At 41.0% G+C, this 243,793-nt stretch overlaps 3 protein-coding genes, 1 long non-coding RNA gene and 2 pseudogenes across 24 annotated transcripts; 4 read left to right on the plus strand and 2 right to left on the minus strand.

The window, feature by feature from the left end:
- Window positions 1-12,060: 12,060 nt before the first annotated feature.
- On the minus strand, window positions 12,061-89,557 carry ERCC3 (ERCC excision repair 3, TFIIH core complex helicase subunit). 16 transcript variants are annotated; one of them, XR_016019871.1, is made up of 20 exons: window positions 89,454-89,557; window positions 88,893-89,098; window positions 88,111-88,347; window positions 86,467-86,516; window positions 85,896-86,046; window positions 85,595-85,759; window positions 84,928-85,132; window positions 83,393-83,707; window positions 77,652-77,836; window positions 74,633-74,835; window positions 67,293-67,389; window positions 66,127-66,244; window positions 41,692-41,810; window positions 39,658-39,810; window positions 38,053-38,203; window positions 35,804-36,035; window positions 30,961-31,076; window positions 21,283-21,448; window positions 14,393-14,450; window positions 12,061-14,293 (listed from the first exon to the last, which is right to left on the minus strand). XR_016019871.1 is itself a non-coding variant. In XM_088794606.1 (16 exons), exons 1-15 carry the CDS (start codon window positions 89,479-89,481, stop codon window positions 38,072-38,074), a joined length of 2,364 nt encoding a protein of 787 aa, XP_088650732.1. In that variant the 5' UTR covers window positions 89,482-89,557; the 3' UTR covers window positions 12,061-14,450; window positions 38,053-38,071. The 16 variants fall into 16 exon arrangements, 5 of the variants coding, with proteins under 5 accessions (XP_088650732.1, XP_088650733.1, XP_019573540.3 ...); XR_016019872.1 differs by lacking the exon at window positions 21,283-21,448 and having other exon boundaries at window positions 14,393-14,446; XR_016019870.1 differs by lacking the exon at window positions 21,283-21,448.
- Window positions 89,558-99,122: 9,565 nt separating this feature from the next.
- Window positions 99,123-211,351, minus strand: MAP3K2 (mitogen-activated protein kinase kinase kinase 2). Of its 4 annotated transcripts, XM_019718001.3 has the most exons (18): window positions 210,833-211,351; window positions 149,309-149,424; window positions 144,883-144,951; window positions 141,352-141,470; window positions 140,693-140,733; window positions 139,174-139,273; window positions 131,731-131,844; window positions 131,276-131,363; window positions 127,769-127,899; window positions 126,771-126,850; window positions 125,461-125,528; window positions 125,192-125,284; window positions 124,234-124,440; window positions 122,628-122,776; window positions 122,135-122,266; window positions 118,167-118,296; window positions 109,571-109,748; window positions 99,123-108,237 (listed from the first exon to the last, which is right to left on the minus strand). In XM_019718001.3, exons 3-18 carry the CDS (start codon window positions 144,887-144,889, stop codon window positions 108,012-108,014), a joined length of 1,863 nt encoding a protein of 620 aa, XP_019573560.2. In that variant the 5' UTR covers window positions 144,890-144,951; window positions 149,309-149,424; window positions 210,833-211,351; the 3' UTR covers window positions 99,123-108,011. The 4 variants fall into 4 exon arrangements, with proteins under 4 accessions (XP_019573560.2, XP_019573559.2, XP_074190608.1 ...); XM_019718000.3 differs by lacking the exon at window positions 149,309-149,424 and having other exon boundaries at window positions 210,833-211,345; XM_074334507.2 differs by lacking the exon at window positions 144,883-144,951 and having other exon boundaries at window positions 210,833-211,018.
- Window positions 144,967-149,297, plus strand: LOC109438243 (serine/threonine-protein kinase 38-like pseudogene; annotated as a pseudogene).
- LOC109438225 (syntenin-1-like) lies at window positions 152,901-153,850 on the plus strand (annotated as a pseudogene).
- A 180-nt stretch (window positions 211,352-211,531) lies between the features above and the next one.
- Window positions 211,532-220,926, plus strand: LOC141572083 (uncharacterized). Its single transcript, XR_012497193.2, has 2 exons — window positions 211,532-211,792; window positions 212,585-220,926. It is a non-coding gene; the product is annotated as an uncharacterized LOC141572083 (long non-coding RNA).
- Window positions 220,927-232,332: 11,406 nt separating this feature from the next.
- Window positions 232,333-242,823, plus strand: PROC (protein C, inactivator of coagulation factors Va and VIIIa). 3 transcript variants are annotated; one of them, XM_019718007.2, is made up of 9 exons: window positions 232,333-232,466; window positions 233,774-233,860; window positions 235,063-235,229; window positions 236,711-236,735; window positions 236,855-236,992; window positions 237,148-237,282; window positions 239,840-239,979; window positions 240,827-240,944; window positions 242,144-242,823. In XM_019718007.2, the coding sequence occupies exons 1-9, from the start codon at window positions 232,421-232,423 to the stop codon at window positions 242,719-242,721; spliced, it is 1,434 nt and encodes a 477-aa protein (XP_019573566.1). In that variant the 5' UTR covers window positions 232,333-232,420; the 3' UTR covers window positions 242,722-242,823. The 3 variants fall into 3 exon arrangements, with proteins under 3 accessions (XP_019573566.1, XP_019573567.1, XP_088649992.1); XM_019718008.2 differs by having other exon boundaries at window positions 232,359-232,466; window positions 233,770-233,860; XM_088793866.1 differs by having other exon boundaries at window positions 232,406-232,495; window positions 233,770-233,860.
- The last annotated feature ends 970 nt before the right edge of the window (window positions 242,824-243,793 follow it).

Genomic DNA, 243,793 nt, shown 5'->3' on the forward strand with positions numbered 1-243,793 from the left:
TATTTGGAGCTTGTTGATTACTGATTCAATTTCGTTGGTAGAAATTGGTCTGTTCAGATTTCCTGTTTCTTCTTGATTTAGCTCTGGAAGAATTGTATGCTTCTGGGAAATTATCCATTTCTTCCAGATTGTCTAATTTGTTAGCATATAGTTGTTCATAGTATTTTCTTAAATTTGTTTGTATCTCTGTGGTGTCTGTTGTCACTTCTCCTCTTTCATTTCTGATATTGTTTATTTGATTCCTCTCTCTTTTTCTGATGAATGTGGATAAAGGTTAGTCAATTTTATCTTTTCAAAAAAAAAAAAAAAAACCGCTCTTAGTTTCATTGATCTTTTGTATTTTTTTTTTTTTTGTCTCTATTTTATTTCCTCTCTGACCTTTATTATTTTCTTCCTTGTACTCACTTTGGGCTTATTTTGCTGTTCTTTTTCCAGATCCCTTAGGTGTAAAGATAAACTGTTGATGAGAACTTTTTTGGTTGTTGTTCCTTTAAGTAGGCCTGCATTGCTATGAATTTCCCTCTTAGGACTACATTTGCTGCATCCATAGATTTTGGGTTGTTGTGTTTTTATTTTTGGTTGTCTCTAGATATCTTTTGATTTCTTCCTTGGTCTCATTGTTGACCGTGTCCTTATTTAGTAATATGTTATTCAGTTTCCATGTGTTTGTGTGTTTTTCAGTTTTTTTCTTGTAATTGATTTCTAGTTTCATAGCACTGTGGTCAGAGAAGATATTTGATGATTTCAATCTTCTTAAATTTATTGAGACTTGTTTTGTGGCCTAACATGTAATCTATCTTGGAAAATGTTTTATGTGCACCTCAAAAGAATATACAGAGGGTGCCAAAAAATGTATACACATTTTAAGAAAGGAAATACTGTGTTAAAATTGTAATACTCAATGTATACCAAGAACAAAAGATGAATACAAGTTACATTTGACTTCTGAAATTACAAGAGGTGCTCAAAGCTGTTACCATCAGCATAATTTTAATAGTTTTTTTTTCCTTTCTTAAAATGTGTATACATTTTTCTGGCACCCTCTGTATATTCTGTTGCTTTAGGGTTAAATGCTTTAAAAATGTTGATTAAATCTGTCTGGTCTAATGCGACATTTAAGGCCACTGTTTCTGTATTGATTTTCTGTCTGGAAGATCTGTCCATTGCTGTCAGTGGGGTGTTGAAGTCCCCTACTATGAATATGTTACTGTTGATCACTGTCTTTATGTCAGTCAGTATTTTTATGTATGTAGGTGCTCCTGTGTTGGGTGCATAGATGTCTACTAGGGTTATGTCCTCTTGTTGGATTGATCCCTTTATTATTGTATAATTTGTTTTTTATTATAATCTTCATTTTGAAGTCTATTTTGTCTGATATAAGTACTGCTACCTCAAATTTTTTTCTCATTTCCTTTACTTTCTATCCCTTTACTTTCAATCTTTGTGTGTCTTGATCTGAATTGGGTCTCTTGTAGATAGCATATGCATGGGTATTGTTTCTTATCCATTCAGCTACCCTATGTCTTTTGATTGGAGCATTTAATCCATTTACATTTAAAGTGATTATTGATAGGTACGTAGTTACTGCCATTTTATTACTCATATTTCTAGTCTTCATTAGTTAGTTTTCTCCTTTCTTCAGCTTAAAAAAATCCCTTTTAACATTTCCTGCAATACTGGCTTGGTGAAAATGAATGCCTTTAGCTCTTTCTTTGCTGGGAAGCTCCTTATCTCTCCTTCAATTTTAAATGACAGCCTTGCTGGGTAGATTCATTTTGTTTGTAGTCTCTTGTTTTTTATCACTTTGAATATTCCGTGCCAATCTCTTCAGGCCTGCAAATTTTCCATTGAGAAATTAGCTTATAGTCTTATGGGAGCTCCCTTGTAAGTAACTAGCTGTCTTTCTCTTGATGCTTTTAGGATTCTCTCTCTGTCCTTAACCTTTGCCATTTTAACTATGATGTGTCTTGGTGTGGTCCTGTTTGGGTTCATTTTGTTTGGGACTCTCTGTACTTCCGGGTCTTGTATGTCAATTTTCTTCATCAGGTTAGGGAAGTTTTTTGTCATTATTTCTTCACGTAGATCTTCAATCCCTTTGCTCCCTCTCTTCTCATTCTGGTATTCCTATGTATCGAATGTTATTGCCCTTGATGTCTCAGAGGTCTCGTAAATTATCTTTACTGGTTTTTATTCCTTTTTCTTTTTGTTGTTCCGATTGGATTTATTCTGCTGCTTTATCTTCTAAATCACTGATTTGATCCTCTGCTTCATCTAATCCACTGTTGATTCCTTCTAGTGTATTCTTCCTTTCAGTTATTGTATTCTTTATTTCTGACTGAGGTTTTTTTCATGGTTTTTATGTCCTTCTTTATGCTTACTATCTCTTTGTTGAAATTCTCACTAAGTTCCTTAAGCCTTCTTATAATCTGTGTTTTAAACTCTGTCTCTGGTAGGTTGGTTGCCTCCATTTCATTACTTCCATCTCTGGAGGTTTCTCCTGTTCTTTTATTTGGGACATGTTTCTTTCTTTCCTCATTCTGGTTGCCTCTGTGTGTTTGCTTCTACGTATTAGGTAAATTTCCTAAGTCGCTCAGTCTTTGCTAGGTGAACTTATGTAGTATGTGTCCTATGTAGTCAAATTACACAGTCTCCTTAGTCTCCTGTGTGTGTATTCCAGGAGTGTCTCTCTGTGTTGTGCATGTTCTTCTGTTGTAGTTGAGCCTTGATTGCTTTTGGTGTGTCAGTGGGTGGAATTGACTCCCAGGCTGACTGAGAACTGGTTATGCCCACAGTGTATGAGCTGCTGTGTGTTGGCTGACCCCTCCCTCAGAGGGGGCTTCACCTCTGTGTGCTCTTGTGCCTATTGAGACCCCCCTTAAGGTGTGTTGCTTGTGGTGCTAACCAGGTAGTTCTCTGGTGTGGTCTGAAGCTGGCCTCTGGGTGTGTTTTTTCTGGTGTCTTGTGGGTTGCGCTCCCATGCAGGGCAATTTCAGCCTTGCCTGTTATCATCCTGTGGCTACCTGGTAGAAGCCTTAAGGCTATATGTGGTTGGCTGCTGTGTGTTGGACCTAGAGGCATATGAGGGTGGCCTCGCTGTGTACTGTGGCTAGCTTCCACCACTAGTGGACCTGAGACTGCTTAGCAAAAGGCCCAGGGTCCCCTAAGCCCATTGTCACCCACCAGCTGCCTCTTTCAATGCTCAGGCATTGACAGAGGCTCCTCTTGTGTGTGTGTCTGGCTGGTTGACCCAGTGCTGAGAGTGCCAGTGGTGATGCCGCAACAGCTGGATGGGGTGGAGTTCAAGGGAGTCACAAGATGTGACTGGTGGTTTTTACAATGTTAATGCAGATTCAGTTTTTATACCAGTACCTCACCTGTGACCACCTTGCACAGCAACCCGAGAATACCGTAGTGAACCACCACCTCAGGCTTGTAAGTTCTCGAGAACTGCCTCTGACTGGGTGTGGTGCTGCTTTGGGGTCACTGGCCACCACCAAAATATCCTCAGGCTTTGTGGGGGTGGGGTCAGCCATCAGACACCCAGAGTGCCCCTGGCAAGGTAGCTCTAGGTGGGCTGGGCAGGTTTCCTAAGGTGTGGTCAGTGGTTTCTGCCAAATCAGTGCAGTTTCTGCTTCAGCACCAATAACCAGCCTGCAAAAAGGTGCTGAGAACTGCCTATCTACATTGCAGTGCAGGTCTTGGCCTAACGGCCTCCAGCAAACACCACCACAGGCCCTCCACCTCCCACCCACCCCCACCCCTCACCCTTCCACCCCTTGCTGCAATCCATAGCCCGTAGGGTGGGGCCAGCCGCCCAGCAGTAAAGAGTTTCCGGGCGAGATAGCACCAGCTGTGCAGAGGGTGGGGACCCAGGGAGTCACTGAGGCAGTGCATATGCGTGAATTCCACCAGACCAATGCACTCCCAGACTTTGCCCTGTGGGGGAGGGCTTAACACTGAAAAGATGGCCTCCCCTGTAGGCCACACGTGTGCAGACTCCACAGGGACAACAATGGCCCCAGTCCCTCCAGGTCCCATGCCAAACGCACTCAGTTCAGTCCTTCCCCACACATCCTTGGGCCTCCCGAGCTGCCACTCCCTCTGCCGGAGACCAGGTGGGTGCCCGCCAACGAGCAACTCCATGTGCCAGCTCTACAAGGGGGTGTCTGGGTTTCCAGCCACCTTCGGCCCCACCAGGAAGGGCAGACAGAGTCCTTGCTGATTTTCACTACCAGATGCTGTGGAAATTCCTCTTCCCAGCACAGGACCCCTGGGCTGGGGAGCCTGGCGTGGGGCTGGTGGGTCCCGCCCTCTTCAGGGGTGGTGTCTGCCACCGAGGTGTCCCTCCCAGCATTCAACCTCTCTCTGTGGGTTTGGGGTCAGCCTGTTTCGGTTCTCTGCCCCTCCTGCCACTCTCAACATGGCCTCTTCTTTAAATTGTTAGTATAGGGGCTCTGTTCAGCTAGTGTTCAGATGCATCTTGAGGTTGATTTTTCTATCATTTATTTGAAATTTTGGTGTGATCCTGGGATGCAGCAGGCATAGTATTTACCTAATCTGCCATCTTCCCTGTATACCTCCTGACATCTTTTCTGTTTTTAAATCCAGTCTGATAATCTGTCTTTTGATTGGATTACTTAATCCATTTAATATGATTAAATAATTAAATAATGTTATCATTGATATGGTTGGAATTACATCTGCCCTTTAATTCTTTGTTTCCAATATTTTTGCTCCTCTATCCTCTGCTACAGCCTTCTTTTGTATTTAATAGATATTTCCTAGTGTGCTATTTTTATTTTCTTAGTGTTCTTTTACTATATATTTTCAAAGTTTTTTCTTAATGGTTATCGGAGAGTTACAATCAAATTTATATCAATTTAGTTCAGATTAATATCAACTTAGTTTCAATAGTATACTTATACTTTATTTTAGTGTGATATGGTTTTCTTTAGTTCTTTGAACATATTTAAAATTGTTAATATAAACTCTTTGTCTAGTATGTCCAATTTCTGGGCTAACTTGGAGACAGTTTTTATGGATTGCTTTTTTTCCTGTGATGGGCTGTACTTTCTTGTTTTTCCAGTGTCTCACACTTTTATATTGAAAAGTGGACATTTCAAATAATATGCTGTGGCAATTCTGAAAATCATATTTTTCCTCTCCCCATGTTTTTTTGTGTTTGCTGTAGTTGGTTTTTGTTTTGTTTGTTTAGTGTCGTCTTTGAACTAATCCTACATAGCTGGTGTTCTTTGTCAGCTGTGGCCACTGAAGTCTCTGATCAGTCAGCCTAGTGGTCAGTTAATCATTGGACGGAGACTTCTTTAAACACCTTTGAACAAATAAGTCTCCCAGTCTTTGCTGAGGAGGGGTGTGTGTGTGTCTGTGTGTGTGTGTTGGGCGTGCATTCAACACTCAGCCAGGTTCTTCCTTAGCCTTCACTTCCTGTTTGCACAGAGCCTCAAGTTCAGACAGAGGTGAGATCTTAAGGCCCTCTCAGATCTTTCTAGAGTATGCATACACTCTGAGCATGCTCATAGCTCTATGCCTGAGCATGGCCTTCTAGAGTCCCAAGAATATTTCAGAGCTTTTTAATGCCCCTATGGACATATCGTTTCCCAGCTTTTCCTCTTAAGCTTTTTGATTAGTCTATTATTTGACCCAGCTCCTATTAATTGCCTATAATTTTTCTCAATAAACGCTCCCTGGGATATGGCTTTTCACACTATATGTGCTCAGAGTCTGGTCAAATATAGACAGCCTTGCAAGTAGGGTCTTCCAGGGAAACACCAGCAGTCAAATAATGACAGTTCTCTGGCAACAGGGCTTTGAAAGAACTCCAGGCCAGTTCTGCTCCCTTAAATAGCTACCAGGCTGCTGATTTTCACTGCAAATGTGAGTTGTTATTTTTCAAGTCTACCATGACTAGAACAAGATAAAATACTACCAAGCTCATCATTCTTACCAAGATTCAGCTGTTTCTCTTGAATAAGCCTTCCCCGGATTTCTGCAAGTCTTTGGTTAATTTCCAGAGTTCTAAAAAAGTTCATTCTGACAATATTTGCCAATTTTTTCATTGCTTTTATAGAGAGAAATTTCAGAAGTCCTTATGCTACCATTTTCACCAACAGCCACTTCATATTTTGCATTCTACTCCACAGTATATCCAAGTGTTTTAATATAACATTATTTGATTTTTAATTATTTAACATGGAATGAAATAGACTCTCTATGAAGATACACTGAGTCTATTCTGGGACTTCACACCCATCAGCATACTCCTAAGAAGCATAGCTCATTATAACATTCTAATTATATGTCTCCAGACTGTAACCTCCCTGGGTGTAGAACCAAGTAGCCTTCATGTCTGTCAACTATGCCTAGGGCAACGTTGAAGTAGAGTGATTGCAAATATGGAGCCAAATGAATGGTCCGTGTTCTTATTATTTATCTCAATGTCCCAACATTGGGAAGGATAGCCCAATAACACCTGAAGAGAATGCCCACATAACGCAACTAGACTCTGTTCAGTACTTATTCCAAGATCTGACATAAACCTCAGTCATTCCCAAAATGCACGTTCTCTGCCATGTGCTCAAGAGGCTTCCTAGTGGGAAACATCATCCTGAAATTCTAGGTTAACAGCCTCTGATGACACTAGAATGAATAAAAGCTTTCAAAATAAATAAAATTCAGTAGATTAGAGAATGACTATTTCCATAGGCATTTCTGTTACAGTATCATAGCTTCTTTCTCTGATCTCAAATAGAAACTGCTCAAAAGAACAATATGAATGGTGAACTCCAATGGCTTACCACAATGCAAATACATGTGTTTTTAAAGATTATAAAACCAGTGAGAACTGATCCTTTATGTTCAGCTTTGATGTTGTTGAACATTATACATATATATTAAATATATATAGTGCATATACATTATATATTATGCTATATATGCGGTGTGATAAAAAATACAGTGAATGGGTAGATACCCAGGAGAGGGATTGCTGGGTCATATGGCAATTCTATTTGTAATTTTTTGAGGAACCTCCACACAGCCTTCTATAGCGGCTGCACCAGTCTGCATTCCCACCAACAGTGTATAAGGGTTCCTTTTTCTCCACAGCCTCTCCAACACTTGTTACTATTTGTCTTGTTGATGATAGCCATTCTGACTGGGGTGAGGTGATAGCTCATTTTGGTTTACATTTGCATTTCTCTGATGATTAGTGATGTTGAGCATTTTTTCATATGTCTGTTGGCCATCTGTATGTCCAACAGAGAAATGTTTATTCAGGTCCTCTGCCCATTTTTTTAATTGGGTTGTTTGTGTTTTTGTTGTTGAGTTGTATGATTTTCTTATATGTTTTGGATATTAGCCCCTTATCAGAGGTGTTGTTTGCATAAATCTTCTTCCATTTGGTTGGTTGCCTCTTTATTTTGTCGATGGTTTCTTTTGCCATGCAGGAGCTTTCTAGTTTGATATAGTCACATTCATTTATTTTAGCTTTTACTTCCCTTGCCTTTGGAGTCAAATTCATAAAATGCTTTCTGAACCCAAGGTCCATAAGTTTAATACCTATGCTTTCTTCTATGCAGTTTATTGTTTCAGGTCTTATGTTTAGGTTTTTGATCCATTTTTATTTAATTCTGGTACACAGTGTCTAGTTTCTTTTTTTTTTTTTCAGGTGGTTTTCCAATTCTCCCAGCACCATTTATTGAAGAGGCTGTCTATTCTCCATTGCATGTTTTGGCTCCTTTGTCGAAAATTATCTGTCCATATGTATGTGGGGTTATTTCTGGGTTCTCAATTCTATTCCTCTGGTCTGTGAGTCTGTTTTTCTGCCAACACCATGCTGTTTTGATTATTGTTGCCCAATAGCTGAAGTCAGGGAGTGTGATACCTCCAGCATTGTTCTTTTTTCTTAAGATTGCTTTGGCTATTTGAGGTCTTTTATGGTTCCCCCCTTGTTTCAGACACACTTATCCCATCATTCTTGTCACTTTCTGAAGCAGTTCTGGAAGTCTTCTTTCGTGAGTGTCTTTAGTTGTGCTGTCGTGGCTGCTTCGATGTCCTGAATTGATTCAAAATGTTTACCTTTCATGGTCATTTTGACTTTGGGGCAGAGCCAGAAGTCTCACAGTGCCAGATCCAGTGAACAAAGTGGATGAGGACACACCAAATGTTTTTATTTGACACAAATTTCTGTACCAGAAGCAATGTGTGACAGGGAGCCTTTCCATTGTGATCGCTAAATATGGTGAATGCTGCTGCTGAGTGCCATCCAACAGAAAGGCAGGGATATTCAATACGGGAAGCAGCATGTCAAACCTTAGTAACAGTGTGTGATAAGTTTCAACTTGTTTGGTGCTGTCCATCAGGTGTGAGCAATGGTTGAGATAAGGTGTGTTTTAAAGTGTGCCGTAAATCATCCTTCACCATGACAATGCTCTGTGTCACACATCGCTTCTGGTACAGCAATTTCTGTCGAATAAAAACATTATGATGTGTCCTCATCCACCTTATTCACCAGATCTGGCACCGTGTGACTTCTGGCTCCTCCCCAAAGTCAAAATGACCATGAAAGGTAAACGTTTTGAATCAATTCAGGACATTGATGCAGCCACGACAGCACAACAAAAGAGGACTTCTAGAACTGCTTCAGAAAGTGGCAAGAACGATGGGATAAGTGTGTTTGAAGCAAGGGGGAGTAGTTTGGATGGGATTAACAGCAATGTGTCTTTTACTGTAATACACTTTTTTGTTTAAACATTCACCGTATTGTTTGATCTCACCTCGTATAATGACAACATATATATATATATTTATTATACATATAAAATTCAACAACATATATACTCATACATACAGAGTTCTTTTACCAGTCATTTCAAATGCATGGTGGTTAATTATGGTTAAAATGTCACAGTTTCCTGACCACTGTAGTGGACAGGTTGGTATATGCGGTGACTCAACAAGGGGAGCTGTCTTCCTATCTGCCTGGTGGGAGTTAGGGTTTGCCTCCCACTACATGATGGAGGAGGCCCGGCCCTCTCCGTTCTCCCCCCTGGCAGCCAGGGAGGTTACGTAACTCAGGCTCAGCTGACTGTTTCTGCCCTTGTCACTGAACCAGGAGATGATCCCCAATGAGGAGCTGCTATCCCGCTACCATGGTAGTGGGTGTTTCCTGGCAGCAGTGTTAGAAGCGAAGCCTCTCGGGGTGGCTTCTGGGACAGGGCCCTTGATTCCTGCCCACTCTACTTGACGCCTTCCCAGCCTGCCCCTGCTACCTGCAGTACTCGCCAAACACACCCCCACATTCTTCCACAGCCAAGGCCACATGCACTCCATCCCTCTTGGAATTTTGACCAGTCATTTTTATTATAAACAATCTTATACATTTTCTTAGTGATTAAGAACCAAGAACCCACTTGAGTAGGATTTGTGATCAGAGTTTAAGTGGCAGTGATTTGAACCTTTGGAGAAAGTGAGTTCATGACAAGTTTCTGTGTAAACACCCCAACATACACATACATCTTCTAGATCCCAAAAGCTTTTCAGGACCCCAAATGCTTGCATCACTAGTCCCTGCCTGTGCTTATTCCTTCTGACCTTCCTCCACAGCTCAGGTGTCAAAGTCCTGCCTCAAGGAGACCTTGCAAACATCGCCACATCTGTCCACACTTGACAGTCATTGTGCTGCTGGGGGATGGGACCCTGGGGGACTCAGTGCTCATTGGGTGGCTGGGAACAAGCTGCTTTCCTGGATGCAAGAGAAAGCGTCTCCCTGATGCATGGTTATGAGATTTCCAAAGAAGAAAAGAGCTGATGATAGGAAAAATGAGCTTATTTATGTGCCTGCCCTTTCATACCCTCCAAGATCTAGTCCAGCGGTAGGTCAGCAGAGCCAGGACTGAGAAGGGAGGCCCAGGAGCTGTGAGGTCCTAGAGACCTTGATGTGAACCTGGAAGAGCTCTCCCGGGACTTGTCCTAAGGGTGGAGGTCAGAAGCTCTTGGTTCCTGAAGAGAGAGTTGAGCAGCAGAGGCCAGGAAGGCCAGCTGTCACCAAGATTCCAGGTAAAGGGAGCATGTCTCTGCAGTTAGCTTATGTGTTTCCAAACAGCAGGTTTTCTATTTCTATATTTTTATTTATTAAATTTATTGGGGTGACATTGTTTAGTAAAATTATATAGGTTTCACATGTACATTTCTATAATACATCATCTATATATTGCATTGTATGTTCACCACCCAGATGTGGGATATAAAACTGAAAGCAACAAATGAACAAGACAAATAAAAAAACAAAAACTCATAGATACAGACAACAGTTTAGTGGTTACCAAAGGGTAAGGGAAGGAGGAAAGGAAAAATGGTTTTCTATTTCATTCTCATCTTTTGCCTTAATAAAAAGCACAAGCAACAACCCCACACATACCGTCTGCCTGATCATGAAGATCACTGAGGAAGACACTGCCAAGAAATTCTGTAACCACTTGACTACTGTGAGTCATTCCAAAGACACAAGAAATGCTGCCAGGACCAAGCATGCCACACAAACCTCCAGTGCTCCTGAAATCTGCTTGAACACAAGCAAGTTTATGTTGCGGGGTGAGAGCTAAGAGACCTTGAGAAGTCAGAGATAGCACAGTTATAATGAAAAACTTTAGAAATCTTATATGAACCCCCAAAATAGAAAAACAGGAAAGAGCAACAAGACACTCAAATTTGATGAATTTAATACAATTTACAAGTTCAATTTGTAATATTTATTTATTGTGCTGCTGAAGTGGTGGGATCCTGGAGCCGTTGGTGGGAGGCCTACAAAAAGGTTACCAGGTGAGCCAGCTCAGCTGTGACCACAGAAATTGTGAGATAATAAAGGTGTGTTGTTTTAAGCTGCTATGTTTTGGCTTAATTTGTAACTCAGCAATAAAAAAAAAACTAATGCAGAGATAGTCTCTATTATGACCGTCATGCAAAATAATATTTTCTTTTTAATTTTTTCCATTGTTGAATTAATATACACTCTTTAAAAAAAATTTAGTATCAAAGACAAAATCACCAGTTTTGTCACCATGCAAATGCCATCATATTATAATTTGATCCTTTTTTTTTCTTCTACTTAGAGGGTTTTTTGCCTCGTTGTAATTAATCATTCAGTATATATCTTTTTCCCTATTTTTTCCCTTAACATTTTTGGGTTTTAATGTTCATCATTATTAATTTTACCCCAAATGCACCTATGAGGTGTTCTGAATTCAAGACAGATTTCTCATTAATGACCTTACAGCAAACCTGCTTGTGCCTGTTTGCCCTCCTTGCCCCAGTTCTTACCCCTGAGGACATGACGAGAGCCAGATGGAAAACCTCCAGTGAGCAGAAAACCCTCCTGAGCCAAGCAATGGAGAACAATGGGTTTGGGACCCCTCCTCCCAGAAAGGAGAAGACACTTGCTCCTTGGAGACTATATGGCAAGAATCCTGGATTCACATTCTACCTTTCTGCAAAGTAAATAACTGAGGGTTAGTTGTCTCCAAGTCCCCAGGTCTCATCCCCCAATTGAAATGTAAACATAGAACTGTGGAGTTAAGTAAAACTCTCTAGAGTTCTCTCACTATCTTTACAGTTGTAAATTGACTTTTAAGGCCTGCTTTTAGCCCAGTGTTATGACTAAATGTTCGTTCTCCTCCAAAATTCACATGTTGAAAGTCCTAACCCACAATGTGATGGTATTTGGAGATGGGCCTTTGAGGGGTAATGAGGGTTAGATGAGGTCATGGGGATGGGGCCCTTGTGGTGGGATTGGAGCCCTTCTAAGAAGAGACACTAGAGTTTGCTCACTCTCTCTCTGTCTCTCTCTCCCCTCCGTGTGAGGACATGGCTGGAAGGTAACAATCTGTTAGCCAGGAAGCAGGCTCTCACTAGGAACCAAATCAGTCAGCACCTTGATCTTGAAATTCCAGCTTCCAGAATTGTGAGAAATAAATGTCTCTTGTTTAAGCCACCAAGCCTATGGCATTTTGTTATAGTAGTCCGAGCTGACTGAGACACACACGATTCCAAGTTTCAGCAAAATTTATTCAGAAAGTCTGCAAAAACATCAAATATTTTCTCTACATTCTACAATATTATAAAATAATGCTATTTTTCTTACAAGCCCATAGTGCTTTTGAGAAACTTGGTCTTCAAGATTTCAAATACTGGACAGCCAGTTAGCTTAGTGGTTAGAGCGCAGCGCTCATAACACCAAGGTCGCTGGTTGGATTCCCACATGGGGCAGTGAGAAACAACAGCTGAGCTGCTGGTGGCGGCCGGTTGTCTCAGTGGTTGGAGCACAGTGCTCATAACACCAAACTCACCGGTTTGATTCCCACACGGGCCAGTGAGCTGCGCCCTCCACAACTAGGTTGAAAATAACAACTTGACTTGGAGCTGATGGGTCCTGGTACAACATACTGTTCCCCAATATTCCCAAATAAAAATTAAAAAAAAAAAAAAAGATTTCAAATACCTCTTTAGAATTGACCAGAGAAACATAAACAGAACTAATAAAAGTTTACCAAATTTCAAAAACATGGCTTAATAATCTGTATATATGTAATCTACATAGAAACATACTGTTTTAAAAAGTTTCATAACTACATGTGGGGTACATATCATTACTTTCCACTTGGATGTCAAAATATCATCCCTGGTGTTGCTACTGAATAATCAGTGTTAAAGTATAAACAAATGAACAAAAACCAAATGAACAAAATGAGGTTCTCCCCTTGGCCATGCATTAGAATCACCTGGGGAGCTTCTTTTGGGACAAGTAGCTCTGGGGGTTGCTTTTCGGAGGGCAGAGGATGCTTGAAAAAAAAGGAAGTAATAGAACCTCCAGGAACCAGACAGCTTTGTCACTGGCACCTTCCACCTCTTCAAGGCCACAGAAAGATCCCAGGAGAGAGGCTCACAGATGGATGGTGAATCTTGCTGGGCTCCAAGCCTCAAGCACTGTGCCTGTACAGAGTGCTGGGGGGTGCAGGGCAGGGAGGGTGGGTTGGGTCAGCCTGCCTGGATAGGGCGTGGGACAGAGTGAGAATCACTCCCAGGAGGGAACAGTGGTGACTTGCTAAGAGTGCCCTGAGGAGAGAGGGCAATGGCAGTGTGGGAGACCGCTCTCAGAGTGAGAAGAGCAGGGAGCCCCTGACGGAGGGCAAGTGGCAGGCCTACATGAACACACCTCGCCTGGCGAGGCTCCAAAGCTCTGTAACAGAATAAAGGCATCTACACTGTGGTCCATCGCTGTGGATTCAGGAGCCCTTGGCTTTGTGCTTCCACTGGGGCCCAGAGATGCCAGTGATCGCAGTCCCCTCCTGGGCCCTGAGACCAACTTTCCCTGGCTTTTCCCACCCCATTCTGCAGGAGGGTTCTGGAAGCCCCCCAGCAAAGGAGCCCAGCCTGTAGTCCAGGTCAAAGTGCCCCATCGTGATTGTTTTAAGCAGAAGCCAAGAAAGCAGAGAGATGTCTGTGGGCTTCGGCCTCTGCAGTTAGGCCGCCTTTCTGCTCTTGGTCCGACAACCCTACAGTTAGTTTCCTTGTGGCAGAATTAAAAAATATTTTAAATATTCAAAAATTACCAACGTTGGGGATATAATGTACAGCATGGGGAATATAGTAAATAATATGGTGATAGCATGGTACAGTGTCAGATGGTTGCTGGACTCGTCATGGTGATCGCTCCTTTAGGTATGTGTAAATGTTGAATAACTATGGTGTACACCTGAAACTGATAAAATATTGTATATTAGCTGTATTTGAATACAAACCTTTAAAGAAATTATCAATGCCTGCGCATTGCCCAAAGCCAATCAGTCCCCAGGGAGCAGCCCCAGGCTCAAGCCATTAACTTCCCAACTCTATCCCCTAAACTTGCCTCACTGAGATGCCAACCATTCAGCCAGCAGGCATTCATGGAACGGCTAGGTGCCTAGCCCATGGGGACTTTGGACCCATACTTAGAAGAGATTGAGAGAACATACTAATCACTGGCTTAAGATAGTCCTACTACAGGTTTTCAAAGTATAGTCCAGGCCACCTGGAAATCCACAGACCCTTAGGGGAGCCCATGAGGTCAAAATTATTTTCAAAATAATACCAAAGTGTTACTTGCCTCTTTCATTTCATTGGCATTTGCACTGGTGGTACACAAACAGTGATGGGCATGGCCACTGGGCCTTTGCACGACTCACGCAGTGGCTCCAAACTGCAATAGTGCTTACTTGATTCAGTTCCTCTTAAGATTCTCCTTGATGAAGCAGTAAAAGAATATTAGTTGTATTAAGTTCAAGCTTGCATGGAGCCCCCTTTCGCACAGCCAAGTGTGATGGCTTCTCAAAGACGGTACCTGTGGGACTGGGTTGTGAGCCAAGCTGGACATTTCGTTTCATGGACTACCATTCTTCCTAGAAAGAATGAAATCCCAGTTTACTTGAGAGAATGACTGACAAACAAATGATGATTATTCAGATGGGTATTTGGCAGACATTTCTTCAAAAATGAACATGAGCCTGTCATTTCAAGAGTAACAATGGCAGTGTTTGCTGCCAATGATAAAATTCAAGCATTCAAGCAAAAATTAGAATTTGGAAAACTTGTATCTGCCATCCTGAGCTTGACAGCCTCTGAATATTTGAAGACTTTTCTGATGAGATCGGTGGCAATTATATCAAATTTGATCTTTTGATATTGTATGGTGACACATGCCAATATTTATATGAGTTTACTGGGAAGACTGCACAACACAGTGAATCATCCCAGTAACCCAGGCATGACATTATATGTGCGGGTAAGAGACCCATTCAAAATGCAGATTAGACCAGTCATTTAAGGACGAACAGAAGAAAATGATTTCAGCTCCCACACTGAAATTAACTTTTACAAGAAGAGAACTTGTCACACTTTGGTACAGTACAAACAAGCAGATCTACAGCTACCTGAAAAGACTGTGAAAGAAAACACACCACCCTATCCCAGCTACATATTTCTTCAGATACTTCATTCAGAACCACCTATGGCAACACCCTGACTGCACAGGCAGACAGGCCAGTCCAGCTCTTTCCAATATGCCAGACACTAGAGACGTGCAGAAATGTAAAACAATGCCACTCCTCTGACTACATTTATTTTTGAAATGTGGTTATTTTTCATATTATTAAAAACATGTTATTTATATTCACATGCAATGGCTTTATTTTTTAATGAATTAACAAATTCTGAAACTGAAAATTCTCAATTTCAAAGAGTTAAATATTGATAGATACAATCCACATCAACAGAAGCTCCTTGGGGTCCTCAATAACTTCAATGACTGAAAAGGGCTCCTGAGACCAGAGAGACTGAGACCTGCAGCTTTGATGCAGACACATCCATTAGGCTGGTATAGTTTGGCCTGCCTCACACAGGCCCTACTGCACCCTGCTGCTCTACTTTTTCCATTTGCTCAAGAGCTGTATGTTTGTGCCAACCTTGTGCCAAGCATGGTGCCGATGGCTGCACATCCATTCGTGACTACACACAGCAAGGGCTGGAAGCCCAGGTGGGCCATTTTAAGGGCTCAGAAATGGAAAAGTGGAAGCAGCTTGTCATGCAGGGTGTCATGTGGGGTCTCTGGCCCCCTCCCCACATAAGAACGCAGGATACGGTGAGGCCAAAAAGGAACACCCACGGAGCCATAGATAGGGGAGTCATATCACTATATTCTCGCTGGCGGCATCCGCCTCTCACAATCCATGCTTGCTAGCTCAGCCACCATCTTCTTGCTAGCCCCCACTTTTTCTCTTTCTGCTAGTGTAGCCACAGCAGTTATATTAGTGATCAGTGGCTCACTGGTTACAGCTGTGGCCAACTAGCCACAGCTGATGGCCATCCAATCAGTTGATGGCCATTTACTACCCGAGTGAGGACCTTTCCACGTGAGGGCGAGAGCCTGGAAACTGCACTCCTGGCTCTGTCCCCACAGACAGATAGGAAACCAGGAAGTGCTCAGACCCAGCTGGAGGTTGGGTGTAATGCAGGGACTCAGCTCCCGCTCCCCGCACAAGAACACAGGATATGGTGAGGCCAAAAAGGAACACCCACGGAGCCATAGGTAGGGGAGTCATACCACTATAGTCTCCCTGGCAGCTGGGTTGGAGACACAGGAAGCAGGAGCCACACTATCCACAACCTGCCATCCACTTCTCTCTCTGCCAACCAACCTCACTTGCTAGCTGCAATCCGCTGTGCTAACTGCAATCCGCTCTTGTTAGCTCAGCCACCATCTTCTTGCTAGCCCCCATTTGCTGCTAGCGTAGCCACAGCAGTTATATATTAGTGGCCAATGGCTCACTGGTTACAGCTGACGGCCAACTAGCCACAGCTGATGGCCACTCGATCACAGTTGATGGCCATTTACTACCTGAGCCAGCACATTTCCACGTGAGGTGGAGAACCTGGAAACTGCTCTCTGGGACTCTGTCCCCACACAGCTCTGAAGAGCAGTCTAGGAAACTTGAATGAAGGACTCCATGTTCACCCCCACAGGGTAGGTAACCTGCTCATTCTATTATCACTTTGCCAAAAAAGCCAAAGGGAAAGAGACTATTTGTATTAGCATGCCGCCTCTTCTGATCAGGTTTTCCTGGAAGCTGTGGGGCTTGCAGCAGTCATTTCCACTTTAGTGAGATATACTCAGGTAAACTCCTTATGGCTTTTTCTCCCGAGAGCAGCTGACTGGAGGAGTGGGTCTTTTGCTGCATGCACAGAAAGGTAGATCGCCTTAGAGACTGCAGCTCCTGAGGCGAAAGCAGAAGTGACAGGATGGTAGAGGACACACTTTGAAGCAGCTGAGGATACTAAGGGCCAAAGAATAAAAGCACTCAAAGAAAAGAATTAATGCTTTTAAAATTTCTGTTTTCATTTCTAACATGCTAAGTATCTATAGATATCACCCATATCAGCTAAAGTTATTTAGGGTCTCTTATAATTTTAGGAGTTTAATGAGCTCCTGAGACCAAAACATTAGAGAATCACTCCTCCATGCAGTGGCCAGGCACCCTCAGTCTCACTTTGGCACCGGGATTACTCATCACCTTCACCTTGAACATCTAAAGAGGGGAGATGTGCTGTTCTAGGTGTGACAGGCGAGTTGTCTGTCTGCCCCTGAATTCCATCATGACAGGCCCATCAAGGCACGGGTGCAGGAAAGCTGTTACTGAATTCCTGGCTGGTCTGGCTATCACATGTGGAGGGCAAGAGAGAACAGCAGTGTTTCCAAAGAAGTGAGGGCTGGGCTTGCAAAGGAAGGGACAACTGCTCTGCATCTTCAGGCTGTTTCTTACACAAAGGACCCCAGAAATGATCCTGCCTTCAGAGCACAGGTGACTTCACTGAAAAAAAAGAAAAAGAAAACTCACCAAGAGACCTGGGCCTGCATCCTAATCTAGCGTGTCCCAGGAGAAGGTAAAGGTGGTCCCTGTTCCCCTCACCTTGGAGAGGAGACCACCACAGGTGGGTCAGGGCACTTGAAAGGCTGTGAAATACAGCATATGCTCCAGGTGCCCCAGGGCATGGAAAAACCAGCCCCACTGAGCCGGGCATGCTGGGTTGGACTGACGCCACCGAGGCCGCTTCCCACCTCTGAGGTGTGAGATCTCTGCCAAAGATCAACGTCCAATTGGTTTGAAGAATTCCTGGAAGTTTTGTAAACCTGGGTACATGACTCGATGTACCTATGTATTCTTTCGTTTGTCTAGAACACTTTGTGTGTATCTTCCTCCCCTGTGTGGCAGGCCAAACTCAGCCCGGTCTGCATTCAAATACCAAATGTTTGAAAATCAGGCTTGGCTCCATGGTGTACGATCGAGAAGGACTGACCAGGACAGGTTGAAGGCGGCAGACAGAGACTCAGAGACAACTTTCAGAGGTCACTGAACATGCAGCAGCAACACAGACAGGGTTCCTGACTTCTCAAGGGCCTGCCTCCTACCCTCCATCCAGGCCCGGCTGTTAGAAGAGGCAGCCCCTTGGCCAGGGCAGTGCTCCAGGATGTGGCTCCTAGAAGCATCCACTCAAGCTGGGAACCACATGTGCTAAACAGTCTCCTTCTCCACAAACAGCAGCTCCTCGCAGCCCTCATGTATAGCCCAGCTTGAGCTGTGGTCTGGAACAGTGGGCCCTCAGCCTCGTTGTCTTTTCTTCTCCTCTTCCATCTTCTCCACAAGGAAATCTGGTTCAAAGGCCCTCTGCAGAGCTCTGGCTTCCCACTTTCTTTAAGCAGGGGCAATGCTTAGCACTCCCATGCTGCCCGCTAGCCACCCTTCCCAGCTCCCAGTTCTCTCATACGGAAATGGTCATTTTTCCAGTGCTCCGCCCAGCCACCGTGTGCTCTGAGAATCACCCTCCCAGGACCCTTTTCTGGAATCCTGGGCAGCAGAGCCTCTTCCCACTCTGGGCCAGCCTGGGCCGAGCCTGCATGCAGAAGCCCCTGGTGCTGGCCTCTGGGCTCGCTGGTCTGTGGCCTGGGCCTGTATGCCTGCCTTGCTCACAGCTCCTACCCAACCAAGCCCCGAGCTCTATCTTTTGTAAATTCACCTTTTGGTGGTGGGGGGGAGGCAGTCAGGCACAGGCCTGTCCTCAGGAGTGTCCAACATAGTCCACAGCCAAACCTAAACTTTTCTCAAAGCAAGTGAAAGAAGGCTGAATCTTTTAAACTGGCTTCTGAATGTTTTTATTATTGGCAACCAGATCTCACTGGCAATTTTTCAAGATCTTAAAGCCAAGTGCATTTTCCCTTCCATTCTTTTCTTAAAAATATCCCCAAGAACGGCACCATGGCGATGCAAGACAATGTCCTTGTTAGGAGATGCGTGCTGAAGTGCTCAGGGGAGAAGCATTGTGATGTCTGCAACTGATTTTCACCTGGCGCATGCGCGCGCGCGCACACACACACACACACACACACACACACACACAATGAGAAAGAGCCAAGCACGTGTTAACTGGCAGTGGATCTAGGTGAGGTAGAAATAACTGTTCATTGTACTAGACTTTTAATGTTTCTGTAAGCTTGAAACTTTTCAAAATTAAATTTGAAGGGGAAAAAAAACTAAAAATGAATCCCACAGTTCCAAGATTATCTCTGCCAATCTCTTGCCAATAGAAGTTGGGCTCAGGGTCTATCCGCCAGTGTCTCTGTGAGCCCATCTGCCTCCTGGAGCCTTTCACAATTGCTCCACAATCATGTCATGAGACAGGGAACTCAAAGCCCTCTCAGTCTCCAGCTTTCCACAAGGCAGTAACTCTTTGGTGGCTTTAAAGTGCCTCCTCGATGGCTGGAGCTGTTCTGCTTACAATAACAATGTGGACTTAAGAGACTGACCAGGGCTGGATGACAGCTTACCCCAGCACTGGCCTGAGACGGCCCAGCCAGTAGCCCCATCTAGTGGTGGGACAGGGGCAGCAAGCAACTCCCCTATGGGCATTGTACCGCTGCCGTCCCCATTCTTTCCCACTTATCTCCCCCTCTAACCCACTCTTCGTCAGCAGTTTGAGAGACAACAGGCAACATAGAAAGAACATGGGCTTTGGAGGCAGCCAGTACACAGTAGGTGCTCAGTCAAACCTGTTGACTACATAGACGGCTCGGATCCAAACCTAGACGTGTGACTTATCGTCATATGGTTTTGAACAAGCTATGTAATATTTCTGAGACCCTGTTTTCTGATCTGAAAAGTGGGGATAATGAAAGCATACTGGGAGTGGTGGTGAAAAGGAAGACAGAGCACTGACGTGGAAGGTCCTGGAACACAGCAAGCCTCGTGAAGGCAGCCATTCCTCAGCCTCGGCTGTGGTTGCCCTGCAATACATGGATCAGAGAAGTCCCCAGGCCTCCAAGGAGACCGGGAAGTGGAAAGCATCGTGGCCCTGCCCTGTGCACAAAGACTCGGGGTGAGGGCTTCAGATGGGATCAGAGTGGGGAGAGCGGCGTTCTCCGCATTTCCACACCAAACCTGGCAGAGCTCCATACGAAGGGCAACAGGAATGCCGCAGGATTGGCAGCGGGGCCTTGAGCTCAGGCTGCCCACAGAGGCCCCACCTGAGGCAGAGATGGGGCTTGCTGTGCAACAGCAGCCCAGGCTGTGGGGAGCAGCCAGGTGGCGGTAAACCAAAACAAGGTGTCACGCTGGGGGGGGGGCATGCGGGGTCTCTGGTCCCGCTACACGCATAAGGATGCAGGATATGGTGAGGCCAAACAGGAACACCCACAGAGCCATAGATAGGGGAGCCATACCACTATAGTCTCACTGGCGGCTGGGTTGGAGACACAGGAAGCAGGAGCCACACCATCTGCAACCCGCCATCCACTTCTCTCTGCCAACCAACCTCACTTGCTAACTGCAATCCGCAATCCGCACTCCGCCACGCCACACCACACCACACTTTGCTAGCTTAGCCACGGCACTTATATCAGTGGCTAGTGGCCACAGCCGATGGCCAACTAGACACAGCTGATGATCATCTACTACCCGAGCCACCACCTTTCCATGTGAGGCCGAGAGCTTAGAAACTGCTCTGTGGGGCTCTGTCCCCACACAAGGCTTCAGGAGAGCAGCAATTCCAGAGGACTGCTGCAGGCACGTGTGCAGCCACCTAGGACACCTGTAGTAGGGAAAATGCCCACAGTCACAGGACGCTGAGCAGTGAAGTGTGAGGATCAAGGCTGGGTTGGTCTGAAGCTATCAGTTCCATACAGTTTTGCCAACAACTTGCATGAACATAGGAACTGTGGTTGTCAAAATTGTGACCCAGTCAACATACAAGTTAACAAAAGCAGGATATAAAAAAAGATTCAACTGGCAAAACAACAGGCAAACACCCACAAAGGTAAAATTTGCAGGGACAAAATGCAGGGGTGGAAGCATGATAGTAAAGGGTGGTTCGTGTGGGAGGAAAAGTGGGGTTAAATTTTTCTCAGGTTCCAAGAGAGCTAATGGGGTGCTGAGAAGGTTAATCACATCCTGGCTGGATCACTGAATATATAATGCCCATGACATGGGAACACTGGCCAACCTAACCTTAGAGCTGGCCACGTCACAGGATTTCCCTGTGTCCCAGGCCAGCTCTGTGGACCACACAGTAAGAGAACGTGGAGACAACAGGTGGAGCACATCCAAACGAAGAAACAAGAGGCCATGGTGGCGAAGGGTCTAAAAGACATAGCACAGGACTCATAGCTGATAGAACAAGGCTGTTTACCTTGGAAAGGAAAAGACTTGATGGCGACACAAGACAAGTATCTTCAACTGTTTACTGAGAGGTTGCCATGTGCCAAGGGAGGAGATCCACTCTAGGACACAAACTTGGCCTAGGTCAGGGGAGACTTTCTCTCAAGGGTTGTTCCAGGACAAAGAAGCTGGATTCCCTGGGTAGCCACAAGAAGGAAGCAGGTAAGCCACATACTTAGAGCTCAGAGGAGCCAGATGGGGCAGAGGTGGGACCAGACTCCCTCTGAGTCTTTCAGCTCTAACATCGCATCATTTTATGAGTCATGGAAGCTTAATCTAACCTATTTTAAAAGCCGATATTCTTTTTTTACATTTTGTTTCAATTACGTTGAGATACAATATTATATAAGTTTCAGGTATACAACATAGTGATTAGACATTTATATAACTGATGAAGTGATCACCCCAGTAAGACTAGTAGCCATCTGACACCACACATCATTATTACAATAATATTTCCTATATTCCCTATCCTGTACTTTACATTCTCATGACAATTTCTATAACCAGCAATTTGTACTTCTTAATCCCCTCCCCTTTTCAAAACCTATACTAACAATGTCCCTCCAACCTGGCAACCATCAATTTGTTCTCTGATCTACCAGTTTGCTTCTGTTTTGTTTGTTCATTTATTTTGTGTGGTTTTTTTACTCCACAAATAAGTGAAATCATATGATATTTGTCTTTCAGTCTGACTTATTTTATTTAACACAATACCTTCTAGTCCATTCATACTATTGCAAATGGCAAGAATTCATTATTTTTTATGGCCAAGTAATATTCCACTTATAGATGTACCACCGTTTCTTTTATTTTTAATTTATTTTTAAAATTTATTGGGGTGACAATTGTTAGTAAAACAGTAAAATTACACAGATTTCAGGTGTACAATTCTGTATTACATCATCTATAAATCCCATTGTGTGTTAACCACCCAGAGTCAATTCTCCTTCCATCACCATGTATTTGATCCCCCTTACCCTCATTTCCCACCCCCAACCCCCTTACCCTCTGGTAACCACTAAACTATTGTCTGTGTCTATGAGATTTTGTTTCTCATTTGTTTGTCTTGTTCTTTTGTTGTTTTTGGTTTATATATCATATCAGTGAAATCACATGGTTCTCTACTTTTTCTATCTGACTTATTTCGCTCAGCATTACACTCTCAAGATCCATCCATGTTGTCACAAATGTTCCTATTTCATCTTTTCTTACCGCCGAATAGTATTCCACTGTGTATATATACCACAACTTCTTTATCCATTCATCTATCGAAGGACATTTTGGTTGTTTCCATGTCTTGGCCACCGTAAACAAAGCTGCAATGAACATTGGAGCACACGTGTCTTTATCTCTAAATGTTTTCATATTTTTTGAGTAGATACCCAGGAGAGGGATTGCTGGGTCACATGGCAAGTCTATTCGTAATTCTTTGAGAAACCTCCACACTGCCTTCCATAACGGCTGCACCAGTCTGCATTCCCACCAACAGTGTATGAGGGTTCCTTTTTCTCCACAGCCTCTCCAACACTTGTTATTATTTGTCTTGTTGATGATAGCTTTTCTGACTGGGGTGAGGTGATATCTCATTGTGGTTTTGATTTGCATTTCTCTGATGATTAGTGATGTTGAGCATTTTTTCATATATCTATTTGCCATTTGTATGTCCTCTTTGGAGAAATGTCTCTTCAGGTCCTCTGCCCATTTTTCAATTGGGTTGTTTGTTTTTTTGTTGTTGAATTGCATGAGTTCCTTGTATATTCTGGATATTAGCCCCTTGTCGGAGGCACTGTTTGCAAAAATCTTCTCCCATTCAGTTGGTGGCCTCTTTGTCGATGGTTTCTTTTGCTGTGCAGAAGCTTTTAAGTTTCATATAGTCCCATTCGTTTATTTTAGCTTTTACTTCCATTGCCTTTGGAGTCAAATTCATAAAATGTTCTTTGAACCCAAGGTCCATAAGTTTAGTACCTATGTTTTCTTCTATGCAGTTTATTGTGTCAGGTCTTATGCTTAAGTCTTTGATCCATTTTGAATTAACTTTGGTACATGGTGACAAACACCAGTCCAGTTTCATTCTTTTGCACGTGGTTATCCAATTCTCCCAGCACGATTTATTGAAGAGGCTGTCTTTCCTCCATTGTGTGTTTTTAGCTTCTTTGTCAAAAATTATCTGTCCATATTTATGTGGTTTTATTTCTGGGTTCTCAATTCTATTCCATTGGTCTAAGTGACTGTTTTTCTGCCAATACCATGCTGCTTTGATTATTGTAGCACTGTAGTACAAGCCAAAGTCAGGAAGTGTGATACCTCCATTATTGTTCTTTTTTCTTAAGATTGCTTTGGCTATTTGGGGTCTTTTGTGGTTCCAAACAAATCTGATGATTTTTTGTTCTATTTCTTTAAAAAATGCCATTGGGATTTTGATGGGGATTGCATTAAATCTGTATATTGCTTTGGGTAATATGGCCATTTTAACCATGTTGATTCTTCCAATCCATGAGCATGGAATGTTTTTTCATTTCTTTGTGTCTTCAATTTCTTTCAAAAATGTCTTATACGTTTCAGCATATAGGTCTTTCACATCCTTGGTTAAGTTTATTCCTAGGTATTTTATTCTTTTTGCTGCAATTGCAAAAGGAATTGTTTTTTGTATTTCTTTTTCTGAGATTTCATTGTTAGTATATAGGAAAGCAATGGACTTTTGTACGTTGATTTTGTAGCCAGCAACTTTACTGTATTCGTTGATTGTTTCTAATAGCTTTTTGGTGGAGTCTTTAGGGTTTTCTATATAAAGCATCATGTCATCTGCAAAGAGTGATAATTTAACTTCTTCATTCCCAATTTGGATGCCTTTTATTTCTTTCTCTTGCCTGATTGCTCTGGCAAGGACTTCCAACACTATGTTGAAAAGCAGAGGTGATAGGGGACATCCCTGTCGTGTTCCTGAACGTAGAGCAAAGGGCTTCAGTTTTTCTCCATTAATTATGAGATTAGCAGAGGGCTTGTCATATATGGCCTTTATTATGTTAAGGTATTTTCCTTCTATACCCATTTTATTAAGTGTTTTAATCATAAATGGATGTTGTATCTTGTCAAATGCTTTATCTGCATCAATTGATATAATCATGATTTTTGTCCTTTATTTTGTTTATGTGATGTATCACATTGATGGATTTGCGTATGTTGAACCATCCTTGTGCCCTGGGGATGAACCCCACTTGGTCGTGATGAATAATCTTTTTAATGCATTGTTGTATTCGATTTGCTAGAATTTTATTTAGGATTTTTGCATCGATATTCATCAGAGATATTGGTCTGTACTTTTCTTTTTTTGTGCTGTGCTTACCAGGTTTTGGTATCAGGGTAATGTTGGCCTCATAAAATGAGTTAGGGAGTACTGTCTCTTTTTCAATATTTGGAAGGGTTTGAGCAGGATTGGCATTAGATCCTCTTTGAAGGTTTGGTAGAACTCATTAGTGAAGCCATCTGGTCCCGGACTTTTGCTTTTGGGAAGGTTTTGGATGACTGATTCAATTTCGTTACTGGTGATCGGTCTGTTTAGATTTTCCAGTTCTTCATGGTTCAGGCTTTGAAGGCTCTATGTTTCTAAGAACTTGTCCATTTCTTCTAGGTTATTGAATTTTTTGGCATATAGTCCTTCATAGTATTCTTGGATGATCCTTTGTATTTCTGTGGTGTCCGTGATAATGTCCCCTTTTACGTTTCTGATTTTGTTAATTAGTATTTTCTCTCTTTTTATCTTAGTGAGTCTAGCCAAGGGTTCCTCAATTTTGCTAATCTTTTCAAAGAACCAGCTCTTTGTCACATTAATTTTTCTATTGTCTTTTCGTTCTCTATTTCATTTAGTTCTGCTCTAATTTTTGTTATTTTCTTTCTTCTGCTGACCTTGGGTTTCACTTGTTCTTCTTTGTCTAGTTCTTTAAGGTGTAACATGAGGTTATTTATTTGGGAGTTTTCTTGTTTCTTGAGATAGGCCTGTAATGACATAAATTTCCCTCTTGAAACTGCTTTCGCTGCATCCCAAAAATTTTGGTAGGATGTAGTTTCATTGTCATTTGTTTCTATGTATTTTGATCTCTCCTCTAACTTCTTCTTTGACCCAGTCATTCTTTAAAAGTATGTTGTTTAATCTCCATGTATTTGTGTTTTTTCCTGCTTTCTTTTTGCAGTTGATATCCAATTTCAAAGCCTTGTGATCAGAGACTATGCATGGTATGATTTCAATCTTCTTAAATTTGTTGGGACTGATTTATGTCCCAATATATGGTCTGTCCTTGAGAATGTTCCATGTATACTAGAAAAGAATGTATAGTCTGATGTTTTAGGATGAAGTGCTCTATATATGTCAATTATGTCCATTTCATCTAATGTGTCATGTAGGGCTGCTATTTCGTTATTTATTTTCTGTTTGGATGACCTATCCATAGCTGTCAATGATGTATTTAAGTCCCCTAGTATAATTGTGTTTTGGTCAATTTCTCCCTTTAGTTCTGTTAGTAGTTGCTTGGTATATTTAGGTGCTCCCTGAATGGGGGCATAAATATTGATGACTGTTATGTCTTCTTGTTGTATAGTCCCCTTCACCATTAAAAAATGTCCATCTTTGTCTCTTGTTATCTTTTTCACCTTGAAGTCTGTTTCATCTGATATTATGGCTACACCTGATTTTCTCTGGGTACCATTTGCTTGGAATGTCAATTTCCACCCTTTCACTTTGAGTCTATGCTTGTCCTTGTGGCTGAGATGTGTGTCTTGGAGACAGCATATGGTTGGGTTTAGTTTTTTGATCCAATCTGCTACTCTGTGCCTTTTTATTGGTGAGTTCAGTCCATTTACATTTAGGGTGATTATTGTTATGTGAGGATATCCTGTCATTCTATCTTTAGTTTTCTGGTAAGGCTGTGTCTCCATTGTTTCTTTGCCTTTCTGTTGCTGTCCATTATTTCTGTGTGGTGGTATTCTATGATGTTTCCATTTCTTCTTTTATTACAGTATATATTTCAGTTCTGGATTTTTTTTTTTTTTTTTTTTTTGAGTGGTTACCCTTTAGTTTATGTAAAAGAAAGTTTGACACAATATTCCGTTTTCTTCAGCACGCTTACTTTCTCCATTCCTATATTCCGGTTCAGGCCTTTACTCTCCCCTTTTTTATGTTTTGGTTGCCACAAATTGTCCCTGTTGATGGTGGTCGAATAGCCTCCTTTAGTATTTCTTGTAGTGCAGGTCGTGTATTAGAAAATTCCCTCAGCTTCTGTATGTCTGGAAAGGTCTTTATTCCTCCTTCATATCTAAAGGATAACTGCTGGATATATTATTCTTGGCTCATGATTTCTCTCTTTCAATAGTTTGAATATTTGGTTCCACTCCCTCCTGGCTTGTAGAGTTTCTGCTGAAAAATCTGATAATAATCTAATGGGCTTTCCTTTGTATGTTACCGTCTTCTTTTCCCTGGTTGCTTTGAGGATTCTTTCTTTGTCGTTGATTTTAGACAGCTTCAATACAATGTGCCTTGGAGAAGGCCTGTTGGGATTGAAGTAATTAGGTGTTCTATTTGCTTCTTGGATTCGAGGGTCCAGTTCTGTCCACAAGTTTGGGAAGTTCTCATCGACGATTTGTTTGAATATATTCTCTGTTCCCTTCTTTCTTTCTTCTCCTTCTGGTATGCCCATTACTCTTATATTACTCTTTCTGATGGAGTCAGAAAGTTCTTGTAGAGTTCTTTCATTTCTTTTAAGTCTCAAGTCTCTTTCTTCTTCCATCCGTGTCATTTCCAGGTTTCTATCTTCGATGTCACTGATTCTTTCCTTCATCTGGTCAACTCTGCAACCTAAGCGGGTTATTTCGTTCTTAATTTCTTCTATTGAGTTCTTAATCTCCAGAAATTCTATTTGGTTCTTTTTTAAAATTTCAATCTCTATCGTAAAATGCTCATGCTGTTCTTTGTGTTTCTGAGTTCCTTTAACTGCCTATCTGTGTTTTCTTGCATCTCGTTGAGTTTTTTCAGAACTGCAATCTTGAATTCTCTGTCATTTAAGTCACATATTTCTGTATGTTTAAGTGCCTTTTCTGGACATTTTTCACTTTCTTTCTGAGCTATCTTGTTGCCTTGGTTATTCATGGCAATTACTGATTTACTATTTCTCTTCCTAGACATCTACAGGAGTGGCTTCTGCAACAGGTTGATATCAAGCGGTCTTTCTTTTGTTTTCCAGTATTTGTTGGTAGAATGTTTTATTTTTTCTCCAACTGCAGCTTATTTTTCTTCTCCCACACGGTAGTGCTATGTTTTCCCTGCACTACACAGCTTCTCACACAATGGGGGGATTCCCTGGGAGACGGGCTTCTCCTCTGTTAATAGTTCATCTAGGTCACAGGGTGCAGTGTCCCGGTGGGTATGCGGAGAGCTTTTGATGTTCCAAAGCTCTTCCAGCTGCAGATTCAGAGCCCGTATGTTTCAGCAGTTCTGTTTACTCCTGCAGGGATCCGCCCAGATAGGTGGGGTCAGGGGCAGGGTGAGTTGTGAGAGGTGGCCCAGAGCAATGACGGGCGACCACCACTACAGCTGGTCCTGCTTCCACAGCTCCCTCCCCTTTGCCGGAACTAGTTGGGCTGTGAATCTGTCTGCGGTCCACAGTTCTTTGGATCTGACACTGCTACTGTTCCGCTTCTAGCACCGGGCCGGTGGGGGCGGGGCGAGCTCTGGAAGGGGAGGGAGGGGGCGGCTAGTCTCAGTGCCCAAGGCTTCTGTTCTCTGCTCGGCAGTGAGGGCTTAAACCACCGTTTTCAGCCTTCTTCCCTCAGACTTTTCTCCGAGGTCTCTGCTGTGAGCGTTGGGTTCAGCCGTGTTTTATGCTGCCCCCTGAGCCCTGTGGAGCCCTGGCGGAGCCCTAGCAGTCCGATCTCCCACCGCTGCGGTAGTTCCGGGAAGCAGCGAGCTCGGCGCACTGAGCTAGGTCTGTGTCCTGCACCCGCGCGGCTCCGTCTCCAGGCACTTCTCCCTTTCCTCCTCCCCCCACTCGCGTGAATCTCCCAGCTGTAGGTGATTTCAGTCGGTAGTGGGCCTCTTCGTCTTGCCTGTCTGCTGTGCAGGGAGTCTTTGTGGAGTTTTTGTTGTTCGATTCGTTGTAAATTCCAGGGGAGCTTTACAGAGGCTCACCTCACACCGCCACTTTTCCTCTCTCCCAGATCACTATTCTTTTAATATCTGTAGAATTTGTAATAATGTCGCAGCTCTCATTCCTGATAGTGGTGATTTGTACCTTTTCTCTTTTTTTCTTGATCAGTCTGACTAAAAGTTTATCACTTTTCTTGATACTTCTTTCAAAGAAATAGTTTTCAGGTTGTTTTGGCTTCCTATAATGTTTTGTTTCCTATCTCACTGATTTTCTGCTTTGATTTTTATTTCCTTTCTTTTACTTGCTTTGTGCTTTATTTGCTTTTCTTGTTCTTAAATTGGAAGCTAAGGTCACTGATTTGAGATCTTTGTTCTTTTCTAATATCATCTAATTCTATACATTTTCCTCTAAGTACATCATTGGTTGCATCCCCCATATTTTGACATGTTGGTTTTTATTCTGTGTTCTTTTATGTGATGGTCAGTCAGGTGTTGCCACAAGAGGAGACACAGGAGAGGCTCATAAAAACAAGTTTATTTTGTTTCCTAGAAACAAAAGGCACATCACACCACACTATGCAGGGCCACATAGGGAAGTCTTAGGGTGGTCAGCGGGCAGAAAGTGGGAGGAAGGGGAAAGCTGAGGCTAGAAAATTTATTGGCGTTTTTGTGAGACAGGCAAGGTAGGGCAAGATGAACAATTTAGGATTGGCTAGTTTGACTAATTTCAGTTGGCCCTAAACTATAAGGGTGGTTTCTAATTGCCTGGTACCTGGCCCTGGAATGATTAAGGTGGAGGAATAGTGCCTCCTGGGATGTAAGAGCCAGATAGAAGTGTAGTTCTGGATTGGTTAGTTTGCAGATCGAAGTCATGCTCCTGACTGAGCACTTTGCTAGCTCAAGAATTGGCTAGCCCAAGGAGGGGCTGTCTCTCCCAAGCTAGAAAGGTTTCAAAATGTCAAAACATAATATACAGAAAATAAAAATATAAACAATTCAGTTTTCATTTTTACTCAGTTTAAAATATTAATTTCCCTTTTGTTTTTTCCTTTCTATTTAGAATTGTATTACTTAGTTTTCAAATATGTGTGGGTTTCCCAAAGATCGTTCTTTTATTGATTTTTAATTTAATTCCACTGTGGTAACAAAACATAGCTTGTATGACCTGAATCCTTTTAAATTTATTGGAAGTTGTTGTATAGCTCAGAATTCAATCTGCATTAGCAAATGCAGATATGAAGTTAAAAAGAATGTGCTCTGCCATTACTGGGTGGTGTTCTATAATGTCAATTACTGTGTTTCCCCAAAAATAAGACCTAGCTGAACAATCAGCTCTAATGTGTCTTTTGGAGCAAAAATTAATATAAGACCCTGTATTATATTATTATATATTATATTATATTAAATATTATATTAATTATATTATAAATACCCGGTGTTATATTATAGTAAAATAAGACTGGGTCTTATATTAATTTTTGCTCCAAAGGATGCATTAGAGCTGATTGTCTGGCTAGGTCTTATTTTGGGGGGAACACAGTAGCTCAAGTTGGTTGGTAGTGCTGTTCAAGTCTTCTATATCTTTAATGGTTTTTGGTCTACTTATTCTACCAATTATTGAGAAAAAGGTATTGCAATCTCTGAACATAATTATGAGTTTGTCTATTTCTTCTTTCAGGTCTATCAGGTTTTGCTTCATGCATTTTAAAATTATTATTAGGGACATACATGTTTAGAATTATTATTCTCTCCTTATGAATTGACCCCTTTATCATAATAAAATGACACTGGTAATTTCCCAGTATCAATACAGCCACTACAGATTTCTCTTGCTTAGTGTTAGAATAGTGTATATATATTTTCCTTTCTTTTTTTTTACTTTCAACCTATTTGCATCCTAATATTTAATTTTGTAGGCAGTATAATTTGGTTCTTCTTTTCAAAATCTGACATCTTTGCCTCCTAATTGAAGGTGTTTAGATCATTTCCTACTTATTCTCCATTTATTCCATTTGTTCTTTATTTCCTTCTTCCTCTTTTTCTGCCTTCTTTAGGGTTATTTTTCATGATTCCATTGTATCTCTTACATTAGCTTATTAGCCATAATTCTTTGTTGTTATTTTAGTGGTTGCTTTAGTGGTTGTTTTAACTTATCAAGGCTATTTTCAAGTCATATTACACCACTGCATGTATAACACAAGAACCTTAAACCAGTATACTTCCATTTCAACCCTCTTGGCTTTTATGCGATTGTTATTATATATTTTAGTTTTATAAACTCTACATTATCTTTACTTTAAAAAATTATCTTTTTTTACTGTAGTAAAATATACATAAAATTTACTATTTTAACCACTTTTAAGTGCACAATTCAGTGGCATTAAGTACATTCACACTCTTGTGCAACTATGATCACTATGTATCTTCAATTCTTCCTTTTAAAAAAAGATGTAAAAAATAATCTTTCATATTTACCTTTGAAAAAAGATGTAAAAAATAATCTTTTATATTTACCAGGGGTCATTTATTCCTTTGTGTAGATGTAGGTTTCTACATTTTCTTGAAGAATTTCCTTTAACATGACTTGTAGTGCAGTCTGCTAATGATGAAATCTTTCAGCAGTCCAATATCTGAAAAAGAATTTCACTTTTGTTTTTGAAAGATCTTTTTGCTGAGTATAGAGTTCTAGGTCATTATTTTTTTCTTTCATTTCTTAAACAGGTTGCTCCACTGTCTTCTGGCTTGCATGGTTCTTGATGAGAATTCTGCTGTCATATTTATCTATATTCCCCTGTACATAAAGTGTCCTCTCTTGCTCCTTTTTAAGGATTTTCTTTATATCACTGGTTTTAAGCAATTTGATTATGGTATACCTTTGAGTAGTTTCCCTTGTATTTCTTGTGCTTGGGGTTCAATGAGTTTCTTGGAAATGGGGGTTTATAGTTCTCATCAAGTTTGGAAAAATTACAGCCATTATTTCTTTTTTTTCTTTTTCTATTTTCCTTTCTCCCTCTTCTGCTTCAGGGACTCTGAATACATACATATTAGGCCACTTAAAGTTACCGAACAGCTCACCAATGTTTTGCTCATTTTCAGTCTTTTTTTGTGTGTGTTTCATTTTGGACATTGATATTGATATGTTTTAAAGTTCACTATTCTTTCCTTTTACAAAATATAATCTCCAACAATCCCACTGTTTTAGTTATCAGTCGCTGTTGAAAGAGACTGAAAAAAATTTTTAAACTATCAACAGAGTCCTTCTAAAAATCAGTTTGCCCTTCACTTTTTCTCTCTCCTTTTGCATTTTACTATATAAGCAGCAAGAAGAAATCAGATGGCCAGCAATCCCTCTCCTGGGTATCTACCCAAAAAATCTGAAAACATTTATTCATAAAGACAAGTGTGCACCAATGTTCATTGCAGCTTTACTTACAGTGGCCAAGACATGGAAACAACCAAGGTGTCCTTCAATAGATGAATGTATAAAGAAGTTGTGGTATATATTCACAATGGAATACTATTCAGCGGTAAGAAAAGATGAAATAGGACCATTTGTGACAACATGGATGGATCTTGAGATTATAATGCTGAGTGAAATAAGTCAGACAGAAAAAGCAGAGAACCACATGATTTCACTGATGTGTGGTATATAAACCGAAAATAACAAAGGAACAAGACAAACAAATGAGAAACAAACACTCGTACACACACACAATAGTTTAGTGGTTACCAGAGGGTAAGGGGGGAGGGGGTGGTAGATGAGGGTAAACGGGATCAAATATATGGTGATGGAAGGAGAACTGACTCTGGGTGGTGAACAAACAATGGGATTTATAGATGATGTAATACAGAATTGTATACCTGAAATCTATGTAACTTTACTAACAATTGTCACCCCAATAAACTTCAATTAAAAAGAAATATCAGATGGCACCTTGCACAATTTGCTTACAAATTTTAGCAAAGCTTGCAAATCTATATGACATGGTTCATTAAGCACGTTTTGCTTTCCACAGAATTAAACATGATAGTGCCATGAATTTTGGGGGGCATGGTGTAACACAGTTCCCCCTTCCACCATTTTCCAATAACATGATTCTTACTTCCTTTTAAGCACTCACTGGTAGTATCTCTAAAGTCTGGGTTTCTACTAGTAGTCTGTTGAAGGCAATTTAGGCATTCTCTAACATGTTCCTCAAAATCCTTCCAGATTGAGACATAAGCATTATGGCAGAGTGAGAAGACTCCATTGTTTTTCCCCTTAAATTTACAACTTGTCACACAACTATAACTCAACAAAGGATTTCTTGCTCAACACAAACACACCTGAAGATACATACATAGAGGCATGTGAAGGTAGGCATATTGGAAAAAGCAGGGGAGGTAAGACAGGGGAAGGACAGGGATGGTGGCCACAGGTGCAGCTTGGCACCCACCCACTGTGGCACCAGTGAGTGTGGTAAGTAGTGGAGAAGTCAGGCTGAGGCCCTCACACTACTGCCTGGAGCTTAAAAGAGGTAGAAGCCATTTCCCTTTGGGAAAGAGTATTTCCCTTTTTCCCTCTCCATGGCACAACCATGGAGGTAGAGGTGGCTGGGAAACTTTAAACAAAATGGCAGAGCTACAAGATCAAGAATGTGCCCCTTTGCCCCACACCCCCCAGGTAGAGCCCAGTAAAGAAAGCAAGGAAGCTTTAAACAACACAGTGGGGCTGATAGCCTTCATAAGAATGGGGAAGAGCTGAGAGATCATGAATTTATATCCCCTGTCATGCACACCCTGACAGAGCCCAGTAAAAAAAGAAAAGAAAAAAAGCGAATAGAAAGTACACTACCTATCAACCTGCTATATTGAGAGGAAAATAGTATCCAAACAAAAAAAGAGTTTACTACCTCAAATGCAGAGGCAGAGAATCCATCAAATAACATGAAAAACCAAGGTAACATGGGGGCACACAAAAAATGAAAAGTCTCCAGAAATCAAACTCAGAGTCATGGAAGATGAAGACTTAAATGACAGAGAACTCAAGGCTGCAGTTATTAAGAAACTTAACGACATACAAGAAAACGTAGACCATTCAATGAGCTCAGACATAAAATTAATGAACAAAAGGAATACTTTATCAAAGAGAATGAAACTATAAAAAAAGAAACGAACAGAAATTCTGGAACTGAAGAACTCAATAAAGGAGACGAGGAAGGGACTACCGTGTCAGAAATAGAGCAAACCAAATGGAAGAGAGAAATAGAGAAGATAAAAACCTAGAAATGACCCAGGAGAAAGAAGAGAGAGAACTAAGAGGGGAGGGGAGGGGAGGGAAGGGGAGGGGAGGGGAGGGGAGGGGAGGGGAGGGGAGGGGAGGGGAGGGGAGGGGAGGGAAGGAGAAAGAAAGAAAGAAAGAACTGACTCTATGAGAACTATTTGACTACATTAGAAAGAGCAACATAAGGATAATTAAGTACACCAGAAGGAGGAGAGCGGAGAAGAGATCAGAGAGCCTACTCAAAGAAATAATTGATGAGAACTTCCCAAGCCTATAGAAAGAATTGGACTTTAGAACAGAGGAAGCTAACAGAACACCTAATTATATCAATGCAAAAAACACCCTCGCCATATTTTATTCAAACTGTCAACAATGACAAAGAAAGAATTCTAAGGCAGCCAGTGGTGGGAAAAAGACTGTACCCTGCAAAGGAAACGCCATTAGATTATCGTGAGATTTCTCAGTAGTACAATACAAGACAGGAGAGAATGGAAGGAAATATTCAAAATATTGAAAGAGTGGAACCATCAGCCAAAGATAACATACCCAGCAGTTACCCTTTAGATATGAAGAATAAAAGCATTCTCAGACAAACAAAAGCGGAGAGAATTTACCACAAGACCTGTATTACAAGTGTTGAAAGGAGCTCTTCTACCAAAAAGAAAAAGAAAAAAATATATAAAACTTTCAGTAAGATGACTAACCGACAGAGGAAGGAAACTGCAAATCTACTTCGGAACAGGATATTAAACAATTATAACATAAAAGCTAAAGGAGAAAAAAAGGGATCCTTAGAAAATAACTATAAATACTACAATTTTAAAGGCACAACATAAAAAAAGGATAATTTGTGACAACAAAATAATAAAAGGGGAGGAAGAAAAGGACTGAATGGGCACAAGTGAATGAAGACAAGAGGTAATTAGAAAGAAAAGGACTATTGTATGTATGTGACATTTTATACAAACCTAATGTTAACCACAAAACAGAATCCAGAGTTGACACGAAACACTAAAAAAAAGGGGGGGGGGGGGAGTGGGGAACAGAGAAAAAAAATCATAGAAAACCACCAAACTAAAATGTCAGAAAGAATCACAAGGGAAACAATGGAGTTACAGAGCAACCAGAAAACAAAAGATACAATGGCTGTAGTAAGTGCGCATATACCAATAAGCACCCTAAATGTAAATGAATAGAACTCACCAATTGAAAGGCACAGAGTAGCAGGATGGATTAAAAACAACACCCAATTATATGTTGCTTACAGGAGACTCATCTCAGCTCCAAAGACCAAAACAGATCCAAAGTGAATAGGTGGAAGATGATAACCTCAAGCAATGGCAAGCAGAGAAAACAGGTGTAGCAGTACTTATATCAAAGAAATTTCAAGATAAAAAAACAGTAACAAGAGACAAAGATGGACATTTTATAATGCTAAAGGGAACAACTCATCAAGAGGATATAACACTTATCAATATATATGCACCCAACCTTAGAGTACCAAATACATATATAAGCAAATACTAACAGACCTAAAGGGACAACATGACCAAAACACAATTGTAGGAGACCTGAATACCTCCATTGCATAGATTATCCAAACAGAAAGTCAATAAGGAAATAGTCTTAAATGACACATTATACCAAATGCACTTAATCAACAAATATTTTCCAACCACACTAGTATTAAACTGGAAATTAACTACAAGAAGAAATCTGGAAGAACCATTTCACTCATGTGGGATATAAAACTGATAGCAACAAGCAAACAAAACTCCTAGGCACAGACAACAATATGGTGGCTACCAGAAAGTAAGGAGGGGAGGGGGAAAGTAGAAAAGGGTAAAGGGGTCAAACATGGTGATAGACTGACTCTGTGTGGTGAATCACAATGTGATATATAGATGATGTATTACAGAATTGGACACCTGAAATCTATGTAATTTTATTAACCAATGTCACCCCAATAAATTTCATAAAATTTAAATTAAAAAGGCACTTGGCACATAGCAGGTGCCCGATTTTTTTTAAATGTAAAGAAAAATGCTTAAAAATTTTAAATTGAGTAGTTTAAAATAACATTTATTATCTCACAGTTTCTGTGCATCAGCAATCCAGGTCCTTAGCTGGGTCCTCTGGTTGAGGGTCTCTCACAGGCTACAGTCAGAGGTTAGGTTAAGGCCACTGTTATCTGTCTCGCTGAATGAAGGGAGCATCCATCTCCCCACTCACTGTACGGCTGCTGACAGGATTCTGTCCACTGTGGGCTGTTGGAATGAGGCCCCCTCAGTACCTTGCCATGTGGGCCTGTCCACCAAGCAGTTTGCTTTATCAGAGCAAGCAAATGAGAAGTGTCAGAGTGTTGAAACAAGATGGAAGTCAGTCTTTTGTAACCTAATCCTGGATATCCCATTACTTTTGATTTTATCCAATAAAAGCAAGTCTGTACTTCCAGCTCGCACTCAAGGGAGGGGAATACACAGGGCCTGAGTACCAGAAGGTGGGATAACTGGAGCCATTTCAGAAGCTGTCCCAAACACCCACAAAGTATACTTTTCATTTTAGACATTGTAGTTTTCATCTCTAGAAGTTTTATGTGGGTCATTTTTATATTTTCCACGTCAACTTAATATTAAAAATCTTTCCTCTAGCTTTGTGAACATATGGAATGGTTACAACGTTTAATGCCCTGTGTACTAATTCTATTATCTGGATCATTTCTGAATCCATTTGATTTCTTTTTTTCATTGAATCGTATTTTCCAGGCTCTTTGCTTGCCTGGTAATTTCTGATTGGATGTCAGACATTGTACTTTATTGGTTGCTGGATACTTTTTGAATTGCAATAATTAGCTTTGCTCTGGGATGGTGTTAAGTTACTTGGAAACAGTTTGGTCCTTTCGGGTCTTGCTTTTAGACTTCATTCAACAGGACCGATGTAGCATTAGGTTAGGTCTAAGTTTCCACACTACTGAGGCAAACCTTCTGAAAACTATAAGATACCCTGTGGTTTATGGGGTTGTTCACTCTGGCTGGTGGGAACAGGAAAAGGCCAGGCCTTGGGTAAACTCCCTGATGTATGCGGTTTCTTCCCAGCCTCAGGTCCTTACATGCATGTGCTAACCCGTGCTCAAGGGAAGAATCAAGGGAACCTAAGCAAATCTCTAGTTTTTTATGCAGCTCTATTTGGTACTTTGTCCCTGCAAAAATCTTATATAGGGAGGAGGAAACAAGTAGAAAGAGGGTGTCAGGAAGTGGGATGAACGGGAATGGCATGGTCAGTCAGCAGATCATACAGTATTTTACCCTGAGTCTAGCCTGTTGTCAGGAGGGGCTGTCGCCTAAGAATGAGCCAAAACCCCGGGACCTGGGGGAAGGAGAATCTTAACCAAGGTTTGGGTAACAAGCATTTTGTTCTAACTGATCATGTCTTCATGACCTACGCCTGTGTGCCTTTCTTTTAGGGAGCAATCCTGCTTTGTCTCTTGCTTAACACCTTTTCTTTCGTATCAGCAATAATAGAAAAACAGTCCAAAGACATTTTTCAGAGTAAAGAAACTAGCCATTAAAGACCTAAGGGTCTTTAGACTAAGGAGATATTAGAAGAGGAATCCAGTCTCCCAGAAATACCAGAAACGTGTTTTGGAAGAGAAATAAGAGGTCATTCACTCAGAGATTATCTACCAGGAGCTATGTGCACTGGTTTCCTAAGGAGGTGATGAGCTTCAGGTGACTGAGAGGACTAAACGCAGTGGGTGCACACAGTGAAGGCAGCACTACAAATGTTCAATCTCATCCCTCTGCCTGGACTATCCACCCCCAGCTCCCGGGCCTGGCCTGTCAACAGCTCCACCAAGTGGCAATTCCTCTCTTCTCGTCGCCCCAGTCACTCCCTGGGGACATGTGGGCTCCATCTCACTCCTCCCCTGTTACAAAGCAGGGCCTCAATGGACGGTTGTCATCCAGACATGACCCCGCATATGACACGGTACAAGGACATCGATAATGAAGTGTAGTTAAATGGTCCATTTGTTAATTCAGGAGAACATTAAGATAAATACACCTTAAATATTACAAATTTTTATATACAGGAATGAACTCCCCTATATGACTACTCAAGTTTGAAAAGACCAAAAAATATAGTCCCACCTACTTTTTAAAACCCTGGATGACCCATGAAGACAGAACCAAGTTCTTGATGCATTTTATTCCACACAGTCAACAGATATTGAATCTACATCAATTTGGCCAATGCTAGAGGAAAGCACATGGATATAGAAATGGAAAGAAAATGTTACGCTGAAAATCCCTTTTCCAGTGTTGGTCTGAGCACCCAGCCTTCACCTGCATGATTCCATGGGCGTCACTTCCGGAAGCGCTTGAACAGTGGGTGCACGTGCTTAGTGGCAGTCCTGCTCCGAGCCGAGTGGTACTCCATGTACACGGTATCGTCGGCCCCAGACATGGAGCTCATTGTACCAAAGCGCCGAGACACCTGTGGGGGACCCGGCCCACTGTCAGTTTCCAGGGGGAAAGACATTCCTTTTATAACATTCATAATAAGTTTATAAAATTTATAAGTTTAACAAATTTTATTATTTTTTTATTAATATTTATTAACCACTTACTATGTCTCAGGTACGGTTCTAAGCAGTATTTACAACATATTAATTTATCTAATCCTCACAACCATTGTAATCTCCATCTTATAGAAGAGAAAACGGAAACACAGAGAGGTTAAATAGCTTGTATAAGATCACACAGCTCTTAAATAGATGGGACTTGAACCCAGGTGTTCTGGCTTCTGCCTCTCTTAATGAAAATTTCTGGAGAATTTTTTAACAATGAGGGCAGAAGCCCCTCAAAATTTCCTGAGACTCCGCCGTAAGTTTTTGAATCAGGTGGAACCTTGGGCACATAATGAATGCCCACACCTCAATGACATCAGCTGTGAAGTGGGGAGAACCACATCTGCCTGGACACAGGCTGTGAACAGAAACCCCTCAAGTCCAGGGTGTGACCCAGAGCCTGGCACAGCACTCACACCAGATCATAATGGGTACGCAGGCAGGCAGTGAGGCAATGCCTGCGACAGCCCCCTGTGAGGTGGGACCAACCAACCGCACCTCAGAACACAGTCAGAGGCAGGAAGTTTCTCTGGGGCTTCTGTGTCGGGTGCCAGAGAGAGATCAAGCCCCCACCCCAGGTCTGAGAGGAGAAAGGTGTCAGGGAGCAAGAATGGCAGCAGCCCCCAGGTGATGCTAGCTCTCTCTCCTTGCTCCAGTCATTGCTCACCTTTTGGCTCTAATACCGATTCGTTTCCAAAGCACCTAACTAAACTATATTTTTCTCCTTGGAGGGTCTGATAACTCCTCATAATGACACTTTCATTAATTATACCATATTGTACTGGCCTGGCATGTAGTAGGCATTCAATAAGTATTTGCAGAATAAATGAGAAGTTGAGTATTTTCAGAGAACTCTAAATTTTTCAAAGTGTTGAAACTACAATATGAGTTGATCATCAGACCCATCTTACAAGCTGGAGGCTCAGCCCAGTGACTGAGGAGGAAATCAAGACACAGCGATTTGCCCAGGCCCATCCCAGACCTTCCTGCAGCCACCCCAGTGAGAGCCTGCGGTCATATTTGTCCTCCTGGGCTCCTACATCATAATAGTACCACACTTACACCAGACTGTTACATGAACAGAGCAGGAGTCCATTTATAGAAACCGTGGGCTAAGCCATGTGAAACAGTATGTACAGAAGCAAGGACACACACGAACAGTTAACAGGTTGTTACTATCCTTTTCTCTACAGTTGCCTGTGTTTTCCAAGTTTTTCAGAAAATTGCACAGGTGCATGCACGCGCACACACAACCGCACGTCTGCGTGTCTAAGACTTTGGTCCTTCGGGAGAACTGACACCTGGAGCCACACCAACTCACCTGGCTGGATCTGGAGCCAAATTCTCCTGCCACCACCTCTTCTTCAGCATCCAAGTCGGTGGCTGCCAGGACTTTCTGTAAGAGCTGCTGTTGTTCCTCTTTTGTCGAAAATGCCAACTCTTCCTCCTCCATGCCAGCAAGCTTTGTGATCACCTGCGAAGCCAAAACCAGCAGGCAACATGTCCTCTTGTTTTCTCTCCCTTGGCCCTACCCCCTCTCCTCTGGGTTTCTTTCCTCAGGCCCGCAGAGCAGGGAGCTCATAGTGGAGAGCTCCTCTGGGCAGCCCAGACACCAGTTTCAGCAGCTGCTGTCAGCAAGGACGATTGTCAATGACTGTGAGGCAGGAAAGGTTACAAAGATGCTAGAGAAATCTGCTCCCAACACACAGCCACTAAATGACCACTTATGGAAGATCCACAGGGATCTTGGTGATTTGGAAACACCCACTCTGGTAGTTTTCCCATCTTGCACCAGGGAAAGGAAGGTACCAGATATTGGACGGCACAGCCTGCTGCCCCGAAGAAGGGCCTTCCACCTCCCAGCTTGGACCCAGGGCTTCTAGCAGGAGGGAGCACTTACGAATAACAAAATGACGAGAACAGACTTACAAGGTTTTTTATAAAAGAGTAAGATGACAAAAGACCTGGTTTTCATTTCTTTGGGGATAATTTACTACTACAAGGCCTACTTATCCCTGCAGAAAGCTTGGATTGATTGTGTAAAGGGAACTTTTTTCCTCTCTTTAATTCTTCTCAGAGTTTTAATTAAAAGAATATTCCTAGAAGCAGGATCTGGCTGAGCTCTTCTAGTGGCCGCACATCTGCAGTACAGACATGGGACACCTCTGCCCTGGCCGGGCCTGGTCACCCCGCCCGGGTCATGACTCTGGGAATTCTAACCTGGCCGCTCTCAGCGGCACCACTGAAGGGAGGAAGATCTAAGCTGCTCCTGCAAACACAGACAGCTGGTGTTCAGGTGTCTTTTGTCGAGCTCACCCTTCAAGAACCCACCGCACCTCCTGACTCTGTGCTTCTCCCATACCTGTGACTGCCGGAGGCGTCAGGAAGCAGGAATGCTGTCATCAGCACCCACTTTTATACAGAAAAGTCACAATGCAAATCCTGCAAACACTGCCCTAAGAGTCCTATCCTCTAGCCCAGCATGAGGAGTCTGAGAGTGTCACTGCCTCTGGCTAAAAGAGGAGGTGTCAGACAACCAGTCTTCTTGTCTAAGGCTGACAGGCTCTCGTTAACTTACAGAAAGACCCACTCTGAAGTATCCGACAAGGCAGCCCAGTCTGCCTCAAATCAAGAATCCAGGAACCTGTATACACAAGTTCTAGTGAAGTTCTTTCAGTCCCCTGCTTCCAGCATCCTCCACCCACCCTTACAAATAAAAACCCTTGGGAACTAACTCCTGATATAAATTATTTGTGCCAGCAGGAAAGAAAGCAAAAGCCCCAGCCACTGAAAGCTAGACAAAGATTTAAAATTTCACAAGTCATTCAAATACCTGATTTGTACACTGAATAGTTCTAATGCCTGTGAGGCTCGGCTTACCACCTGGGAAGCGCTGTCCCAGCCGCCTGGAGGGGGCACCCCCTGACAAAGTAACCTGAGGGGCACAGACTTACATAGTGAGGGCCACAGTTTCAGACTTACATAGTGAGGGCCACCTCAAGTCCTGTGAGGTTTGCACATGTCCCCCAACATCTAATGGTCTCTGCACAGGACAACTGTACCAAGTTCCCAGGCAGAGATTCCAGCCTCTTGCGTCAGAGGATCTCTCCTTTGACCATTCACTGTGGGAAGCTGGAGGTAGGAGGAGATCCTGCACTATGTTCTCCCTCAAATCGCCCTGCAATCATGCAGACAAAGGGAGTCTGCAGCAGGGCCTCCAGCCCCCTCAGTGCTGTGCCTGCCCAAGCTCCATCGCACACTGGTGCGAACAGTGGTCCCACTTCTCCTGGAGGCCTGGGTACAAAAAAAAAAAAGCCATGGTGCCACTCTGACCAGACACCAAATGGACACATACCTTAAAGCTATAGCCCTGGTCTACCAAGAACCTCTGCCGCTTGGTTGAGTAGGCCATTTCCTGTGTGTCCTGAGATACCAGCGAGTAGAAGAAGGCATTGTACTCCTCTGCAACCATCCCTGGGAAGAGAGCAGAAAGGACATTAGCTGTGAGAATGCGGGAACTAACGGTCAGGACTCAAAAGCAAGGAATGCAGTAGGAGAGCTTTGTAGTCAGGGGTGACCGGCCTGACTTTGTAGAGGGACTTCATCAAAAGTGAAAATCTGTGTGCTTCAAAGGACACATCAAGAAACTGAAAAGACAACCCAATTATAAAATGGGTTAAGGATCTGAATAGACATTTCTCTCAAGATATACAAACCCACTCCAACTCAATGAGGAGCCCCTTCAACAGCTTCCGAATCGGTCTCACCCCCATCAGCCCTTGTCCACAGTCTACCTAAGGAGTGGTGTTAAAAATGCAGACCTGAGGAGGTGAGTCGAAGATGGTGGATTCGATAAATACTATGCCTGCTGCCTCCCAGGATCACATCAAAACTACAACTAAATTATACAACAATCCACCTCAAGAATCATATGAAGACTGGTTGAGCAGAACTCCTACAATTAAGGATATAAAGAGGCCACATTGAGACTGGTAGGAGGGGCAGACACAAAACAGGCTGACCCTAAACCCACAGGTAGTGGATGAACGCTAGGAGGGACACCTCAATGGCAGAGGCACCCCCTGGATAGGGCGGGGCTCCCTAGACCAGAGGTCTTGCGCCAGGAAGAGGACTTCCCACAACATGTGGCACTGAAAATCAGAGAGGACTCTATCTCTCCATGCTGGTGAGATGGAAGGCAGCAGGAAACCCAGACGCGCTCTTATAGAGCCTGGACACAGACTCATTCGCCTGCAAAGACTCACATGGTCTCTGGTGGAGGGATAGCAACTCAAGAGGCCCAGAGACATACAGGGAAAGACTGAATTGTGTGACTTAGAAGAAAAGGCTGGAAGGACAGGAGCGATTATTATCCCTGTGTGGAGCCTGACACACGTGTAGCCTACAGAAGCACGCCATCTTTTCTGTGTTGAGCCCTCCCCAAAAGGGAAAAACCTGGGACTGCACTGGTCTGGCGAAACCTGCGTGTGTGCACTGCCTTGGTGATGCCCTGGGTCCCCAAGCCCCACACAGCTGGTGCTACATTAACTGGGACACTCTTCACTGCTGGACTGCTGGCTCCACCCCCACAGGCTGCGGAAGGCTTTAGGCAGTAATGGATGGCCCATGGTGGCCTGGGAAACGTTTGGTGATAGGCGGTAACCCAAGACCTGCGCTGCAGCCACTCTTGGGCAGCTCTCAGGGATTTGTGAGCCTGCAGCAAGGGGTGGCTGCCTGCAGTGTTCTAAGAGCATTTTGCAAAGTGGTCACAGGCCAGGAAGTGCTCCAAGGAGAGCAGTGGCTGGCTCTAGGGAGCTCTGCAAAGTGGTCACAGGACAGGCATTGGCGCAAGAAGTGACCTTGCATTAACTCTGTAAAAACTACCACTAGCAATTTTTGACTCCGAGACTCCACCCCGCCCAGGCAGGGCTGCATCACAGAAGGATACTCTCAACTCCGGGTCAAACAGCTGGCCCGCGCCCCAAAGGGTGCTCTTTCAATAGCTGAGCCTTACAGGTTCCTGACAGGTGGCAAATAGGACTAAAGGACGCTGAGCTTTTCCTAAGTGGCCCCACGTCCAGTATCAGTGGCAGCCAGCCTCGGTTCACATCGAGCCCAGCCCACATGACTCCAGGTCCAGCACAGGCAGCAGTCAACCACATACAGTTCTTTGGCTCCTACAAGATAGGCGCAGGTAAGTCACATGCATGGCTGAAACTGCCCTGCATGAGAGCCCCAGAAAACACACACAGAGGCCAGCCTCAGACTACACCACAGCACTGGTTAGCCCCACAAACGGCACACCCAAAGGGGGGTGTCAACAGGCACAAGAGCCCACAGAGGTGAAGCCCCCTCTGAGGAGTCAGCACCCACACAGCAGCTCATACACTGTGGGCGCAGCCAGTCCTCACAGTCAGTCAGCTGGGAGCCAATCCCACCCACTGATGAACCAAAAGCAATCAAGGCTCAACTACAACAGGAGAACACACACAACACAAGGGACACTCCTGGAACACACACACAGGAGATTATGGAGATTGTGCCATTGGACTACACAGTACACATACTACATAAGGGCATCCAGCAAAGACTTGAGAGACATAAATGACCTACGTAATACACAGAAGGAAACACAGAGCAGCAGCCAGAATAAGGAAAGAAAGAAACATATCCCAAATAAAGAACAGGAGAAACCTCCAGAAATACAACTAAATGAAATGGAGGCAAACAACCGACAAGAGACAGAGTTTCAAACACTGGTTATAAGAATCCTTAAGGAACTTACTGAGAATTTCAACAAAGAGATAGCAAACATAAAGAGAACACAGAAACCATAAAAAAGAACCAGTCAGAAATAAAGAATACAATAACTGAAAGGAAGAATACACTAGAAAAAAATCACCAGATTAGATAAAGCAGATCAAATCAGCGATTTAGAAGACAAGGTAGCAAAATACACCCACTGGAACAACAAAAAGAAAAAAAGAATGAAAAAAACAAAACAAATATAGCTTTGGTGACCTTTGGGACACGATCAAACGCAACAACATTCATTATAAAAGTACCAGAAGGACAAGACAAGAAGCAAGGGATTGAGAACCTATTTGAACAAATAATGACCGAAAACTTCCCTAACCTGATGAAGAAACTTGACATACAAGCCCAGGCAGTGCAGAGTCCCAACAAGATGAACCCAAACAGGTCCATACCAAGACACACCATAGTAAAAATGGCAAAGGTTAAAGACAAAGAGAATCCCAAAAGCATCAAGAGAAAGACAACTAGTTACTTACAAGGGAGTTCCCATATCAGCTCATTTCTCAATAGAACCTTTGCAGACCAGAAGGGAGTGGCAGAAAATATTCAAAGTAATGAAAAACAAGGGCCTACAAACCAAGACTCCTCTACCCAGCAAGGCTATCATTTAAAATTAAAGCACAGATAAAGCGCTTCCCAGATTAAGAAAAAGCTAAAGGAATTCATTACCACCAACCCAGTATTATAAGAAATGTTAAAAGGCCTCCGTTAAGCAGAAGAAAGGAAAAAACAAAGCACCAAGATCAGAAATATGAATAATAAAATGGCAATAACTATGTACCTATCAATAATCACTTTAAACATAAATGGATTAAATGCTCCAATCAAAAGACACAGGGATAGCTGAATAGATAAGAAAACAAGACCTACGCATATGCTGTCTACAAGAGACCCCCCACCCCACCCCGAGATCAAAAGAAACATAGATACTGACAGTAAAGGGATGGAAAAAGATATTTCACACAAATGGAAACAAAAAAAAAAGCTGGGCCAGCAATACTAATACCAGACAAAACAGGCTTTAAAATGAAGAATATAGTAAGAGGCAAAGAAGATATTACATAATAATAAAGGGACCAATCCAACAAGAGGACATCACCCTAGTAAACATTTATGCACCCAACATAGGAGGACCTAAATATATAAAAAACAGATATTGACCAACATAAAGACAGAGATCACCAGTACTGCATAGTAGGGGAATTTAACATGCCATTGACACCAACGGACAGATCTTCCAGACAGAACATCAACACGGAAACAGTGGCCTTAAATAACACAATACAGCAGATAGATTTCATTGTTATTTTTAGAGCATTTCACCACAAAACAGCAGAATATACATTCCTCTCAAGTGCACATAGAACATTTTTCCAAGACAGACCACATGCTAGGCCACAAAACAAGTCTCAACAAATTTAAGAAGATTGAAATCATATCAAGAGTGTTCTTTGACCACAGTTCTATGAAACTAGAAATCAATTACAAGGAAAATAAAAAAAGAAAAACACACAAACACATGAAGATTAAATAACATGCTACTAAATAATGAACGGCTCAACAATGAGATCGAGGAAGAAATCAAAAGATACCTTCAGACAAATGAAAATGAAAACACAATGACCCAAAATCTATGGGACACAATGAAAGCAGTCCTAAGAGGAAAATTCAAAGCAATGCAGGCCTACCTAAAAAAAACAAGAATAGTCTGAATTTATACCTAAGGGAACCAAAAAAAGAACAAACAAAGCCCAAAGTGAGCACAGGAGAAAATAAATATCAGAGTGGAAATAAATGAACTAGAAACTAAAAATATTTTAAAAATTAAAAAACAAACAAACACAATTCAAAAGATCAATGTAACCAACAGCTGGTTTTTTGAAAACATAAACAAAACTGACAAACCTTTAACCAGACTCATCAAGAAAAAAAGAGGGGACCCAAATAAATGAGAAGTGACAACCGACACCACAGAAATACAAAATTTTTAAAGAAAATACTACAAACAACTATATGCCAACAAATTGGACAAACTGGAAGAAATGGATAAATTCCTAGAAGCATACAATTTTTGAAGGCTGTTATCACGAAGAAACAGAAAATCTGAACAAACCAATTACTACCAATGAAATCGAATCAGTAATCAACAAGCTCCCAACTAACAAAAGATGAATTTTATCAAACATTAAAAAAAGAATTAACACCTATTCTCCTCAAACTATTCAAAAAAATCCAGAAGGAGGGAAGGCTCCCAAGCTCATTTTACGAGGCCACCATTACCCTGATTCTAAAACCAGACAAAGACATTATACAAAAAATTATAAGCCACTATCCCTAATGAATATATATGCAGAAATCCTCAACAAAGTATTAGCAAACCAAACTCAGCAATACATTAAAATGATCACACACCACGATCAAGTGGGATTCATGCCTGGTATGCAAGGTTAGTTCAATACCCACAAACCGATTAATGTGATACACCACATAAAATGAAAAATAAAAATCACATGGTCATATTAACAGATACAGAAAAAGCATCTGACAAGATCCAACATCCATTTATGATAAAAACTCTCAGCAAAGTGGGAATAGAGGGAACATACCTCAACATAATAAAGGCCATATATGACAAACCCAGAGCTAATATCATAATCAATGGGGAAAAGCTAAAAGCAATTCCCTTATGATCAGGAGTAAGACAAGCATGCCCACTTTCACCACTTTTACTCAACATAGTACTGAAAGTTCTAGTCACAGCAGTCAGACAAATAAAAGAAATAAAAGGCATCCAAACTGGAAAGAAGGTAGGAAATCTGTCATTTGCAGATGACATGACACTATATATAGAGAACTCCAAAGATTCCACCAAAAAACAATTAGAATTGGTAAATGAATTCAGTAAAGTAGGAGGACACAAAATTAATACTCAAAAATCAGTTGCATTTTTATACACCAGTAACAAACTATCTGAAAGAGAAATTAAAAAAACAATTCCATTGACAATTGCATCCAAAAATAAATAAACATTTATGAATAAATTTAACCAAGGAAGTAAAAGACCTGTATTCAGATAATTATAAGGCATTGAAGAGATAAATTAAAGAAGATACAAATAAATGGAAACATATACCATGCTCATGAACAGGAAGAATTAATGTAGTTAAAATGTCCATACTACCCAAAGCAATATATACCGTGTTTCCCCCAAAATAAGACCTAACCGGAAAATAAACCCAGCATGATTTTTCAGGATGATATTCCCTGAACATAAGCCCTAATGTGTCTTTTGGAGCAAACTTTAATATAAGACCCAGTCTTATTTTGGGGGAAAACGTGGTAGATTCAAAGCAGTCCCTATCAAAATACCAATGGCATTTTTTACAGAACTAGAACAAATAATCCTAAAATTTATATAGAACAATAAAAGACTCTGAATAGCCATTGCAATCTTGAGAACTAAGAACAGGAGGTATCATCAAATTTACTACAAGGCCATAGTAATCAAAACAGTTTAAATACAGACACATAGATCAATGGAACAGAATAGAGAGCCCAGAAATAAACCCATGTCTATTTGATCACTTAATCCATGACAAAAGAAGCAAGAATTTACATTGGGGTAAAGAAAGTCTATTTAATAAATGACGCTGGGAAAACTAGACAGATACGTGCAAAAAAATGAAGCTGGACCACCTTCTTACGTCATATACAAGAGTAAACTCAAAATGAATTAAAGACTTAAATGTAAGACCTGAAACCATAAAACTCCTAGAAGAAAATATACGAAGTAAACTCTCAGACCTTACTCTTAGTAATATTTTTATTGATCTATCTCTCCTCGGGAAAGGGAAACAAAAAATAACAAATGGGAGTACATCAAACTAAAAACTTTGTGCACAGCAAAGCAAACATCAACAAAACAAAGACATTCTACTCAACTGGAGAAGATATTTGCCAATGATACATTTGATAAGGGATTAATATCCAATTTACTTTAAAAATCATACAATCCAACACCAAAACATCAAACAATACAATTTAAAAAATGGGCAGAGGACCTGAACAGACATTTCTCCAAAGAGGACATACAGATGGCCAACAGACATATGAAAAGATGCTCCACATCACCAATCATTACAGAAATGCAAATTAAAACCACAATGAGATACCACCTCATTCCTGTCAGAATGGCTATCATCAATAAATCAGCAAACAAGTCCTGGTGAGGATGTGGAGAAAAGGGAACCCTCATGCACTGTCGGTGGGATTGCAAATTGGTAAGCCACTATGGAAAACAGTATGGAGTTTCCTTAAAAACTTAAAAATAGAACAATCTTTTTCTATTGAGAAAAAGGAGAACAGTAATTCCACTCCTGGTAATTTATCCAAAGAAATCCAAAACACTAATTCAAAAAGATATATGCACCCCTATGTTTACTGCAGTGCTATTCACAACATCCAAGACACGGAAACAACCAAAATGCCCATCGGTAGATGACTGGATAAGAAATTGTGGGGGTGGCCGGATGGCTCAGTTGGTTAGAGCATGAGCTCTTAACAAGGTGGCTAGTTCGATTCCCACATAGGCCAGTGAACTGTGCCCTCCACAACTAGATTGAAACCAACGGCTTAAGCTTGGAGCTAAGCTGCAAGTAGGCGGCCAGTTGGCTCAGTAGTTAGAGTGCGGTGCTCATAACACCAAAGTCGCTGGTTCGAGTCCCAAATGGGCCAGTGAGCTGCACCTCCACAACTAGATTGAAAAACGACTTGACATCCTGGAAAAACACACTGCTCCCCAATATTCCCCAATAAAAAAAAAGAAATTGTGGTACATTTATACAATGGAGTATTACTCTGCCATAAAAAGGAATGAATCTTACCATTTTCAACAACATGAATATTATGCTAAGTGAAATAAGTCAGCTGAGAAAGACAAATACCATATAATCTCACTTATATGTGGAATCTAAAGAACAAAATAAACAAAGAAAATAGAAATAGGCATATAGATACAGAGAACAAACTGATGGTTCCTAGATGGAAGGGGGTTTAAGGGATGGGTGCAAAAGGTGAAGGATTAGGAAGTACAAGTTTGTAACCACAAAATAGTCACAGGGATGTGAAATATAGTGTGGGAAATATAGTCAATAATGTAAAGACTATGCAGGGTGTCAGACGGGTACTGGACTTATTGGGGGGATCATTTCATAGATTATATAAATGCCTAACCACTGTGCTATATACCTAAAACTAATCTAAAATAACAATTAATGTCAACAGTAATTAAAAATATAAATCTAGGGTGGCCAGATGGTTCAGTTGATTAGAGCGCGAGCTCTAAACAACAGGGTTGCTGGTTCGATTCCCACACGGGCCAGTGAACTGCGCCCTCCATAACTAGACTGAAGACAATGAGCTGTAAATGAGCTGTTGAGAGGAGCAGCCAGATGGCTCAGTTGGTTACGGCATGAGCTCTCAACAAAACGGTTGCTGGTTCAATTCCCACATGGGATGGTGGGCTGCATGCCCCTCAACTAAAGATTGAAAACGGCGACTAGACTTGGAGTTGAGCTCCACCCTCCACTAGATTGAAAAACAATAACCTGGAGCTGATGGGCCCTGGTGAAACACAGTGTTCCCCAATATTCCCTAATTGAAAAAAAAAAGAAAACATATATACATATATATACACACACACACACATATATACATATATATATATATATATATATATATATATATATATATATATATATATAAATCACGAGATGTAAAGTTCAGCATAGCTAATATAGTCAATGGTATTGTAACAGCTATGTACAGTGTCAGAGGGGTACCAGACTTGTTCAGGTTATCATTTGTGAGGGTTGTACATGTCTAATCATTATGTTGTTTTGTACACCTGTTAAATTAAAGAATAAAAAATTTTTAAATGTTTTAAAAGATATAGAAAGGGCCAATAAGCACACGAAAGATGCCCAGTATCATTAGTCATCAGGGGAGATACTATTTGGTACACATTAGGATAACTAGAATTCTTAAAAGACAGATAATTATAGTTGTTGCGAAGGATGTGCAGAGTTGGAATCCTCATACGTTGTTGGTGAGAACGTAAAATGGTGCAGCCACTTTGGAAACAACCTGGCAGTTTATTAAAATGTTGGAGTTAGACTATGACCCAACAATTCCACTCATACTGTGTTAATGAAAGACCAGATCTTACATTAAGTTTTGCTCCAAAAGACGCATTAGGGCTTATGTTCAGGGGATGTCCTCCTGAAAAATCATGCTAGGGCGTATTTTCCGGTTAGGTCTTATTTTCAGGGAAACACAGTAGATATATGCCATAGAGAACTGAAAATACGTCCCCACAAAATTTGCACATGAATTTCGTAACAGCATTATTCTAAGAGCCAAAACTAGAAACAATCCAAATATTAATTTATCAGATTATTTATTAGATGAATGGATAAATAAAATGTAGTGTGTTCATACAATGGAATATTATTCAGCAATAAAGAACAAAGTTCTAACACATGCTGCAATATGGATAACCCTTTTGAAAACACTATGGTAAGTGAAAGAAGACAGAAGAGGCCCAAATTATGATTTCATAGATTAGTCGTTGCCTGGTGTTGGGGTTTGGGAGGTAAAGGAAAATGAGTTACTGCTAATAGGTTAAGGGATTCTTTTGGGTGTGATGAGAATATTCTAAATATAGATTGTGGTCACTGGTGCAGATAAGCTAGCATGGTGACGTTAATTCTAAAAAACGTTTTTAATTTTCAGTCTGGTAGGCATAATATCTGCTTTCTTGTTGCTGCACAGTTCTTTGGGGCACAATGTTGCTTTAGATTCAGTCCAAAGATTATTTTGCCCCGCTTTAACATTCCAAAGTTTTGAGGCATAAACTGTGCAAGGCAGCTCTGGGAAGGCAGCTCCGACTCCATTTTAAAGTGGCTCCGTTTACACTATTTTTTTACAACTATAATCATCATGTTGTACATTACGTCCCCAGCATTTATTTACCTTGTAACTGGAAGTTTAACCCTTTTGAACACCTTTATCCAATGCCCCCACAGCTACCCTCTGCATCTGGCAACCACAAATTTGAACTCATTTTTTCTGGGTGTTTTTTTTTTTAAGATTTCACATATGAAATAAGGTATATGTCTTTCTCTGATTTACTTCACCTAGAATAATGCCCTAAAAGTCCATCCATGTTGTCGCAAAGGGCAGGATTTCATTTATTATCGGTGAATAAAAAAGGATATTGTAATAACATATATACCACATTCCAGTGTAATGTATACCACATTCTCTTTATATATTCACGTTTTGATGAGCACTAAGATGGTTCCCATATCTTGGCTATGGTAAATAATGCTGCAATTAACATGGGGGTGCAGATAATCTCTTTGACATAGTGATTTCATTTCTGTCACATATATACCCAGAAGTGGCATTGCTGGATGATATGGTAGTTCTATCTTTTTGAAGAATCTTTATACTGTTTTTCATAGAGGCTGTACCAATTTGCAATCCCATCACACAAGGGTTGTCTTTTGTTCACATACATGGCACCATTTATTTCTTCTTTTTGGTAATAGTCATTCTAACAGGCATGTGATGATATCTCGTTGTGGTTTTGATTTTCATTTCCCTCATGATCCGTGATGTTAACAATCTTTTCATGCACCTATTGGCTGGCCATTTGTATATCTTCTTTGGAAAAATATCCATTCAGCTCCTCTGCTCCTTTTAACTGGATTATTTGGGCTTTTTGCTATTGAGTTGTGTGAGGTTTTTACATATTTTGGATGTTAACCCCTTATTATGATTTGCAAGTATTTTCTCCCATTCCATATGTTACCTTTTCATTTTGTCAATCACTTCCTTTGCTGTGCAGAAGCTTTCTAGTTTCATGTAATCACGACTTGTTTATTTTTTATTTTATTTGTTGCTTTAGATGTCTTATCAAAAAATTCACTGCCAAGACCCACATCAGGGACCTTCTTCCTGTTTTCTTGCAGGAGTATTATATTTTCCAGTCTTACATTTAAGTCTTTAATCCATTCAGAGTTAATTTTGTGAGTGGTGTAAGATAGGGGTCTAGTTTCATTCTTTTGCATGCAAATATTCAATTTCCCCAGCACCATTTACCAAAGAGACTATCTTCTTTCCATTGATTATTCTTGGTTCCATTGAAAAATTAGTTGACTAAATGCTTGGGTTTCTTTCTGGGCTCTTGATTCTGTAACATTGGTCTATTTCTGTTTTTATGCCAGCACCACAGTTTTGATTACTATAGCCTTATAACATAGCTTGAAATCATAAAGTGTGATGCCTGCTTTGTTCTCCTTCTTTCTAAGGATTGCTTTGGTTATTTTGAGGACTTCTGCGACTCCATATAAATTTTAGGATTGTTTTTTTCTACCCTTGTAAAAAATGTTGCTGGAGTCTTGATAAGGATTGCATTGAATCTATAGAGGGCTTTGGGTAGTATGGACATTTCTACAGTAATAATTCTACCAATTTATTTACATAGAATATCTTTCCATTTACTGGTCTTTGATTTCTTTCATCAGTGTCTTGTACTTTTCAGTGTAGAGATCTTTTCACCTACTTGGTTAAATTTATTCTTAAGTATTTTACTGTATTTGATGCTATAGTAAATGGGATCATTTTATTTACCTTTCAGATAAATAATAGTGTATAAGAACACTACTGATTTTTTTTCTTTAAGTTTTGGGGGGAAACAATTGTTAGTAAAGTTACATAGATTTCAATTACATAGATGTACAATGTACATAGGTGTACTATTCTGTAATACATTAACTATATCTCACATTGTGTGTTCACCACCCAGTCAGTTCTCTTTCCATCACCATGTATTAAACCCCATTTGCCCTCTTCTATAACTCCCCTCCACCCTTGCCATCTGGGAACCCTGAAACAATTGCCTATGTCTATCAGTTTTTTTGTTTTTTTTTAAAGATTTTATTGGGGGAGGGGAACAGGACTTTATTGGGGAACAGTGTGTACTTCCAGGACTTTTTTCCAATTCAAGTTGTTGTCCTTTCACTCTTAGTTGTGGAGGGCGCAACTCATCTCCAGGTCCAGTTCCCGTTTCTAGTTGCAGGGGGCACAGCCCACCATCCCTTGCGGGACTCAAACCGGCAACCTTGTGGTTGAGAGGACACACTCCAACCAACTGAGCCACCTTGGAGCTCGGCAGCAGTTCAGTTCAAGGTGCCGTGTTCAATCTTACTTGCAGGGGGCACTGCCCACCATCCCTTGTGGGACTCAAGGAACTGAACTGGCAACCTTGTGGTTGAGAGCCCATGCTCCAACCAACTGGGCCATCTGGGAGGCAGCTCAACCTCAAGGTGCCGTGTTCAATCTTAGTTGCAGGGGGCGGAGCTCACCATCCCTTGCAGGACTCGAGGAGTTGAACGGGCAACCTTGTGGTTGAGAGCCCACTGGCCCATGTGGGAATCGAACTGGCAGCCTTCAGAGTTAGGAGCATGGAGCTCTAACCGCCTGAGCCACCAGGCCGGCCCCTATATCTACGAGTTTTTGTGCTTTCAGTTCTTTGTCTTGTTCTTTTGTTGTTTGCTGATTATATACAACATATCAGTGAAATCATATGGTTCTCTAGTTTTTCTGTCTGACTTATTTTGCTTAGCATTATAATCTCAAAATCCATCCATGTTGTCACAAATGGTATTATTTCATCTTTTCTTACCGCAAAATAGTATTCTATTGTGTGTATATACCACAACTTCTTTATCCATTCCTCTATCGAAATATTTAGGTTGTTTCTATGACTTGGCTGTAAATAAAGCTGCAATGAACATTGACGCACACATGTCTTCATTTCATGGACAAATGTTTCCAAACTTTTTGGGTAGATACACAGGAGAGGGATTGCTGGGTCATATGGTAATTCTATTTGTAATTTTTTGAGGAACTGCCACACTGCCTTCCATAGCAGCTGCACCATCTGCATTCCTGCCAACAGTGCATGAGGGTTCCTTTTTCTCCACAGCCTCTCCAACACTTAATATTTGTGTTGTTGATGACAGCCATTCTAACTGGGATAAGGTGATATCTCATTGTGTGTGTTTTTTTGTTTTGTCTTTTTTAATTTATTGGGGTGACAATTGTTAGGAAAATTATATAGATTTCAGGTGTACAATTCTGTATTACATCATCTATAAATCCCATTGTGTGTTCACCACCCAGAGTCAATTCTCCTTCCATCACCATATATTTGATCCCCCTTACCCTCATCTCCCACCCCCCCACCCCCCTTACCCTCTGGCAACCACTAAACTATTGTCTGTGTCTATGAGTTTCTGTTTCTCATTTGTTTGTCTTGTTCTTTTGTTGTTTTGGGTTTATATGCCACATATCAGAGAAATCACATGGTTCTCTGCTTTTTCTGTCTGACTTATTTCGCTCAGCATTACACTCTCAAGATCCATCCATGTTGTCACAAATGATCCTATATCATCTTTTCTTACCGCCGAACAGTATTCCATTGTGTATATATACCACAACTTCTTTATCCATTCATCTATCGAAGGACATTTTGGCTGTTTCCATGTCTTGGCCACCGTAAACAAAGCTGCAATGAACATTGGAACACACGTGTCTTTATCTATAAATGTTTTCAGATTTTTGGGGTAGATACCCAGGAGAGGGATTGCTCGGTCATATGGCAATTCTATTCGTAATTTTTTGAGGAACCTCCACACTGCCTTCCATAACGGCTGTACTAGTCTGCATTCCCGCCAACAGTGTATGAGGGTTCCTTTTTCTCCACAGCCTCTCCAACATTTGTTACTATTTGTCTTGTTGATGATAGCCATTCTGACTGGGGTGAGGTGATATCTCATTGTGGTTTTTATTTGCATTTCTCTGGTGATTAGTGATGTTGAGCATTTTTTCATACATCTATTTGGCATTTGTCTGTCCTTGTTGGAGAAATGTCTCTGCAGGTCCTCCGCCCATTTTTCAATTGGGTTGTTAGTGTTTTTGTTGTTGAGTTGTATGAGTTCCTTGTATATTTTGGATATTAGCTGCTTATAAAAGGCGTTGTTTGCAAAAAAAACTCCCATTCAGTTGGCTGACTCTTTATTTGTCGATGGTTTCTTTTGCTGTGCAGAAGAAGCTTTTAAGTTTGATATAGTCCCATTCATTCATTTTAGCTTTTACTTCCATTTCCTTCAGAGTTAAATTCATATAATGCTCACTGAACCCAAGGTCTACATGTTTAGTACCTAACTTTTATTTTATGCAGTTTACTGTTTCAGGTCTTCTGCTTAAGTCTTTGATCCATTTTGAATTACTTTTGGTACATGGTGACAGATAGCAGTCCAGTTTCATTCTTCTCCATGTGGCTTTCCAATTGTGCCAGCACCATTTACTGAAGAAGCTGCCTTTGCTCCATTGTATGTTTTTTGCTTCTTTATCAAAAATTATCTGTCTATATTTATGTGGTTTTATTTCTCGGTTCTCAATTCTATTCCATTGTTCCACGTGTCTCTTTTTCTACCAAAACCATGCTGTTTTCATTATTGTTGCCCTGTAGTACCAGCTAAAGTCAGGTAGTGTGACACCTCCGGCATTGTTCTTTTTTCTTGGTATTGCTTTGGCTATTCAGGGTCTTTTGGGGTTCCACACACATCTGATGATTTGTTGTTCCATTTCTTTAAAAAATGCCATTGGGATCTTGATGGGATTGCTTATCTGTACATTGCTTTGGGTAATACAGCCATTTTAACTATGTTGATTTTTCCATTCCACAAGTAAAAGAATGTCTTTTCATTTCGTGGTGTCTTCTTCACTTTCTTTTAAAAATGTCTTACAATTTTCAGCATATACATCTTTCACATCCTTGGCTAAGTTTATTCCTAGGTATTTTATTCTTTTGCTGCAATTGCAAAAGGAATTGGTCTTTTTAATTTCTTTTTCTGAGATTTCCTTTTTAGTATAAAGGAATGCGATGGACTTTTGTACGTTGATTTTGTAGTCAGCAACTTTACTGTATTCATTCATATTTCTCATAGCTTTTTGGTGGCGTCTTTAGGGTTTTCTATATAGATCATCATGTCATCAGCACAGAGTGACCATTTAACGTCTTCATTCCCAATTAGAATGCCTTTTATTTCTTTCTCTTGCCTGACTGCTCTGGCAAGGACTTCCAAAACTGTTCAAAAGCAGAAGTGATAGGGAACAGCCTTGTCATGTTCCTGAACGTAGAGCAAAGGGCTTCAGTTTCTCACTGTTAATTATGATATTGACTGAGGGTTTGACATATATGGCCTTTATTATGTTAAGGTATTTTACTTCTATACCTATTTTATTAAGAGTTTTAATCATAAATGGATGCTGTATCTTGTCAAACGCTTTTTCTGCATCAACTGATATAATCACGTGGTTTTTTTCCAATATTTTGTTTATGTGATGTGTCACATTGATGGATTTCCATATGTTGAACCATCCTTATGCCCCAGGGATGCACCCCACTTGGTCATCATGAATCATCTTTTTAATGTATTGTTGCATTCTATTTACTAGAATTTTGTTTAGGATTTTGGACTCTGTATACATCAGAGATATTGGTCTGTAGTTTTCTTTTTTTCTGTTGTCCTCACCAGGTTTGGGTATCAGGGTAATGTTGGCCTTATCAAATGAGTTAGGGAGTAGTGTCTCTTCTTCAATTTTTTGGAACAGTTTGAGCAGGATTGGTATTAGATCCTCTTTGAAGGTTTGATAGAATTCACTAGTGAAGCCATCTGGTCCCAACTTTTGCTTTTGGGAAGGTTTTCGATGACTGATTCCATTTCCTTACTGGTGATCGGTCTGTTTAGATTTTCCAGTTCTTCAAGGTTCAGCCTAGAAAGGCTATATGTTTCTAAGAACTTGTCCATTTCTTCCAGGTTATTGAATTTGGTGGCATAAAGTCCTTCACAGTATTCTTGGATGATCCTTTGTATTTCTGTGGTGTCCGTGATAACTTCCCCTTTTTCATTTCTGCTTTTATTAGTGTCCTCTCTCTTTTTATCCTACTGAGCCTACCCAAGGGTTTCTCAATTTTGTTAATCTTTTCAAAGAACCAGCTCTTTGTCACATTAATTCTTTCTGTTTACTTTTTGTTCTTCATTTCATTTAGTTCTGCTCTGATTTTTATTATTTCCTTTCTTCTTCTGACCTTGGGTTTCATTTTTCTTCTTTTTCTAGTTCTTTAAGTTGTAACATGCAGTTATTTATTTGGGATTTTTCTTGTTTCTTGAGATAGGCCTGTAATGATATAAATTTCCCTCTGAAAACTGCTTTTTCTGCATCCCAAACATTTTGGTAGGATGTATTTTCATTCTCATTTGTTTCTATGTATCTTTTGATCTCTCCTCTTATTTCTTCTTTCACCTGGTCATTCTTTAAAAGTATGTTGTTTAATCTCCACGTATTTGTAGTTTTTCCTGCTTTCTTTTGCAGTTGATATCCAATTCCAAAGCCTTGTGATCAGAGAATATGCTTGGTATGATTTCAATCTTCTTAAATTTGCTAAGGCTAGTTTTATGTCCCAATATATGCTCTATCCTTGAGAATGTTCCATGTACACTAGAAAAAAATATGTAGTCTGGACTGCTTGCGAAAAATGGCGGCGTGAGGTGAGCCTCTGTAAAGCTCCCCTGGAATTTACAACGAATCGAACAACAAAAACTCCACAAAGGACTCCCTGCACAACAGACAGGCAAGACGAAGAGGCCCACTACCGACTGAAATCACCTACAGGTGGGAGATTCGCGCGAGTGGAGGGAGGAGGAAAGGGAGACGTGCGCGGAGACGGAGCCGCGCGGGCGCAGGACGCAGACCCAGCTCAGTGCGCCGAGCTCGCTGCTTCCCGGAACTACCGCAGCTGTGAGTGAGGGAAGAACTCGGACTGCTAGAGCTCCGCTTGTGGCCCACAGGGCTGAGGGGACAGCATATACCATGGCTGAACCCAACGCTCACAGCAGAGACCTCGGAGAAAAGACTGAGGGAAAAAGGCTGAAAACGGTGCTTTAAGCCCGCACTGCCGAGCAGAGAACGGAGCCTTAGGCACTGAGACTAGCCGCCCCCTCCGACCCCTCCCAGAGCTCGCCCCGCCCCCACCTGCCCGGTGCTAGAAGCGAAACAGTAGCCGTGTCAGATCAAAACAACAGAAAATCTGCTGTTTTGAGAACTGTGGGCCGCAGACACAAATTCACAGCCCAACTAGTTCCGGCAAAGGGGAGGGAGCCGTGGAAGCAGGACCGGCTGTGGTGGTGGTCACTGCCATTGCTCTGGGCCACCTCTCACAACTGCTCTGCCATTGCTCTGACCCCACCTATCTGGGTGGATCCCTGCAGGAGTAAACAGAACTGCTGAAACATACGGGCTCTGAATCAGGAGCTGGAAGAGCTTTGGAACATCAAAAGCTCTCCGCATACCCACTGGGACACTGTGCCCTGTGACCTAGACGAACTATTAACAGAGGAGAAGCCCGTCTCCCAGGGAATCCCCCCATTGTGTGAGAAGCAGGAATAGTGCAGAGAAAACAGCACTACCGTGTGGGACAAGAAAAATAAATTGCAGTTGGAGAAATAATAAGACATTCTACCAACAAGTACTGGAAAACAAAAGAAAGACCTCTTCCTATCAACCTGTTGCAGAAGTCACTCCTGTAGATGTCTAGGAAGAGAAATAGTAAACCAGTAATCGCCATGAATAACCAAGGCAACAAGACACCTCAGAAAGAAAGTGAAAAGTCTCCAGAGAAGGCACTTAAAGATACAGAATATGTGACTTAAGTGACAGAGAATTCAAGATTGCAGTTCTGAAAAAACTCAACGAGATACAAGAAAACACAGATAGGCAGTTAAATGAACTCAGAAACTCAATCAAAGAACAGCATGAGCATTTTACGAAAGAGATTGAAATTTTAAAAAAGAACCAAAGAGAATTTCTGGAGATTAAGAACTCAATATAAGAAATTAAGAATGAAATAACCAGCTTAGGTAGTAGAGTTGACCAGATGGAGGAAAGAATCAGTGACATCGAAGATAGAAACCTGGAAATGACACAGATCGAAGAAGAGACTTGAGACTTAAAAGAAATGAAAGAACTCTACAAGACTTTCTGACTCCATCAGAAAGAACAATATAGGAATAATGGGCATACCAGAAGGAGAAGAAAGAGAGAAGGGAACAGAGAATATATTCAAACAAATCGTCGATGAGAACTTCCCAAATTTGTGGACAGAACTGGACCCTCGAATCCAAGAAGCAAATAGAACACCTAGTTACCTCAATCCCAACAGGCCTTCTCCAAGGCACATTGTATTGAAGCTGTCTAAAATCAACGACAAACAAAGAATCCTCAAGGCAGCCAGGGAAAAGAAGACGGTAACTTACAAAGGAAAGCCCATTAGATTATCATCAGATTTTTCATCAGAAACTCTACAAGCCAGGAGGGAGTGGAAACAAATATTCAAACTATTGAAAGAGAGAAATCATGAGCCAAGAATAATATATCCAGCAAAGATATCCTTTAGATATGAAGGAGGAATAAAGACCTTTCCAGACATACAGAAGCTGAGGGAATTTTCTAATACACGACCTGCACTACAAGAAATACTAAAGGAGGCTATTCGACCACCATCAACAGGGACAATTTGTGGCAACCAAAACTCAAAAAGGGGGAGAGTAAAGGCCTAAACCGGAATATGGGAATGGAGAAAGTAAGCGTGCTAAAGAAAATGGAATACTCTAATTATCAAACTTTCTTTTACATAAATTTAAGGGTAACCACTCAAAATAAATCCAGAAGTGAAATATATACTGAAATAAAAGAAGAAACAGAGGGAAACATCATAGAATACCACCACACAGAAATAACAGACAACAACAAAAAGGCAAAGAAACAATGGAGACACAGCCTTACCAGTAAACTAAAGATAGAATGACAGGAAATCCTCACATATCAATAATCACCCTAAATGTAAATGGACTGAACTCACCAATAAAAAGGCACAGAGTAACAGACTGGATCAAAAAACTAAACCCAACCGTATGCTGTCTCCAAGAGACACATGTCAGCTACAAGGACAAGCATAGACTCAAAGTGAAAGGGTGGAAATTGACATTCCAAGCAAATGGTACCCAGAGAAAATCAGGTGTAGCCATAATGATATCAGATGAAACAGACTTCAAGGTGAAAAAGATAACAAGAGATAAAGATGGACATTTCATAATGGTGAAGGGGACAGTACAACAAGAAGACATAACAGTCATCAATATTTATGCTCCCAATCAGGGAGCACCGAAATACACCAAGCAACTAATACTAGAACTAAAGGGAGAAATTGACCAAAACACAATTATACTAGGGGACTTAAATACATCATTGACAGCTATGGATAGATCATCCAAACAGAAAATAAATAACGAAATAGTAGCCCTAAATGACACATTAGATGAAATGGACATAATTGACATTTATAGAGCACTTCATCCTAAAACATCAGACTATACATTCTTTTCTAGTGTACATGGAACATTCTCAAGGATAGACCATATATTGGGACATAAAATCAGTCTCAACAAATTTAAGAAGATTGAAATCATACCATGCATATCCTCTGATCACAAGGCTTTGAAATTGGATATCAACTGTAAAAAGAAAGCGGGAAAAAACACAAATACATGGAGATTAGACAACATACTTTTAAAGAAGGACTGGGTCAAAGAAGAAATTAGAGGAGAGATCAAAAGATAAATAGAAACAAATGACAATGAAAATACATCCTACCAAAATTTTTGGGATGCAGCGAAAGCAGTTTTAAGAGGGAAATTTATCTCATTACAGGCCTATCTCAAGAAACAAGAAAACTCCCAAATAAATAACCTCATGTTACACCTTAAAGAACTAGAAAAAGAAGAACAAGTAAAACCCAAGGTCAGCAGAAGAAAGGAAATAATAAAAATTAGAGCAGAACTAAATGAAATAGAGAACAAAAAGACAATAGAAAAAACTAATGTGACAAAGAGCTGGTTCTTTGAGAAGATTAACAAAATTGACAAACCCTTGGCTAGACTTACTAAGATAAAAAGAGAGAAGACACTGATTAACAAAATCAGAAACGTAAAAGGGGAAGTTATCACGGACACTACAGAAATACAAAGGATCATCCAAGAGTACTATGAAGGACTATATGCCACCAAATTCAACAACCTAGAAGAAATGGACAAGTTCTTAGAAACATATAGCCTTCCAAGGCTGAACAATGAAGAACTGGAAAATCTAAACAGACTGATCACCAGTAACGAAATTGAATCAGTCATCGAAAACCTTCCCAAAAGCAAAAGTCCGGGACCAGATGGCTTCACTAGTGAATTCTACCAAACCTTCAAAGAGGATCTAATACCAATTCTGCACCAACTGTTCCAAAAAATTGAAGAAGAGGCAGTACTCCCTAACTCATTCTATGAGGCCAACATCACCCTGATACCAAAACCTGGTAAGGACAGCACAAAAAAAGAAAACTACAGACCAATATCTCTGATGAATACCGATGCAAAAATCCTAAATAAAATTCTAGCAAATCGAATACAACAAGGCATTAAAAAGATTATTCATCACGAACAAGTGGGGTTCATCCCCGGGACACAAGGATGGTTCAACATCCGCAAATCCATCAATGTGATACATCACACAAACAAAATAAAGGACAAAAATCATATGATTATATCAATTGATGCAGAAAAAGCATTTGACAAGATACAACATCCATTTATGATTAAAACACTTAATAAAATGGGTATAGAAGGAAAATACCTTAACATAATAAAGGCCATATATGACAAGCCCTCTGCTAATCTCATAATTAATGGAGAAAAACTGAAGCCCTTTGCTCTACGTTCAGGAACACGACAGGGATGTCCCTATCACCTCTGCTTTTCAACATAGTGTTGGAAGTCCTTGCCAGAGCAATCAGGCAAGAGAAAGAAATAAAAGGCATCCAAATTGGGAAAGAAGAAGTTAAATTATCACTCTTTGCAGATGACATGATGCTATATATAGAAAACCCTAAAGACTCCACCAAAAAGCTATTAGAAACAATCAACGAATACAGTAAAGTTACTGGCTACAAAATCAACGCACAAAAGTCCATTGCCTTCCTATATACTAACAATGAAAGCTCAGAAAAAGAAATACAAAAAACAATTCCTTTTGCAATTGCAACAAAAAGAATAAAATACCTAGGAATAAACTTAACCAAGGATGTGAAAGACCTATATGCTGAAAACTATAAGACATTTTAGAAAGAAATTGAAGAAGACACAAAGAAATGGAAAGACATTCCGTGCTCATGGATTGGAAGAATCAACATAGTTAAAATGGCCATATTACCCAAAGCAATATACAGATTCAATGCAATCCCCATCAAAATCCCAATGGCATATTTTAAAGAAATAGAACAAAAAATCATCAGATTTGTTTGGAACCACAAAAGACCCCGAATAGCCAAAGCAATCTTAAGGAAAAAGAACTATAATGGAGGTATCACACTTCCTGACTTTGGCTTGAACTACAGGCCTACAATAATCAAAACAGCATGGTATTGGCAGAAAACCAGACACATAGACCAATGGAATAGAATTGAGAACCCAGAAATAAAACCACATAAATATGGACAGATAATTTTTGACAAAGAAGCTAAAAACATACAATGGAGCAAAGACAGCCTCTTCAATAAATGGTGCTGTGAGAATTGGATAGCCACATGCAAAAGAATGAAACTGGACTGCTATTTGTCACCATGTACCAAAGTTGATTCAAAATGGATCAAAGACTTAAGCATAAGACCTGACACAATAAACTGCATAGAAGAAAACATAAGTACTAAACTTATGGACCTTGGGTTCAAAGAGCATTTTATGAACTTGACTCCAAAGGCAATGGAAGTAAAAGCTAAAATAAACGAATGGGACTATATGAAACTTAGAAGCTTCTGCACAGCAAAAGAAGCCATTGACAAAATAAAGAGGCCACCAACTGAATGGGAGAAGATTTTTGCAAACAGTGCCTCCGACAAGGGGCTAATATCCGGAATATACAAGGAACTCATGCAATTCAACAACAAAAAAACAAACAACCCAATTGAAAAATGGGCAGAGGACCTGAAGAGACATTTCTCCAAAGAGGACATACAAATGGCAAATAGACATATCAAAAAATGCTCAACATCACTAATCATCAGAGAAATGCAAATCAAAACCACAATGAGATATCACCTCACCCCAGTCAGAATGGCTATCATCAACAAGACAAATAATAACAAATGTTGGAGAGGCTGTGGAGAAAAAGGAACCCTCATACACTGTTGGTGGCAATGCAGACTGGTGCAGCCATTATGGAAGGCAGTGTGGAGGTTCCTCAAAGAATTACGAATAGAATTGCCATATGACCCAGCAATCCCTCTCCTGGGTATCTACCCAAAAAATCTGAAAACATTTATACATAAAGACACATGTGCTCCAATGTTCATTGCAGCTTTGTTTACGGTGGCCAAGACATGGAAACAACCAAAATGTCCTTCGATAGATGAATGGATAAAGAAGTTGTGGTATATATACACAATGGAATACTATTCGGCAGTAAGAAAAGATGATATAGGAACATTTGTGACAACATGGATGGACCTTGAGAGAGTAATGCTGAGCGAAACAAGTCTGACAGAAAAAGCAGAGAACCATGTGATTTCACTGATATGTGGTATATAAACCAAAAACAACAAAAGAACAAGACAAACAAATGAGAAACAGAAAGTCAGACACAGACAATAGTTTAGTGGTTGCCAGAGGGTAAGGGGTCGGGGGGTGGGGGGTGGGAGATGAGGGTAAGGGGGATCGAATATATGGTGATGGAAGGAGAACTGACTCTGGGTGATGAACACACAATGGGATTTATAGATGATGTAATACAGAATTGTACACCTGAAATCTATGTAATTTTACTAACAATTGTCACCCCAATAAATTTAATAAAATAAAATTAAAAAAAAAAAAAAATATGTAGTCTGACGTTCTAGGATGAAGTGCTCTATAAATGACATTTCATCGAATGTGTCATTTAGAGCTGCTGTTTCTTTCTTTTCTGTTTGATCTATCCATAACTGTCAATGACGCATTTAGGTCCCCTAGTATAACTGTGTTTTGGTCAATTTCTCCCTTTAGTTCTGTTAGTAGTTGCTTGGTATATTTCGATGCTCCCTGATTGGGGCCATAAATATTGCTGACTCTTATGTCTTCTTGTTGTATAGTCCCATTTACCATTATGAAATGTCCATCTTTGCCTCTTGTTACCTTTTTCACCCTGAAGTCTATTTCATCTGATATCAGTTAGGCTACACCTGATTTTCTCCGGATACCGTTTGCTTGGAGTGTCAATTTCCACCATTTCACTTTGAGTTTATGTTTGTCCTTGTAGCTGAGATGTGTCTCTTGGAGGCAGCATATGGTTGGGTTTAGTTTTTTGATCCAATCTGCTACTCTGTGCCTTTTTATTTGTGAGTTCAGTCCATTGACATTTAGGGTGATTATTGTTATGTGAGGATTTCCTATTATTCTACCATTAGTTTCCTGGTAACACTGTGTGTCCATTGTTTCTTTGCCTTTTTGTTGTTGTCTATTATTTCTGTGAGGTCGTATTCTATGATTTTTCCCTCTGTTTCTTCTTTTATTACGTTACATATTTCAGTTCTGGAGTTTTTTTGAGTGGTTACCATGATATTTATGAAAAAGAAAGTTTCATATTTAGAATATTCCGTTTTGTTCAGCATTCTTACCTTTTTCCATTCCCATATTCCGGTTCAGGCCTTTACTCTCCCCCCTTTGTTTTGGTTGCTACAAATTATCCCTATTGTTGCTGGTCCAATAGGCTCCTTCAGTATTTCTTGTAGTGCAGGTCGTGTGTTAGAAAATTCCCTCAGCTTCTGTATGTCTGGAAAGGTCTTTATTCTTCCTTCATATCTAAAGGATATCTTTGCTGGATATATTATTCTTGGCTCATAATTTCTCTTTCAATAGTTTAAATATTTGTTTCCACTCCCTCCTGGCTTGTAGAGTTTCTGCTGAAAAATCTGATAATAATCTAATGGGCTTTCCTTTGTAGGTTACCGTCTTCTTTTCCCTGGCTGCCTTGAGGATTCTTTCTTTGTCACTGATTTTTGACAGCTTCAGTACAATGTGCCTTGAGGAGAGGGCCTGTGTCCCAGGAGGATGTCATATCTTAGCAACCATGTCAGTATCTGCCATGCCCACAATTGAGGTCTGAGCTCTTTACCACAGTTAAGAAGCAGAGAATTCATGCCTTTTGCTTCCTCATTCACTGGGCCTGTGATGCCCCGTTGCAAGCTATAACTCAGGGCACCACATTTCACAAGTGAGAAGGGAGGTATACACCTGTGCTTGCCCAAACTGTTCCTAGCAGGCCCTCCCCTTACTCCTAACTGGAGGTCCAGGGGACAGCTTCCAGGCTTCCAGGTCTCACCCTTCCACTGGAGGCCCAGCTCTGCTTTCTCCCTTCTAGGTCCCCATCACTAAGCACTGCTATCCAGGCTCCTCTTACTGTCTACCAACACTCGTGCTCATCTTACTGTCTACCAACACTCGTGCTCATCTTAGAGAATATCCATGTGAGTTCCAGGCGGCTGCCATGGAAAACACCCACATAGTCACCCCCAAGGCATGAGAAATAACAAGGGCCCAGGAGACCTCGGTCCTTGCTTTGGGACCCCCTCCCCGAGAGTATACCTAGCCCAGGAGCTCAAGCTTGCCGTCATGAATGCACAAGCAGTTTTTCCCTACCCTCTTCCTGTCTGAGGTGGACCAAAAGGAGAGACCTCCTGGAACAAAACGGGGAAGACCGTCTTTACCTTTTTTGGCTCGGAGCACTCGCCCTAGCCTCTGAGCCTCCTGTCGCCGGGAGCCACCATGAGATGAGATCTGAATGAGAACATTTGCTTCTGGGAGATCAAATGATGTATCACCCACCTATAGAAATGAAGCAGCTATGTGTCTGGGAAGGTTTTTACATATGAGACAAAAAGAAAAAAAATTCATTCAACTGGCCTCAAATTTCAAATTTCAATTTAGAAAAACAATCACCATCCTCTTCTCTCTGTACCATGGTCTTTTGGAGGCAGGAGGCCTCCAAAGTGTGAATTCTCCTGAGAGCTGCCCTAAAGCTGTCAGGAGCCACAGTCACCACCATCTGTCTCAGCCACATTTCCAGTGTGGCTAGGGGCCCAAAGACAAGAGGACCCTATCAACAGAGGCTCTGTCAGTGATTCTTACTTTTTGCTATAGAATTAGGACTGCAGAAAACCATCCACACTATTAACTGGAGACCAGCAGCACATGTCAGACACATGACCTAGTGGGGGCCACTGCCTGCACTGGGTTGGATTCTGACTGGGAAGCTGCCTCAGCTTGGGGGCTCCAACCATCTAGGTTCCCCCACAGACGTCAAAGTTTGGTGCTGATAGACACAGCCATGATTACCTGAGGTAAACCTCATTTCTTTTGGACTCTGGGTCTGTTTTAATCTGAATGACTATTCTAAACAGTTGGGCCACAGCTTCTAATTGCAAATTAGAACCATCACCAAGCTGGCCGCATACAAGTTTGCACTGTGCTTAGCTTCACCACCACCAAGGCTCACCGGGAGCCTGGGCAAAGGCTGCCCATGACCCACAGGAATCTCCCAGCTCCACAAAAAGAACCTCATCCAAATACCTACTTCTGCCAAAGTAGGTAATGAACTTTTATCCTTTTTATAAAGTAAATACAACTTAAACTTCCTGTACGCCAAAAAGAGGTGGGAAAAACTTTAGTCAAGCAAAAGGACTTTATAGATTATGCATAATACATAAAACCCTAAATCTGCTTGTTCCATTCCCCAGATACTGAACATGTGAAAATGTAAACTGACACATGATGCTCCTTCAACAAACACCAATTCACTGCCCAGAAATTATCCAGTGTCTCCCAGATCCTGGGGTTGTTGGTAACTCACCACCACCCTGCATGCCACACGGACCTTAGATATGAAGATGGTGTTGATTTTGGGATTGTGCTTGAAATTCTGCAGAATCTGCATCCTTTCTCCCTGGGAGGTAGGACCATAGATATAGGGTCTAGAGAAGAACAAAGCTGTATTAGGAAGACCAAAGTATCATTTCTCGATCATCCTGAAAAACACATCGGGGAAAAAGAGCTCCTACAAAGTTCTCTCTCCCAGGAAGTCCCCTACTGTGCAAGAATATCAGGAGACCCATAAAAATGAGTGGCAATACGCCCTCCCAACCCCTCTTCCAACACACACACACAGACGCACACACACACACACTTCATCCCCTCCCCACTGAGCTGAGGTTCAAATTACCATTCCCTTTGGGATTCCCTTCTTTACATTTTTGTTTTTGGACTGTGCTCTTTCCTGCTTCAACGCCTTTAGCTCTAAGCTCAGCATCTATAAAAAGAGAATCCTCCAGATTTCATGAAGCCCAATGGGAGTGGCAAAGGCAATATTATTTGCAAACAAGTTTGGAAGCAACTGTTTCCTAATGACACAGGCATTCCTCAAGGCAGGAGTACAAAGGAACAAACTTTTCCCCACTGACCTCCTATAACACTAAGTTCACAACTCTTTAATTCCCAGCTCTCTGCCAAAGGGCACAACCCTATCTGATGGCCTCACTGGTCATCACCTCTTGGCACCTGGCAATGCCATTCTTCTGCCATTCATGGAATGACCTGGTTTCTGTAACTTCTCAGGGGTGATAACAGTGATTATGACGATGACAATGAAGAGAACAGCTATCAGGTCTACAGGTCCCATCCACACCAAACAGTGTCCAGGGAAGGATCAGAAGGCTCAAGTTTTGATCCTCCACACTACGCTTCCCACCAGTGTGCCAGAAACTGCTAACGGATGTACCTGAAATAGCAAACCCATTGCCTGTGGGGAAGTTGGGCAGGACCTTGGGATAGCTGGACACAAAAGGCTGATGTCCTCCTCAGTCACCCCAACCACTGCAAGCCTATTACACGAGTGTTCAGGACACCACACTAATCTTATTATTTTCTATGTGTCTTATGCTATGAAAAAGGTTGGGAAACTCCACTCTTCAGAAGAGCCTGTCTCTCGATATCCAGGTTTTTAGGTGTTTTTTTCTCCCCCCCATCATCAGGAGAACACAACAGAGCCCTCAGTTTCTGAAGGTTTCCCACACAGGAAATGAAACAGAAGACGAACCATTCTTCAGAAGAGCACCTAACATCTGTTGAACACCTACTAGATGATAGGCACATGGATCTTCTGAGGTGGGTGGTGGAAAGTGCACCTGACAGAGCAAGAGGAGGCTGAGACAGGTGAACACTACTCTCGAGGTCACATAGCTAAGAGGAGTTGCTGGGAGTCACACCCAGCATGTCCGACTCCAAAGTAGGTGTCCCAGCCACTGCCTTACATACCACATCACCTAACAGGCCCTCCTGTGAAGTACTTGAGTGACACCTATTCCTTCTTATTAAGACAGGGAGGAACCCCAAGCTCAGAGACTCCCTGCTGCACAGGATCCACAGGATCATTTTAAAGCAAGAAAACAAGACAGAGAAGAACACTTCTTACATTTATAGGCCAGAGGTACACAAAACAAAGGTAAGTAAAAGCTGTAATGATCTTTCCGGCATCCATGAGACTGCCACGACCTGCTGCCCTTCACTATGCCAGACAGGCTCAGATTCCACAATGCTGGTAAAATCGGTGTCCCTGACCAGGCAGATACTCAGGAGGCTAAAACCAAGGGACAAGCCTCAGGTGTGTTCAAATGTAGGTGTGGGGACGAAACCTGAGGAAGAAGGCTCCAGGAAGAATCTGGACAGAGTACTAAAATCGGGGGTGCAGTGAGGGTGCTAAGGAGGGAATATGACAGAGTAAATATACGCACTGTCTTATTGCCCTCTCGAATTGACACTAATGTGGCAGTAAAGGACTGAAAAGACACAAATCCATTTCCAGTCAAGATTGCAGAGTAGGTCCACGCTGTGCTCACCTCCTATCAGGACATCAATTACAACGGAATTACAGAACAACCATCACTTAGAATCACCTGAAGTCTAGCTGAACCAAAGCACTACAATTACAGACATACAGAAGAAACCACCTCAAGACTGGGAGGAGGGGCAGAGACACAGAACAGTCTGGTCCCACACCCGCATGTCACCATTAAAAATCGGTATGGATGTCTCAGCTGTGGAGGTTCCCCCCAGAAAAGAGAAGGGTTCCCACCACATACCAGGCTCCCTAGCCCAGGGTTCCAGTGCTCGGAAGAAAAGTCCCCACACTTCTCACTGTGAAAACCAGTGGATATTGTGGCTGAGTGAGACAGAGGGCAGCTGGAGTCCCAGGCCCACCTCTTAAAGGGCCCGTGTACAAACTTACTTGCTGACGGACTCACTCACTCCGAACTACAATGCTGGGGCAGTAGCTCAAAAGGTGACAAGGACACACGGGAAGGAACTGAACAACCTGGCTTTAGTGAGGGCTAAAGGGGAAGCTTTCTTTAAGATGGAAGAGATGGCAGGAGTCATTGTTTTTTTGTTCAGCCCTCTCCTCTCCCGGTATGCAGATGCAGGCAGACCCCATATCTGAGTCTCCATTAAACTGGCTATCACCTTTCATCTGTCCTGCCCTAGTGATTCCAGGAGACCCCACTCCACCCAACTTTTGGGCAGCCCATGCCACTTCCAGTGGCTTTTCCGTACAATCTGTTTTAGCTCATGCTGCTAACTTTCCTAAAAATCTCTCAAAGGTTCGCAAAACCCAAACAAGCAGCATCTGGCTTCAGCATGACCCATACCTGTGGTGAGCAGCCCTAAGCCGGGCACTAGCAACAGGCAGACTTGCTTCTCAGATTAGGCTCTCGAGGCACCTCTATGCCCAGTGTGGGCAGTGGCCATCTGCGGGTTGCTATGTGGCTCATACCAGGTGGCCTCAGGCAGGGCACAGACTGCTGCTAAACTTGGCCTGCAGCAGGTTGCTCCCAGGAGTCTCCCGGGCTGGCACACTGGTGGCAACCTTCAGAATAAGCCAGAGAATCACCTGGCCGCATCCAACAATGAAACACCCAAAGAGCAAACGGCGCAGGCACCAGCACCCTGCTAAAGTGAACCCTGCTCTACCTGTAGTCAGCCCTTGCACTACAGCTGCTCCACTGTAGTCACGGCTAGTCCTCACAACCAATCAGCCTGAGGGCCAATCCCTCCCACTGACGTACGAACAGTGAGCAAGGCACAACTACAATAGGAGGGCACACAAAACCCATACAAGGGACACACACGGAGTACTCGGCTCTGGTGACAAGAAAGACTGTGCCACTGGGCCCCAAAGGACACCTACTACATAAGGCCACCTTGCCAACACTGGGAGACATAGCAGATTTATCTAATACATAGAAACAAACACAGGAGGCAGCCAAAATGGGGAGACAGAGAAACATGTCCCAAATAAAAGAACAAAACAGAGCTCCAGAAAAAGAGCTAACCAAAATGGAGACAAGCAATCTACCAGACAGGATGGGAAAAAGATAGTTCATGAAAATGGAAACAACAGCTGAGGTAGTAATGCTTATACCAGACAAAATAGACTTTAAATCAAAAACTATAACAAGAGACAAAGAAGGACCTGGTAATCCCACTTCTGGGTATTTATCTGAAGAAACCCAAAGTGCTATTTTGAGGGGACATGTGCATCCATATGTTCATTGCAGGATTGTTTAGAATGGCCAAGATGTGGAGGCAGCCTGGGTGTCTGTCAATAGAAGAACGGATAATGAGTAAGTGGTACACACGTACAATGGAATACTGCTCGGCCATAGATGGGAATGGGCTCTTGCCATCTGCGGCGGCATGGATGGACCTGGGGGGAAGGTGTTGTGCTGAGTGGAGTGTGTCAGACAGACAAAGACAGATGCAATGTGATTTCGCTTATATGCAGAATCTAAAGAACAAAAACCAAAACAGAAACAAACTCATAGATACAGAGAACATTTTGATAGTTTTCAGACTGGAGAGGGGTTGGGGGTGAGTGACAAAGGGGACGGGATTAAGAAGTGCAGATTGGCTGTTACACAGTAGTCATGGGGATGTAAAATACAGCATAAGAAATACAGTCAATAATGTTGTAATAACTATGTATGGGGTCAGATGGGTACTAGATTTGTTGGGGTGATAGATGGGAAGGGGTTGGGGGACAGGGTGAAAAAGGTGAAGTGATTAAGAAGTAGTTACAAAATTGGTAGTTACAAAACAGTCATGGGGCTGTAACTAAAACATGGAGAATACAGCCAGTAATATGGTAATAACTATGTACAGTGCCAGGTGGATACTAGATCACTTATTAAATTATACAAATGTCTAACCACTATGCTGTGCACCTGAAATTAATGTAATATTTAATGTCAAAATAAATAAATAAAGTGTGAAAAAGACGTAAACCCACAAGGGCAAAGATAACAGGAGAAGAAGTAACAGCAGAATAGGGGAGTAACACCAGGGAAGTCAAGAAGCAGATGGAGGCAAGCATGGTAAATGAGCTAGGGACTAGAGAAAGCAGAGCCCAAAGCTGGCAGGAGGGAAGGCCAACAGAAACCAGTGCACCTTCTATGCAGCACACAAGAGCATTTGGGAACTAGTCACCAGCTTCCTCTAAAGGAACGTGGTGAGGAGGCTGCAGACAGAGGACTGGCAGATGTGTGTATGAGGAATAGCAGCCAGGAGTACTTCCTTGCACCTGGAAAAAACCTAGAGGCTCACTTCCTGGACTCTGAGCAGCTCTGTACTTAGGGCTCTCAGGCACTGCTAAGGGCAGAGGCAATGAAAGTGAAGAATGAAGGGGACCCTCCCCCACCACATGAAAAATGAAGGGGACCCCCCACCACAAGAAGAATGAAGGGGATCCCCCACCACTTGAAGAATGAAGGGATCCCCGCACCACATGATGAAGGGGATCCCCCACACACATGCTGATAGCCAGGACACCAGAAGATACATGTCTGGAGAAACTGTCCCCCACAAGAGAAAAGACCCAGAGAGTTAGCACTTGGCAAGTTCTTAACAAATTGCCAGGTCCCTGCCCAGTCATGCCACGGTGAGGTGCACAGGTCCACAAACCCGCAAAGCTATGCAGGAAGGCCAATCGACTTTCTAGTGACCGGCTCTTAAACAAGAAAATACAACCAAGGGATACCAAAAATCCAAAGGGCTCTGAAGGTGAAACAATCAAAACAAACAAAAATTTGAAAAAAAGACAGACTGTGTAGGGAACAGAAGAAAGCTTTAAAAGCTTTAACAGCCGCCCCACCCAGAGAAGACACTGTACTCATGAAACAAGAACGGTTAGCAATAAAGAACACTTGGAAATTCACAAAAGCTTCAATAGAAGGGTTGGAAGACAAAAGGGTAAAAAATAGGAGAAAAAAGATCAATTTGGAGAAGCTGTTTAGAAGATATAATATCTTACCAGCAGGGATTCAAAAAAGAGAGACCAGAGAAAACAGCAGATGAGTAACAAAGAAAAGACAAACTCTTGACTGAAGCACATGAGTTTCCATACTGAAGGGGTCTACCGAGAGCCCACCACAAGAGGAATAAAAGACAACACTAGGAGACAATGTTTTGAAATCTCAAAAAAGAAAACAAAGATTCTGAAAGCTTCCTGAGAGGGGAGCACACAGGCACAAGCGATGACATGCAGAGAGGGAGGAGTCAGCAGGGCAGCCAGCTTCCCAGCAGCTGCACTGGGGTCCCGAGAGAAACGAGCTCTCCCTGTAACACTCGGAGGCCCAGCCAAACTACTGATCAAGTGTGATGCTGAATAAGGACATCTGCAAGCAAAGTCTTAAAAAATTTTCCTCCTACATGAGTTCTCTCCAGAATTTACTGGCGAATCAAGTCACTCATCAAAATGAGTGACCAAAAAGGAGGAAACGGGAGATACAGAAACAGGGGCGGGAGCACAGGGGATTCACAGGACGATGACAGAGGGGGGCCCAACGATGATGGCTGGGCAGCATCTCTAGTCCTAGGGAGCAAGCAGGCCAGAGCGGAGCAGGACCAAGTGCGGCAGGGATCCTACCAGGGAAACAAAGAAGAAAGGGACTGAGAGACTAGCGGACAGGTCTGACCCTACTGAGAGGGAGTGTATGGCTGCATGAAGGGTCTGAAGAGGAGTAATTAAGTGGAGAGAAAACCAAACAAAAGCAATAATGAAGCAATTATTAACTCCAGAAAAAAACAAATGTTTACAAAAAAAGAACATGTAACCCTAGTACACTATATGCTTGGTTTGAACAATATTTACACCATAAAATAATGTAACACTGAATACTAACTTAACCCCAAACGTATTTGGGAACACAGGGGTCAAAGGAATGGTGTATGTAAGAGCTAAATTCTCAACTGCCGTAGTAGGAAGTTAACAGGTCGCTTCTATAATTAATAATCAAGAAATTGCTATATAAATTATTACTTAGCAATATGAAGGTAAACAGAGAAGAGCTGAAAGTGGCTGCCTCTGGGGAACAGGAATTGTGGCTGGGAAGACAGGTACAAAGAACTCCTGTTTTTCATAACAATCTATGATACTCCGATAAAAAAATAGAATCTTTTCTAAATTAAAAAAGGTGCAATATCAGAAATTTAAGAAACTTAATTTTTCTGTGTCTGTTTTCTCATCTATAAAATGGGAATACAATGACCTCATACGCTGAGGTGAGGATTAAAGCACAGCTTGCTAAAGAGAAGGTGGTCTAAGTGCATTCTTCCCTCTGCATCCTACCCCACAAGAACGAAGGCCAGTCTCCAGAGGGCCGTGCCTTCTGCTCACAGCAGCTGAAGCCCTCTGTCAGTGCAGCAGGAAGGTTGGTCCTCTTCCTCCTCACCCTGGTGGGGCTACAGGCTGGCGAGGACTCTGGTGGGTGTTTCCTAAGAAGCTCTTTCTCAACGCCAGGCCACACCTGGATGCTGACCCAGTCTGCCTTGCCTTCCTGGTCCCTGGCCCACCTAGAATGCTCATTTGGCCTGACACTCCCAATGACAACTCGTGCCCACCTTTGGAGCCCAGCTGTAAAGCAGCACGATTCTAGCCCCTAGTCCCTGGGCTCAGGGTGACCAAGCTCCCGTATCTACATGCTCTAACCTGACTCCGACCACCTGCTCCTCTGTCTTTCCTGGTTTCTGGGACGGGGGCCACAGGACCAGAACCTGTAGATCCTAGGAAGTTCCTGAGAGCTTCGAGAAAAAAACAGGCACCTTCTACACTCTCACATGGGGAGGTAAACTGGCTTTAGAAGCAACACCTAACTTCTACGCCCTTACTTGTTCAGCCGAATGGCGTACTCCTTCAGGGCAAACACGTTATCAGCGAAGACAATAATCTTGTCGTTCCTCCTTTCATGGAACTTGATCAGAAACTGGCAAGCTCTGAATTTGTTGGGATTCATCGTATACAGCAAGATGCGCTTCTTGGTTTTGATTGCCACGTACTCCCTGTAAAACTCAGGAGACATCGGGCACCAAACCTGTGATACAATAACCGGGGATCAGTTTGCAAGTTTAAACATCACCTGATTAGAAACTCCTGAAAGACCATTCATTTAGCAAAATTAACTTTAAAACAAATTAAAACAAAACCAATGGTATGTGAATTATCTCAGTATAACTGCAAACACACACACACTCACAAAACCAAACCTAGTACCTAATGCTGAACCAGTACACTCTTTCGTGTTAATCAGTTCACAAAGATTTTCAAATGTATCGATATCCAGGGAATTATTTTCATAGCAGCTCCAAGTGAGGGAAACCAGAACTCAACCAGTGATGCAAGCAATACTTCCCACTTAGATCACACCCCACACACAAGTCCACACACAGCACTGCATGCAGAACTGCACACACACATCTTGGCTCTGTCTGTTGAGTGAGCCTGGCAACGAACACACCTAGCACCCAGATCCTGGTGTGTAAATTACATTCTCTACTGAAAAGCTCCGTGGAGAAATGGCTGATTCCAGGGCCAGGGCAGGGCAAGTACCAGATGAGTCAGAAATATTTTGCTGGGCCACAAAGCAAGGAAGTGCTTAAAGAAGGATGGGACATAGAAGCCACCTTGAAGGTAGTCCCCCCACTGGTCACATCTGAGACAATCTCAGCATCCAAATCAGAATGGCAGTAACACTCCAGAGGGCCTCCTCTGTGCCAGGCTCTATGCTTGGGCTGCTGACAAGCTAAAGGAAGCTCAGGGAAGTATACTGAAGTGTTATGAGTTTTAAAGGTCTCAAGGCTGTGTACACATATAAAGAGCCCTCTGGGAGCTTTGCACTGGCATAGGCCACAAAGCCTCCACCAACGGACTCCAGTGCCACTTCTGTGTGATCACCACAAACCATTTCTTCATGCTGCCACCACTGTGGAATTATCTGCCATTACTATATGCCAAACTCGGTGCTGAGCTCAAATCATTAAGTTTTGCTGTTAATATTTTCTGGTTCCCTCTGGGTCATATCCTGTAATGACTCCTACTTCTTTATAACCAAAGCAATTCTCTTTCCACAGTAAAATCTTTAAAATCCTGCATTTCACAGACTATGAAACATAAATGGCCAAAAAACATATAAAAAAAATTCTCAATGTCATTAATAAAAAGGAAAATACAAATTAAGACCATAAAGGAATACCATTTCACACTTACGGGGTTAACAAAAATTAAAGGAAAACAATTCAATATTAGGTACTAGATAGAGATGGAGCGACCTCACTCGCCAGTGATCAGTGTTACTTGGTGCCGTCACTTTGGAAAACAGAGTTTCCCGTGACGTGACTAGGAAAGTGCACATCTGCAGAGTATATCTGCCAGAGCAGTGGCCTTCAATCTTGGATCACTCTATGTCACAAACTAAACATTCACACACACAGTTTTAGGAAATAACATATACCCTTAATACATATCATGCATTCTGTTAGATTCCATTCTATCCTGGTCATGACCCACCAAAGTGATGTCACCATCTACTACAGGGTCAGTCCACAGTGTGAACGAGTTTTAGAAAAACTCTGACACAAGGGTCCCAAGAAACAGATACAATATTTGCAGTAATATTGTCATTACAGCAAAAACACTAAGCTCCAAATTTAGAGAGACAGAAAATAAATCAGAGGCTAGCTAGGCGGGAGTAGAGGTGGGGACACATTGCAAATGGTCACTTCTGGGATAACGGAAATGTCCTAAAAGTGGGTTGTGGGGATAGCTACACAACTCTACATTTAATAAAAATCACAGAAGTTATAAATCACAGTATTTACTTACATAGGTGAATGTCATGGAATTTAAACTAAACCTTGGTAAAGCTGTTAAAAAACTTACCAACCCAAATGTGTGTCAACATTAGAAAAGATTTTTGTATTTTCACTGCTGTGTAATATTCCATTACATACCAAATTGTGGTATATTTGCACAATGGAATAATACAAAGCAATTCAAAGGAATGAATTACAGCTATGTTCATCATCAAAAAAAAAATGCATTGTGCAAAGAAAAAAAATACTTAGCAAACAAGTCACACAACATACATAACCCGTTTCTATTTGTACGAACAGAAAGATTAAAAAAGAAAAAAAGGCAAAGCGAAACAACATGTTTACGGAATTATACACAGGAGGTAAAATAATAAGGAAAAGCAACAGAATGACAAAGCTAAGCTCCAAGACACTGGTGCCCTGGCAGGGGTCCGCAACTAGAGAGGAACAGGGCCCCCAAGGTCCTGGCAGTGTTATCTCCTAAGATGGGTGGTGACTGCACAGATACAACTAAAGGGCAGGGAAGCTTTGCAACTGAGCTAGTCTCCTGCACAGGGTTGTCACACTGAGCTTTACCCACCCTTTCAGGACAAAGGCCACCCTACTGGTGCCATCAAGTGACAGGCATTTTAAGTTGCGAGAAAGGATTTCTGTTGTTGTTGCTTCTGAACATGTATTTTTAACATATACCTGTGCAGGTATTCGTTATACAACAATATTGGAAAAATGTCTTCTTAGAAATAATATAATCAAGGTCATAGGCACCTTCTGGGTGAATCAAAACCAACAGCTTTTGGCACGTGGGCATGGCCTGGGTGAAGGTGGGCAGGAACACGCTAAAGAGCTCACTTTCAGAAAGGAGAAGGAGCGTGGCCTTGGAGCTGGCCTAACTTGGATGAGCAACTTCCTTCACCGTTGACTGGGTGCCCTGACAGGGTTTTGTCTCATGTCTGGGCAGTGGCAGAACACCGCCGCTCACAGGGGCCTGAGAGGACTGCATGAGGGCCTGACTGTGGGTCTGAGTCATGTCCTGAGCTACCTCCGCACACTGGACTTTCGCGATGTAGCCGACATTCTGCAGCTCCATCCAGTTGGCTTCGTAGAGCTTGGGCCCGATCAGAAAATTTAAGTCGACAATTTTGTCATCTTCCCGGACCAGCGTTGCAGTCAATCCCAGCTTGCAGTGGGCCTGCACGATGGTGAGCACCCGCCGGAACATCCTGGCTGGGGAAACAATTGGCGAGTCACACTGTCACTTGTTTAAATGCTCAAGTACTACACAAAGCCTTGCAACGTACACTGGCCTGTGACATTACATGGGCTAAGCCCTGGATTTCTGGACCATAGGAAGCTGGCTCTAGAAAGGAATGACAGTATGGGAATGCCAAATCATCCCTGCTAGACCTCAGCAAAAGAAGGCAGGAAAGAGCAAGAGGACAAGAGGGAGAAGCTCCAAGTTAGTGAATCCCATGCTCTTCCCCCACTGAATCCCACTCCGCTAAACCCCATGCTCTCCCCACCACCGCAGACCTGTCAGCAGGAGTACCAACAGCAGCTTGAAACACAAACTACAACACTCAGCATGCCACTGAGCTCTGAATTATGCAAGGGATTTGTTCACACTGAAACCGGCACCTAGGACACCAGGGAGATGGCTGGGTATCTGGGAGGGTCAGAGGAACAAAACGATTTGCTCAGCTTCCTACCTTCCCAGAAACCAAGAAGAAAACAGTGAGAGTTGAACCCAGACCCCCCACCCACTTTAGGAAACTCCCTTCTCCACAGTCCTCCAATTAGTTTCATTTTGGTCCACCGGCAACTTCCTGTATTCATTTCTTTTGAAATGTTCTACTTCTTTTGATTTATCAAATTAAATAAACACATAAAAGTGCATGAGACATTAATTTTAAAAGACCTAATTTATGAGTTACCATGGCTCACCTTTTAAAAATTCTAATACTTGACTCTTGAACAACAGAACTTTGAACCGCATGGGAACATAAAGGTTAACTGTATTTCTGATCCAAGGTTGGGAATCTGCGTGATTCATAGGCTCACTGGTGTCCCTAACCCCCGAGTTGTCCAAGGCTCAACTGTACTCTGAAGGAAGGTTAAAATGTTTGAGTGATACTTACCTTGCAATACAATTAAATAAAGGTAAGGTTAATGATAACAGTGATTAACAATCTGACGAATGAGAGGTCAGACTGCACCAAAACACAAACCAAAAACGTAAGAACAGTGAAATGAGGGCTGGCTAACCCCAAGTAAATGTCCAGGTCTCATGGAATTTCACATACTGAGGCCTAATATGGTTTGCACACATGCTTGGAAGACAAACAAAAAACCAGTGTCAGGGTAGCCAAGGACCCCAGACCAGGACACCCGCATCAGAAAGACACGGTAGGCATGGCCCTCGAGACAACGACCTAACGTGGGTCCAGGGAGGCAGCACTGGGGAAAGCCCAAGGATCATGAACCCCAGGGAAGCACAAGTCAGACCCTGCCCGGTTACTGCAGACAGAAACAAGCCCTCCCTGGGGCATCACCCTGACGACGCTACACTGACAGCCATGATGGCCATCACAGGGAAAGAACATACATACAACGAAGGGCACAGCTTGATAAATTTTTCCAGATACATATGCATTACCTGTGGAACCACCCAGATAAAAACGAGTGTTCTTAACACCCCGAAGTCTCTGCTCTGACTCCTGTCAATACTAGCACTCTCCCTCAAGGACACCATGACTGACTTCAGGTACCAGCGAAGACGTCTGCCTCCTTTTTGAATTTCCTAAAAATGGCATCACAGTACGTACTTTTTGTGTGTCGTTTGTTTCACTGGACATGATGTCATGGTTGTCACCTGACATTTATTTGTGTGACTCTGTTTGTCCCTCCCACTTTTGCCAAGCACAGTGCCAGCTACTTAAAAGGTTCTCGATAAATACTTGTTAAAAGAATGAAATTGGGGGCCAGCCCGGTGGCTCAGGCGGTTAGAGCTCCATGCTCCTAACTCCGAAAGCTGCTGGTTCGATTCCCACATGGGCCAGTGGGTTCTCAACCACAAGGTTGCCACTTCAATTCCTCAAGTCCCGCAAGGGATGATGGGCTCTGCCCCCTGCAACTAAGATTGAACAAGGCACCTTGAGCTGAGCTGCCGCTGAGCTCCCAGATGGCTCAGTTGGTTGGAGCGCATCCTCTCAACCACAAGGTTGCCGGTTCGACTCCTGCAAGGGATGGTGGGCTGTGCCCCCTGCAACTAGAAATGGCAACTGGACCTGGAGCTGAGCTGCACCCTTGACAACTAAGACTGAAAGGACAACAACTTGAAGGTGAACATGCCACAACTAAGATCGAAAGGACAACTTGACTTGGAAAAAAGGCCTGGAAGTACACACTGTCCCCCAATAAAAGTCCTGTTCCCCTTCCCCGATAAAATCTTTAAAAAAAAAAAAAAGAATGAAATTGGCACAGTGCCTCCCATGCGTTAAGCGCTTAATATATGTCAAGTGCTTCTTGCCAATATATGCCAAGAACTTCTTATTAATATACAATGGCCTGACAGGGGTCCTATTGGAAGATCTGTAAAAGAACACAGCAGTCTTTATATTTTGAGATAAATCTCAACAATGTGGTAAATATTTAACAGTCCAGGAACTTATTCTGATTTGCTAGAATTCCCTTATTTCGTATTTGCTCTGGTCTGGTGAGCGTGGTCAGGCCATGGGGCTTACAGGGCCTGAACTCAAAATTCCTTCAAAGCTGTTTGGTTTCACTCTTCTATCCAACCAGGGACAAGATGACCCAGGGGACCACAGGGAAGATAGAGACACACATGGCGAGTGTGAACTGTGGGGCACTCCGCTATAACCTCACTACCAGGTGACCAATCCCAAGCCTGGCTGCCACCTTCTGGGGCCTGGGACCCAGGTTAAAGAGGAACACCAACATATACTAACTACAGCCTCAAGCCTTCCTAAACTTCAAACACAGATGATACAATTTTCTGTATCATCAATTTCCAATCCAATCAGACCTAATATCCACCCTCTTCCAATTTATTTTTCTTTTAGTTTTTAAATTATTACACAGTAAAACTGACCTTTTCCTGGGGGGTAGGTGGGATCGGTTTTATAAATTTTAACACATGTACAGATTTGTGTAACCACGATTATCAGGATACAGACCAATCCATAACCCCAAAACCACCTGCATGCCCTCCATTTATAGCCACACCCTCCTCGCCCCACCCCTGGCACCCACTGATCTGTCCCCATCACTATAGTTTTCTTTTCAAGATGTCCCATCAAAGGCATCACACACTATGTAACCTTGGGGACTGGCCAACCCCACAGCGAGCGACTCTGCACACAAGTGTCTTCCTTCCCACTGTGGAGCAGCGCTCCCAGGGACAGACGCACCATTCAGTCACCCACTAACAGGCATGGCGCCTGCTGCTAGGTTTTGGAAATTATGACTAGAGCTGGAATAAACATTCACAAACAGGTTCTTGTGTGAACTGATTTTTCATTTCTCTAGGATGGACACCCAGGGGTAGGACTGTGGGGTCATGTGGTAATTTCCTAATAAACTGCCAAACTTTCCCAGAGCAACTGCACATTCTGCACTTCCTCTGGCAATGTGTACAAGTTCCAGTTGCTCCGTACTCTACCAGTACTGGGTATTGGCCATATTTTTCACTTTAACCACTCTAATAGGTGTATACTAGCATCTCACTGTGGTACTAATTTGCATTTCCCTGAGGGCTAATGATGCCACCTTTTCAAATACCTATTAGCATCTGTATATACTTTTTGGTGAAATGTCTATTCCTGTCTTCTGCCCATTTTCTAATGTTGCCATTGCCTGAATGTCTAATAGGCCATCAAATTAACACGTCTAAAGCCTAACTCCTCAATATCGTCCTCCAAACCTGCTCCTCCTATAGTTTTCCCCCTCTCTGTTAATGTCCACTCCCTCCTTCAAAGTGCTCAGGCCAAAAACCTTACAGTCATCCTATACTTCCGTCTCTCAGCTCCCACATCCACCCTGTCAGCCTCACCTTCACAACGCATCCAGAATTAGATCACCTTCGTTCTTACTGGGTCAAGCCTCTTCTTGGGGTTCCAACCCATGTAGCAGCTGCTACACTTGCTTCCTTCAGTCTATTCCAGCACAGCAGCCAGGGTGATAGTTTTCTAGCACTAAGTCAGACCACGTCACCTCTGCTCAAATTCCTCAAACGGCTCCCTACCACTCAGAGTATAAGCCTTACCATGACCTACGAGGTCTAACAGGATTTGCCCCAACACGCTACTGTCTGCCCCTCTCCAACCTCGGCTTTGCGTGCTCTCCTGTCTGTTCTCCTCTAGTCACAGGGCCACCATGCCAAGCACTTTCCCGCCTCAGAAAATTGCACCATATTCCTTCTACCTGAGAGGCCACTGATCTCTACCTGTGGCGTAGACATCTAGGTATACTGGGTATCTTCAGACACCCCAGATGTGCTATAGGAGCTCTCATTACACAGAAAAAACCAGATGCCAGAACCATTTCACAATATTTTGAATACTCCATGTGAAAATGCCTCTCATTTCATTTCATTCATAGTATCTCTAACTGACACTTCATTTACCAACAGTTTGTCTGATCAAGAAAGGTTTGCCTGGAATAAAAGTGTCAGGCGGGATCTCTGGTCCCGCTCCCCGCATAAGAATGCAGGATGTGGCTAGGCCAAAAAGGAACACCCACGGAGCCATAGATAGGGGAGTCACACCACTGTAGTCTCGCTGGTGGCTGGGTTAGAGATACAGGAGGCAGGAGCCACACGATCCACAATCCGCTCTCCACCACTTACTAGCTCAAACACCATCTTCTTGCCAGCCCCCTCGTTCTGTTAGCGTAGCCCCAGCAGTTATATCAGTGGCCAATGGCTCACTGGTTATAGCTGACGGCCATCCAATCACAGCTGACGGTCATCTACTACCCAAGCCAGCACCTTTCCACGTGAGGACGAGAGCCTGGAAACTGCACTCCTGGCTCTGTCCCCATAAAAAGAAACACACTATACATGCACGTTACAACGTGGATGAACCATTATGTGAAGTGAAAGAAGACAGATACAAGAAAATACACCTGATTCTGTTAATATGCCGGATGTTCCCAGAAACGGCTATGGAGTGAGAAAGCCATTTGGGGCTGCCTGGGGCCAGCGAGGAAAACAAGAACTACAAATGAGTATGAGGGAGAGATTCTAAAACCAGACCACGGTGACCGAGGGCTGCACAACTACATAAACTTACTAAAACTCTTGAGTTGTATCCTTATAGTGGGTGGATTCTAGAGTATATAAATCGCATCAATGTAGCTGTTTTAAATAAAAGGATTGCCTGCAATACTAGAAGGAGGGCTTCTGTAATATATTAAGAATCAAAAACCACAGCCTTCAAATAAAACAAACAACACTACCGCAAGGACTTTATAGTCGTTTCTGGAAGACCATAGGTTAAGGGCAAGCTGAACTACAGCAATAAGACAGAAAAAGAAAGATACCACTTTCTGAAGGACCACCTGGGCCAGTGATTATGGAAGCAGAGTGTGCACACCTGCCCACCACCCCCCTGACCCAGCCCCACATCTTAGGACTCATTTAGAAGCTTTACCCAGCAGGCCTCTCCAGCGAGGTGGGTGTACTGCCGAGTCCATCCCTCACCCCCCACTGGAAATCAGTGGGAGTCCTCACTGAGTGGGCAGCTCAGCTCCCACCCTGCTGACCTGGGATGGTGTGTACTTCGTCCAGGATCATGAGGCCCCACTCCTGAGTGCGGAGCCATTCCATGACCCGCTCCGCCTCCCAGGACCGCTTGGTGGTGTGGCCCAGCATGGAGTAGGTGCTAATGGCAACGGAGCAGCCTATGGGCTTGTCCTTGGCGTCCGAGGTGAAGCGGCAGATCTGGCTGTCGTCGATGGTGGACCACATCTTGAACTGGGCTTTCCACTGCTCCACAGACACAGCTGAGTTGCCCAACACTAGACAGCGTTTTCTGACAGTGCACGCAGCTGTCACACCAACCAGGGACTTGCCAGCACCTACAAGAAACCAGAGAATAATCCCACCCAAGGCCAGGTGGACATGAAGGACAGAGATACAGGGACTAGCAGCACACAAATCTGAGCAATTTGCACTGATCACAGCTGACACTGTGGGGTGTTTACTGCTCCAGACCATTTCTTCTCTAGAAAAACGAGACGTGCCACTTACATACAAATATAACAAGGAAAAGAGACAAGTGCTGCGGCATTTTACACGCATCTTGTTCAAATGCTAGAACCTCAAAACTAAGCAGAGATGAGAGACACTCCTATTGTTGCCATCTTCTGTGGGAAACTAAAGCCACAACATAACCTGCACGAGGCCATGGGCAGTGGTGCTGCTGGGTACAGTGTGCCCAGCGCACAGACTGCACAAAGGAGGGACCCAGGAAAAGACAGCTGTTGTGACTACACCACAAACTGGGCCAAGAGGCCAGAAACGCAGGAAGTGCGTACACTACTGACAAAGACAGACAGGCTGAAATCCCAGGAGCTTCCGCGTTCACTGCCATCCACCATCAGAAGATCAAGATAAAAACCAAGCTACTTCTTTAAACAGCAATTCTTCCTTTACCAGGAACATGCGTCAAAACAACTCATGGAGCTTTAAAAAAAAAAAACAGGAAGAAGAAAAAGGTGAAGGCACAGGCCCCTTCCCTGCAGACTGTGCCTCCTTAAATCGGGGACAGGGCCGCTGGTGAGTCTGTTGTCACTGCCAGCCAGGAACCTAGGACAGGAGCTGACACGACTGGTATCAAACAGGCGCCAAAGGGCCTGCTACTGCCCTTCTGTGGCTGTGCACAGTGTAAGCAGCTGCCCAGGAAGAAGGCAAGTGTCTGTGCCAGGGACCCACCCACGCACAGACTCCTAAGCCTGACTGCGAACAACCTCGCCAGGCTGTAAAATAACACAGCTCTCATCCCTCAGTTTTCCTTCATTCCCCTAGATTTTCACCTTGCTGAGATGACTTGTTTACCGTGTATCCCCGCCTCAGCAGGACGAGCCTGAGGTCAGGAGAGTTGTTCTGTCTACCACTACACCTCAGTGGGGGGTCAGGGCCCTGCATACAGCAAGCACTCAAGTTATCTGTCCAGTCATGAGTCAGAGTCACCTGACCTTGGCCGTCCCATGGTGTCATTTAGAGTGTGATTTAGAGAAAAGCGCAGAGAGAGAGCAGGAGGCAGCCTGGACATCCTCTTCATTCGGGTGTCACTTACCACAAGGAAGGACAATGACCCCTGACCGTGCACGCCCATTCCCAAACATCTTCCGCAAGCTCTTCTCCTGATAAGGTCTAAGGACAGCCGTGGGTTTCAGATCAATGTTGATATCAGGGTTGACAGAATCGTTCCGGAAGTCGTACTCTGCCAACAGAGGATACTCCAGGTGGATGCACCGCTTCTGGAGCTCCTCTATCATCTCCTGGGGGGTGAGCACAAAGGAGGTTTTACAACCTTGTTCACCCAAATGCGTGCTCATCAACAGAACACATTCTAAGGGACGCAGTGGTCAAAAGAATGGCAGTTTATCCACACTTTTGCAATTTTAGACCTTGCTTGATAACAACTGGGTTAAAACATAGAAAAACAACCCAAATTAAGGACACAGACAAAATTAAATCCAACCAGCCACCAAAAACGCCCCTCAGGCACCATTTCTCACACTCCCCAGGAGCTTGTGAAGGCTGACTCACCAGCCTAAGGAATGGGACACTCAGATCTCACTCAATTAGAAAAATGATGCTGTGGCCCACACACCAAGAAGGAGAAAGCAATTTGGGAGACCAGCATTACTTCCTCTCGCACAGACTGCAGAGTACATGCAGCGCTGGACCACCTTGACACTGGCTTACAGAGGGAATCAGGAGGGCGCTCATCCACTAACCTGCTTGACTTCAAAAGATACTGTCTGTGTCTCCTCTTCTTCTTCCTCATCCTTGTCCATTTGCTCATAGAAGTCAAATAGGTCTGTGGGGATGTCAGACTTGCCCTGTGGATCTGTCGCCCGGGAAGTGGAGGGCCCTCCACTGCCCTCAGCAGTCTTAGTAATCTATAAGAGAAAGACAAGGTCTGGGTTCACATATTTAAGCCCCATTACCAACATGAGCCGAAGGTGTAAGCAAGCTGGGGGACCAACAGGGTGCCAATGCTGGGCTAAAAGGCTGCGAGCTGCAGTCCTGACTGACTCGGGAGCCACATACAGCAGGTCTGCTTGTGAACGTCTCTGTGATGAGTTCAGTCGCCTCCCCCTCAGAACTCCTCAGGCGGCATTCCCGAATCACTGGATCCTGAAGAAGATGCTGGATGACATCGGGGTGGGAGCTTTCAACGAAATACCTACAAGAGATGAGGAAGGAGGTGCCTACTGACTGGTATACCATCTTCAGAAGGTTCCACTGCTCAATTAGATGGTCTGGAAACTATGGCCTCATCCCTCTCTTCTTTCTCATTCTCCCACAACCCTTTGCCAAATGTCAGCTAGGAGCTACTGGCCATGATATGACACATAAGAGTTGTGGGCAAAGACCAACTTTGAAGACAAATAAACAGGAGTCTGAGCCCCAGCTCCACTGCTCAGAACAGGTGGCCAGTGAACAAATTTTCAGATTTGGCCACATCACTTCGTTTATTCCTTTTATCACCTTCCTCAGGAGTAGGTGTTGGTGCAGAGCAGGCAGTCCACAAACATTAGCATCATAATGCCTGGTGTGCAGAGGGTGAAAGAGCCTCAGACGGGCCTGTCACAGAAACCCTTACCTGTTGTGCTTCAGGACCAGCTTGACCTTTCCGTAACTGACAGTACACAACTGCAAGGAGTGACAAATCAAACGGCAAAATTAGCAGTATGCAGCTTACTCATTCATTCATTCCTGGGCACGTCCCACAGCCTACCAGTGAAATGAAGAGTTCTGTTATGGTAAGAAAACCTCAAGGGCCAGATCTGCCTAACTGAGCTTTTCTATTAGCCTTTTCGAGAACAAAAGCTTCCTCTTGCCTGGCTAACCCCTTCATTAATAAAACACTGCTTACAAGTCTTCATTTACCCTTTCCCTTTCTTCGCTATACCCACAGGTTCATCCTGACACACCAGCATTACTCCAGCTCCCAGCACAAAGCTGGCCAGAGTGTGTGTTCAGTAATGGTTTGCTGAGTACATCATATGCCAAGCTTCCTGGCCTCCTCACAAACTTCCCCAACTAGCATGTGAACTTCGTGATGGTAAGGAATACAGCGTACATCCTCCCAGTTTCCCAACAACCTCTAGGATGGAATGCAGTAAGGTCGTGTGGTGGTGATGACAAGTCACCACTCAGCTCCACGCTGTATTCCTTACCATCACACTGCTGCCCCCTGGACATGCCCCTGCACCGACACCTACATCCCTGCAGGAAGCTCCCAGCCAGGACTGAACACAGAGGGAACACACGCAGGGTGCAGGCCCTTGTCCTACGTGGTCTTTCACATCACAAGATATAGGAACTCTCTGCAAGACTCCTGCCAGGTTCTCTGAGATGGGATGCATGGCTGTACTGGATGACTGTGGCACTCATCTTCTGCCATTCCAGATTTGGGAGTCAGCACAGGACTACAAAAGCCATTGTCCATCTGTTCTAAAAGGCATTCACCTATCTCTCAGAACAAACCCAAGCATGTTCAACTGCTCTTCACACGGAATGCTACCCACTTCAACATTAGAAGTTTTTTTGACTCCCCATAGTGGAAATTGTTGACTATTATCTGGTACAGGTATTCAGCCTTAGATTGCTGCATTAGTCTACTTGGGCTGCCAAACAGAACAGCATAGACTGGGTGGTTTAACAACAGAAACTTATTTCTAGAAGTCTACGATCAACATTTCTAGTAAAGGATGTCCTTCCGGCTTGTAAAGGGCCACTTTCTCACTGTATGCTCACGTGACCTCTTCCTTGTGTACAAACAGAAAGAGCACACAAGCCTTCTGATGTCTCTTCTTATAAGGACACTAATCCTGTTGGATCGCGGGCCCACTCTTGTGACCTCATTTAACCTTAATTACTTCCTTTCTCTAAATACAACGCATTAGAGGTTAAGGCTTCAAGATATAAATTTTGGAGGGAACACAATTCAGTCTATAACACCATTCACTTTGGGCTGCATTCCCAAATAAGCGTGGCCAGAATGGACCGGAATCACTACCCGCACTGTGGGAGTACCCCCTGGCTAAGAGCAGCTCATGACAAGTGTGGCCTTGGAAAGAACGCAACACTGGGTCCAGAGAAGCAGCTGGGGAATCGGTTAGTATGCTCCCCACACTAGGCCTGAACAGCATCTTCATGATGGCCACAGGTAACTGTGGAGTACCTGTCCCCACAGTACTACATTAGGAAGGACGATAAAACAGCCAGTCTTTACCCCACTTGCCTTAATAAACTGAATAATCCCATCGGGGACTCCCGTCTTGCTGAGCTTCCTGAGGTACTCAGTGATATCACTGGTTTGCAGCCCGACGCTGACAGCTGCATACAGGGAGTAGGCAGTCAGTTTGTACTCATGCACATGGGTTGGTCGGCACACTGGCTCTGCAATAGCTACCAGGAAGTCTTGAGCATATTTGTAAACTGGAGAGAAGGCTTCTAAGAAAATGTGGCCATCAGGAGCCTGCGAAACACCATACAGACACAACACACATGAGTTGCAGAGACTACTAGACTCTTTCTCATATCATTATCTGTAAAGGATAAGCTGCCCAAAAAGTGATCTCTTAAGCTATCCAATCCCAGGTCTATTTTTGTAAGCACTCCTTCAGCTAACTGTGGGGGCCTGTTACTTAAATCACATACAAGGAGTGGAGAAAATAGGTTTCCAAAGTCAGGGAAAGCCACCTTCCCAGCCAGTAAGTTACCTTTAGGCTAGATTTCAAATGAATGCAAAACATTAATTACCTCACGCTGAGCAAAAAAAGCTGCCTAGCAAATTGTCTTCCATTAATTTTAAAAAATGGGGAATTAAAATGTTACATAACAAAAGCCATTTATTCAGTAGATAAAAGTATTTCCAAACCTGTGGTGGAGTAGAGACAAAGGGGAGTAAAAGAGAGGGTTAGAGATGTAGAAAGCTCCCCGGCCAGCTTCGATGAGCAGCCTGCATTTGTTTTGGCTCCACAAACTCTCGCTGGGCCCTGCTCTGGCTGACGGTATGCTTACCACCCAGAGGGGCCTGGACACGTGGTCGTCCTTCAGTGGCATCTGCAGCCTGTAGTCCTTGGCTCCATACTCATCCAGTTTGGTGCTGGACTCATCCACCTGCTTCCCGGCCGCGGAGGGGACCGCCTCCTGGGAGTCGTTGCCAGGGACGTCGTCTTCATCTTCTTCCTCGTCCTCGTAGTGCCGCTTCTTGGACTTCTTCTTATCTGCAGAGAGCGACACAGATGTAAGCCCAACAGGAGCCCTGGTTTCCCTGCACCCTGTCCAGCGGCACAGCGGGGAAGCTGGCGGCAGCCTGACCCCACTAGCGCACACACTCCCGGGGTCCACCTCCGGCCGCCACTTTCGGCCGCGGCGTCCTCTCTCTGACTGTGCCCACCCGGCCCAGGACGCAGGGCTGCCCAAAGGTCAAGGATCGCCACCCGCCGGCGGTGCGTCGGGACCCGACGTGAAGGCCGCGAGAGACAGCGGGGTTGGCCACCGCCGAGGAGCCCGGAATGGCCCGGAGGGGACGATGGGCACGAGTGAGGGCAAGCCGAACGCGCCCACGCCACCTCTCACCGCGGTCCGCCCGGTCTCTTTTGCCCATGGCGCGGGTAGCCGCTAACAGCCCGTGCCGCCTCCCGCCGTGGCGGCAGCTCAGAGACTTCCGGTTCAACCCGGAAGTTTTTCTACATCCATACAGGAAGTCCCGCCTCTGGGCTTCGGGCAGCAGCTTGGGTGACTCAGCCGAGGCCCTTTTCTCCCCATTCTTTCTTTTAGGCAATGAGAGCTTGTTTTGATCGGCGGGCACAGTTTTAGCCGCTGTGGTAGTACAGAGAACAAAGTAAAGGCCTTGGCTTCCTGGGACTTAAATTCCACCACAGAGATGTGTTAAGTAAACAAATTTGGTGTTAAGAAATAAAACAGGGCCTAGAGTGACAGGCAATGCCATTCTTAATAGAATGGTCCAGGAATACTTCTTGCAGTGATGTTGACCCAAAGATCTGAAGAATCTGAAACTGTGTCCTCTGTAAACACTAAGGTGGTGCGGTGTGGGTGGGCCTAGGCCGCAGCCAGCACAAACATGATGGCAACACAGGTTTGGCAGTTAAGAATGTGGACTGAAAAGGGGCTACATGTTAAACCTGACAAGTTCAGGAGACTGAAAATAACCATATAGGATGGTGTAAACATAAAAATTCCTAACTAAGATGGGCCATGGTGGGAAGTCACATCCTTGGCCTGTAGCTTCCTTGACAAAGGTCAGTCTTTACCTTGAGTAAGTCTGTCTGTCGTCTTTTTGCATCTAAGATAACATACCCTTGGAATGTCAGAGTACTCCCTTTCCAGACAGCCCCCACCCTCCCCCCACTGCCACAGGGCACAACCCACACCAGAGCAGGAAACTACAAAATCCCTCATTGTTACCTTGTCCCCCAAATACTACTATCTCTACCGTAGGTGCTGTAAAATGCTAACTATCCTGTACCACCAATGTGAAAAAAAATGTGTCTCTCCACTTTACTTTTTATCCAATCCCAGAGATTTCCCCGCTTTGCTTTATCCCACTCCCTTAATCTACAACCAGTGGATTTCATGTAATCTCTTTCTTTGATTCAAATGTATAAAATAAGTTGTGCAACGGCGATTTTCTGGAGCATTTTCTCAATCTGTTGAGATTTTTCTTCCCGGCAATTGTCATCAGTTTGGCTCAAATAAAGTCTTACAAGCTTTCTCTAAGGCTGGATGTTTTTTCATCAACAAGACGAACAAAAAGGGGACTCTTTAATAAATACGACAAATATAGTGACAGAGAGACCTCACAGAGTGGTATGATCATAAATTCCTAACTGTACATCATGATGAGTAGTCATGCCCCAGGGCATATAACTTTTTTTTTTTTAGTAAAAGGCTTATTTTTGCCTTAAGCAAGCCCTGACCATTATTCTTTTTTTTTTAGGATTTTTTTTTGGGGGGTAGGGGAACAGTGTGTACTTCCAGGGCTTTTTTCCAAGTCAAGTTGTTGTCCTTCCAACCTTAGTTGCGGAGGGTGCTGTTCAGCTTCAAGTTGTTGTCCTTTCAGTCTTAGTTGTGGAGGGCGCAGCTCAGCTCCAGGTCCAGTTGCCGTTGCTGGTTGCACCATCCTTTGTGGGAGTCGAACCGGCAACCTTGCGGTTGAGGGGATGCGCTCCAACCAACTGAGTCATCCGGGAGGCAGCTACACAGCACCTTGAGCTGAGCTGCTGTGTTCAATCTTAGTTGCAGGGGAGCCCACCATCCCTTGCGGGACTCGAGGAATTGAACTGGCAACCTTGTGGTTGAGAGCCCACTGGCCCATATGGGAATCGAACCGGCAGCCTTCGGAGTTAGAGCATGGAGCTCTAACCACCTGAGCCACCGGGCCGGCCCCCTAACCATTATTATTATGCATCTAGGTTAACACGCCTCTGAAATGCCTCTTTTTCAGACCACTTGGAGAACCGCCCTAAAATAGAGGACATAATCTTGTTAACTATCCTGTAATCTAATCCCCGACTTGCTTTCTCCCACCTTTATGTAATCTTCCTTACATTCCCTCACTAATCTCCAATTTAAAAAAACTGTCATTCTGGGAAGGCTTTTTTTCAGTCCAGGCACATCGTCAGTTTGGCTCAAAGAAACTCAAATGAACTCATAAAAATTATCTACATAGACAAGTGGGGGAGAAGTATGGCTGGGACAGTGGGGAAGAGGACACAGTACAGTATGTGCAGAGTAGTGGTTCTCAAAATGGGGTCCCGTGGCTACAGCAACATCATATGGAAACTGGTTAAAACTAATTAGAAAGGCACAAAAGCAAAGTATTCGATACCACCCAGACCTACTGAATGATGAAATTTTGCAGGTGGGGCCTAACAATCTTGCCCTCCAGAAGATTCTGGTGCTCAAGTTTGAGAACCACTGATACAGAGCCTTGGAGGCCTTTGCAAAAACTTTGGATTTTATTATGAAATGGCAAACTACTGGAGAGTTTTGAGCAGAGAAATGACAATCTGATTTAGTATTAAAGAATCACTCTACACTAGCTGCTCTATTGAAGATAGACTTTACAAGGTGAAGGTCAGCTATTGCACCACTCCAGTTGAGAAATCATTGGCTTATCTACCCAAAGATGCCAACACCGAGACACATAATAATTAAAATGCCAAAGGTTTAAGACAAAGAGATAATCTTAAAAGCAGAGAGAAAAACAATTAGTTACCTACAAGGGAGCTGCCATAAGACTGTAAGCTAATTTCTCAACAGAAACTTTGTGGGCCAAAAGGGATTGGCATGAAATATTCAAAGTGATGAAAAGCAGGGATCTATAACCAAGATTACTCTACCCAGCAAAGATGTCACTTACAATCAAAGAAGAGAGAAAGAGCTTCCTATATGAGAAAAATATGGAGTTCATCACCACCAAACCAGTATTACGAGAAATATTAAAGGGACTTCTTTAAGAAGAAGAAAAAAATAAAAAATATGAACAAGAAAATATCACAAAGAAAAAAATTCTCACTGACAAAGGCAAACACATAATAAAAGCAGTGGATTAACCAACACTAAAGCTAGTGCAATGGTTAACAGATAAAAGTTGGAATATCAGGTATAATTACAACAGTAAATTAAGGGATACAAACAATACACACAAAAAAGATGTAATAATGACAAAAATATAAATGTGGAGGGGGTGAGTAAAAACTGGAAGTGATTTTAGAATGTTTGAACTTAAGCAACTTAAAATAGACTGCTATAAACATAGCTTGGTATATACAAAGCACATGCTAACCACAAATCAAAACTCCACAAGAGATGTACAAGAAGTAAAGAGAAAGGAATCCAAACACACCACTACAGAAAGCCATCAACCTACAAGAGAAAAGACCAAGAGAATAAGAAAGGTACAGAGAACTACAAAAAAAAAAAAAAATCAGAAAACAATAAAGTGGCAATAACTACATACTTATCAATAATTACTTTATATATGGATCAAATGCTCCAATCAAAAGACAAATTGATGAAGAAGTTGTGGTACATATGTACAGTGGAATATTACTTGGGCATAAAAAATGAAATCTTACAATTTGAGGCAACATTGATAGTCCGAAGGGTAATAAGCTAAGTGAAATAAGTCAGACAGAGAAAGACAAATACCATATGATTTCACTTATATGTGGAATCTAAAGAACAAATTAAACAAAACAGAAACAAACTCATAGAACAATCTGATGGTTGCCAGATGGGAGGAGGGTTAAGCAGCTGGATGAAAAAGGTGAAGGGATTTAGAAGTACAAATTGGCAGTTACAAAATAGTCATGAGGACATAAAAGTACAGCTTAGGGAATATAGTCAATAATATTGTAATAACTATGTATGTTGTCAGGTGGTTGCAAGACTTATGGGGGGGTCATTTCATAAGTTATATAAATGTCTAACCATTATTCTGTACACCTGAAACTAATATAATATTGAATGTCAACTGTAATTGAAAAAATTTTTAATTTTTTTTAAATCACTTGCTTTACTAGGGTAGTACAGGTGTAATGACCTCTAGTTTCATTGTGAATATATTTTAAAGCCAGAACTGGATTTGCTGACTGACTAGAAAATGAGAGAAATGAATAAAGGATAACTCCAAGATTTTTGGCCTGAGCAACTGCAAAAATGACATACCTTAGGGGATGTACAAATATGAAGGGTGGTTTTAGACACATTGAATGTGAGTGGCTGTATTAATCTGCTCCAGTGTAATAATAAAATACCACAGGTAGTGTGATTTTAGTGTGAAGTGTGAAAACAAAAGAAATTTATTTTCTCACAGTTATAGAGGCTGGAAGTACAAGATCAAGATCATGTTCCCCTTCTGGCTTGCAGATGGCTCCCTCTGGCTTTCTCACTGTATCCTCACATAGAGGTTGGGGAAAGGACAAGCTCTCTGGAGCCTCTTCCTCTTCACCTAAGGGTACCAGTTTTGGCAGATTAGGACCCCACCCTTATAACCTCGTTTAACATTTATCACCTCCTCACAGGCTCTATTTCCAAATACAGTCACATTATGGGTTAGGGCTTCAATATAGGAATTGTAGAGAGGATGCAATTCAATCCATAGAAGTGGCTTATTGGACAATCAAATGAAGTGTCAACAAAGAAGTTGGATAACCTGAAGTTCAGGGACCTAGAAATATGTTTGGGAATTGTCAACATATCTATGGTGTTGAAGCTGTAGAACTAATTGAGGTTACCTAGGGAATGACTGTAGGTAACAGAAAGGTCTGAGAACGTTTCAGTGAAGAGGCTGGAAGATGAGGGAGAACCGGGCAGCATCAGTTGGAGAGCAGCGAGACAGGAAAATCAGGGATCCTGGAAATCCTCATTTCATAACTTCATTTTGAGGTGGAGGAACTTATTGACTGTGTAAGATGCTGCTGATCAGCTAAGCAAATTGAAGACTGAGCCACAGAATTTGCAATTTAGAAATCAGTTCTCAGCTAAATGGCCTTCAGTATATTGGTTTGTGGTCCCTGCTCTAAATGAATTTCACTTACTCAAGAAGTGGAGGAACCACAACTTTAAAACTGGCTTTTGCATTTTAGTATTTTCTTTGATTAAAGTAATACATGTCATTCAAAAATCTTGGAACACAGAGAAACGCATAGCAAAGGCTATTTAAATCGTACGTAATACACTAGCTATCTACATTTTGGTTTATTTTCTTCCAGGCTTCCCCCCCCCCACCGTGAGTAGGTATTTTTACACCATGAAGATGTTACTTTGACATGATTTTATGTCCTCCTAACATAAGCTTTTTCACCTCTCATTAAAATGAATGTTTAATGACTAATTTGCCATTGCATGTCAGTATCATAATTTATTTACTGAAACCCTGATTTGGGGGCATTGGGATCATTTCAATTTATCTTATTATAAATAGCTCTATGATGAACAGCATTGAATATAAATGTTTAACTCTATCCTGGTTATTTTCTTAAGGCAAACTCCAAGAAATAGAAATACTGGGTTAAACACATGTCCTTTTTTTTAAGCTATTACTGCCAAATCTGGTTAATTTTACTGAAAGGTGTGATGAGGAAGAATGGCTAATATTTGCATAATTAAAAAAATATTTCTCTTTAATATATGTGTTCAGAAAAGTGGATAAACACATGCAGAAGAATGAAATTGGACCTCTACCGTACACCACTCCAAAAATTAACTCAAAATGGATTAAAAACTTAAATATAAAATCTGAAACCATATTAACTTGTAGAAGAAAATATAGGGAAAAGCCTCCTTGACATTGGTCTTTGCAAAAGTTTTTCTGGATATGACAACGAAAGCACAAGGAACAAAGGCAAAAATAAATTGAATATTATATGAATATTAAAAGTTTTTGCACAACAAAATGAAAAGGCACTCTACAGAATGGGGATAAATATCTGCAAACCATATATCTGATAAGGGATTAATATCCAAAATATATATATTTAAAAACGTATACAACCCAATACTAAAAGAAATCCAACTAACAATTGGGCAGAGTTACTGAATAGACATTTCTCCAAAGAGGACATACAGATGGCCAACAGGTACATGAAAAAATTCTCAACATCACTAATCATCAGGGAAATGTAAATCAAAACCACAGGGAGATAACACCTCACATCTGGTAGAACGGCTATCATTAAAAATACAAGAGATAACAAATGTTAGCGAGGCTGTGGAGAAAAAGGAACCCTTGTGCAGTTGGTGGGATTGCAAATCGGTGAAGTCACTATGGAAAATAGTATGGATGTTCCTCAAAAAAATAAAAATAGAACTGCCTTATGACCCAGCAATCCCATGCCTCGGTGTTTATCCAAAGAAAATGAAAACAGGATATTGAAGAGATATCTGCACTCCCATGTTTACTGCCGCATTATTCACAACAGCCAAGATGTGAAAACAACCTGAGTGTCTGTCCGTGGGTGAATGGAAGAGACAGATGATAGATAGATAGATAAATAAATAGATATACAATGGAATAGTATTCGGCCAGGAGATAAAAGGAAATCCTGTTATTTGTTACTGTGAAGGTATTTTTTTAATATATAATTAACATTTACAATAAGTAGACTTTAAGTAAAGCAGAATACATTCAATAGTATGGGTGGGCCTCATCCAATCAGTTGAAGGCCTTAAGAGCAAAAACAGGTTTCCCAAGGAAAACAAAATTCTGCCTCCAGACTGCGATGCAGAAGTCCTGCCCCTCTGGAGAATGTTACCCCAGATTTCGTTAAAGGAAAGTGGGCTGCTGCTTTAATAAATACCCAAAAGTGTGAAAATGTCTTTGGAATTTGGTAATGGGTAGAGGCTAGAAGAGTTTTGAGATGCATGATAGAAAAAGCCTCGAGTGCCTTGAAGAGACTGTTGCTAGAAACATGGATTTTTTTTTAATTAAAATTTATTGGGGTGACAACTGTTAGTAAAGTTACATAGATTTCAGGTGTACAATTCTGTATTACATCATCTATAAATCCCATTGTGTGTTCATCACCAGGAGTTAGTTCGCTTTCCATCACCATATATTAGACCCCGTTTACCCTCTTCTAGAGCCCCCCTCCCCCCTTACCCTCTGGTAACCACTAAACTGTTGTCTGTGTCTATGAGTTTTTGTTCCTTCGTTTATCTTGTTCTTTTGTTGTTTTTGGTTCATATACCACATATCAGTGAAATCATATGGTTTTCTACTTTTTCAGTCTGACTTATTTCGCTTAGCATTATACTCTCAAGATCCATCCATGTTGTCACAAATGTTCCTATATCACCTTTTCTTACCGCCGAATAGTATTCCATTGTGTATATATACCACAACTTCTTTATCCATTCATTTGTCGAAGGACATTTTGGTTGTTTCCATGTGTTGGCCACCGTAAACAAAGCTGCAATGAACATTGGAGCACATGTGTCTTTATGTATAAATGTTTTCAGATTTTTTGGGGTAGATACCCAGGAGAGGGATTGCTGGGTCATATGGTAATTCTATTCTTAAGTTTTTAAGGAACCTCCATCCTGCCTTCCATAGTGGCTGCACCAATCTGCATTCCCACCAACAGTGCATGAGGGTTCCTTTTTCTCCACAGCCTCTCCAACACTTGTTACTATTTGTCTTGTTGATGATAGCCATTCTGACTGGGGTGAGGTGATATCTCATTGTGGTTTTTATTTGCATTTCTCTGATTAGTGATGTTGAGCATTTTTTCATGTTTATTCGCCATCTGTATGTCCTCTTTGGAGAAATGTCTCTTCAGGTCCTCTGCCCATTTTTCAATTGGGTTGTTACTTTGTTGTTGAATTGAAACATGGATATTAAAGGTGATTCTGCTGAGCACTCAGATGGAAATGAGAAATGTTATTGGAAACTAAAGGAGAGGTGATCCTTGTTATAAAGTGGCAGAGAATTTAGCTGAATTGTGTTCTGTTGCGTGGAAAGAACTTCTAAGGGATGAAATTGGATGTTTAGCTGAGATTTCTAAGCAAAAGCTGAAGGTTTGGCCTGATTTCTCGTTGCTACTATTAATAAAATGTGAGAGTAAAAAGATAAACTGAAGAAGAAATTGTTGAGCAAAAAGGAACCAGATTTTGAAGACTTGGAAAATTCTCAGCCTATCCATACAAGTAATGGGAAAGAAGGCTCTGGAGAAAAAAATGAGGGTGTGGCTGCAAACTATTTGCTAAACAGATTATTAGGCTTGGGATTTATGGATGCCATCAACTATGTCAGCAGAAACCCTGGCAGGTTGGCAGGGGACAGAGGTGAGACTAAATGAAGGAAGGTGTCAGACTTCTGGGACTCTGCAGGCAGGAAAGGGGCTGACAAGGCTATTTGGCTGCAGACATGTTACCCTTCAAGGAAAGGAAGAATGACTTCAGGGCAGGGCGGAGGCCGGCAGAGCTGTTGCTACCACCATGGTCCTGAAGGGACAGGCTCAGGGTGCAGGTCTGATGACTCTTTGGGCCATCACCTCAATGGGCTCCTCAGGACAGAGCACGGAGCCAATGAGGATTTTCCTCAAGTCTGAAAACCAAATGCAATCTGCCCTGTTAGGTTTTAGACTTGCTTGGGACCCAGTCCCCTTTTTTCCTTCTGATTTCTGTCTGCTAAGATGGACACCTATCCTACAGATTCACAAATGAAAAGGAGTTTTGCTCTAGCAAGAATCATACCCCAGATCTTACCTGTAATTGAGCTGAATGATTTAGATGATGGAGATTTGAGTTGATGACGTTTAGATGTAATGTTATAGAGCGATGCTGGAATGATTAAGACTGGACTATGGTGGGATGGGGTTAATGTATTTTGCATGTGGGAAGGGTGTGAGTTTTTAGGGGCCATTGGGCAAACTACTCGTACAATGCGTTTGTTATCCCCTAAAGATATTTCGAAGTACTAACCCCCAGTACTTCAGCATGTGACTTATTTGGACATAGGATCCGTACAGTCAAGTTAAAATGAGGTCATTGGGTGGGCCCTCATCCAGCGTGACTGGTGTCCTTATAAAAAAGAGACACACACACACAGAGGGAGAGTACCATGTGAAGACAGAAGCAGAGATTGGAGTTATGTTGCCATGAGCCAAGGAGCCTGGGGCGACCAGAAGTTGGAGGAAGAAAGAACGGATCCCCTCCATGTTTCAGAGGGAGCATTGGCCATGCCGACCCCTTAATTTTGGACCTCTGGCCTCGAGTTGAGACAATAAATTTCTGTTGTTATAAACCAACCAGTTTGCGCTCCTTTGTTACAATGGTCCCCATTGTTGGACATACAGAACATCAATTTGGGGCTTTTCTAACTGTATCTTAGGACCTCTGCAGCCATTTCCACAGAATTAATTCCTAGATACAGAATTGCTGGGTCAGAAGATACACAAGATTCTGAGGCTTTTGATTTGGCATTGCTAAATTGTCCTCTATCTGAAAATATTTAATGATCTCCAATGCTGTGGAAATATCCATGCCTTACACTTCGACAGTAGGCTTTGTTTTTGCTGCTTTTAATTTGGGTAATCAAAGCATCCAGAAAAAGATATGCCAGAGCATGTTGGGTAGGACATTACAGATTTATACCGTGGATTTAGTTGCAATGTTTCTAGACTAGTCTGTGCTTGATCTCCTAGAAAGTGATCAGTTCAGGCAAAGGAAGAACAACTGCAAAAGCACTGTGTCCAAGAACAGATCTGGAGAAACTAGTAACAGTGGAAATAAATACCAGCTTTATTAACACTCAAAGTGCCATTCATTTATATTCATTCCATAGTCCAGCAGGTTACTTAGAGTAACCCTTTGCACCAATCTTTCAAAAAATGAACTAACATGTAAGAAAAAGCAATTTTCATTGTGTTAATTATTGCAGGCCTTCATGCATGATAAATCTAAACAAAGATGTGTGCCAACAATATACAAATTTCCATATATAAACAAGGTCATTGATCACTAACAAAATATAAACATGGTTTCTTTCACGTTAGATTTTTTTTAAAAGCTATTTACCAGCAAGAAAAAACAAGTCCATAAAAACTGTAAAACTCAGAAATTTTATACATTTTTACAAGCACAATTTTGAATCAACAACACAAAGTCAAAATATGCATGATATGTGGCACAAACCACACTGTATGTGGCTTCTGGTAGGTTTTCCTAATCATACCGGCTCCTTGTAACATATTAAGCTTAGTGACATTCATTTCAACAGTGGACTTTATTCCTAACACAAGTAATTTCACATGGTACTGCATATTAAAAACAAGGTTTTCCTTAAGTACAATAACGTTGTCAGATCGGAAATGTAATTTCCTTTTTTTATTTTCTGCCAGTTACTTAAACATACACAGTACAGTGTAAAGACACACAATTATGTTTGGACATTCTTAAACCAATTTGTAGTCAATTACAGAGAATCACAATATATGAACGTATTGTTTTACACACGAGGTTTGACCTTGCCCAGTAAGAAAAAAACTGAGAGTTGAAATCTTTGGGGTAGAACAATAGAAACATTAAAAAACAACAGTAGGACCGGCCAACAGAAACTGGAGATATAAAAATCTTGTCTCTCTTCAAGACAACTCAGTTTCTCAAATTTTTTCATTGCTCTGAGAATTGAAAGGCCGTTTTAGTGGACAGTGTGTTTTTGCTACTGCTTAAAACCTATTTTTTTTCCTTTTAATTTGCATTTCAGAGAGTTCTCAAGAGAGAATTCATGCTCTTCCTTGCAAGAGTATGTTAATTACTATCTAAGTTTGCATCTAATTCTGGAAATACAAACACATTTTGAATGGTTAAAAACAAAATTAAAAAAATATTTTTGATCAGCCAGCTGAAAATATATTCATATAGTAAATAATCTCTCAGAAAGCTTTTGTATATATATTTAATTATTCTAACTAAACAGTGCCCTTATAAAACAAGTTCATAAAAATGTAGAAATTAAATGAAAATAAGAAATTACTGGGATATATACATGTGCCTACAGACAGAAAAAAGACATCTCCACACACACATCCCCCTGATAGGCAGTTGCAAGCATACTTTGAACTTAGTCGTGGAGTTTAGAATACCTAAAAATCAGAAAGTGATGTTGAACTCCTGAGTTCCTCCACAAAGAAAGAACCATAGATAAATATACTTTGTAAAAGCAAGAGGGTCCACTTAAGTCTGTAACAGCAGTGCAGTTATTGATGGCTACATCTTGAAGCGAAAACGTAGAGACAAGACAGTAGTTCAATGCACGCACTCAGGGTGCTCACACACCCACCAACAATTATTGGTCATAGTGAATCAGTGTACAAATTAAACATTTCCAAAACTGTGCAAAAAAGTCAACCTTGATAGGAAAGAAACACATTTGTACATAATTATACACTGCCCAGCATTCAACTGAGATTAAAAACATTTACAGGGAGAAACTAATAGGTTAAATATAAAGAATTTAATGGCTACATTAAAAAATGTACATTATTAGGTCAAGCGGTGAATTTACAAATTGACAATCACAGTTTGCAACAATTAAAGTTTATTCTCAAATTTACCCAAGTTTACTTTTATTTACAATGATATTTGAATAAAAAGAACCATGTGAAATGTAAGAGATGTTAGACATTAAAAGTATTTTTGGTATTAACTCTTTTATAATATTTCAGAATGCAGGGTAGCAAATTTTAAAACCAACAGCAATAGAAAAAATGTAAACCTTTTACTGATTAAGATTGTATTAAAAACAATCAGTTGTGTTTAAAGACGTGTTCTTATTCTTAGACACTGTACTTTCGCTTGAATAGGGTATATATTGCAAGGGTTTGGCCTACTCTCTTTTGCCCAAAAGCTTTTCAGCTCAAATAGAATAAGCCATCTCTACTTATTCTAGGAAGAAAAACAGTCTTTGGAAAAATGAGAATATGTCGAATTCATTTTGGAGCCTAAGTAACTACTAGAGTTTAAGATGTAATTTTGTTAACTTACCTCTCCACTCCAAGTAATGCTAATACTAAAATCACCACATATGCTTTTAAAAAATAACTTCTAAAAAGCAATAAATTAATGAACACAAAAGTGCTTTTCAGTACAGTCACAAACTTTACTGTTCTCAACTGGCATTAAGGGACTCAGAAATCCTTATTTGGAGATAAACTTTGCGTGTATACTGGAGAGCAGACTCTTCCTTATGTTCCAAAATGTCTATAGCACAAAGCAGACATGAATCTATAATTTGCTTTTCTTCACAGCCTTCCTGAAATGCCCCTCAAGTCAAGCACAAGTTCATAAACATTAAGACACTAGGAAGAAAGTACGCCAACAATCTGAAGCATCATATGTCAATGTATATGCATACGCACCCATGGACAACTGACGTTAACAAGACTGGCACACGTACAAGCTCAAGTTTGTAATGTCTGTATACGTCCATAATCACTGAAGCAAATTCTGTGTGTTTAATGCAAACACTGAGTACCTGTCCTTTTACTTGAAGGATAGATTAAGATACAGATTCTACTAGTACCCTCTTTATCATTTTATACTATTAGCTTAGAGCTGGGCAGAATGAACAATGCTAATCATTGTGGTGTGTGTGCACAGAATATGAAAGCTTTGGTTTGAAGTGATTCTGAGAATACAGCTTGTGAATACAAACCAGAAGTAATCAGACATAGGGAGTAAGAGTACTCACTGATTGAATGCCTTTGCTGTTATTAACAAAGATACATTACTTTAAATTAAAATGCAGAATTATGAAAAATATGAAGAATTACATAAAAGACTATATGCAGGCAACATATAAAATTCATTTTTTTCTTTATTGTAGCTATGACTACTCCCTCAACTTTCTCAAAGGAAACCAAAACCACCACGTCCGCTCTCACTGTGACTGAGCAGATTCTCTAGACTCCCCAGGAGCTCATTACCATCTACAGCTCTGAAATGGTTGGCTGGCTGACACTTCCCATGCCTACTGTCACATTCTCTCCAGCCTGTGGCAGAAGTCAAGTCTCAGCTAAAGACAACTGTGAAGTGGCAGCGGTGGCTTCATAGCACGCCTTCCCTAGCCAACCAAGAGGGATGAGATAGCTTCCTTTGAACTTGGTAAGCTAAGAAAGCTTGTTTGGATAACATCTGGTGAAATTTCTATTCCAAAGAGTTCATGAAGATCTACCGTGTTCCCCCCCAAATAAGACCAGGTCTTACATTAATTTTTGTTCCAAAAGACGCATGAGGGCTTATGTTCAGGGGATATCATCCTGAAAAATCACGCTAGGGCTTATTTCCTGGTTAGGTCTTATTTTCAGGGAAACACGGTATGCAAAATCAATTACTTTCTATTTAAGGGTTATATATAAGCTATTATACACACATACAAATTCAATTTTAATCTGCTTTTAGTAACCAAGAGCTTGGCCAAGTACAATAAATACCGTCATTAAACAATCACATTTGTACAAGTTACTGCTGGGAAATGTGCTGGCGTTCCTACCCGACGATTACACGCACCCATCATCAGTAGGTCATACACATGTGAGCTGTTCTTTCAAGGACACAGACTAATCTACCTGAACATTCGTACCTTTCCTTTCTTCCTTCCCTTGCCCCAACTACACACACACACACACACACACACACACACTTCACAGAAAAGCTAGAGTTTCAGTCAAAATGTTAGGTTAGAATTTGCTGTCCCTGGCTTTCTTGTTCACTGCCCCAAGACTCATTGCCCTAACATTTGTAAACCATTTAAACAACTTCTTTAGGGCAAAAACAACCATTCTAGCTCTGCTATGAAATCATAACTGAACCGTGATATACAAAGAATCTGGGCAGTGTCCATGAGATTGAAAATCAAGTAATCAACCTGGAAAACAATTTACTGTGTCTCTTTAGAATCAGAATACCTCTTTCTATCCTCATCTTAGGAGTTCACATCTAATGGAGGCTGCCCTGTGCCTATCACAGACTATTGCTAACGTTTGTCTTCTAACAAAAAAAACAAAGAAAGAAAAAAAAAAGAGGTAGAAAAGGGTAGGAGGAAGCAGGCTTTAAGAAACGTTTAACGGCCAATACACAGTCTAAGGCCCAATCAACTCTTGAAGCTACTGATTTTGGGGAAAAACCTTCATTTAGGTGGGTAAGTTGAATTATTATTGATATAAAATAAAATTAAGGCATACAGAGAAAAAGGCACTACCAAAAATTAATAATAAATTGCTTTTCATTAACATTTAACCAATCTTAAAATTCAAATAAATATGAACATTACATTTGTAACAAAGATCAAACTTAATATTAAAAAATTAGGTCTCAAGAAATTGTCTTGATCTTAGTACAAATAACACTGGTGACAGAATTCAATTTCTATCAAATGTTTTGGGTATTTTAGCAATTTAGACCAAAAGACAGTATTTTTTTCCTTTAAAAAAAAAACAGCAGGAAAAAACACTGAAATAAAGAAAGGCTCCTCCACCACTGAAGCTCTTCAAGCTGAGGCTGGGTTTTGTAAGAGGCTGCCTGACCTACGGAGGTCCCTCTCATTTGGGGATACTTTTACCCCTGTTGTTATTGACATTTTAGTTTATAACAGCCAATAATTACCCAAAATTGCTTTCCCCTCACATCATAAAAAAAAAACAGTAACATTTTAAAACGTCAGTGCTGAACTTCCAGAGTTTGGGTATGCCATAAAATAAATGTCTGTTTACCCATGTTTCCTCCTACAGGTCACAACCTCCTTAAGGATAAGTTAATTTAGTGCCCAATACAATGAGCCACAATTGTGGCAAATGGAAAAGATTCAGCCTATTTTTACAAAAGAAATTGACATATTCCTATACATGAGAGGAAGTGCTTTTACATGAAGCTGCTGGTCCCTAATGACATGGCTGGCACAGAGCTCTGCCACGGGCCAATGGGAATGCACGTGGCACACATCCTGCTTCTGCACCCATGCCTGCTTGTCCCTTTGACTCTCTTAATGATTTCACGTATCTTATAACAACTCCATCTCAGAAATACTACAGACCAGACCTGACATATGGAAGAGGTGAAGCAGCAAAAAGCTACTCTAAACAAAGAATTTCACCTTTTTTTTTATGTAGTTTCTATTGAGAGTAACATAAAAACTTCAAGTGAAAGACAATTCAATTCACTCTAAAGTAAGTTTTAACTTTTATACTTCAGCCTGTGCATTTTGACCTCTTATATAAATATGTAAGGTTGATTATATTTTTTAAAACTTTCTAAGGCAACAGTCTTAAACCATTTTTTTAGTTAGAAACATGTTTTGTACATGAGGAAAATTGAAAAAATTTCCAGATAATCACACTGAAAATTTCAAAGGCTATATACTTTTAAATACATTTTAAAGAATTACCAACCATCAGCATTTCCATCAGTCATTATATTTTTCAACCTTTTATTCAATAAACTTTATTTGCAATGTAGAAGATCTTATATTGGCTCAAACCTAAGTGATGCCATTTTCAATCTCTCAAGGCCTAAGGAGGAGACTTCCTGCAAAGCACACGTGAGACTGCTGTGGACCTTCTCCAGCACCGAACGTCTGCCGCGGTCAAGCAGATGCGTATTAAAGGCACAAAGTCAGCAGTCTGGCCACTTGCCAGCCTCAGCAAAGAAACAGTACAGTATAGAACAATCATTTGTGCATTTAAAAAGTAAAACACATTTAGAGTCATCTTCAAAAGTTCAAATTTCATTTGTTGATCCATACCATTATTACAAAGAAAAAATTGGAGAGTTATATCAAACTGCCCCTGTGTTTCCTTTTAAAATTTTATATTTTAAATTTATTTTTGGTCTTCCACACCTCACCCCACTTCAAGCTTTTTGTTCTAGTAGTTTCTATATATATTAACTTCTATTGTGGTTTTTGGTACCATTACAACTTGTTTGAAATAAATTCACATCACATTTTATATAATAACTCTGTAAACTATTAGTCTTATTTTTAAGTCTTTATATAAAGAACAATATTTTCCCATAGCTAATAATATTTTTCTTATAAAACACAATTCTTCTGCAGCAGTGTTAAAGTAGTAGTTCCTTTTAAGGTGATTTTATTTTCTATAGCATTTAAAAAGAAGAGAGTGAAAAAAGCAAACAGTTTTGCTTTGGGTCATAGCCTCCCAAGGTGTCTCCCTAAAGAGCATCTGTCTCATATTCTGCACTGCTGGTTACCCTGCCAGACCAAAAATGAGCCAAAAGGAAATCACAACCACACAAGACAAAGAAACAAAGGAAAAGCCTACTGGTCCAGAGACCATGATCTTGTTCAAGTAGAAGAGATGCCTTCACTCATAAAAGATAAAGAAATTATAATAGATCCATATCCTTGGGGACTGTGTTTATGGCACAAAATGTGACAGTTGATTTTCCAGGGGAAGGGGGCCGTATGCTTCCTGGTGAACTGCTTCCTTTGATTCGAAGGGTATGGAAGAAGCTTTGACAACCATGTTTGTGCTGACTTCTTCTGAGACTATCTAGTGGAATTTCAAATTTCCTACGGGGAATGCCAGATAGGAACAGCAAACCAAGATCTACAGTATTTTACAAGAGTCCCCAAAGAGCATACCTTTTGGCAGGAAACAAAATACCCGAGTCTCCTGTGAATCCCATGAAAGACATCATATTTAGGGCCTCCAGGAAGACTACTGTTTTCTAGATTTTTAAAAATAAAGTACTTAGCACTTGCTTTAATATATTGAAAAACCGCAAGTGGCCGAATTACTGATATCATTCATGTTTTTCAGTAGCACAAGTCCATTAGAGATAGTGGAATTCTCCCAGCTGTCCCCTTCCATTCAATGTTCTTGCTCTCAGTGGATACATTATACTAGAAATTCCTGACAGTTTTTAACCTTCCTATAAGTAGTTAATACTTTGTTTTGATATGCTTTTCTTTCCCCACAATTATCAATTGACTATTGAGGAAAGAATACATACAGATGGCTGAGTTCAATAAGCTCCATGTTTAAATTCACTTTGTTTCTAAAATGGAAGTTACTGATTTGGGTGCAATATGGCTGCTAGTAAGAAATGGATTGCCATTTGCTGTTGAGATCATTCTCTCTTGACTTGAAATAATGCTGTATGCTCTTGTAAAACCCTCATTATGCATTACATTACTTTCTCTCTGAAATTTACTTTTTACAAGGAACTTGCTTTGTAAATGGCTATTATCAGTTTATAACTGGGGCTGCTCTTTACAGCAAGGTTTCTCAACTTTGGCACTTTTGACATTTGGGGCAGGATGATTCTTTGTTGGGGATGCTGGGGGTGGTGGGAGGTGCTGTCCTTGCACACAGTGTGTTGCTGAGCAACACCCCTGGCCTCTACTCACTAGATGCTACTAGCATCCTCCCACTTGTGACAACCAAAAATGCCTCCAAGTATTACCAAATGACAAGAGAAATTAGCCCCACACCACCTTTATGAAGCACTGTTTTACATAATAAGCTGTTTTTTTGTGTGTTTTTACGATGCTTTAGTATTCTGTGATCCCAAAACAAGGGTTTTTTTGTTTGTTTGTTTTTAAATTCACAGTAGCTTTATGGATACTCCAGGTTAAACTCTTAGTTCCTAAAAAAATGTCATCTATGGGGAATCGGGAGCTAGAAATAGGAAGATATAGTATACATTATTTTGATTATTTCTCCTTTCCCTTAATTTTAGGACTTTCTCCCTCAGGTAAAGAACATAGTTTAAAATACACTAAACAATACTTAGTTCTTCTTTTCATTATTTCCATTGATTGGCAAGCGTGGTCTCTTCTGTTCACACATTTAATTAGAGCAAACTCCTTTTGTCTTTTAATTTGGATTTGCTCAATTGACTTTCCGCATCTGTTTTAAAACAAGGTAGCATCTTTAAAAAAAACAAAAAACAAACCAGAAATCTATCCCTCAAGGTTTATAGATTCCAGTAACATGGATCTTCTATGGTATATTTGTTTTCTACACTGGTTAGGATTAACAAATAAACATACCTCTTAGAGATTCCTATTTGCTATCAAGATTCATACTGAGCAAAAAGCTTGGTAAACAGAGGTCAGGATCTAAAGAATACAGATATAAGAAGGAACCTATATTCTTCAAGTTGAGTACCTAGCCTAAACTGATGTTTAGGGCTCAACCCCACAAATGAGGATCTATTTTAAATACTATCACTAAAAACTACAAACTATGCATCATTTTGTTCTCCTTTTCCATGTCTCCCCATCACCACCAATCTGTGAGTGACACAGGGAAAGACTCTACAATCTTTAGGTATTCTAAATGATTTGTTTGTACTAAAAAGAGTGACTATGTACTAAAGTGCTTTATCTCTCTGAACCACATCAGTACATTATAAAAATTAAAAAAAAAAGTTTCAAGTTCTTGTAAGGGAAAATAAGATTAAATATAAAAAATTTAGGTTACTATCATTATTAAACAAATTTAACCAAGAATCAAGAGAAACATTTTCCCTCTTGTCTTTTTTCTCCCCCATCTCTCTTTTTTATAAAAAAGAAAAGTGCAGTCAGAGAGAAGGTGAATGAAGATGGGAGCTAGGTAGAGGCACAGGAGAGGTTACAGGCTGCTAGTGATAGTGCACAAACATGTGCCTTAAGAGTTCATCAGCTGAAGGTCTCAGTTTGGCCTCTACAAAGATCCGTTTGAGGAAATCTCGAGTATAGTCTGAGACATGAGGTGGCAGCTTTGGATTTGTTGGCTGAGTGGCAATTTTAAAGATGGCAGCCATTGCTTCAAATTCCGCCCAAGGAGGCTTTTCCATTAGCATTTCTACCACAGTACAGCCCACACTCCTAAAAAGAAATTTTATAAATACATTACATAAACAATATTACCATGAAAGAAAGCCAGTTAACTACAAAACAAGAATTAAGAGTGAGGTCTATATACACTTACGAGGTAAGACAATTAAGTTCGTGAACTCATCCTAGAAAAAGTACTACATGTCTCATTGCTGAGTATCACTACGGTCACTTTCAAAGTGCTCCCCTTGGGAAGCTATGCACTGATGCCGGTGCCTAGTCCACCCTTCAAAGCAATTTTGGAACTCTTTTTCTGGAATGGCCATCAGAGCTGTCAATGTATTACCCCTGATGTCCTCCTGAATGTCATCCAAATGCCTTCCTTTCAATATTTCCTTTATCTTCGGGTAAAGGAAGAAGACACTGGGGGCCAGATCAGGTGAGTAGGGAGGGTGTTTCAATACAGTTATTTGTCTACTGGCTAAAAACTCCCTCACAGACAGTGCCGTGTGAGTGGTGCATTGTCGTGATGTAAGAGCCATGAACTGTTGGACAAAATTTCAGGTCTAACTTTTTCACGCAGCCTTTTCAGCATTTCCAAATGGTAAACTTGGTTAACTGTTTGTCCTGCTGGTACAAATTCATAATGAATAATCCCTCTGATACCAAAAAAAGGTTAGCAACACTGTTGCAACAAGTTCACGAACATAACTGTCACACATCATAAACATGACTTGATTTCAAGCTTTGTTTCCTTAAAGGGCTGTAATTATATAAGATTGTAATTTAAATATAAAAATCAATGAAAATAAACCCCAATGTAAGACCTGACTCAAATGGTTAAGCAAAGAACATTATTCATTTTATAATTCTTACTTGTATGTAATTCTCTAACCTGACATTAAATATAATTCTTTTGTCTTTATCTTACAAATACAAACATAAGAAATTCTTGGTTTGCCTTTAGGTTCTAAAACGAGTATCTTAAATTAAAAACTTTTCTGGTGGGAAGTAAGAAATGCCCATTTTATGTTCTAACTTAAAATTATTAGGCAATTAAGATTAACTGAATTATAAGAGACTAACAGTAAAGATTAATTATTTTTAAAGTTCTTCAGGGAAATAAAATGAAGACAGTTTTCTAATGCTGAAGTTTGCTTAAGACGAAATCTTTCCTAAAGACGGAAGACAGGTTCAAGAACTATACTTATTCAGTCACTGATTAAGCTTCAAAGAGGCAGAATTACAATATTAATTCTTGTAATCCTGACACCCTATTTTAAAACTACAAAAGGCAGGTGAAATCTGGCTCAGTAATTTGCATCCTGGGTAGAAATAAGTAAGAAGGCAGGTGTTTTCAGGCAAAACCCGCATCAAAACCTACCAGATATCTGCTTTTCTGCCATAGCCTTCTCCACTAATTACTTCAGGGCTCATCCAGTATGGCGTGCCTGTGACAGACTTCATTCCCGTACCCGAAAGACAGATAGTTTGAAGCCGTTTGCTGGCCCCAAAATCTCCTAGTTTGACATTGCCTGTTGAATCTCGTAGAATATTTGCTCCTAAAAATAAGAAATACCTTCATTTCATTATTTTTGTTGGCAGTTTGGAATATAATATAAAAGAACAATGGCAGAGAACTAGATTTAGTAGACTCTTCAATCTGTCTCCAAAACTAGGCTGCTTTTCATCATCCGAACAGTACCTGTCACAATGCCAGTCACACAGTCAGAGCTCATTAGGGGTTTTACTACATGAACACTGAATTTTTAATCAGGTATGTGCTTTAGAACCGAAGAAGGTTCTCTCACTGAAAAGGACTGGTGTGGTGGGAGGTGAGAATGAAAAAAAAGAGACAGGGGAAAGGGCCAAGAATTTAAAGCCCAGAGAAGAATGGGGAGCAACAGCAGACTCTCGGGCCCAGTTTTTCTGTCATAAAGCAAGAAGCTCATGGTTGAAGCTGATTCCCATGAGAAGGAACTTCCTGAGGGACCTTAATAATCAAAACTTTCACCAGTAATATTTTTTTGGATATGTCTCTTCGGGCAAGGGAAACAAAAGAAAAATAAACAAATGGGACTATATTAAACTAAAAACTTTTGCTCCAGCAAAGGAAACCATCAACAAAATTAAAAGGCATCCTACTGAATGAAATATTCACCAATGATACATCTGATAAGGGGTTAATATCCAAAATTTATAAAGAACTCAACAACTTAACACCAAAAAACAAACAATCCAATTAAAATATGGACAGATGACCTGAATAAACATTTCTCCAAAGAGGACATACAGATGGTCAATAGACATGAAAAGATGCTCCACATCACTAATCATCACAGAAATGGAAATTAAAACCACGATATACCACCTCTCCCCCTGTCAGAATGGCCACCATAAATAAATCAACAAGTGTTGGAGATGCTGTGGAGAAAAGGGAGCCCTCGTGTACTGTGGGTGGGATTGCAGATTGGTGCAGCCACTATGGAAAACAGTATGGAGGTTCCTCAAAAAATTAAAAATAGAACTGCCTTATGACCCACCAATTAAGTCCACTTTTGGGTATTTACCCAAAGAAATCCAAAACACTAATTTGAAAAGATATATGCACCACTATGTTCACTGCAGCGTTATTCACAATAGCCAAGATATGGAAGCAACCTAAGTGCCCATCAATGGAAGACTGGATAAAGAAAAAGTGGTACATATATACAACGGAATACCACTCAGCCATAAAATCTTACTATTTGCTGCAACATGGATGGACCTAGAGGGTATTACGCTAAGTGAAATAAGTCAGACAGAGACAAATACCAAATGATTTTACTTATATGTGAAATCTGAAAAACAAAATAAAGGTACAAACAAAACAGAAATAGACTTATACAGAGAACAAACGGATGCTTGCTAGATGGGAGGGGGTTGGGGAGAAAGGGGAAGGGATTAAGAAGTACACATTGGCAGTTACAAAACAGTCACAGGGATGTAAAGTACAGCATGGCGAATATAGTCAATAATATGGTAATAACTGTGTATAGTTCCAGGTAGGTACTAGACTTATTGGGCCATCACTTCATAAGTTATATAAATGTGTAACCACTGCTATATACCTGAAACTACGTAATATAATACTGAATATCAACTGTAATTAAAAAAAAGAAATAAAGTTCTAGTATTTCCCCCCATGCTATAACTTAGTTACCTTACATTTTACAGTTTTTCTTAATATTGGGTTTTGCTTTATATTAATTTTACTTCTCAATTTCTATATATTTTAAATCTCTTCTAAGCAAGTTTGAGCTGTTTTAAAATTTCATTTACTTTGATAATAAACTTTTAATTTTATTTATTATAAACTGACCTTGATCGTCTGGCTTTTAGTGTTTGCTGAATTCTCCACTGTGAAGTTCCTCTACTCCCTTCCATGCTGTGCTCTAGGAGAAGTTCACTCTGTGCAGCCCACAGTTAAGGAGTCAGGAGTTATGCCCCATGCTGTTTGGAATGATTCTGCCCAGGAGATTTGTCTTCTCTCTTCCATTTATTTATTCAACCATTCATTTATGAGTATGAACATGGATATTTATTTTATATCTTGGGTTATAAAACAATATCATTGCTTTGTTTTTTTTGCTAAAGTTCCAGCTTTAGCCATTGAGAACTCTTTCTATTGGCTCCTGTGTCCCTTCGTTATACCCCAATCGCTGTGTTCTTCTTTGGTTTTGTTTTTTGTTTGTTTAGCATTTGCTTATTTTCATCACTATTAGATGCTTCAGGCTCAACTTGTGTATTTCCTGCCCCAATCCTAGAATCAGCCATTTCTCCAAGGAGCCCCAGCTCCCTTTAATGGAGAATGGTATCAGAAACGAAGGTCCAGGCACTAAGTTCATTTATTTTTTATTCTCTACTTTCCTCTATCATTTTTTAAACTCAATCTTTTTTTCTGGGATTATAAGTCTAGTTTCTGTCTTATATAAATTATTTCTAGTCTCTCCTTTTAAAAAAGAAATAAATTTTATTGGGGAATATTGGGGAACAGTGTGTCCCTCCAGGGCCCATGAGCTCCAAGTCATTGTCCTTCAGTCTAGTTGCGGAGGGCACAGCTCAGCTCCAAGTCCAGTCAGCGTTTTCAATCTTAGTTGCAGGGGGAGCAGCCCATCATCTCATGCAGGAATAACCGGCAACCTTATTGTTGAGAGCTTGTGCTCTCATCAACTGAACCATCTGGCCACCCCTCTATGCTGATTTTTAACTTTTCCTATAAACTACCTGTTTTTAAAAAAGTAATTTATATTAACTTATCTAATTTTAATTTTTAAACTTTAATTCTTTTTTTTTTAAAGATTTTATTGGGGAAGGGGAACAGGACTTTATTGGGGAATCGCGTGCACCCCCAGGCCTTTTCTTCCAAGTCAAGTTGTTGTCCCTTCAATCTCAGTTGTGGAGGGTGCCGTTCAGCTTTAAATTGTCCTTTCAGTCTTAGCAGTGGAGGGCGCAGCTCAGTTCCAGGTCCAGCTGCTGTTTTTCTAGTTGCAGGGGGCACAGCCCACCATCCCTTGAGCGAGTCTAACCGGCAACCTTGTGGTTGAGAGGACGCACCCCAACCAATTGAGCCATCTGGGAGCTCAGCAGCAGCTCAGCTCAAGGTGCCGTGTTCAATTTTAGTTGCAGGGGGCGCTGCCCACCATCCCAAGTGGGAGTCGAGGAATCGAACTGGCAACGTTGTGGTTGAGAGGATGCGCTCCAACCAACTGAGCCACCCGGAGGCAGCTCAGTTCACGGGGCTGTGGGGAGCCATGGTTACAGCTAATTGCAAGCCTTAATGGCTCAGTTAATGTATAACCGGTTTTTGCTCCTGCGGCATTGTTTTTGCCTGCACCTGGAGGGTGCTTACAAACCATTTGAGGTATGAAGTGGGAACGGCCAGTTTCAAGACATAGTGATGCTAATCAGGATAATTGATGGATTCTGTCATGGGACAATCGTTTTGGGGAGTTTCAATGATTATGTAAGTTTCTGGGAAAAAGTTAAAAATCACCTGTTAATGATGTAATGCATTTTTGTGATTGTGAGCTTGCACGTACTCAAAAGGTATAAATTCAGCAGAGAAAATAAACCTGGTGCTTCAGGACCACTGAAGATCGGCCGCATTAGCATATGTGTGAGTGCCTCCTTTCATTCCCACTCCCCTTTTCAGGAACCGTTCGACTCGTGGCGGCTGGCTCGCCACACGGGGCCACGTTCAATCCTAGTTGAAGGGGGCAGAGCCCACCATCCCTTGCGGGACTCGAGGAATCGAACTGGCAACCTTGTGGTTGAGAGCCCACTGGCCCATGTGGGAATCGAACTGGCAGCCTTCGGAGTTAGGAGCATGGAGCTCCAACCGCCTGAGCAACCGGGCAGGCCCCCAATTCTTATTTTTAAGTCTTCTGTAACCTTAACCATGTTTTTGTTTTTGTTTTTAAATCCTTGTTTGTCCTATTTTTTTTTTTTTAATGGTCTCTAAGAAGAAGAGTGAATAGTGGAGAGAGGCTACATTATAGACTGGAGAGACTATGGACTGTCCATCCCCACCGTGAGCTTCTGTACTTGGCATTCAGTTCTCCCAAAAAACTCCTGAGCCTCTCTCCAAGGGAGGGCACAGGATCTATTCTCTGTATGCCACAAGCCTAAGGGAGACACAGTACCAGTGTCTTTAAAACAATACCTCCGTGTTTCCCCGAAAATAAGACCTAACCGGACCATTAGCTTGAATGTGTCTTTTGGAGCAAAAATTAGTAAGAGACCCGGTATTATATTATGTTATATTATATATTATATTATACCTGGTATTATATATTATTATATTATATTATTATGTGTGTTTTGGAGCAAATATTAATAAGATTCGGTATTACATATTATATTATATTATATTATATTATATTATATTATATTATATTATATTTTATTTTATTATAAAGACCTGGTCTTATAACACCCAGTATTATATTAAAATAAGACTGGGTCTTATATTAATTTTTGCTCCAAAAGATGCATTTAGAGCTGATGGTCTGGCTGGGTCTTACTTTCGGGGAAACACGGTTATCTACCCTATTTAACATCTCCCACTGAGCAACACTTAAAGAAGGACTCTGTCAAAAAACAAAAACAAAAACAAAAACAAAACATTATCTCTAAAATATTTAACCAGGGAAGGACAACAAACAAGCCAGATTTTACTGGCTAGGAGCTGGGAAGGAACAGTCCAGGCAGGTCACAGATAGGGGAAGCTATCCTGCAGAGTAATCACCAATGTTGAACCAATGCCCATCCATACAAAGGTCTGAAGAGAAAATGTGTAGCCAGGTTCCCAATACAATTTTCTAATTTTTTTTAAATTAAAGTTTATTGGGTTGACAATTTTTAGTAAACTTACATAGATTTCAGGTGTACAATTCTATAATACATTATCTATATCTCACATTGTGTGTTCACCACCCAGAGCAATTTTCTAATTTTTTAAAACTTATTTTGGGGGCAGCCAGATGGCTCAGTTGGTTGGAGTGCCAGCTCTGAACAAGAGGGTTGCTGTTTCGATTCCCACATAGGCCAGTAAGCTGCGCCCTCCACGACTAGATTGAAGACAACGAGCTGCTAGAGGGGCGGCTGGATGGCTCAGGTGGTTGGAGCGCAAGTTCTCAACAACAAGGTTGACGGTTCAATTCCCACATGGGATGGTGGGCTGAGCCACCTGCAAGTAAAGACTGAAAATGGCAACTGGACTTGGAACTGAGCTGTGCCCTCTACAACTGGATTGAAGGATGACGGAGCTAATGGGTCCTAGAGAAACACACTGTTCCCCAATATTCCCGAATAAAATTAAAAAACAACAACAAACAAACAAAAAACTTATTTTGGATACCTTAAAAGGAAGCTATTAGGGAGATTTTTCAAACATACACAAAAGCAGGTAGAATAGGATAATACCCATTCCCCAGCCCCAACAACCATCTGGAAAATCGTCCCCAACCACTCTGCCAACCACTCCATCCTTCCCGCCTCACATACTAGAAGCAAATTCAAGCCATCATGATCAGTAGATAGTTCAGTACATATCTTTAAAAGGACTCTTGCCTTTTCATGAAGATGGCGCTGAATGCGAAGAAGGAAGCCCCTGTCTTTCCCAAAGCCAAAGCCGAAGCCGAAGCAAAGGCTTTGGAAGCAAAGAGAACAGTGCTGACAGGCATCCACAGCCACAGAAAGAAAAGACCCCCACATCACCCACCTTCTGAGGGCCCAAGGCACTGCGGCTCCGAAGGCAGCCCAGATATCCTGGGAAGGGCGCCCCCGGGAGAAACAAGCCTGATCACTGTACATCAGCAAGGTCCCCCCTAACTACAGAGTCGGCCGTGAAGAAGATAAAAAGACAACACACTTGTGTTCACTGTGGGTGTCGAGGTCAACACCCTGATCAGGCCTGATGGAGACAGAAGGCATATGTTCGACTGGCTCCTGACTATGATGCTTTGGATGTTGCCAACAAAACTGAGATCATCTAAATTGAGTCCAGCTGGCTAATTCTAAACATAAAAATTTTTCACTGTAAAAAAATAAATAAGGACTCTTCCTATACCTAAGAGGATGGATACATAACTCCTTAATAAGGTTAAGTATATATTCAGAGTTTACAGTTTTTTAAAATACATCCGAGTCCAAATAACGTCCATATGTTGAGACTCAATGATATCTTTTATGTCTTTCCTAGAGTTCCCTCTAATCTTTTTTATTTTCCTTTGCAACTTATGAAAAAAATCTAAGTTGTTGGCCTGTAGCTTTCGCTTTCATATGATCTAGATTAGCTGCCTCCACCCCCAGGCGGCATATTTAACATGCTCACCTGTCTGATACATATTTTCTATAATTCTAAAATGTGGTAGCTGAATCTACATGCTTGATCAGACTCAGGTTCGTTCTCTTTCTTTTCTTTTGCAAAACTATTTCATAGATGATAATATATTCTAAGGATAGAAAGTATGTAATGCTAGACTGTCCTTGTTTTAGTGACGTCAGCAGCTCTCAATATTTAATGCTTATACCTATTAATTCCTTAGTGGTTATAAAATGGAACTAGTCCATCATCCTTTCTTCATTTGTTAGCCAAAATACTTTCACAAAGATCAATTTCCTTTCATCCACTATTTGGTTCTCAATGGTGCAGTTTATTTAAAAAGGGCAGAATAAAGAAACCTTATTATAAAATGAGTTGGGTCCCAAGTGACAATGATCAATTAGTTTTTATCCTAAGTTGCACTATGAACTCCTGAGTTTAAACTTAAAAGTAAACAACTATCTTTGTTTTTCCCTCACAATTTAAAAATTGCTCATTATAAAAATTTGGAAAATACAGAAAAAGTAAAAAGTGTGCCAAAGAAAATGATTATCACTCATCCTGCCATTTGGAAACACCCACTGTTAATCATATGGAAATTTTTCTTCTAAGTCATACTTTAATTTTATAAACCTAAGATCACGTTGCATATCCAATTTTATATCTTATTTTTCTCCTAGCAATACATTTGTCCTATGATGCTTTTAAGTCAGCTTGTTTGCAACCTCCTCATTTTACCAATATGATTCATCACTATTTCTGGCAAGGTTAAAAGGATCCGCTTGGGGGTAGCTCCCCCCAGCTCCTTCACCTTGTCTCCTTATGAATGCTAGAGAACTGGCTTGAACAGAGATCATTCCTAATCAAGTAATTCACATTCAAATAATTTCCGTGTGGTTCCTTAAACTATCAGCTTTTGTACTTGACCTTTGAGGTCTGCCTAAGCTGGATAGATCTTGAAATAAAGACAACTCCTATTCTTTTAGATAATGAGCCATGAGTGTCCTCACATTCTCTTCGCCTCCCCAGGAAGCCCCATCCTAGGACATGTGACCTGGCTCAGGCATCCTGCAGCACATCCTACTCCAGCACCAGAAACGGGAACGTTCCCTTCAGCCTGAACACGGCCATATTCAGGGTGTCGCTCACCACAGGAAGGAAGGAGCTGGTGACTCGTAAGAGCCCCCAGAAAGACCAATAAAAAATAATTTTTTATTTATTATTTATGTATGTCTGCGTGTATTGATTATTCTTATCAATTGATTGAAGTGATTTGGGATCACAACCTAATTTTTACAGAACCAAACTTCAGTTTTTATAGAATCAAACCCCCAAGTATGCTTTACAGTACAGAGTTTTAACCACTCTCAAATTTTACACATCTCTACCACTCGCTTTTGTCTTTCTTCATGCACTTACCTTACATACCTGATCCCTAAAAACAGGTGAGTTTTAAACAGCGAGTTTAACTGAGTTGAAGTTCATCAAAGCTCAGTCTTAGGCTCTCTTCTCTCTTCTTACTCCCTCCCTAGGTAATGACATCCATTCCAATGGCTTTAGTTAAATATAATCTCAACATAAAATATGTTGTCATCATAATTAACTTTTGAATGCTTTCTAGGTACCAGGCACTGTTTCAAGCATATTATATACATTAACTCATTTAGTCCTTACAAGAATCTTATGTGTTAGATACTATTATCAGCCTCCCTAACGAGGAGGAACTGAGGCATAGAGAAATCATGTGTCTTGTCCAAGGTCACACCATTACTGACAGATAAAGCCCAAATTGGAATCAGGCCACCTGGAGTCACAACCCCTTCTTTTAACCACTATATTCTAATGCTTATGCTCTGTACATGGAAACATGGTCTCATTTTTATGACCATTTGAACTTTATTGATTCCCACAGGGGACCTACTCAGTTGTGGAGAACTGAACATCAGGACTAATTGGAAAATTGACTGAGTCACTGATAAAGCAGAATTGTTTTCCTATGGTATTTTAAAGGTAGATGTATTAATTTAAATGTTAAATTTCTTAATCATATCACTTGTCTCATCCACATTCACAAAAAAGCTGTGAACTTAAAAAAAAACACCTCATTACTTACCTTTGATATCTCTATGAACAATCATATTACTGTGCAAATAATGAACACCCTCAAGAATCTGACGGGTGTATTTCCTAGTGACATTCTCAGTAAGAGCTCCATATGCTTTTAATTGGTCCTTAATTGATCCCTAAAAGAAAACAAAAGAAAACTATGGTATGGTTTGAAATGAAAACCATTATTAAATCTGTTTTTGGGGGGAGGGGGGCAGGAGATGAGGGTAAGGGGGATCAAATATATGGTGATGGAAGGAGAACTGACTCTGGGTGGTGAACACACAATGGGATTTATAGATGACGTAATACAGAATTGTACATCTGAAAGCTATGTAATTTTACTAACAATTTTCACCCCAATAAACTTTTAAAAAAAAGAAAATCACAAAGCATAAAAAAAAAAAAAATCTGAGTTTTTAAAAGAATCCTAGTTCAAGAGTGGGAGGTTTTAGTTGGGAAGCACAGGAATTCTCAGTAAGGACGTTATATGCCATACTCATACAACTCTACTATATTCCATGATTAGAACTGTGGAACAGTATGGGTCACAGCTGAAGGAAGTCTTTGAAACTATTTTTTGACAGATACCCTGTTTCTATGACTATGTTGGTTCTATCTCCTATTCCTTACAACTGTGTTTTTAAAAATTCTCCAGTACTTTTACACTGGTTCTTTTTTGCCCTGAATATATTTTTGTTTTTCCTACTGGCTCTTCTACATATGTCCTACTTTACTTTTATGTAGTATTTTCTTATTCTGTTTTTAAAACAGTTTTATTGATATCTGCTAATTTACTTCTCAGGAAAAAGAATGGGTATGTTGGAAAATCAGAACACATATGAGATTTTTAAGATTTTCCTTTATATACTCAACATTCTAGTTCAAAACATAAGAAAATACATTAAAGAGGAATTTCAAATTTTCTTAAGTATTTTTAAGGCAGAATGAGGTGCCATCTCTGAGAATGCTGAAATCAGGCTGAGATAAGACACAAGCACTTGAATTTTGCAAAAGCTTCCCTGATTCCAGTGTGCAAATCTGATGAATAAGCAACCACTTTAAAAGATGGAAATAAAATGCTTCCTGAGGGACAAAATCTTCCTTTTAAACAGCAATATATTCAAATGTTTCTGTGTTTCCTTGAATTTCAGTAAACTGTGTACTTTGTCATATAAAGTAGGTCCTTGGATTTTACATATTTAACCACTTGCTATGTCCACTATGCATGAGCCATCCCTGAAGGGACAGCAAGCTGCATCCTGCTGACCCAAACTTGCAAACACATACAGAAAGCCTTCAGCAGTGAGGGAACCCAGCAGCCAACCACCCACATCTATTAGTCGATGTGGCTTGTTTGCTCAGTCTACTTATTGTGCCTCTCCTTGTAGTAATACACAAAATAACATAGCCAGAACTGAGCTCTCCAACCAATAAGCCCCAAATACTTGCAGGCTGCAAATGAGTGATGGACTTATGGACCTTCTAAGCCCTCAGGGAGCAGGACCAGTGGCCTATGGTTCTAACAGATCCAACAGTATAGTCTGTTCCCCTCTGTGTACCATAAAATGTTATCTTCGTCAGCGTGAACAACTGGAATGTGTTGGGAAGCACTGTGCCAGCTAAGAAGTGTGTGTGTGTGTGTGTGTGTGTGTGTGTGTGTGTAAAAGTAATAGAGAAATCAACTGCTAGTTCGGGTACTGAAAATAAAAGAAAGTTATGGTTCTAGTCTGAAACTACTTCTAGATAAACTAAGGAATAGAATGCTACACTTGGGAAAACTGAAGAATGGAAATGACAATGTTGGCAAAGCTTGAATCTAAGGCATAAAGGGGTCCATCACACTAAATTTAATAAGAGAAATTATATAACATCATTCATAAACTTGCAGATTCAAGAAAATCTAGGAACATGTATGCCCAGTCCACATATGCCACAGGCTTGCCATATATACAATTCATTTAGATCAATAAACTATTATTAATCTGGTAACATGCTTTTCAAATTTAAGGAATGACAATCCTTTGAAATCATAGCTGCCTTTACAAAACCAAGTGTAGCTAATGAGAAACATAATCTAACATCTCTTTCCTAGTAGCCCAGGTTTACTCTTAGATTGCTAAATATATAAGGATTATTCATCTCCATTTGTAATATAAATCAGTTGTAACCAATTAACCATTTTAAATAATCTTATTTTCAACAATCTGAGTCTCTAGTCACACTTATTCATAATCATTTTCTATTTAATTTAAATATGTATTGCATAAACAGTAATGGAATCTGAATGAAAGAGAAAAATTGGTCACAACTCCAACATAACATTTTCATTTTCTAAGTTTCTTCTGCCCTTGTGCAGATACAGATACTTCTTAAACATCATAATCATTATTAAAAAGCATTTTATATCCTTTTTCTTTTTTTCTAAGTACTTCCTCCAACTTTGCTACGCAGCCTTCACAATTTTAATTTTTAACATATATTCTCTTGGACAATGCCATCATAATTTACTTCCACCGCAGGCAATGAATTTCCCTTTTTTTCCATCACAGGTAATACTAAAATAAATGTATGCTGCTCTTTCCTTCTTTTGGATTACTTCTATAGAACAAATTTCTGTGAGATTACCAGGTCAAAAGGCTTCAATATTTTTATGGTCTTTAATACATCCCACCAATTTGTTTTCCAAAAGGGGATTTTTAAAAACCAATTTAAACTGCAAACAGAATCTTTGAAAATAAAAAGCAGCAATTATGAATAAGTAGCAATGATGAATAACAGTGGTGTCACTATAAACAATTAGTAATTCAGGATGAAAAGAAACAAAGTTTACTGTTGCTCTTGTGAAACTGAGGATAGTTACGACCATTCATATTGGATGCTGATTCACAGTTTTATTTATCCATAAGCTTGAAGTACATACAACCTTGTACATTCTATATACAATTCTAGTAAGCTACTCCCTTAAAGAGCCATAAATCAAACTTTTTTTCAAACATATACTGCCTATCAAATTATGGGAATGCATGTATTTTTAAATGAGTAAATAGACCACCATCTTGAAAATCATTAGTATTAGAATGTACCGTACAAATACTAAAAATAATATAGAAGGAATGACAGAGTTTACAAATCACATTTTGCAGCTCCTAATGAAATTGACTTAGGTAACGATTATCAATCATTGTTCAAAACATTAGATGACTGGCTGAAAAGGAACTGGCTATCCTAGGTGCCACTGCGATAGCTCATACTATTTTCTGGTCTTCAGGAAAAAACAAAACTTTACAATGGGAGGACCGGGATGAGACGCACCCTGATCTGGCATCAGTCTCAGCATCATGACAATGGAACAGCCAGACACTCTGTGTCTCCTGACGGGATGCAATGTGAAGTGCACAGCACCATCTCTGACGCTTTCTAATAAACAAGGTTGGATTTGAATCTAATTTAGACTTTAGATCTTACTTGGAGTATATAGGAAATAAAGGGATAAAGGAACAGATTATACAACAGCATGAGGATGCAATTGGAGAAATCTATGAGATGAAATTGTCAACAGAACTAGCCTGGTCTATTTGTCAAATCTATGTCATGTAAAAACTGCTCTAGATTAAAAGAGAAGTAAGGAATATAACAGCTGAATATAATGTGTGGTCCTTGACTGGATCCTGCTTTGGATAAACCAAGCATTATGGATATTTTTAAGGCATGCAGAGAAATCTGAGTATGGGCTGCTATGACATCTGTAAGCTACTTTTGTATATTTCAGCATTTTTAAAAAATTAGTTGAAAAATACACAGATAGAGGAAGAAGATAAAAAATAAAACTGTATTACCCAGCTCTGATTTAAAACTCTTCCAAAATGTCCTTAACTCGGTATAACATTTTATAATCAAAGTTTTACTGTTTTTCTTTCCTCAACTAAGACTTCAAATAGAGTGTGTCTATTTTCAAAGGATATACTAACTTACCCCTGGCATATATTCCATAAATATGGAAAGCGTTTTTTCCTGGGGATCCCTCAAACAGCCATAATACTGAACAATTCGCTCATGCAGCAAGTTTTTCAACAACTGAATTTCACACTCAAGTGCATTTACTTCCTGAAAGACAAAACTCACTGTGAAGTCTTTACAGTACTGTTAGTAAAAGCAAAAAATTCAAATTTCATGGATCATCAAGGTGACTTCATTCTGGAATTTTTCTTTCTAAGGAATAAATATTTTAAAGTCTCTAAACAATAACATGTATAATAGTCCTTGACGGTATGCTAAAGCAACACTAAATCAGATTAGGAACATAACTGAGTATTAAAAGAGAAAAATCCACAATACGAAGTAGATAAATATATCTAATTATCTATTTGTTTTGCAAATAATTTGTATTAAGGAAAAATAAAAATTCTATTGTGTGTTACATTTATTTTAGTAAAAATGCTTTTTTTGTGTGTATAATGATTCTTACCTTGCTGGTCTCAGGGCTATCGGGATCAAACTGAACTTGCTTCACAGCAAGCTCTCTTCCTGTATCCACATCATAACAGAGGTAGACCCTGCCAAAGGCTCCCTGACCAAGCAGTTTGCCCAGTCTCCAGTTGGTTGGAGCCCGCGGTGCTGAAAAAGAACATTTTCTTAAAATGGAATAGCCAGATGGCACAAAAATGGTTAAGGCCTAAATGACTATTGCATTAGTGATATCCTTAACTGCACATATTCGGATATAAGGAAAAATCATGATCATCCAAAGTTCATAATGATCATCATCTTTGAAAATTTTTCTCTTCAGTCAATTTTCTAAGAATTCTAAACCCAAACAAGGTTCATAATTCCATAAATCATTTTTCCACTGAGATTATTTTTTTATGGTTACAAATGTAATGATATCTTTGACTCAATCTAAGATGCCACTGATTTGCGATGTCCTATTTCTAATCTTTATTGTAGCAACATATATAATTAGTTTCCCGTCTGCCTATGATGTAGAAAGCTGGAAAGAACATCACTGTCATTCTAACAAGAAAAAAACATGAAAGCAGCCAGAGAGGAAACAATCAAACTACAGAGAGAGGAACAAAGATAAGAATTATAGCATACTCTCGAAAAGCATGCAAGCCAGAACAATGGAGAAATTGCTTTAACGTGCTGAAAGAAAAAAAAAATGCCCTGAAACCTACACCCAGAAAAAAAACTTTCAAAAATAAAGGAGAAATAAAGACCTTTTTCAAACAAACAAAAGCTGAAAAAATTTATTACCAGCAGAGCAGTATTACAAGAAAAGTTAAAGTAATTATTCAGGCAGAAGGAATTTGACACCTGACAGAATCTTGGATCTACATATATAAAGATCCACAGAAATAGATAAACTATACGTATACGTATAAAAGACATTTCTTATTTTTAATCACTTTAAAAGATAGCTATCTAAAGCAAAAACAGCCGCAATGTACTGTGAATTCACAGATGTAAAAGTAAAATATGACAACACTAGCCCAAAGGGAAGAAGTCAGAGTGTACAGATACTGCTCCAGTCTGCATGCGTGGCTGACATGATACTTCACAATCTGGCCTTAGTTACCATTCTAGTCCTATTCCCACTCTTTCAAGTAAAATATCCTCCATTTCAGCCCAAAATGAACTATTACCCAATTTCAGAACATGCCATGGCCTCCTGCACCTGTTACCTCCTTAACTAGTGAAACCTACTCACATTCAAGATCTAGACTAAATGCTGTAATACAATTATTTCTCCACCCGCCATTCTCCTACATCTTAGAGATTGCATTTGAAATCTCAGTGTAGGAACTCAACAAAGATATATGAAATGAACGAATGGATGACTAATTGGTAACAATTTTCCTAATAAAAGTGAAAGACAGAACAATCTAAAGTAACTAGCAGTAATGCTATGCTTATTCCTGACATTCCAACCACCTTTGGAAATACCATTTTTACCCCTTTTGAGAAGCTGGTCTCACTGAGGCCTGCATGGCTTGGTATTTATTCCTTTTGATACTGTAAAATTCCACGAAGGTTCTGTTGCATATTTCACTATACCAATTTCTATTACTTACAGCGGCTGGGTGGGCTGATGTCCATTACAGTCAAAGTAGGATTGTCTATGTCACTTCCCTTTCTTCTTACTCGACTATCATCATACTCTGGGGTAAAGATACTGCTTCCACTACTAGTGCTTAAGGAGTGATCAGTAGGACTGAAGCTCACAGGAGACCGGAAGCTTGTCCCTTGGGTCCTTCTAGCTCTTGGAAAAGTTTTACGACCTACACATGAAAATATAATTATGTTAAAACTTTTATTAATATGCTGTAATAGAATGTATTTAAAATTTGTAACATAAGGAACAGAAATTTCTCCTGTGACTAGGCAAAGAAACCAAAATAGGAATGATCATTTGATTGTATGTTTTAAACCTAAGAACAGTATTTTTTTTAAGTTCAAGGAAATATCCTTGTTAATTCTGAGTCATGAAGTCAATAATGAAAATACAAGGAAGAAAATAAGTGAAAACAGAAATGAAAAGTAGGGAAAAAACAAACAGGCTCTGAATATAAATTCACATAATCTCTTATGTTAAAACATACACTTATAAAATCATACACTTATTAAAACATACATTTATAAAATCATAGAACTCCCTCACTTTGAGATAAAAAGGAGAAAAAACATATTTTACTCTCATTTCCAATAATGATTTAAAATATAAAACAAAAATTGGGAAGTTTATAGGTTACAATATTCTGAATTTCATCCAGGAGTAACTTTCTAATTAATATCATTTATAAATTACTCGTCTCCTAAGGGAAAGAGAAACATTATGAGGTAAACTGGCACAAAGATGTTAGTATAGTTTTAGTTAGGACCCAATTTCTTTAAAAAAATTTTAGATAGAAAACTAAGTGATTCAGGAACAAATTTATTTCTAATGGTATTTAAATATGCAATGTTTATTTTCATTGAGAATTTTTGAGAGTTTTCACAAACTGTTCTTGTGGTCTAATTGCCAGCACTTACCATCATTATAGTCTTGATGGCGATATGAAACATGATACCTTCTTGGATATGTCCCTCCTTTTCCATATTTCTCAAAGATAGGGTTATCATAGTCTATTAAGACACATAAGAAACTTATATGTTACTAAAAAAAAGTCAAATATCTGTAATGATGAAAAACACATTTACACATTTTTATTTGATTTAAAAAGAAACTTCCCTTTCCCCATCAGCTAAAACATTATTCAATGACATAAACATTAAAACATTTAGAATGTAGGCAGTCTAACCTGAAAATTCCTGATGATTATCTGGGTAGCTCTGTGCCCTAGGCATTCGTGATTTTGGATAGCTTTCTCTAAAAGTAGAAAATATCACATTAAATTAAGAGAAAATATGCAAATAAGATATTAAAAAGTATTTATGCAATAACAATATCTATCTGTACGTATGTATGGAGACATTACACATACATGCACAAATACACACAGAGGCATTCACTCTGAAATGTTAACATAAATGAAAAAAGAGAAATTTCTTAAACATTTATTTGGTATATGCAGGCAAAAAGCCTGGCTTTTAAAATTAACTCGTAGAGTATAGTGGTAAAAATGATACACTTTGCAATTACAGGTGTTTGGAAATACCTGTGTTTCAGTCCTAGCTCTGCAACTTAACTAGCCGTTGCAATCTTGGCAAATCACCTTTCTAAGACTGTTTCCACATTTATACAAAGGAGATAATTTCCAACTCAAGTATATTTATTTCACTCACATTACTCTTTCCCTGAATTTCCTGAATGTTTTAAAAGTCTATCTTGAGGTAGACATGGGCAACGACAAAGGTTTCATGTATATGGTAACAGAAAAGTCAGTGCATGTCCCCATACAACATTAGTCACATTTTCACAATTTGCTTTCATAGAGCAATCCCAGAGGACATTAAACAGGTAAAGACTAATAAATATATTGACTGTGTGCTACAGCTGAACGCTGTCCTGAGACCAGGAGAAAGGGACAAGCGCGCGCATAACAATTCAGTTGCAACTTGACCCACCTTACATTCCTGAACAGCTATTTCACAAAACAGAAGCACTTAAATTTTAAATCACAACCAACACATTGGGCCACAACTGCCAAACATGTAAGTTATTTATAACTGGGTGCCAGAGTGAACATAATCCTCAATAGGTGAAACAACTCAAAAAATCTCCAAAACCAAACATATTAATAAAAAATTTGATAGTTTTGCCAACAGTTTTAAAAGTAAACTTATATAAATAAATTCTAAGCTTGCACTTAGCTTCAAACACATAATTTTGGCAAGCAGAAATACTCAAAATATTTTATTCAGATACCATTTTAACTAACAATGATACTAAGCCCCATGAAGTTAAGGGATTTATCCAAATTGTTAAAAAAGAATTCATTTGTACTAAGTATAGGCAAGTATCAATTACACTCCTCTGAATGTAGCACAAGAGTTGATAATTCAACATACTATATATACATATATGTGTGTGTGTGTGTGTGTGTGTGTGTGTGTGTGTATGCATATTTATCCACATGTATTAAAAAACAAAAGGTGCAATCAATATTACCCATCCAAAGGACTATCAAGTGATGGACAACTTCCTGAGCCAGAATTTTCAGGGCTGCTTAAAGATAATGGGTCCAGCATCTGGAAAAGTAAGAGTTCCACCATGATTTGATGTGATATAACCAGAAGTTACTGTTTTAAAAACAGCTTTATTGAGCTATGATTGTAGCTTAATACAGCTACATGTAACATAAAATTCACCGATTTAAAGTGTACAAATCAATGGTTTTTAGTATATTGAGGGTTGTGCAACCCTCACCACCCTCAGAACACTTGTAGTACCCAAACAGAAACTCCATATCCAACAGCAGGCACCCCCCAGTTACTCATGTTTAAATGTCTAAAATGTAGTTGTCCCTTGTAGGTATGCTACAACGTCAAATTTTTTAAGAGAAAAATATTCTTTCTCTATGGACTATTAGCTAAATAATTTCACAGAATTTTGCTTACTGAAAATTGAACAAAGGGCCTACCCAAATTGAGACTAATGACACCATGACGGCTACATTATTAGGAAATGAAACTGCAATAGTATAAGCAGCCAATGTAACATTAAGGAAACAACAGCAACTCTATGGAAACATTTCAATACTACAAAACTTTTTTAAATGTTTTAGAAAGTTGATAAACCTCACTTTCACGAAGTTACATATTTGTAGTTTTACTGTATCTTTCAAATGTTAATTTAAAAATCTAAATTAATCCCAGGATTACAAATACACGCATTCATTCAGTAATGGATGAGCAACATGTCGGTCTCATTCCAGCTTTCTTTATACATGAATGCACACAGGCACATGGAAATTAGTGGGCATTTTCCTACACTTTTTACAATTTTGTTCACTTAAGAAGGAAGATATGGGGTTAGAGAAGAGGTCACACACAGACACACACACACACACACACACACACACACACACACACACACCTGCCAAACGACAATGACCTTGACAACATCCCTTTAAATGAAATGAAAAGCCACCTCCAACTTTTGCTTACTTGGTCCATGCTCTCTGGAATGAACTCTCCTTCACTGTTAATACTGGTGAATGACCCATTCCGGGCAACCTGGTGTAATTCATCTGGAATGTATCCTGGGGGAGGGGAGCTTCGATCTCTACTAGTGGGACCTAAAAGGAGGAAATTACATACTTTTATAAATATCAGCATGGAGCACATTTTTGTTTTAATGAAATATACCCACAGTATTTCTAGACAACTTTACCAGTAATTTTAGCAACTAAAACCCAGGTTTTACTAAAATTTATCACAACATTCGTGTCTGTAAAGCTTAAAATGTTTTTATAACTTTCTGAAGTCTCACCTTATTATAATCACTAACCTCACTGTAATATTCATTTACACTTATTAGGTGATACGTTCTTCTGACTGCTGACAACTGCATTATAGAGTTGATAATACAATAAAGATTTTTAGATAGATGCCACTGCTTCTCAATTTCCAGAGGTCATTTGTACCCAGGTATGTTACCCTTTAACGTAATTTACAGAAGGCATCATGATGCACTGGAAAGAATATGGGCTTTAGAGTCAGACCTAAGTTTAAATCCCCGTTCTAGTTACTTATCATCTGTGTGTCTTTGGGAAAGTTATCCAATCTCCATGACCTGTTTCCACACCTGTACACATGCAACTAAATGCCTTCTTTGCGAGGGTAGTGATGGTGAAATGATTCACAATGACCATATGCTCTGTAAACTGGGTGCCATGATGTCCTTTCCAGTCCTATTCACGATTCTTGGAAACCTGAGGTAAGACAGCTGCCTAATCCTTTAGTCCATACTGAAAGTGCGTTCAATTTGGAGTCCTGCATTTTATTCTTGGGTACTTAAAATTAGGTTTTCGTGGCAAGCCACATTCCTGAAATTTAATTTCTTCCTAGTTTAGAAAATCAGAGCATCTAACATAGTTCATCTAATCAATCACTTAATTTCTCATTAGGCTATAATCCACTGTATTTTTACCTGGTTTTACAGAAATAATGCTATGTTTATTAACACAATTCCTCCTCTTTTCTCCTAATTTTTTGAAATTAAACTATAAAAAAGATCGAGAGAAGGTATGTGAGCATTGAAAGTTCAGGTCAGGTTTAAAGCAAAAAAGGTTTCTGCCTTAGGTAAAGGAGTCATTGTATGTATATGCCAGCATTTGTTAGTGATAAGATAGGGAGAAAGAGAATAAAATGATTACCAAGAAGTGTGCATAAAAGATTATTTTCTACACTTGCCTCTAAAATGATTAAGGACTCAACTGCAAGCCAGGCATTGCTTTAGGCTTTGTAAACACTATGGTTCACATTGTCCCTAGTGGTTTTATTCCTTCCATAGAGCCTTCTTTAAAAAAGAAAACCAATGTATTCATTACTAATGGGAGATAGGGTAGAAAAAGGCTATGAAAATTTCTTCATCTCCTTACTTGATAACCTATATTTTTAAGAATGGTCAAGACCTCCATGCCAGCATATACTCCTACCCCAAAGGAAGTTTTTCCTCCCGCTATCTCTTATGAAACTAATTAAAAGGAATAACTGTCAGTAGATAAGGAAAAAAGATAACGGTCATATCTATCAAAGCCATTTCAAGTTTAGAGAGGTGCCAATAGAAGTCCAGTAATTTTATACTTTACAATTTCCAGTTTCTTCTTACCCTGGCAGTGAAGTCAAACAACAAGAATATTAGTAGAACAAGAGTGAGGCATTCAATACAATTTTAATTCAAAATAAATTTAAAATGTCAATTTAACTAGTGCATTTAGCTTGTTGTGTCTAATGTAACTAAAATGAATTGGCAATTTTTTACTTTAAAATGATAGTATGTACTATAATGTGATAAGAAAAGGGAATAGAGTGTCTAATTAATAACAGTCATGCTTTCTAGTTTGAAAAGCAAAATGTACTTTAAAAGCATTCTCTCAATTTATTGCTACAACAACCTAATGATTTAAAGATGAGGGCAAAGTTACAATCCCAGGTTAGAGAGCTGGAATTGGAATTCAAGTATCTCTAATGTTCTCTCACCAATTTTTAAATACATCAAAATATATCCTAATGAAGACAATTAATTTTTATTTTACTTGTATATTATCTCCATTGCTCACATTTTCAGTATTTCTAAAACCAAAAGTAGAACATATGTAAGACTGACACTTAGAAGGAAAGTCATAGAGGAAGTTTTTCCAAAACAAAAGATAACAGACTGTTTTGGTGGTCCACAGGCTAATTTAATCTTTTCTTTCATTATAACAGTCCTCTTGTTACCATCTTAGATTCCCACTCACATCTCTTACTCTGCTCCACTCTCCTGCTTCCTTCCTGTTCCCTGTTGTGCCTCCTTTTCTACTCCCCCCTGGGAATCCATCACTCAAGTATGTTTTCACGCTATCTTTAATAACCACATTCACTGCCCCATGTGTTAAAAACATTTATACCAGTGGTTTTTGAGCAATATAATGCTCTTATCATATAAAAATGTACATTATCAATGTTTTACACAAATGGAAGAAGATACACAGAACTGGGGAGTTTGGAGCACCTTTGCCCAGCCCAGACCCTTCTAACAGGCCTTCTTTAAAACAACAGCACACAGGATCCATTTCTCTTCATACCATAAGCTTAATTATAACAGTATACTATTAATGACAGAACTGAATACTAATTAATAATAAAGCATAATCTTTTATTAAAGCATAATACTTTTTTTTTTCCCTTTCTTCCGCCTCCCTCCCCCCTCCCTGCAATCCGGTAGCCATTGTTTCTCAGTGTAGTTGTGTAGGACCCAGCTCCCTTGCCCATGCTGGTATTATGAGCCTTGCACTCCCTGGCTGAGGCAGTCGGCCAACTGTCCTCGGTCAGCCGCTCACAGCAGCTCTCACAGGCTGACTGACGGCCACTCACGATGGCTGCTGGCCGCTCATGGCCACACACAGTAGCCCATGGTAGCACACAGCAGCGGAGCTCCAGGGAGAGCCATTGTTCACAATCTTAGCTGTAGAGGGCGCCGCTCACTGGCCCATGTGGGAATCAAACTGGCAACCCCAGCATTAGCAGCACTGCACTGTGCTCCCACCAAGTGAGCCACAGGGCCAGCCCCATCTGGATACTTTTAGCAATGCATATTCTGATAACATGCTTGGCATTAACTAAAACTTAGCAAAAGGCTTATGAACTTAGTCCATCCATTAACTTTAATATATTAAAATACTTCTTTTAAGTTTTTCCCTCCAGTTTATTTGTATAGTTAAAATTTCTTTCAGTAATTTGAATTTGTTAAGCATTAAAATACCCTGGAGGTATATAAAGAAAAAAATAAGCTGGAGATTGCTAATCCTATAAAACTTGACATAACTTTTCAAGGAACAGATACTAAAACATAATTAACCAAAATAAATTACAAAGTATAGAGATAGGCTGCTATTTATCAGGGTTATGTTCAGGTGTTAAAGGATGGAGAAGAAACCCATTTCATGATTCAGACACTAGCTTTCTTACCTATTATAGAAAGCCGTTTTTTCCTCTCTGCTCCAAATACTGTGTTATCTAAATCTTCTAATGATGGCAATGGTTCTAAATTAGCAGCCTACAAAGGAAAAAGATGATTAATGCTATTCTTCCTCTTTAAGGCTTGAAACAGAATCCTCTCGCCTACCAAAAACAACTGAGATATTCTTACCGTTTGTGGGTCTTAATAAATCTACTCGGAAATTTTAGAATAATTCTTCCCAAGATCTGTTTTTATTAGTTTCATATGTATGGTACTTGTAATTTTGCATATACAGTTTTGAGAAGCAAGGATATTAAACTACAGCAATTACAATGTGTAAATTTACATTTAATCATATGAAAATATCAATGATTATAGAATGTAACTATGTTTCATATATTGATTTTTACAAGCATACAGGCATAAATACTATAATCCTTACTGAAACAATCCCAATTCATACCTGTGTACTTCCATTTATTACAAGCAATATCTTGAGGCTCTTCATATGAATACTACGATCCAGCAGTTCCACAGCTTTGTCCAAGTCATCTTGAGTAGTTAATGGAATTACCAACTAAACAAAAAAGGACATTAGGAATCATGCAGCCATCTCACCAGACCCATCCCTTCCAGGAGCATCTCCATTACTGTGGAATTATAAATCTTAAAATACCTTGCTCTTTGACTTGTCAGTATAATGAAATTCTGAATGAATATATGTATCTAGATTGTTTTGTTCTTCTGATCCTACCACTACTAAAATCACAGAATAAATATGAACTTTTTTTGCATAATTGATCATTAAATTTTTCTGGAAAACACATTTAAAGGTTTTCTAGGGTATTTCCATAATATTGCTAAACTTAAGTTATAGTATCTTTACCTCCAAACTGCATTAAGGAGGACACACAAAAAATAAAAGGTATAATCTATAAAATAAAAGGTACAATCTTTCATCTGCACTGATGAAACTTTCATTTTTTTTCAGTAGTAACCACTGATTTGCATTCTCACTAGGTGTGCTTATCAACATACCAGATACAATGATCACCTGTGACAGACACAATGGAGGGGCTCAAATCCCTGACCCTGGTGACCACTACACTCTAAAACAAATAAGCTAAATGAGTCAGCCATCCATGGTGAATGCTGAATGTGGAAATCTGCTTTCATTAGTCCTCTCACAGATCAGACATTATAAAGGATAAAAGTACCTGGGAAGTCTATGACAGCAAGCATGATTCATACAATTTAACAAAATCAAAATACATTTTTTTAAATGTAGAATTACTAGTTTAAGATGACTCTGTCAATAATCTTCAAAGTACATTCCATTTCATTGAAAGGACAAAATGAAAACAAGTGAACTCATACCCCACACTTGTTAGCCTGCCCCAATTAACGCAGTACACAAGCCATTCAAATGCAAAGGCCTATGATTTTATGTCAGGTATCGTGATACCTCTCACTTTGTTCTTATTTCTCAAGTTGCCGAGGCTTTCGGGGTCTTTTATGGTTCCATATAAATTTTAGGATTATATGTTCTATTTCTGAAAAAAATGTCATTGGTAGTTTGATAGGAATTGCATTGAATCTATGTATTGCCTTAGGCAGTATGGACATTTTAACTATATTAATTCTTATCCATGAGCATGGTATGTGTTTCCATCTATTTGTACCTTCTTTAATCTCTCTCTTCAGTGTCTTGTAATTTTCTGAGTACAGGTCTTTCATTTCTTTGGTTAAATGTATTCCTAGGCATTTTATAGTCTTTGAAGCAATAGTAAATGGGATTGTTTTCTTAATTTCTCCTTCTAATAGTTTATTATTGGTGTATACAAGTGCAACTGATTTCTGAATATTAATTTTGTATCCTACTACTTTACTAAATTCATTTATCAGTCTAATAGTTTTTTGATAGAATCTTTGGGGTTCTCTATCAGGTTATCTGCATATAATGATAATTTTACTTCCTCCTTTCCAATTTGGATGCTTTTTATTTCCTTTTCTTGTCTGACTTCTGTGGCTGGAATTTCCAGAACTGTTAAATAAAAGTGATGAAAGTGGGCAACCTTGTCTTGATCCTCATCTTAAGGGAAAAGGTTTTAGCTTTTCCCCATTGAGTATGACTTAGCTGTGGGTTTATCATATATGGCCTTTATTATGTTGAGATACGATCCCTCTATTCCCACTTTGCTAAAAGTTGTTACCATAAATGTATGCTGGATTTTATCAAATGATTTTTCCGCACCTACTGATATGACCATATCATTTTTATTTTTCATTTTGTTAATGTGGTGAGTCACGTTAATTGATGTGCTAGCGGATGTTGAACCACCCTTGCATACCAGGGATGAATCCTACTTGATCGTGGTACATGATCTTTTTAATATATTGCTGAATCGGTTTGCTAATATCTTGCTGAGAATTTCTGCATCTCTATTCATTATGGATATCGCCTGTAGTTTTCTTTTTTTTGTAATGTCTTTGTCTGGTTTTAGGATCAGAATAATAGTGGCCTCATAAAATGTGCTTGGGAATCTTCCCTTCTTCTGGATTTTTTGGAATAGTTTGAGGAGAGGTTGGTGCAGCCACTATGGAAATCAGTATCTAAAAAAACTGGAAATGGAAATACCTTATGACCCAATAATTCCACTCTTGGGTATCTATCCAGAGAAATCCAAAACGCTAATTCGAAAAAATATATGCACCCCTATGTTTATTGCAGCACTATTCACAATAGCCAAGACATGGGAACAACCAAAATGCCCATTGGTAGACAACTGGATTAAGAAATTGTGGTACCTTTATACAATGGAGTATTACTCAGCCATAAAGAAGGAAATTTTACCATTTGCAATGATATGGATGGACCCAGAGAACATTATGCTAAGTGAAATAAGTCAGACGGAGAAAGACAAATGCCATATGATCTCACTTATATGTGGAATCGAAAGAACTGAATAAATGAGCAAACTAAACAGACATAGTCTCAGAGATATAAAGGAAAAACTGATGGTTGCTATTTGTGAGGGGGGTGGGGATGAGGGAGAAGGTGAGGGGATTAGAAAGCACAAATTGGTAGTCACAATATTGCCCCGGGGATATGAAAGACAGTTTGGGGGATATAATCAATAATGTTGCAAAGATTTTGTAGGGTGTCAGATGGGCACATGTCTTATTAGGGAGACCACTTCATGGACGGGGTAGATGCCTGACCACTGCGCTGTACACCTGAAGCAGAAGCTAAGTAATACTGACTGTATAGTCACAGGATGTGGATGGAGTACAGCATAGGAAATAGAGTCAATGGAATTGTAACAGCTATATATGATGTCAGAGGGATAATAGATTTGGGAGAGGGGGGTTATCACTTGGTGAGGGGTATAAATGTCTAACTAGTACATTGTTTTGTACACCTGAAACTAATAAAAAAAAAAAAGTAAAAAAAAAAAATGCAAAGGCCTAGGTACTGTGTTTCCTCGAAAATAAGACCTAGCTGGACAATCAGCTCTAATGCGCCTTTTGGAGCAAAAATTAATATAAGACCCAATCTTATTTTACTATAAGACCAGAATGTAAAATAAGACCGGGTCTTACATTAATTTTTGCTCCAAAAGACGCATTAGAGCTGACTGTCCGGCTAGGTCTTATTTTTGGGGAAACATGGTAGTTTTGGGTCTTCTTTAGTAAAAATGCCTCAAAGACAAGAACCCCCCCACCACCACACACACACACATATCAGCAATTAACAGGAGCACAGCAAAGAGCAACATTTGAAAATACTGTTTAATAAGTATCACAGGATGAAAACTTCATCTGAAACACACACCCTAGCTGACATGGTGTGCAGTCAATTCTCTGCAGATTTCTTTATGAAAAAGATTCCTTGTTTTATGAAAGGCTGTCAGACACAAATACAGCAGGTCCTGATGCCATGGAAACTTACTCTTGTTTATATCAATTAGTCTATGGTAAAACTGGTTTCATTTTAAGTTGTTTTGCACCTGTCGACAACATTAAGAGAGGACTCGCTGTATGAAATAGAACTAATGTGAATTTCATCATACACTTTTTACATCTACTCACTCTGTACTTGAAATTATATTCCCAATTTCTGTGTGCAGTTAATTTTATACTATTACAACTTACCAGCTAACCAGACCTTTTTCCTCTATGAAGAAAATTTTCTAATTAAAAAAAAAAAAAGAATATTAACTGTTTGGTATCATAGAACAAGCCTGATCTACTTAACTGTTTTCATTATCCTATCAATTATGAACTATATTGGTACATTTTGTTCCTATCTTTAATATTCTTTTTAATTATATTTTAAGTACTAAAAAGCATTTCAAAGCAATGACAAGGATTGTTCTGCCAATATTTCATTTAAAGGGAAAACCCTGAGTATTTACTTTTATTACATACTTATTTATAATGGGAATGTTAACTTCTCTGAGATACTGTTGCTCTCAGGAGAAAAGACACTAGTTTAAATCCAGTAACAAAATATTACTATATATGATTTTGCTCTTCTTCAGTCGGCTATCGTAAAATCTGAACATTCTGGAGGAATGCCTGGAGCGATAGCTTGGACTACTGTCTATGGTTCTGATCAGATCCCGTGTTTGTTCTAAGGTCACTCACGTATTACAAATTTTAAAATGAGAACTAAAAGTCAATTAAGTCCCAGCTTGTCTAAATTATACTAAATAAACCACACAATGTTTTCCTGCTTGATGGAATTCACTTTAGCCTCATTCATGAAATTGATTTCCCTCTGGCTTATTATTGATAAATCAGTTACATGTTAATATAAATCCTTTCTGGAAAGGAAACTAAAATTTGAGTTTGAAAACCCACTAAATAGAACCTAAGTTTGAAAGAAGTGAATTATCTTCCTGACTTTACACAGTGAAACATGAAAATAGTCCATAAAAAGGTTTTCCTCCTCCCATCTAAACGGGAACACCTGAGAAAACCCACTTACTTTGCCTGCACACCCCCGCCTCTCTCCCCAACCTAACACACACATTGACACATACACACGTGACACTTTATTAAATAAACAGGAGCCCAACTGACAAATCCAACCAATCCCAGCTTAAATTTCCTGGTGTTTCAATTCTGGAAAACTAGAAGTTTATAGAATAACGGTTATTTTAGAAAAGAAAAATTTATATGCACTAGAAAAAGATACTGAGAGAACTGGAATAACAAGCAGTATAAATTTTTTGCTTGTCCACAGGTCCACAACACTAATATTCTTTATAAGTTATTTTCTAGTACCCCCAGTGCCTAAGGGCACGCACTGAGTGGGTCACGATGTGAATTAAGACATAGTTAATTCACAGAATCACACATTCTCACAAAATCTCTGTAATTTCACCTTAATGCCTCCTATACCACTGTGGGGACAGAGTCGCAGAAGGCGGTTTCCAGGCTCTTGGCCTGGCATGGGGAGGTGCTGGCTCGGGTAGTGAATGACCATCGACTGTGATTAGTTGGCCATCAGCTGTAACCGGTTAGCCAATTGGCTATTGATGTAACTGTGGGGTTGCGTTGATTGGTTGGTTGGTTGGCAGGCAGAGAAGTGAATGGCGGACTGCGGATCGGACTGCGGATCGTGTGGCTACTACTGCGTGTGTCTCCCCCTGGCCGCCAGAGAGACTATAGTGGTATGACTCCCCTACCTATGGCTCCATGGGTGTTCCTTTTTGGCCTCACCATATCCTGCGTTCGTATGTGGGGAGCGGGACCAGAAGCCCCGCAGGCTGCCCCGCAAAACAAATGGCGCAGTGAGCAGGGTCCCCCACACGACAACCACATTCCTGCCAAAAGGCCAAAGATATAATGGGAGAACCACTTCCAGAAATCCTTCAGAAAGCATGAGACAAACAAACTGAAAATGGAGACATTTTTCTATTTTTAGAAATGGGAGAGGGTTCCTGAAACTACAGATCAAACAGTTTGATGTCAGTCCTCAAGAAAATCCTACTAAAAACTATATAAACAAATTGGGAGAACTCAGCAAACAAACTGTAATTCTAGAATTAGAACAGGTACAGTATGAACACAAATGTCAAACTAACATCATTTTTCTTGATAGACCTACTTAGGCTGGTAGATCAAGGCAATATTGTAGTCTTAGTATATGCTGGCATTTGAAAGTTGTCCATGATACAATTTTAGACCAAACAAAAACAAAAATGTATCTGGGTTCCCCTAGAATCGTACCATGAGATAGAGATTCAAGTTCAAGTCTGTTTATATGGAAAGAGACACTAGAAAATAGTGGAAGGGAATGGGGAAGACAGGGAAGAGAAGGAGACCCATAAAGAATGTATTATCCAGAAAGTTATTGCTGTGGCAAGTGAAGCCTGTCCATCCCCACCTCCCACCCCATCCAGAGCTTCATCTCACAGCCACTCCCCACCCCCAATATGTACTTCTGCCTGGATCCTAGAAGCCATTCCCCTAAAAAGCCATCAGTCTCACGGCAGTTAGTTGTAAATCAGGCCAGCACAAACAGAAATAGTAAGTGCCAAGGTGAGGCCAGACAAGAGGGGTTCACGGTTAACTGAAAGGCCAAAAAGTATTTGAAAAATAAAATTTTAAGGTATTACTATAGTATAGTAGTGATCATTTTGTTCAGGGGTATTATTTATTTGAATACGGAATTTTTATCAAAATATTTTGTTTTCAGCTGCAAGTGGTTTCTTTAGACAAGCTATATTAGCATATTCTTTTGCTTTAAATTAACAATTCATTTGAAAATCTAGTATTTTCAAATATTTGTATTTGTACAATGCTCTACATTTGCAAAGCAATTTCACATTTTCTAAACTTAATTTTCACTCAGTTTTGCACTGTCACTCCATTCCCACTGGCACTTTTTCTACTCCTGAAACACAGAAATTTTTTCCATCTTAGGACCTCTGCACTGCTCTCTAGCTGCTTTTTCTATCAGGAATGTTCATCCCCTCAAACTCTGCCAAGTTGGCTTTTCATGCTTTAAGTCTCAGTATCAGACGTCACCACCTCAGTCAGCCCTTTCTTAGTACTATCGAAATAGAAGGCCTGCTGTCCTTGCCTTTCTTCTTTATCACAATACTTTATGCATTTCCTTCAAAAACTTAATATATTTGAACAATTCATGTATTAAGTGTCTCACGACTGTCTATAAAGTCCATGAGGGGCTGCAATTCCTAAATCATAGCATTATAACCAGCAAATTCAACAAGTTATTTTCTGAGGGGGGAAAGCAGTAACAAATTAACCAGTTACCTAAATTGTCCTGCAAAATTTTAAGACCTCAAGACCTTGCTATCTCACAGGATCTGAAAGAAACTTCAGACATCATCTAATCCAATCCACATTTTACAGAAGATTCAAAAGGGGTTTCCCCAGAACACAGAGCTCCCCAGGGCTAGGGCGAGCCCTTAAGATCCTGTACTAACTCCCAAACATAAACATAATGATCTAGTCATGTCTTAACCAACATGAAAATAATCCTGTAAGTTTTAACTAAACTATCTCACTGCTAAAGCTCTATTGTCTCTGTAGCCAAGTATAGAGCATGAGAAAAGACAGTTTATCAAAAAAGTACACAAAGTAAAAATAAAACATAAATAAGCAGCAAACTTCTAAGTAACACATATATTTCTTCATTTAATAGATTTTCATTCAATTATTTTCACAATAGCACCTTTTAATATTTTCAACAATGGAAAAAAAATCCATTTTAATCAGTTAAAATTTACGAATTTAATTGTGCTTATTCCTCTAACATACCATATCCTTATCAATTCCCGAACAAAAGCACAACAATCCTAAAACCTCTGAAATGAACGTACTACTTTCCAAAACAAGAACTATTGAAAGTTAAACGTTATATGTTTACCTCATTATTGGTATAATGTAGATCCATAGGCTGTCCAAAGGCAATTTTAGCTTTAGACCTCAGATCTTCCAGTTTAACTGGTCTGGGGAACTGGAGGATTCTATATAGACAAAATTTTTAAGTATTTTATTGTCTTGGGCATAAATAACATACTTGCAAAAGTTATCTCTTGGGTAGAGAAATTAAAAATTAACTAAAAATGTAAATAATCACTTGGCTTGAATACTACACAATGGCTTTTTGATCAAGTGTACTAATTCTCAACACAAAGTTCAAAAACTCTGAAGTTTGTTCTACTAAAAATTATAAAAAGCAAATTCTCAAAACATTCTTCAATGTAATGCAATGAAACTATTAAAAGGTATAAAGTCATTCTTTGGGGATTCAAATTTTGATTTCTGTACCCTTATCAACTCAACATTTTTGAGTTCATATATATCATACCTCCCATATATGAGCATACCCCCAATATAAATATTTTTACAGGATTAAAATTTTTAAATTTCAGTATTTTCTTCCCATATCACAAAGGACTGGCCTGTGCTGCCCCTGGAAGCAGACATCTAAGCTTGGAGACTACTATACCAGACTGTAAGCTCTTTAAGAGGAGGGACCATCTGTTTCACTCACTTTATTCTTTCACGGGCCAGCAGTTAGAAAGTACTAAATAAACAGTGCTCCATGAATGAAAAAACAAAACAAAACAAAAAAAAAAACTGAGAAATTATCCATAAAAGAATTGTAAATAGAAAACAACTAGATTGGACAGCACTTCTATGGTATATCTGGTATATCCCATCTTCTTAACATCTCTGTGTAAAATATTTTTACATTTCAGGTTATATGATTTGTGGGTCGTCTTTAAAGCCCTTAAAACTGGATAGATCTTTCACCAAATTAATTTGGAGACACAAATAACAGAAATGAAATCCCATATTCTCTAACTCCTATTAGGCCTTGATAGCAATTCTGTGGTTAACCACAGCTACCCATCCCACTGTTGTACTGAGATACAAATGCCAATGGAAAGCTAGGTTTACACCTCTCTAAATGATTTACAGTCCCCATTCTAACTCACTGTCCTCAATGTTACTAACTCAATACATGGCATATGATTGCAGTCTCTAGAAAATAATCAAAATTGTGAATATTAAGTCCACATACATAAATTCTGTATAGTATCCAAAGCAATGATATAATTATGAAATAGAGAAATGTATTTCATTTCCACTGAGTAAAAATAAAAGAAATTGTAATATTTAAAGGCTGCATTATCCAGGGATCTTATTTATTTCCTAATATTGCGAAGTAAATAACATTTATCATTTCTAATGCTTAGCCTGAATTTTGACAGATTCTATCTTAAATCTAAATACATGTTACACATTACCAAGGACTATTCTATTCTCAATTTGTAAGCCATTAACCTTCATTAAAATATAGAAAGAACCTCTAATGGCTTTAACAAGGAACACATTTAATTAAATCAATAAACTGAAATGTATGTTTCTTTCCTTACCGTTTTTCTCCTCTGTGTTCAAATTTGACTCGGACATCATTCTGTAATGAAATGATAAACCTTTTCAGAGATCAGATAAAATTTCTAGAATTTCTAAATCATTTTTTTCTTTGTCATTTAAAATACAGCAGAAGTGGAAGGAGGTTTCATTTTCAGAGTTAACTACAATCAATTGACAGTGTCTGCCAAAGAGCTGAGTTGAGAATTACATTGCTGAATCTGGGTTCAATAGGAAAGATCCACCCCTATCTATGACTGATGGCATCATGGGTATGAGACATTTGCTAATCTTATTTCAGGGAAATATAGAATACTGTATTTCCATTTTTCATTCCAAAAAGCTTTTATCTATAAGAATCAAAATGATCCTCGTTTGTAAGTATACAGATTGTTCTAAATAAAAATAATTTGCTTATCTTAAGTGCTTTAAGAATGGATGAAATATCAGCTTCAGAGAGCAGTTACCACATTAAAGGAAACTACCATTTTTTTAAAACACATGACCTTATGGAAAAAATTATAACAAACAACAAAATATTTGATTCAGTAGTGTAAAAGCTAAACACTTTAAGCAAACCCTCTATAAGATCAGAATACTCAAAGGAAATAAATCATAGAACAACAATATGTATTTATTAAAATATTATTGAAACAAGTACCTGCTTTTTTGGTGATAATGACTTTGTTTTTCTTGTTTCCTGTAAGGATAATGCTGGTCGACTGGCCTTATGAAGAACAGCCAAATCTTGCATGATTGAGTTCAAAGCTTGCTGATCATCTAGGTTTTTAAAAAATAACATATACACAGAATTGCAATTTCAATGTATATTTATTATAGACATCAAACACAAAACTTATAATGAAATTTAATGCAAAAATTCATCTAGAACATTGTCAGTGCCTACATGTGTTATTTTTGTGAAAAATTTTAATTATTTAAAAGCTGAAGGGGCGGCCAGATGGCTCAGTTGGTTAGAGTGCAAGCTCTTAACAGGGCTGCCAGTTCGATTCCCACATAAGCCAGTGCTCTCCACAACTAGACTGAAGGACAACGACTTGGAGCTGATGGGCCCTGGAAAAACACACTGTTTCCCAATATCCCACCTCCCTCCAAAAAAATCTCTTTTAAAAACAGAAACAAAACTAAGTGAAAGAATCATTAACCATAAACTTTTAATCTCTTCCAAATATATCAATCAAAGATTTCTTTCCAGCCTATAAGCATGAGCCTCCTACTAATGCCAATTATATGCTCTCTGGAAAACTTCAGGGACAATGTAACTGATTTTCACTAGTAAATCAATTTCACTAATAATAATCAACAATTGGTAAGTAAAGGAATTGAGGGACATTTTAAAATGTAGCCATTTTGATAAGTAATGGTTTATGTTCCAGAGTAGTAATAATTAAAACATGCTTTATCCTATAAGGAAAAATCATTAAAAAGAAAGTGGAAATTCCATGGCTTCATCGGTCTTTCAAACATGCAAACAGCTGACTTCGCTAATGTATTAATCTTTTATAACAATATATTCTGTTCTATAGTAAAACTACTTGCATATTAAAATGAAAATTAATGGCTCCATGGGTTTATATTAATAAATTCCAGGTTTAGAGAAAATGTTATAATCTTTCACAAAGCATCCTTTGTAAAATAAAATTTCATCATAATGTTAGGTTAGCTGAACAGTAGTAAGTGAGCTGTTGGGCATAATATAATCACATGTGTGCTGTCCATGGGTCCAAGCCAGACTATGCCATTAATTGATAAAAATAAATCTTTCCTTGGCAAACAATAAGGTGAGAATGATCTCAACTAGATTAAAATTGTCTGATGTAACCTTCCTGAGAAAGGTAAGAGCCTTAATTCTACACTGGGGAGAGAGGAGCTCTAATACTTAAATGTATCTATGTTTCATTTTCTTAATTAGAAAAAAACGTAAAAATTTGAATTTAGGCATTTTCACGTTTAATATCACAATACCAAAATCAATAAATGCCTGGGAAGGATTTGGCTTAAAATTTTATCACATTTACATAATACTATTTTCCTTGTTTTAAAAAAACAAAACTGAGTACTGTTCTCTAGCTATTGTAGATATATAAAAATAAAGAGGGCCATTTGAATAAAAGTAACTCCTTAGAGAGATGACATACTAATAAAGGGCAATTTAATTGAGTGCCTTCTTCTTCTGGCTTGAAGAAGAATCACATAGTAGATAAGTACCCAATAGGAAACTTACTTTGAGGAGGCTGACAAGATGTAAGCTAAGAAATGCACAGAAGATCAAGCCAACTGGTGTGCTGAGATACACCACACCCCACGAGCACTATGCTAACAATTCTTATGCTGTTTTACTCTATTAAGAATCTCTGTGGTGGCCATAGGTACTAGCCAGATTAGACAGGTTATAAATGCTTTAGGATCATGAGTTGATCCAATAGGCAGTAAGGATGACCAGAGTCTGACCTATAGTTGAACAGAAGCAGTAATGGGTTTCTGAGGACATGTTAAAAGGACATTTAGCTGAGCACAAAAACAGAAAATATTTGGAAAACAATTTCAAATAAAACCTTTTATTAGACATGTTTAATTAGATACCTTATATGCTTATTCATTATACTTGAAAAATAATGACAAGAGAACATCCTAAATCAAAAATTCAAATATCTGTGACTCACACTTTTAAATAGTATGGTTTTCTGTGACTACCTCTGTACATGTTTTTAAGCAATGGCTGTTCTTTGTTTTGTTATTTACTATAGTGAAGTATTTGAGTAGTATTGTAGAAATCAATTTGAATAACACACAGTTCAGATTGCAAATAAGAGCGACTAACATGAAAAGTAGAAAGGAGTTCCCTAAAAGGATAGCCAGTTTGGAACTGGAGGTGAAGCTGGCAAGAAAGAAGAACGATGGCACTGCAGTCATGGTTACTCAGAGAAAGTGGAAGAGAAATTTACAAAGTGGAAAGGTGGAGTTTTGGCTTACACGCTTGCCACAAGTAAACTCTGAAAGTGTGCTGGCACACTGAAGAACATAGACAAATTTAAGCTCTTTGGCCTATAATGTCACACACACACTCACACACATACATACACACGTATGTGTGTGTGTGTGTGTATACATATATATATGAATGAATACTACAACTTTTAAGGAAGCAATAGGAAAACTGTGACAAGACAAACATGGGCAAGTATACGTCAGAATTAAGATATCAGTATCAGTCTAAATTTACAAACTTAACTTCCAACTACTTGTCAGTCCATTTTCCCCCATTAGGGATAGGGTGGGCCATTCGCGCCATTTCTTCCTAGTATTTCCCCGTTCAATCCCTGCCTCACATTAGAATCCTCAATAGCAAGGAGAAAAGGAAAAAAGAAAATGGAGGTAAGGAAGAAAACAAATTAATATGTAAACTGAACACCCATAATCCATTCCTATTATTTAGTCTCCCTTTCCATTAACATTGTAATACCACAGGATATTCACAAGAGTTGTAAAACATATCCTCCCTGAGCACCAATGATTTGCTGCTCTATTCTGTTATAAAAATTTTTTATTTTTATGCTGCTACTCTTTTTAGTCTATCTATATTATTACATTGTTGGGTAATCATAACAATTAATTCCCAAGGACTTATTCAACCTTTAAAACTCAGGATAATTTATCAAGTATTCTTTCTGGCCATCAGACTCTAAGAAAATCACAATCCATCTTAATAGTTTATTTTAAATGTCCCATCTATCACCTACATAAAATGGTCATTCCAAAACAGTAACAGTTAACACAAGTGCTTTAAATGAAAATCTATTAAATAAATATAAAAAATTACATAAATCTATATCATAAAAAAGTTTGTCATACACACACAAAAACATTTTTCTCCCTCATTTTTTCCCCCTTTTTCTACCTCCCCCCCCACCCACTCTGGTTCAAGCTGTTGTTTCTCTGTCTAGTTGTGTAGGACAGTTCCCTGACCCATGCTGGTATTATGAGCCTTGTGCTACCCCCCACTGAGGCAGTCAGTTGGTAGAGGGCACAGCTCACTGGCCCATGTGGGAATCGAACTGGCAACCTCGGTGTTAGGAACACGGTGCTCCAACCACCCGAGACACCGGGCCGGCCCTTTCTCCCCATTTTATCCTTTAATTGTGGACAAAAAATTCCTTTAGTTTGAACTCACCCATCATGGCAACCAGTTCAACAATCTGAAAATTAGGGAAATGGTTCTCCCATCAGCATTCTTTACTGCCTGAGTAGGTAAAAAGACACACATGTCAATAAATAAAAAGAAACAGAAGAAGCAACCACACACATAAAGTCAGTTAAAAAAATACTAAATTGTTATTTTATGTTAAATTTAACTCAGTATTTTTCAGGTTCCTGTCTATCTAAGATAGAAAAAAGAACCAGAATTTTTGAAAGTCAGAAAGCTTAAGAGATAATCTAATAAACTCATTCTTACAGAACAATGGCAGATACAATGATGAATAAAAAGGGACATGTTCAGAATCAAAAGTGAAGACGTCAACAAAAACAAACAAACAAAAAAAATCAACAAAAATTCTCTCTTCCATAAAAGAAAAAATTGCCAGAATCAACTTTTTTAGAACTCTGAAATTAACCAAAGCCTTGCAGCAATCTAGGCAGCATTTAAGAATCTCAATAAAAAGAGTCTTGGGGTGTTCTGACTTTCCCTATTATACTTAACTCTCCCCACCCCTACTCCCAGCTCCAAAGTATTAACAGCAATGTAAACCAACAGCCAACAGTCACCGTTACAGTCACCTGTAAATCACTGGAGAGGGCAGAATGGGACTGGAATGCCTTCAAAGTCCAATTCCCCTGAAACTGTCATACTTTACCTCTCTAGCAGTTGGATGGTAGACCCCACTTAAAAGACTGTCTTTATTTTACCTGATTCAAAGTTCTTACAGTTCTTGGGGTGTTTGTTGAAACCTATCAGGCACTTATTGCATTACCTCAACCGTCTGAAGAAGGGGAAAACAGTTGGGACAAACACTAGGTTAATAAAATTTTTCTTTTTTTTTAGAAAAGCTGAGGAATGAGATGTCAATAGATAGCTTTGAAAAGCTCCAAGATTCCTGGGGATCGAGAAGTCACACAAATATCCAGGCCACAGCATAGTCAAGAAAGGCCTAGTCTTTCATCTCTGGCTAACCTGAGGGGACTGAGCAGCAGTAAGTGAAGACTAGGTGTAGCTGTAAATGCCTGGAATGATGCTGAAGGCCGGCCGCAACAACACACACACACAGAACCTCTCAAAGAAGACTGTGAGACTTACTGATTCCAGGCATCTAAGGAAATCTCTGTCTAAACTAACTGAGCAGTCTTCATGATCACACACAACAAAAAACACAGACTTTAACTAAAGACATTAAATCAGCTATTTTAAGTATGTTCAAAGACTAAGAAAGCCATGTCTAAGAAACTAAACAATGTATGAGAATGAAGTCTCATCAAACAGAATACCAATAAAGAAACAAAAATTATAAAAGGAAACCAGATAGAAATTTTGGAGTTGGAAAGTAACTGAAACTATCAAACACACCAACAAATGCATGATAGTAGTGGAGAAAAAGAAGGGAGCAGAAAGAATATTTCAAGAAATAATGCATGGATGCCGGGCCAGCTGCGGTCCGTGAGGAGGCAGAGCCGGCTGCGGGCACAACTGGAGGCAGTCATTGCTATTCTGCTTTTATGACTTGGAGATTTTGGTAACGGTTCTGTAGATTCTTCAGCAGTCCTGGAGACACATTTCCATTACTATGGCAATGACGGCAGGGACAACAACCACCTTTCCTATGAGCAATCATACCCGGGAAAGAGCGACTGTGGCCAAGCTCACGCGGGATAATTTTTACAGCAACCTAATTTTACCACATGAAGAGAGAGAAACCAGAAGAAATTAGAAGTGGCCATGGAAGAAGGATTAGCAGATGAAGAGAAAAGTTATGCCGATCACAGCATGCTCACAAGGAAACAGAGTTCTTACAGCTCAAGAGGACCAGATGTGGCTTGGATGACTTTGAGTCTCTGAAAGTTATAGGAAGAGGAGCGTTTGGAGAGGTGCGACTGGTCCAGAAGAAAGATACAGGCCATATCTATGCAATGAAGATACTGAGAAAAACTGATATGCTTGAAAAAGAAGAGGTGGCTCATATCCGAGCAGAAAAAGATATTTTGGTAGGAGCAGATGGTGCCTGGGTGGTGAAGATGTTTTATAGTTTTCAAGATAAGAGAAATCTTTATCTAATCATGGAATTTCTTCCTGGAGGTGACATGACGACATTGCTAATGAAGAAAGATACCTTGACAGAAGAGGAAACAGTTTTACATTTCAGAGACTGTTCTAGCAATAGATATGATACACCAGTTGGGTTTCATCCATTGGGATATTAAATCAGACAAACTTTTATTGAATGTCAAGGGTCATGTGCAATTATATGATTTTGGGATTAAAGAAAGCTCACAGGACTGAATTCTACAGAAACTTTACATACAATCCATCAAGTGACTTCTCATTTCAGAACACAAACTCAGAGGAAAGCAGAAACATGGAAGAAGAACAGGAGACAACTGGCATATTCCACAGTTGGGACGCCAGATTACATTGCACCAGAAGTATTCATGCAGACTGGATACAATAAATTGTGCAACTGGTGGTCACTGGGAGCGATTATGTATGAAATGCTAATAAGCTATCCACCTTTCTGCTCTGAAACACCTCAAGAAACATATAGAAAAGTGATGAACTGAAAAGAAACTCTGGTATTTCCTCCAGAGGTTCCTATATCTGAGAAAGCCAAGGATTTAATTCTTAGATTTTATATTGATTCTGAAAATAGAACTGGAAATAGTGGAATACAAGAAATAAAAGGTCATCCCTTTTTTGAAGCTGTAGACTGGGGGCACACCAGGGAAAGGCCAGCAGCAATCCCTATAGAAATCAAGAGCATTGATGATACTTCAAATTTTGATGACTTTCCTGAATCTGGTATTTTACAACCAGTGCCAAACACCACAGAACCAGCCTACAAATCCAAAGACTGGGTTTTTCTCAATTTACACCTATAAAAGGTTTGAAGGGTTGACTCAGCATGCCACTATCCCCACATAAATGAAAGCTGGGCAATTATGAGTTGTGGTCACCCAGCAGCCTAGCCGTCTGTCCCCCCCAACCTTTCTCTAAGGAAAGAAGTTGTGGGGCTGTGCCTCTCTGGGATTGAGTTTATAATATCCTGAGTCTCTCCACCTGGTCTTCAAGAGAAGGGTCTGTGGTCAAAGACAAGTAAGATTCCTCGCGGGAGGGACAACTCAAGCCTGACGGGACCCCATTGAGACCCCAATGAGCTGTAATAAGAAAAAATAAAAAGGAGCCTTGCCCCTCCTTCCTCTTGTTCTTGTGGGAAGCTGCTGCTTGCCTCTGCTACTCCCTCTCGCCTTATTGTGAGAGAGGCCCATTAGGGCGATAAGATTAAGCTCTTTCTGCTCAGCTCATGGGACAGTTTCTCCGCGAGAGACTCTCTCCCCCAGGGTGGTGCATACCGCACCTTAGTCATCTTGGGATGACATGCTTCGGCTGCTTTGGGATAAATAATTGGGTACTGAAATCATTTTTTGAATTGGTGTGAGAGTTTCACAGACCCTGCCTCTAATCATGTGATGCTCATTGTCTGTAATCAATAAATACTATCAGTGACCCGATTCGGGGCTCCAGTCTCTTGAGGCTGCAAGTCCCTTGGTCCTCTGTTATTTAACTGTATATGAGTCTCTGTCTCTTTATTATAGTCTAACCCTCGCCGCCTCCCTCGCCTTCCCACGGCTTGTGTTGTGCAGGTTGCAACAATGAGTGAAGATCACATTCGTCCACAACCAAGAGAACTTGGGTAGCTGTATCACCAGGCTTGCTTGGCGTAGGTAATAATACACTGAAATACTCCTGAGATGGTGGTGCTTACGACTACAAGAGGAAATTCTACAGAACTAGGATTTCTAAGACTACTACAGGAATTGGTTGGCAGGGCCAGCTGGCTTTTTTTAAAAATATTTATTATTTTTGCTAACTTTATTTATTAATTTACTTTTTTTTTTTTTATTGGGGAAGGGGAACAGGATTTTATTGGGGAACAGTGTGTACTTCCAGGATTTTTTTTTTTCCCAAGTCAAGCTGTTGTCCTTTCAATCTCAGTTGTGGAAGGTGCAGCTCAGCTCCAGGTCCAGTTGCCATTGCTAGTTGCAGGGGGCGCAGTCCACCATCCCTTGCGGGAGTCGAGGAATTGAACTGGCAACCTTGTGGTTGAGAGCCCAGTGGCCCATGGTTGAGAGCCCAGTGGCCCATGTGGGAATCGAACTGGCAGCCTTCAGAGTTAGGAGCAGAGAGCTCCAACTGCCTGAGCCACCAGGCTGACCCCGGTTAACTTTATTATATGAAGGTACTGGAATAAAAGAAACGTACATCCCTTTCTAATTGCACTGCCTACATGCGTATTAAAGTCCATTCTGCCTGTGTGTGCTGTGGCTTTGTACTGTAACACCTCTAATCAATTCAGGAGAAACACATATCATTTTAAGCAACATAGGCTAACCTGCAGGTAATACTGCAGTATTGCTGTTTTACTGCAAATCTTCTGGGTCTCGATAATCAATAAAAGCCATCTTCCATAGTTGGTGTTAAGAAGACTTGTCCTATTGGCTTGGACACCTATAAAATATATATGAAGACAATTTCTATCATGGTTTTAAGAAATTTAAAAAAGAAAATAAACTGGTTATTTAAAAAATAGAATTGATCATCATGTTATAACATAAACTCCACAGTAGGGAGTGACATGTTTATAAGGAGGAGGAAGTTTAACACCTTCACTCAAGCACTCCACTAATATATTTACTTTGCATTCAGAGATACTGGTGACCTTTATATATGCAGTCTGTATACTCATAGGGGAGGTGTACCGTATTATATAAAATGTAAAGTTGCTTTTCTTGTGACAACAGGACTTCTTTTTTAACAAGAGGACATGACATTATTTTAATTTGATTAAAATAATGTTGAATATAAGAAATGACCATGAAGGCTGCTTGTAGAACTAGTGTATTTTTATTAAACTATTTTTTTAAATGTCAAAAAAAAAAAAGAAAGAATGGATGCTAATAATAACACCAAGGTTGTGGGTTTGATCCCTGCATGGGCCACTGTGAGCTGTGCCATCCTTGTAAAAAAAAAAAAAAAAAGATATAATGGCCCAAAATTTCCCAAATTTGATGAAAAATAATCGGTACATCCCAGCTCAAGAAACTCCAAGTAGGATAAATTCAAAGAGATCCACACCTAGACACATCATAATCACCTAGACACATCATAATCAACTATTGAAAGACAAAGAATCTTAAGAACAGCGAAAGAGAAGGAAATCATCATGTACAAGAGATGCTCAACTGATTTATCACTGGTAACCTAGGAGACCAGGAGGCAGGAGAACGACATGTTCAAAGTGCTGAAACAAAAAGACTTTCAAACAAGAATCCTATATCCAGCAAAACCATCCTGCAAAACTGAAGCCGATATTAAGACATTCCTAGACAAACAAGGACAGAGAATTCATCACAACAAGACTTGCCCTACATGATATATAAAAGAAGTCCTTCAGGCTGAAATGAAAGGACACTAGACAGTAAGTCCAATCCACAGGCAGACCTGTGGATAATTGGTTCTGAGGGGAATTAAGTGTGTCCTATGTGACTCTATGAAAAAAGGATCCGTAGGGATAATTACATAAGATAAAAGACAGAATAAATGCATTCTTTGTTTCTAACTCTTTATTTCTCCTGATTGTGATAGCTACAAAAATGGTCCACCCCAAAGATGTCCACACCCCAACTCCTAGAACCTCAGCAGATACATTATTTTTCATGACAAAAGGGAGTTTGCAGATATGATAAAATAAGAAATTTAAAATGGGAAGATTATCCTGGATTATTTGGTTGGACCCCACATAATCACAGGGCTCCTTATAAATGAAAGGGACAAGCAGGAAAGTGAGTGTCAAAGTGATGCCGCATAAGAAAGGCTTAACCAGTCATTGTTAGCTTTGCAGATAGAATGAGGTGACCATGAGCCAATGAATACAGGAAACTTCTAGAAGGGAACAGACAAGAAAATGGATTCTCCCCTAGAACCTCTAAAGGGAACACAACAATGCTGACACCTTGATTTGAGCTCAGTGAGACTCATTTCAGACTCCTTACACCCGAAACTGTAAGATAATAAACTTACTTAGTTTTAAGTCACCCAATTTGTGGGAATCTGTTACAGAGTATGTAGGGAGTATCAAGACTACCCCAGTTTTAATGACTTGCTAGAAGACTCACAGGACTCAGCATTACAGTCTTACTGACAGCTGCAATTTATTATGACAAAAGGATACAAAGCAAAATAAGCACATGGGACAAAGTCCAGAGGAGGCCAAGGCAAGCCCCTATGGATCCTTTTTTCATAGAGTCACACAGGACACACTTAATTCCCCTCAGAACCAAATGTCACCAACCAGGAAAGACCATTAGAGACTCAGCACCCCGAGTTTTTATTAGGGGCTTATACAGGCATCCTCTGCCTAGCACATACCAAAATTCCAGATTCCCAGAAGAAAAGCAGGTGTTCAGCATAAATTATACTGTTTGTAAGCATCTTAAGCATAGTGAACCGTTCTTATCAGTTAGGTAGGTTGGAACCTTCCTGAATTCCAAGTTCTCAGATGCCAGCCAAGGGTGGACCTCATAAGCAGTTCATTCTAAGAATAAGCAGTGAGGCCTGTCATGTCGACTTTTTTCTATGCAAGCAGCAACAGGGAACTAATACACAAGTTTAAAGAAACTGAATAAAGCAATAATCACAAAGCAATATTGCGCATAAAGATATAATTTGTATAACAATAACAGCACTAAGCAAAGGGGAGAGATGGAGTTATATAAAAGTGTTTGTATACCACTGTTATTAAGTTGGTATTAACCTAAACTACATTGTTTTAAGTTGAGATGTTAATTTTAATCCCTAGGTCAACCACTAAAAAATGAATTTTAAAATAATAGCAAAGGAAACAAGAGAATTAAAATAGCACAGAAAATATCAATTTAACACAAAAGAAGGCAGTAATGAATGAATGAGGTACAAAAAAAGACATAACACATAAAACACAAATACAAAATGGCAGATGTAACCCTACCACACGTGTAATTACATTAAATATAAGTAGAATGAACAGACCAGTTAAAAGATAGAGATTAGCACAAAAAATTAGAAAACAGACCCAACTATATGCTATCTACAACACACTTACTTTAGATTCAAAGACAAAATAGGTTGAAAGTAAAAGTATGGGAAAAGATATACCATGCAAACAGTAGCCCAAAGGTAGCTGGAGTGGCAATACTAATAGCAGACAAAATGGAACATAGCATAAAAATTTGTTATTAGAGACAAAGAAACATATTTATAATAAAAATGGCCAACTCATCAACAAGATGTAGTAATTATAAACATATGTACACATAACAAGATTCACAAATAAGAATAAAATGATAGAACTGAAAGAAGTAGACAATTCAAAAATAATAGCTGGAGATTTTAATGTCCCATTTTCAATAATGAATAAACCAAGCAGACAGAAAATCAATGAGAAAACAGAAGAACTGAATAACACTATAAAACTACTAGACTTACTAGACACCTATAGCATTCAAACCCCAAAACAGCATAATACACATTCTTCTCAAATACACTTTCCACTTAGCACACTTGCCCAGGGCAGACCATATGTTAAGACAATAAAACCAATCACAGTAAGTATAAGTGGACTGGAGTCATATGAAGTATGTTCCCTGGCAACAATGTAATGAAATTTGGAACTGATAACAGAAGGAAATTTGGGAAATTCACAAATGTTGGACTTTAAAAAACACACTCCTAATGAACCAATGGGTCAAAAAAGAAATCAGGAGGGAAGTTAGAAAGTACTTTGAGGTGAATAAAAATACAAACAAAACATACTGAAACTTACTGCATGCACCTAAAGTACAACTTAGAAATTTATAGCAGTAAATGTTTACGGTAAGAGGGGCCGAAGGCAGGGGTCGTGCAGCTTTCCTCCCCTTGGGTCTGGCAAATCAGGTCTCATAAGTTGATGCCAGCGACCAGAGGAGTCCGCGGCAGCAAGCGGGTTCCTGCAGCCTAGAAAAAATCCTGCAAAAATATCTCTGTACCCATCTCTTGAAGACTTAAAGGTAGACAAAGTAATTCAGGCCTTTTCCAAAAACCCTGCCAACCCAGCAATTTTGTCTGCTTCTGCTCCCATCTCTCAAGATGGAAATCTCTATCCTAAATTGTATCCAGAGCTCTCTCAGTACATGGGCCTGAGTTTAAATGAAGAAGAAATACATGCAAATGTGGCCACAGACCCTGAAGCACCAACCCAGGGGCCGGTAGCAAGACCTTCCAGTATGAACAATATGGTGGTGGCTCCTGCACCTGGTAATGATGCTGTAATTCTGGAGCAGAAAGTAAGCAACTGATTTGTGGAGTCATTCTGTGTAAGGATCAACATAGAAAAACTGGGTTCAGGCTTCAATCAGTAGATAATGATACGTTTGTTCAGCTAGTCCAGGCAAATTCTGCAGCCTGGCCGGTTGGTCTGAGATTGAGGACCAAGTACTCCGGATCAATAGGGAGAACTGTGCAGGCTGGAGCTCTGATAAAGCACACAGGTGCTAAGACAGGCTTTTGGAGAGAAGATTACTAGGACTATTCGTGACCAGCCTTTGAACACACAATTATTATGCATAAGGACATACTGGACATGTTGGTTTTATCTTTAAAAATGGAAAAATAACATCATCCATAGTGAACGACAGTTCTGCAGCCAGAAGCAGTCTTCTCACAGAACATAACATCTGTGAAATTAACAGACAGAATGTCATTGGATTGAAGGACTCTCAAACTGCAGACATACTGTCAACATTTGGGACTACAGTTAGTCCTAAAAATCATGTCTGCTTTTATCTTTGAACACATTATTAAACAGTTGGCACCAAGCATTATGCAAAGCCTGACGGACCACACCATTCCTGAGGTTTAAAAGTCATGGCACGATGGAAACTTTGCTGAACTTCTCCACTTTACTTCTTTGGCATCGTAACTTTACTATTATGCACATGAAGCTTTCAAGGGGCCAGAAAGCATATGCTGCATGAGGACCTTACATTATGGCTGGAAATCTTGCTATCTATTCACACTTTAGATAGTTATAGCCTTATTCTGGTTTTATAGGTGTGAAACTTTGAAAAGATTTACTGACATTCATAGAACAATTTCTCTACTGGAAACCTGATGCTTTTACAAGCCATTATGATTACAACGACTGATGCAGGCTTAGCTTTGTGTTAGAAGTCACCTTTATCCTAGGTATTAATAGTACTGTTCATATAACTAGTTCCATGGTATATTTTTACTGTGTTACCATAGTACATTTAGAATGATTGCTTTTGATAGGTTTTTTATTTGTTTGTTTTCTGTTGTTTTTTTCAGTTCTCTGTGTGTATGTGTGTGTGTGTCTGTAAAACACCAATTAAATAACACTGGTTTCATTCCATGTATTATACAGTGTTTTGTAGGTTGCATGAGATTGTGTTGACTATCATTACATTTTAACTATGTTCAATTAATATGCTTTAATTGTGGCCTTAACTATGTCAAGCATCTAGAATAAAAGCCAAAATATATAACTATTGCTGCCTTTCTAAAGACCGCAAATGAAGTTCTATGTTAAACTGAAATGTACACTAACCCAGAACAATTTAATGATACATACTGAGCTATAGCATAGCTGCTTAGTTGCATTTGAGATTTTCTAGTTATTGTGTAATGGAAACTTCTTTCTTCTAAAAGTGACTAGTATCGGGCCGGCCCGGTGGTTCAGGCGGTTGGAGCTCCATGCTCATAACACCGAAGGGTGCCGGTTTGATTCCTACACGGGCCACTGGGCTCTCAACCACAAGGTTGCCGGTTCGACTCCTCGAGTCCCGCAAGGGATGGTGAGCTCCGCCCCCTGCAACTAAGATTGAACACGGCACCTTGAGCTGAGCTGCCGCTGAGCTCCCGGATGGCTCAAGTGGTTGGAGCGCGTCCTCTCAACCACAACAACTACGATCGAAAGGACAACAACTTGACTTGGAAAAAATCCTGGAAGTATGCACTGTTTCCCAATAAAGTCATTTTCCCCTTTCCCAATAAAATCTTAAAAAATAAAGTGACTAATATCATTTTCTGAGAAACGAACCACTATACAGATTTAATGTAAAAATTCTTTTACTAAGTAGGATACATTTTGACTCCCAGTTTTCATTTGTAGATTAAGTGGGATAATACCTAATTTTGACATTTTACTCTTACTATTATGTAACCTAGCTACTTTGGGATGGTCTGTAGAATGTTGTCCTGGTAATTTCTTCCATTTCCTGACTCCTCCCTACAAAGAAAACGGCATTGACACTTTATCCTGCTTTATTTTTCTTCTTTTTGATTTATGCCTATTCCAATTAAATATGTACAAATAAAGTTAAATCTTGGTCTGTAAAAAAAACAAAAACAAAAGAAAGGTCTCAAAACAAAAACCTAATCCTATACTATAAGACAGACTAGAAAAAGAGCATTTAAACACAATGCAAACCAAAAAAAGGACACAATAAAGATTAGAATGGAAATAAACTATAAAATGAAAACAACAGAAATATTTTTAAAAATCAATGAAACAAAAAATTAGTTTCTTAACAACTCTCACCCCAATAAACTTTAAAGATAATTACACACACTCAATTAGTTCTTTGAAAAGATCAATAAAATCAACAAACTTTTAGCTAGATCAACCAAGAAAAAGAGCAAAGACACAAATAACTAAACTCAGAAATTAAAGAAGGTGCCAACTTTACAGAAATAAAAATAAGAGAATACTATGAACAACTCAAATTATATCACCTAGATGAAAAAGACAAATTACTAGAAAGAAACAAACTACCAAAAACAACTCAAGAAGAAAATTAAAAATCTGAATGGAACTATAAAAAGAGATTGAATTAGAAATGAAAAGCTTTCCACAAATAAAAAAGTCCCTGACCAGATGGCTTCAAACATTTAAGAATTACTACCAATTATTTTTTTTAAAGAAAATACTGAAGCCATTACTCTGATAACCAAACCAGACAAAGACATTACAAAAAGAGAAAAACTATGGTTTGATACCCTTGTAACACAGATACAAAAAATCCTCAACAAAATATTAGCAAACCTAATCCAGAAAATAAAAAAGGGATTAAATACAATGCACCTATGGGATATATCCCACAAAAGCAAGGCAGGTTCTGCATACAAAAATCAATCAATGTAATAAACCACATTGATAGAATAAAAGACAAAAACCATATGATAATCTCAAAAGGCACAGAAAATGTATGTGCCAAAACTAACTGCCTTTAATACTCAAAAAGACTATGAATAGAGGGGAATTTCCTTAAGTTGATAAAGGGCATCCACCCACAGCTAACATCATACTTAATGGTGAAATTTTGGATGCATGCCCCCTAAGATCAGGATCAAGACAAGGATGTCCAGTCTAGCCACTCCTGTTTTGAAACAGATGTAAATATACGGACACATCTCATGTTCGGGGATGAAAGACAATATTTTTAAGACAGCAGTACTCTTAAAGTGATTTATAGATTCAATGCAATCTCTATCAAAATTCCAATGGGTATTTTGTTGTTGTTTTTTTATTTTTGCAAAAATGGAAAAGCTAATCCTTAATATGGAACTACAAGGGGCCCAGAATATCCAAAACAATATTGGGGGCGGGGGGAAGCTGGAGGATTCACACTTCCTGATTTCAGAACTTTCCACAAAGCCACACAGCAATCAAAACAGTGAGGGTACTAACTAACTTAAGAATAGAGACTGGTGGAACATAACTGAAAGTCCAGAAATAAACCCAAACATCTATGGTCAAATGATTTTACACAAGAGAGTGCCAAGACAACTGATAAAGGAGTCTTCAATAAGTGGTCCTGGACAACTGGATATCCACATGCCAAAACATGAAGTTGGATCCCGACCTCACACAGTATGTGAAAACTAATTCAAAATGGATTGAAGACCTAGATGTAAAAGCTAAATCTATAAAACCCTTAGAAGGGAACAGAGGTGTAAACATTCATGACCTTGGATTAGGCAATAATTTCTTAAATGTGACACCAAAAGCACAGCCAACAAATGAAAAATAAGACTTCATCAGAATTAAAGATAGTGAAAAGACAACCCACAAAATAGGAGAAAATATTTACAAATCATTTATCTGCAAATAAATAAGGGTTTAGTATACAGAATACATGAAGAACTATTACAACCCAACAATAAGACAACTAACCCAATTATAAAATGGGCAAAGGATTTCAGTAGACACTTTTCCAAAGAAGTTATAAAAATGGCTAATAAGCAATTGATAAGATGCTTAATATCATGAGTCATAAGAAAATGCAAATCAAAACCACAATGAGATACCACTTCACACCCAGTAGGCTGGCTATCATCAAAATGACAGACAATGACAAGTGTTGGCGAAGATGTGGAGAAACTGGAACCATTATGAATCACTATTTCCACTCCGAGGTTTATACCCAAGAGAATTGAAAACACAAATAACCACACAAAAACGCGTACACTAATATTGGATGTAGCATTATTTGTAAGAGCTGAAAAGTGGAAACTCAAATGTCCATCAACTGGTAAATGGATAAACAACAAGTAGTATGTATCCATTCAATACAACAGTAATTAAAAGGAATGAAATCCTGATGCCTGCTCCAACATGGATGAACCTTGAAATCACCATGCTAAGTGAAATAAAGCCAGAACAAAGGCCACATACTTTTGACTGCATTTATATGAAATATCCAGGTAGGCAAATCTGTAAATACAGAAAGTAGATCAGTAGTTTCCTAGGGCCAGGGTATGGGAAATAAGGAATGACTGCAAACAGGTACACAAGGTGATGAAATGTTTTGGAATTAGATAATGGTAATGGCTGCACAATTCTTTGAATATACTAAAAACAACTAAATTGCATACTTTAAAAAGTGAATTTCATGGTATATGAATTATATCTCTGGAGGAAAGAAGAGGGAAGGAGGAAGGAAGAAAAAAGAAAGGGAGGGAGGAAGAAAGGGAGGGAAGAGATAACAGAAGTGACAGAGTCTATGAATAGAGATCATTTGCCATCTAGAGGAGCAACAGCTTCCTATAGGAATTCAGGCTTGGTTATTAGCAGATCAACTGAATTTTCAAAAAGCTCCAAGTTTTAATGTGATATCTCCTCATTTTCAAATATTGCAACTAATTCAAATTTTTACAACACCGCTGTATGTATTTCCCTTTCATGCTGCCACTTACAACCACTGACATAGTCTAGTAATTCTTTCCTGGGGGATGACATATATAGAATTTGAGAAAAACAAATTCAACATTATAACTATTTAATTTTTTTCAGTCGTAATATTATTTTGAAATGTCAAATAATATTAAAGAATTATCAAAGACAAAATTTAAATATATGAATACATGGAATATAACATAAATAAAACATGAAAATGCTCCTTTCGTCAACCTATCAGTACTACAACCAAGGTCAATCACCCATGACACTCCCTTAGTTTTTAGGGCTTATTAATCAAGGCAAGTACAGGGCTAATTCTTAAATAGTTGAAAAACAAAGATCTAATAAGAAATCTGAGGGCCAAAAAGATAATTTACTCAAGGCCGTAAAGTTGGGCAACATTAGGACCTAATAATACCTCTTTCTTATTCCTCACTCAAGTGCACTTTCTAGAATACTGTATGTCACTCCAGTTGAACTTTTGGGAAAACAGCTAGCATGAGAAGTTCTCCTACCATACCATATACACACAGAGGGTGCCACAAAGTGGCTGAGGAAGTTTTTATTCGGTGCATTCTCTTTCTACAAATGTAAAGCTTCAACTGAGTTTTTCAAAGTTTTTAAGACAAATCTTGACCAATCTCAAAATAAAGTACTGTGAAAAGGAAAATATTTTCCAATTAAACAAATCAATAACATCTCTTTCAGGAAAAGCAATAGCAACTCCCCAAACCACACGTTAAATCAAAGAAGTATATACGAATCTAATGAAAATCAGCTCAACACTACATTTATAAAAACAGCTGCAGTACTTTTACGAATATTATGAGGCTAAAATTGGCAAAACATGAAAAAAACCCAAAATTAAGTGTACAATTAATAGGAAAAAACTAAGCAAAGGTGAATCACATCAGTACCTGGAAGGTCTTACCCACACACTTATTTTACTTTTTTGTCAACCGTCTGTGGGTAAATAGTCCAACTGCAACACATGTAGGAATATCATACTTTTAAATTCACTGCCAGTGCCTACTCAGTTATTCTGTCAGCACTCCCGTCACCTGAGAGGACATACGTTGTCAATGACTTGCTTTATTGATCCCTGGCCCTCTTCTGTTTTGCTGTTTTTCCTTGAAGCTTGCACCTAGCCCCCACCAACTACCTAGCATGCGCGTACATATGCACACAAGCACCGGGTTCATATGCAGGAAAACCTTGGGAACAAAAACACCTATTCCCATCTTTCTTTGGAGAAAGATATGAGGGAGATTATTTAAATATTCAAGAGCTCAGGTGCTCTTGAATATTTAGGTAACCTACGAAAAAAATGAAATAGCCAGGACAGGCCAAGAAACACAGTGCACCTCTTTGAACAACTAACTGTTGTTGTTCTGGATTGAAACACATCTCAAGCCTACACAATAAGAGCACATTCCAAAGCCAAAAAAGTACTTGATTATTACCATGTCTTTTCATAAATCATATCTGTTTTCTATTCCTTTTGAGTCAAGAATTCACATTACAATTGTATTAATTTACTTAATTACAAAATATTTCAAGTATATAGAAAATGACAGAAGACATTTTCTACCTACCACTCCAATTTTTTGAATGCAGAAGTTATCTAGTGTAAAGTGCAGAAATTTTAAATATACATTTTACAGACGCATTCACTCATCTCACCACCAGATAAAAATAGACATTTCCAGCACCCATGAAGGCTCCCTTGTATCCAGACCCAGTTCACCCTTTCCCCACAAGAGGAACCACCTTTTTGACATTATCAAAAATCAATTTTGCCCGTTATTACATTTCATATTAACTGAATCATAAGACACACTCTTTTATATTTATTTTCACTCAACATCTATTATGTCTCGGAAATCTTTCCACATTATCTGTGTATTTTGTTTATATTTATTGCTGTGTAATAGTCTATTACAGGCACATCTCATTTTATTGCACTTTGCTTTACTGTGTTTCACAGACATTGCGTTTTTACAAATTGAAAGCACAACCCTCCACCAGTAAAAAGATTATGACTCTCTTTATAGCGATACTTGTTTTACTGCGATAGTCGGGAACCGAACCCTGCAATATCTCCAAGGTGAGCCTGTACATGACTATAAACTCAATTAATTTACCCATTCCACCACTGATGGGCATGAAGGCTGTTTCCAGGTTTGGCCTATTACAAATAAAGGTTCTAATGAACCTCCCTGAACATGTCTTTTGGTAAACACAAACACGTATTTCTCTTCGATATGTACCCAGGAAAGAATAGCTAGGTTTCTACAACACATGCTTAGTTGGCTTTAGCAGATATGGCCAAACATTTTTTTCAAAGTGGCTGTATCAATTGCTTTACTCCACCAGCAATGTAACAAAGTTACAGTTCTTCCACATCCCCACGACACCTATTAGTCATTCTGTTGGTTGTGTAATATTTCGCTAGAGTTTTAATTTACATTTATCTGACGATTAATGATGTTAAATACTATCTCACTGGCTTGCTGGCCATCCTCTTTTGTAATGTTATTGTTTAAGTCATTGACGCATTTTAAAATTTTCAATACAAAAATCTTTGTTGTATATATTCATATAGTCTAAATTTCATCCCTACACTTTATCGTATTTTAACTCAAATTTAATGCGGTCACTAAGTATACTGTGGAGCATTTGGGACACTCCTTAATGAAGTGATCAAAATTAACATCACATATGAAGGGGATATAGACATCCTGTGTCTCCAGGTATGATACCCTGGAAAGGACACAATGTCATTTATGAACAGTTTTCAGAGACTGTATAACCTAAGTACAATTATAAATGAACTTCAGACAAACACAGAATGGGAAACATATTTAAACAAAAAGGGAGATTCCATTCTTCAAAAAATGTCAATAAAAGGGGCCGGCCCGGTGGCTCAGGCTGTTAGAGCTCCATGGTCCTAGCTCTGAAGGCTGCCAGTTCGATTCCCACATGGGCCAGTGGGCTCTCAACCACAAGGCTGCCAGTTCAATTCCTCGACTCCCGCAAGGGATGGTGGACTGCGCCCCCTGCAACTAGCAACGGCAACTGATCCTGGAGCTGAGCTGCGCCCTCCACAACTAAGACTGAAAGGACAATGACTTGACTTGGGGGGGGGGGGGAGTCCTGGAATTACACACTGTTCCCCAATAAAGTCCTGTTCCCCTTCCCTAATAAATTAGAAAAAAAATATTAAAAAAAAAAAAAGGTCAATCAGAGGGGGACATCACAGGAATGGCGGCAGCGAGGCGGACTTACTGAACATCTAAAAAGCATCAGGGGACTCTCTGCTCATCACACAGAACAGCTAAGAGACTCGTACAGGATTACTTGAAGGTGGGCAAACTGGGCAAGCAGGGGAAGAGGGAGGGGAGCAGAGAGGAGATGCGGCCTGCATCCACTGCTGCGGAGACACAGGGCGTCCCAGGACAGAACAGACACCACAAAAGCCAGGAGGTGGGCTCTTTCCCTGCGTCCCACAGCTGATCTCTCCTGCCCAGAGAGCAGTATATCCAGCATTTGAGGCAGTAACTTCAGCTGAGACCTCCAGCTGGGCCCTAGGTCAGACAAAGGATGAACACTCCATACCTGGGCCGCCCCTACACTCTCCCAATCTTACCCCTACCCTTCCAGAGACTTAAGTTGGCCCCTGAACTGAGGAGTAGTGTCATATTACAGAGGAGCCATAGGGCTCAGGATCTGGGAGGATCCCGTTTGCAGCTCTGACCCAGGGAAGAGGCTGGGAAGAGTGTGACACTGCTGGGCTGGGAGAGAGGAGACCCCTCCATCCCCAGACTCCATCCTTTCTGGCCTGCCTTGGGCAGGGCAATTACAACTGCAGAGATACTCCCATGGGTCAGCAGTAGGCGGCAGACACAGCTCTGGGCTTTCAGCAGCTCAGAAATCTCCCACCCTACACACACACACACACACACACACACACACACACACACACACACACACACACATATGTGCGCGCGCGCGGGCGCGCGCGGAAGAAGGGCCCTAAGACTCAGGAAAACTGGACTCAGGGTTGGTGGTGTTACTCTCAGTGCGCATATGTGCAGGCAAAAGCAGAAACTGCACTGACTTTGTAGAAACTACCATCCAGACCCCACAGACCCACTCATCTAGAACTGCAGTCCCAAGGTCACTCTGGGCACCAGGTGACCTTCTCTGCCTGCATAATATGCCGAGGATTCTTTGGTACAGCAGAGGACAACCTGGAGATTACTTGGTGGGCTTAAGCCAAGACTGGCGCTGCTTTTCCTGTTCTGTTTTGTTTTCATATCTTTGATATTTTTCCTGTGTTGAGTGTGGGTTATCGATTGTTTTCACATGTGAATGTATTTGGTTTTTTCTTTCTTGTTGTTGTTGTTGTGCTTGGTGATTTGCTTTGTTCTGAAATCGCCCTACACCAGGGCCCAGCTTAAGAGGCACAAGATTCAACACACCCAGAGGCCAACTCCAGACCAAACCAGAGTACTACCGGGTTTGACCTACAAGTGACACACCCAGAGGGAATTCTCTACAGGCATAAGAGCCCTGAGGCCAAACCACATTTGAGCGATCAACCCTCACCCAGCAAAACATCCTGCTGTGGGCAGAGCCAAGTCTCACAACTAGTCAGCCTAGGAGTCAATCCCACCTACTGACAAGCCCAAAGGAGTTAAAGATCAAATTTAACAGGACAATATACACAACACAAGCGTCACCTTTGGAGCACATGCACAGGAGAATAGGGAAGTGGTGCAAGTCAAATATAAAGGACACATACTACATAAGATAACCCAGCAAAAATCAAGAACCCTAGGGGATCTACCAAATACATCGAAGCAAACACAGAGAGTCAGCCAGAATGGGGAAACAAAGAAACATGTCCCAAATAAAAGAACAGAAGAAACCTCCAAAATTGGAAACAAATGAAATAGAGGTAACCAACCTATCAGAGACAGAGTTCAAAACACTGATAATAAGAATGTTTAAGGAGCTTAGTGACGACATAAAGGATAGAGAAATCATAATGAACAACCAGGTAGAACTAAAGAATACAATAACTGAAATAAAGAACCCACTTGAAGGAATTCCCAGCAGGTTAGATGACGCAGAGGATCGAATCAGCGACTTAGAAGACAGGTTAGCAGAGATCAACCAAACGGAAAAACAAAACGAAAAAAGAATAAAAAACAATGAAGATGGTTTAAGAGACCTCTGGGATAACAACAAGCGCAACAACATGCGCATCATAGGAATACCAGAAGGCGAAGAGAGGAAGCAAGGGATTGAGAACATATTTGAAGTAATAATGTCCAAAAACTTTCCTAACCTGGTGAAAGAAACCGACATACAGCCCAGGAAGTGCAGAGAGTTCCAACTAGGATAAACTCAAACAGGCCCACAGCAAGGCACATTATAGTTAAAATGGCAAAGGTTAAAGACAAAGAGAGAATCCTAAAAGCAGCAAGAGAAAGACAGCGGGTTACATACAAGGGAACTCCTGTAAGACTATCAAATGACTTTTCTACAGAAACTTTCCAGGCCAGGAAGGAGTGGCAGGAGGTACTCAAAGTGATGAAAAACAAAAGCCTACAACCCAGATTGCTTTATCCAGCAATGTGATCATTTAAAATTGAAGGAGAGATAAAGAGCTTCCCAGAAAAGAATAAGCTGAAGGAATTTATTAGCACCAAGGCAGCAAAGCAGGAAATATCAAAAGGGCTTCTGTAAACAGAAGATGAAAACAATCTTACTACAAATGTAAAAAATGGCAATAACTAAGTACCTATCAATAATCACTTTAAAAGTAAATGGATTAAATGTTCCAATCAAAAGACATAGGGTGGGGCTGGCCCAGTGGCTCAGGCAGTTAGAGCTCCATGCTCCTAACTCCGAAGGCTGCCGGTTCGATTCCCACATGGGCCAGTGGGCTCTCAAACACAAGGTTGCCAGTTCAACTCCTCGAGTCCTGCAAGGGATGGTGGGCAGTGGCCCCTGCAACTGAGATTGAACACGTCACCTTGAGCTGAGCTGCCGCTGAGCTCCCGGATGGCTCAGTTGGTTGGAATGCGACCTCTCAACCACAAGGTTGCCGGTTCAACTCCCGCAACGGATGGTGGGCTGTGCTCCCTGCAACTAGAAAAACGACAACTGGAGCTGGAGCTGAGCTGCACCCTCCACAACTAAGACTGAAGGGTTGGAGTGAGACATTTCATGCAAATGGAAACGAGAAAAAAAGCTGGAGTTGCAACACGTATACCTGACAAAATAGACTTTAAAATGAAGAACATATTAAAAGACAAAGATAGGCACTATATGATAATAAAGGGATCGATCTGACAAGAGGACATAACCCTAGTAAATATCTATGCACCCAACATAGGAGCACCTAAATATATAAAACAGATATTTACTGACAAAGACAGAGATCAACAGTAACACTATCATAGCAGGGGACTTCACACACCTCTGACAACAAGGGACAGCACTTCCAGACAGAAAATCAATATGGAAACAACGGCCTTACATGACAGATTGGACCACTTGTATTTAGTTGATATTTTCAGAGCATTTCACCCCAAAGCTGCAGAATACACGTGCTTCTCAAGTGCACATGGAACATTTTCCAAGATAGACCACATGTTACGCCACAAAATGAGTCTTGATAAATTTAAGAAAATTGAAATCATACCAATTGTCTTCTCTGACTACAGTGCTATGAAATTAGAAATGAACTACAGGAAAAAAACTGGAAGACACACCAATTCATGGAGGCTGAATAACGTGTTACTAAATAATGAATGGGTCAACAATGAAATCAAGGAAGAAATCAAAAGATACCTAGAGACAAACGAAAATGAAAACATGACGACCCAAAATCTATGGGATGCAATGAAAGCAGTCCTAAAGAGGGAAATTCACAGCATTGCAGGCCTACCTAAAGAAACAAGAAAAAATCACTAATCAACAGTTTATCTTCACACTTAAGGGATTTGGCAAAAGAACAGCAAAATAAGCCCCAACGGAATACAAGGAAGGAGATAATAAAGATCAGAGCGGAAATAAATGGAATAGAAACCAGAAAAACAATACAAAAGATCAATGAATCCAAGAGTTGGTTTTCAGAGAAGATAGACAAAATCGACATAACTTCTGCCAGACTCATCAAAAAAAGAGAGAGGACCCAAATTAATAAAATCAGAAATGAAAGAGGAGAAATGACAACAGACGCCAAAGAAATACAAAAAAATTCAAGAAATTACTATGAGCAACTATATGCCAACAAATTTGACAATCTGGAAGAAATGGACAATATTCTAGAAGCATACAACCTTCCAAGGCTAACTCAAGAAGAAACAGAAAACCTGAATAGACTGATTACCACCAGGGAAATTGAATCAGTAATCAACAATCTCCCAACAAACAAAAGGCCTGGACCAGACGGGTTTACAGGCGAATTTTATAAAACATTCAAAAAAGAATTATCACCTATTCTCCTCAAGCTCTTCCACAAAATCCAGAAAGAGGGAAGTCTGCCAAACACTTTTTATGAGGCCACTATCATCCTGATCCCAAAATTAGACAAAGACACTACAAAAAAAGAAAACTACAGGCCAATATCTTTAATGAACATAGATGCAAAAATCCTCAACAAAATATTAGTGAACAGAACTCAGCAATACATTAAAAAGATCATATACGATGATCAAGTGGGATTCATCCCTGGTATGCAAGGGTGGCTCAACATCCGCAAATCAATTAATGTGATACACCACATTAACAAAATGAAAAATAAAAATCATATGATCATATCAATAGATGCAGAAAAAGCATTTGACGAAGTCCAGCAGCCATTTATGATTAAAAAAAAACCTTAAGAAAGTGGGAATAGAGGGATCATATCTCAACATAATAAAGGCCATATATGATAAACCCACAGCTAACATCATGCTCAATTGGGGAAAGCTAAAACCATTCCCCTTAAGATCAGGAACAAGGCAAGGTTGCCTACTTTCTCCACTTCTATTCAACATAGTGCTGGAAGTTCTAGCCACAGCAATCAGACAAGAAAAAGAAATAAAAGGCATCCAAATCGGTAAGGAGGAAGTAAAATTGTCATCATATGTAGATGACATGGTACTATAGGTACTATATATAGAGAACCCCAAAGACTCCACCAAGAAACTATTAGAGCTGATAAATGAATTTAGTAAAGTAGCAGCATACACAATATTCAGAAATCAGTTGCATTTGTATATACAAATAATAAAATATCAGAAGGAGAAATTAAGAAAACAATCCCATTTACAATTGCTTCAAAGACTATAAAATACCTGGGAATAAATTTAACCAAAGAAGTAAAAGATCTATACTCAGACAATTATAAGATACTGAAGAAAAAAATTAAAGAAGATACAAATGGAAACACATACCATGTCCATGGATAGGAAGAATTAATATAGTTAAAATGTCCATACTGCCTAAGGCAATGTACATATTCAATGCAATTCCTATCAAACTACCAAGGACTTTTTTTCACAGAAATAGAACATATAACCCTAAAATTTATACGGAACCATAAAAGACCCTGGATAGCCTCGGCAATCTTGAGAAATAAGAACAAAGTGGGAGGTATAACGATACCTGACATCAAATTATACTACAAGCCTACAGTAATCAAAACAGCATGGTACTGGCCTAAAAACAGACACATAGATCAATGGAACAGAATAGAGAGCTCAGAAATAAATCCATGCCTATATGGTCATTTAATCTACGACAATGGAAGCAAGAATTTACGGTGGGGTAAAGACAGTCTACTCAATAAATGGTGTTGGGAAACCTGGACAGACACATGCAAAAAAATTAAGCTGGACCACCTCCTTATACCATACACAAAAATAAATTCAAAATGGCTTAAAGACTTAAATGTAAGATCTGAAACCATAAAATTCCTAGAAGACATACGGGAAGAAACTTTACAGACATTACCTGGAGTAAGACTGTTACTGACATATCCCCTCGGACAAGGGAAGTAAGAGAAAAAATAAACATGTGGGATTACATCAAACTAAAAAGTTTTTTCACAGCAAAGGAAACCATCAATAAAACAAAAAGAGATCCTACTGAATGGGAAAAGATATTTGCCAATGATAAGGGGTTTCGATAAGGGGTTAATATCCCAAATTTATAAAAAACTCACTGAACTCCAAAAAACAAACAGCCAATTAAAAAATGGGCAGAGGACATGAAGACACATTTTTCTAAAAAGGACGTATAGATGGCAGACATATGAAAAAATGCTCAAGTCACTAACCATCAGAGAAATGCAAATAAAAACCACAATGAGATACCACCTCCCCCCAGTCAAAATGGTTATCATCAATAAATCAACAAACAACAAGTGCTGGCGAGGATGTGGAGAAAAGAGAACGCTTGTGCACTGTTGGTGGGATTGCAGATTGGTGCAGCCACTATGGAAAACAGTATGGAGGTATCTAGAAAATCTGAAAATGGAACTACCTTATGACCCAGCAATTCCACTCCTAGGGATCTGTCTGGAGAAATCCAAAACTCTAATTCAAAAAAATTTATTGCAGCACTATACACAACAGCCAAGACATGGAAACAACCAAAATGCCCATTGGTAGATGACTGGATTAAGAAACTGTGGTACATTTATACAATGGAGTATTATGCAGCCATAAAGAAGAAATCTTACCATTTGCAATAACATGGATGGACCTAGAGAACATTATGTTAAGCGAAATAAGTCAGACAGAGAAAGACAAATACCATATGATCTCACTTATATGTGGAATCTAAAGAAAATAAATGAATAAACTAATCAGAAACAGTTTCAGAGACAGAGGAAAAACTGAGGGTTGCTACATGGGAGCAGGGTGGGGATAAGGGGGAAGGTGAGGGAATTAGAAAGCACAGTTATTAACTACAAGATTGCCACGGGGTCACAAAAGTTAATTTGGGGAATGTAATCAATAATGTTGTAAAGATTCTGTAGGGTATCCAATGGACACTTGTCTCGTCAGGGAGACCACCTCAGGGAAGATGTAGATGGCTGATCACTGCACTGTACACCTGAAGCTGAACAATAATGAATGTCAACTACAAGTATATATATATATATTTATATGTGTGTGTGTGTGTATATATATATATGTATTATGTATATAGTTACAAGAAGTGGAGTACAGCATTAGGAATAGAGACAGTGGAAATGTAATGGCTGTGTACGATGTCAGAGGGATAGTGGATGGGGGAGGGGATTTGACATAGTGTGAGGAATATAAATGATAAATGTCTATTATATTGTTTTGTGCACGTGAAGCTAATAAAAAAATAATAATAAACAAAAATGTCAATGAGATAAAAGTCAAAGAAAGGCTATGGAAATGTTGCAGATTAAAGGAGAGAGAAGAGACATGGTTCCAGACCCTCGACTGTATCTTGTACTAGACAGAAATAATGCTATATAGGCCATGATTAGGTCAACTGATAATACTGGGATACGGACAGTTATTCTTTATTCAGAAAGGCTACATTCCAGTTACCACTCTTTCTGCTATCTTTATTCCCTTTAATCCAATATAAGAGTCTTTCTTATTTGCGTAATGAATGATAAAATATGTGCATGTTTTATAGGTTATTGGCTGACATGAAATATATTAAAAATGAGTTTTTCATTCATGTAAATTGGTGGGGTTCAAATATATGAATTGCCTAAATTACCATAGGAACACTGTTCTGCCGTTGTATAAACAGAGTATAAAGGCCTATATATTTTTTAAGATAAAGATTGTTTTTATTAACATGACCACAATACCATTCTCGTATCTTTAAAAAACAATGACTCCTTAATATCACCAAATAATCATTCAGTGTTCAAATATCCAATTGCTTCACAAATGCCATAAATATATATAGTTTAAATAAGGTTCACACTTAGCAATTAGTTAAAAAGTCTCATAAGTCTCTTTTAATATATAGGTCCTCCTTTCTAAAGGCCTATATTTTTTTTTTTAGTTTCATGTATACAAAACAATGCAATAGTTAGACGTTTCACTGCTCACAAAGTGATAACCTCCCTCCCCCATCCAATCTATTGCCCCTCGGACATCGTATGTATCTATTACAATTCCACTGACTCTATTCCCTATGCTGTACTCCATATCCCATGACTACATATATATTAAATTATAGTTGACATACAATATTATTCAGCTTCAGGTGTACAGTGCAGTGGTCAGGTATCTACATCGTCCATGAAGCAGTCTCCCTAATCAGATATGAGTCCATCTGACACCCTATAAAATCTTTACATTATTGATTATATTCCCCAAACTGTCTTTCATATCCCCGTGATAATATTGTAGTTACCAATTTATGCTGTCTAACCCCTTCCCCTTCTCCCTCATCCCCACACTCCTCTGACCCAGCAACCATCAGTTTTTCCTCTATATCTCTGACTACTTGTTTACTTTGCTCATTTATTCTGTTCTTTAGATTCCACATATAAGTGAGATCATATGGTATATGTCTTTCTCCAACTGACTTATTTCACATAGCATAATGTTCTCTAGGTCCAGATTTCATTTTTTTATGGCTCCGTAATACTCCACTGCATAAATATACCACAGTTTCTTAATCCAGTCAATTACCGATGGACATTTCGGTTGTTTCCATGTCTTGGCTATTGTGTATAGTGCTGCAATAAACATGGGGTGCATACATTTTTTCAAATTAGGGCTTTGGATTTCTCCAGATAGATACCTAGGAGTGGAATTGTTGGGTCATAAGGTAGTTCCATTTCCAGTTTTTTGAGATACCTCCATACTGTGTTCCATAGTGGCTGCACCAATCTGCAATCCCACCAACAGTGCATGACGGCTCCGTTTTCTCCACATCCTCTCCAACAATTGCTGTTTGGTTTTTTTTGGTTGGGGGTTTTGTTTTGTTTTGTCAATTTCTTGATTTTGTTTTGTTTTGTTTCAGGTGTACAAAACAATGTAATAGACATTTATCATTTCTACCCCTCACAAAGTGACAACCCCCCACCCCCAATCTACTACCTTTCTGACATTGCATATATCCGTTACGTTTCCACTGTCTCTATTCCTTATGCTGTACTCCACTTATTACTCCACTTATTGTGACCATATATATATGGTATATTATTTATAGTTTCATTATAAACTAATGAAATGTGGTTTTTACTTGCATTTCTCTATATATAAAATTATAGTTGACATTCATTATTGTTCAGCTTCAGCTTCAGGTGTACAGTGCAGTGATCAGGCATCTACACCATCCCCGAAGTGGTCTCCCTATAAGACAAGTGTTCCTGGGATACCTACAAAATCTTTACATTATTGATTATATTCCCCCAAATGACTTTTGTATCCCCGTGGCCATCTTGTGGTTACTGATGGCGCTTTCTAATTCCCTCATCTTCCCCCTTATCCCCACCCCCCTCCCATCTAGCAACCCTCAGTTTTTCCTCTATATCTCTGAGGCTGTTTCTGATTGGTTCATTCATTTATTCTTTTCTTTAGATTCCACATATAAGTGAGATCATGTGATATTTGTCTTCCTCTGTCTGGCTTATTTCACTTAGCATAATGTTCTCTAGGTCCATCCATATAGTTGCAAATGGTAAGATTTCATCCTTCTTTATGGCTGCGTAATACTCCATTGTATAAATGTACCACAGTTTCTTAATCTAGTCGTCTACCAATGGGCATTTCTGTTGTTTCCACGTTTTGGCTATTGTGAATAGTGCTGCAATAAACATACAGGTGCATACATTTTTTCAGATTAGTGTTTTGGATTTCTTTGGATAGATACCAAGGAGTGGAACTGCTAGGTCATAAGGTAGTTCCATTTCCAGTTTGTTGAGATACCTCCATACTGATTTCCACAATGGCTGCACCAATCTGTAATCCCACCAACAGTACACAAGCGTTCCCTTTTCTCCACAGCCTCTCCAGCACTTGTTGTTTGTTGATTTATTGATGATAGCCATTCTGACCAGAGTGAGGTGGTATCTCATTGTGGTTTTTACTTGCATTTCTCTAATGATTAGTGAGGTTGAGCATTTTTTCATACGTCTGTTGGCCATCTGTATGCCCTCTTTAGAGAAATGCCTCTTCATGTCCTCTGCCCATTTTTTAATTGGGTTGCTTGTTTTTTTTGGTGTTGAGCTGAATGAGCATTTTATAAATTTTGGATATTAACCCCTTATCAGATGTATCATTGACAAATACCTTCTCCCATTCAGTAGGCTGTAAAGGGCTATATTCTTAAAGACAGTGCCTAAAGCCAGTCACTCGTTTTGAGGATTGTGGTCATTTGTTGCCACTTATAAGGTTATCCAACTCTTGCCTCTAGAATTTTGTTGCATCTGTATATCAAGTGAACATTTCAGGTAGGTATGGATGGCTGAAGTGCCTAGGGATAGCAAGTGGGGTAGTTATATTTACAAAATAGATGGCACTTATTATTTTTGGACTTACTTGCTAATAAATGTTGGTAAAATGTCTATTATATTTGGTAGAATTTGGTCTCTAAGGTTTAGTTTCATTATAAACTAATGATTACAAGGACGCAGCTTATTTTCACTTAACTTTATCTGTTGTTAAGTGAAAGAACATAATAATTATGCATGACAAATATGACTTAGTTCAATTCATGATGTCCACCTTAGGACCTCTGCAACTAGCTTTCTCTACATCTAACAATATTCCAAGTCTTTAAATGCACGTTCAGATGTCCAGAACTTCCCTGACCATCCAATCTAAAACATTTTCCCCACTCACTTTATTAATTTTGTTATATCATCCTATTTTTCCTTCTTCAAAGTACCTACCATGATATAAAAATACTTTTAATGTAATTAATTTACTTATTTATTGTGGTTCTACCCCATAGGCACGTGAGTTTAACAGCAGAGACTTTGTTAATTTGGTTCATCACTGCACCTGGCTCATAGACTGTGCTGAGTATTTTAGAATGAATGATAGAAAACAAAAAAGTGGGAGGAGGATTGGGGATGGGAATCAGGAGAGAGAAAATAGCTTACAACGATAAAAAACTAAATCTAAAAGAACAAGGAGAAAAGGTCCACACAAAGACCGTTTCTTATAGTGTACTATAATTAGTAAGACATAAGTAAAACAGCACTCCACAGTCAAATAGACTAATAAACCGAAAAAGAAGACACTGCTGTAGTGTCATGATAATTAATAGAGATATGTCATTAAAATATCAGTAAGACATACCCAGCTGTGTGAGGGCATTTACCATACTGTACTAAAAAGATTTTATTAAAATAGGTGTATTTCATTATAATCAAGCCTTCCTCATCCACAAGTAGAATGAAATCACTGCGATCAAACAAAACTTTATGTATCTCTTTGTCTTCAAATGAGTCAAACTTAGTACTCAATCTAAATTTGCTAAACTGTTCTAACAAGTTATTAATGACTTTCACATTTATACTAAGGTAATAATAATTGGAAGGTCATTCCATTCTATCGATGTGAATAAATTACAAGTTAAAAGAGATACATGAAAGTGCTCTATGAGAAATCAATACTAAATTGAGTTTCTCGTACCATTTCAGCCTATAAAAATCCATTCTAAAGGAAAGGTGACCTACATTTTATGAATCATGTTAAGCTTTTAAAAATTTTGATTATATGTGGTTTTATTTTCTGAAATGTTATCTTTTGTCTAACAATCATTCTCATTCCACGATCTAATCAAAAAACACTTAAAACAAAGTAACCTATTTCTGAAACTCAGAGTAATCTCAACAACTTTCTAAAATATTAAGCTCGCAAAAACATATACTCTAAAATTGAAAACTATACTTTATAGTGAAATATCATCAAAACTCCAAAATCTTTTGTAGATTCAAGAGAAAGTAATTTACACCAACCACATATTTTCATGCAATCCTGTAACATTAATCTGAGATTATTTAGGTTTTGACTAAAAAGAAGACTTTGTATCACAATGTTCCTTTTTGGCCATAAACTCAATTGTAAGCATTCATTTCAACAAGGTGGTGTACTGAAAACTTACAGAAGGCATGGTAGGCAGCTTCTGAAATGGCCCCTAATGATCCTATCTCCTAGTATTCATGTTCTTGTGCAATATCCTCCTGTTAAGTGTAGCTAGGACTAGTGACTCGCTTCTAAAAAAAGAAAAACACAAAAGGGATCAAATATATGGTGATGGAAGAAGAAGTGACTCTGGGTGGTGAACACGCAACATGATATATAGATGATTACAGAATTGTACACTTTAAAACTATGTAACTTTACTAACCATTGTCACCCCAATAAACTTTAAAAAAAGAAGAAAAAAAAGAAAAAAAGGATCAGATGTCATCTCTGAAATTAGGTTACAAAAAGCCTAACTTTCCACCTCGCTCTCGCTCTCTCTCTCTCTCACTGACACACTCTGAAGAAAGCCAGACAGTGTTGTAAACTGTCCCACGGAAAGGGTCACATGGAAGGGGCCAGCCTGGTGGCTCAGACGGTTGGAGCTCCGTGCTCCTAATGCCGAAGGCTGCCAGTTCAATTCCCACATAGGCCAGTGGACTCTCAATCACAAGGTTGCCGATTCCTCGACTCCAGCAAGGGATGGTGTGCTCCGCCCCCTGCAACTAAGATTGAACTCGGCACCTTGAGCTGAGCTGCTGCTGAGCTCCCAGATGGCTCAGTTGGTTGGAGCACGTCCTCCCAACCACAAGGTTGCCAGTTCGACTCCCGCAAAGGATGGTGGGCTGCGCCCCCTGCAACTAACAACAGCAACTGGACCTGGAGCTGAGCTGCGCCCTCCACAACTAAGATCGAAAGGACAACAACTTGACTTGGACAAAGCCCTGGAAGTACACACTGTTCCCCAATGAAGTCCTGTTTCCCTTCCCCAATAAAATCTTAAAAAAAAAAAAGGGGGGGGGGTCACATGGCAAAATATCTGTATCTCAGCCAATGTCTAACTGGGACTTAAGACTGTAAACAGCCAAATGAATGAGCTAGGAAGCAGATCGTGCCCCAGTTGAGCCTTAAAATGACTGCAGCCAGGCTGACAACTTCATTGCAGCCTTATGAGAAATCCTGAGCCAAAGGCACACCCCAATTCATACTCCACATAAACTGTGAGATAATAAATGCTGGCTGTTTTAAACCCCTGAATTTTGGGGAAACTTGTTATACTGTTATAGATAATGAGTGCAGAGAGCAACAAATTAACTTTTTATACAGCTGTAAACGCTGATTGGTATTACCAGAGAAAATTAAAGTACTAACTAAACAAAGATACATGTGCTACAAAGCAATGCAATTCTAAGAACAACATAATGCCATTCTGCCAATGCACTATTAAATATATACAAATATATTTACACACTTAAATTTTTTATTTTAAAATACATGTTTATACTTAAGCTTCATAAAATGGAGAAAGCATTTTTGATGAAGAAGGTATTTTCCCCTCAACTGAATGGAATCATTGCATCATTATTTATAAGAGCCAAAAAGTGAAACTCAAATGTCCATCAACTGAGGAACTGATAAGCAAAATGTGGTATATCTATACAGTAGAGTATAATGAGGCAATATAAAGAAATGAGACACTCAGGAGTGACACCAGCAACACGAAACTCCAAGTCCTCACTCCCCCACAGAAACATTTAAAAACAACCAGAAGCTGACAAAAATAACCTTGTGTGGGCTCTGAAAATAGCCAAATGATTATAACAAACAAGTGAATATCCATCCAATCAAGTAAAAGCTACATTTTTGAATAGGAGTAAGTTTGGGGGCATTTTTGCTTGAACCTGCTCTACCCACTTCTGTACACAACCTTGAACTGGAGGAAGCAGCAGCCCAGTCCCCAATTCCTTCCCTCCCAAACTAAAGGGAACAAAGCAAACCTTTGCAATGTTCTAAGCTGCTGGAGGCTGCTCTCTGTTTTACCTAACTCAGAGCTCAGATGGAAAAGATGCTCAAGAGAACTGTAGGGGGCTCACAGACCTGCAGATGCCTGGAACAAAAGATTTTAGGTACAGACACATACAACAGACCACCTAGGGCCCCAAGGAGAAGCTAAGGTAATATTCTTTGGGAATTCAAGGTCTTTAAGAGCAGTTGTATATGTGGGGAATCAAAAAAGCCACACAGAGATTTGGTAAGAGGCATGCCCAAAAAAGGCCTGAGACCAGAAATCTTAACACTGGACTGATCCTACATCCCAGAGCACACCCAGCTAGTAAGTGAAGAACTGGTTCAACAAAGAACCAGTGTACAAAGATGGGGAGTGTGATGTTTTCTCAAATTATCAATTTTCAACAACAAAAAAAGTTACACATACAAAAAACAAAAAAAGGAAAACATGACTCATTCAAAGGAAGGAAATAAACTGGCAGAAACCAGTCCTACAGACGCATAGGCAATGGACTTACTAAATACTTTAAAACAACTGTGCTAAATATGCTTAAAGAGCTAAAAGAAAACACAAATAAAAAAGGAAATAAGGGAAGCAATATACAACAAAATGAAATTATCAACAAAAAGAAATTATAAAAAGGAACCAAACAATAATTCTGGGGCTGAAAAAACAAACTAAAAGGATCAACAGCAGATCTGAACAGAAAGATGCATCAGCAAACTTAAAGATAGGACATTTGCAATTATCAAGGCTGAGGAAGAGAAAGAAAACATAATGAAGAAAAGTAAACAGAGTCTAAGGAACTTATGGGACACCATCAAACAGAACAATATAAGCATTATAGGAGACCAAGAAGGAGAAGAGAAAGTTAAAGGGGCAGAGAGATTATCTACAGAAAGAATGACCACAAATTTCCCAAGTTTGATAAAATACATAAATTTACAAGTCCAAAAATTCAATAAATTCTAAGTAGGACAAACATAAACAGATCCACACCAAAATACAATATAATCAAATTGTTGAAAGACAGAGAATTTTGAAAGGAGCCAAAGAAAAAACACTCATCAAATATAGTGGATCATCAAAAAGATTATCAGCAGAAAACCTGGAGGCCACAAGGAACTGGGATAATACATTAAAAGTGCTGAAAGAAAAAAATTACCAACCAAGAATTGTATATCTACCAAAAGTTGAGGGAATTCATTACCATTAGAAATGTCCTACAAGAAATCCCAAAAGGAATTCTTCAAGTTGAAATGAAAGAACATCAGACAGTAACTGACATATATTAAGATATAAAGATCTCCATCCAGTAAAGGTAAATACATGAGCAAACATAAAAACCAGCATTAGTATTATACAGTATTGGTTTGTAACTCCATTGTTAATTTTCTACAGGATATAAAAGAAAAATGTGCAAAAATAATTATAAATCTACATTAATGGGTACACAATGTATAAAAATGTAACTTGTGACATTGCTAATAGACGGGTGAACAGACAAAACTGTGTCACTATAAAAAACTAACTAAACACAAAGAAAAGCAGTAATAGAGCGAAAAGGGGACAAAAATGTGACATACAGAAAACAAATAAAATGGCAAAAGTCCTTTGCAATCAGTAACTACTGTAAATGTAAATGAACTAAACATTCCAATTAAATGGCACAGATTGGCAGAAAGGATTTTAAAAGCATGATCCTACTACATATGCTGTCTACATGACATATTTTATTTAGGTCTAAGGACAGAATAGGCTGAAAGTGAAAGCACAGAAAGATATTCTATACATATAGTAACCAGACAAGAACTGGAGTGGCTATACTAATATCAAACAAAATAGACCATAAATCAAAAACTGTTACAAGAAACAAAGGACATTAAATATCAACAGAAAGGTCAATTCATGAAGAAAATATAACAATTATAAACATATACGCACCAAACATCAGGGCTCCAAAATATATGAAGCAAACACTGACAAAATTAGAGACAGAAATAGACGTACCTACACAATAACAATAGGGGACTCGATACTCCACTTTCAGTAATGGATAGAACAACCACACAGATAAAAAAGGAAATAGAGGACTTGAACAACACTAAATACCCACTAAACCTAATAGATATATACAGAACACTCCACCGAAAAACAACAGAATACATATTCTCAAGTCCGCATGGGACATTCTCCAGAATAGACTATATGTTAGGTCACAAAAAAGTCTCAATAAATTTAATGCGGTTGAAATCAGATAAAGTATCTTTTCCATTTGCAATGGAATGAAACTAGAAATTAACAGTACAAGCAAAACTGGAAAATTCACAAATATTTACAAATTGAACAACAAATTCTTAACCAATGAGTCAAATAAGAAATCACACGGGAAATTAGAAAATCTTGAAAGAAATAAAAATGAAAACACAACATACCTAAACTTACGGGATAGAGCAAAAGCACTGCTAAGAGAGAAATTTATAGATGTAAATGCTTACATTGAAAAAGATTTCAAATCACCCTCACTGTACATCTTAAGAAACTAGAAAAATAACAAACTAAACCCAAGGCTAGCAGAAAAAAATAAAGATTAACACAGTGATAGAGAAAAATCAATAAAAGGAAGAGTTGGTTCTTCAAAAAGATAAAAAAAATTGACAACTTTTAGCAAGACTAAGAAAAAAGGAAAGATTCAAATAACAAAAAATCAAAAATAAAAGAGGGAACATTATAGAAATAAAAAGGACCATATGGGATTAATGTGAACAATTGTACATGAACAAAATATATGATGTAAATGAAATGGACACATTCCTAGAAACACAAAACTTGCTAAGACTGAATAATGAAGAAACAGAAAATCTGAACAGACCTATAATTAACAAGGATAATGAATCAGTAATCAAAAACTTCCCAACAAGAAAAGCCCAGGGCCAGATGGTTTCACTGGTGAATTCTACCAAACATTTAAAGAAACTCTATCAAAAAAAAAAAAAAAAAAAGGAAGAGTAAGGAACACACTGTAACTCACTGGACAAAGCCAACATTACCCTAACACCAAACCCAGAGAAAGACATTACAAGTAAACCATAAACTAATTATTCCTTATGAATACTAACGCAAAAAATCCTCAAAAAGTAGTAGCAAACCAAATTCAGCAGCATATTAAAAAAAGTACTGAGTGTTCCGGAAAAATGGCGGCGTGAGGTGAGCCTCTGTAAAGCTCCCCTGGAATTTACAAAGAATCGAACAACAAAAACTCCACAAAGGATTCCCTGCACAGCAGGCAGGCAAGACGAAGAGGCCCACTACGGACTGAAATCACCTACAGGTGGGAGATTCGCGCGACTGGGGGAAGGAGGAAAGGGAGAAGCGCGCGGAGACGGAGCCGCGCAGGCGCAGGACGCAGACCTAGCTCAGTGCGCCGAGCTCGCTGCTTCCCGGAACTACCGCAGCTGCGGGAGAGGGAAGAACTCAGACTGCTGGAGCTCCGCTTGTGGCCCACAGGGCTGAGGGGGCAGCATATAACACGGCTGAACCCAACGCTCACGGGAGAGACCCTGGAGAAAAGACTGAGAGAAGAAGGCTGAAAACGGTGGTTTAAGCCCGCACTGCCGAGCAGAGAACGGAGCTTTAGGCACTGAGACTAGCCGCCCCCTCCCTCCCCTCCCAGAGCTCGCCCCGCCCCCACCTGCCCGGTGCTAGAGGCGAAACAGTAGCAGTGTCAGATCAAAACAACCGAAAATTTGCTGTTTTGAGAACTGTGGTCCGCAGACACAAACTCACAGCCCAACTACTTCCGGCAAAAGGGAGGGAGCTGTGGAAGCAGGACCGGCTGTGGTGGTGGTCACTGCCATTGCTCTGGGCCACCTCTCACAACTCACCCTGCCTCTGACCCCACCTATCTGGGTGGACCCTGCAGGAGTAAACAGAACTGCTGAAACGTATGGGCTCTGAATCAGGAGCTGGAAGAGAATTGGAACATCAAAAGCTCTCCGCATACCCACGGGCACACTGCGCCCTGTGACCTAGACGAACTATTAACAGAGGAGAAGCCCATCTCCCAGGGAATCCCCCCATTGTGTGAGAAGCCAGAATAGTGCAGAGAAAACATAGCACTGCCGTGTGGGAGAAGAAAAATAAATTGCAGTTGGAGAAATAATAAAACATTCTACCAACAAGTACTGGAAAACAAAAGAAAGACCTCTTCCTATCAACTTGTTGCAGAAGTCACTCCTGTAGATGTCTAGAAAGAGAAATAGTAAACCAGTAATCGCCATGAATAACCAAGGCAACAAGATAGCTCAGAAAGAAAGTGAAAAATCTCCAGAAAAGGCACTTAAAGATACAGAAATATGTGACTTAAATGACAGAGAATTCAAGACTGCAGTTCTGAAAAAACTCAACGAGATACAAGAAAACACAGATAGGCAGTTAAAGGAACTCAAAAACTCAAAGAACAGCATGCGCATTTTACGAAAGAGATTGAAATTTTAAAAAAGAACCAAATAGAATTTCTGGAGATTAAGAACTCAATAGAACAAATTAAGAATGAAATAACCAGCTTAGGTAGTAGAGTTCACCAAATGGAGGAAAGAATCACTGACATCGAAGATAGAAACCTGGAAATGACACAGATAGAAGAAAGAGACTTGAGACTTAAAAGAAATGAAAGAACTCTACAAGAACTTTCAGACTCCATCAGAGAGCAATATAAGAATAATGGGCATACCAGAAGGAGAAGAAAGAGAGAAGGGAACAGAGAATATATTCAAACAAATTGTCGATGAGAAATTCCCAAATTTGTGGACAGACCTGGACCCTCGAATCCAAGAAGCAAATAGAACACCTAGTTACCTCAATCCCAACAGACCTTCTCCAAGGCACATTGTATTGAAGCTGTCTAAAATCAACGACAAACAAAGAATCCTCAAGGCAGCCAGGGAAAAGAAGACGGTAACTTACAAAGGAAAGCCCATTAGATTATCATCAGATTTTTCATCAGAAACTCTACAAGCCAGGAGGGAGTGGAACCAAATATTCAAACTATTGAAAGAAAGAAACCATGAGCCAAGAATAATATATCCAGCAAAGATATCCTTTAGATATGAAGGAGGAATAAAGACCTTTCCAGACATACAGAAGCTGAGGGAATTTTCTAATACACGACCTGCACTACAAGAAATACTAAAGGAGGCTATTCGACCACCATCAACAGGGACAACTTGTGGCAACCAAAACTCAAAAAGGGGGAGAGTAAAGGCCTGAACCGGAATATAGGAATGGAGAAAGTAAGCGTGCTGAAGAAAATGGAATACTCTAAATATCAAACTTTCTTTTACATAAACTTAAGGGTAACCTCTCAAAAAAAAATCCAGAACTGAAATACATACTAAAATAAAAGAAGAAACAGAGGGAAACATCATAGAATACCACCACACAGAAATAATAGACAACAACAAAAAGGCAAAGAAACAATGGAGACACAGCCTTACCAGAAAACTAAAGATAGAATGACAGGAAATCCTCACATATCAATAATCACCCTAAATGTAAATGGACTGAACTCACCAATAAAAAGGCACAGAGTAGCAGATTGGATCAAAAAACTAAACCCAACCGTATGCTGTCTCCAAGAGACACATCTCAGCTACAAGGACAAGCATAGACTCAAAGTGAAAGGGTGGAAATTGACACTCCAAGCAAATGGTGCCCAGAGAAAATCAGGTGTAGCCATAATGATATCAGATGAAACAGACTTCAAGGTGAAAAAGATAACAAGAGACAAAGATGGACATTTCATTATGGTGAAGGGGACTGTACAACAAGAAGACATAACAGTCATCAATATTTATGCTCCCAATCAGGGAGCACCGAAATACACCAAGCAACTACTAACAGAACTAAGGGGAGAAATTGACCAAAACACAATTATACTAAGGGACTTAAATACATCATTGACAGCTATAGATAGATCATCCAAACAGAAAATAAATAACGAAACAGCAGCCCTAAATGACACATTAGATGAAATGGACATAATTGACATTTATAGAGCACTTCATCCTAAAACATCAGACTATACATTCTTTTCTAGTGTACATGGAACATTCTCAAGGATAGACCATATATTGGGACATAAAATCAGTCCCAACAAATTTAAGAAGATTGAAATCATACCATGCATATTCTCTGATCACAAGGCTTTGAAATTGGATATCAACTGTAAAAAGAAAGCGGGAAAAAACACAAATACATGGAGATAAAACAACATACTTTCAAAGAAGGACTGGGTCAAAGGAGAAATTAGAGGAGAGATCAAAAGATACATAGAAACAAATGACAATGAAAATACATCCTACCAAAATTTTTGGGATGCAGCGAAAGCAGTTTTAAGAAGGAAATTTATCTCATTACAGGCCTATCTCAAGAAACAAGAAAACTCCCAAATAAATAACCTCATGTTACACCTTAAAGAACTAGAAAAAGAAGAACAAATAAAACCCAAGGTCAGCAGAAGAAAGGAAATAACAAAAATTAGAGCAGAACTAAATGAAATAGAGAACAAAAAGACAATAGAAAAAATTAATGTGACAAAGAGCTGGTTCTTTGAGAAGATTAACAAAATTGACAAACCCTTGGCTAGGCTTACTAAGATAAAAAGAGAGAAGACACTGATTAACAAAATCAGAAACGTAAAAGGGGAAGTTATCACGGACACCACAGAAATACAAAGGATCATCCAAGAATACTAGGAAGGACTATATGCCACCAAATTCAATAACCTAGAAGAAATGGATAAGTTCTTAGAAACATATAGCCTTCCAAGGCTGAACCAAGAAGAATTGGAAAATCTAAACAGACCGATCACCAGTAACGAAATTGAATCAGTCATCCAAAACCTTCCCAAAAGCAAAAGTCCGGGACCAGATGGCTTCACTAGTGAATTCTACCAAACGTTCAAAGAGGATCTAATACCAATTCTGTACAAACTCTTCCAAAAAATTGAAGAAGAAACAGTACTCCCCAACTCATTCTATGAGGCCAACATTACCCTGATACCAAAACCTGGTAAGGACAGCACAAAAAAAGAAAACTACAGACCAATATCTCTAATGAATACCGATGCAAAAATCCTAAATAAAATTCTAGCAAATCGAATACAACAAGGCATTAAAAAGATTATTCATCACGACCAAGTGGGGTTCATCCCCGGGGCACAAGGATGGTTCAACATCCGCAAATCCATCAATGTGATACATCACATAAACAAAATAAAGGACAAAAATCATATTTCAATTGATGCAGAAAAAGCATTTGACAAGATACAACATCCATTTATGATTAAAACACTTAATAAAATAGGTATAGAAGGAAAATACCTTAACATAATAAAGGCCATATATGACAAGCCCTCTTCAAATCTCATAATTAATGGAGAAAAACTGAAGCCCTTTGCTCTACGTTCAGGAACATGACAGAGATTTCCCCTATCACCTCTGCTTTTCAACATAGTGTTGGAAGTCCTTGCCAGAGCAATCAGGCAAGAGAAAGAAATAAAAGGCATCCAAATTGGGAATGAAGAAGTTAAATTATCACTCTTTGCAGATGACATGATGCTATATATAGAAAACCCTAAAGACTCCACCAAAAAGCTATTAGAAACAATCAACGAATACAGTAAAGTTGCCGGCTACAAAATCAACACACAGAAGTCCATTGCCTTCCTATATACTAACAATGAAGTCTCAGAAAAATAAATACAAAAAACAATTCCTTTTGCAATTGCGGCAAAAAGAATAAAATACCTAGGAATAAACTTAACCAAGGATGTGAAAGACCTATATGCTGAAAACTATAAGACATTTTTGGAAGAAATTGAAGAAGACACAAAGAAATGGAAAGACATTCCGTGCTCATGGATTGGAAGAATCAACATAGTTAAAATGGCCATATTACCCAAAGCAATATACAGATTCAATGCAATCCCCATCAAAATCCCAATGGCATATTTTAAAGAAATAGAACAAAAAATCATCAGATTTGTTTGGAACCACAAAAGACCCCGAATAGCCAAAGCAATCTTAAGAAAAAAGAACAATAATGGAGGTATCACACTTCCTGACTTTGGCTTGTACTACAGGGCTACAATAATCAAAACAGCATGGTATTGGCAGAAAAACAGACACATAGACCAATGGAATAGAATTGAGAACCCAGAAATAAAACCACATAAATATGGACAGATAATTTTTGACAAAGAAGCTAAAAACACACAATGGAGCAAAGACAGCCTCTTCAATAAATGGTGCTGGGAGAATTGGATAGCCACGTGCAAAAGAATGAAACTGGACTGCTATTTGTCACCATGTACCAAAGTTAATTCAAAATGGATCAAAGACTTAAGCATAAGACCCGAAACAATAAACTGCATAGAAGAAAACATAGGTACTAAACTTATGGACCTTGGGTTCAAAGAGCATTTTATGAACTTGACTCCAAAGGCAATGGAAGTAAAAGCTAAAATAAACGAATGGGACTATATGAAACTTAAAAGCTTCTGCACAGCAAAAGAAACCATCGACAAAATAAAGAGGCCACCAACTGAATGGGAGAAGATTTTTGCAAACAGTGCCTCCGATAAGGGGCTAGTATCCAGAATATACAAGGAACTCATGCAACTCAACAACAAAAAAACAAACAACCCAATTGAAAAATGGGCAGAGGACTTGAAGAGACATTTCTCCAAAGAGGACATACAAAATGGCAAACAGACATATGAAAAAATGCTCAACATCACTAATCATCAGAGAAATGCAAATCAAAACCACAATGAGATATCACCTCACCCCAGTTACAATGGCTATCATCAACAAGACAAATAATAACAAGTGTTGGAGAGGCTGTGGAGAAAAAGGAACCCTCATACACTGTTGGTGGGAATGCAGACTGGTGCAGCCGTTATGGAAGGCAGTGTGGAGGTTCCTCAAAAAATTACGAATAGAATTGCCATATGACCCAGCAATCCCTCTCCTGGGTATCTACCCAAAAAATCTGAAAACATTTAGAGATAAAGACACGTGTGCTCCAATGTTCATTGCAGCTTTGTTTACGGTGGCCAAGACATGGAAACAACCAAAATGTCCTTCGATAGAGGAATGGATAAAGAAGTTGTGGTATATATACACAATGGAATACTATTCGGCGGTTAGAAAAGATGATATAGGAACATTTGTGACAACATGGATGGATCTTGAGAGAGTAATGCTGAGCGAAATAAGTCAGACAGAAAAAGGAGAAAACCATGTGATTTCACTGATATGTGGTATATAATCCAAAAGCAACAAAAGAACAAGACAAACAAATGAGAAACAGAAACTCATAGACACAGACATTAGTTTAGTGGTTGCCAGAGGGTAAGGGGGGTGGGGGGTGGGGGGTGGGAGATGAGGGTAAGGGGTATCGAATATATGTTGATTGAAGGAGAACTGACTCTGGGTGATGAACACACAATGGGATTTATAGATGATGTAATACAGAATTTTACACCTGAAATCTATGTAATTTTACTAACAATTGTCACCCCAATAAATTTAATAAAATAAAATTAAAAAAAAAAAAAGTACTATACACCACAACCAAGTATGATTGATTATTTAAATACAAGAATGGTTCAAGAAATTAAAATCCCAATGTAATATATCACATTAACAAAATGAAAGAGAAAAAAGACACAATTTCAATTAATGCAGAAAAGGCATTTGAAAAAATTTAACACCCTTTCATGATAAAAACACTCAACAAACTAGCAACAGAAGGAAAATTCATAAACATATTAAAGACTTTATAGAGAAAGCCTACACCTAACATAATACTCAATGGTAAAGACTGTCCTTGTTCAGATTAGAAAGAAGACATGGATGCCCACTTTGCCACTTCTACTGAACATAGTATTCTAAGTTCTAGTAAGAGTAATTAGACAAGAAAAGAAATAGGCATCCAAATTGAATGACAGAAATAAAACTCTGTTTGCAGGTGACATGAAATGTATATGTAGAAATGCCTAAAAATTCCATACAAACTAAGAAACAAACAAACACTGTTGGAACTAATAAATTCAGTAAAGTTGCAGGATTCGAAATCCACATATAAAATCACTTAATTTATACACTAACTCTAAACAACCTGAAAGTAAAATTAAGAAAACAACTACATTTATAATAGCCTCAAAAAGAATTAAATGCTTAGGAATTAACTTAACCAAGGAATAAAAAGACTTGTACAATGAAAACTAAAAAGCACTGCTGCAAAAAACTAAAAAGACATTAACTGGAAACACATCTCATGTTCATGAATTAGAAGACTTAATATTGTTAAGATGGCAATACTACCCAAAGTGACCTACAGACTCAATGTAATCCCTATCAAAATTCGAATGACTTTTTTGCAGAAATAGAAAATCCATCCAAACATTCATTCAGAATCTCAAGGGATCCTGAATAGCCAAAGCAATCCTGAAAAAGAACAAAACAGGACTCATACTTCCTGACTTGATTACTGTAACTTACAAAGTTACAATAATGAAAACAGCATGGTACTGGCATAAAGGCAAACATACAGACCTATAGAATAAAGTCCAGAACTAAAATAAACCCTTGCGTATGTAGTCAAATGATTTTTGACAATGGTGCCAATACTGTTTAACAGGGAAAAGACAGTTTTGTAAACATATAGTGATGAGAAAACTGGATATCCACATGCAAAAAAAAAAAAAAAAGAATGAAGTTAGACTATACCTTACATCAAATACAAAAATTACCTCAAAGTGGATCTTAAACCTAAATATAAGAGCTAAAACTGTAAAACTCTTTGAAAAATATAGGGGGAAAGCTTTATGATATGGGATTTTTGCAACAATGTCTTGGACGTGGTACTGAAAGTACAATCAACAAAAGAAAACATAGGTAAACTGCTATTTATCACAATTTAAAACTTCTCATGGATGAACCAGGAGGACATTATGTTAAGTTAAATAATCCAGTCATAGAAAGGCAAGTACCACATGATTCAACTTGGTATATGAGGTATCTAAAGTAGTCAAACTCTTAGAAGCAAAGAATAAGATGGTGGTTGCTAGGGGCTAGAGGACGGGAAAAATGGAGAGTTGATATTCAACGAGTATGAACTATCAGTTATGCTAGATGATTAAGTTCTACAGATCTGTTGTACATCACAGTGCCTACAGTTAACAATACAGTGTTGTGCACTTACAATTTCGTTAAGGAGGTAGATCTCATGTTTTAGGGTTCACACCACCACACGTTAAAAAAGGAGTGGACACAAGGAATCTTTGGGAAGTGTTGGATATGTCTATTACCTTGACTGTGGTGATGGTATCATGAGTGTCTGTGTATGTCCAAACACAAAATTGTACACGTTAAATGTGTTCTTTTTATATCAATTATACCTCAATAATAATGTTATTAAAAAAAAAAACAACTGATGAACATGACTCCACAAATAGGAAACCTCAACCAAGAAAGAGAAACTTATAGACATACCTCTGAGATATTATGAGTTTGGTTCCAGATCATCCCCATAAAGCAAGTATCACAATAAAGCAAGTTGTAATCCTTTTGCTGGTAAAGGGTCTTGCTGCCAATTTGTAAAACATACAGAGAGACAACAAAGACACCTGTGAAGCACAATAAAGTGCTATAAAACAATATATGCCTATATAAAAAATGAACTAAAATGGAAATTTTAGAGTTGAAAAGTACAATATCCAAATGTAAAAAGCAACAGATTCAACAGTAGATCTGGGTGGCAGAAAAATGAATTAAACTCAACAAAAAGATCAATAGCAATTATCCAATTTTAAGAACAGAGAAAAAAAGACTGAAAGAAAATGAACAAGATCTCAGAAACCTGAGACACAGTAAGCAGGCCAACACATTTTAATGGGTGTCCCAAAAGGAGGGCAGAAAAATTATCTAAAGAATGGCTGAAAACTTCCAAAATTTCATGAATAATATCAATCTATGAATCCAAGAAGCTCAATAAATCCTAAACACAATAAACATCAGGAGATCTACACCTAGACATATCACAGTCAAACTGCAGAAAGTCAAATATAATCTTAACAGCTGAAAGAGAAAAATGATTCCTGTTGTAGAGAGGAATATATTAATGGACTGACTTCTATCAGAAATAATAGTGGCAGAAGGAGGTGGAATGATATATTAAGTGACAAAAATAAAACAAAAAAATGTCAAGCAACTATCATATATGAGGTAACACAATTAAGTTCACAAACTCATCCTAGAAAAAGTGTTACATGTGAAAAGGTCAGGCAATTAAGTTCGCGAACTCATACTAGAAAAAGTCCTACATACTGAATATCACTTATGGTCACCTTCAAAGTACTCCCCTTGGGAAGCTATGCACTGATGCCAGCGCCTAGTCTACGCTTCAAAACAATGTTGGAACTCTTTATCTGGAATGGCCATCAGAGCTGTCGTCGTATTACCCTTGATGTCCTGAATGTCATCAAAATGTCTTCCTTTCAATATTTCCTTTATCTTCAGGTAAACAAAGAAGTCATTGGGGGCCAGATCAGGTGAGTAGGGAGGGTGTTCCAATACAGTTATTGTTTACAGGCTAAAAACTCCCTCACAGACAGTGCTGTGTGAGCTGGTGCCTTGCCGTGATGCAAGAGCCATGAATTGGCGAAAGGTTTAGGTCGTCTAACTTTTTCATGCAGCCTTTTTCAGCACTTCCAAATAGTAAAATTGGTCAACTGTTTGTCCAGTTGGTATAAATTTATAATGAATAATTCCTCTGATATCAAAAAAGGTTACCAGCATGGTTGCAACAAGTCTGCAAACTTAACTGTCACACAGTATTCTGCAACACTCTGGTTCAAGATAGAGGTGAAATAAAGACATTCCTAGATAAGGCTAAGAAAATAAGCTGCAAAAACCGCCTTATAAGAAACACTAAGGGGAGTTCTTTAGACTGAGAAGTGACATTAGATAGGGTAAGTCGAATCCAGTAAACAAAATGAAGAACACTGGAAATGGTAAATAGGAGAATAAGTTTAAAAAGTGATTAAAATGTTTTCTTTTTGCTTCTCTTAGGCTCCTTAAAAAAACATGTATGCTGTATAAAGCTAATTCACATGTGCGCGCACATACACACACCCCATTTCACCCAATAAAAACGGAACACAACATCTTTTCTAGCACACAAGATAAACCTTGGCCATACCCTGGGCCACAAAATAAATCTCAAAACATCTAAAAGAACTGAAATCATAGAAAGTATGTTTTCACCACAATGGAAGCAACCTAGGAAGTAAAAATAGAAAGACAACAGGAAAATCTCCAAACGTTTAGAAATAAAACAACATACTTCAAAATAATCCACAACTAAAAGAGAAAGTTTCAAGAAAATTTTAAATGTACAGAACTAAATGGAAATACAATCATGCAAAACACAGATAAAGAAGCAGTGAGAGGAAAAATTATAGTACCATGCTGTACCATCTCCCCCAACAGATGCCCCATCTAATGTCCTTTGAGCTCTTGCAAACATGGAAAGGGTAAAGCAAGAATAACCCCTGCAGTTTTGGACTGGGATTGGTGGTATCATTATGAAATCATGTTTTTTAATATGTATGGATAAAAAATATATATAGATGTGCATGTTCACGTGCATATATTTGTGTGCACATGTACACATACACACATGTATGTACCTATGCACGTTTTATAGCTTTGGCTACTGAGACCTGGGAACAGTAACATCCTACTCACGAGTACACCTGCTAATTGGTAGTTTCTAAATAACAACCTTCACAAAAAGGAACCAGGGCTCCTTGAAAACATGGGTTATTTCCAGGAATGAAGCAGGTAACTTGCAAGATGAGCCTAGAACATCTCACTACGCCAGAAAAAAAACATACAAGTAATCATGGGACATATCAAAAATACACAAAAACCAGTCTGGAGGGGCTCTCACTCACTAGCCAAATAAAGGAAAATGTGAGCATTAAAATAATCAAAGGTTACAATCCATTGAATATAAAAGGAATTCATGCGTTCAGACAAATTATAAGTAGATGAATCAATAAACTAAAGAACAGGGCTGGCCCGGTGGCTCAGGCAGTTGGAGCTCCGTGCTCCTAACGCCGAAGACTGCTGGTTCGATTCCCACATGGGCCAGTGGGCTCTCAACCACAAGGTTGATGGTTCGACTCCTCAACTCCTGCAAGGGATAGTGGCTTGCACCCCATGAAACTAACATTGAACAGGCACCTTGAGCTGAGCTGCCGCTGAGCTCCCAGATGGCTCGGTTGGTTGGAGCATTGTCCTCTCAACCACAAGGTTGCCGGTTGGACTCCCGCAAGGGATGCTGGGCTTCGCCCTCTGCAACTAGCAACGGCAACTGGACCTGGAGCTGAGCTGCGCCCTCCACAACTACAATTTAAAAGACAACAACTTGACTTGGAAAAAGTCCTGGAAATACACACTGCTCCCCAATACAAAGTCCTGTTCCCTTTCCCCAATAAAATCTTTAAAAAAATAAAAATAAAGAACAGGGACCTTTTCCTTTTTTGACATTGAAAGCATGGGTGCTTGAATGTAATTTTATTATAATACTGTAATAAAATTACAAAATAACCATTTGGCAATCATCAGTAGTAATAACTCAGTCAATAAAAATATCAATGAATGCTAAAACTAGTGGTTCAAAATATCCAATAATTATAAAGAAAAAAAGAGTACCTTTTTAAGTGTAGAAATCTGTCAGAAAGCTTAGTCAAGTGATTAATATTAAGATCACTGGTAATGGGCAAATTAAAATCATTTACTACCTGATAGGATGCATTGAGAAGAATATCACATCACCTCTTGTGATGTTCCTGCCAAAAATATACGTATAACCTAAACTGAATCATGAGGAAGCAATGACAAACCCCCCAACTGACGGATATTCTAAAAGTTAACTTCTCTCTAAATTTCAAAACTGTCAAGATCATGAAAGTCAAAAAGCACAGAAATATTGTTCCAGAGAGAAAAAATAACTAAAGATAAAACTAGATATAAAATACGATCGTAAGTGAATTACTTTGCTAAAAAGGACATTAATGAGACGACTGGCAAAATCTGAATGGGTTCTGTAGATTAGATACTATTCTGTCAATGTTAACTTCTTGAAAAGAATTCCTTCAGTCTCTAGACTGATTATATGAAAAATTCAGTCTCTAGACGGATTACATGAAAAAATGCATTCCCTTATTTGGTAACCCGTTGTATTTACTACACACAATGAAATAAATTCCCTGATATAACAAGATACAGAGAAGATGAAGCTCTGGGCAATCGCTCCCAGATTTACCCTTTCATAAATGGGATTCCCTCATAAGATCACCAGACTGTCAGACGGAAAACCTTGTAATTCACAGGGCAATGGGTAAAGTATTCAAAAGGTTTCAGCCTCAACAGTGGAAATGGCACTAAACTAATCGATGTTCTAGTTCCATCTGGCAAAGATTAAAAGGAAGACACAAAGGATCTATTTCTGAATAACTTACTTGCATCATGGAACAAAGAATATTTATAGGAATACAAAAGTTGAGTGCCCAAGAAGGTAAAATTCGTATGTGGTACCAAATAAAAAAGTATCAAGTGTGAAAAACAGAAAAATATGACTCAATCAATAGAGACACAGAAATGACACAAATATTACTACACAAGGTCATTAAATATACTTGTCATAGCTAGATTACATCTATTCAAGGACGTAGAAGAAAGATGTTAAGTAGAGGCTTGGCAAGTATTTCCCTAATTTTCATTTTCATTTATTTTTTTAAATTAAAGTTTAGTGGGGTTACAACGGTTACTAAAATTACATAGGTTACAGGTGTACAATTCTGTAACACATCATCTATTTATCACATTTTGTGTTCACCCCAGTCAGTTCTCCCTCCATCACCATATATTTTATCCCAATTACCCTCATCTACCAACCCCCTCTCCTCTTACCCTCTGGTAACCACTAACCTATTGTCTGTGTCTATGAGTTTTTGTTTCTTCACTGGTTTGTCTTGTTCCTTTGTTATTTTCAGTTTTATATACCACGTATCAGTGAAATCATATGGTTCTCGACTTTTTCTGACTTATTTCACTTAGCATAACAATCTCCAGATCCATCCATGTTGTCAGAAATGGCACTATTTCATCTTTTCTTACCACAGAGTAGTATTCCACTGTGTATATATACCACAACTTCTTCATCCAATCATCTGTCAAAGGACACTGATTGTTTCCATGTCTTGGCCATTGTAAATAAAGAAATAAGAAAAACAGCACATATATCTTTATGGATAAATGTATTCAGATATTTGGGGTAGCTATCCACGGGAGAGGGATTGCTGGGTCATATGCTAATTCTTTTTTTTTTTTTTTTTTAAGACTTTATTGGGGAAGGAGAACAGGACTTTATTGGGGAACAGCGTGTACTTCCAGGACTTTTCCAAGTCAAGTTGCTGTCCTTTCAATCTTAGTTGTGGAGGGCACAGCTCAGCTCCAGGTCCAGCTGCCGTTGTTAGTTTCAAGGGGCACTGCCCACCATCCCTTGCAGGAGTCAAACAGGCAAACTTGTGGTTGAGAGGACACGCTCCAACCAACTGAGCCATCCGGGAGCTCAGCTGCAACTCAGCTCAAGGTGCCGTGTTCAATCTTAGTTGCAGGGGGCAGAGCCAAGGAGTCGAACCAGCAACCTTGTGGTTGAGAGCCCCCTGGCCCGCGTGGGAATCGAACCAGCAGCCATCGGTATTAGGAGCACAGAGTTCCAACCACCTGAGCCACCGGGCCGGCCGTGGTAATTCATTCTTAATTTTTTTGAGGAACCTCCACACTGCCTTCCATAGCAGTGGCACCAATCTGCATTCCCACCAAGAGTGTATGAGGGTTTCAATTCTCCACAGCCTCTCCGACACTTTTTATTATTTGTCTTGATGATAGCCATTCTAACTGGGGTGAGGTGAGGTGATATCTCATTGTGGTTTTTATTTGCATTTCTCTGATGATTAATGATGTTGAGCACTTTTTCACATGTCTATTGCCCATTTATTTGTATGTCCTCTTTGGAGAACTATCTATTCAGGTCCTCTGCCCATTTTTTAATTGGATTGTTTGTTTTCTTTGTTTTTGAATTGTATGAGTTCCGTATATACTTTGGATATTAGCCCCTTATCAAAGGCATTGTTTGCAAAATTCCCATTCGGTTGGTTGCCTTTTTATTTTGTCGATTTTTCTTTTGCTGTGCAGTAGCTTTTTAGTTTGATACAGTTCCAATGATTTATTTCAGCTTTTACTTCCCTTGCATTTGAAGTCAAATTCATAAAATCCACTTTGAACCCAAGGTCCATAAATTAGTACCTATGTTTTCTTCTATGCATTTTATTTTCAGGTCTTATATTTACATCTTTCATCTATTTTGAGTTAATTTTGGTACATGGTGACAGATAGCAGTCTAGTTTCATTCCTTCGCAACCTGGCTTTCCAATTCTCCCAGCACCATTTATTGAAGAGGCTGTCTCTTCTCCATTGTTATGTTTTTGGCTTCTTTGCCAAAAATTATCTGTCCATATTTATGTGGGTTTATTTCTGGGTTCTCAACTCTATTCCATTGATCTGTGTGTCTGTTTTTCTGCCAATACCACACTGTATTGATTATTGTTTCCCTGTAGTACAAGCTAAAGTCAGAGAGTATGATAACTCCAGCTTTTTTCTCAGGACTGCTTTGGCTATTCAGAGTCTTTTGCGGTTCCATACAAAGCTGATGATTTTTTTGTTCTATTTCTTTAAAAAATGCCATTGGGATTTTGATGGACATAGCATTAAATCTGTGTATTGCTTTAGGTAATATGCCCATTTTATCTATGTTGATTCTTCCAAACCATGAACACGGAATGTCTTTCCATTTCTTTGTGTCCTCTTCCAATTTCTTTAAAAATGTCATAGTTTTCAGTATATAGGTCTTTCCCATCCTTGGTTAAGTTTATTCCTAGCTATTTTATTCTTTTTGTTGCAATTGCAAAAGGAATTGCTTCTTAATATTTTTTTCTGAGATGTCATTGTTAGTATATAGGAATACAATAGACTTTTGTATTACCATGTTTCCCCGAAAATAAAACCTAGCCAATCAGCTCTAATGCGTCTTTTGCAGCAAAAATTAATATAAGACCCAGTCTTATTTTACTATAAGAACCAGTCTTTATTTTACTATAGTAAATTAAGTCTTATTTTACTATAGTCTTATTTTACTATAAGAAAACCAAATAGAATTTCTAGAGATTAAGAACGTAATAAAAGATATGAAGAATGAAATAGCCAGCCTAGGTAGTAGAGTTGACCAGATGGAGGAAAGAATCAGTGACATTGAGATAGGAATCTGGAAATGCCACAGATAGAAGAGACACTTGAGAGTTAAAAGACATGAAAGAACTCAGCAAGAACTTTTTGACTCCATCAGAAAAAGCAATATAATAATGGGCATACCAGAAGAAGAAGAAAGAGAGAAGGGAACAGAGAGTTATTCAAACAACTAGTTGACGAGAACTTCCCAAACTTGTGGAAAGAACTGGATCTTCGAATCCAAACGGCAAATAGAAGACCTAATTACCTCAATCCCAACAGGCCTTCTCCAAGGCACATTATATTGAAGCTTTCAAAAATCAACGACAAAGAAAGAATCCTCAAGGCAGCCAGGGAAAAGAAGACGGTAACCTACAAAGGAAAACCCATTAGATTATCATCAGATTTCTCAGCAGAAACTCTAAAAAACCAGGAGGGAGTGGAATAAAATATTCAAACTATTGAAAGAGAGAAATTACGAGCCAAGAATAATATATCAAGAAAAGACATCGTTTAGCTATGAAGAAGGAATAAAGAACCTTTCTAGACATACAGAAGCTGAAGGAATTTTCTAACACATGACCTGCACTACAGGAAACACTGAGGGAGGCTATTCGACCTGAAACAAAAAAACCAAAAGAATACAAAACCATGAGTAGTATTATATACAGACAGAAGCAGGAAATCGCAACCCCCTACACCAAATAGGACACTGTACATTTAAACATAACATACGGGGGAGGGGGGGACTTCTAAAAAAGGAGGAAAAAGACAATTTACTTCTGCAGCACACAAATCAACTCACAGCATAAACAGGGACAATTTGTGACAACAAAAACATAAAGGGGAGAGAGTAAAGGTCTAAATGAGCACAACAGAAAAAAAGGCGTACTGAAGAAAATGGAATACTCTAAACATCAATCTTTCTTTTACAGAACTTAATGGTAACCACTCAAAAAAATCCAGAACTGAAATATATAACACACAAAAAGAAGAAATACAGGAGAAAATCATAGCATACTACCACACTAAAATAACAGACAGCAACAAAAAGACAAAGAAACAAGGGAGACACCACCCGACAAGAAAACCAGAAATAGAATGATAGAAAATTCGCATATATCAATAAGCACCCCAAATGTAAATGGATGGAACTCACCAATAAAGAGACACAGAATAGCAGATTGGATCACAGATGTAAACCCAACCATATGCTGCCTCCAAGAGACACATCTCAGCTACAAGGACAAGCATAGACTCAAAGTGAAAGGGTGGAAATTGACACTCCAAGCAAATGGTATCCAGAGAACATCAGATGTAGCCATAATGATATCAGATTAAACAGACTTTAGGATAAAAAAGGTATCAAGAGACAAAGATGGACATTTCATAATGGTAAAGGGGACTACACAACAGGAAGACATAACAGTCAGCAATATTTACCCCCAACCAGGGAGCACTGAAATACACTAAGCAAGTACTAACAGAACTAAAGGGGAAAATTGACCAAAACACAATTATAGCAGGGGACCAAAATACATCATTGAAAGCTATGGATAGATCATCTAAACAGAAAATAATGAAACAGCAGCCCTAAATGACATATTACATGAAACGGACATAATTGACATTTATAGAGCACTTCATCCTAAAACATCAGACTATACATTCTTTTCTAGTGTACATGGAACATTCTCAAGGATAGACCATATATTGGGACATAAAACTAGCCTCAGCAAATTTAAGACGACTGAAATCATCCCAAGCATATTCTCTGATCACAAGGCTTTGAAATTGGATATCAACTGCAAAAAGAAAGCAGGAAAAACCACAAATACACGGAGATCAAACAACATACTTTTAAAGAACGTCCTTGGGTCAAAGAAGAAATTAGAGGAGAGATCAAAAGATACACAGAAACAAATGAGAATGAAAATACATCCTACCAAAAATTTTGAGATACAGGAAAAGCAGTTTTAAGAGGGAAATTTATATCATTACAGGCCTATCTCAAGAAACAAGAAAAATCCCAGATAAACAACCTCACGTTACACCTTAAAGACCTAGAAAATGAAGAACAAACGAAACCCAAAGTCAGCAGAAGGAAAGAAATAATAAAAATCAGAGCAGAACTAAATGAAATAGAGAACAAAAAGACAAAAGAAAAAAATTAATGCAACAAAGAGCGGGTTCTTTGAAAAGATTAATAAAATTGACAAACCCTTAGCTAGACTCACTAAGATAAAAAGAGAAAAGACACAAATAAAGAAAATCAGAAATGAAAGAGGGGAAGTTATCACAGATGCCACAGAAATACAAAGGATCACCCAAGAATACTATGAAGGACTATATACCACCAAATTCAATAACCTAGAAGAAATGGACATGTTCTTAGAAACATATAGCCTTCTTAGGCTAAATCACAAATTGGAAAAAGTAAACAGACCGATCACCAGTACGGAAATTGAATCAGTCATCCAAAACCTTCCCAAAAGCAAAAGTCCGGGACACATGGCTTCACTAGTGAATTCTACCAAACCTTCAAAGAGGATCTAATACCAATCCTGCTCAAACTCTTGCAAAAAATTGAAGAAGAGAGAATACGCCCTAACTCACTTTATGAGGTCAACATTACCCTGATACCAAAACCTGGTAATAACACAAAATAAGAAAATTACCCCAATATCTCTGACGAACACAGATGCAGAAATCCTACACCAAATTCTAGCAAATCGAATGCAACAATGCATTAAAAAGATTATACATCACGACCAGGTGGGGTTCATCCCGGGGGCACAAGGATGGTTCAACATCCACAAATCCATCAATGTGATACATCACATAAACAAAATAAAGGACAAAAATCATATGATTGTATCAATTGATGCAGAAAAAGCATTTGACAAGATACAACATCCATTTATGATTAAAACACTTAATAAAACAGGTATAGAAGGAAAATACCTTAACACAATAAAGGCCATATACGACAAACCCTCAGCTAATCTCATAATTAATGGTGAAAAACTGAAGCCCTTTGCTCTACATTCAGGAAAACGACAGGACTGTCCCCTATCACCTCTGTTTTTCAACAGTGTTGGAAGTCCTTGCCAGAGCAATCAGGCAAAAGAAAGAAATAAAAGGCATCCAAATTGGGAATGAAGAAGTTAAATTATCACTCTTTGCAGATGACATGATGCTATATATAGAAAACCCTAAAGACTCCACCAAAAAACTATCAGAAACAATAAATGAATACAGTAACGTTTCCGGCTACAAAATCAACATACACAATCCGTTACATTCCTATAGACTAACAATGAAATCTCAGAAAAAGAAATTAAAAAAACAATTCCTTTTGCAATTGCAACAAAAAGAATAAAATACCTAGGAATAAACTTAACCAAGGATGTGAAAGACTAATACACTGAAAACTATGAGACATTTTAAAAAGAAATTGAAGAAGATACAAAGAAATGGAAAGACATTCCGTGTTCATGCATTGGAAGAATCAACATAGTTAAAATGGGCATATTACCCAAAACAATATAAAGATTTAGTGCAATTCCCATCAAAATCCCAATGGCAATTTTTAAAGAAATAGAAAGAATCATCAGATTTGTATGGAACCACAAATACCCCGAATAGCCAAAGCAATCTTAAGAATAAAGAACAATACTGGAGGTATCACACTCCCTGACTTTAGCTTGTACTACAGGGCAACAATAATCAAAACAACATGGTATTGGCAGAAAAACAGACAAACAGATCAATGTGAATTGAGAACCCAGAAATAAACCCACATAAATATGGACAGATAATTTTTGACAAAGAAGACAAAAACATACAATGTAGAAAAGACAGCCTCTTCAATAAATGGTGCTGGCAGAATTGGATAGCCATGTGCAAAAGAATGAAAGTGGACTGCTATCTGTCACCGTGTACCAAAATTAATTCAAAATGGATCAAAGACGTAAATGTAAGACCTGAAACAAAAAAAATGCATAGAAGAAAATATAGGTATAAACTTACAAACCTTGGGTTCAAAGAGCATTTTTATGAATTGGACCCCAAAGGCAAGGGAAGTAAAAGCTAAAATAAATGAATGGGACTATATCAAACAAAAAAGCTTCTGCACAGCACAAGAAAACATCGACAAAATAAAGAGGCAACCAACTGAATGGGAGATTTTTGTAAACAACGCCTTTGATAAGGGGCTAATACCAAAAGTATGTAAGGAACTCATACAACTCAACAACAAAAAACACACAATCCAATTAAAACATGGGCAGAGGACCTGAACAGATATTTCTCCAAAGAGGACATACAAATGGGCAATAGACATATGAAAAAATGCTCAACATCACTAATCATCAGGGAAATGCAAATAAAAACCACAATGAGATGTCACCTCACCCCAGTCAGAATGGCGATCATCAACAAGACAAATAGTAACTAGTGTTGGAGAGGCTGTGGAGAAAAAGGAACCCTCATACACTGTTGGTGGGAATGCAGACTGGTGCAGCCGTTATGGAAGGCAGTGTGGAGGTTCCTCAAAAAATTAAGAATAGAATTACCCTATGACCCAGCAATCCCTGTCCAAAAAATCTGAAAACATTTATCCATAAAGATGTGCCCCAATGTTCATTGCAGCTTTATTTTCGGTGGCTGAGACATGGAAACAACCAAAGTGTCATTCAATAGATTATTTGATAAAGACGCTGTGGTATATATACACAATGGAATACTAGTCTGCCATAAGAAAAGATGAAATAGGACCATTTGTGACAACATGGATGGATCTTGAGATTATAATGCTAAGCGAAATAAGTCAGACAGAAAAAGCAGAGAACCATATGATTTCACTGATAGGTGGTATATAAACCAAAAACAAAAGAACCAGACAAACAAATGAGAAACAAAAACTCATAGACACAGACAACAGTTTAGTGGGTACCAGAGGGTAAGGGGGAGGGAGGTGGTAGATGAGGGTAAAGCGGATCAAATATATGGTGATGGAAGGAGAACTGACTCTGGGTGGTGAACACGCAATGTGACATATAAATGATGTATTATAGAATTGTACACCTGAAATCTATGTAACTTTACTAACAATTGTCACCCCAATAAACTTTAAAAAAAAAAAGAAAGAAATCCCTCAGGCGCATCCCTGAGTAAACCTTACAACCTTAACGCAGAATGCAGCAGTCCATGACTATGGGAATAACTGGCTGATGCTGATTCATATACTTGACATGATCTCAGAACACATAACTAATCTAATCTTTCTCAAGTCATGGAAAAAATTATACATGCAGGGACATGGCAGAATGTGGGTGAAGTCAGTAGAATGTAGCCGTGTACCACTCACGACTGGAAAGTCACTGTTGCACCATTTTTAGAGTAGATTTGTATCAACACTAAGGGTATTTTCTTCTTCTTTTATTTCCTCAGAGTGTCTGAGCAACTTAGGTATTTTGTAAATACTGACGTACTGTTCGTACACATTTTAAGTCCTATTATACAATAAAATTACTAATTTTAAAAAGGAGTCAATAGGTTACTTAAAAATGCCTAAACTGGGGCCGCTGGATGGCTCAGCTGGTTAGAGCACGACCTCTTAATGACAGGGTTGCCGGTTCAATTCCCCCATGGGATGGTGGGCTGCGCCCCTTGCAACTAAAGATTGAAAATGGCTACTGGACTTGGAGCTGAGCTGTGCCCTCCACCATTAGATTGAAGGACAATGACTTGACTTGCATCTGATGGGCCCTGGAGAAACACAGTTCCCTAATAGTCCCCAATAAAAAATTTTTTTAAAAAGTGCCTAAATGGATTTATAAATACACTGAATCCATCACATAAATCATGATATTAACCTCCTTAAACTGAATCAGAGGACATTGGTCTCATTTCTTTATATTAAAATGAACAAAATATTTTGGATTAAAAGTCCACAAATGCCATTAAAATGTAGCCAAGTCAGCCAAACTTAGAGTAATCACAAACTTAACAAATAATGACAATGAAGTATCTTTAAGGCACAAATCTAAATTAAAACTTGAGAGCATTTAGCTTTTATTAAAAAATAGCACAGAAACAATTTAAAATTGATTTCACCTTAGATTGCAGATCTGTTCCCAAAGGCTTATAAAAAATAATAAATGTCAACCCACATTTTCCCAGTGCCTATTAGTTTTCAAAAATAATTTTCAAAAACTTCTTCACAGCATTGCCTCTGTGGTAGGGCTGTTCACAAATAAAGTTGACTCTTGAATAATACAGGTTTGAACTGCAGGGGTCTACTTATGTGGATTTTTCAATAAATACCTATACTGTTATCAAACTGCAGCTGGAGCCATGGAGGCGGAGAGTCGGCTGCATGCACTGCTCTACACCATCTTCCACGGGGGAGTTGAGCATCCACGGGTTTTGGTATCTGAGAATTGGATACCAATTCCCCACGGATATTTAAGGATGTAGACAAAAAGGAATCACATACTAAACCTGACAAGCTCAGGGGAGGCCAGCATGGCGGGCCCTACAAACTCAGAGCCCGAAAGTAACCACAGGATGGTGGGAACATAAAACTTCCTAACTACAAGTGGGTCATGGCAGGCAGTCACATCATTGGCCTGCAGCTTCCTTGACAAAAGTCACTCTCTACTTTAAGAAAGCCTGGCTATTGTCTTCTTGCATCTAAGATAAAATACCCTTGGAATGTCAGAGTAATCCCTTTTTCTGGAGCCCCCAGGGGGCACAACCCCTTGCACCAGAGCACGAGACCACAGAACCCCTTATTCTTACCTTGTTCCCTGAATACCACCTCTATGTGCTATAAATGTTAATTATTAAGCATCCTGCTCCCATCAACATAAAAGATGTCTCTCCATTTTCTTATCCAATCTCAGAGATTTCTCCATTTTGCTTTCTCCCACCCCCTTATTTATCATCAATGGATTTCACGTAAACCTATGTCTCCTCCTTTAATTCTAATGTATAAAATAAGCTGCAAAAGTGCCATTCTGTGGAGCATTTTCTTAATCTGTTGAAAATTTGCTTGCCCACAATAGTTGGTTTGGCTAAAATAAACTCATTAAAGTTCTCTTCAGGTTTGGACATTTCCTACCTTGACAGGGACAACTAAGCTTTTGCGCAGTCAGAAGTTATACATAGATTTTTCACTGTGCAAGACTGGCACCCCTAACCCCATGCTGTTCCAGGGTCATCTGTACTTGATTTTCCCCTTCTGAGCGTATGGAACTATTAAACTTCCCTACCTTGTTCAACTCAGATACAAGCATTAGACTTCCTGTGGCCAACACATGCAGGTGAAAGTGTCAATGTTTCTTCCAAGTAAAAGCTTTAAAAGCCACAGTGTGCTTTGACACATTCCATTTTTTCCTTCTGTCCTTGGTATGACATTGTGATTTATAAAAAAATATATTTGAATATTGAACAGCAACTGTTATTGAAAATAAATACATATTTGGTCTTCAATCCCATTTCTGGCACAGAGATCCTAAAACCCTTGGAATTTCCTAAAATAACAACAATGTGCCTTTTGATATTCAAAACAAATCCCTTTAAACCACACCTGAGCTGAGTTTATGTTAATGAGATCACTTTTAAAAAGCACCTACAAATAGAGGCTGGTAGCCAGTGGGAACCAATCAGGTGATACTGTAAGAGGTTTGCAACTTTCAGCCCCATCCCCTTGGCCTCTGGGAAGAAGAGGGGCTGGAAATTAAGTTCAACTTCCAAAGGCTAATTATTTAATTGATCATACCTAGGTAATGAAGCCTCCATTTTAATGATTTTTTTTTCCCCCAACCCAAAAGGATAGGGTTAGAGAGCTTCTGGATTGGTAGACACCTCGAGGTGCTGGGAGAGTGATATACTCAGGAGTTTCAGGATATGGCTGCCTTTTCTTTATTTCACCAGGGACCTCCCTGTTTACTAACAACATGCTAACTAACCTGTCTCACCACTACCTGGAACATTACTGGTTGCCAAGTGTAAAGAAAAAACACTATATTTTCCTTTATATTGCACTCAATACTTCTCACACTTAGGGTCACTGTGTGTGTGTGGTTTTCAGAGAATGAAATATACTCAGAGAATGAAAGCTCCACACCCCCAACCCCCGCTTTCCCCATATCTTGCCCTATGCATCTCTTCCATTTAGCTGTGCCTGAGTTATACTCTTTTATAACCGGTAATCTAGTAAGTAAAATGTTTCCTGAATTCTGTGAGCCAAAATTAATTGAACCAAAGAAGAGGTGACAGGAACCTCTAATTTGTAGTCATTTGGTCAGAAGCTTAGGTTAACTACCTGGCCTTGCAACTGGGTCTAAAAAGGAAGGGAAGTCTTATAGGACTGAGCCCTTCACCTGTGGGATCTGACACTATCTCCAGAAAGATAGTGTCAGAACTGAGTTAAACTGTAGCACACCCAGCTGGTATCTCAGAGTTGCTGGGTGTGGGGAAAACCACACACACACAATGACCCTAAGTGTGAGAAGTATTGAGTGCAATATAAAGGAAAATATAGTGTTTTTTCTTTACACTTGGCAACCAGTAATGTTCCAAGTAGTGGTAAGACAGGTTGGTTAGCATGTTGTTAGTAAACAGGGAGGTCCCTGGTGAAATAAAGAAAAGGCAGCCATATCCTGCAACTCCAGGTTCTGGAATGTCTCCTTCACTCCAGGACAAAGCCATGAGAACGCACCTTGAGGTTAATAAATTATCTCATAAATCCCTTTTGGCCCAACAAAGGAGCAGATCTGACAAATACGGATGGGTTAGTTAATCCCTTTACGGTGGGCAAACAGGACAAGTCTGATAGATGAATCCCATTAGAAGGAACCAGCCCCCTTCCCCAGGTAGGCAAGGGGAGGCATAAAAGTAAGAACTTTTGCCTCAATCTCTGGGCAACCTGGTGGGGACCCCCTCTCATTCCAAGACCTACAACTCTTTATTCTTTACTTTTAATAAACTATCCTCTTTTACAACTCTTTGCCTCTCCTTGGTCCGTGCTTCCATTCTTCAGTTTCACAAGACACAATCACGGCAAAAAGAAAATATTCTACATCAGTGGCTCCAAAGTGAGGCTCCAAAGCAGGACCCAAAATAAGAATGACAATATTGAGCAGAAGTCCCCCACAGACCCTCAATGAACACACAGTAAGACAGAACAGGGACACGGCTCGGCTCTATTCCCTTAACCACCAGATCCCACACCACCCAGCTCAGATACTCTTGGGAGGCCAAGAAAAGCAACTTTCCATACATAAAACTTCCTCAAAGTAGTGGACCCCACATCCACCTGCACACACAATCTAGAGTTGACCGCTATAGAACCTTCCTGGGGTGGCAGCAATGAGCACCACCGCCATCTTGAGCCTACCAGGCATGCGCCAGGACCTCAGCATCAGCTACGTCTGCACAAGCAGCATAACCAGGAAGAAAGCAGAGGATCACCCCAGCTGATGCCAAGCCCTCCTTAACTCCGCCCTGTATAAAGCCTCGGCGCTCCCTTCCGGGAGCAGCTGCAGAACTCCTCTCACAGGCTCTCTCCCCCGAGCTCCAGCACAGGCCCCAATAAATCTTGTCTGAGCTTCTGCTTTGGCCTCTTGTCACTTCCTAGAGAGCCTAAGAACCCAAGGTGGGTAACCACAGAATGAGCAAAACACCAACCTTTGTTGTTTTAAGCCACTGAGATTTGGGGGACACTGTTCAAAGCCTGTTCAGAATGACAGAGTCTAAAACCGAATTTAAAATCACAGTGAAAATTCCTAATGGGCATTCTATTCATTTCAAGAAATGTTGTGAACTCTCTCACGAAGCACATCATACTCTCCCACACTACTTCTCCTAAGTACCATTATGTTTTTAGAATACACTGTTTATTTTCATCCCACTGAAAAGTGTACAGAACACAAATAAAGAAACCGTACAAGGCAGAACTCTTTAACTTAGAGATTATAAAGGATGAGCGGTGATAATAGCTGAATTTGACTGTGTTTTTTAAAACCATGTTTGCACTACCCCCAGAAGATTCCAGTGCACATACTCCCATGAAGAGTCCTCATGTAACGAGAGCGTATACGTAGTGGGGAGGCAGAGAAGGTAAGGAACCCTTGTTCTCAGTAGAAGAGTCAGATAAAATCCCCCAACTCTACTATGTGACTTTGAGCAAGATTCTTAACACCTCTGAGCCTGTTTCTTCACCTGTAAAATTAGGATAATATGATCTACCACAGTTACGGAGAAATTAAAGTGTTAAGTGTCTGGCACATAATAGACAAATATTACTTCTTCCTCCCAAGACACAGTTTGAAATTTATAGGAAATTGTGTGGTACCCTAAGTGCCAGAAGATATGCCTTTCTGAAACAAATATGTAAAGCTAAAGGAGATACCAGACCCAGATGCAAAACAGGATGAAAGAAAAAAGGAAATGGGTGAGATCAAGGATTCCCAAATAGATTCAACTGCAGAATTGAAATACTCATGAAAGATATGTTTAATACATATGGAAGGCACAAAGAACAGAACTGTCAATGTGGCTATGGAGGTCAAACCCAAGTTCTCTTAGAATGCAAAGCAACAAAGACATGAAAATATCGAGACAATGACAAATATGAAGGATGGAGGATGGACATCTCATCTAAAAACTATACACATTGCCAAGGAACCAGAATACAAAGAACGAAAAAAATAAAGACAAATGAAGGGGAAAAAAAACAACCCCGAAGGAACTGAAATAAAATTGAGATATTATGACTTGCTTTGAATCCTTCATTTAAATATCTGTTTAATACATACATCCACATACTCAAACACAGAAGGCAAGGAAACAATATTTTCTCTTATCCAACTGCCTTAAACCAATTTGGCAAATTAACATTCTCCTCTCTCTAAAAAGCCTTCTGATAAACTGCTGAGCATTCACCACTAGTTAAGCTTATTTTTTTAACAAACCAGTACACTTCTGCTATCAACTTACCAAGAATTAAATATGTAATTAAATATGTTTATGAACTTATAATTACATACTTTAATATTACATAAACCAATGAAAATGTGAATGTGAAAAGGGAGTTGTTTCTATGAAAACCATTAAGTGTTTAGAAAGATTCAAAGGCTAATTACAAAAACAAAATTGTTAAAATAGTTATAGCTGAATAAACTGTAAAAGACTAGGGGGGGATCAGACAACTCTAGATGGATCATGTATTCAGATTTCTTTACAACCGTTTTCATAGATAAAGTATTTAAGGTAAAAAACATCATTTTTATTCCCCTTATATTTTTAAAAATTAAACTGACCACGACCAGTCCTAATCACATTAACTAAAAGGGCGTCTGCGTACATCAAAAGACATGACCTGTGTGTACCCCCAAAAAGATTCATTTGATGTAAACTCCAAGAAGAAATTTATCTGCCAAGATGGACTCCCTTTTGTCAACCAAGGGCCCACATTTTACAAATAATAAGAGCCTAGTGGCCATTTGCTGACAGGGGCTCCTCCCATACTTTACACCAGGTAGAAGCTCAGACTGAACCTGGGCTTCCCACACTATGCCCTGCTTGTTTATGCCGCCTGGCCAACCACTGCAGGGAAACCCTGGTTTCATCTTTCTATCAACGGACTGAGACCTGTCCCCTCCAATCAGAACTGCACAACGTGATGCCTCATTTACATGAGACAGACCTAATTGGGAACCTGGGTGGGAACTTTCACTATAAAAGGCGGCCTCCCCTTTGATTCCGGGGAACACAATTTAGGTTGCTACCTGAATCTGTGTCTCCTGGGCTGCAGCTCCTTTACTAAAATAAATGTTTTTTATTTTTATTACAGTTTAAAATTAATTTTGATTTACACCCGTGTGGATTATAAATTTCTACAATAACTAATAATGTTTTTTGAACAGTCATCATATGCTAGGCTAAACATATTATCTCATTTAAATCTCATTAACAAACCTATGAGTCAAGTAGTATTCTCTCTGCAGATAAAGAAAATGAGGGTTAGAGAAGTTAAACAATAAAGCTAGAACTCACATTCAGGTCTGACTCTCAAGTTCACACTCTTAACTGTTTACTACTTTTATTTTCTTCCTTATCTTTTATGTATTTAAATTTTTTAATTAAACATTATAATCACAATCAGTTAACGTAGGGTTTGCTGATTTAGTTAATTTAGTTTAACTGTCGCCTCATCCTCAAGGCCTTCTAGAAGTGCCCTCCCCATCCGGTACACAGTAGGTACTCCATGAATGATAATATTACTTTGGTAAAGCAAATCCAATTTCCTGGTTGCCCCAATAAAGCAGACAGACATCATGGTGTGATTGTTCAGAGCACAGATTCTGGAGCCAGACCGCCTGTGTGCAAGTCCCAGCTCTATCCCACACAAGAAGTGTGAACTTACTGGCTCTATGCTTCACTTCCCTCATCTTTAATATGAGTATAATCATACCTAATGTATTCAGTTAACAGGGATTAAATGATTATCTTTAATGTAATATCGTGTTTCACTGAAAATAAGACCTAGCCAGACAATCAGCTCTAATGCGTCTTTTGGAGCAAAAATTAATATAAGATCCGGTCTTATATAAGACCGGGTCTTAAATTATATCATATCATATCATATAAGAACCAGTATTATATAGTATATTATATTATATTGTATTAGACCTAGTCTTATGTTACGTAAGACCCGGTCTTATTTTACTATAAGACCGGGTCTTATAGTAATTTTTGCTCCAAAAGACGCATTAGAGCTGATTGTCCGGCTAGGGTCTTATTTTCGGGAAAACGCAGTATTTAAATTAAATCAGTGTCTAGAATGTAAATTGTTTTAAGTTTTTTAATAAAATGAAATACCACAAAAGAACAAAGAAAACTTGTAAATTATCAGTGATTTGGTTGGCATCACCTTGTAAGAATTTTAGAACACTGTAAAGTGAGGCCCCTTCTGTCTGTCATTTCTCTTTTTAATAAACATTTGGCTCCAAGCACTATGCTAGGTGTTGGAGCACTAAAATCAACAAAACACTGCCTCTGCCCTTGAAGAACTAACTTCCAAGTGGAGGACACAGACAAGATTCCAGTGCGGTGTGGTAAGTACAATGGCAGAGGCAGATGCAGAGCGCTCCAGGAGCATCTGCCAAAGGTAGTGTGATCAGGGGTCTGAATTTTCAAGAGTACTGATAAAACCACACCTTAAACTATTCTTTTGGTTTGTCATTATTAATTATTAAGGTCCACACTAAATGACTAACTGCACAAATGGGAGAAAAAATACCTCTAGAAAAAACTTCCAGTTTATAAACCACACAGTGCTTTTTAAATTTATTGTATTAATGAATCTCAAAACACTCTTGAGCACCCATAAGAAAGGCAGTGTGCTAGTAACAAAAGGGACTCCAAAGAAGATTCTATCCCTATCTTCCCATCAGTTGGGAAGATAACGTACAGTACAACAAAAAAAACTAAGAAACAGTCTAAGAGTTAAATATTAGGTTGGTGCAAAAGTAATTGTGATTTTTGCAATTTTTAACTTTTAAACTGCAATTACTTTTGCACCAACCTAATAACAATAAAGGCAACAATACAAGAGATGTTACAAAGCAATTATGTGATTAACCACCATGAGAAACAAAGTCAACAAATCCCAGGGATAGACAAAAGACAAAGTTATACACATATTTTCTTAAAACTATGTGTGTATATAGATATAGGTATATCTCACACAACATTTGAGTATAAGGAAGTTTTATTTCCATATATACAGTTCATTTCTGATTTACAAGAGTTGTGTAGAAAAACTTCACATAAACTGTTTCACGAATTAAATCATATCATTAATGAGAGAATGTGTTACTTAAGTAAATCCTATTATAAACCCTTCTTTAAAACAATTACCTACAAAGTGTCAATTAATTAGTTGGGAAATTCAACTTTATATTACATACATTTGATATATTTCTATCTGGCTTAATTAAAGTGAAGTTCACCTCTAAATGTAAACAACATACCTCATTATCAGAAATTCCTAAGTGTCCAGTAACGTATTCATTATGAAATGAGGACAGAGTGAAGTTAAAAAAAACCTTATAATTCTTGAACGTCACATAGCGGTAGAATTAAGACAAGATTTTGGATCATCTTCCTCTCAGTCCAGTGTTCCTTCCATTACACCAGCAAATAGGCAGTTTTCTCAAAATGTTTTTTAGTAAATCCAGTATTCCTTTATTGTATTTCTGGCTATTTCTGTGCAATAAATATTGGCTTTAAAAATTTTTTTTTAAAAACACTCCTTGAGTGAGAGCACAGGAAAAAATAGCCATTGAGTTTTTCCCATTTTTCTCAAGCCAGGTTTATTTTTATGCATAACAGGAAACATCTAGAATTCATAATTAAAATCTTTAAAAATCCACAAAAATCAATCTGATTAATACATATAGTTGCACAGGATATTTTACAACTCCTGTGATTTTGTTTCTGTCTATAGACCAACAAAAGATGAACACTGAAATTGAAACGTTAGCCTGACAAAGATCAGCAATAAATACTACAACTACACATATTAGGTGAAAAGTTAATGGAGAACAGGCTAGCACTACAGTGCTAATTTACCACATGGATATTACATGTTAATTGCATGTAATTACCTTATCCCCCATAGCAAGTGATCAAACACAGCATCACAAATAATGTCTCTTAATAGGAAGCAATATGAAGTACACAGCATCACTTAGCAGTTATTCTTGTCCAAAAATATTTAATTTGAAATAAATCAACCCTTTAAATCTACAGTTAGCTAATATTGGGGAATAGGAGGCTGCTCTAAATGACACCCTGAGGGGAAAAAGATCAGACAGATTGAGAATGTGACTCACTTCATAAGACAACTGGCTTGTTCTCTTTTTAAAACAATCATCTTTTTTAAAAAGGGGGAGATGAGGCTGTTCTAGATTAGAAGAGATAAAAAAATATTAACAACCAAATGCAGTGAATAAACCTTGATGGGCTCCTGGTTTGGTGGGATTGGCTGTATAAAACTGTGAAAGATTTTTCAGTACAATTGGGGAAATTTAAATATGGATGGATATTAGATTACAGTAAGAAATTAGCAATAAGAAACTGTTAACTAATTATCAACAAGAAAATATAAACTAAGAAAATTAATAATAATGGTATTTTGGCTGTATAAGAAAATGTCCTTATCTTTGAAGATGCATGATGACATCTTTAGGTGTAAAGTGTCATGATGTCTACAGCTTAGTTTCAAACGGTTCAGCCAAAAGTAATATGCACATATTTATAGATAAAATAAATATGGCAAGATGCCAACAAATGCTGAACCTAGAGGGTCATCATATGGATGTTCACTATTAGCAATTTTCTGGATGCTTAAAATTATTTCATAATAAAACATCGGGTGGGGGGATGTTTTATTATGATCTCCAATTTTACAAAGGAAAAAAAAAAATCAACCTGAAATCAAAGCTGTAGAAACTGTCAAGAACCAAACACGACTTCATTTTAATACAGCATCTGTGAAATATAGTTTATCTCTTTGGTAACAATAAGGTTAACTAGAAATGAAAGCTCCACCTAAACCACCCCTTAAAAGATTGAGTCTATAATGCAATCGAATTATTTGCGATAAGCCTTTAACAGCTAGTTCTCTCAAAAAGACATACAGAGAGCATGACTAGATAACCATTCTTTTAATGGTATCATATTCAACATAATTCAACAAGGCTCAACATGTTTATATTTTAACCAAACAACAAATCAATCTGTGAACTATCCACTTCTTAACTCTACAATTTGATATTTTCTCTACATTCAAGTACAAATTTTCTTAAACATGATAATATACTAGAGAAAATTATAGAGTACTATAATTGTGCATTAACAGATTTCTCAAACATTTAAAACTATGCATGACATTTCAGATACTCAAAGAAATGTATCAACATTTTCTTCTGTAAAGAGAAATGTAAAGGCTCTTTACTTTTTTAATAACCATAATCAAAGAAATAGTACAGGCCAATACTAAAATGAGAGTTTTCAATTATTTTATGAACACCGATTAGTGGCCACACAGAAATGAAAGGGGGAAAAAAAATCACACCATTAAAATACAACTTTCTACCATATTCTACACATTAAATTTTGACACTCAACTCAGAAATATTGCATAAGACAATGCAAATTACTACGTGTGTTGCCACTGCCACATAATCCAGCAACACATTTTGCAATAAGGAAATCTCAAATAACTGCGAGTTCGCTGTATGCATCAAGAATAAACTGCACAAGTAAAATTGTACCTTTTCAAGAAATACGCAGTTTTACCAAATATATTTCTTCTTTTTGATAAGAGGGGAAATTTTTTTCTGTTCAGGCGAACTGCAAAAGAGGTAAAGGTGCCAGAGCCACCTTTTAAAAAGTAATTTTTTTTAAAGCCAAGAAAATTATTTGGCTAGGCTGCAGCAAAACACATCAAACATCCTATGTTAGAGCAAGTAAACTATATGTACCTATATATTCAGAATTTACACCCAGGGAGAAACTCTCCGGTTATTCTCATTTTCCTTAAATATATTTTTGCAAGACACAGAAATACAATCCTACAGACATATTCCAATCAAGGATCGCAAATTACCAGCTGCATGACCTTGGCAAGTTCCTTGACCTGAGCCTCAATCTGATCACCTGTAGAGTGGGAGACACGTACCCACCTCACTGGGCTGAGCCGATGAAGTGAGATAATGCACGACAGTTGCCTGGCGCACAGTAAGTGTTAAGTGTTAGCTAAATGTTCCCTAAAGAGAGAAGGGGGAATCCACCCTCATCAACAGATTACCACAACGTGGCAGTGCAAAGACAAGCACTTTTTCCCTTACTGCATGTAACATTTCAGCTTCTCCCAGGGTCCAGCTGCAATCTTCCAAAATCCCTGCGGAGTACGTGTCTGACAGCTACAGAGCCCAGCAGTCTACTTCGCTCAGACCTGGGCTTCAGGACAGAACGCAGAGGGTCCGAGATCCGCCCACCGGGAGCAGGGCCACCACCTAGCGAAATCCCCGCCCCAGGAACATGCACAGGCCGGCTGAGGCCCCCTCCCCGCGGCCCCTGCCCGCGCGCGCGCGCGGCGCGCCCACACATTCACACTCACAGAAGCACGTACCGGCCACTCCGCGGGGACGTGGGGAGGGAGCCGCAGGCCGCACGAAGGGCCTGCGCCGGCCTCTTAGCCCGCCCCTCCGCCCCGCGCGGCCTGTCACCGCGCCCCCCGGTCGGGGAGGCCGCGGACCCCCGGGGGTCGGAGGGGCGCGCGAGGAGTCAGGCGCGGGCCGGGGAGCCAGGCCCGTCCCTCCTTCACATGGAGCCCGGGCCGGGTGACGGGCGCGCGGCCCTTCGCGGGAGGCGGGAGTCGCTCAGCGCCCCTCGGTGCTTCTCTCTCGCGCGGCCCCGAGGCCCGCGGGAAGCTGGGCAGGAAAGGAGGAAGCCGCGGACCGGGCGCCGCCAGAGGCCGGAGAAGGGCCAGGAGTGGCGACTCCTCGGCTAGGGGTGCCGGGCCTCCAGGTCGTCGTCCTCGTCGTCGACGCGCGGGCCGCGCGACCCCCGAACGCCGCAACCAGCGGCCGCACCACCCTCGTCAGGCGCCGCCGCTGAGGGGAGCCCGGCCGCCACTACACACGGACCAGTGACGTAGGGCGTAGCGCGGCGGACGTCACGGCCGGCTCGCTCGTGCGCGCTCAGCCCTCCGCCCGCCGGAGCAAGCCGCTGCGGGCGCGCGCCCAGTTCAGAGCGTAGAGCGGAGGCCGAGGGGAGCGTGCACGCGCCTGCTCCGTGTCCGGCTGTGCCCACGCACGCCCGTTGTCCCCGCCCTCTCTGCGTGCTGGGATTCCCAGCCCGGGCTTGGCCCCGCGCGGGCCCCGCCTCTGGCTCCCGGCGGTCTCTCTCGGCTGGGAGCTGGGCGCGCTCGGGCACGCCTGCACACACCGACCTCCGTCCTCCAGCGTCTGCGGGAGTCCTTGGTGCCTCGGCTTCAAAGCAAGTCCCCCCAAAAGTCTCCGCGTGCACTGCGGGCCTAGCCCCAAGCCGCTAGGTGAAGCTGTGGTCGACTTCTAGTATATGACAAATGGTTAGTAGGCTTCTTAATTTTGGGGTCTCGTTTCATAATTTTTTTCTAAAGGACAGAAATTATCTTTGTGTGGGGACAGAGTCCCAGAGAGCAGTTTCCAGGCTCTCGACCTCACGTGGAAAGGTGCTGGCTCTGGTGGTGGATGGCCCTAAGCTGTAACCAGTTCACCATTAGCCACTAATATAACTGCCGAGGCTACGTTGGGGGATTGGTTGGTTGGCAGAGAAGTGGAGGGTGGATTGCGCATCCTGTGGCGCCTGCTTCCTGTGTCTCCAACCAGCCTCCAGCGAGAACATAGTGGTATGATTCCCCTACCTATGGCTCTGTGGGTGTTCCTTTTTGACCTCACCAAATCCTGTGTTCTTATGCGGGGAGCAGGACCGGAGACCCTACATGACACGTCATCAGTCACCTAACGGTAAACCTGGAGACCGACTAAGTTGTACAGGGTTCTGTTTAATTCTCATCATTCTAGCTGAAAGCTGATGAGACTTTGGTCCAGACAGCTGAGTGACTCGCACCACCTAGTGGCAGAATTTAACACCCGAATTTCTCAATGAATCCTTCCTTCTCTCCCCACCCCATCACCCACAGGAGATAATACAGATTCATCCTGCTGGCGTTGGAGGCCCTGTGGGATGTGACTAACCTGCATTCGATGTTTTCACCCCATGCTTCTCTGATCCAAAAAGCACCTTTCTTTCCCTCCCCAGGTCTCCTTTCCTAAACAACTTTCCCTTACAACTTGCAGTAGCGTTCTTTCCCTCATTCAATGTCTACTTGGTTTCTCAGTACATTATGGATCACACCCCCTTCCTGCCGATACCAGACCACATTTCCACTCCAGCAGTTGAAATGAGACAGAGGGAACGGCACCCACCATGCCCCTAGGTAAGCAGCTGCCCCAAGTCAGAGGCCTTAGCTGGTCAGAGGAGCTAGAGGTGGCATCTGTCTGTAAGGCAGGGACTGAGGGAGAGCACGTTGTGTAATGCCAAAATATCTGGGTCTCCTTCCTGGAATTTTTATTACAGACCCATTAGCAGAGGTATCAAAAGCTGAGGAACAAAGATGTCCATTGACAGTTGTTTGTCATATGAAAACAATCTAATTGACTATCAGACTGAGCTGATGCTTTGCAGAGACTCAGGCAGCCAACACAAAGGTATTTTTGGAAGGACCTCAAAAATACAGAGCTAAATGGAAAATCACTTTGCTCCCACTTGTTCAAAAAGTGGAGTACTTTTTAGGTTATGCATGCATGAAATCAAGGTATTTAAGATTCCTTTGGGTTCTAACATTCTAAGCCTGGTGTGCCCCAGAAAGGAAGATCTCAATATCCTTGAGGGTGGAATTTAAATCAATCTTCTACCTTATTGTCCATGGTTCCTGACCTGACCCACATAGCAGAAATTCAATAATTACTTGTTTACTAAGTAATCTAGAGATGGACTTTTCCTTATACCTCTGCTCACTCCTTCCCTCACCTACCACACCTGGGGACTGGTTCCTTAGAAGCACCCCACATGTATATCAATAATAGTCTCTATTTTTTTCTTCATTCTCTTTTTACACTGGTGACTTTTCCTCTTGCTTAGTAAATCTCTGGCATCTTTGCTATTTTCATATATATGATTACAAATGAATGATCTTGGAATTTCTTTTTCTTGGTGAAACTTTCATTCAACAAGCATTTTTTGCCTTCCTGCTCTGTGCCTGGGGTTGCAGTGATGGAATAGTAGTCTCTGTTACCTCTCAGGAACTCAGAATCTTGTGAGGAGAGCAGACTGGTAAATGGATCATTGTCAAACCTGGCGATGCCTGTACCAGGGATGTGTATGAAGCGTGGCAGCAGCACAGAGGAAGGTGTCACAGGTGTGCGGGAAAAGAAGGAAGACTTCAGAGAGGCTGCTGTGTTCGTTTCCGATTGCTGCACAGCCAGCTGCCACAGATCCAGTGGCTAGAAATAACACCTGTTTATTAGCTCACAGCTCTGTAGGTCAGAAGTGCATGGCGTCACAACTGTGTTCTCTATTTGGTGTCACAAGGCTGAAATCAAGATGTCAAATGGCCCTGGAAAAGATCTGTTCCCAGCCTTATTCTTGGCAGAATTCAGTCTCTTGTTGTGGTAGGGTTGTGGTCCCCATTTCCTTGTGGGCAGTCAGCCAGGGTCTGCTGTCGACCTCTAGAGCCCACCATCTTCATAGCCAGCAACAGAATTTCCTGCACATCAAATCCCCATACATGTTAAATATCTGTCTGACTTCCTCTTTTGCTACCAGCCATAAAAAACTTGCTCCTTTTAAAGAGTTCATATGATTATGATTAAATCAGGCCCACCCAGATAATCTGTCCTAAAGTCAACTGTGTTGCACAACATAACCTAATCACAGGAGAACAACTGATATTCACAGCACTGAGGGTTATGCAGGCTATGTCCCCCAGTGGGCAAGGATCTTCAGGAACATGGGGCTGCACCCTCCCCAACTAGATTGAAAACAATGACTGGACTTGGAACTGAGCTGCGCCCTCCACAACTACATTGAAAACGACTTAACTTGGAGCTAATGGGTCCTGGAAAAACACTGTTCCCCAATATTCCCCAATAAAAAAAAAATTTTATTACAGTAGAAGACACATTGCCATTAATCCCCCTCAAAATACTCCCCTCACTTCGAATACACTTATCCCATGTGTTCTTGCCGCTTTCTGAAGCAGTTCTGGAAGTCCTCTTTCGAGGGTGTCTTAGTTGCTCTGTCATAGCTGCCTCCATGTCCTGAATCGATTCAAAATGATTACCTTTCATAGTCATTTTGACTTTGGGGATGAACCAGAAGCTGCATGGTACCAGACCCGGTGAATAAGGTGGATGAGGACACACTGTAATGTTTTTATTTGACAGAAATTGCCTTATACCAGAAGTGATGTGTGACACAGAGCATTGTCATGGAGGACGAGGTAAAGACACAAAAGGACTTCTAGATCTACTTCAGAAAGTGGCAAGAATGATGGGGTAACTGTTCTTATTGAGGGGGAGTATTTTGAGGGGGATTCATGGCAATGTGTCTTTTACTGTAATCAATATTTTATTTAAACATTGACTATGTGTTTTGATCACGCTGCGTATGCTCATAGCTGCTTTTTTCAGAACAGCCCCAAACTGGAAACAACCCAAATATTCATCAGCTGGTTAGCAAAGAAAGGAACAAACCATTGATAACATGAATAAATTTGAAAAGCAGTATGTTAAGTGAAAGAAGCCAGATAACAGAGTACGTAGTATATGATTCCATTTATATGAAAGTCTAGAAAAGGTAAGACTACAGTAGTCAGTGCTTGCCAGGTGCCAGGGTAGAGGACTGTCTGCAGAGGGGCAGGTGGGAACTTTCTTGGGTGAGGGGAAAGTTCAGTCATGAACATTGTGGTGGTAGATGTAAGACTATATTTTTGTCTAAGCTCATCAAATTGTCCACCTGAAATTGGTGAATTTTATTGTATGTAAATGAAGCAGATAAAAGAATAATGCATACATTACAGTGGCATTTTGAGGATTAATGGGATGATAAAAATGCAGCCCCAAGTTCAATGCCTGACCACAAGAGGGATCCTAAATAATAGCTGTTATGATGCACACAGGCTTTGGCATGAGGAGGTCATGCATAAGGCAAGAGGCCTACCCAGGGGAGTGCCCTCTCAAGATGTTCTGCAGCTAAACTGAGTAAGCAGGTGGTTCGAGGTGCAATGAGGAAAGTGCTGATTCGAGAAGTGTCACAGAGGCGGGGCACCAGAGCAGCAGAAGCCCCTCCTGCCCCTGGGAAATGGGTGTGTACCCCCATCCACAAGAGCCTTCTTCCTCATTCTGTCACAGGAAGGCCTGCCTGGCATGTCCAGCCTTCCCCTACCTGAGTGATGAAAGTCCATCCTGCCTGCTGTGTCCACACCTCCTTCCGCACCTCCCATGTGACCCTGCAGCCTTGTCCCAAATGTCTCCCAGGCAGAGCCCCACATGCAGTCTTGGAGTCCATGCTCCCAAGTCTGCACTCACTCTGGTCTGGAGGCTCTTAGCCAAGGAGGAGCAAACCTCGGCCCCAGAAGAAGCTGGACGGAATGCTGAGAGCTGGGGGAGAAGCAGGGGAAAGACAGCAAGCAGCCTGCAAAGCGAAGCAGGCCTCACTGTCACAGCAAGAGGCTCCTTGTATTTATATGTTGTGCCTCATTGCTTGGCAACCAGGTCTCCGCCTGCGGGGCTGCGGGGGCCACCCAGAAAGGAGTCTCCTTTTTGGAGTGGCTTGGCTGACTCCTGCACAAGCCAGCCCCTGAGACTAGTTTACAGGTAGTGACTTCAGGCTATGGGTGCTGGCAGCCCGTTTGTCCTGGTCGTGTCATCATGGTATGCAGCAGTGCCAGCGCCCCAGTCAGACCAGCGCTGCACTGCTGGGCCTGCCAGCTGTGTGGCCTCAGGCAACTCAACCTCCCTGACCTGACCTCCTCATCTGTAAAAGAATATGAGATCAAGTTAAGGGTGACTCCTTATTGGGGCTTACAACAGACTTTAAACACATAACTTGTAACACACACCCCTCCCCCCCCATTTGACAATGAAACTATAGTCTAGGGCAGAGTTAAGTCTCCTAAAGTCACCCAATTTGTAAATGGAGAAGGCAGGATTGGAACTCCAGTCTGTGGTGCAGAGCCTTGTATGTCTTTTCACCCAACACCCCACCTCTTGTGCCCACCTGAGGGGTTCAAGGACTGAAGTTCAGCCTGGTGTGGTTCTCTAAGGGCCATCCCTCTGAGGACAGAGGACTGCAGAATACTCTCTGATGTAAGGGCTATCTCTGTCTACCAATTGGAAAAGCCGGTGGTTCCGCACAGGAAGGGTAGGGGGCAGCTGCCTTCGTGCCTCAGCCTGCCTGCTCTTGCTGTCATCCATTCACCGGAGACTCCAGCTTGCTTTTTCTATTCCTGAGTCACCTCTCAGGGTGTATGTCTTCCAAGTGCTGATTTTGACCACCAGTTTCCTTATGGATGTAGGACTCCTTTGTTTGAATCAGCATGAAGGATATAAATCTGGCCATGTCAATCCCCTTCTCAGAACACTTCTCCACAAGGTGAAGTTAAAACTGTTGTGTGGCAGGCTGAAAAGCCCTCCATCATGGGGCCTCTGCTTCCCCAGCCCTTCCTTGTCATTCTCATCAGCCCCTGTGTTCCGGGCCCCAAATCCTCATCCAGTTCTACCTGGGGAGCTCCTTGGGTCTTCCCAGGCCCACAGGTCGAATGCAGGTCCTCTTGCACTTATTCTGCAGGCTTCCAGCAATGCTCTCTTCAGGCCCTCGCTGCCTCACTGTGCTGGGTGCTGCCCAGCACTGACTCAGGGAGGCAGGTCTTATCCTCCCCCATTTCACAGGGGAGGAAACTGAGTCTCAGGAAGATGACTCTCCTAGGGTCACACTTCCACCCTGACAGACTGACAGCCCTCATGCTTTCCTCAGTGCCCCCACCCCCTGGGCACCCATGTTAATGCACGTTCCTCTGTGGACGCTTGTACAAGGCCTGACAATTAGGTTTGCAAACTCATTCTAGAAAAAGTGCTACATACCTCATTTTTTAATATCACTATGGTCACCTTTGAAGTGCTCCCCTTAGGAAGCTATGCACTGACGCCCGCGTCTAGTCCACCCTTCAAAGCAATTTTGGAACTTTTTCTGGAACAGCCATCAGAGCTATTGTCATATTAACCTTGATGTCCTGAATGTCATCAAAATGTTTTCCTTTCAATATTTCCTTTATCTTCAGGTAAAGAAAGAAGTCATTGGGGGCCAGATCAGGTGAGTAGGGAGGGTGTTCCAATATAGTTATTTGTTTACTGGCTAAGAACTCCCTCACAGACAGTGCCGTGTGAGCTGGTGCACTGTCGTGATGCAAGAGACATGAATTGCTGGCAAAAAGTTCAGGTCGTCTAACTTTTTCACCAGCCTTTTCAGCACTTCCTAATAGTAAACTTGGTTAACTGTTCATCTAGTTGGTACAAATTCATAATGAATAATCCCTCTGATACCAAAAAAGTTTAGCAATATAGTTTTGACTCGTGATTTTGACTGACAGAACTCTTTTGGTCATGGAGAATTGGCTGAGTTCCATTGTACGCTTTGACGCTTTGTTTCAGGGTCATATTGGTACACCCACCTTTCATCACCAGTGATAACACGGCCCAAAACATCATCTTGCCTCCCCAAAAGGTCTTGGCAAACTTGGACTCTCCCTTGCTTTTGTTCATTGGTGAGCTCCTTGAGGACTATTTTTGTACACACCTTTTTCATGCCAAGATTTTACTTTCAGTTAAGATTTTCCTGTTTCTCTATAGATGTTTACTTGGTCTGCTATGCTTCTCACAGTCAGCCAACGATTCTGACGCACAATTCGACAAATTTTTGCAATGTTTTCATCAGTTCTGCCTGTTACTGGCCGCCCTGACCTCTCTTCATCAGTGATACATTCTCTCCCCTCAGAAAAACATTTAATCCATTTGTACACCGCCATTTTCTTCATGGCATTATCCCCATAAACTTGGACTAATAATGTCCCTGATTTCACCTCCACTCTTGCCAAGTTTAACAAGAAATTTAATGTTTGTTCATTGCTTTAATTCACAAAAAAATGCAACAGTAAACGCTACTCAGCAAGACACTGCCACACGTCAACACGAACACAGCTGAGAAACACTGACATACCAAGGTTATGAAACCTTACCGAGCTGTTTGTGCAGTGCTGCCAATGTAAGCGCATGATGGCAAGTTCACAAACTTAATTGTCAGACCTTGTGTATCTTCTTCGTAAGGAGACTGAAAATACCTGAGGGCAAGGCCCTCACACTTTCATCCTGCATGCCTGCTTCTGCACGGTACCATGTGGACTGTTTGCTGAGGAAGGGGATGAATAGACAGGTGATAGACAAAACATTTATTTAGGCCTCTAACTTTAGGAATTTGGGACTATTGAATAAGGGCAGGAAATCTCTGGTGCGCAAGATCCTTAACCCAATTTCATCCAGCTCTTGAAACTTGAAAAAAATCTACTCTTATTATTCAGACCTGTTTCTTCCCAGTATCTATAAAAATGTAACATTGTTTTAAAGGTTATAAGTAAATGTATCCTGAAAAGCCACAGCATTTTGAGCACTCACTCCCTTTCTTAGGCCCTCAAGTTCCCTGTGGACATGGTGAGAGACCAGCCCAGACCGGTGTTTTTCAAACTGCAGGTCCTGATCCATTCATTAGTATGTTGTGAAGTCAAACTGGCAGGAAATAACCTCTACTGAATAGAAAACAGAAATGTGTCACACATAATAAGAATGAATGTTGTATTGTGAAATTTTAAGTTGAATATGTGTCTGTATGGCAGGTCATTTTGTAAAACATTTTTTACTGTGGTGACAATCAGGAGTGTTTGAAAGCCCCTCTCCCTCTCAGCTTCAAGGATGTCGTGATTTGGAAATGGAGTTCAGCTGTACCCCTGAACAAAGACCCATTTGTGGTAGGTGAGCTCCATTTCAACAGTCCATCCACATTTCTTCCACTGTTCTTTAGTTTGAGAAAAGGAAACAATAAATATAAACATTGTTAAAGAAAAAAATAGAAAAGTAGACTTTATCCGTACTATTTTAAAACTAATAAACGCTATGGTTTTTTTTTTGTGTTTTTTTTTTTTGGTGTTTTTAATCATTATGCAAGGGAGAAAATGAAAGTCATCCTCTCTCTCCCAACCCCCACCCCCAGGCGCACCCCATAGGCAAGCTCTGCATGGTGCCCCAAAGGAACCATGGGAGAGAAATCACCATTTGTTAAAAACCACTGTGATAACTTGCATTTAAAATTGATGGGGAAAAATATGATGAGAAACAAGATATTTACATAGTAATAAAGCATCTCCCCACAGGACATTTATTAATTCGAAGGAAAAAAGAAACTTTACAGTGGAGAAACCTCAGAGAGACACTGCCTAAATGAATCAAGTGATCCAAGTTAACTATGACCAGTATTAAATACACCAACAACACCTGGCAAGGTGTCCTGAGACCGCACATCACTTCTGTGGTATTCTTGCCAAAAATGCTTAACCTCAACCTAGTAATGAGAAAACATCAGACAACCCAAAGTGAGATTTATCCCATAAAACAACTGGCCAAAGTGTCACAGTGACAAGAAAAGACTGAGGAGCCATCCCAGATTGGAGGAGATAAAGGAGACTTGACAACTAAATGCCATGTATGATTCTGAATGGGATCCTGGACCAGAAATAGGCTGTTACTGGGACATCTGGCAAAATTCAAATAAGTTCAGTAGATGAATTAATAGTATTATATTATTAATTCCTTGGCTTTGATCTTGATACTGTGTGTCGACCTAAGAATGTCCAAACCTGTAGAAAATGTTCGTAAAACTTTGAACCCAACAGAGGATACACCTGGAAGCAAGATCTCAAAAGACTGAGATGAATGCTTCTGGGAATAAGTTTGCAGTTGCTGTTATGCATTTGATATTAAGGAGAAAATGTAAGGATGATTACATGGAGGTGGGAGACAGCAAGGTGGCATTTCAAAGGTGTGTTAACCTAGATGCACAATAATGATGGACAGAGGTTAGGGCAATGATAAGCCTTTTACTAAGGAAGTTACAAGGCCCAGGGCGTGACCACCCACCATAACCTGCCCAGTTAGGAATTTATGGTCAGATCACTGTGTGAAGTTAACTCTCCATAGAACCCCTTTTATGTCTGCATGTGGTTATATGAGATGTTAACTGTTAGGTCTCTGAATGTGAGAGAGCTTGACTTAATGTTAGGTCTCAGAGACCTTGACTTACCGACAGCCATGTCCGCTGGCCTGTACCTGCAGACAGAGCCAAAGTTGTGATAACAGAAAACGCCACAAAACAGCTAGTGGCTTACAGGCAGTCAGCATTTTCTGTTCAAACAATGTTACCTTTTCAGCACAGCCCCTGTAAAACCCTCCTCACCCCCTCCTTCGGGGCTGCAAGTCTCCTTTAGGCACGAAGCCCAGGCTGTAGCCATCCTCGTTCAGCCTGATAGACTTTCTCTTAATAAAACAGACTTTCTTTTAATAAACTTTCTTAACTTGCCTGGCCATGTGTGTTCCTTTACCGGCCGACCTATCATTTGGTGCTGAAACCCAGGAGGGTTTAGGCCGAAGAACGCAGGATCGCCCCTTGTCGTCACCCTTCCCCCTCCCCCCTTCCCCGCCCCCAGGCTTGATACTCTCTCTGGCTACCCTCCCAAACCTGCCAGAAGGATGCACTCAGGACTCTCTCCCTTCCGTTGCTGACATCCCAGACAACATCAGGCCAGACTCTCGCCGGGTGAGGGAAACCTATTCGTGTCTCGGACCTTCTAACTCTCTCTCACTGTTCTACGGTTCCACGAAAGTCCTAGCTGGGCCAGAATGCTCCTCTTGCCCCAGGGGCCCAGATCCTCCCAGTCTTGGGTACGCCCAATCTGAGAGTGATCTCTTCTACTCGTACTCGCGGGCGTTGAACTCCATAACTCCATAACTCACTGAATAACTCCGTTTTCAGCCTCTCATTTCTAGTCCTCCCCAGGTGTCCCACTCCTATATTAGGGTGAGACATTCCCTCCAAATTCAGAGTCTCCTTCCAATTTCATCCACCCGGTCCTGAACCCATCCTGCTCCTTGCACTCTTCCCCTCTGACACTCCGATAGAGATCCCCTTACAGTGTTTGGGACAGCTCCACCCCTTCTATCACTACACACCACTGTCCTGCCAAGATCAAGCTGTGTGATCCATCCTTGTTTCCAAACCAACCCCAATACCCCACCTTTCTCACTCATCAAAAGGGCCTACATCGACTAACTTCTAGCTAGGGGGTCCTCTCAAGCCTACCCCATATAACATGTCTATCTTGCCCGTCAAAAAACCCGATTGATCCTATAGATTCGTTCAAGATCTTAAAATAATCCATAAAGCTGTTCTCCCAACACACCCATCGTCCCCAACCCCTATACCCTTCTTTCTCATCCCCCCGATACCACTCACTTCACTGTCCTGGACCTCAAAGACGCCATCTTTACCATTCCCTTACATCTTCACTCCCAAGACCTCTTCACCTGTACCTGGACTAACCCTAACACCCTACATTCCAGACAACTAACATAGACAGTCATTCCCAAGAGTTCAGGGACAGCCCCCATTTCTTCGGCCAGGCCCTAGGTTCTCCTGACCCCATAATATTACTCTTCCCTCTCATAACACTCTGAAAATACCCCTACAATAGGTGGATGATCTCCTTTTGTGCAGTCTGTCTCACTCACTACTGGAATATACCGCTACCCTTCTTCCTTGGTAGCAAGGGCTACCGGCTACCGGAGATCCCCACACAAGGCACAACTCTCTACCTCCTCAGTTATCTACTTGGGTGTCCAACTTACCCCCACACACAGGTCTATCACAGCCAACCGTATCTCCCTTATTAAATCCATACCACCCCTCAAGTCCCCCTCTTCCTCAGTCTTTTCGAGCTCATGTATGGCAGACCCTTCCTCCTAGACAACCTCCCTCCTAACAACTCACCAGTGGGAGCCTACCTCCCAGCCCTTAGCCTCGTTTGGCAGATCCTTAGGGAACATGCAGATCACATTCTTCCTAGATCCCAAGACACTTCCTCCCACTTTTCCTAGCCCCAGGAGATTGGGTCCTTTTCAAAGACCTCAACCCCTCAGACTTACGACAATAGGGGAAAGGGCCCTTCCAGCTCCTTCACGCCACCCCCACTGCAGCCAAGCTGCTGGCTCACTCCTGGTTTCACCTGCCTCGGCTGAAGAAACAGCTGACCCACCTGTCCTGCCACTCCATAGGACGGCCCAGGCTCCACAATATCGCAGCTCAGTCCTGAGCCCCACTTGGTTCGACTTCACCAGATCCCTGAGGAAAAACCAGGAGACTCATGATTGGTGATCCCTACCCTAACCCTTGTCCTCGCTGCATGAACCAAATACCTCACTCCCGGCTCCTGTGCTCACCTCCAAATCCTCTCAGTTATCTCCACCCTTTCCCTAAGCTCCGCAGACGACACCATCACCGATCTTCTTAACCCCAGAGGGGACATAAGTCCTCCGATGGTTGTCTTCATAATATTACTCTTCCCTCTCATAACACTTTCCCTACCATTACCCCCTTATCTCCTCCAGACCCTCAACCTAACTCATCATTGTCTAAACCAATCATCCCCCTTACTCGCTCAAGACTGCTGGCTCTGCCTAGCTACCTCTACTCAACTCTTCGCTGCTGTCCCCGTAACAGCTCAAGTATGGACTAATACTTCTGCCTTCATTTTCTACAAAGTCCAACACGGACCTGCCTTTCATTCTAAATCCACCACTCGCTACAACTCCTTCCCAAGCCAATACCAGATCAAAGCAACACAATACTGAAAACCTTCACCGATGCTCTAGATAAGACCTATGGCAAATTCAGGCCCATCGTCGGCCCTCTAAGCACATCCACACCGCAGCCCCCCTCTACATCTCCCACTCACAGACCACTGGCAGCCCCGTGGGCACCTTAGACCCCAATCTCTCTAATACCACCATCACTATCTCACCCTCTCTTACTCATTACACTTCCTCCACAGATTCCTTCTTCCAACAACCCCTCTGCTCTTCCTCCTGTCCCAGCCTCAGCTCTACTGGAACAACTAACATCAACACCCCTACTGTCAGGAGAGGCCTCAGACCCCAATTAGAGCTCCCTGCTGGTTCCTCCATACCAGCTAAACGGGATCACCTGTCTTAAGCTACCTATTCCATCTGACCCAGCTGACTTTTACCTCAATACACTCAAACTCTCTCTCTTTAGACATCCAAACTTTACACCCGACATTCCCTACAGCCCCTCACGGGGGCCACAGTGTCGAGCACGTTCGATATTTGGGACAAAGAAGGCTCCCAATAAAATACATGGGAACCCTAACCCCTTTCTTCTCCCTCAACATCTTCACCTGCCTTGGTCCCTCTGGCCTCTTCTGCGGAACCTCCACATAAGTCTGCCTCCCCACCAACTGGACAGGCACCTGTTTTACTTTCTCCAGATATTCAGATCGCCCCCAATAATCAATCTCTACCTGTCCCCAAATACACTCTCACGCGCAGAAAAGGGCCATCTCCCTCATTCCACTCCTAGTGTCACTGGGCATCTTTGCAGGAGTAGCGACAAGGACAGCATAGAGCTAGGAGTCTCCTTACACCACTTACAGGACCTTGCCCAAGCTCAGAAAAACAGAGACCGCCTCAAGAATCAATGGAGCTCCTGGTTTATGGGTAACTGGGGCCCTTGGCTTCTCCCCTCGTAGGGCCTCTAATCATTATCATTTTTGGTCCTAGCCTTCGGTCCCTGCCTCCTCCGCCTTTTCTCCCAATTCCTGTACAGCAGACTCCAGGTGTTCACAAATGGAGCTGTCTATGAGATGCTTCTCCTACAACAACATTACCAGCCCCTTCCACAATGTCCCCTCCTCTCGCCACCCCCGTTCAGCCTGAAGCAGCTACAGAAGAGAGACATGATAGCCCCTCTCCTTTTTATTAACAAACAAGGCTGGAATGTTAGGTCTCTGAATGTTAGGTCTCAGAGACCTTGACTTACAGACAGAGCCATGTCTGCAAAAAAACAAGAAAATGTCTGTTGGCCTGCACCTGTAGACAGAGCCAAACTTGCGAAAACAGAAAACGTCACAAAACAGCTAGTGGCTTACAGGCAGTCAGCATTTTCTGTTCAAACAATGTTACCCTTTCAGCACAGCCCCTGTAAAACCCTCCTCACCCCCTCCTTCGGGGCTGCAAGTCTCCTTTAGGCACGAAGCCCAGGCTGTAGCTGTCTTTGTTCAGACCGATAGACTTTTTCTTAATAAATTAGATTTTCTCTTAATAAACTTTCTTAACTTGCCTGACCATGCACGTTCCTTTATCAGCCGATCTATCATTACCATTAGAGGAGTCTGAGTGAAGTGAGCGATATTGACAAATTTTTGTGTCTCAGTTTTCAAAATAAAATGACTGGGTGCTAGCAGACAGTGTCAGGAGGGACAGTCTAAGGATGGCAAATAACTTTCCCCTCAAGTTTTGACAGGATCAATTGTCAGGGATGCCCAGAATGTGAAGAGTTCAGAGGCTTCATCCACTTCAGGGGGAAGTGCTGAGGCTGACTGGAGAGGTCTGTGGGAGGGGTGAGGAGGGTAGATGAGAGGAAGGCAGAAAACATGAACTTGGTGGCGGTTACAGGGCTGTTGCATTTGCTTCTGACACTTTCGTAACTTTGAAACGTTTTTAAATAAAAACTTTAAAAGTAATACATGTGCCACAAAATGCAAACAGCACCAAAGTACAATGAAAAGGAAGCCCTCTTCCTAGCCCCAATCCCTCCCTTCCCCCCCAAAATGTTACCAAGATTCAATACCCATTAGGTATGCACAAACACGAGTATTTATTGATCACGGAGGCTGGGGCTCTGCCTTAGGTTGGAGAAAGTCAAGGGCAGTCATGGAGACTGAGAGGCAAGAAGCCTCTGCCCACAGGGGAAGCAGGCTCTTCCTGCTGCTGAGCTTTGTACTAAAAAAGAGAAAGGACCGGTATGTCTGGATACCATCACATACATTTTTCATACTGCAGGTTGCAACCTAGTAGTAGGTCAGAAAATAAATTTAGTTTCATGATCATCACTTTTAAAAAACTGAAACAGAATAGACAATGGCAAGAGTACATAGCGTGCAATGGGGTAGTTTTGTGAGGCTTTCTTGCGACGTAAAATGTATTTCTTACTGAGGGTTGAGGGTTTTTCTTTAAGTTTGAAAAACACTGAGTCAAGTCATAACTGTCATAAGGCCAGAACACGGATGCCAAGACAGTTTGCCCCAGGCTGCAGGTGATGGGCACATCCCTGTCCCTGGGAGCCGCCAGGTAATAAATGCGCAGGCCTGACTTCCTGGAACTTTGTGTGAGGACTCGCTGGTTAATGGGTAACCGGGAACAACGCCAGTCAGCTGGGAGCACGTGGCGCCATGGGGATCCTGCCACGCCACACAGTGTAGGGCTCCCAGAGATGGTGTGGGACAAAGCTGGATCCCCAGGCTGCAGCGGGCAGCCACTGCAAGTTCATCCCCCACAGAGGGCTGCCCTGAGGCTCCAGTGAAGAGGCCTCTCTTGCCAGCTGACAAACCTTAAGGAGCTTAGCAGGGCTGGAATGGCGCCCTGGGGTCAGAGACGCCTCAGGCAGCGGTCTACCCAGCAGGTGCTCACTACAGAACTGCCTCCTGAACAGCTAGGCCCTGAGCATCATCTGGAATGCTGGCAGCAAAGCTTCTGTGAGGGTACACATAGTAAACTTGTTAGGCTTTGGTGGCCATGGAGTCACTCCCAACAGTTGGGCTCTGCCTTTGTCCTGCAAAGCGGCCATAGACATACGTAACAAAGGAGTGTCGCAGTTCCAATAAAACTTTTTCGTGGACCCTGAATTTGAATTTTATACAACTTTCATTTGTTTACAAAGTACTCATCTTTTGGTATTTTTCAACAATTAAAAATGGGAAAACCCATCTTAGCTCCTGTGCCGACCAAAAACAAAAGACATACCAGGTTTGGCTTGCAAGCCATAGGTTACAAACGCTGGCTGTGGCATTTGCCCTCCCGTCCTTCCCCGTCAGTGCCGCCCTTCCGCCTCTCTCCCTGTCCGGTGCTTCCTTCCCTCCCTCCCTCCTCTTTCTTCCCCCCGCCCCCGCGGCGTCCTAAATCCCTAAGTCCAGCGGGGACACGGCGGGGCGTGTTATCAGAGGCGCAGACTCAAGGATGACTCAGTGAGAGCCGGGCTGCCCGCAGCGGTCGGGGCGAGGCTGGGCTGGGGGGTGGGGCCGAGGGGGGCTGGGGCGGGGAGGCGGGGGCCTGGAGCGGCGGGGCTGGGGCTTGGGGCGGGGCTGGGTGGGGGGCGGGGCTGCAGTGGTACGGGGGAGGGGCTGGAGCGGGTGGGCGGGGCTGGAGCGGGGTATCGGGGATCTGAGGTGGGCAGGCGGGGAGCGGGGCGGGGGCTCTGGAGCGGAGCTCTAGGTGGCGGCTACGGAGACGGAAGCGGACGGACTGGAGTCGGCTGCTCCACGGAGGGAGGGCAGTGGCGGCCGCTGTGCTGGCGTCGGGAGAGCGTCGGGACCCGGCCGATGCCCCGCCACAGGAGCAGCCCTGCCCGCTTCTGACTTCCCCAGAATGTGAAATAGGCGCTGCGGACGCAGTGTTCTCTCTAAAGGCTGGGCCCGGGAGGACGCAGGGCGCCGGGAGGGAGACCTTGGCAGCGCACGCCCTTTGGGGCCACTCTCCTGCCGGGAGAGGCCCAGGTGCCGGGCCCAGCCCTCCTCCACACGCCCCCTTTTCGAACTCTTAACACCCCTGCCCCTCTTCTTCCTCTTCCGCCCACGCAGTTCGGCCGAGCCGGGTGGCCTTCCAGAGGGCCTCTTCTGGGCTGGATTAGGTCCTCCCAGGGTTACAGGGGGAACCTCTGTCCTTGGCACCTTCGACGTTTCTCCCTGCCGGCCTCTTTAGTGTGTGTGTGTCTCCCGACTGTGAGCCGGGACCACGACCCGGTCTCAGTCGGCTCTGTATCCCTGGGACTTAAACAAAACCGAGGCAGAGGAGGTGGGATACGTACTCAGGAGATCAACGTTGGCGAGCCAGCCAGGGACACAACCATTCAGATCCTCAAAACCCATAATAATGTATTAAAAACACTTACGGGGGTATGTTACTTTAACATAGAAATACGATCACTGCTCTTGGCTCTCCCCATCTTTACTTGGCCTCCTGCTATCCTCTCACCTCACCTACTAAGAGCAAGGTGCTTGGGTGTCCAGTGGGACTCCTTCCTTTCCCCACCAAACTCCTCACCTTCCATGTGTGCCCCAGCCTCACATGGGGGATCAATTCCATGTGCCATCTACATAGGGCCCACACACTGACCCTGAACCTGCCTGAGGCACCCACATCTAAACCAGCCCAGATGCCCAGAAGAGCCAGGACAGTTGCAGTAGGAGAAGTGACCAGTGCTGGGGGTCTGCCGAGGCCCCCAAGCATGCTCAGAGGTCAGGAGGCTTTCTCCTGGAGAGCTCTTCATGCCTGTTGACTTGCTGGGGCTCTGCAGCGGGCGTACCTACATCATGGCCTCCTCATTGGCTGGCAGTGCAGGAAACAGGGTCATCTCCCTGAGGTAGGGAAGGTCTCTGCCACCATACCCTAGCTCTGCTGGCTCTGAAAGGCTGGCATCACCTGAGGAGTGCTCCCAGGAATCCAGGTGTCTCTGCTCACTTGCAACAGGTTCCAGCAAGGGGCACTGCTCTGGTCCTGTGGAAGGGGCCAGCCCTTGTTCCAAAGTGCAGTCTCACTGCACTTGGCGGGTGCTGCCGATTCTCCTTGTATGACTGGGGAATTTCCTTCTTCAAGTATGTGTCACCCCACAAGGGCCCGAATTCAGTCAGGCCAAATCCAGATGCCAGGGCAGGACTTGTCATTAACGCTAACTGATTTAGAGAGAGGACGGGTGTTGGTGCAAGGGGTTCGCGGTATTTGTGCAGATGCCAGCAAAGGAATAAGAAGCAAAAGTGTGGGGGGAAAACAGAAAGGCAAAACTATCAGATGGCATCAGCAGTAGGGTCTTTGGGGTCTGGTTCGTACGGGTTTAAACCTCATTGGAGTTCCTTCCTGGCTGGTTTATTTAACTTCCCTGGGCCTCAATGTCCACATCTGTAAAATGAGGCTAATAATAGCATCCACCTCAGGTGCTTGTTACAATGATTAAATTAAGTTGTTTTGACAAGGTGGGCAAGGCCTGGGATTTAACACGTTGCGAACGGATCACGAGAATCTTCGTTTTTTTCTGAGCCTTGCGTTAAGGACAGATAACGAGAATTCTCATTTTTACTGTTGACTCTTTTTACTTTGCATATTTTATTGAATTATTTGTGTTTCGTTAATATCTAACGGGAAAATGTCGTTAATGAATAAAGTCTGCATCATATGTACACTTTTTAGAATTCATATTATTTTTTTTTCTTAAAAAATAGTGATTTTGAATCGGATACCTTTTTTTCACCCATGAGTCATTTCACGTGTTACATTCACAACAGTGGATGTACGAATAAACAGAGTTTTCCAGAACTGTAGTGATTTGTTTATAACATTTGGAACCTTAGTATCCCTTAGGCGATTTTGAATTATGTTATTTTTGGAAAAACACCAAGTTATTTTATTTAACTCTTCGGTGATACCTCATGAAATACATATTGTAACCTCGTCAATGCAAAGTTATAGGAAGTTGAACGGAATTATTTTCATATTATTGGCCATAGTTACACAACAATGCTACCATGCATTGCTATGTTCAACATGTCATGCATTGCTATGCAACAATGCTACTCGGTACATATGAAATTCGGTACATATGCAATTTTTGCCGTGTCCCACTGCACAAAGGAAGCTGCTTTCTGCAGTATCACACCAGGAGGGATTACTAACATCATAGGTGAGTAAATCCTAAAAAATTCCATAGAAAAATAATAAATGACATAGAAGCATTTACGCTTTAAAGAGGAGTGCATTTTAAAGTAGTTTCTTTTAAAAACCTGCCGGAACAGAGTGGTATGAGGGATTTAAACCCCGCCTTACGCAACGTGTTAACAGGTGATCAATCAACAATTTCCTCTCTTGGCTCCTCAAATATCCTAGAGAAAAGGTGAGGTGCCTCACAAAGCTTTGTAAGGATCAAAGTCTGGGACAATGGGTGTCCCCCTTCATAAATATCCATGAACGTGGGGAAGAGGTTGACCATGAAGGGGAAGAGAGGAAAGGACAGCTGCCATCTGTGTAGCAGCTTAGCAGCCTCCGGCTCTGAGCATTCAGTCACCTGTAATCTTATCTAGTGTTCTTATCTAGTGTTGGCCCCAACTCTGGTAATAGGTGCTGTCACAATGGACTGATAGCAGGCATCAGTGCAATGTGGGTTTAATACTAAGAGGGCCACAAGTGGAAGAACTTTACGTTTGACCGTATTCAGTTTGATCACTACATGAAAAAAGGGTTTCCTAAAAGGCTGCAGGTAAGGAAATGGAAAGAGGTCAAAATGTCGGCTACATGCTGTATGATTCCAACTCTATGACGTTCTGGAAAAGGCAGAACTATGGAGACAATAAAAAGACCAGTAGTTGCCAGGGGTTGGGGTGGGGGATGAATATGTAGGGAACAGAGGATTTTCAGGGCAGTGACAATACTCTGTATGATACTACAGTGATGTGTACATGTCTTTACACATTCTTCTAAACCTAATGAATGTAAAACATCAAGAGTGAACATAATGTAAATTATGGACTTTGATTTTCATGTGTCAATGTAGGTTCAGCAGTTGTAACAAATGCACCACTGTGATGGGGGTGTTGGTAAGGGGGAGGCTGCATGTGTGTGTGGGGGGGGCAGGGCATATGGGAAATCTCTGTATCTTCCCTTCAATTTTGCTGTGAAACTAAAACTCTTCTATAAAAATAGTATTTTTTTAAAAGATGCAGAAAAAAAAAAAAGATGCAGTACATGTAAGGCTTTTTAAAAGGAGAATGTAAATACCATAGGACCAATTAAACAGATATTACCAATTTTAATACAAAATAACAATGACATTTCTATCCTATGATACAGATGACATAAGTAAACTTATGGGGAAGACACCTGGAGAAAACTCTGGGTGCAGGAGGCATTTTTACAAGTTCTTCAGCCATGTGAGCCACCCCTCGTGTGTGGTCATGCCTGTGGTCTCCATGCTTCCTGCCTGAGCCATCAGTACCATGTCTCCCCTTCTCTCAGCAGCTGCCACAGACCCTCACAAATAGTCCCTGGCTCCCCACTGTCCATAGGCTCCATTCCAAACCTCATTCTATCCCCTCCCCTCTCCTCCACTGCTCATCTGCTGTGCCTCCTGTTCCATCCCCATCTGAGCCAAGGTTCCTCTATTACCAGGGCTCTGCCTGCCCTCTGATGTCCAGCTGAAGCTCCACCTCCTCCAGGCAGCCTTCCCTGCCCATCCAGCTTGTGCTGATTTCCCTGTCCTCTGAACCCCTTCAGCGTCACCATCTGTACCTGCCACCTGGCCTCTGCCCTATGGCCCTGCCTTGTTAGACTCTCCCCGTTCCTCTTGCCTTCTCAGGCAGCTGTGTTGCCAGCACGAGGCCCTTATACCTCCAGAGCCCGGGCATGTTGCCCAGGCATGTTGTAGGAGGAACACAAGCTACTCCAGCAAATTAAAGAAACTGAAGGAAAGAGGATTTCCTAGGAGGGTGGGAAGACCCTCATGACCCCAAAGCCAGGATGTGCCCTCATTATGAGGTGGGGCCACCTGGCTGCTCCCTTCTGCCCTCAGGTCTCCTCAGTCTCCTGCTCAGTCTCTCAGCAGGGCTGCACCTCCCTCCTCGTTGTGTCCTCCACTTTAGGCCCAAACATTGATGCTCAGACCCTGGCTTCAGAACTTTCCAAGTCCAGTGCTCACAGTGCAATGAGGGCTCTGGGGCCCTACTCCTAGGGCCTGGGGTAGAGAATCTGATTGACTCCTGGGTCCAGTGACTTCCCTGTGCAGTCACCAGAAGCAGCAGGAGCTGGGACTCTGAAGAGTGTGGTCAAGTTCTCCAAGGAGGGGGCAGGGTATGAAGAAATGGGGGCATGTCCGGGACAGCAGATGCAGGGAAGGAAGGAAGATGCCTATGAATACTGACAGGCTGCAGGGCCCAGGCAAAGCTCCAGGTCGAGCCTTTACTTCTGCCCCTGTCCTTTCCTGCATCCCAGCCGTGAACTGACTTCAGCCTTTCCAAAATCCTCTTTGTTTCTCTCACTTGTTCACAAAGGTGGCCAAGAGGTGCCAGGAAGATCTGAGTTCTCATCCAAGTCTGCCACCGACCAGCTTGGTGAATTTGGGGAAATAATGAAAGATTTCTGAGTAGCCTCACTGGCAAAATAGAGGTTATAGGACTAGCCATGTGCAGCTGTGGGGGGTGTTACAGAGAGACCAGAGCTGAGAGCCTTCGGAGTGCCTGGCTCCTGTGTGTTAGGGACCCAAGAGGCATATCTTTTCATTTTACATCACGAAAATCAGAAATCAGACTGGCATGTCAATGTGTGATTGGCAGTGTTTCTTTTTTATATATATTGGCACATAAAAAGGTGCCTCTTGTAATAATCATATCCCAGATTTGGTGAACTATGGTGAATTTGATCCATTACAAGTTGTGCTGATCTGGGCCAAACTGCAATATCTCTGCGTAAAGATGTCCCACCTGCAAGATGGGAACAAGGTCCCTCCTTCAGCCGGCTTCTATGAGGCTAAAATGAGACCACATCTGTGCACAGTTTTGACAGTGCCTGTCCTTCCCCTCTTTTCCTCCTGGATGGCACCATTGGTGGGCAAGGTGGGCTTTGGGCAAACTGAGCTGTCCTGAGCTGGAAACTTGTTTGTTTGTCCATGGAGAGCAAGGCCTCAGCACTGAGGGCCAAGCAAGCAAATATTTGTGGTTATGGATTAACTCGAGTTCCGGGCTATCATGGCGGCAGGAGGGCGACCTTGCAGTTTCTCCACAGTCCACCCCAGTAAGTCCCCTTCCGGGCAGGTCTGTGAGGTGGGTCGGAGGAGGGCTGAGCAGGGGTGAGGGCTAAGTGCTCGAGCCAGGGTTTGAGAGGCTGGCTGGAGCTTGGGGAAAAGGGAAATCAAGGCTCTGCCACTGGCCAGGCACGCCTAGGTGCCACAGTTCCAAGGGGCCTTCTTCCCAGACTTCGAAGCAAATGGAAGTTGGTGGAGGGCCTCCAGGGCTCACAGCCATCACCAGAGGCGACTGGGAGCCTGGGACTCCCCGTGTTCCCCAACTCACCCCCACCTCTAAACTTGGGGCCTCTGGTTTAAACAAATGTCAGAACCAGCTTCCGAGAGGGTAAGCGAAGGTGGAGAGAGGTCAGACTGGAGTGCACATGGGGCAGGCAGGCCTGCCCACTCAGCCTTGGAGGCAGTGGGGGGCTCTTCAGCGTCCAGCCACAGGGCTGCCTCTGTGGCCTTTTGGGGTACCTGGTGGTTTGGGGCAGGAGTTCAGGTTCCAGGCCTGGAGCCACACGGGTCTGGGCTTGAGTCTGAGCTCTGCCACCTCTTGGTTGTGGGTTTTTAATAAGCTACTTCATGCCTCGGAGCCTTGATTTCCCCCCTCCATAAAATGGGATGACAACATTAAACCTACATCTTGGGTGGCTGTGAACTTTAACTGGGATAATATTAGCAGTGTTTACTGAGAACTTGCTATGTGCATACCACATTTTAAGAGCTTCATGTGAATGAACTCATTTAACTCTCACAATAACCCTATAAGGCAGAAAAACAGTTTTCCTATCCATTTTATGAATGACGGAAATGAGGCAGGGATCAGTTAGGTCCCTTGCCCAGTGTTGCTATCCTGGAGCTGTAATTTGCACCAAGAGGTTTGACCTGGTGGCCTGCCCTCTGAACCATGCTTGAAAGACATCATGAGTAGCTGACGTTAGCTGTTACTCTCAGCCTGGCCAGCAGATCAGTGATGGCACCATACCCCAAGGCTCACGCAGAATAGGGAGCACATGGACACTCTGGGCATACCTGCTGTGGCCCCTTTGATCTTCCCCAGGACTTTATGCCCTATCCACTTTCTCTCTTCCCCCTTCAGATTTGGAGCAGGTGGTGTGACCTTAGACCCAAGGAGAAGGAGACTGAGGTGCCAGGTGGCTGTCTGCCTGGTGGACAGGGACTCCCAAGGCCAGCTTTTGCTCTGACAATCAGCACACATGGGAGGCCCTTCCGTTTGGCTCCTGTCTGGGGGGAGGCAGGCAGAGCAGGGGCTGGTGGGGCTGCGGGAAGCTCAGAAGTCCTCCTCAGACAGGTGTCAGCAACTCCAGAATGTGGCAGCTGGCGAGCCTCTTACTGTTCCTGACCATCTGGGGAATTTCCAGCATACCAGTTAATCCCGGTAAGGCCATTCCCTGTGCCCCATCCCTCAGGACCCCAGGCCTTCACACCATCTACTATCCCCTCTGAGCCTCAGGGTGAGGTGAGAGGCAGGCTGAGTTAGCAGCCTCCCTGGCTGGAGGGCAGAATGCTGTGAGGACAGCAGGGAGCCCAGGTCAGAGGGTCACATTCTGAAGCTCCTTCCTCCACCTTGGGGTGTGGGGTGTGGGCCTTCCCACTCCTTTCATCACTCTCTCAATTATGAAAGCCCCCGGCCCAGTCCAGGCCACATCACAGCCACACTGCCCCAGGCAGCCTGTCCTCCTAAAACCTCTCCCCACCCCATCCCCTGGTCCCCACAGCCAGCAGGAGGAGGAACGATGCTGTGCAGGAAGGACGAGCTGCGGTTTATTCTGCAGCCCCTGCCTCTCCAAGAGCCACACTGGGCTGTTCCTTGCATTGATGCCTCTTCCTGATCTGCTTCTCTGCCTGGGGCGCCCTTTCCCACCCTCCAAACCCCCAGCTCTCACCTGTGGACCCCTGGGTTCCACGGTGCAGACTCAGCTCAAGCACACCTTCCTTGTCTTTCACCAGCCTTGTCTTTTGAGCTTCTCTTCTGCACTCCCTTGACTTGATTCCTCCATCCCACCTGTTCCCCTGTACCCAAGACAAACACCTCTCAGAGCCCAGGAGACATGTGGTGATGCTCCCTGGGTGACAGGTCTGCTGTCCTCCAGGTGTGCCTGCCCAAGGGGAGAAGCGTGGGAAATGCTCAATGAGATGGGAGGGGAGAGAGAAGCAAGGGATTGTGTCAAGAGAGGGTTGTACAAGTATATTCAGAGAACAATGAGACCATTTAATATTATATTCTTGGTAACAACAGCAGCATATGGCATGTGACACTGGGTGGTCATTTCTGTGCCAGGCACTGGACTGTTTTATTTAGTACAGTAAAATGTCCTCATTTTGGATGAATAATCTAAGGTTTACAGATGTAAAGACCCTGGCTCAAGGTCACATGGAGGTCAGGTTGGGGTTTAAAGGGAGGTATGAATTGTCAAGTCTCCTCTGGTCTAGTGGTCAGTCACCTCTTCAAGCAGAGGGAGAGGGGAGAGAATTGGGAGCTGGAATCATAAGTCCTCCCCAGTCTCACCCTAGCAGGGCCCTTGCATGGCCCCTACCTCAGGCCCCTCCACTAAGGTGACCTCCCCCCTCCCCAAACAGACTCCGTGTTCTCCAGCAGTGAGCAGGCCCACCAGGTTCTACGGATCCACAAACGTGCCAACTCCTTCCTGGAGGAGCTCCGGCCCAGCAACCTGGAGCGGGAGTGCATGGAGGAGAGCTGTGACTTTGAGGAGGCCAATGAGATTTTCAAAAATGTGGATAACACAGTAAGGCCATCTGACTGGGTCCAAAGGACGAGGCTGAGGGGTTGGCTGGTGGCCAGCTGGGGACTGAAAGAACAGGCTGGGGCTGACCACTGAGGGCCTCTTGGGGGCCTGGGGAGGCAGTGGGCACCAGCCCCTCTCCCCAGAGTGGGGCTGAGTGAGTGGAATGAATAGGACACTATGGTCTTGGTCAGGGCACATGCGGCTGCAAGAAGCAGACCCTGCGCCTGGTTCCAGGAAAAGAGAGTTTGGGGAAGCCTTAGGCTGGGGTACCCACCCAACCCCACTGCAGGTAGTTCAGTTCACCCTCCATCTGCAGCTGGACACTTCCGCCTCCTGTTCTCTCTCTCTGTGACCAAAAGGCCAGCATGTCTGCTTCCACCCATGAACCTACTGATCAGGGTGTGTGACCGGAATCCCTGATGTCTGTCTACAGATGCTCACTCTGTGCCTCAGTTCATGTTCTCAAGGGGCAAAATCTGCTTGCCCGGGGGTCTGAGGAAAGGGTCTGTGTCCTCTCTGGCCCCTGGGCCTTGAGGTGGAAGGTGGACTTGTAAGAGAGGTAGCTTTCCAACACGAGGATCAGACCCCCTCCTTCCCCAAGTGCTCACTTCAGCTGCTAGAATCTGGGAGTTGTGCCACTACCTGGGGTCCTTCCTGAGATGTACTTCTTGTTCAGGCCTTTCCAGGCCGAGGGAGGGCCCTCTGGTCTGCTCCCCACTTGCCCTCAGCCTCCACCTCCTTGACTAGATCCTCACTTCCTCTTTCCCCAAATGGCCTCCTCAGCAGACACCAAAATGATATTCTTCAGGCTCAATCTGAGCACATCACATCCGTCCTGAGGCTCCCTTAACTCCCCCCAAGGTCTCTGGGCCAGCAGGGCAGAGCCCTGCTGCTTGGGGGAGGGAGGGTTGATGGTATAGGCATTGAACAGTGGATCTCAGGGTGGTCTGCATGCAAGGTGGTGGTCTCAGACCAGCAGCAGCAGCAGGTTAGAAAAGGGGACTGCTGTCCCAGACCTTCTCAACCAGCATTCTGTGTCTCACCAGTGAGATCCTGGCCCTTGCTCAACTTGGGAAACACTGGCTTAGGGAAAGACCAGATTCGGGAGAGGTCCAGAAAAGCCAGGAGGAATGCCAAACTACTGAAAGGAGGCACAGTAGCCTGGGGGCCTTGGGTCCCTTTCATTGCAAAGGCTGCTGTGGTGGCAGAATAAGAGAGCAGGATTCCAGCTGCTGGGGGAGGAGTGCTGTTCACTGGGCTATGGGGTGGAGATGGACAACAGGGGGCAGGGAGGAGGTGGACTTATGCAGGGTGCAGCTGCACCAGCGTCCCCTGAGAAGCAGGGGCTGACCTCTCTGGAAGCCTTTATGTCTCCTGCCCACTTAGAGGCTGCCAGACCCCACCCAGGAAGCTCCCTGTGGGCTCCCCTTAAAGGCACAAGGGCTGACAACGGTCCCTGACGCAGCCCCTTCTCTCCACAGCTGGCCTTCTGGTCCAAGTACCTTGGTGAGTGCTCTCTAGACTCCTGGCTGCAGTGCCATGCCCCTTTGGGAGTCTCTGGGCCGCTGTGGGGACGCGGAGGGTGCTGGCGGCACCAGTGACACCTCCCAAACCTCATGTCGCAGACGGCGACCAGTGCACCGTCCAGCTGCCGGAGCACCCGTGCGACAGCCCATGCTGCGGCCATGGCACGTGCATCGACGGCATAGGTGGCTTCCGCTGCGACTGTGGCCTGGGCTGGGAAGGCCGCTTCTGCATGCAAGGTGAGGGGCCGCAGAGCCGGACAGCGGGCTGAGGTACGGAGGGCGGCGGGGGCGGCGGGAGCGGCGGGGGCGGCGGCGCGTGCGGCACTGCACTGCAGGGCCGGTCGCATGGTGTCACCGCGCCCCTTGGGCGTCCTCCTCCTTTGTGCGTCCAGAGGTGCGCTCCTCCAACTGCTCAGTGGACAACGGCGGCTGCGCGCACTATTGCCTGGAGGAAGAGGGCCGGCGCCGCTGCAGCTGCGCTCCCGGCTACCGGCTGGCGGACGACCACCTGCAGTGCGAGCCCAAAGGTGAGCCCCGCCCCCCGCCCCAGCGGAGCAGGGCGGTGGGGTACAGGGCGGCTCCGGGGCGTGAGTGAGGAACAGCACTGAGTCCCGCTGAAGGAAGAGGGCCGCCCCAACCCCGGGAGCCACCGCAGTGCAGTCAGCCCCCGAAGAGCGAGGATGCCCTCTGCCGGCTTCCTGCCTGCTCTTTACCTTGCTTGGCCGCCTCCCTCCAGGTGTCCCTGCTCACGTTGCGTTCGAGTCCTGGCGCACGAGGCCATAGGTAGCTCACCTCCCAGACTCTGAGCCGGGCCTCCAGCATCTTCCTTCATCTATCGTGGATAGCTATCTTTCCTTAAGACACTTGGTTCAGCCCCGCATGCCATTTCCCACGTTACCTCTGGCTTCTCCGAGGAGAGACAGAAACCATGATTCTGCCTTCCTCCCTGTTTTCCTTTGTGTGCATTGTAATTTTCATCAAAATTTAAATACGTACAAATAAGTAGAGTTTTACAGCTCTTACAGTGAATTTCAGCAGGTTGTCCCTCACTGTGGGTCTTACTTCACTCATTGTACAGTGCCGTTTGGTGGACCTTTTGGATGTGGAAATTCATATCTGCTACCGCTAGGAACATCTCAGTAGTTATTTATTTTTTATAATCTCTCCTCTGCTTTCCTTGTTCTCTCTTTCTGTCCCTCCTGTTATACAGATCTCTTTCCCCTTGATTGATCTATTTTAGTTTTTCTTTTAAGAGGTGTGATAAAAAATACAGTGAATGTTCAAATAAAAAATTATTACAGTAAAAGACACATTGCCATTAATCCCCCTTAAAATACTCCCCCTCTCTTTGAACACACTTAACATTCTTGCTATTTTCTGAAGCAGTTCTGGAAATCCTCTTTTGTGAGTGTCTACTTGCGCTGCTGTGGCTGCCTTGATGTCCTGAATCATTTCAATTTTGGGAAAGAGCCAGAAGTTGTATGGTGCCAGATCTGGTGAATAAGGTTCATGAGGACACACCGTAATGTTTTTATGTGACAGAAATTGCCATACCAGAAGTGATATGTGACATGGAGCATTGTCATGATGGAGGATGATTTATAGCATACTTTAAAACACACCTTCTCTCAACCAGGGCTCACACCCGACTCACTGCACCAAACAAGTTGAAACTTGTCACACACTGTTATTAAGGTTTGACATGTTGCTTCCTATATTGAAGATCCCTGCCTTTCTGCTGAATGGCACTTGTCAGCAGCATTCACTGTATTTTGTGATCGTACCAAGCATTTTCCATTTCTTTAACTTTGTGTTCTTCTTTCAGGGACCTTTCCATAATTTTATATTCCAATCCTTTACTGAAAAAACAAAACAAAACAAACAAACAAAAAACAGTTCTAACTTTGTATTTTGAAATAATTAGAATTCATAGGAAGTTGCAGGGAAATGCCTAGTGAATGTATTGGCTTGTGGGCTTTCCTGCAAGACCATCCAAGGGCCAAGGTCACTGGCAGAACCCCTACTGCCCAGACCTGAGGTCTTTACTTGACGCCGTTTTCTGAAAGGAATCCTCCAAGCTCAGGCTTGGGTGGTTCCAGCCTGGCTTCTTGCCCCTCAGAGCAGGGGGAATGGAGGAAGGGGAAGCTGGCATCTGCCCAGTCTGCAGATGTCTGTGTGACTGCCTCTGTTCATTGTGTGTCACTCTTTCCTGTGGTGGTGGTACCTGAGGTCCCCAAGTCACAGCCTATGGTTTACCCTCTGCAGAGAATACACCTAAGGCCTTCTGCAGGGGTGAGAGAGGAGAGTCAAGTCTGTCTTATAAACTCCCAGCATTCTTGTCTGCAATCCACCTGCACCTCACCCTTCAGAAGCACCAAACCTTCCTGGGGTTCTGTGCTTCAAAGCAGGCTGGGTCCGGCATCCCCTGTTTCTGACAGAGGTTTTTGCTTTCTCAGTTGGCTAAGCGAGTTACCATGCCCATCTGCTGTACAGCTTCTGGAATTTACTTGCTGTTGTCTCATCTCCATTCTCTGTGGTTCAGTTGCCCGGCTTATGGTTTCCCATTGCCCTTCAATAAGTACAAATCTCTCAGCCTAGCTGAATGGCATATCCCAGTAGACCTCCCGGTCCTCAGTTCTTTCTCCTCTTGACAGAGGACTTCACAACAGTGCTCGGAGCTACTTTGGGGCTCTCCAAGAATGCCCACCTGCTTATCTCCATAATTTCTATCCTCTGTTAGGAGCTTGGCAGCATGCCAGCATAAGACCTGACAAGTATCTCAGGGATTGCTCCCAACAGCCCTGGGGAATACTGAACTCTGAGAATTTTAGTAACCTGCCCGGGAACACATGGCTACCCTACGTAGTGATGCTGCTTGGTCTGACTCTTGCCATCAGGTGGCATTGTTTGTTGACTGACCAACCCAAGGAAATTTGCAGATTGATACATTTGTGTGTCTAAGCGTCATTTATCACTTTAACCCAACAATGCGGCAAACTAGCCTGCAGGTGAGAGGTGGATAAAGATGGGGAGGCAGTCTGGGGGGTAGTCCTGGCAGGCCCTCACTGCCTCCTCTGCCTTCAGTGAAATTCCCCTGTGGGAGGCCATGGAACCCCATGGAGAAGAAGGGCAAGACCTTGAAATGCTGCACAGACCAAGCAGACCAAGTGGACCCGCGGCTCATCAACGGGAAGTTGACCTTACAGGGAGAGAGTCCCTGGCAGGTGAGAGGGGGTCAGAAGCCTGGGAGTTCCTGCTCAGGATGCACAAACAGGAAGGGGCTGCCTTTGGGGGGAGGTGGTGAGTGCTAAGGTGGGGGGTGTTGTAGAGAAAGATGGAAGTAACTTGATGAGAGAAGAGCGGCCAGGGAAGGGGGGTGGGGCATGGGGGATGTGCAGGAGGAGAGTGACAGTTTTTAAAAAGCTGGAAAGCTAATGTTTTGCTGGTACGATTTTTGACAGAAGCCCTGTTCGCGGGTGAGGGTTTGGCACAGGGAAGGGCTGGAGGGGGGGCTGCCCCTGAGCCTCTCCCGCCTCACCATGGGAAGTAACACTTATTTGGTCCCCCTCTCTGCCAGGCATTAGGGGATAGAAATCTCTAAGGAGGGGATGGGCAGGCCTGGGGAGCTCACAGACTTGGGAGGGACAGGTCCCTACACACACAGCAGCCAAGTGGGACCAGAGCCACAGGGCCAGCCGAATAGGAATTGAGGTAACCCGAGGGGGACCCCAAAGGCAGCCTGGGGGCCTCAAATGCTTCCCAGAGTACTTGAGGCCCTGTCCGAGCCCCCAAGGATGAGAAGCATTCTCTGGGTGATATTCAGGATGACAGGAACACCTTGGGCAATGCAGGGAGACGCCTGGAACAGGGCCAACTTTCTGAAATGTGCGGAAATAGAAAATGCCAGGAAAGGGCCAACAGTCCATGTCCTCCTGGCTGGGGAACCCAGGAAAGACCTCCAGTGCCTCAGGTTTGAGGACCACTGCAGGGGCTGAGGTGAGGCCCAGGGGCCCTGACTGGAGTAGTCAGAGGCAGTGCTATGGTGTCACTGCCCACTCGCCCCCATTGCAGGTGATCCTGCTGGACTCAAAGAAGAAGCTGGCCTGTGGGGCGGTGCTCATCCACACTTCCTGGGTGCTGACAGCGGCCCACTGCATGGAGGACTCAAAGAAGCTCACCGTTAGGCTTGGTGCGGGCTGGAGCCAGGCAGGAGGGGGCCAGCAGAGGCCTTGGGGAGGGGTGGCACCATGCAGGCTGGCCAGCTTTGGAGAGCCTATCTCTGGGGTGCTTGAGCTCCACAGAAAGTGTTTGGGGGCAGAGGCCTATTTGCTCCCACCCTGCTACTCCTGTGGGATTTCAAACACAGTAACACCTGGTATACTGTAGGTAGGGGATTCTCTGGGGCCTTCTTCAAATCTGGGCCCAGGCACTTATATACAAAGTTTGCAAATGAGGGGGTGGCACACACACTTGCCTTTTCCCTGCCAGCTGTGGGCATCCGGCTGTGTGTAGACCTCCAGCACTTGCTGATGCAGACCCACAAGTGTTGCACACGGCCTGTCCTCAGGGCCATGCTTCACACACACTAGTGGGGATGGAGCTGTCAGCAGGGCTCCAGCAGCGTGTGCACCAGCAGTCAGCGACTTCCCTGTGGTAATTGGGGTCCCCAGGCCTTGGCCCCACTTTATACCAGTGTCTGGAGGGGGCTCTCACACCATTCTTTATGCAAAAAGGAGGAAAAATTATATTGAGAACAACCAGATTCACATGCCCACAATTACCCGCAACACGACCAATGGCCAGTGGCCTCCAGGGAGGCCCCACCTGGAATTCCAGGGGACCCCAACCTTCCAGGACCCGTGTGCCTTGCCGGAGAGGACCTTGTCTCTTATGTGTGACCCACATCTTCCTTTCCTGTGGAGCCTGGATCCCGCTGACCCTCCTCTCTGCTCTTGCTGCTCCTGCCCGCCTCTGCCGTGGCTGGTCGCTGCCTGAGCTCAGGCTGGGCACTGCCAGCCATGCCTCTGCTGGCAGGGGCTCTCATCTCTTCATCTACAGTTGCCCCATATTCTCTTTGTGGCTCTGATCTGTCTCCCAGGTTTACAGGGGGACTTGGACTTCCCTGCTGACTGCCCCCTGCTAGTTACTTCCCTGGCACTGCCTCATCTGAGTGAGTCCTAAATTTAGACCAGCATTCTGCCCCTTTAGGATTGACACCCATGGGCTGTTACCCTTAATAGGGAACTGCAGTGCAGACAGGCCCATGATGGTGCCCAAGACACACTGGCCACTGCAGCAGTGGGCCCAGTCCTGACCCCCAGCAGGGACTCCTGAGCTCGGCGGTGTCTGCCTCCCCACGCCCACTCTCACAGCCCCTCTGCTCTGCAGGGGAGTATGACCTTCGGCGCAGGGAGAAGTGGGAGGTGGACCTGGACATCAGCGAGGTCCTTATGCACCCCAACTACAGCAGGAGCACCACCGACAATGACATCGCACTGCTCCGCCTGGCCCGGCCCGCCACCTTCTCACAGACCATTGTGCCCATCTGCCTCCCGGACAGCGGCCTCTCAGAGCGTGAGCTCACCAAGGTCGGCCAGGAGACGGTGGTGACAGGCTGGGGCTACCGCAGCGAGAGCAAGAGAAACCGCACCTTCATTCTCAACTTCATCAAGATTCCCGTGGCCCCTCGCAGCAAGTGCGTCGAAGCTATGCACAATGTGGTCTCTGAGAACATGCTGTGTGCGGGCATCCTCGGGGACCCACGGGACGCCTGTGAGGGGGACAGCGGGGGGCCTATGGTCGCCTCCTTCCACGGCACCTGGTTCCTGGTGGGCTTGGTGAGCTGGGGTGAGGGCTGCGGGCGCCTCCACAACTATGGCATTTACACCAAAGTCAGCCGCTACCTCGACTGGATCCACAGTCACATCAGAGCCGAGGAGGCCTCCCTGGAGAGGCAGTGGCGTTAGCAACCCTCCCACTGTCTCTGGACCCCAGAGGCCACCCTTGGAATGGGTGCTGGGCTGTTGAATGGCAATATATGGGACATTAAAGGGAATGCAACAAGCACAGCAGCTGCTGTTCTGTCTTTCATCCCTTTTTTGGGCTGTTCTGGAGGGAAGTGATATTTATTGAGCATCTACTATATGTCCCACACTCTATAAACAGAATCTTATTTAACCCCCACAGCAACTCTGGGGTAGTGAGAAGCAAATCCAGGTTTTGTGGGGTCTGAGAATAATAACACTTGGAGTAGGAGCTCTCTTTATGAAAAAGAATTAAAAATATGACTTCAAAACTGAGAGAGCCTCTTCTAGGGCCTTGTAAGTAGCCTGTGCAAGTCAGGGATCCTGGAAATGAAGCTTTACAGTAAAACCAAGTCTGGAGAGAGAGCTGTTTAACTCAGTGCGGAGGAAGAACAGGCTCAGGAAGGTTTACATGGTGGAGCCAGGATTCAAATCCAGGTCTGATTCTAAGACCCAGGTGCTCCTGTCTGTTCTCCACTGGTCCCAGAGGGCAGCTGTTCTGAGCACCTGTCGATGGGGAGGCCATCACTGGCCCTGTGAGGAAAGAAGCCAAAGACTGTGTTGGTTCAGCCCAGAATGAGCACAGTGCGCAGTTGCGGAAGCTATTTAAGAACAATGTTACACAATCATGAATAACTCCCTCTTGACTTGACTTTATATGCATAAATGGATGAGACTGAGAAAGAAGGTAGAGTGTACCTGGTAATAAAGGATAGTGGTGAGTCAAATCTGAGATAACTACTCTGAAGTCCTAAAATTAGTCTAACTCTCTGTGTGGCCTTGTACAAGCCACTTACCTTCTCCAAGTGTTACTAAATGAGGAGATTGAATGAGAACAGTGGTTTTCAACCTGGTTGTACATTTTAATCCCCTAGGAGCTTTTGAAAACATCTATGTCCAGTTCCACCCTCTGAGATTCTGGTATAACTGATTTATGATGGGGGACCCAGATGCTGATGTTTTTAAAACTCCTCAAGTCATTTTAATGTGTGGCTGGGGTTGGAAACCACAGACC

The sequence above is a fragment of the Rhinolophus sinicus genome, chromosome 17, assembly GCF_057876585.1.
Source record: "Rhinolophus sinicus isolate RSI-liver-muscle chromosome 17, RSI-T2T, whole genome shotgun sequence".
NCBI classification, from domain to species: domain Eukaryota; kingdom Metazoa; phylum Chordata; class Mammalia; order Chiroptera; family Rhinolophidae; genus Rhinolophus; species Rhinolophus sinicus.

Excerpts from the sequence above, each read along its gene's own strand:
- ERCC3 (XM_088794606.1), bottom strand. The coding sequence starts at position 89,481 with ATGGGCAAAAGAGACCGGGCGGACCGCG. Across the intron at positions 77,837-83,392 it reads CGAAGTACACACCATCCCAG|CCAGGATGTTCCGGCGGGTG; the intron begins GTCAGCAGGGTG and ends TTGTTTCCCCAG. Across the intron at positions 39,811-41,691 it reads ACCAGGGCTATAGCTTTAAG|GTGATCACAAAGCTTGCTGG; the intron begins GTATGTGTCCAT and ends TTGGCTTCGCAG.
- MAP3K2 (XM_019718001.3), bottom strand. Across the intron at positions 139,274-140,692 it reads GAACACAGAGGAGAAAAACG|AATCCTCCAGTTCCCCAGAC; the intron begins GTAAGGAAAGAA and ends TTGTCTATATAG. Across the intron at positions 122,267-122,627 it reads ATAGCCCTGAGACCAGCAAG|GAAGTAAATGCACTTGAGTG; the intron begins GTAAGAATCATT and ends TTTGTCTTTCAG.
- PROC (XM_088793866.1), top strand. The coding sequence starts at position 232,421 with ATGGCGGCAGGAGGGCGACCTTGCAGTTTCTCCACAGTCCACCCCAGT. Across the intron at positions 236,993-237,147 it reads AGGCCGCTTCTGCATGCAAG|AGGTGCGCTCCTCCAACTGC; the intron begins GTGAGGGGCCGC and ends TTGTGCGTCCAG. Across the intron at positions 240,945-242,143 it reads GAAGCTCACCGTTAGGCTTG|GGGAGTATGACCTTCGGCGC; the intron begins GTGCGGGCTGGA and ends TCTGCTCTGCAG.